This window comes from Puma concolor, chromosome A1 (genome assembly GCF_028749965.1).
Source record: "Puma concolor isolate L17-30 chromosome A1, mPumCon1.1.hap2, whole genome shotgun sequence".
Taxonomy (NCBI): Eukaryota; Metazoa; Chordata; class Mammalia; order Carnivora; family Felidae; genus Puma; species Puma concolor.
In genome coordinates this window covers 66,197,888-66,480,587 of record NC_141667.1, presented here as the reverse complement: position 1 = coordinate 66,480,587, position 282,700 = coordinate 66,197,888, and the positions used below count along the sequence as shown (strand labels likewise).

General features: G+C 47.4%; 10 protein-coding genes, 1 long non-coding RNA gene and 1 pseudogene across 35 annotated transcripts; 6 read left to right on the top strand and 6 right to left on the bottom strand.

The window, feature by feature from the left end:
• Positions 1–21,241: 21,241 nt before the first annotated feature.
• Positions 21,242–32,183, bottom strand: TSPAN17 (tetraspanin 17). 3 transcript variants are annotated; one of them, XM_086676115.1, is made up of 9 exons: positions 31,867–32,182; positions 28,395–28,445; positions 28,159–28,305; positions 26,910–27,080; positions 25,001–25,126; positions 24,321–24,368; positions 23,563–23,679; positions 23,420–23,481; positions 21,242–22,871 (listed from the first exon to the last, which is right to left on the bottom strand). In XM_086676115.1, the coding sequence occupies exons 1-9, from the start codon at positions 31,951–31,953 to the stop codon at positions 22,835–22,837; spliced, it is 846 nt and encodes a 281-aa protein (XP_086532241.1). In that variant the 5' UTR covers positions 31,954–32,182; the 3' UTR covers positions 21,242–22,834. The 3 variants fall into 3 exon arrangements, with proteins under 3 accessions (XP_086532241.1, XP_086532319.1, XP_086532394.1); XM_086676193.1 differs by lacking the exon at positions 28,395–28,445 and having other exon boundaries at positions 31,867–32,183; XM_086676268.1 differs by lacking the exon at positions 23,563–23,679.
• Positions 32,184–32,961: 778 nt separating this feature from the next.
• On the bottom strand, positions 32,962–37,318 carry EIF4E1B (eukaryotic translation initiation factor 4E family member 1B). The gene is made up of 7 exons (XM_086674352.1): positions 37,301–37,318; positions 36,760–36,959; positions 36,348–36,443; positions 35,482–35,545; positions 34,587–34,700; positions 34,306–34,445; positions 32,962–33,972 (listed from the first exon to the last, which is right to left on the bottom strand). Exons 1-7 carry the CDS (start codon positions 37,316–37,318, stop codon positions 33,858–33,860), a joined length of 747 nt encoding a protein of 248 aa, XP_086530478.1. The 3' UTR covers positions 32,962–33,857.
• Positions 37,319–49,028: 11,710 nt separating this feature from the next.
• SNCB (synuclein beta) lies at positions 49,029–58,808 on the top strand. Of its 2 annotated transcripts, none has more exons than XM_086675945.1 (6): positions 49,029–49,316; positions 49,959–50,088; positions 52,952–52,993; positions 53,217–53,335; positions 57,692–57,781; positions 58,143–58,808. In XM_086675945.1, exons 2-6 carry the CDS (start codon positions 49,968–49,970, stop codon positions 58,173–58,175), a joined length of 405 nt encoding a protein of 134 aa, XP_086532071.1. In that variant the 5' UTR covers positions 49,029–49,316; positions 49,959–49,967; the 3' UTR covers positions 58,176–58,808. The 2 variants fall into 2 exon arrangements, with proteins under 2 accessions (XP_086532071.1, XP_086532139.1); XM_086676013.1 differs by lacking the exon at positions 49,029–49,316 and adding an exon at positions 49,688–49,819.
• A 10,186-nt stretch (positions 58,809–68,994) lies between these two features.
• GPRIN1 (G protein regulated inducer of neurite outgrowth 1) lies at positions 68,995–79,963 on the top strand. Of its 4 annotated transcripts, none has more exons than XM_086675686.1 (3): positions 68,995–69,130; positions 74,503–74,629; positions 75,932–79,963. In XM_086675686.1, exon 3 carries the CDS (start codon positions 76,098–76,100, stop codon positions 78,978–78,980), a length of 2,883 nt encoding a protein of 960 aa, XP_086531812.1. In that variant the 5' UTR covers positions 68,995–69,130; positions 74,503–74,629; positions 75,932–76,097; the 3' UTR covers positions 78,981–79,963. The 4 variants fall into 4 exon arrangements, with proteins under 4 accessions (XP_086531812.1, XP_086531856.1, XP_086531917.1 ...); XM_086675730.1 differs by having other exon boundaries at positions 74,503–74,641; XM_086675791.1 differs by lacking the exon at positions 74,503–74,629 and having other exon boundaries at positions 69,004–69,130.
• Positions 79,964–79,999: 36 nt separating this feature from the next.
• Positions 80,000–115,329, bottom strand: CDHR2 (cadherin related family member 2). Of its 2 annotated transcripts, XM_086675537.1 has the most exons (32): positions 115,229–115,329; positions 105,344–105,410; positions 105,001–105,072; positions 99,847–99,986; positions 99,676–99,729; positions 98,101–98,190; positions 96,201–96,290; positions 95,516–95,641; positions 95,298–95,444; positions 95,134–95,209; positions 94,930–95,045; positions 94,575–94,808; positions 93,388–93,543; positions 93,145–93,306; positions 92,805–92,866; positions 92,294–92,537; positions 89,856–90,095; positions 87,415–87,484; positions 86,661–87,266; positions 85,820–85,891; positions 85,347–85,396; positions 83,816–83,967; positions 83,557–83,665; positions 83,384–83,472; positions 82,865–82,933; positions 82,684–82,761; positions 82,529–82,589; positions 82,322–82,446; positions 81,676–81,789; positions 81,514–81,594; positions 81,331–81,388; positions 80,000–80,269 (listed from the first exon to the last, which is right to left on the bottom strand). In XM_086675537.1, the coding sequence occupies exons 2-32, from the start codon at positions 105,396–105,398 to the stop codon at positions 80,135–80,137; spliced, it is 3,933 nt and encodes a 1,310-aa protein (XP_086531663.1). In that variant the 5' UTR covers positions 105,399–105,410; positions 115,229–115,329; the 3' UTR covers positions 80,000–80,134. The 2 variants fall into 2 exon arrangements, with proteins under 2 accessions (XP_086531663.1, XP_086531734.1); XM_086675608.1 differs by lacking the exon at positions 99,676–99,729.
• Positions 115,330–123,111: 7,782 nt separating this feature from the next.
• Positions 123,112–139,903, top strand: RNF44 (ring finger protein 44). Of its 14 annotated transcripts, XM_086674793.1 has the most exons (12): positions 123,112–123,195; positions 123,941–124,061; positions 134,238–134,389; positions 134,567–134,783; positions 135,206–135,373; positions 135,787–135,960; positions 136,060–136,221; positions 136,304–136,428; positions 136,744–136,831; positions 136,920–137,041; positions 137,160–137,259; positions 138,971–139,903. In XM_086674793.1, the coding sequence occupies exons 3-12, from the start codon at positions 134,283–134,285 to the stop codon at positions 139,061–139,063; spliced, it is 1,356 nt and encodes a 451-aa protein (XP_086530919.1). In that variant the 5' UTR covers positions 123,112–123,195; positions 123,941–124,061; positions 134,238–134,282; the 3' UTR covers positions 139,064–139,903. The 14 variants fall into 14 exon arrangements, with proteins under 14 accessions (XP_086530919.1, XP_086530692.1, XP_086530740.1 ...); XM_086674566.1 differs by lacking the exon at positions 123,112–123,195 and having other exon boundaries at positions 134,597–134,783; XM_086674614.1 differs by lacking the exon at positions 123,112–123,195 and having other exon boundaries at positions 134,597–134,783; positions 137,459–139,903.
• On the bottom strand, positions 139,065–144,905 carry LOC147584210 (mitochondrial import receptor subunit TOM7 homolog pseudogene; annotated as a pseudogene). The gene is made up of 3 exons (XR_015240308.1): positions 143,176–144,905; positions 140,608–140,780; positions 139,065–139,254 (listed from the first exon to the last, which is right to left on the bottom strand). The product of XR_015240308.1 is annotated as a mitochondrial import receptor subunit TOM7 homolog pseudogene (transcript).
• Positions 144,906–155,571: 10,666 nt separating this feature from the next.
• Positions 155,572–233,324, bottom strand: FAF2 (Fas associated factor family member 2). Of its 3 annotated transcripts, XR_015240732.1 has the most exons (12): positions 233,198–233,324; positions 187,370–187,438; positions 174,602–174,736; positions 172,547–172,623; positions 169,876–170,014; positions 168,198–168,283; positions 167,991–168,082; positions 166,086–166,263; positions 164,956–165,127; positions 163,624–163,767; positions 160,391–160,575; positions 158,727–158,844 (listed from the first exon to the last, which is right to left on the bottom strand). XR_015240732.1 is itself a non-coding variant. In XM_025924494.2 (11 exons), exons 1-11 carry the CDS (start codon positions 233,258–233,260, stop codon positions 158,662–158,664), a joined length of 1,338 nt encoding a protein of 445 aa, XP_025780279.1. In that variant the 5' UTR covers positions 233,261–233,323; the 3' UTR covers positions 155,572–158,661. The 3 variants fall into 3 exon arrangements, 2 of the variants coding, with proteins under 2 accessions (XP_025780279.1, XP_086533112.1); XM_025924494.2 differs by lacking the exon at positions 160,391–160,575 and having other exon boundaries at positions 155,572–158,844; positions 233,198–233,323; XM_086676986.1 differs by lacking the exons at positions 160,391–160,575; positions 233,198–233,324 and adding an exon at positions 232,673–233,177 and having other exon boundaries at positions 155,572–158,844.
• Positions 233,325–252,150: 18,826 nt separating this feature from the next.
• CLTB (clathrin light chain B) lies at positions 252,151–272,483 on the top strand. 2 transcript variants are annotated; one of them, XM_025923600.2, is made up of 6 exons: positions 252,151–252,534; positions 257,816–257,862; positions 266,502–266,619; positions 266,852–266,963; positions 268,957–269,010; positions 272,033–272,483. In XM_025923600.2, the coding sequence occupies exons 1-6, from the start codon at positions 252,348–252,350 to the stop codon at positions 272,202–272,204; spliced, it is 690 nt and encodes a 229-aa protein (XP_025779385.1). In that variant the 5' UTR covers positions 252,151–252,347; the 3' UTR covers positions 272,205–272,483. The 2 variants fall into 2 exon arrangements, with proteins under 2 accessions (XP_025779385.1, XP_025779387.1); XM_025923602.2 differs by lacking the exon at positions 268,957–269,010 and having other exon boundaries at positions 252,152–252,534.
• Positions 257,871–262,656, top strand: LOC147584209 (uncharacterized). The gene is made up of 2 exons (XR_015240851.1): positions 257,871–259,120; positions 259,356–262,656. It is a non-coding gene; the product is annotated as an uncharacterized LOC147584209 (long non-coding RNA).
• Positions 272,484–274,419: 1,936 nt separating the features above from the next.
• On the bottom strand, positions 274,420–275,381 carry HIGD2A (HIG1 hypoxia inducible domain family member 2A). Its single transcript, XM_025924425.2, has 2 exons — positions 275,180–275,381; positions 274,420–274,822 (listed from the first exon to the last, which is right to left on the bottom strand). The coding sequence occupies exons 1-2, from the start codon at positions 275,331–275,333 to the stop codon at positions 274,656–274,658; spliced, it is 321 nt and encodes a 106-aa protein (XP_025780210.1). The 5' UTR covers positions 275,334–275,381; the 3' UTR covers positions 274,420–274,655.
• A 94-nt stretch (positions 275,382–275,475) lies between these two features.
• On the top strand, positions 275,476–282,098 carry NOP16 (NOP16 nucleolar protein). The gene is made up of 5 exons (XM_025924246.2): positions 275,476–275,724; positions 275,813–275,921; positions 278,884–278,953; positions 281,005–281,111; positions 281,679–282,098. The coding sequence occupies exons 1-5, from the start codon at positions 275,618–275,620 to the stop codon at positions 281,820–281,822; spliced, it is 537 nt and encodes a 178-aa protein (XP_025780031.2). The 5' UTR covers positions 275,476–275,617; the 3' UTR covers positions 281,823–282,098.
• The last annotated feature ends 602 nt before the right edge of the window (positions 282,099–282,700 follow it).

Here is a 282,700-nt window from a genome sequence, read left to right as displayed (position 1 = left end):
ATTCTGGTTTTCTTTAGATCCACCCTCCCTGGGAGCCACACAAACCTGCCTGCCTGCCTGTCTGGCAATAAGGGTGGGGGGGGGGGGTGGGGGGCGTCTCTGGGGCTGGGTCTCAAACCTTCCAGAGCCCATCTCCTGCAGGGGGAAGGGAGGGGCAGTATCTGGGTGGGCGATGCCTGATCACAGAGCCCGAGCTACAACCAGGCTCAGATGCCTCAGTGGGGTACCTCTACCCGGATCCCTGGGTCCTGGAGCCAGCCCCCTCCACCGCCCCGGAAGCCCGGCAGAGCCAAATGGTCTCTTTTCTCTGCTGCAGCATCTCCCAGGAAGGCCGCTTCAACCGGTCGCTCTGCAGACTTAAATAATAAATTGCAGCAGAGAGAGGGAAATTAAGCAATGCAGGGTGGGGAGGTGGGGGCTGGGGTCTGGAGGCTGCAATGGAAAATCTGATGAGGAGTTAGCGAAGTGAAAAGGAGCAGGCGGGCGGGCGGGCTGCAGGGGCGGCGAGGGATGGGTCTCCCCACCACCCCATCCCCTGAGCTTAGGCCTGGAGCAGGGCTGCATTGCAGCCTCCATCTGTCGACACCAGGAATCTAGCTGGGTCCTGCCGTTGCTTAAAGCAAGACGAAGCCCCCTGTCAGGCCCTCGCCTCCTCAGCACACCCCTCAGTACAAACCTTGCTCACACACACTTGGCACCCAGGACCCCTCAGGTTCATCCCCATCCTGGTCCAGCCTGGTGAGTGGGAGTGGGGGTGCCTCGGCAGCTTTCTTCCTTGCACCTTTTGCTCTCCCTTCCTCCCTGCGTCCCCCTACTCTGAGCTCCCCAGGGTGCCCAGTGCCTAAGGCTAACATGGCACAAACAACAGGTCAGAGCATTCTGGTCAACCACATGACCAGAATGTCATGTGGCACATGTCAGATGGTGGGACCACCAGGCTGGGAGAGCCCTGGAGTGAGGGGGTGTGGAGGGGGTCTCTGCCACTCCTGGCTGGGAGAGGTGGGGAGATCTAGCCTGGCCCTGTGTGCCTCACTTTAGAGGCAGGGCTTGGGGAGCAGCAAGGCCCACCCACCTGGCCCCCAGTCAGCAAGATAGAAGAAAGTCCTTTAGGAGGGGTCAGGACAGACAGCCCTGGGACAGCTCAGAAGGTCCCCTGTGCCTCAGGGAGGCAGAATGTTTGTCACGGAGTGAGATGGTCACCAGAGTGGCCCTGGAATGTTACTGAAGGACCCCAGTAGCCAGAAGGGAGCATGTGGTAGGGGATAAACCCTACCCCAGGTAGAACTGGGGATCTCAGCGGAGAGCCCTGGGAATGAAGACACAACACGGACACAGGCACAGATGCATGGTAAGCCCGGCCCCCCTTCAGGGCCTTGACCCTTCATGGGCCCCTCCCCAACCTTAGTGAGAAGGTGAGGACTTGAAACTGACAAAAGAGACCCAGGATCAATCGAGAACACCCAAAATGACTATATGTATACCAAGTTTCCCAAAATAGGGGCTAAGATAGAAATTGAGTTCAGTATTAGAAAACCTGAGAACCATTTTTGCCCACCTGAGTTTGTAACCCTGGAGACTCTGCCCGTGCTTGGCACAGAGTTCTCAAGAGGCATTTGGTGTGCAGGAAGGGACTCTCCTAAGTGTCTGCTCTGCTCCAGGCACTGTCCTGGGACTGGGGATGGGACCGAGGTCCCAACCCTGCTCGCTGATATTGGAGGTGGAGGAGACGGTGAGTACGAAAGTGACGGTAACTGCGTGAGCGCATGTCAGATGGTGGGAGCTACAGTTTCGAACAGTCAGCGTAGGATCCTGTGATCAGAACTGCAATGGATGGGGCCCAGGAGGGCCTCTCTAAGGAGACACTGGGCTGAGTCTCCAGTGAAGAGAAGGCTAAAGGAAAAGGTCAGAGGAGAAGGCGTTTCAGGCGGAGGAGACGGCAGGTGCAAGGGGCCAGACATGGGGCAGTGGACCACGGCACGGTGTGAGCAGGGACAGAGAGGCCTGCAAGGCACAGGGGGATCTGCCCTTCCTTCTGTGAGATGGAAAGTCAGGAGCAAGAGAAAGTGAAGCAAAGAAGACTGGTTTGATTTACTTCTTTTAAAGAGTATGTCTTGATGATAGGAGACAATCCACAGTGAAGCACTGTCCCCAGCCCCCTTGGATGGCTCCTGATGCAGTGTCCACGGCAGGCTCATGGCCTCACTGGCCCGGCCTGCAGCCTCGAAGCCCGCTCCATGGGATTTACCACCACAGAGATGCTATTTGTGCACACCACCCAGCAAATAGTACAGGAACTTAATTTGCTGCGAACCAAATGTTTCAACAATACGTCCTGGCTTCTTTTCTCTGTTATCACTTTCCCTCCAAATAATACTGCCTGTGTCCCTTTACCATTTCCATGTCCTTCTTTCCCTCCCTGATTTGCCTTTCCTTGTTTTCTTCCCATTTTCTCCTGTTTCCCCCTCCCCTCCTTAAACATCTGTGTTTTCTCTCCAGGGATCGCATGAACCCTTCTGCATATCCTGTGTGCCACGCACATACTTGTGTAATATCTACGACAATTATCACAGGACTCTTGTTTGCAAGTTTCAGAAATCGAGACCACACTGTCCTGGAATGGAATGGCTGATACAACTAGAAAGTCCATGGGTAGCGTGCTTCAGGCATAGCTGGATCCAGGGGAACAAACCATGTTTCAAGACTCTGTTATGGACTTAATGTTTGTGTCCCCGACTGCTGCCGAATTCACATACTAAAGCCCCAGCCCCTAGCATGACTATATTTGAAGATAGGGCCTTTACATTGGTAATCAAGGTAAAATGAGGTCATTAAAGATGGGGTTTTGATCCCACAGGATTGGTGTCCTTTATAAGATGAGACACAAGATTACTGGCACTTGTGAAGGTTCTCTCTCTTTCTGTCTCCCTGCCCTGCAAGAATACACTGAGGAAGGAGCCATCCGTAAGCCAAGAGGAGAGGCCTCAGAATGAAACCGACCTTGACTTTGAACTTCACAGCCTCCAGAACTGCGAGATATAGATGTCTGTTGTTTAAGCCACTCAGTCTGTGGTGTTTTGTTATGGCAGCCTGAGCTGACTGGGACAGGCTCCATTTCTTTCATCTCTCCTCTGCTTTCCTGAGTTGGAGTCATTCTCAGACAAACCCCCCTTTTCATGGAGGCCCCCTCAGCTGCTCCAAGCAACGTACTTACTGCTCACCACCATGGGGAGACGGCGAGAGCCAGCTTCTTTTTGTCAATAGTTTCAACAAATAGACAGAATATAGTTTTGGCAGTCAGGTCTGGATCACGTCCCCACACCTGAAGCCAGAGACCAGGGTCAGCCCAGGGGGCAAGAGGAGGCTCAGGTACCCTGTTTGCAGTGAGGACTCGAAGGCTCAGAGAGCATAGGGCCTTGCCTGCGATCCCCAGAGCTCATCCTTGCCCCATGTCTGCTGATTCCTCACCTTGAGCCCACACAAGGACACGTCTCTCTGTCTCACAGCCTCCTCCAAGCTTCTCCTGGGACCAGCAGGTCCTGCCCACCTCCTTCCTCACTCTTCGTGACTGGCTCCTCTTAGCATCATTCACCACAAAGGGGCTCCCTGGGCACCGGAAGATGGGTGGTTCTGCTCACCACTCACTCAACCCTCTTCATTCCCCTGGAATCCGTGTGCAGCCAGATGGATGGGTCCCAAGGAAGGAGAGTGGGGAAGCCACATCTAGATCCATGCCAGCGTCCATCTGCATGGCCCAGGGAGAGGGGAAGAGCCTTCTCCATGACCCATGTGGGAGTCCCCAGTCACTGTCCCGAGTTAAGCTGTGGGTTGTATGACTATTCAGGCCACTAACCCAACTGTGCTAAAACCACAACCATATGTTCCTACTCTCTGTATTCTTTATTTCAAACCCCACTTTCTGCCCAGCAGCAGAATGTAAGACTTGGTCAGTTTAATGATTAGGGTTTCAACTCTGTTGATTTGGAGTTCCCCTTCCCCCATCCCTTTGTCCCCGGATTCCAGTGAATGTGGATGGTGTCACCACATGGGGGGGGCATGGCAGATGGGTCATATAGGTCAATGTTTTCCCTGCTGGCATCCCCAACATATGTCTTGGCTGTCATCTCCCTTGAGCGTTGGCAGGAATGAGGTGTCTGTGCCCCCATCTGGTCCCTGCTTGTAAATTTGGGTGGTGGCCTCCCCTTGTCACAACTCAGAGGCCCAGTTGCCCCCCTAGTGCTCTGGGGCTGGGAAGCTCCCCGGGATGTCTCGGGCTCTTGCTGCAAACCACTTGTCTTTGTCACCACACCTTGTCAGGGTACAGGATACCGGAGGACCTCACCCAACCAAGAAACAAGGCTCAGGTGCTCCCTGCTGCTGACCCTCAGCTGCTCTGGGGTCTCCTCCTCCTCAGCCCTGCCAATGGTAGGATAAAGAGGGCATTGCAGGCATCACTAGCCCACCTTGGAAGACTTCACAGTATCACCCACCCCAGACTGGGTGGGGTCAAGCCACAACCCTAGGAGAGATGAGGCCATTTCTGGTAACACCGTGTACTAAGAGCTACACATGGGGGTGGGGGTGGGGTGGCTGCAGAGGTGGGTCCCTCCCTCAGGAGCAGGTCTATCAAGGAATCAAGATGCCCAGTGAGGAGCTCTTGGAGGAGGTCAGAAAAACTACCCTGCCTGCCGTGCAGAGGCCAAGTGGGTCTGGAAATCGAAAACACCAGCCAGCAGTTGGTGAATGAGGGACTCAAATCGGGGCTGGGGGAGTCCGTTGGGCTGGGTTAGGCCTGCACATCTTGGGTTCTTGTGTTCGTATTTTGTGAGACCCCAGCAGTAACAAAGCTGTGCTCAAGGGACCCTAGGGAAAGGTTATTTACATGGGAGCCAGGACATGAAAAGAGGTGGGTGGCTGGAATCAGAGAGAGAGAGACCTACAGGAGGAGGGTGAAATTCAGGACATAATGACCCAGATTTAATTAATGGAAGCAAGAGTCCCCTTGCGGGGGCTACCAACTCAGAGGAAATTGGGCTCATTTGCCTGGTCACATCAGGGAGTGCCACCTGGCCCCAGAAGATTCCTGGGCTCCAAGCCCCTCAAAAGTACAGATGGCATCAGCCAAGTATCTTTCAGTTTCAAGAGGCCAAAGTCCCACTGTGACCCTCAACCGCAAGGGGAAATATGCTGACTTACAACTAAAAGTAAAGAGATGGCTGAGCTGGTCACTGAGAGCCTCTGTGGTTAATTTTACTTTCAGCCTGACTGGACCACAGGGCCCAGACATTTGGGCGAACATTATTCTGGGTGTTCTGTGGGGGTGTTTCTGAATGAGATTAACATTTGAATTGGTACACCCATAAAGTAAATTACCCTCCCCAATGCAGGTGGGCTTTGTCCAATCAGTTGAAGGCCTGAATAGAAGAAAAAGGCTGAGCTCCCCCAAATAAAAGAGAAGTCCTCCTGCCTGACTGCTTTTGAACTGGGACATTGGCCTTTTCCTATCTACAGACTTGAGCTGAAAAACTGCCTCCTCCTGGATCCTGCTGGCTTTTGGACCAGAACTACACCATGGGCTCTCCTGGGTCTCCAGCTTGCTCACTCAGAGCAAGATCTGGGGACTTGTCAGCTTCCATAATCACATGAGCCAATTCCTTATAATAAATCTCTCTCTCAATATATATGCATCCTATTGGTTCTGTTTCTCTGGAGAACCCTGATTAATCCAGCCTCCCCGGGGTCTTGAGGAAAGGAAGCTCCAAGCTTAGGCCAAGAAGTGGCCTGACACTGCCTCCCAGGGCCAGGGTCTGACTGAAACGAAGCCAACCTAGCAGAGAGCAGAGCTGAGAATGAGAGAGCTGGATAAGGTCTCGAGGATCTTGGAGCCCAGAGGTGCACCAAGCTCATGCCACCTTCCGAAGTTGCCTCAAAAAGCAACTCCTCCCACTAGGATGGCTAGGATAAAAAAGTCAGACGACAACAAGTGTTGGGAGACATGTGGAGAAATTAGAACCCTCATATGTTACTGGTGGGAATGTCAAGTGGAAAAACAGTTTGGAACTTTCTCATACACAGAGTCACCACAGGGCCAGGAGTTCCGCTTCTAGGTATATACCCAAGAGAAATGGTTTCCTCACTGAAAGGTATACACCAGTGTTAATAGCATTATTCATAATAGTAAAAACTTAAAAAAAAAAACAAAACTGGAAACAACCCAAGTGTCCATCAACTAGACCACAGTAGATGAACAAAATGTGGTCTATCCGTACGACGGAATATCATTCAGCCCTAAAAAGGAATGAAGCTCTGATCCATGCTACAACACAGATGAGCCTTGAAAACGTTATGCAAAGTGAATCAAGCCAGAACCAAAAGGACATGTAGTGTATGGTTCCATTCATATGAAATGTCCGACACAGATGATAGAGTAGTGGTCGCTGATGGGACGCGGGGATGATAGCTAACAGGGTTCTTGGAGGTGATGAAAATGTTCGAAACTGACTCTGATGGTGGTTGCACGTATCTGTGAATATACTAAAAACCAGCGAATGGTACGCTTTAAGTGGGCGAAGTGTGTGGTATGTGAATAATATCTCAATAAAACTTTTTTTAAAGAGCCATTTGACTCCTCAGAGAGCTCTGGAACCTGAGTCCTTCCTCCAGGGTAGAGATCCTAGTCCCCACCAGGCCACCGTCCCCAGCCCCCTAAGCATCCCTCCCACATCCCTAAGGGCGGGGCCCCAGATGCTGTCACACGGATCCTCAGCCCATACTCACCGGCCCAAGTTAAGTCTCTTATGCTCAGCTGGACCCTCAGGTCTCTGTGCTACCATCAGGGAGCCAAGGTAGACCCCTCCATGTCGGTGCTCTCCATCCCCTGCTCTGTGTTGATACCATCCACAGACTCGGACTTTGCCTTAGCCACCCTCCTTGGCCCTGCCGGCCAGCTACCCTGCCAGCCGCACAGTGCCCTCTGATTTCTGCCCTTACCTCCAACCCTTGCCTGTGGCCCCAGCATCCTGTCCAGCATCATGCCTGTCGGTCTTTTGCCTCCCTCACCTTGTGGGGTCAGCCTTAGCGCTCTGGGGTCGGGTCTCCTCCCTTCTACTCTGATGTCCTGTCCACCTTGGCCATCTCTGCCTTCTCTGCCATCCACTTCCTGCCCACGACATGGGCAGGAACCAGAGCGTGAAGCTCTGTGTGATTTCACTCACAGTCACCTGGGAAATGACTGCCGCAGTGGGGCTGCTGGAGACAGGTGGCTGGAGCCCCACAGCAGAGACATTTGGGACAGCAATTGGCAGCATCTCCTCCACCTGTAAATGCACACCCCTCCCCCTCCAGGAAGTTCAATGCTCACCTGCCCTCCAGAAACTGGCCCAGCTGCCTGGGAAGGGGGCAGGGATCCTTGCAAGGTTTGTAATTGTGAAAAGCTGGAAGCCACCGAGTGTTCGTCAAGGGAAGACTGGGTGGCTAAAACACGGGCTAGTCATGGAAGGGAAATCCACATCCAGTTCCAGGAAGGATCAAGAGCCACGTGGATCTATGCACACAGAGATTGAAAACATACTGAGTGCAAAAAAAAAAAAAAAAACAAAAAAAACAAAAAAAACAACCAAGAAGCTGATAATACAGTATGATTTCTGTTTTAAAAAGAGGGGGAATCCACAAAAGAGTGCTACCTCTTTTAAGGTATCTTTATGTATTTGTAAAATCAAGAGGAAAAAAAAATCATAGTAGTTACCTCTGGGGAAGGGGGAGAAGGGGTGGGGTTGGGGCTGGTGGTCACAGGGGGCTTTATCTGGAATGTTCTAATTTTTTTCAAAAGGAGAATGGATCCTTGTATGACATGTGTAATTTATCATAACTGAAGAAGGACGAAGAATTCCAACAGCTTGGCCACATGCCCCTTGTGCCAGCCTTGCTCCTGGCTCCCTGCCCACTCCCCTCCCCCATTCTCCCCATCTTGTCCCCTCCCGCCCCTCAGGCCTTCCTCCAGTCCCACCCCCTTCTCTCTCTGGACCCAGAGCTGGAGGCTGTTAGATCTTCCATTTAAAACTCCTCATCCGCGCCCGCACTGGGGAGTTTCTTATTCCCTTTCAGATGTAACTGTCTGTCACCAATAATAGTCTTTTTCGATTTCATTTCCTTCAGCTCCTGCCAGCCACTCCGAGAGCCTCCTTCCCATCCCAGCTGCCCCCCCAGCCCCAAGTCAGGGGAAAAAAATACATTTTTGCCTTTACTATGATGTATGCGATCCCATAAAATAGTGAAACAGATATGAAAGGTTGAGAGAAGGTAGATAAATGGCTCCTATTATTCTACCAATCAAATGAAATACCTCTCCACGTCCTCATTTGAATGATAATAAAACTCGGAGAGGCTGCTGGTTCGCTGTTGTCATCGCTGGCAGCCGCTGGAGCTGAGGAGCCACAGGCCAAGGTAACCTTGGGGTGTCCTCTGCAGCCTGCTGGGGCCTGCAGCCCCGTCTCCTCACCTCTCCCCCAACCCAGGGCTCCTCTTCCTCACACCCGCATCCCCTTTTTCCTGCCCCACTGCCAGCTCAGCTCACCCACTGGACTGCTATGCACCTGTCTGCCCTGCCCCCAGCTCTCTCGGAGGTCCACAGGGCAAAGCCAGGGCCCCAGAATAAGAAACCAGGGTACCCCCCAGGAACGCCCTCCATTTCTGCCTTCTCAGTCCAGACCTCCTCGGAAAGCCCCTGACCTCCTGTCTAGGCTGACCACCCATGCCAGGCATTCCCACGGCACCAGCCACACACCTCAATGACGGGGCTGTAACCTGTGTCTTGTTCTGTCTCCAGTCCAGGGCATGTCTGTCTCCACTGCTTGGCTCTGAATTCCAGAAGGCAGGGGCCATATGGGACTGGCTTGGCAGTAGCCTCACAGCCTAAGCACGTGTGCGGAGTTTTCATTCACTCCGTCGGCATTTACTAAAAGTGCAGAGAGCCCCTCCTAGGTTCAGATACCTCACCAGCAAAGGAACTGGTGAGAAGCCCTTCCTGAGGGCACCCTCTCCACAGGCATGGGGTGCAGTCAAGTCCCCACCCCTTTTGAGCTCTGTGATACCAAAGCCTCAAAGTGCCCATAGTTCAGTTTCCAGTGCATTCGCAGAGCCTCCCATGCATCCTGGCCGGACAACCAGGGGATACCTGTGGCTTTTGCCTTCCCTGAATTTCCCCCACTTTGTGGGGGGCAGCACCAGAGGACTCACCCTGTCCTCACCACAGGCAGTCCTGCCCGGCTGTACAATCACGGCACTGTGTACCCTGGTGTGTACTAACACAGGCCAGTGAGGCCAGGCAGACCCCTCTCTGTGACTGGGACTCTTCCGCAGAATTTTTCACCCTGATGGCCACACCCTAAAGAGACTTTAAATTCTCATGACTTAAATTCCCAGCACAGCCCTGATTTCTGCCCCCCTTCGAATGAATTCTACTTGCTCAAGGATAGCCAAGTCAGCTGCTGGCCCGAGGACGGCCAAGGTGTGGACAATGCCCCGAACTGGCTTGCAGGGCATCAGGACTTGCTCTGTCATCTGGCCTGGCGGTGATATCCCACTGTCTGCCCCTGACTCCATTAGAGCAGAGGCCCCGCTCAGTAGTCTCTTCCTTTCTCCCCAGCGCCAGTGACAGCTCCTGCCCACAGGAGGCATTTGATGACAATGAATGAAACAGGGGTAAAGGTACCCATGTTAGATATGAGGCAGATGAGCCCTAGAGGGCAAGAAACAAGTCGGGACCCAAATCCAAGCCTTCTCTCCCCTTGCATGGGACTGCTTCCTCTGTACCAGTGGCTCCCATATACCAAACTCTCCCTCCTTTGGGTTTCCTCAAGTCAAGGAACATCCAGAGGAAGAGCCTCCCCAAGAGATAAGCCAGAACTGAGGCTTCAAGTCCATGAAGGGGGACACTACCAAGTACGGTGTGGAGGGTTAGCTGACTGCAAGCGACAGGAAGTTCCCAGAATGCACTGGAAGGTCGTCTGACAGCTCACAGAATTAACAGCAGGCAGAACACACAGGCCTGGGAAGGGCCAGGAGCGAGGGCTGCTGGGAGCCTGCTCCAGCTCCTTTTCGGTCCTTGTGTCAGGCCTCAAAACCCTGGGACAGAGAAAGGCATGTGATCCTCCTCTGGCCGGGGTGAGGAGGAGTGGAGCCTCTACGAGGCTGCACATGATGGAGAGTCTGCAGACAGAAATCAGCACTATCACCTCCTCAAGGGGAGTGGACTCAGAGCAGCTGAAGCCCCACAAGCTGACAAGAGAGGTCACCCAGACTGTCACTCCTGGTTGCAGCCTAGCTCAGCCTCCCAAGGGCTGCTTTGGCCTGGCCCCATTGCACAGGCTTCCAGCAGGGTTAAGAGTGCAGGCTCACAAAGCCGAGTGTTCCTTAGAGGAACTGAAGCTGAACATTTGGCAGCTGGGGAACAAAAGGCCATGAAAAGACAGTGACAGAGCCAAGGACCTTCCTACCACAGCATGGGGCTGACCCTGACTAGGGACGGGACACTCAGGCCTCCACCAGGGAAGAGGCAGTGTGGCTGAGGCAGGAGCTATGAGCCATGTGACCCTCAGTAGGGCCACTGCGGATCTGAGTCCCCACCACCTCATATATGAGATGAGGCTGCTTCTCAGGACTGTTGTAAGGATTAAACAAACATGAAATTGATTTGCTTATATGAAAATACTTGGAATGGAAATGAAAACATACATCCGCTCAAAGACTTGTACATGAAAGTCTGTAGAAGCCTTATTCACAATTGTCAAATACTGGACACCATCCAAATGTTCCATCAATTGGTGAGTGAAGAAAGAAACTGGTGCCTCTACATGATGAAATACTACTCAGCACTAAAAGAAACAAACCACTGATACTCCCCAAAACGTGGATGAATCTCAAAAGCATAATGCTAAGTGGCAAAGCCAAACTCAAAAGGCTGTGTATGGAAACTCACAGGCTGTGTATGGAAAGGCTGATTCTCGTTATTCGTGGCAGTTATGTTCTATAAACTTGCTAGAGACACTGAATTTGCGAATACTGAACCATTGCTCTAAGGGGAATCCAGGATTAGGATCCTGCAAGCAAGTTTCTGGTCACATTTTCAGCAACCAATCAATACATAACTGTGTTGTATGTGTGTTTCTGTATAAAGAAAGACACTTTATTTAATATATATAGTTGATTCATTAATGTTGAACTCGTGGCCAACAACGCTAAAACTCAGGTATGAATAAAGCTTATCTAACATACGTATTTTCTCCACAAGGCACATCACAGCCTTCTTGGAGCTTAGGAACACTCAATGGCCCTTCAGCCCTACACTCGGGGGCCATTTTAAACAGCAAAACCACCAACAAAGAGCACAGAAATGCGAAAAACATGATATTAAATAAACTTCACAAAGGACACTTACTTACAGCAGGAGAGCTAAAAGAAGAAAGCAGAGTGTCACCTTGTTTAACCTTATCTGGGAACTTGTGCATCGAGTGAATTACATTGTTCCCCACTCTGCACGTATCCATGCATGACCATGAAATCACCACAAGTATTGATTTGGGGTTTACAAATAAATTTTAGTGAGTAAACGAGTTCACAAATACGGAATCTGTGAATACTGAAGATTGATTGTATATGAAACTCTAGAGGAAAAATTCTAACTCACGGTGACAGAAGGCAAATCAGCAGTGGTTGTCTGGTAGGGAGAGGAGCAGAAACTGACGAGGAAGGAACACAAGGCAACTTCCGGGTAATGGAAACATTCTCTATCATGATTGTGGTGGGGGTTATATAGGGGAATAAATCTGTAAAACGCACTGAAATATACACTTAAAATGGGTACATTTTATTGTTTGCAAATTATGCCTCGATAAGTTGACTTTACAAAAACGACTTAGCATGATGTCTGATCATTCTGCCATTCCTTTTGGGATCTCAGGGCCAGCCTCCTTGGAAGGGTCAACCTACAATGAAGGAAGAGGCAGGGAGTGCCAACTTGGGCTCCATCTCGAAGCTGTTTGTGTCTCCCCCTCCCCATGAGATGGTATGTGTGACCCAGACCTTTGGCTTCTCCCAACCAGACTTTCTCATTTTCTCAGTTGTCGATCAGAACTCTTTTAGCTTTAGATGTCAGAAACCCAATTCGAACCAGCTTAGACAAAAAAGTGGGGAGAGAGTGTTTATTTGCTTCTGTTATTGGAAAGAAAGCTCTGCATCAGATGTAGCTAGGTCTAGAGCTCTGGTGTGGTCACCAGGCCAAGGTTGGTCACCCTCTCCTGAGTCTCTTCCCCTGTGTCAGCTTCACTCTGGAACCAGGGGAAGGAAGGAGGTCCCCAGCAGCTCCAGAACTCCAAGGAGAGGGAACTTCTCTGTCTCAGCCAAGACTCGAGAGCAGGCATCCTTTGCCCACTTCACTGCCGAGGGGATAGAACATGCTGACTGGTCAGACCTGGGTCCTGTTCTCACTTCCCATGAAGAACATAGACCAAGGGTGGAGGAGGATTCTTCCCAACCAGAATATGGGGGAAGAGATGGGGACAAGGCAGAAGCAGCAGATGCCCAACACCCAGTTTGCTTTGAGCCAGAGCTACTTTTCCTGAGCTGACTTCATAGATACACCAAGAACCCAGACATGGCAGGGAATAGATGGAAAGTTGGAATTCAACTCAATATTCTAGAACCCCATGGAAAAAAAGGCAGGATATTTTGACTTTAGTTGTCCCAGGACAAAGAGCAGAAAGAGTTCCTGGGTTCCACACCTCTTATCCCTGCAACTTCCTCTGACTAGAAGTAATTGACCGGCTTTGCTGCCCCAGTTCCCTGCTCCTCATGCAGAAACCAGGTGCCCTTTGCTTCTTTTGCCACAGAGATTCCAGTGACCTAAGCATCTTGTCCCTGTTTTGAAACCAATACCAATTATTTTGAAAACTAAGTCCTTTCCTGGCATGCCAAGAGCTCTGTCATTCAGTTCTGGCCTTAGGGAAATATTGTGTTACTATCTTTTTGGAGGACATGATCATGGAATCTCCTGAGCATCAATGAATTTTCTTGGGCTCTTGCTAATAGAGGATTCGTTTTGTCCCCTTTTCAAGAAACTTCTTTGAGAACACACTGAATTTTTCTTCAATTTAACAAACATTTATTAAGTATCTGCTTCATTGGAAACATGATGGAAGAGGTGGTTTTTGCCCTTGTCTCTTCCCTTCTCATCTGTATACTTATTTATTTTCTTGTGTTAGTGCATCATTTAGTGTTTCAGTACAATGCTGAATGACAGCACTGATAACATCTTTGTCCTATTCGTGCTACTAATGTTTCAACATTAAGTATAAAGTTTGTTCCACATGTCCGGTAGATGCCCTTTATTGGGTTAAAGAACTTTTTTTTCCTAGTTGCTAAAAAATTGTGTTTTTTTTTAATCATACATTAATGTTGAAATTTATCAAATACTTTCTGAATCACATTTTACTAGGATGTATAATCAAAAAGTTTTACTATATTGAGCCCTAATAGACAATAGAAAGGAACCTACAGGAGGGGGATAAAGAGGACCAGGGACAACCAGGGAAACAAAGGAACATTTGAGTAGGTCCTTCATGGATATGAAGAAACTGACCAGCATCAGAGTGCGGATGGCACTGTGGGTCAAGGAGGACAATCTAAGCAAGAATATGGTGGTGTGGGGGCGCGTGGGTGTCTCAGTGGTTAAGCATCTGACTCTTGATCTCAGCTCAGGTCTTGATCCCTGGTTCATGAATTCAAGCCACGCATTGGGTTCCATGCTGGGCATGGAGCTTACTTAAAATAATAATAATACTAATAGTAGTAATAATAATAATAATAATAATAATAATATGGTGGTGTGAACATGCCTTAAGAGAATGGGGACTAGTCTGGAGTGATCCTTTCATGTGAGATGCCTCTTCTGGTTGGCAAATGCCTGCCCACTGTGGGTCCAGGACCCACCTTAGCCCTGCAAGAATGGCAGCTTGGGCACTTGACAATGAAGTCAGCACATATGGCAAAAATCAAGAGAACAGTCAAGATTACCCTTGGAAGTTGCTTAAGTTGTCCATAAAACACATACATGGGTTTTATGTCTAAAACCCTATAAGAATTCTAGAGTGCTCCTGCTTGCCTGCCAGGCTAACTCCAACTTGCTTCGGTGTTAAGCTTTATCCTATAACATTAATGTTCATTAATAGATTTGTTCAGTCCTGGGGGACTTTTGAGTTTGAGTTTCCTCTCAAGTCAGCCAGAAGTTAGAGAATACAGGATGCCACTGTGATGTGCAGGTAGCAGGCCCTGGACACCTTCTCTTAAAACGGCCAAGGAGGTCTCTGTGTCTCCTCTAAACCAGGCCAAGTTTGGCCTGGACATCTCTGGGAGTTCCCCTTACCCCCCTGAAGTCTGCAGGCACAGTGACCAGGGAGTGGCAAGACTCTTCCCAAGCCTGGCTTTCCCAGAACCCTCCAGCCCAGCAGACCCAGGCAGCACTGGTGTATGGCCCACACCACCTCGGGAAAGGGGTCCGACCCACCATGACCCCGTAGACCTGGCAGCTCGGCTTCTGGTCTTGACTATGACCCTCCTTGCCTTTATTGCCACCAGTTTCTCAGCTCATCTCCTGCTCATGGGCCACACTCCAACCACACTGGTGTCTTCTTTTAAAAAACATTAAAAAAAATTTTTTTTTTAATTTGTATGTAATCTCTACTCCCAATACGGGGCTTGAACTCATGACCCCAAGATCAAGAGTCACATGCTCTACCAGCTGAGCCAGCCACACTGGCCCTTTCTTATTCCTCAAACATCCCAAGTTTGCTCCCACCTTAGGACCTTCACACTGCCTATTTCCTTTGCCTGGAACGCTTTTCCTTATTGTTCAGGTCTCAGTTCACATGTTGCTTCCTCAGGGAGGCCTCCTCAGGCTCTTCCTAAAGGGCCACCTCATTCAGTCACTGTATCACATAACCCTGTTTATTTCTGAGCGCTTGTCCTCGCTTATGACCATCTTAAGTTTTTATTTTCCTAGTTACTCTCTATCACCCCCTCCCCCGCCCCCGCCCCCCACGAAGAAGGTCTTGATTGTTTTGGTCCCCTTGCCCCTACCCAGAGCCTGGCATACAGTAAGCACTTAATAAAGATTTGTGTATTGATTATGCAATGGAATCCTTGTTTCCAGTAGGCCCGATGGCTGCCTGGTCCTGCTTTGGAATGTCTCTCTCCCTCCCCCAGACATGACTAATTGAGGACACTGCCTACCTTACCTTAGGGCCCCAATGCCTTCCTGGGATGCCATCCCAGAACTCCAGTCCTGCCTCCTAGACTGGCCTACCCCAGCAAGCAGCTAAATTTGAGAGCCCCTCTGCCCACCTGTGAGTTCATCTTGCCCCGGTGCCCGGGTTGAAGGCCAGATGGCAGCCTTGGTGGGTGGGCAGAGACACCTGCAGATTCCCCATCTGAATCACAGGCCTGCTCCAGGCATCTCCATCTCCTGCCCACCTCTCCACCCCTTGCAGGCCTCCGGGTGAGCGTCCCTTGGCGGCACCTCCTGCCACATTCATCCCCATTAGCCGCCGTCCACACTGGGCCGGAGGGAGATCAATTACCAGTGCTGGCCACTGAACCGTGCTAATGAGGATGTACGCTCACCGGGCCGACTGGCTGGAGGCAGAGATGGGTGGGTGGGAGGGGCAGGGGAGGCAGCCTAGGCCAGCTACCTCACTAAAGGCATGGTGGGGTGGGGAGGGAAGCTCCCTCTAGAGATCCTACAAGAAGCCCCCGGTGGGGCAGGGACCCCAGGCACCAAGCTTTAGCTCAAGCTGTGTGAGGGAGAAGAGGAAACAGCCTGGCTGGGGATTAGGGACTCAGAAAGCAGGGTGACTCTGCTGAGAAGAGGGGCATCCTCAGACCTGGACAAATAAGACGCCCCCTGAGTCTTCGCTCAGGCCCTCCCTATGCCAAAGGTGCCCTTCCTGTGTCTGCCCCACACCCCAAGGACCAGTTCAGAGATCTCTGTCTCCAAACTCACCCCCAACAGAAAAATCACCCCCTCTTGGCTTCCAGGCCTCTTTTAGACCTTGCACTGCTCAATTCTGGCTATGCCAGATGGTGCTGTTCTGTATGAAAAGACGCTTGACCTCTTGTAAGAGCAATGCAAAGGAAAACCACAAGGAGAGATCATTTCCTTCTATCAGATTGGCAAAGATAGAAGAGCTGGATAAAGGCGGCGCTGGCCCTGGCTGCTGGGAGCGGGAGGGGCAGGTGCGGCTTTATGTAAATGGGTGTGATCACTTCAGAGGGCAATTTGGCAATAGCTATTTAAATTAAAAATGCACATGCCCTTTAACCCAGGCCATTCGCTTCCAGGCACTTATCCTCTGAGATATAACTGCGCAAAGACAAAAGTACAAGAGTGTTCGCTGCCTGGAAACATCCTGCATGTCCATCAGGAGTGGCCGAGAAAGTCCATGAGGCCTCATCACACAGTGGGGCATCCCGGCCTCCTTGCCCGTGGAGTGAGATAAGCAGAGTGCCCATCTCCAGGCTGTTTGGGGGAAGTAGATCAGTTAATATAAATAAAGTGCTTAGAGGAGCATCTAGCACATACTAAGTGTAAGTTCTCACCATTATTATCGGTTTGCTATTGTTGAAAAGAATTGGGTGGATCTATACATACTGATATGTAATTATCTCCCAGAAATGCTGGTCAGTGAAAAAGGCAGACAGAAGATTCTGTTAGAGGCGCCAGTCGCGCAGTATGTGGATTGGGTTTGGGCTTGCTTTGTTTCTTGAGGAGATCTGCTTTTGAATGCATAGACCATCTCTGGGAGGACTAGGCTGGCAGGGGACTAACAATAGTGGCTGCTTCCGGGGAGGAGAAGGTGACCAGGAGACAGGGGCCAGAAGGGATTTGCACATATCCTTCCATGCCATTTGCGGTTTTTAACCACATGCCTGCACCACCTATTCAAACACATAAATCACTTGTCAAGACTGGTGACTCACCTGCCTGAATCTCCCACTGGACCCTGAGCCCCCTCAGGACAGAAATAGTGTTGGAGCTGTTGCCAAGTTCGGGGCACCCAGCAGCACGGCCAGGCACACACAAGTACCTGCAAATGTTGGCTGGCAGGCAAACCACCACATTCCATGTGGCCCCCCTGCCCAGAACCCCCTCTCCCCAGGCATGATTCCCGGGAGACTCCCACAGTGGGAGCCGGGAGCATGCTGGAGCAGCCGGGGGGACGGTTTGACCTGATCAGGAGGCAGAGCTGAGAGCTGGTTTCCAGAGGATCATTCCTGGAGGCAGGACCCAGGTGTCCAGGTGTCTCCAGGCTCCCAGGCACCTAAGCCTCTGCCAGGGACTAGAGCTTTGGGCCACAGCAGAGGCCCCTCTGTATACAGGTTACTGATGTCCCCATCTGTCTGTGTAGCTGCACAGGGGACCAGGTAGGCATTACCAAGGCAACACTGCCAAGGGGCTAATTGTGTCTTTCACACCTCGGATGGGCTGAGTTCCAGGCCCCCAGATGCAAAACTCCGCCCATCAGGCTAATGCCTGGGCTGAGGAGCAGAAATGAGGCCCCAGCCCCAGGAAGGGACCTGCTGGGGTCAACTCTGCCATCAGCCCTGACTTGAGGCCACCCTTCTCTGTAGCCCTGTCCTCTCGTCCAGTTAATCAGTAGCCACTCCAGCCTAAACCCCAGGAGAGAGGGCTTGGCTTTGCCTCTAACCAGAGCCTGGGAGTGGAGCCCAAGTGGGAACAGCTTGATTATCACCATCCATCAGGTGAGGGACAGGGAGGCAAAACATGGCTTGCCCCTGCAGGGAAACACCCCAGCAGTCACTCAGGGAAACACCCCTACAGTTACATGGAATGAAGCAGCTTTACACGCACAGACATGACTAAGTCTTCAAAACACATTGTGGGGGTTGGAAAAGCAAGCTGCAGCAAGACAGGGGCAGTATCCTGCCGCTTCAAACACACACACAATGATACCGAACCTTTTCCCTGTGTATGTAATATGAGTGCGAGATTTTAAAAATGTAAAAAAGTCCGGAAGGATCTATAGTTCACAGCTGTGATGACAAGGAAGAAAGGCACGGGAGGGGAATGGAATGGGGCAGTAATTTAGTTTTAGTTTCATCCATTTTCTAAAGTAGATTGTGTTCCTATTTTACCTATGCTATCAAAATAATTTAAAATTAAAAGTCTTTGCTCCATCTTGCTGTTTCATAGAAAGCAAGACCACTCTCTGACCACCCCATTTAATACCAAGGCCCACCCCCAACCCCCACACCCCCAAGGCCGCCTACTCTCTCTGATATTCCCATAGCACTCACTCACACACCTCCTCCCCTGTGAGTGCCTCATTCAATGCTCACTGTGTGGTATTTTCTTCCTTCCTAGGTGGGGTGGGCAGCTCTAGCCCAGGGAAAGAGCCCTGCCCACTGCCTGTTTTCATGTAGCTCCAGAGCTAAGAATGGTTTTATGTTTTTTAATGGTTGATTATCAAAAGAGGGATAATATTTTGTGACACATGGAAATTATATGAAATTCAAATTTCAGTGTCCAGGAAATTTTATTAGATCACTGCCATGCCCATTTGTTTGTTTTGTTAAGAGCTCCTTTCTTTAAAAAAAAAAAATTTTGGGGGCGCCTGGGTGGCGCAGTCGGTTAAGCGTCCGACTTCAGCCAGGTCACGATCTCGCGGTTCGTGAGTTCGAGCCCCGCGTCAGGCTCTGGGCTGACGGCTCAGAGCCTGGAGCCTGTTTCCGATTCTGTGTCTCCCTCTCTCTCTGCCCCTCCCCCGTTCATGCTCTGTCTCTCTCTGTCCCGAAAATAAATAAAAACGTTAAAAAAAAAAAAATTAAAAAAAAAAAAAAATTTTTTTTTAACGTTTATTCATTTTTGAGAGACAGAGACAGAGCATGAGCGGAGAAGAGGCAGAGAGAGAGGGAGACACAGAATCTGAAGCAGGCTCCAGGATGTGAGCGGTCAGCACAGAGTCCGAGGCAGGGCTCGACCTCACGAACTGCAAGATCATGACCTGAGCCAAAGTCGGACCCTCAACCGACTGAGCCACCCAGGTGCCCCAAGAGCTCCTTTCTACCATAAAGCAGAGTTGAGTGATGGTTGTATGCCCTGAAAGCTTAAAATGTTTACTATTTGGCCCTTTGTGGACAAAGACTGCCGACCCCTGGCCTGGACTGTGAGCACCACAGGGTAGGGAGATCTTCATTTTGTTCCTTATGTATCCTTGTCCTACAGTGTCTGACATATCGTAGGTGCTCAGTAAATCTGATTGAATGAGTGAATGGAGATATATGTGTTGGAACATGTTGCCTGGACCTCCTAGAGGAAGCGACCCCCCCCCCCCCCACACACACACACAGCGTGCAGGGGCCTAAAGGTGGGCTCAGGCAATGTCATTGGCTCTGAGTCCTTGGAGAAGAGTCCAGATGGTGGCAATGCCTGGATTTAGCACCGACAGGGTCACCTCCAGGTCTCTGGAACCATGGAATGGACTTGCTCAGCCACAGGGGCCTCCCCTGCGATGACGCCCACACCTGCAGCCCCTCCCTGTCCCCAGCTGATTCTGCTGCACTGCATGGACTGTGCTCTGGTGCCCTCTGGTGATCACTGGGAGTGGCTCCCTCCAAGGTACGCACTACCTTAGCCTCACTGGCCATCTTCTGAAAGGAAACCCTACCCCAGCCTCCTTAGCCCGTCTGACCTCCTCAACAAGAATTCACCAGTCCAGGATCTCTCTTTGCTTTCCAGTTCCCCACTCTGGAGTAGACGGATGTCACAGAATGCCCTCCCGCCAAGCTGATGCCAGAGGCTGCCAGCAGCATTCCTCCGGTTAGACAATGCAGGCCCAGGGCTATGTGAGGCTCCCAGGCTGCAAGTAGATGGCCACCTTTGTCGTCACTAACGTGCACTCCTCCCTGACAGAGGGTGGGTGCCCTTGGTTCCCATGGCCTAGGGACCCACCTAGAGGGATGGGCAGGGGGTGGCCTTATAAGCTTCCTTGTGTTTTCTACACATCTGGACAGATCCCCTTCTGGGTAGGGACTCCTCAGCACAAGGAAAAGAACTGCTTCACCTTCCACTTTGGGGACAGGAAACATGTCTCTAACCAGCATGAAGTGCTGTCACCACATACACATTATGCCATTAGCAATTGTTCCATCTGTCTCTGCCAAGAGACTGCGGGCTCCAGGAAGGACACTGCCAAGAGACTGCGGGCTCCAGGACAAGGGCAAGTTTGAGCTGTCTTGGTAACCCCAGCCTCCAGCCAGGGCCTGAGTGGATGATGGTGGATGGGGGCAGTGGATAGATGGATGGATGGATGGATGGGTGGGTGGATGGATGAGTGGATAGGTGGATAGATGGTGGATGGATTGGTGGGTGGGTGGGTGGGTGGGTGGGTAAGTGGGTGAATGGTGAATGGAAGATGGACAGATGGACATCATATAGCAAAACTGAGCTTTGGAGAATTCTGGGTCCCCAGCCAGAGTCACAGCCACTCCTACCAGTCATACCTATCCCATCTCATCAGTCCCATTGCCAAATATATTCTGGTTCTACCACTTCCCTCTGCCTCTCAACCACCCCCACCTCTTCAGCACCCCAGGCTCCTTCATGCCAAGCCCACCCCAGCTTCAGGACCTCTAGGGAAACTGGTACCAAAACCTAGAACACCATTCCCCTGGAGCTTCCCAGAGATGGCAGCCCCTCCCACCAGCCCATTAAGGGGTCCCTTCTCCCAGGCACCCAACTGTCACTGTCTAGCCATCACTCTCTTCATAGCGTATACTACTAGCATGAATGTTTATGTGCCTACTTGTGTTTGTGTCTCCTGCACAAGAATGCAGCACAAGGGCCAGGACCTTGACCTTTTCTGCTCTACTTCCCCACCCCTAAGCAGATGCTCAGCTCACACTTGGGGAGTGATAGGTTACTGCCCCTCACTAGTTGGCATTTCAAGTGTGCAGGTTTCACCTAGACTCGGCAGAAGGGCAGGACTGGTGCAGTGCAACACCAAGAGGGGTCAGACCTGGGTGCCTCTTCCCGGCTGCGTGCTCTGGGCAACTCGTTCCCCTGAGCCAGTTTCCTCATCAGGAAAGGACTCTCCACCTCACAAGGTGTTGCGAGGTTTGAGGGAAAATGAAAATGAAAACATTTAAAATCAGAGACCACAAGACACACGCACAATATCGTGAGCTGCATTTATTGTAGCATGTATAAACCACCCGCCACCTGTGTCTTTCGGAGGCCTGAGGACACAGTCCAGCCTGCATCTGGGAGCCACAGTGCTGGGCACATGACCCACACCCCGCCCACCTGCAGCAGCTCCCAGAAGGCCTGAATCGCAGAGCGGCCAGAGACCCACGGGTGACTGCTCCAGAGGGATCCACAGTGGCACAGGGCCCAAAGCTGGCCCCCACACCTTTTATTTGGCTAGCAGCGTTCAAAACGTTTTTTCATTAGTTGCCAACAACTTAAAAATTAAGATATTTCACATAAAACTCTGGCTCTTTGGCTTCTCCAGATGTCTCACATTAGACCCACATTCCCACTTTACAGTAATTAGCTACAGCTGAATGACAGCCACGAATTTCAGGTGGGAAACTGTGCTTTGCCACAGTCCCCACCACACCCATTGTAACTCAAAGCCAGTTGCCATTAGCGACTCAATCATGCAAATATTTCTCATTACAAAGCAGTCTCTGTGCCCCATCTCCAGTAATAGTGGGAAAAATCAAAGTTGCACTACAAAGGCCTCACAACGCAAAGGCCCACTTTATTTATTTTTATAACCCACCTGGCCCTGAGGGCATCTAAGTTAGAGATCTATGAACTAGCCCAAACCTCTCCTTTCATCCACAAATGCAGGGGGATGGACAGTCACTCCATATATCCCCTTTGTGCAGATCTGAAAGCAGCAGCCAGACTTCCCAAATCTGAGCCATTTTACTCCTTTAGAAGTCTATAAATTCCCTGAACCCCAAAGAGCTAGTAAGCAGGGTGGACACACCAGGCACAGGGCTGTACCTTGGATGAGGTTGCCCAAGGAAAGCTGGACGCAGGTAATGCTGTGCTGATGCGCACTCTGGTGGCCATGAAGCAGCTCTGCAGGCCACCAGGAAGATTTTTGAACTGGATTCCAAGGGAGCCTAGGAGTCAAAACCATCAATGGCCCCCAAACCTGGCTCCCCCTATCCCCATGGGTGCCAAGCTCAGGCTTCCAGCTACTCCTTCCCAAAACCTTCCCGATCTCCATCCCACCCCTCAGCCCCTCTCCTGGGCATGCCTGGCACCCATCTTAGTCCCCAGGAGGACCAGACCCCTCCAGGCGGTGGCCTCTTCGGGGCAGGCTCCAGCCTCCCCATTCTCACTCCCATGCTTCAATCCGGGCTTGGCCCACAGCAGCCTCGCAGCATTTGCAGGGGAAAACCCTGCAGAGGTGGGGGAGGCCAACTCCCAGCCTACAGGGTCAGGCAGGGCACTTAGGTGAGCAGAACACGCCAGGCAGAGAACAGGAAGCATATGTCCCAGGAGATGATGCCACTGAAGAGCCGTTGTGGCCAGATGGCCATTCTTCACAAGATGCCGGGGAGCTGGACTTTTATGTGAAATACACCAAGTTTTAAAGGTTGGCTCAATTGTATACGCTGCCTAGGCCAAGAAAACACGCTGGCAGGGTGCATCCGGGCCGGGGCCCCAGGTGGAGAGTACTGCTGAGGCCCTGCCGCTGACAGAACCTTCGAGATGGTGGGCGTAAGCCAGTGGTTTTCAAGGTTTTGTTTATTTGAGTAGTTTGTAGCCATCATCATGTTTGATCCTGAGAGGCAAGCAAGGGAGAAAAAATTCTTGGACCCATTTTAAAGTCTGAGACATGGAGGCCAAAGGGGGCTTCTGGCAGGGTCAAGGTCACAGCTAGTAGAGAAGACAGCTCTGAGGCTGCATGAGGCTGTGTCCCCAGCAACAGCAGGCCCCAAGCCTGCCCTAATAGCCATGCACACAGACGTGTGTCTCAGCCTGGGCGGGGGGCCCCTTCCACCCCACCTCACCCCACCAGGCCTGGACCCTCTTAGCTGGGCCATTCCTAGTCCCCTGGAGAGCCCACCACCCAACAACAGCTGCAATGGTGGCTCCCTGTGCACACTCACACACACACCTGCCCTCCATGCACACAGCTCCAGGACAGGCAGCCCGGGCAGAGGCACACAGCTTTCTCTACAGGTGCACAGCGCACACACACACTCAAGCTCCCTATGTAGTGGAAATACCATAGCCTTGCCCATCATGGGTATAGTGGCAGGGGAAGGGGTGGGGGGCGGGTCCCTGGGTAGGCCAGGCAGGTGGCCATGGCCAGTGTGGCAGCCTCACCAGTTGGCCTTCACTGCCTTGATGTCACTCACAAGGTTCTGGGCCAGGCAGATACCAAAGATCTGTAGGACAAAGAGGCAAGTGAGGGAAAGTCTGCCGGCGGGGCAAGGGTGTGGGGGGGGCATGCTGTGCTGAGTCAGTACCTGGAGGAGGGCGATGCCCACAAAGACCCCAGCCACAACGATCAGGTTGTCCTGCAGCCACTTCTCAAACTGGCCCACACAGCCTTTGGTGTGGATGGAGCCCTGCTGCTCCAGCTCCTGGGGACACACAGGCAAGGGGCTTGGCCCACCCACCCCCACAGGCCTCCTCTCAGCCTAGACTGCCAAGCTTGTCTCCACCCCAACACCTTACACCTTTGCACCTGCTGCCTGGATGGAACTCTACCACAGGGCCTTTGCATGACAGATTCCTTCTGGTCATCAGAATCTCAGAACAGATGCCCCCTCCTTCAGGAGGTCTTCCCTGACCACCCGGCCCCAATCCTATCAACCTCCCTTACTTTATTTGCATTCAAGCTCTTGGTTGAAATTGTCACATTACTGTTCACATGTATTTATCCATTAGCTTTCTGTCTTTCTCCCTCTACTAGTGTGGGAGCTCCTTGAGAACAGGGGCTCTGTCTACCTAGCTCATGACCATGAATCCCTAGCATCTAGGGCACTGCCAGGTGTGAGCACCAATGGGTGCTCGACATAGAGCTGCAACGAGCAAACACACATGTGTCTGTGCTCATGGGTCCACTGCCCCCATGTTTGGAAGTACCAAGCTCTAGGTGCCTGGATGGTTCCTAGGACTCAGTACCCCCTCCCCCACAGAATTCCTGAGACCTCACAGAGGAGCTTATGGGAGGCTGTCCTTTCCATCCCAATGACCCCAACTCTGTCCCCACCCCTCTCACCAGCTTGAGCCGGACATCGTAGCCACACTGGGTGTTGAGGACATCTTCCTGAGGAGAAATAGGCCAATAAGCGAGTTGGTGAGGGGATATCCCACGGGGGCCCATGACACCCAGCACTGGAGTGGTTCTTGCTTCTCAGGGGAAGCAGATGGAACCACGGACTCCGCCATGCCCACCACTCCTAGACAAGGCTCACAGAGGCCCACACACCTCTTTCCTTGGTGCCAGGACACATGGCTACAAACACCAGCCTGAGCTGCCTCCTGTTTAGGAATCCTGCCTGCTCGTGTTTTCTAAGAATGGGAAGAATCCTGGCCCTCAGTGTCCCAAGTGAACTGTGCTGGGAGAGGAGTCACCGGGAGAAGTTTCTGCTCTGAAGAAAGCCATACAAGGGGTCAGAAGCCTCACACCCGACCACACGAGCATGGCGGCCAGCGGTGTGGCAGCTGCCTCACTACAATCATAGAGACAGGTTTTGCTGAAGGGGTGCAGGCCCCACTGCTGCCCATGGACACAAACTCCTCAGTGTGGGAGGGGTGCTCCCATGTAAAATGACTCCCACCCCCGGCACCCAAGGCCCCCAGAGCAGGGCTGAGCCCAGCAAGCCCTGTGGTGGATTTTTCCCACACTTGGTCTGCGCACAGCAATGCCCCTGCCCCTCCTCACCACATCCCACTCACCGCAGGGTCCCGGACGCAGCAGGAGAAGGGCACCCCGCAGCGCTCCCGGCTCGGGTTCAAGTCAGTGCAGTTGAAATAGATATTGAGGTTCCAATCATTAGGCCCTCGGGCTCCGCAGCAAGACCACTAAGGGGCGAGAGGAGAGCCCTAGGTGAGCCAGGCCCACCTCAGGAGCCCCATCCAGTTTGGAGACAGGCCCAGGCTACAGGGAGACAGGGCAGGGCTGTGCTGCGAGGGGGTCTAGGGGCAGCTGGGCAGGTGGGCCCCTCCTCACCCTCCCAACAGAAAGGCCAGACCTAAGCCCAGACCCATCAGAGCATCACTATGCTCCTGCCCAGGTTGGTGGGGGCAGGGGGGTACTGGGAAGGGGTGCCCTGAGAAATGGGTATCAGGCCAAGCCCTGTGGGGGAAGGTACCACTGAACCCCATGTCTGTACTGGGTCTTCCCACACTTGCCCCAGAGATTTTGCGAAGACTTTCTCTCTTCCTCTCTGCAGGGACAAGAAGGTAACCCTGTCACCGTCATACACCCTTACACTTCATAAATGCCACGGCAGCACCTGTATCCCCAACACCTCTACCCAGAATATCGTGCACTGCCTCCCTAGGCGTGGCAATAGTGAGTGTGAGGCTGCACTGAAACTAGCTCGTGAGTCAGGGGAGGCAGGAGCACATGCCTTAGACCACCCAACACAGAAACCAGCCCTCAAGGGACCAGCTTAATGCAGACAGAGATAGGCCCCTACGGGCAGAGCAGGGAGAGTGAGGCCTGGCCAGCGGCTCTGTGTGCACAGGTCCCAGCAAACAGCCTGGCCTCTGCCTGCCTCTTCTCGCTCTGCTCAGCACCTGATGTTCCTGTTGGGGAACATCTGCCCCTCTTTCCACAACCCTGCTTCTTCTCCAAGGCCTTCCTCTTCTCCACCCTTCCTCATTTCAGCTTTTACCACTATTCACAATTTTGTATACACGCGTGCACGCACACACGTACATTTGTCTGTTTTGCTTATCATCTGTCTCTTGCCCCAGACTGCCATCCCCACGAGGACAAGTCCCAGCTTTTTTCACCACTGAATTCGCAGCAACCTTCCCAGGGTCTGGCACACAATAAACCTGTACCAATTCTGTGCTGAATGAACAAATAAATCACATCCTAACTGCCTCACTATATGTCTGCTCTGTCCTGAGTTGAAAAGTCCTCAAAGAGGTACCAGCTCTGGTTCATCTCTGGATCCCGGAACAGTCTCTTGGGTTGATGGCCCTGAAGGCATGTAACTGTGGAAGTGGATGTGACTGGGTGAGACTATGTGTAAGTGGGTGTGAGTGGATGAGGAGGTGCAGGCGGGAGGTGTCTAGGATCTCGTGAACTGTTCACTGACTGCTTCTTCACATTGGTTAAGTATAGAGTTTAAGAGCAGAGCTTTGGTTGAGGGGGAAAGTCTCAAACTCTAACATGTCCAGAGGCCAAACAATAAAAATGAGAGAAGAGGGCCAACAGGTATAATAAAATAAAGAGTGGCAGACAATGGCAAACAGAGAGCTCCTATACCAGCAAAGGGGATAGCAGCAATGTAACCGCAGCCAAGACTATGGGTCCAGAGTTTATTAGAAGGGGAAATTTATATTTTTATACCAAATTTTCTCCTTTAAGTGTGTTGTAAACCTTGGCCTACGACCTGCCAGTTTGGAGTCTCTGGCCTCTGTTCCCCAACACTGGGTCCTTGCAGAACTAGGCATAATGGGGACCTACAGGGATCACATAAACTAGCTTCCCCTCAGACAGGGGCCTCCTGGCTCTTTTCCCCCGGGGCATGGGTGGAGGAATGGTCCCAGCACACACGGGGACTTATTCTTTCACACATCTGCCCAGCAGGAGCCTCATGCAGGTAGCCCAGGCTGGTGCTGGACTCACATATTCCTGAGCAAAGTCAATGAGGTTCTGGAGGTCAATGTCGTCCCGATAGGCCTTAACATTGTTGTTGATGAAGAAATTGAGCTGGTCTCGAATCCAGTCCTTGAATACGAAGGCCAGAATCCCTGTTGCCAGTTCCAGGAAGAAGATGAGGCCGAGGAACACGGAGAACTGGGGTGGGGGACATACAGATTGTAGGGATCAGAGGTGCAGGGCCTGCGGGTGCCACGGGGCAGAGCTCCACCCCCACCCCAACCCAAGAAAGTGGAGAGTCCCCACCTTTTCTCCCATTAACATTGTTTTATGATGGCGAAGGACAGCACTGCTCTTATAACCCACTTATTCTGCTTCCTCTGGTAATCATCCTGTTTTCGTTGAAAAACCACCCTCCACATAGCCTTTAATTTAGTTCCTGTGGCTCAGGCAGAGCCATCTCCACCTCCTTCCCCATTCCCAGATAGAGGACATGGCCTGTACGAGAAGCCCACCAATCAGAGCGCTACCTCTCCCAGGGCCACGGGGATTGGTCCAAAGACAGCCAATCTGGACCAACGAGATGCAAAGAAGTGACTGCTTCTGATTCTTGATTTCTACTCAGGTCCTGCTCTCAGTCAGATGAAACCCATCTCAGGCTCCTCAGGCTCCGCGCTGACAGCAAGGAGCCTGCTTAGGATTCTTTCCTTCCTTCCATCTCTCCCTTCCTCCCTCTTTCTCTCTCTTTCTTCTTTCTCTTTCTTTCTCTCTCTCTCCCTCCCCCCACTCCTCCCCACCTCCACTCGCACATGCCTGCACTCTCTCTCTCAAAATAAACTTAAAAAAAAAAAAAAGACTGGATGACTGGTTAGGAAGAGAGAGGTTCAGCCTCTAGTAGGGGTTCCCAGAGGGGCAGTATGAAGCTAGCCCCCACCCATTCGTGGGCATCCTTCCACCCCTTGGGGAATGGAGCCAACTAGAGGGACAGAGAAGAGAAACAGAGAGACCAGGCCAAGTGACATTGCGGTGGCCCCTAGATCCAAATGTGCTGACACCCAGCACACCCCTGGGCTTTCCCTAGTGAGCCCATAAATACCCTTTCATGCTTAGGCCCCTGGGTTTCAGTCATAGCAGAAAGAATCCTATATAGATAATACAATTCTGACGATTACTGTTATAATAACGTAATAATAAAACTACCCATTATTAAGTACTAACTACATAGATGTGGGAGGAGGTTGGGGTCCCCAGTGGGCCTAGGTGAGGGTGTACTCACAAACTTGAGCAGGAAGGTGTTCTCCCGGAGGGCCCCGATGCAGCCAGCAAAGCCCAGTACTGACATGACACCTCCAACCACTACAAACAGCCATACGGGGTCGAGGCCTCCCAGATCTGTCAGCGCTGAGATGTTAGAGAGAACGCCCTGTGCCAGGGGAGCAAAGGCAAGTGGTCGGCCCAATCCTCCCACCACCTCAACCCATGGCAGCCCCACGCCCTACTGCACCACCTTACCTTCTCACCCCAGGCCCAGAGGCCAATGGCCAGGAACAGGGCTCCCAGCACCTGCAGAAGCAGCATCAAAGAGCTGAGGGTTGGAGCAGCATCCTTCCCCACCCAGACAGAGCCCCCTCTCCCCTAGTACTCAGGGTCTTCAGGAAGCCAGTAGGAGAGAGAGGAGGAGGGGTGGGTCCAGGGTCCTTTCTACCTTTCCAAGAATACATTCCAGTGTTTCTCCCCCACAAAACACAGCCTGGAGGATGGAACCCACCTTAGTCCTTCCCAGAACTCAGAACTGGAGCAGAGGATGGCCAGGATACTCCTGCCAAGCAGCAGCAGCAGCAGCAGCAGCTATGTCCTGAGCCTCTCCTCCCACCAGACCTGTCTGAGTTCTGGGCTCCTACCCTCCTTTCTGCTCCTTCCCAATCTGGCCATTCCACTGGCCCTCCAACTCTGTGATGGTTGCCCTACTCCATTTTCTGTTTTCATAGCTCATAAGCAAAGACCCCTGAATGACAAGGAATCCCAATGTGAGCAGGATCCAGCTGAGGGACCCTAGTCTGGGCCGGTGGCTGTGCCCTTGAAAACTTCTGGCCACAGTTCTGCCTGGGCCTTCTAAGCACAACCCACCATCCGGCCTCAGTTCCTTACTGGGAAGAGCCCTGGATGTCAAGGCTATCAACCTGAGACTGGGCAGCTCCCCGGATGTTCAATCTCACAGGAAGAGTGTCCCTCCTGCCCCAGCCAGCACAAGGCCGTGACCCCACCTCTTCAGACCTTCCCCACCCACCTGCTTTCATAGGCTCCTCCCCTTCCCCCCACCAATTCCAGTCAATTCCACCATGATCACCCAGTTTAACACCTTCCTCTCTCTGACCCCAGACTCCTCCCACTGCTGTATTCTTCTCTGGAAATAGCTTTCCTTCCCCTCACCTCTATACTAGATCTGGAATGTGAAACCAAACATCACTTCTCCCGCCTCATCCCATTTGACCCACCCACGGCCTTTAGACAGGTGACTGACTACTACTTTCTCCTTTCTGAACCCCTCCTTGGTTACCCAACACCAATCCTCTCTCTGCTCCTTCTCAGCCTCCCTCCCAGGATTCACTGCTTCACCTGCCCTATGCACATGGCCACCCCCCTCCACCCCCAACCAGGTTTAACCTTCAGCCTTCTGCTTTCTTCCTCCTCCACACTTATTATCCACACCATCAGATGCCGACATCTCCCAGATCTCCACCCAAACCTCTCCCTGGCTCCAGACTCCTATGTCCAACTGCCTGCTGCAAACACCTCCAAGTCCCAGGCCCTGTTCCGTGTGCTGGGAATACATCAGAAAATAGAACAAATGAGCTCTCTGCCCTCATGGAGTTTACACTCCAGTGGGAGAAATCCACAGTGAGCAAACAAGGTAATTTCAGATACCAACAGATCCTTTAAAGAAAACCAAACAGTGATGCAGTGGGGAGTGACTGGGGGTTGTGGAGGCATGCTTCAGTTAGGGAAAATGGGGATATTTTAGCTGAGGTCTAAATAGAGAAAAAGTGTAGTGAGAAGGAAATTCCAGGTGGAGGGACTGGCAGAGGCCCAGAGGTAAGATCATGTTTGGTGGTGCGAGGGATAAACTGAAGGGCAGCAGCGCCAGACTCCAGAGAGTGCTGGAGGCCATGGGAGGAGTCTGGACTGTATTAATTGTGGGAAGGTTCTCAGCAGGGTAACAACCAGGGTCTGCTTTCCTTTAAAACAAACAAACAAAAATCTTGGGGCCTATATGATAGGCACCTCCCTCCAGCCACCTTGACCCAAACCTGAAACCCTCTTGGCCCTCCAAGCGTCCCAGTCCTGTCAATTCAGCCTCCTAACTTCCCCTGGAGCCTTCCTCACTTCCCACTCCCCAGCCCCTAGCTGTGACCCAGCCCTCCTCCTAGGTCTCCCACTTCCAAGCCCCATGCCCATCACCCACTCTCCCCATGCAGCCAGACAGATCTGCCTCTAGTACAAAAGCCAAAGCAGACCCATTATCCAGCGCTGAAACCCTCACTGCTCTACATTGCCCTCAACATAAAATTCAAGCACCAGCCCAGCCTTTCCTGCTCTGGCTCCCCACCCCCACTCCCCTGCAAAACTTGGTGTGCCTGCAAAGAGCCTGAGTTTCTCTTGCCTGTCCCCCTTGACATGGGGGGTTGGGGGGAGGGGGGTGGGACTCACTATGCTCAATGCTCTGCCTCACCTCTACCCACTGCCCTCTTGGCTCTGTGCTTACTGGCCCTGTCCTTCTAGGTTAAATGACTTAACATCTCTGTGCCTGTTCCCTCATCTATAAAATATAGATAATAAATAAAATAGCTGTGTGAATACAAGTTAGAATTTATTTAATGGGCCTAACAACCCTGAGGGGCAGGCTTCATTACCCCCACTCCCAGGAAGGGAAGCTGAGGTCCAGAGAGAAGTGACTTGCCCAGTCTCAGAGCTCTGCTTGCTACACCCAGGCCTCCAGACTTCCCCACCAGTACTCTCTGCACATTGCCCACACCCTGGAGAGCTGAGCATTGCTGGAACCAGAAGGCCCACCACACAGGGGCGACTGCATGGGCAGCATGCAGTGGAGGGTGGTGCCAAAGTCTTGCTGAAAGAAACAGAATGGGCCCGGTATTTTGACACAAGGCAGCAGGAGCAGAGACTGCAGAGGCAGCAAGCAGCCTTGGAGACGGGATGGGGGAGGGAGAAGGGAAGATGACTTGGCAGGGCCCTGGGGGCACAGATGCCACCCGGGGAAGGGCACTTGAAGCTCCCTTCTCTGGCAGGGGCAGCAACTGCCTGCGAAACCTCGGTTTTGTCAGCTGTAGAATGTTGAATTCTGTTCCCCAGGGCCACCTCAGGACGTCTCAATAGGGCAGATCTCCTGCCCCCAGCAGAGGACTAGAGCTATTGCCCTCCCCCAGCCTGCAAGCCTCCTCACTGAGGAGCAAGACCCACACACCACCCCTTCCCCGCTCCCCCCCCCCCCCCAAAGGAGCTTAAGGCTGGGTGAGGGAATCCGGCCCTTCCCTTCGCGGAGACACTCCCCTCGGTGGGCTAAACAGGGGTGGAGTTCAGCGAACACCCCACACCCCAGAGTAGCAGTGAGGCTGGATGGGAGAATGGGCGACGGGGCACCAAGAGCATCCCTGGGACCCTTCCCCTTTCTCCACCTGGACTCTGGAAGATACCAGAAGACTCCACCCCCACATCCTACCCCGGCGGCGCCTGGGACCCGCCTCCAGCAATCCGGGACTCTCCGTAGTTCCCCGGAGTGGTCCTGGGAGTGGGCGTGGAGTGGGAAAAAGAGATGGGGGCTGGGGGGAGATGGGGGGGAAAGACCGCTCTCTGCCTTCAGGATTTGGGACCGTCCCCCTCCCTCCCCCCAGCCCCTGCAATAGGGGCTTGAACCTCCTTCTCCCGCCACCTGAATTCAGCACGGGGCCCAAACCCACCCCGCTCTCACCCAGAAGACAATGTTGAAGCCAAACAGGAAGTATTTCCCGCAGCAGCCGACCTCGGGTTCCTGGAAGTGCTGGTGCTTGCCCGGCATGGTGAGCAGTCGCCCGCCGGCCTGGGACCGGAGCTGGGGCTGGCCCGGCCCTCCACGGGCCGCCCTGGGCTAGAGCCGCCCGGGGCCTAGCCCGGCGGCTGCGGCTTCATGGCCGCGGCCACACAGAGAGCCGGTCGGGTCCCGCCCGCCCCGCAGGGACCGCCCCCGGCGCCCCGACCGCCTAGCTCCCAGCGCGTTCAGTTCCCTCAAAGCCCCGCCGCCTCTAGGCCTGACTCCGCCTCCGTCCTACTCAGTGCCCTCGGAGCCCCGCCTCTAGGCCTGAGTCTGTGACCTCCGGGCTCCACCCCAGGCAGGTTCCGCCCCAGGCAGGCCCCGCCCCTCTGCCCGACTCGGAACCCCGCCTCTAGGTCTGACTCCGCCCCGAGCGCCGACAGCGTTCTCTTATCCTCCTCCCCCCCCCCCCCCCCCCCCCAGCGTCCTACGGACCTGAGAAGCTTGATGATGGCACCGCAAGTCGCAGGTACGAAACACCCTCATTACTCCCACCCCACCAGGCACAGTACCAGCGCCACTTCGTACCCAGCCTTGCTGTTGGAACTCAGTCCTGGAGAAGAGTAACTGATGCTCTAATGAGCAGATGGGGATGGCTATATGGATCGTGTTTTTAAAACACAGGACGTTTTATTACAGTGTAATCGAAGCAGACTCACTTTTCACTCAACGGAAATTAACTGCCTACATTGGCTCAAACTCAGGCCTGATGACATCTAGGTCTTGTGAGGGCCGCGGCCTCTGCTCCCCGACACTTCAGTTTTGCCAGGGGCATATACTCGACCCCCTGGCTCAATGACCCTCTGACATTGAAACCTCGCTGACTCTTCCCATCTTACCCCTCTCCCCATACTAGATGGATCACTGATTGGGCCCTGGGGGGGGGAGGGGGTCTCACACGTGCCCCTCAAGGCAGGACAGGAGATTAAGGTTTTGGGGGGCCCAAATCTTACTCAATTTTAGAACCCTCAAAAATAATTCTAATAATTCTAATAATTCGGAAGTGAGTGTTTATTTGGAGCAGGAACAGAAAGGGGCTTAAACTTCATCACCTTCCAGTTAATCCGTCTCAAACCTAACCACCACTGTCCTGTCTCCTGTGTCATCTATCTACCCGCCTCCATTCAGCCTGACTCTGAGGCAGGCAAGGCCCAGACAGCCCTGGCCACAGCTGAGGAAAGGACAAGTAGACACACAGGGCTCTCAGTCCTTAGCTCACCACATGTCTGTGAGATAGTGGGGTTCTGCCTGTAAGCCTCCAACCCTTTTGATCTACAACCCCACTTCCGAGGCCCCACCCACGGCTGCTTGAGGGAAGGTACAGGATACTGGGGAGGCTCCAAGGCTATAAATCTGATGAAAGGCAATTCATAAAGGTTTAAAGTAGAGTGATTACAAAGAGGAAAGCCCATCCCCCTCCTGTCCTTGAGCTCCTGCTCTCAGAGTGTCAGTGGTCTTGGGCCTGCTCCCCCAAATCAGAAGAGTCTGGCCCTCAGGTCACCCAGCCTCTTTCTCAGGGATGCAGAGAGAGTAAGTGCTGGATTGTAGGGTTCTCTTGCCATCTTTCCACCTTCATCTGAGCTCTCCTTTCCCCAGTGACTCACCCCAGCCCACCCCCAGGTGAAACAAGGAAACTCAAGGCTTTCCTCCACCTGTTCTGCATCCTCAGGATGGCTCCCTGACCACAGATCTATGCCTAGGCCCCAACTCATGTTAAGCAATGTTCATATTCACTCCAGGACAAATGAGAACCCGGTTCTCTACCCCCTAGTCCTACCCAGCATCAGCACTGTAGCCCAGCATCCCCTTACTTACTTACACACACACACACACACACACACACACACACACACACACACACACACAGAGTGAGAGGCTCAGAAGCAGCTGAATCACACCACAAACTTATTCTTGGCTAGGGAGTTGCTCTTGGTGGCAGTGTCTGCATGGGCCTGGTACCCAATGACGATCTTCGTGGAGAGGCCCAGGCGCTCTTTGTACACACGCCTGGGGGAGGAGTAGGAGAGGAAATTAAATAGCAGCAAGTGCTGGAGATCACCTGGGACCCTGGGTCCTTTGCCCATACGTCCTACCCTAGTTCCAGCCACCATCACTCTTGTGACATCTTACCCATGTGGAAACCCAAAATATGACTCTTTATGCAAAAGAAAAGAGTCCTGCTGGAAACAGCTTGAAATCTGGATTCCAAACCCTCATATACATGGGTAAGGAAAAAGGAGGAGCTGACATGGAGAGTTCCAGAGGTCTCCCTCACAGGCCAAGCCACACCACCCTCAACTTCTCCCCTGGAAGAGACCCTGTGCCAGAGATATCACCCACCCAATGTGCAGCACGCCCGCCTGGTTCTCTGCCTCCCTGGTCCACACAGCAATCTTGTCTCCCTTGGTTCGGATGTTGATGACAGCCCCACACACCTCCCGGCTGTGCTCCTCAAAGCTCTCCCCGATCAGACAGAGCAGCTGGGGCCAAAAGGAAGGATGGTGAGACCTCCACCTCAGTTACAGGGACTGCCCCACTATCCTTGATGGTGCCACCACACCAGCCAGCCTCTTCTCTTGGGGACCTCCCCCTCCTTCCCTCCCCTCCCAACCTCCACTCACGGTCTCCAGCCACAGGCGGTCCAGCTCACTGTGACGCTGCTGCTTGGCAAGACTGACCAGCCAGCGGCCACCCCTCTTATTCCTGCTATCTTCCCACATGGGCTCAATGCCATCCTAAGAGGTGGAATGACAAATCAACTGCCTCCCTTTCTTCAAAGGGAAGTGGGGACCCAACCATCTTCCCAGGCGCTGCTCTGACCCCTAAATAAGCCTCAGTAGGCTAAGTTCCCTCTTGCTTCCATTCCCTCTGTATGGGCAGCTTCCACCATCAGCCACTCGACCCCCCATACCCTCCTATGAGCTCCCACAATCCCCTGATCCTCAACACTGGTCATCTTTTGTAGCCTTGTCATATATATGTGTATGTTTGTCTCTTTTACTGAACTGAGCTCCTTGAGGCAGGAGTTCAAAAGGGGGAGGGTTGATTAAGGAAGCCTCTGGGGCTACCCTAGTGTGTGGAAGACCAGACATCCCAGGCTGGGCACAGACCCCCTGGGGAAGTCTTTAAACACTGATGTCAGGGCCCCACAGCACACACCTGCTAGGTCAGCACTTCCAGGGATGGGCCTGGACACTGATGAGGAGTGTCCTCGGGCAATTCTGATGCATATGCCTAGTTCAGGAGCCAGGCCAGAAACCTGGGCTCCTTCTTGGTTCCCCCTTCTCCCCTCTCCCCTTCCAGACTCATAAATGTCCTATAAGTACAGCTCTAGTCTGACACTCTACCCAAGCTTCTGTATATAGCATTTCCTCAGATTGGAAGTCCCACCTTGGCTCTGAGGAAGGCTGTCTGTGGCACCCCACCCCCAAACTCTCCATGAGGGAGGAATGCAGAAGCTGAGCCGAGGAGAATCAGCCCTCCTGTGGCCTGAGGGGGCGGGTGGGCAGAGCTTACCTTGAACAGGGCGTAGTCACAGCCAGAAGAGAGCTTACTGGCCAGCTGGATGTGACTGTACATCCTGGAGAGAGCCCCCCACCCCGCCCCAATCCAGGCTGAAAGTCCAGACTTTTTAAGGCCTGGTTCCAACCTGCCTCACCGCCCCAACTTCTTACCAGACCCCACTGTTTTCCACCCACCTTCAGGCCTCCAAGCCTTTGCTCACTCACCCTTCTCACCAACCCCTTGCCCCCTTCTATCTCTACTTACCCAAACCGTCAAATCCCACCTTCTCCCTGGAGCCTTCCCTGACCATCCAAACCCCTCAGGAGGCTTTTAGAGCCCCAGTGCCGGGGCAGGGGGTGTTTTTGGGATTCACCCACGGACACTATCAAGCAGCCTAATCCTCACTTTGTGGCTGAGACCAGCTCAGAGAGGGGAAAGAACTTGTCCAGAGTCACAAAGCCAAGGAGTGGCAGAGTCAGGGTCAACTCCTGGCTCCTCCCGCCTCTCAGACTCTCTTCCAGGTGTGCAGGATGGTTTGGTGTTGATCTGGCTGTATTTCATGGACGCAACACACACACACACACACACACACACACACACACACACACACACACACACAAGCTTCCATGCTGTTCTGGCGTCTCAGCTCCTCCCCTGAGACTCTCTTCCCTAAGCCCCAAGAAGTTTTCAGGGGGGCCTAGATCCTAGTCCCAGTGACCCCCACCCCCAAGCAGAACCCACCAAGCCCCAGCCCTCAGCAAATGCTGAGAGGTCGCAGGGAGGGCTGGAAAGCGGTGTAGGAAACAGCTCCCTGGAGGGGTAGGGTCTAGGAAGGACCCCCCTGGCTCTGGCCTCCTCTACAAGCAACAGACACTCACGCCCAAAAGTCCTCCACGGTGTCAAACTTGGTGACCAGATGCAGGTTGTCCTGCCAGGCTCGGCTGCGGTCATTCTTGAAGAACCATAGAGCCCACCTGGGGATAGGAGAGGCCAGGAGGAAGCAGCGAGCCCCTCCCAGGCCCAGAACCGGCAGCAGGTGCTGGCAGGGAAGTCCCACCCCTTCAAGTATAAATAAGGAGATGGGATTTAGGCACGGCCTCTGCACGGTGACTGGAGTCAGTGATCCTGAAAGGCTAGGACAGGATGGGGGAATTGAAGCCAGAATCTCTACTGGGTTAAGGCCAGAAGAACCAACAGGGCCCAAGTCTTAGGCTAGCTCTGACCTTTCTTGGATGAGGGAGTGGGGGCAAGAGAGCAAGGCCGGGTGCAAGGCCACAAAGCCTGCCTTACCTGTTCAGCAGCGGGTGTAACTCCAACTTGATCCCCTGGGGGCCCCCATCCCGGGCTTCCTTCCTCCTCTGGGACAGCTGATCCCCAGGGGCATTCAGAGCCCCCTCAGCCATCAGGACAGCCACTACTGCCCCCTCTTTCTCTTCCTCTTTCTCCTCCTTCTCCTCCCAGTTTTGGATTCCACCCTCAGCCTCTCCAACCTGACCAAAGAAAAAAATCAGGGTGAACAGCAAGCTCCAGCCCAGCCACCCCAGCCCCATCCCTTGCTACACGAGGGGCAGGAAGGTGGACTCACAGGGCTAGCAGTAGCCATGCAGCTGCTTGGGCTTCGTCCCATTTGGCCCCCAGCTGCGGGCTTTTAACTCACTCGTGCCACCCCACCCCCCAGAGCATGGGATGGGGAGGAGTCAGCGTGGTGTTGCTGGGGGAGCTCAGAGGGGAAAGGGCTTGTGCTATACCTTCCATCTGCAGGCATTTAGTGAGCACCTTCCGCATGCAGGGTGGGAGGGGGACAGTGTGACCAGACAAGCCCAGCCCTCACCCATAGGGTGCTGGCCATGCGAGGGCTGGGACACATGAAGCTAAAGGTCAATATTAGGGGTCTGCCCCTAGTGCAATCACGTCTCCCAGAGGACGGGCCTAGAGTTTAAAGTGGACCATTCCAGAAATGGCAGAAACAGCAGCTCGGACAGTGTTCATAGCCAGGTCAGACCTTATACACACATTGGGGTATCTGTTTGTCTCTGTTGCCATTCATTTGGCTACCAATGTCATCTGACACCCACGTTTATCTGGTCTCTGGGAACATCTGAGTTTTTTAAAATACATAATGATTTTGGGGCGCCTGGGTGGCTCAGTCAGGTTAAGCATCCGACTTTAGTTCAGGTCGTGATCTCCTGGTTCGTGAGTTTGAGCCCCGCATGGGGCTCTGTGCTGAGAGCCTGGAGCCTGCTTCAGATTCTATGTCTCCCTCTCTCTCTGCCCCTCCCCCACTCACGCTCTTTCTCTCTCTAAAAAATATTTTTAAAATGTTTTTAAATACGTAATCATTGAGAAGCAGGGAGACTGTATATTAAAAATCTACATTTTTGGTTACTCTTGAAAATTTGGGAAAGTCTCATGACACTGGAGTCTCCACCTCACGGATCCACAATCCGATATGCACTCCTGCTGTTCTGAGTGTTCTCAGCATTGATAGGGAAGGGGGAGGGGCAGTGCAACAGTCACATAGCCTAGGTTCAAATCCTCCCTGCCTGACTTCAGCCAAGTACCTGAACCTCAGAGTTTTCAGTTTCCCTGTCTGTAAAATAGGAATGTTAATGATATATAATTCAGAAGCTTTCTGTATTAAATGATATAAAATACATAAAGCCCCTAAAACAGGGCCTGCTGCAGTGGTCAATACAAATCAGCTGAGGGCTACCTTAGGGTGCAGGAGGGAGGGGTGGGGAGGGGAAGAGGGAGGAAAAGCTCTGGCTACCCTTTCCCTGACTTCTCAGTAGCACACTTTTCTGCAAGGGCTGAGACCTCCCCAAATTTCTTAAGGCTTCTCATCCTCCCCTTGGCCACTTTTAGGGTCTGAGATCTATAAAGTGACCAGTCTCTTCCCCTCTCCCACACCCAGGGAAGTCCATGACCACCTGGAGTCAATATCCGCCCAACCCCCATCTCCTAAGCTCTCGGTACCTGCCAGGCATGGGGGTAGGTGCTAGAAGGAGTAAGGAGCAAATAATGAGTGACCCCTGTGCTCTGCTCTATCAGGGGAGCCAGACATCAGGTCCTCTCACAAAGACCTGTGTAATCACTAACGCAGACCTCTGAAGGAAAGGAATTTGCAGATGGGAAAAGATAAAGTCCACAACCTGAACTGGGGGATTTAGAATGGCAGTTCTCAAAAAAAAAAAAAAAAAAAAAGAGAGTGGCGGTTCTCAAGTGCACAGATCAGAATCACCTGCAGGGTTTGTCAAACAAGCTGCTGGGTTGATTCCTTAGCCCTGGGCTTGGACCTGAGAATTGGCATTTCTCTCTCTTTTTTTTAACGTTTACTTATTTTTGAGAGAGACACAGTGCAAGCGGGGGAAGGGCAGAGAGAGAGGGAGACACAGAATCTGAAGCAGGCTCCAGGCTCTGACTTGTCAGCACAGAGCCCAACACGGGCCTCCAGCTCACGAACCATGAGATCATGACCTGAGCCGAAGTCAGACAGTTAACTGAATGACCCACCCAGGTGCCCCTAAGAATTGGCATTTCTTTATTTAAAAAAAAAATTTTTTGGGGCGCCTGGGTGGCGCAGTCGGTTGGGCGTCCGACTTCAGCCAGGTCACGATCTCGCGGTCCGTGAGTTCGAGCCCCGCGTCGGGCTCTGGGCTGATGGCTCAGAGCCTGGAGCCTGTTTCCGATTCTGTGTCTCCCTCTCTCTCTGCCCCTCCCCCGTTCATGCTCTGTCTCTCTCTGTCCCAAAAATAAATAAACGTTGAAAAAAAAAAAATTAAAAAAAAAAAATTTTTTTTAATGTTTATTTATTTTTGAGAGAGACAGAGACAGAATGTGAGTGGGTTAGGGGCAGAGAGAGAGGGAGACACAGAAGCAGAAGCAGGCTCCAGGCTCTGAGCTGTCAGCACAGAGCCCGACATGGGGCTCGAACTCACAAGCTGTGAGATCATGACCTGAGCCAAAGTCAGACGCTCAACCGACTGAGCCACCCAGGCGCCCCTAAAAATTTTTTTTAACGTTTATTTATTTTTGAAGGAGAGAGACAGAGTGTGAGTGGGGGAGGGGCAGAGAGGGAGACACAGAATCAAAAGAGCAGGCTCCAGGTTCTGAGCTGTCAGCATAGAGCCCGACGCGGGGCTCAAACTCACGAACTGCAAGATCATGACCTGAGCTGAAGTCGGACGCTTAACCGACTGAGCCACCCAGGTGCCCCAAGAATTGGCATTTCTAAGAAGTTCTTTGAGGATGCTGGTCAGGAATCCCATTCTGAGAACCACTAGCTTAGAGGCAGTTCATGGATGAGGTGATGTTTGAGCTGATACCTAAGGTATGAGCAAGAGTTAACTAGGTGGGTGGAGAAGGGCATGTCAGGGAGCAGCATGTGCAAAGGCCCTGGGGCAAAGGGAACATGGGACACTGGAAGAAAAAAAGGAAGACCAGTGTGGCTGATGCCTAAAGGAGAAAGGGATAGTAGGTCTTGATCTTAGGAAAGTGAAGGGCCACTGAGTGCTTCGGGTGGCTATAGATGGGCTTTCCAGCAAGTTCTTTGGGCTGCTGTGTACGAAACAGACCCTGTGGTAGCAAGAGGGAGTGGAAGAAGATCTATTAGGTTGTTAATGTAATTGTCCAGGTGACAAATCTGGTGACAGGGAAGATAGAACATGATGGATTTGAGAAGTGTTTAGAGGAAGACTGGGGTGTTTGGTGATGGATAGGCTCTGGAGAGGTGAGGCACAGTGTCCCAACTACCTGCTGCTACATAATAAACCACCCCCAAATTAATGGCTTAAAACAGCAATAATCATCTATTTTGCTCACAGATCTACAATTCAGGCCATGCTCAATAGAGACAGCTCACCTCTGCTCCAAAGTGCTGTCAGTTGGAGTGGCTTACAGGCTGGGGCTGGAGTCATCTGCTCACTCAGTGGGGCAGCTGATGCTGGCTGTCAGCTGGAACCTCAGCTGGGAGTGTTGGCTGGGACAGCTCTATGTACCTCTCCATGTGGCCACTTGGCCTCCTCACAGCATGGTGGCTAGGTTCCCAGAAGCGGCATCCCAAGAGATGGGAAGCAGAGGCTGCCAGTTCCTTAAGGCCTGGGCCCAAAGCCTGGCACATCATGTCCGCTGTATTCTATTAGTGTCCCAGGGCCCACATTCAAAGACAGGGACATAATCCCACCTCCCAATTGGAAGAGTATCAAAGAATTTTGGACAGAGAATGCACTGGAGGAGGGCCAGGCTTGGGGAAAGATCATGAATCTAGATCTGATGGAGAAAAGGGGAGAAAGGACCCTCTTCAAGTGCCAGACATGGTCTTAGCTGCCTTAGAGTCCTGGCCTAGAGCCTGGCATGGAACGGCCCTGCCAGCCACCGTACCCCTTCCCACCATGTTCCACATTTTCCAGCATGGGGCAGCTCATGGAGTCTGGAGTTAGGTGACTAAGACCCCAGAAGCAACCCCCCTGGTCCCATGGGGTCCTATGGGTTGAACAAGCTGGGGCTCTTGAACCCCAATCCTACCATACCGTTCCTGAAATGTCTTGAATTTGCCCATTCCTCTTACTTCCCACTGTCCCAGCTCCAGGCAAGCCCTGCCATCTCTGGCCTCGGCCACTGCCCAAATCTCTCCTAACATTCTCCTTGCTCCTACTTTCCACCTCCCTATAGAACATTCTCCACTTGCCTCAGAGGGCTCATTTTAAATATTAATCTGATCACTTAAATCCTCTGTTTAAAACCCTCCAGGACACCCAGGGTGTGATCCAAAGTCCAGGTTCTGGGCCTGCTATTTTCTGCATGATCCAGCCTCACAGTACCTCAAGCACACTGATCCTCCAACAGGCCAGATTTGCTCCTGCCTCAGGGCCTTTGCACTTGCCATGTCTCTTCCAACTCTTTGTGTGACTGACTTCTCTTTGTCCTTCAGGGCTTGGCTCAAATGTCGTCTTTTTTTTTTTTTTAAGCTTATTTTTATTTATTTTGAGAGAGATATAGAGAGCAAGCAGGGGAGGGGAAGAGAGAGAGGGAGACAGAATACCAAGCAGGCTCCATGCCCTGTCAGCACAGAGCCCGTTATGGGGTTTGAACTCACAAACTATGAGATCCTGACCTGAGCCAAAATCAAGAATCGGATGCTTGACTGAACCATCCAGGCTCCCCTCAAATGTCACCTTCTTAGAGAGGTCCTCCCTGACCACCTTATCTAAAGTAGACCACTCTCCATAGCATAATTTACGGAGTTGTTAAGTCACTATGTTGTACACCTGAAACTAATTAACATTTTGTGTCAACTAGACTTCAATAAAAAATAAAGTAGACCATTCTCCCCCATGCAGTCTTTAACTCATCACTGTTTTATTTCCTTTTTAGCCCTTAGCATCGCTCATTCATTCTGTCAGCTATCCGGTCAACAAATACCGACTTAGCAGTTACTTTGTGTCAGGCACTGTTTTAGGCCCTGGGGAACACAGATGTGAACGAAATTGATGGGTCCTCCTGCTTCACAAGGCCCTGGGACTAAGCCCTTGGACTTCATCACTGCTCTGTCAGCCCTTGCCATTTCGTGATCTCCTCCAGTCATGGGCATCAAACGTCACATATACAATATACCCCTGGTCCTACGTGAAATCCAGAAGAGCACATCCAACAGCCTGTTCACAGCTCTACCCAAGTATCTAATGTGCATCTGTCTCAGGCTTATTGTATCCAAAGTGCAATTCCTGGGGCGCCTGGCTGGCTCAGTCGGTTAAGCGTCTGACTTTGGCTCAGGTCACGATCTTGTGGTTTGTAGGTGTGAGCCATGTGTCAGGCTCCGTGCTGACAGCTCAGAGCCTGGAGCCTGCTTCGGATTCTGTGTCTCCCTCTCTCTCTGCCCCTCCCCTGCTCGTGCTCTGTCTCTCTCTCTGTCTCTCTCTCAAATAAATAAACATTAAAAAAAATTTAAAAAAAACCAAAGTGCAATTCCTGACTTTCTTCTGTCTCCTGTCCCCAGACCTGCTCCTCCTATCATCTTCTCCATCCTCCCAATTGCTCATCCAAAAATTCTGGAATGATCCTGGACTCCTCTCTTTCTAGCTCATCAGCACATCACTATGTCCAGCTCTACTTTTTTAATGTTTTTATTTATTTTTGAGAAAGAGAGAACGAGCAGAGTAAGGGCAGAAAGGGAGGGGGACAGAAGATCCAAAGTAGGCTCCCCACAGAAAGCAGCAAGCTTGATCCAGGGCTCAAACTCACGAACTGTCACCAACCGGGAGATCATGACCTGAGCAGAAGGCGGTCACTCAACCGACTGAGCCACCCTGGCGCCCCAGCTCTACTTTAAAACATATCCAGGATCTAGCCACTTCCATCCACCTCCCGTCACCCCAGCCCAAGTGGCTGTCATCTTCCCTGTATTATGGTGATGGCATCTGAACTGGCCCCCACCGGCCTTTGCCTAGGAGCAATCTGCTCCCTACACAGCAGCCGTTAAAAATGAAAGGGGTGCCTAGGTGGCTCATGGCTCGGTCAGTTAAGTGACTGACTCTTGATTTTGGCTCAGGCCATGATCCCAGGGTTGTAGGATCGAGTTCTGCGTTGGGCTTGTGCTGAATGCAGAGCTTGCTTGTGATTCTCTCTCTCTCTCTCTCTCTCTCCCTCCCTCTCTCTGCCCCTCTTCCCTGCTTGTGTGCTCTCTCTCTCTCTCTCTCTCTCTCTCTCTCTCTCAAAAAAAAGAAAAAAAAGAAAAAGATCACAGGCTCCTCTGCTCCCAGGAGAGGGTTTGCACGGCCCCAGAATCGCCCTGCCTCCTCTCCTACTCCCTGTGCTCCAGCCGCGCCACCTCCCGGATGGTCTTTGTTCAGGGCCCACTCCTGCCTTGGGACCTTACACCGGTCCTGCCCTCAATTCCTAACTCAGGTAAGGCCTTCCCTGCCCTCTGTATGTAAGTGTCCAAGCCCTTAGCTCCACGCCAGCACTTTCCATGCCCTTCATTACTCTTTGCTTCCTGTCCCAGCACAGCACCTCCCGACACACCATATAGTTCACTTACTTATTTTACTTATCTGCCTCCTTCTACTAGAACATAAGAACCCAGGCCTCTTTCCTTCACAGCTGTGTTCTCTAGTACCTAAAGTGGGGCCTGGCTCTTAGCAAGGACTCGGAGGTCAGAGTGAGGAGGCACGATTGACCATTAGATGTAGCAAGGTGGACATCCCTGATTTGGACAAGAGCAACACAAACGAAAGCATCTTATTTGGTCACTAGTTCTTTTGGTGTCTGTCGCTTCCTACCAGAATGTTAAGTTTTAGAAAAGCAAGGACTTCATTGGTCTTGTTTTCTGCTGAATCTCTGGTACCCAGAACAGTACCTGGCACATGGCGGGCACTCAGGAAAAGCTGATTGAAAACAATAGATGCCAGTGGCCAGTCGTAGGACTTCTCCTCTTTGGGTGTTGGTTCCAACATCTGGAAAATGGGATTGAAAATGCCTGTTCTAAAGGACTGATTTTAGGGATTGATGATATAATGGCTGTCGTGCCTGGGACACGGTAGGTGTTCAATAAATATCACATTCCTCTCTCTGTTTCCAGCCCCCACCGGCCTGCCTCTCCCCCCATTCCCCACCCTGAGGCCTCTGGACAGCCGGAATGTTGATGAATGTTTAATCGCACCGTCAGGCACCACACACAGTGTTGTAAAGGCCCATCTGGATTTTCGCAAAACCCAGGAAGGGCTGGGATCACCAGGAGCCTCATGATCCTCTTAAGAGGATGCTTTCTGCTCCAGCTGCTCCAGCTGTTCCAGTGAGGATTTTCTCCCAGCCCTGCCCCGCCCCCCCAAGCTTCAAAAACCATTCTCCTTAGTATATTCTCAGGAAGAGGAGAGGGAAGAGAGGAATGGAGAGACCCATTTTCCTGGGGGAGAGAGAATGGAAACAAGGAGGGGGTTCCTGAGAACTCACATGTTTAGGGCCTGGCCAGAAAGAGGCCCAGGGGCCTGCCCTAAAGGGGGAAGGGGGAACATGTGGGCTGCAGTGTGCTACAGGGTGAAGTATCTGTAGAGAGAGACCAAAAAAAAAAAAAAAAAAAGTAGCAGATGTTAACACCTGGTGAATCTAGATGAAGAATATTTGGGTATTGATTTTATTAACACTGCAATTTTTCTGAAGATTTTATTCACTGTACTATGCTTGCAACTTTTCTCTAGGTTTGAAGTTTTTCCAAATAAAAACAGTTGGGGGCAAAGAGAAATAGTGACAAAGATGCTAGTGGCCCACTCAGTGACCATTGTCCCCTTGTCATACTTTGGCTCTGGGAAGTCGTATGCCTGGCTGGATGACCACAATTTTCCAGCCTCCCTACAGCTAGGCATAGCCAAGAGACATGCAGAAGTTGTTAGCTTCCAAAAATTCCTCGTGAGAGAGACAACTGGCAGGTGTTCTTTTTACCCTACTTCCCCTCCTCCTGCTTTCTGCATAGATATGATGGCTGGAGCTGCGGCAGCCATCTTGGACCATGAGATGACCTTGAAGGTAGAATCCATGTACTAAGAATGGTGGAGCAGGAAGAAAGGAGTCTAGTTCCTGATGAACCTGGACTTTTCCACCTGCTGGATCCTCTGCCAAGAATGCTCACCATCACTTACTGGTAGGGCCCTTCTCATCTTTCAGAACCCAGCCAGAATGTCACTTTCTCCTGGAGGCTTTCTGTAGGTGCCCCTTCCTTCCTGGGCTCCCATAGCCCTTGTGCTGCTGTTAAAGTCCCTGATAGCCGCTTGCTGTGAATCCGAGGACTCATTGCTACTCATCGCTTTGGCCCCTCGGTAGCATTTAACCAGCTCTCCTCTAATCCTCTTGGTATCCCTGCTACTACTCCTTCCAGCTTCTCCTCTTCCCCGTGCTGCTCCCTCTCAGTCTGTTAGCCAGGTCCCCTGCCCCTGGCCACACAGGAAGTTTGCAGTGTCTCAGGATTCTGTTCTGGACTCTCTCCTTTTCACTCTCCAGGTTCTCCAGTGCAACTGCACCCTCCCCATGGCTCCAGCCACCACCTCTGTGCTAATGACCCCAAATCCAGCGGTGTGCTAGGCTGGCTTAGACCAGCTTATGAGAGCAGTTATTAAACCTTCAGGAATTTCGGAGCCAGGTGTAAAGTCATTATTTAAAAATTAAATTCTATAAACTTATGGTTATATAAAAATTATGTTTAAAACATAACAAACACTCGGGGTGCCTGGGTGGCTCAGTCGGTTGAGCGTCCAACTTCAGCTCAGGTCACGATCCCACAGCTTGTGAGGCCAATCCCCGCGTCAGACTCTGTGCTGACATCTCGGAGCCTGGGGCCTGCTTCAGATTCTGTGCCTCCCTCTCTCTCTGCCCCAACCCACTCACATTCTGTCTCTGTCTCTCTCAAAAATAGATAAACATTAAAAATGATAATAAAACATAATGGACACTCAAAACAGAACTTTCTAATTATTTTACTATTTTCCATTTTCTCTTTTCCATTTACTGTTTTCTATTTTCTTAAGATTGTTTTTACCTATTTTGTCTGTGTGGTGAAAATACCGTAAAAGGCCATACTATGGCCCATCTCTTCCCAATTCTCTGCTCTGTGACAGTGAAATCAATCATGGTGGGGCGGGGGGCGGGATTTACCCCATGGATGTGGGCAACCTCTACCAACCAAGGTACTTCTCTGCTTAGAAAGCCATGTGTTAAAGATTTCCTAGTACACCATGGCCCAGATCTATATGTGGAGCCAGCCCTGGGTGACTTCCTGAGCTCCAGGCTCAGACATCCTACTGTCTGCCAAACACCTCCTCTAGTTCATCTGTCAAGCACCACACAGTCAGCCCCAATCATGCCCCAAACAAGCTCCCCATCAGCCCCACCCCCAAGGCTGCCCCATCTCCTCAATGCCTGTTTCATTTTGCAATAGCATCTCTCACCTGCTGTCCTGGGAACCTTCCCCGACTCATTCCTCTCCCTCTTCCCCAACACCTAAGTTACCTCCTGAATAATACCCAACTGTCCCTCTAGCCCTCCTCCAGCCTCCCTTCAGCTTCCACGGTTCAGGCTCCATCATCCCTCCTGTGGATTCTGCCCCAGCTATCTTGTGATCTTGCTGTGTCCTCTATCCAACCCACCTCTATTTAGTCCCACAAAATGCAAATCGCATTTTGGTCTCTCTTGTGCTTAAAATCCTCAGTGACTTCCCAGTTCCTACAGTTGGAAGTACAGACACCCTTCACGTGGTCTTTCTCTCTTCCTCCTGTCCCTCCTGCTTGGTCCTTCTTCATCACCGATTCTGACATTCAGGAGTTCTTAGTCAAGAGTCACAAAAATTGCTTCTGGCTAATTTACGTAGGTAAGGATTTTATTATCCGATACTGGAGAGCTCAGAAACTCCCCCTTCAAGACCACACTGCCTGGAATAACGCCCCAGAAGCGTTGGGAGTGCTGGACACTCCCAGAAGCAGTGTCACCGCTGCCTGTGGTCCCTGGTAGGAGCTGCTACCACCAATATCACCTGCCCTCACCAGAGCAGACTGCCCTCCTTCCCTGATTCTTCAGGTTCCAAGTCTGGGACTGGCCTGTCTGGGTTTGAAGTTACAGGTCTTGGCTGCAAGAAAGGCTAAGAAAAAACCGTCAGCTCCTAGAGGGGGAGATGGACCCTGGCTCATAAGGTGGGAGATTCCCCCCCAACATAGGAAGGGGAGAGTGTCAATGCTGAGGGCTCAAAAATAATGACAAATGTCCCTTATGCTAGCTTTTAATACTATACAAGTAAAATACTATTCAAAGTAAAATAACCAAGCAGCATAAGAAGGAAGGTGATAAAATGTAAAACTTTGTCTCCCTGAGTGTTCTCAGCCCCACTTGCCAGGGGCAACTACTGTGAACAGTGTTTTGGAAGTCCTTGCTGGTGTGGTCCTTATATATCTAGATATAAGTAAACGTGTACATATTTGTATATAAGGGGTCTGTATATAACTATGTGTATGTATGTATCAAAATTGACTAGTTCCATACATGATGGTTTAGCACGTCAAGCTGTCACTTTACACTATTTCTTGCTACACTCCATGTCAGTACACATGGGTCCTGCTCATCCTTTGTAACAGCAACATAGCATTTCACTGGGTGGATGTAACACACTTCACCAGCCAGTCCTCTATGGATGGACACAGATTATTTCCAGTGCTGCAGTGAACATCCTTGCACAAATGTCTTGCATGTTTGTGTGAGTAAATCCAAGGAATAAATTCCTGGAAGGGGAACTGTTGGCTCAAAAGGAGCATGCATTTATGTTTTTGGTAAACATTGCCAAACTGCCTTCCAAAAAGCATGCACCAATTTGCAGCTCTAGCAGTGGCCTATGAACACTTTATTCCAGGCCCTGCACAGTCTGGCTGCCTCCTCACCTCATCACCTGTCACTTATACACCCTGCATTTCCAGCCTTTGCCCATGCTATGCCCACAGCCTAAAATACCCTTCCTGCCTGTCTTCCAGGTAAAAATCTTGCCTCTCCCAGGAGACCTATCACAGATGTCACCTCCTCTGTGTAGACTTCCCTGACTCCCCTAAGCTGCCAGAGTCCCCTTCCTCTAGGATCCCATAGCTTCTTGGGCATAATTATGTCATAGCTCCAACTGAGGGCCTATGTGTACCTGGCATTCTATGGCCATTTGACAATCACCACCATAACACACACACACACACACACACACACACACACACACACACACACAAAGTGGTCTTGTCCACCTCCACACACACAAAGTGGTCTTGTCCACCTCCTCATTCCTTCCTGGTTCTCCAGCTGCACTTCCTTTTATCTATTCCCAAGCACCGTCCTGTCTCAGTGCCTTTGCACTTGCCAATTCCCTCTCTGGATCTTGTCCATGTTGGCCTTGGTCCCTCTCTGGGGTCTCTGCTCCCATTGGCCTCCTCACAGAGGTCTTCCCTGGACACTCTGTCCCAAGTCCCCCCTCTAGTCATTCTGTTACATCAGCCGTTCATTATCTTCATAACACTCCTCACAAGCTGAAACAATCTTCTTAGGTGTAAATGTTGACATGTTTGTTTTCTGTCCTGTGTCCCATTTCTGCATACACACAAACACATCATTGTAAACTCCCCAAGGACAGGGACCTTGTTTTCCTTTTCCACTGTCTCCATTGCCTCAAACTTACCTGGCACCTGTCTAAATTCTCAATCAACCTTCGTTGAGCGAATCATCCATCATCCACTATTTTACAGAAAAAGAAACTGGCGTTCAGAAAGGAGAGCTGAGTAGCCCAAGGTCCCACAGTTAATAAAAGCACAGCTGAGATTCGAACCCCTTGAATCCCAAAGGCAACTGCATGCAGTTTTTTTTTTCCCTACTCTTGGCACTCTGCATTGTCTCCGCCGCCAGACTCGGCTCCTGGGGTCGGGACGCGAGTCTGACGCCCAAGGGTCCCCAGAGGCGCGTCGGGGGCCGCCCCCGGAGGCCAGCGGGCTCCGCGGAGATGTCACCCTCCCCGCCCCCTGTCAGTCAGGCTGAGGGGGCGGCGCGGCCGCCAGAGGGGGCGCTGAGCTCAGAGCTGCCGCAGCGCCCGAGCGGGAGCCTGAGCCCGAGCGTGAGAGCAGCAGGGCGCAAGGCGCGATCCGTGGCTGGCGACGCACCCAAGGCCAGGGCACTGCTGCGCCCCGGCTCAGGGCCCGCGCCCCGCCTGCTGCCGACGGACCTGGGCGCCTAGCGAGGCCCCGATTCCCCATCCGCCCCGAGCCCACCCCAGCCCGGCCTAGCCGAGCCCCAGCGTCCGCCGGCCGCAGCCGCAGCCGCTGCTCCATCCCAAGCCCGGGCTCAGCTTCCAGGTGAGGCGGCCGCGCTCCGGACGCCCGGGTTGGGGAAGGGCTGGGGATGGAGAGGGGACTGGGCGGGATGGGGAAGGGGCAGATAGCAGAGTTGGGGAACCCGCTGGAGAACGGGGAGACGGCTCCGCTAGGTGCGTGTCAGTGTGCGCCCTGGGGTATGTGTGACTGCTGCTCTGTGTCTGCAACTGCCTGGGTGGCCTTGTGGACGTGCGCCCGTGCCCGTGTTCGTGTGTCAGGGTGTCCGTGTGCGTTTGAACGTCTGCGTGTCCTGTATGTGCACGTGAGCGTGTCGGTGGAGAATGTTTGTGTGTATGGTCGTGTGACTCTGTCGTGTGTGTACGTACAGGCAGGCGCTAGGGCTGCGCGCCGAGCCCAGCACCCCGGTTCCTCGGGGCTGCAGGTTGCAGGGCCCCGGATAACCGAGGCAGTGGATCCTCCCGCGTCCCTGGGTTTCAAGGACGCTAGGACTCGTCGCGGCCCTGTGGCCTCACGCTGGGCAAGGGGTAAGACGGGAGGGGGCTCCCGGTCCAGAAGAGCGCTGGAGTCTCAGGAGGGAGGGGAGGGGGCCCGGCGTCCAAGGGGAAGGGCTGGGGTGAGGGTGCGTGGCCAGCGCACCCGTGCCCGTGTGTTCGCCCTCCCCAGGCCGCCAGGATGGACGTGTTCATGAAGGGCCTGTCCATGGCCAAGGAGGGCGTCGTGGCCGCCGCTGAGAAAACCAAGCAGGGGGTCACCGAGGCCGCGGAGAAGACTAAGGAGGGCGTCCTCTACGTCGGTGGGCAAGGGGCAGGGCTTTGGGGCTACCGGGTTCCGGTCCTTGGAGGGAGTGTGGCTGGGGTCCTTAGAGGGAGGGTGTGGGGGGGGGGGAGGGGTCTGGGCAGGAGAATATGAGTCAGCAGATGGGGCCGGGTCAGCAGGGGTCACCGAGGACACAGCCAGCTGAAGGAAGCCTGGGTCAGTGATGACACCTATGGGGAGGGGGGAGTGGGGGAAAAGTTGGTGAGGGTGGGGTTCAGCTGAATGGCCGGGGACCAATGTATTGGTCAAAGCAGGTAGCCTTTTATTTTCCCCCTGATTCTTCACATGATTAATAGTTACCTGGAGTTGGAGTTGAGCCCTTACTCTCTGCCAAGTATTGTGTCAAGTGCCATAATGCCCATTACCTCACTTTATGCTCCCGGCCCGTTCCACAGAGGTCTAACTATGGTGCTCAAGGTCACACAGCTGCTGAAACCTGAAGCTGGAGTTTGAGCCAAGCTTTATGAACTCCAAAGCCCCTCTCCTTGCAAGCCCTCTCTCCTGGGGCTCCCTGTTCGCCCTCCTCTCCAGCTACTTCCATCTCTGACTTGCTCTGAGGGTCTTCCTGCCTGCCAATGCCTGTGGTTGCACCATTGCCCTCTCTCTGGGTCCATCCTCCTAGCAGCTTCCAGCTGTGTCAGGAGAAAGACCAAGTGGTTAAAATATCTCACCCCAAGGGTGAGAGGAGAGGGAGCCCCCAGGGTCATCGGCATAAGGGGATTCAGGGCCCCAAACTGACAATTACTGAATTTATATGGTGGTTCAGAGCTTACTAGTGTGGAGTAGGCAGAATTACCCTTCACGTGTGTTGAAGAGGGCTGGTTAATTCACCCAGGTTTGTGGCAGATTTGGGATTGTGGCGATGTGCAAAATGTTTGTTGACTTCTTGCTATCTATGTACTAGGAGCTGCTGACTTTCCGGATAGCGATACAGATCATTCGCATAGTGGCATGTGACATCAAGTGGCTGGGATGGGGACCACTTCAGTAGGGGAACCCGAGGGGGTGGCATTTGAGCTGAACCCCAAAGAATAAGGAGCTGGGTGGGGGAGGGGAGTTGGAGGAAGCAGAAAAGGCCTGAAGGAGACAAGCCTGGAGAGCAGAGGGCAGGAAGCAATGGTAGGGGATGAGATCAGAAAAATGGGCAAGAGCCAATTCATGAGAGAGCCCTTGTGGGCCAGGGCAAAGGATTATTACAACTGCCACGAGAGATTGTAAGCTAGGGACAGACCTGATCTGATTTCAGCGTAGAAAGGTTCCTCGGGCTTCTGGGGAGAGACCAAATGCAGGGAGGCCTGCCGGGAGGTGGTATAGCTGGAGCTAGGGCACAGGGGATGGAGACAAGGCAGGGGCTTGAGCCCACACCTGCCAGGCCCCAGCTTTGGCCTCCCCCCTGCCTCCCCCCTGCCTCCCCCCTGCCTCCCCTTACCCAGCCCTTTCACTTCTATATGGATCCCTGGCTTCCTGACACAGTCTCCCTGCTAACAGACTCAAAGCACCCCCTTCCCCTTAGTTTGGCACCTCCTACACCTCCCCCTGCCCAGGAACCCCTGACGGCCCCCTGTTCCTACACATTAAAACCTCAGCTTCCTATAGCCACAGTTCATGGTCCCACCTCAGTCTGTATTTCCATCTCTGCAGATGCACAGACAGCATTGATGTGCTCTGTGCAGGTCCAGAAAGCACACCTCATTGTACCTGTCCGCATGGTTTCTGGTGCCTGAGATACCCTCCCCACCCCCACCCCCACCCCCACCCCCACCCCACCCCCACCCCCACCCCCAGTCTCCTTTCTGCATATCTGCCTGTTCCCCATTTGTCAAGGCACAGACAGTGCTCTCTCCCCCCTTCACGTACCCTTGGAGGCTAGAAGTCCCCTCCCCACTACATGAGTTCCAGGACACCAAATCTGCCCTTCTCTTATCCCCATCCGACAGTGAGCCATTGGCCTGGGGCGTGGCACAGAGCAGGTGCCAACAAATGTTTGTGGGAGGAATGACTGGGTACAAGCAGCCGGCCCCCTGCTGTCTCGGTCTGGCTGACCTTAGCCCGGAGGATCCTGCCTTCCCATGCTGTCCTCTCCTCCTTCCACCAGCCTCAGCCCTGCTAGACACCCATTTACCTATTCTGGGGTCTGCCAGCTGTTGCCTGCACTGCCAGATCCTCAGTATAGCAGACTCCCCACTTCCCTGAGGGCTCCTGCCCCCCACATCAGATCACGCCATCTTGCCTTTCCCAGCAGCTACCCTCCTAAGAAGGCCTGGCCAATGCCATGGGTGTCAGTCCCCCTGACACCCGTCGTGCACCTGAGACCCCTCACTTCAGCCAGAAGGAGAAATTCGCACCCCAGTTAGGAGAAGAGTCTTTAGTTGGAATGGAGTGGGAGCTGGCGGGGGTGAGCGTCCATAGGTGAGGTGTGGGCAGTCAGGCCTCAAGGACACCAGAGGAACCTTTCCAAATACGAACCTCCCAGCTCCACCCCCACCCCCACCCCCACCCCCACCCCCACCTGCTCACCCTGGTCGGACAGTTAAATGAAACCGGGGAAGTAGAGTGCTGGCTCTCAGGCGGCCTTCCCCAGAGGGGTGCGGGTATCGTTTCAGGTGGAGAAGGGGCAGACTGTGGGGGAGAACTCGCAGTCCTCAGGAAGCAGGTGCGGAGGGTTCAGTGCAGTGATGAGGGATGTACCTGTGGGATTTGGGGGCCCAAAGAGGCGGTGATGAGGCCAGGATGCCCACTGTTGTCCGGATCCCTCGGCCCACTCTGTAAACCCTGTGCTTGCCAGAGTGTCTGTTCCCTCAGCTCGGAGTCCTTATGTGTGCTCCTTTTTGTCCCTGCAGGAAGCAAGACTCGAGAGGGGGTGGTACAAGGAGTGGCCTCAGGTACCAGCCCAGCCCTGGCACAGCCCCCTTCCCACACCTCGGGCCTGGGATCTGACTGGGATCTGGAGGTGGGGGGCTGGCGGTGGAAAAGGGTACCCCCAAAGATTCCTGAGAGTGTGCTCCACGAGGGAGGCAAGCCCTGGGACACCGCGAGGGACAGATGCATCTATGTCTGCTTTACCTTGGCCCCCAATCCCCTTCTCAAATCCTATACCTGCTCCAGTGGCTGAAAAAACCAAGGAGCAGGCATCACATCTTGGAGGAGCCGTGTTCTCTGGGGCTGGGAACATCGCAGCAGCCACAGGCCTGGTGAAGAAGGAGGAATTTCCCACTGATCTGAAGGTGAGCTTTCCTCTCGCCATGCACACGTGCGCGCACACACACACACACACACACACACACACACACACGCCAGGCAGGCACACCTGTATGGGTGCCACACCTTGTCTCACGTTCTGCAGGGCCCTGCTAGACTCAGCTCAGAATGAGTCTGCATGAAGTTGTGTATGGGTGTTGTGCTTCCTGTGACAGTGACCCAGATCTGATTGTGTACATGTATCCTGCTTGTGAGCGTGACCTCGACCACTTAGGGCCACGTCTGTATGTCACTGATTGTTCATTCATTTCTTGTCATTCAATATCCATGCCAGAGAGGAATTATTCTAGGGGTTGCCACAGTGAATATGTTCATGGACCTGACACTGTAGTGGGAGAAGATAGACAGTAAGAAGCCAACCAATAAACCAGATGGTTTCAGACAGGGATAAGTGCTATGAAGAAAAGACAAAGGTGATGCGATAGAGAGTCAAGCAGTAAGGGGACTGCTTTAGTTGGGAGGGCTGCTCTGACAAGGTGACATTTGAGCTGACACCCAAGGGATGAGGCAAGCCATGCGAGAATTGTATTTCAGGCAGTAGGAACAGCATGTGCAAAGGCCCTGAGGCAGGCATGAGCAAGTGTTGGCCATGGAGGAGGGGCGAAATATGCATCACATATTTGTGCAGGCATGTTCCTCCGGGGGGAGTGACAGTGGCTGTCCACGTGCGCATGAAGGCAAATACTTTCATTAGAATACACTACAGCGTAAAAGCTGTGATCTCTGAAGCGCTGCAGAGTTGGATTTGAATCCCAACTCCACTGCATCCTGACTGTGTGACCCTGGGCAGATCCCATCACATCTCTGAGCCTGATTCTTTGGCTTTAAGACAGAAGACGAATACAATAGGGCTCTAACATAGATTAGGGATAATACATATTGGAGGTTCTCAAAATGTATGTGCGCATCAGAATCATCAGGAGGTCAGGTTAAAATGCAGACTGTTGGCCACATCCCTAGAATTTCTGACTCTCTAGGTCTGAGATGGGACCCGAGAGTTTGCATTTCTTTTTTTTTTTTTTTTAAATTTTTTTTTTTTTTTTTTCAACGTTTATTTATTTTTGGGACAGAGAGAGACAGAGCATGAACGGGGGAGGGGCAGAGAGAGAGAGGGAGACACAGAATTGGAAACAGGCTCCAGGCTCTGAGCCATCAGCCCAGAGCCCGACGCGGGGCTCGAACTCACGGACCGCGAGATCGTGACCTGGCTGAAGCCGGACGCTTAACCGACTGCGCCACCCAGGCGCCCCGAGAGTTTGCATTTCTAACAGGTACCCAGGGGATGCTGATGCTGCAGGTTCAAGGACCACACTTTGAGAATCACTGAGGTAAAGAGCCTGACTTGCATTCAGTGAGTGCTTAGTAAAAGATGATAGCCCTGCCATCGTATGAGTGATCCATACCTGCCCCCAGGGGCGCACGTGATCACAGGTGTGCATGGAAGTGCACCACCGTGACAGTGCACTCTGTGGTCCTATATGTCTGCCAGACATTCCTTCTGTGAGGTGCTCCGTGTCTGTCCACATACAAGTGCAGACCGCCTTCGTGGGCGTGAGGGTCTCTTCAACTTTTGGTTTGGGAGATTAGGTACATTCTGCATGAGTGTATCCACTGGGCTCCGGGAGGAGACCCCACACCACCCTTCACTGCAGACATTTTACACAACTGGTCCTTTCCCCTGTTGGAAGTCTGAGACTTGACTCAGAAGTTCTGGTTCAAGTCCTGCCTATGCATTTTACCAGCTGTGTGACTTCCCATTTCTTATCATTATTTCCAGGGACCGCTCCCATTCATTGATGTCTTGTATGGGCAGGCAGTGTTCTAGACACGTTACATGGAGTAACGCCACAACTAGCTCACTTTATAGATGAAGGAACTGAAGCCCAGAGAGGTGAAGTGACTTGCCCAAGATCCCAGTTCCTGCCTGTCTCTCTAAGAAGAAGGTGGTTGGGAGGATAAGCTCAGGTTACATCACCGGAGTAGCTTGGTGCCCCACAAGGCCGGCCCCTGTGCTAGGAGCTGGGGTGCTGGGAAATCCAGGTCTGAGTCTGAGTTGTCAGCCTCGAGGCTGTTTGTGAGAGGCCTTTGCACAGAACCATTTCTCTCAGGCCTCCTTCCTCCTACCAGCACTTGTGATACCTCTGCTCTAAGGGGGCTCAAGATCGTGGATTTCCTCTTTAAACAACAGCCCTTTGGGGTTATCGGGCATGGGGAACCCGTGCAAGTCCAGGATGCACATTTCTGAGTGTCTCCACTTCCCAGCCTGCTCGTGTGCATTATCATGGGACCCTCCCCACATTCCTACTCTCATTTGCCATCCAAAGCAGCTGAGTTCACGGTGAAGTGACTTAACCTGATGCCAAATAGCTAGTGAGTGGCCAGGCTGGGATGTTTTTTAAGTAAACATTTTACTGAGGTACAACGTACACGCAGAAATCACACGACCCCATGAAATTTTCACAGAGGGAACCCCCCCCCCCATGTAACCAGCACCCACAGCAAGACACAGATCATCAGCCCCTCAGAAGCCTGCCTCAGACCTCCTTCCAGTCCCAAACCCCCCCAGGCCCAGGCTAGGGTAAGATGAGTGAGGTGTCTGGGGCGCAAAATTTGAAGGGGACACTCATTCTCGGGTCTCATTTGCATGGCCTTGAGAGTGAGTACCTTCTTAACATTTGTACCCTTATTCACCTCGCCTTTGTCCTGGCCCTGCCTCCCCCTCCAAGGGTAATTGCTTCTTGACTTCTGACACCACGAATGAGTTGGGTATTTTTCCACTTCATACAAATGTTATCATCAAGTACATGCTCTTCTGTACGTAGCTTCTTTCACTCAACACTGTGAGATTCAGCCATGTGTGGCATGCATTGTCATTCTTCATTCTTGTTGCACATCATCTATCGTGTGATTAGCCATAGTGCACACCTCCATTCTACTGTTGCTGGACATTTGGGTCGTTTCCAAATGATGTGCTCAAGCTATTTGTTTTTAAGAAAGGTTTAAAGTTTATTTATTTTGAGAGAGCAAGAGAGAGGGGGAGCAGGGAAGGAACAGACAGAGACAGAGAGAGAGAATCCCAAGCAGGGCTTCTCACTGTCAGCAGGGAGCCTGATGCAGGGCTTAAACTCACGAACTGCAAGATCATGACCTGAGTCAAAATCAAGAGTCAGACACTTAACCGACTGAGCCACCCAGGTGCCCCACAAGCTGGGATTGTTAATACTGGGTGACTCTCAGCAAACTAATTTTTCCCCACCTCCTAGGTCTTGGTGTACCCCATCTGTACACTGGGGGAAATGAGCCAGGTCAGGAGCTATAAACTCATGTGCCCACAGGGCCCACCTACACTGGCAATGTGAAAGAACTAAAGCTGCCTGGATAGGGGTAAGGCAACTAGACCACAGAGGTGGTCAGGCAGGCCTTCTCAGTGCCAGCCCCCCAGGCTCCCAAGATTCTTACCTCTGCCCAGTAGGGAGGGACCGTGGTTATATGTGGAAAATGGGGAGGTGGTATACCCCCTACCTACAGATTCCCCCAGGGGTCCAGGAGTGTGCCAGCCCATATGTGGCCTTGTGCAGCCGTGCACGCACCCCAGGTTATTGTGTGTGCTGTGGGCAGCTAGCTCAGTCTTGTGTTTGTGCACATACATGTGCTCACCTGCAGGTGGCTGGCCGTGTGTCTGGCAACCCCCTACTTGTGTGCCTGCTGGTCTGCACCCATCTGGGCAGCAGATGCAGGGGGGAGGGGAGAGTCTTAGCTCACACATCCAAGCAACACCATGAGCTGTTGCTTCCAGCTTATCTTAAAATAGCAACCGCTGAAGAAATCAGGCCACACAGGACCCTGGGGGAGGGATGGGTGGAAGGTGGCAAGGGAATGGCTCAGAGCTCCTGCCCAGCCCTGTCTCAGAGCTTCCATCTCCCTCCAGCCCAGAGGAGCCTCCAGGGTTGTCTCTGGGGTCCTGATGCCCAGCAGAGGCTGACACAAGGCAGGCAGGGATAAATGGGTGATTGAGCGTGCTCTCTCCCCATCCCATCCATCCAAGTGATGGAAGCGCAGGCGGCTACCAGGTACTGAGGGGAGGGATATGGAGAGCCTTGTTTCCCCTTTCCACTCCCAGCTTCCTGGTGATCTGGGGTGATTTCACCCCTCACACCTTCACTCCACTTCTGAGGCACTCCAAATAAACAATTTAATGAGAAATTCTGGTTGTACTGCCAACAAAGCCCAGCCTTCCCCCAATCAGCCAAAAGCTTCCCAGGGTACAAATTTCAGGAGCATCTCCAGCTGCCCTCATGGCCCTGTCCCTTCTCTGCCTGCAGCCAGAGGAAGTGGCCCAGGAAGCTGCTGAGGAACCACTGATCGAGCCCCTGATGGAGCCAGAAGGGGAGAGTTATGAGGAACCACCCCAGGTGAGGGGTGGCAGGGCTGGGTGGGGCTTTGGGCATCCTAGAAGATTGCCACCATCCCCAGCTAGGGTGGGAGGACCCTGGTAGGGTAGGGTTGGGCCAGGGAACTTCATACCCCCCTTTTCTAGAACCAGGCCCTAGGAGGTGGCAACAGAGAGGGAGGACAGATGGCGCCTAGCACTGGGCCCCAGGCACCCCTGCCCTGGAAAGTCCCAGCTTCCAGGTTCCTCCCCTGCCCAGGGAGAGGGGCGTGCGCTGTTCCTCCTTGAAGAGGAGGAGTCTCAGGGCCAGAGCCTGGCCACTTGGTCTCCAACCACTTCCTCTTTTGCTCTTCCCCACTCCATCCCCCATCCCTCTACTGCAGGAGGAGTATCAGGAGTATGAGCCAGAGGCGTAGGGGCCCAGGACGGCCCCCCACCAGCAGCACAATTTCCTCCCTGTCCCCTGCCCCACCCCCCCCCAGAGCCAGGGCTGTCCTTCTACCCCTTCCCCCCAAACACGAGATCTTCCTTTGCTCCGAGGGGCTCCCTTGGAGCCTGTGTTGGTGTCTGTCCATCTGTCTGTCCTACCCGCCCGCGTCCAATCCTGGGGCGCGGACAGGGCCGGGGCTGTTGCCCCCACGTATGTTGCCCTCCTCCCCACCGCATCCCGTCCAACGTCTGCGCGGGTGTAGCATGTTCTATGTATTTTTAAACGAAGATCAGAAAGCGACGGCTCCCTCCACACATCCCCGACAGAGACTCTCCGAGGGCCCCCCCCCCCCCCCGGGCAGCCCAGAGCCCCCCGCCCAACTCCCACAACGATCCCAAGAACGTTTGTTGTTTTGTTTTGTTTTTTTTTTTTTAAACCAAAACCAGGAGCCAGGCTGTGCCATGCCCCCTCCCTCAGCCGGCCCAGTCCGAACGCGGGCGTCGTGTGTCGTGATTGTGGCATGGAGAGTCCCCCACCCCCCGTGTGAGCGTGTCCTGGGTGGGCGGGCCCGGGCGCCTCCCCCCTTCGCGTGTCCACGAATAAAGCCAATCTGTCTGTAGCCGCCGCCGCATGGGCAAAGGCAGGGTTGGGAGGTGGGTGGGGGCCGCCGACCGGCTTCCAGGTCCCAGACTACAGGCCTGGCACCCTCAGCCCAGGTACAAGACTGACCACCTCGGGCCTCAGTTTCTCCATCTCCTATCTTCCCCTAGGATGACCTGGAGGGAGAGGGTCTACGCAGGCTGGGAACTGCTGTTGGCTAGGAGTGAAGGTGGCCTCAGGCGCCACCTGCTGGACCGTAAAGCGCCTGCTGGGGTGCAAGGCTAAGGGAAGGAAGCCCAGAGCCGCACGCAGCAGGGCAGGGTGGACGGGCTCACACCTCTCTGCACACTCAGAGTAGGGACGCGGATGATAACGCACGCGCAGACATGTGTACTGGTATCCTGGTCCTTGCGCGCCAGCCCGAGTGTACGCACCTTAGCAGGCGCGCACGAGCAGACACGCGTGCACACACACTGATCGGCACGTGCAGACTCGCGCGCGCACTCAGTCACACGCGCGCCGCAGAGGAGCCCTCGGAAACCAGCAGCGCGGGCACTGAAAGACCCCACTTGCGCGCGAGCAGAGCGTTTACAGGTGCATCCCGCAGCGCACACCTGACTAACACAGAAAAACCCACCCAAGGGTAAGGGGAATGGCAGTTGCCCCAGAAGGAGGCAGAGCTCGGGCAACCGATGTTGTATCCCTCCCGGAAAGGCGTCTGAAGGTTTTCGGCTTCGGCTGAGGTGGGCGAGGGTACGCAGAAAGCTGGGAGGCCGGCCAGGAGCCCTGAGAGGATCAGGATCGGCACTAGAGGGCCCCCAACACCGTCTAGGTGTGGGGAAGAAGGGGGCGGAGCCGCCGCGGTGAGGCGCAAAGGCTCCGCCTCCGGCAGGGGGAAGGCGCTGTTCTGATTGGCATAGAAGCGCCAGCTGAGGCTCCGCCTCCACCGGTGCAGCGCTGCGGCCTCTTTTGCCGCAGTGGCTCTCTAAACCTGGCTCGAACGGAGGCCCCGCCCCCGCCCTTGCGGAAGCCCCGCTTTGCTTTGCCGCAGGGGCCCCTAACCTGGTCTGCGCAAGACGTCACCCCCTTTTCTCCCGGATGCGACCTCCTTTCCGACTTTAGCCCTACCTCGCCCTTTAGACCGCGGGGCTGGTAGGAGCTTGCTCTATTTAATCAACTCCTAGGTGTTAGCGCTTCGTGTTTCCCTGAGTCGTTGGGGCCTGGAGATGGTGCCAGGGCCGCATAGGCCTTGAAAGCTGCAAGAGACCCGTCCGTTCGGGTCACCTTGGCCTTCAGTGTGCGAGCCATGATTTCCGGAAGTAGGAGGCAGCTGGCAGACGTGTGCGTAGGGAGAACAAACCGGTGGGCTCAAGATTCTCTGATTCAATGTGTGGGTGCCAGGATCTCAGATCCCTTTTGACTGAATTAAGATACTATTTACAAACTCATAGTTTGCAGGGATTGCAAACTCGTGGCCTTCACGTTAACCGTGGCCTGTGGAGATGTTTAATGTGCTGGCACAAGGTTTAAAGGTTTCTCATTTGATTCCAGTTAATGACAGTCCCTTTCCCTCCCCATTGTATTCATCTCATCCACTTCACTCATTTTAATGAACTACCTGGCTGGTAAAGAATGTAAGTTTGCCACCTCTTTTCCAGCTACCATCACCTGATCCCCATTTTTAGATGCTAAAATCAGGTACACCATCTGGCTTATGGGGAGGTTTATTCTTCCTTCCTGAGTGCCAAGCCACGCACCTGGTTTTCTGAACCTGGTTTTCTGCTCAGAGACCAATGTTGTCATCTGACAGGGTCACTTTAAATGCATTCCAGGCACAGGCCCAGATGCATCAGTGGAAGATACCAGCCCTGTGTCAGAGGGCAGTCCTGACTGTGGGTACACACGTGAGAGGACACCGCTGATGGGTTCCTCCCTTATGAAGGGATGGAACCATTTCTCAAGTGCCCAGTATGTCCCCAGCATCCAACACTTGTCTCCATTATTTTACTTGAAACCATCCTCAAGGATTCCTTGTTATTTTAAAGCCAAATTTATGGATGAGAGAATGGAGGCCAGACAGGCAAAGTTACCTGTCCTAGGTCATATTTCTGGGAAGTGGCAAAGTCCACATTCAGCCCCAAGCCTGAGTCCAAAGCTCACCTCCCTTGGAATTTTCCAAAACGACTTTCTCTGGGGGAGACAAAAAAACACCAACAATAGGGAAACGTGGAGGCAGCCACAGAGCAGAAATAACAGACACTTGTGCAATTTCACGGAGCCTGAAGTGAGATGAAAGGGGTTGAGCTGTGTGGGCACACTTACCTATGTGATGCAAGTGTATCTGGGTCTACACGTGTACATGGATGTTGCCTGAGTGTGTCATGTGTGATTATTTAGTCGTTCAACAATGCCTGCTCTGTTCTTAAAAGTGAGGGGCTGCAGGTCGATGCCTTGAGAGAGCTCACATCCTCTGGATCCACGAATACTTGGAATAAGATAATTTTGAGTTTTATGACAAACGTAAAACAGAGTGATGTGATAGGATCTGACAAGGAGGGGTTGGTGACCAGTGTAAAATTGGGGTGGTCAAGTCAGGCATCTGAGGTGAGGTTAGAGCTGAAACCTTAATGCAAAGGAGGTTGGCATGGGAAGAGCTGGGGAGCAAGGGCCCACCTCTCTGTTGGCCAGCCCCACCTCACCTGACCCACTCCTTCCCTTCCTTTGCCGGTGCTCTTTCTTCCACCTGGACAGTTCCACCTCTACCTGTTGAAATCCTTCCCTCCTCGGATCTTAGTCCGTAGCCCTCCAACCAGAAGTGATTTATTTCTCCTCATCACCCCTGTGCCACCCAGCTGTGCACAGAGAACCCACACCCCACACCGCACCCATATTAGCACTCAGAGGGTCTTTGCTGGCTGGCTAATCTGAAAATTGCCCTCTTCCCCCGATGAAGAGCTGGGGGCTGTCCTGGTGTTCCCACCATTCGCCTGTCTCCCTCCCGGCCTCCCCACCCCCATCCCTAGTAATGTGGTTCCACAGCTTTCTCTGGAACTTTATTTTTGTTTTCTCCCTTCCCTATTTATAGCTCTCTCCCCTCCGAACCATCCCTGCATCCATCCTGTTGCCTAGAAACTGGCTCTGGGCTGAGGGTGGGGGAAGGCCAGGCCCGAGCCCAGGCAGGGGGGAAGGAAGAGCTGTCACCCACTCCCCCTCTCAGCACCGCCCCCAGGCTCCCAGAAAGCCACTCCGCCCTCTGCCCAGCACCCACAGCTGTTTTATAAAAGATAAATCAAAATGTAAAAAAAACAACAGCTTTTGTGAAGTCCTTCACAGCCTCTAAAGGGCATGATGCGTGTGATTTCATTTGTGCCTCTCAATAGCCTACCCTGCCAGAGGCCTGCACCCATTTCTTCAGATGAGGAAACTGAGGCTTTGGTAAGCAAAGGACCCACAGCTGAAGTCTTCTCAGTAGAAACTCCGCAGCTCTGGATTTTTTAGACTTGGGATATTGGCCTGAAACACTGAAAAGAAAAATTTTTAGGTATTAAAAAAATAACATGATCCATGAATTGCAGAGGGTAGAGAAAAATGTCATGATCACGCTGCACACTAAGCAACCGATCATGCCTCTGCCATGACCTCCACAATGCCCCCTCCCAAACCACTCCACCATGCCCCTTTCGATGCCCCAACAATGGTTTCACCATGCCTCCCACCATGGGCTCACTATGCCACCTCGCAGTCCCCCTACCATGTTCCTACCATGCCCCACGATGCCCAGCTGTAGCTCATCTCCGGCCCTAACACTTATCTTCCACAGATTGGACCAGGAAGCCTGAGCTTGGCTCCTGGCTCTGTCATTTCACCAAGCGGGGTGACCCTGGATAGTTCGTGGAACCTCTTTGAGCTTCAGTGTGCTCAGCTCAAAAGTAAGGATACTAATTTCCACCATGGCACTAATAAGAGAATTAAATGAGATACCGATGAAAAAGTGCTTTGCAGACGGTGGATTGCTGAAACATGTGAGTGATCAATTAGAATAATAAATATTGGGGCACCTGGGTGGCTCAGTCAATTAAGCATCCGACTTCAGCTCAGGTCATGATCTCACGGTTTGTGAGCTCAAGCCCTGCATTGGGATCTGTGCTGACAGCTCAGAGCCTGGAACCTGCTTCAGATTCTGTGTCTCCCTCTCTCTCTGACTCTCCTGCTTGCACTCTGACTCTCTCTCTCTCTCTCTCTCTCTCTCTCTCTCTCTCTCTCTCTCTCAAAAATAAACATTAAAAACAATTTTTTTAAGTTTAGAATAGTAAATAGTGTTATTGTTGTTATCATCAGGGCCAAGAGATGGGGCAGGGGAACCAAAGTGGGCCTTGGGATCAGAGAGGGAGCCCACAGCCTGTGTCCAGGAAGAAGGGCCTCTTTTCCTGGAAGAATGCAGGACAAGGGTGGAGACCACCTGAGAGCACCTGCAAACCACTGAGCAGTGGAGGACGGAGCCCCAGGTGCCTGATTCCTCTTTCTTTCTCAAGTGCCCCTGTTCCCTGTCCCTATCCCCTGCTTCCCCTTCTTCCTGTCCCCCATCCCAAGGCCCACTTCTGCCTTCAAAACAAGCTCTCTGGGCAGAATGGGGAAGAGGCCTGCCAAGGAGCAGCTGGGCCATGATTCAGCCTGAGTCACCCATCCAAATCCCAGGGCCGCCCCCAGCTGGGCCAGGGCCTGCAGCTGCCAGGGGAAGGGGGCTGGGCAGAGGGAGGGAGGGAGGGGCCTCTGTGGGCAGTGGACTGTGCTCAGAGGTGCCTAGTCCAGGAGCTTTCATGAATATAGGGCAGTGCTGTGAGGGCCCGGGTGTGATGCATATGAGGAGGTGGGGTGGGGAGGTGACCCCATAGACATCTATTTGGGCTGACTGAAGAGGTAAGGTTTTCGTCTGTGTGTGTGTGTGTGTGTGTGTGTGTGTGTGTGTGTGCTTGCCTGCACATTCATGGGGTGTCACATGTATATCTGACTAAATGAAGAAGGGCTAATAGTGTGGGCAGAAGTTTGGCTCCCAGCTCTGTCGCTTTCTAGCTGTGTGACCCTGGCAAGTTACTTAATCTCTCTGAACTTCTGTTTCCTCACTTATGAAATAGGAATAATAATATCAATCTCAGATGGTTTTCCTTAAATGGTTTTTAAAATGTTTATTTATTGGGGCACCTGGGTAACTCAGTCGGTTAAGCCTCCAACATCCGACTTCGGCTCACGTCATGATTTCATGGTTCGTGAGTTGGAGCCCCGTATCAGGCTCTCTGCTGTCAGTGCAGAGCCCGCTTCAGATCCTCTCTGTCCCTCTCCTGCTCATGTTTCTCTCTCTCTCTCTCTCTCTCTCTCTCTCTCCCTCCAAAAATAAATAAACATTAAAAAAATAATATGTTTATTTATTTATTTTGAGAGAGAGAGAGAGAGAGAGAGAGCATGGGTGCAAGTGGTGGGGGTAGAGAGAGAGGGAGAAAGACAATCCCAAGTAGGCTCTGCACTGTCAGTGCAGAGCCCAACACGGGGCTCAATCTCACAAACTGTGAAATCATGACCAAAGCCAAAATCAAGAGTCAGATGCCTAACCAACTAAGCCGCCCAGCACCCCCACTTAAGTATTAAACGTAATAAGATGATGACTGTAAAACATTTAGGCAGCCAGTGAATGGTACGATACTACCACCACCATCATCATCTAGAGTATATTGGATTATACAGTGCTTGCATGAGGATGGACATGTATCTGAGTGTTTGTATTCCTGTGTGTCTGTACAAGCCTAGGTGGGTAGGGGGTCTGGATGAGTGTTTCTTAAAGGACTGAGTGAATGTGTATTTGTGTGTGTGTGTGTGTGTGTGTGTGTGTGTGTGTGTGTGTGTCTGAAGCAGAGATAAGAACTCTTCAGAAAGTGGGTTTATATGGCACTGTCTGCCATATGATCCACCCCCTTCCCCCCCCCCCCCATATCACACCTTCCCCAGAGGCCATGATTTGCTGAAATTCAGCCTAGACCACGACGAGCGCTCAGGCAAAGGAACTGAGAAACTGCGGATGCTGCTGTATTAGGAATCTCACTTTCTCAAAAGCCTTTAGCCTCAAACAGATCTGGAATGGGCGTGAAAGGGGGACTGTGTTTGATGGAGTGGCTATGAACATGAGAGAGCACGAGGGGTACGTGTGTGTGCGCGCATGGAGTTGGGGGTTGGCTGCCGTCTCTGCTCTGGTACAGGCTGCTTGTCTCCATGGCGCCTGTTGCCACACACGCTTGCTTTTCAGAAAGTCACTGGGATTGTTTATTCCGCCCCCAGCCTGGGCGCCAGCCAAGGAGCTGCAGGCACTTGTTTATCTTCTGGTGCGTACGAGCGTGTGTGGCTTCCCAGCAGCAAACCAACCCGAGGTACGTGCGCACACACACTCACACGGGTGTGGTGACCATGTTAGTTTTTAAAGGATGAGCCCAAACCCCAGGATGAGTCATAACCCAGGCCCAGGCAGATTCACTCCACATAGGGACAAAGATGACCCCTCAGCAGCTCTAGGTAGACAACACACCAATGTAGCAACCCCCAAAGCTCCAGGCAAATGTGAGAGCCAGTTGCTCTGGCTGTGGTCCTGTGCTCTGGCCCCAACCCCAGAACTAATCACTGTGCAGTGGTTGGCCAGGCCTAGGTCACTGCCCACTCCTAAAGCTGGCAGTGAGGCCCGTCCTACCCCACCACATGGGCTGGAGCGGGAAGGTGGTTCCCCAAGGAAAATGGAGGTGCTGTGGTCAGAAAAGGGTGCACAGAGCTGGGCCTGCCATAACCCTCGCATCTACCATGAGTGTTACACTATGCTTAGTGCTTGGTGGTTTTATTTCTCCCTATATCCTCTTCAGAGGTCTGAGAGCTGAGGTACATAGGACGATGTTGAGGCTCAGACAGACTGCAGTCATGGCTACATAGCTAGTAGCCGTCAGAGTCAGGATCTGAACCCACACTGCCTACTTCTATGCGCTCTTTGAGCTCTCACTCTGTCTTAGCAAGTGTTTTATTTTGTTGTCTGGAAATTTTCATTTTTAAGCATGTTTCTATCAATAAGTTTGCATGGAACAAAAGTGGTTGGAGAGTGTGGCAAAGGGCACAGGTGGAGAGAGGCCCTGACTGTGCCCATGTAGCAGACACAGCTGGATCTCTGACCACATGCCTTCAGATGCCCTTACAGTTTCTGTACCCGCCAGCTAGACTCCCAACAGGTGGTACCTGAATCTTTGTCAAAAATCTGCCCCTGGGTTTTGGAACCCACTTTATCCACATGTACTGTGGGCCAGAAGTGCCTGGGAATTAACACATAGCTCCACGGGTGGGCCCTTCATCAATGTCTGCCAGGTGCTGGGATATAAATACACCAGCTCCTCTGCCTTCAGCCACAGGAATTCTGAGGTGTACATTTACCCCATTTTCTAAAACTTCCTGCAGGATTAAGCGTCAGCCACCCACTGGGGTAGCTGGCTTAATAACCACCTCTTATTGGATGCCTTCCCCTCCTGGGTCACCTTTCCACTGCCCTGCTGGTGTCCCTACACCTCCCCAATAAACCACATTCCCTCAATCTTCATCTCAGGGTCTGTGAGCTGCCCCAGGACTCTGGATCCCATCCTCTTCTTCCATCCTGAGCATCTGGGCCCAGTCATTATGCTCTCCCTTCCTGGCATCTTTCCTTTCCCTCACTACTGGCCTCTCTCATCAGAATTCAAATGCCTCCAAATCTCCTCAACTTAACCTCCTATCCCACTCTAGAGATTATGATATCGCCTGTCTCCCTTCAAGCCCAGATTTGCTGAGAGAGTCATCTACTTGCTCTCTCTACTTCTTTACTCCAATTTATACATCAATTCCCCCACCCCAAGTCTGCCTTCCGCCCCCACCACTCCACTCACTGTGCTTTCATTAAATTTCCATTACCCTCTTTGCAAGTCCAGAGATCGCCTCTCAGGCTATATCTTGTCTTCCTGATGCAGTTGACCGTACCTTCCTTCTGTAACATTCTCTTCCCTTAGCTTCTGAGACATCATTATCCTGAGTTTCTTCTGGTTTATCAGACTACTGTTTCTCATTTTTCTTTGCAGTCTTTTCCTAGCTGGTACCTTAATGTTGGCATTCCTCAGGGTGGATGTGGGGCCCTTGTCTCACCTTATTTGGTCTATACCCTTCCTTCACATACTGACACCCCTCTTGTGACTTCCGTCACCAGAAACCTGGTCTGTTTCCAGCCTGGACTACTCCAGGTTTGGATCTCCGGTTTGGATTCAGATGTCTCAGCATGGCCACCCCACATTCTTTCCCAGGGCTCATCGGGTATCTGTCCTCCATCCAGTCATCTCTGCAAGGCAGAACTTCAGAGAAGCAGCAGAATCCTCTCTCCCTTCACAGCCACAACCATCCATGACCAAGGCCTGTTGGCTTTACCCCTAAATAGGTATCAAACCTGTCCCCTCATCCATCCCAACAAGCAGTGCCATGGTTCAGGCATCATCATCTCTCACGTGGACAACTTCACGGCTTCCTCACTCATGCCCTGGTTCTACTCCTATCCACCCTCACCCTGCCCCAGGGGGACTTTTTAGGTCACAGGTTGGTTTTTGCCACTTTTCGTGTTTTATAAACCTCCCCAAGGCTCGATGTCTTCATCCGTATCATGGGGCTGGTAATGTTTACCTGGAAGGATTGTAGAGGGAATAAAATGAAACGATGGATGTAGAATAGGGTTTGTAAACTGTGAAGCGAAGTGCTTTTGTGGGCATGAATGAGCAATTTTCAGGGCCTGAAACGTTAGGAAGCAGCCCTTGTGTGGTTGTTGTCCGTGGTGCTGAACACTGGTCCTGTACCCTGAGGTTTTCTGCTTCTCCGGGATGTTGGCGGAAAACGCCGGTTGGATAGACCTTCTTCTTTTAGCATCTGGATTTTAAAAATGATTTTTAAAAAGATAACGGTGATTTACGGTTCACTAGGTAAGCGGGAGGAATAGAAACTAGGGGTTTAGTGTGAGGTTTCAGGAGTTAGCTCCGCCATTAACTAGGTGTGTGAACCCAGACAATTAACCCATCGCTATCTCAGGTTTCTTATCTGAAAAATGGGAATATAATATATAAATATTGTTCCTAAGTGATTGGAAATTGAAATTATATGACACCTGTAACAAAAACTTAGAACGGTGTCTACTCCTAAATAAGCGTTACATTAACGTTAGTTGTTACCATTTTTAATAGGTGGTTTCAAGGTGCAGGTGAGAAGGTTTTATCACCCCTCGGCAATTACAGAATTATTTGTTCTCCTCTGGGAAGTCAAAGAGGAGGGGACTATCTCCTCTTTCTGAGGAGAAACGTCAAGAAGGCCTCATGTCCTTGGCAATTCATATTCATCTGGAAGCCCCTGAACAGCTACTTCAGGTTCCTTCATCTTTCCAAGACTACTGTGAGATGATTAATGTTGGTCCCATTTTCTAGATTGGGAAACTGAGGCTCAAAAAGGTGAAACAACTTGCTCAAGGGTACCCAGAGGGAAGAGAACCGAGCTTGCACAGACCAGAGAGTGGGCGGGCACTCTGGCTGGGGAGGCCCGTAGCGAGGGAATCGAAGGCGCCTCCCTCCGACCCTACTCGTGTCGCCTCGACTCGTGGGAGCGTGGGCGGCGGCGAGACAAAGGGGCAGGGGCGGGGCGCGGTGCGGGGAGAGACGGCCGGAAGTGCGGCCAAGGCGGAGGCGGGAAATTTCCGCGCAGGTGGATTTCGGAGATCGCGCCGACCTGGGTCCCTTTCCAGGCGCTGCGTGTCTTTGGACAAATGGCTTTCTCTCTCTGGGTCCCAATTTCCTCCTCGGTAATACAAGGAGAGGGTGTTCGCGGGGCTGGATTGAGTGAAACCTGACGAGCAGCGCGCCCCGCCCTCAATACGCGCGGCAAATGGGCAGTCGCTCCGCCCCTCAGTCTCCCTGTCTGTGAAATGGGAACCCGGTCGAGAGGGGCGGGGAACCCAGGAGCCCGGGAACCTCGATGAGGAGCGAGGGGCTAAGGGCGCCCCTCCCTCTCTCCGGCCTCCGAGTCCTCGCCGGCACCGCCCCCTCCCGGCTTCGGAGACCGCTAGTCGGCCAGCGCGCATGCCCGGGGCGGGGCGCTGGGCGGGAGCGCGGAGCCGGCGCGGGGGACGGCGGCGCGGAGTCCGCGGGTCCGCCCGCCAGCCCCGCCGGAGGCAGCCGAGGCCGCTCGGGCGGCGGCGGCAGCGGCAGCGGCAGCGGCAGCGGCTGGAGCTGGAGCGCAGCGCGCCAAGGAGACGAGCGGTGGCACAGCAGGGTAGGTGCCGAGCCCGCACCTGCTGCCCGCTATGGGCGGGCGGCGGCGACCCCATTCCTCTGCCCGCGGCCGCCCCAGAGCCGCTGTCCAGGGTCCTGGAACCACCTGGGTGGAGGGGCTCGCGCACCGTGCGAGGCGTGTGCCCAGCGTGCGCCGGTGTGTGTGTGTGCGCGCGCGGCCGGGGGCGGCGGGTGTCCATTTCCAGGCTCCTCGCAGGGGTGGGGCGGGGCGGGGGCGGGTCCCGCAGCCTGGGGCCCGGCGCTCGAGGGACCTTGAGGGCCAACCCTCCCTGTGTGTAGGACCCGGACCCTGCGCCCGGCCTCGCCGCGTGCGGCCGCATTGTTCGACAGGGTTGTGCGGGAGGGGGCGCTTCCCGCCACCGCGGGGAAGGGGGTCCGCCCGCGTTGATCCATCTGCCCCCTGGAGCGAGCTCTGTGCTCGAGTGGCTCCACTGAAACCACCGGCACTACTGAGCACACTCGCTGTCGCACACTCAGTATGGCATACACTCTGGGGCACCATCACACACCCCATTACACACTCACCGCGTTCATACATGGGCATCCCACTCCCGGGTGAGGCCACGATCTTCTCTCTCTCTCTCTCTCTCTCTCTCTCTTTCTCTTACACACACACACACACACACACACACACACACACACACACTATGGCCCTTGGTCATTCCATCCTACTCATACACACGGCCACCTGTGCACCCACCCAGTACACTAAGTGGGAGCCTTGTGTATATACCCAGGCATAGCTACGCATTCACACCGGCCATTGCCTATCACAGAACACCCAACTCAACAATAGTCCCTTATCACAACACACTCACAGCCACCCTGCTCTGACGTGCTTCTGCCCATTCACATTTGCTCATGGTATCCCTCACATAACCCTAGACCCTGGAGTAGGCTGTGCACACACTCCCTCTCCCACACTCTCCATATCTTAGCTTGCTGCCCATCCCCTGCACTCACTCAGCCCAAGTATGTGCACCCCTGATTGTCCACTCTTGCCCTCTTGTGGATGAACGGATGGATGGTCTGGGTCCATTTCTGGAAAAAGGTATGGCTGTCACCCTTTGCTAGACTCTTTCTCCCCTACGGCCCTAGGCAGGAAGCTTTGCTGCTCCAAGGATACTAGGAGACAAGGGGCGGAGAGGGTGAGGGGCAGCAGACCCAGATTGTCAGACACACACACACAGGCATACACTCACACCTTCTGGAGTACTGCAAGCCTTTGTTGGTCTCATCACCATGGGAGGAGGTGTTTGCAGGTGCCTGGCAGCCCTGGCTTCATATAGAGAAGAAGGAACGGACTGGCCAGGTCTCTGGGCTGGAAGAAGAATTCACAGGGGCTCCCCTGCCCAAGCACCTGTGCCTACAGCCAGGCCAGCTCTCCATGAGTGAGACCCTGAGGCCATGTGGCCACACGTGTGTACACCCACAGGGTCCAAGTGGCCCCCACAAGACATAAAGACATAGGCCATTCTGCACATACAAGTTGCATGTATACACACGCAAGCTTTTCTTGAGCAGAATGCAGGAGCCAGGTCCTGCCTCTCCAGGCTGGCTTAAGCTGGCACAGACATCCATAAGCAGTCTGCATGCTCCTCTGCATGCGAGGTGAGCTGGCCCATACACCTAGGGGATCATTTCAATCTTCTACCTCAGTCAGGCCACATAAGTGTGCAGGCTTATCTGCTCATCTTGGTGGGCGTGTATCTGTTGGGACATGCTTCCTCACGTCCAAGGGATCAGGAGGACCCTTGGCCTGACCCCAAAAAGCAGAAAGGGGCTTTAAGAGCCAAGCGTCAGTGTCCAAAATCTTAGCTGATACAAGCAGGAAGAACCCAAGATTTGGGTTGAGACACAACAGGCTCTGAACCACAACCCCCGGCACCAGCTGTGTGCCCTTGGTCAAGTCTTTTTTTCCCTTTGACTTCAGTGTCTTCATCTGTGAAATGGGATGATAATGCCCCCCCACCCCCCCGCCATGAGATCGTTGTGGAGTCTAGATGACAAAATAAGCCTGAGAGTGCTGGGCCCAGGGCTGAGCACACAGTGGGGAAAATGATGGAGCTGGGTTCCAGTGCGAGGGTAGGGCATAAGGAGGGGGTGCCCCAGGCCTGGGCTGCCTCTTGGAGAAGTGGCTTGAGGATACTGAGGCTCCATCAAGAGCCAGGAAGCACCCAGTAGAACTGTGAGCAGCAGAGCCTCTGAGAATGGTGTCTTGGCAGATCTTAAACCCAGGGCTGGGCCAGCAATTCTAGATATAACTACATCCCTTCCCCCATTTCACAGACTTTGGCCCAGACTGGAAATATTCACTCAAATTCATGGAGCAAGTCAGTGACCAAACTGGCACCTGACGCCACATCTTTCTAATGCCCTGACCAGGCTCTTTGTCCCTACCCCAGACCTTCTAGCATGTCAGAAAACAGCAAGCTGGGAACTGAGAAGCCAAACTCTTCTGGGGGGGGGGGGGGGTGCGGGTGGCGCTTTCAGAAGAGGCGTGTTACCCTCTGGGCCATGCCTGCCTCTCAGTGTCCACTTCTGGAAAATAAGAACACAGCACCTGCCTGGAAGGTGTATGGGGCCTGCACATAGTAAACATACTACAGGCTTGATGTGTGTGAGGTCATCTCCCACCCTTCTCAGCATCTAGGTCAAGTGTCAAAATTCAGGTGGCTAGAGGCCAAGGGGATAGCCTACATGAGAAGCTGGCTACAAGAAAAACCTTCAATGATCGATAGTAACGGGCAGCCAGCCTCAGTGTCCAGGACCCCATAGGGAGGGGTGGAGATTGTGGCTCGTTGGAGAGTGCACCCCCATCCAAGAAGGCAGCCACTGCTTGGCTCCAGCTGACTGTTGGCATGCAGGAAGCATGCTCAGATTGCCAAATTCTAGTTTTCTAAGAGAATCTGGAAATCTGATTTTGCACATGAAATCTTACAATTTTTAAATGTCGATCAGTTAATTCCTTTAAAAATTTCTTCTTAGCACTCTGGGTCAAACAAGCAGGTCTGAGGGCGAGATTTTGCCAGTTTGTGCCCCTGCTGTAGCTATCTCCCCCCCCCCCCCCCCCGCCCCATCCCCTGCCCCCTCCTGGGAGCACAGCTGGGCTCTGACAGGCTGAGTAGATAAAAACAGGCCTTCCGTGTACACAGCCCAGCCCCAAAGTGAGCAGAGCCCCGCACGCCCCTCATCTTCTCTAATCCTCACAACAGCCCTGTGGGAGCAGGGGAGGCCTTGTCAGGGTCCCCAGTGAGGAGAAGGGACATGCCTGTGCTCATAGAGTTGCTAAGTAGGGAACTGCTTCCTCCTGCTCCCCTTCCGACTTCACTCCATTCACTCCAGCCGCTCTGGACTTTGTATGGCTACTTCAGATGCTGCCCCCAAACCAAGTGCCCCACTGTTGTCTACAAGATGGCCCCTACCCCAGGGTCCCCATTTTGGTGATGACCCTCATCCACCCAAGTCCCATAAGCCCAAAGTCTGGGGGACACAGTGATGAATGGTCTCAGCTGTGTCCCCATTCAGGGACTCGAGGTCTAAGCAGGGACCTAGAGGTATAAACGGCACATAACGTGTGTCTGGCTAGGGGAAGAAGAAGAGGCCATAGGAACTCCAAGGAAGCTAGTGGACAAAGAAAGCTCACTGGAGGAGGAGGTGTTTGAACGGGGGCCTGAAGGTTTAATGAGAGCCAGGCAAGAAGGTGTGCAGAGGCTGAGATGCGAGAGACTGTGAAGCCATGGATAAGCCCAGAGAGGTCGTGGTGCATGTGTGTGTGTTTGTACGCACTTTGGGGAAGTGCATACTGAAAGATAAAGCTTAGTGGGTAAGTAACTACACAGGGGCTTGGAAGCACATTATAGAATTGGACTCAACCCTAAAAGTAATAGGGAGTCACTAAGGTTTCTTTTTTCCCCCATTTTTAAAAAGAGTGATATGTGCACACATAACCAAAATTTCATGAATCACAAAGGGGCATAGGAAAGAAAGAAAGAAAGAAAGGAAGGAAGGAAGGAAGGAAGGAAGGAAGGAAGGAAGGAAGGAAGGAAGGAAGGAAGAAAGAAAAGGAAAGAAGGAAAGAAAGAAGGAAAGAAAGAAGGAAAGAAAGAAAGAAAAGAAAAAAAGTCTCTTCCACCTCTGGATCCCTGGTCTCACTTCCCAGAGGCGATTGCTACTAAATTTCATGGGTTTCCTTCCAGAAATTTTCTTTTTATAAATAAACCCATATATGTGTATCTGACCCTTTTTGTATCTGTATGCATGGGGTCCCACTAGCCAGGCTGTCCCTGGATTTTTTCACTTAATTTATCTTGGGCATCCTTCCTCATCACTCCGTACACTCTGACAGCTGTGGGGGCTCCGTGTGGCTGTCTCACATTTCATGAATTAGCTTCTTGGTTTTCTTCTCGTCACCAACCGTGTTCTCTTGCACCCTCGGTGCACCACCGATCCTTCCTCATGACCATGCCTGGAGGTGGGCTTGCTGACCTAAATGCCAAGTACACTGTAAACTTTGATGGGAATTGACAAATATCTTTCCAAAAAGATTACAACCAGTTTACTTTCCCAGCAAGAACAAAGACGGGTTGGAGCCAATGAGCGGCATAGTTGGACCAACATATTAGAAAGATCATTCAGTCCTTTGTTTAACAAATATTCATAGGGAGCTACTTGCTTACTCTATGCCAATCATTGTTCTCAACCCTGAGCTTATATCCATAAACATGACAACGTTCCCATCCTCCTGCAGCTGACATTCTAATGGGAGAGACAAACCACAAGTAATAAACAACTGTATGTAATATGTCAGATGGTGACAGGTACTATGAAGAAAACTGAGCAAGACAAGGGCGATGGAGAGTGCCACAGTGCTGGGGACTATGGGTCAGGGAAGGTCCCAGGAAGGCGACCATGAAGATATTGGGAGAGAAGCCCTTCCAGGCAGAGGAAACAGCCAGTGCAAAAGCCCCAAGGCAGCGGGTGTCCAACGACCAGCAAGGCAGCCGGTGTGGCTGAAGCAGCATAATTGAAAGTAGTAGGGGGGCGCCTGGGTGGCTCAGTCGGTTGAGCATCCAACTCTTCATTTTGGCTCAGGTCATGATCTCACGGTTTCGTGAGTTTGGGCCCCACATCGGGGTCTGTGCTGGCAGCTCGAAGCTTGCTTGGAATTCTCTTTCTCTCTTCTTCTTCTTTCTCTGCCCTGCCCTCACTCATGCTGGCTCTGTCCTCTCAAAATAAATAAAAATTTTTAAAAATTAAGAAAAAAAAAAAGTAGTAGGAGACAAGGCCAAGATCAGTGATGGGGCCAGAAGATGCAGGGACATGTAAGGAGTTTACTTTTACTTCACACAGGATGGGGAGACACTACATGGTTCTGAGCAGAAGAGGGATGATCTGCCTTGGATCTTGCTAAGATCCTTCCAGCTGCTGTGTTGAGAATGAACTGTTCGGAGCAAAGGAGAAAGCCAGGATAATCCAGGTGGGAGATAGTGTGAGTTTAGCTCAGGAGATATTCTGGATATATTCTGAAGGGAGATCCATTATGTTTTGCTGATGGATGGGATGTGGGGTGTGTGAGAAAAGTCAAGGGTGACTCTAGGGCTTTTGACCCGAGCATTAGTGAGGTGGCTTTGGGAACGATGTCAGGCAGAGCAGGTCTGGGGGGGACCCAGTGCCCTGCTCACTCTGGCTGCTGATATGTAGTGGGATGGAGTTGCTCACAGATCCAGCTGCCTGCCAGATCCTCTCCCTGGATGTCCCCCAGACACCACACGCTCAGCTTGTCTAAAACACAACTCTGTTTTCCCCCAGATCTCCTGGCTCACACACACACCCCCACCCTGGCCAGAATCCTGAGGGTCGCCCCTACTGTCACCTCCTACAGCTGGCTGGCTCTTGTCAGTTTTCCCCAAGATTGCTCAATTCTGCCAACTCTCTTTCCCTGGGACCTTTACTGTACCAGCTCTCTAGATTATTGCAGAGAAGGGCTGGGTGGAATGAATGAAGAGTTGGAAGGATGAGAGATTAAAGAATGATTGGCTAACCCCTCTCCTCCAGCCTCCACCCCAGAGCAGTCTTTGAAAGCACACATTTCAGACTATGTCCCTCAACGATAAACCATTCACGTCTCCCCAGGGCCTACACAGACCCAAACTGGTGGGCTACAGACGTGTTTTGTTTGACCCACATAGTGTTGTTTTTCTTGTTTAACCTTGAATTAGGGTATTTTACATTAAACTTCTGGATTTCCTGCTGCTCACTGATACTACCAGGATGTACTTCTCCAAAGCAGTCCTTGGCTGGTGGAGTAGTGGCCCCCACTTCAGACAGGGCATGCACTCTCTGGTTTGTCCCTTTCCCCACCATTTCCTATTGTTTTCTATCCAGCCTGCTCCCCTCACTTAAATTACCTGCCTGGCCCCTATGGCATCAGAGTTTGTGACTCATGGTCTGGAAGACAAAAGCGTAACTTCTAGGTAGCATGCTGCACGGGGTGGGCTGACGAGGTAGATGAAGGGTGCGTGCTGCATGGGTGATGGTACATAAGCTGAAAAGTTAGTTGCGAAGGGCCTTGAATGCCATTTTAAGAAGTCTGACCTTTATCCAGAGGGCCACTGGGAGCAGAGAAGCAGGGGAGTGATATGGTGGGACAGGAGTGGACCAGATGGGGGCAGAGAACCCAGAGGAGGCCCAGCTGCTAGAAGACAGGTGGGAAGGAGAATATAGAGACTCCTCCCCACTAGGTCGTCCTGAGTCTGAGTCTGTTTTCTCTGTATTTCAGAACCAGATAGCAGCCTGGGGCACAGGTATGGTCACGAGGGCAGTTGGGCAGTGCTGAAGACCCAGCCTGGCTCCAGCTTCTTTGAAAGAACTCCAGCCCCCCAGCACCTCAGCCCACAGCCCTCTGCTGCCCACAGGATGGGAGCCTGGGGGCTGGGAACCCAGCCATGAGGGACTCCTGCCCCTCCCAGCAAAAGGCCAGCCCTGCACTCCTGAGGCACACCCCTACCCAAAGCCCAGGCATGGACTCTAGACACAGCAGCCCCATTGGGGCTGGGGAAGGGGCCTCCTGTTCTGAGGGCCCTGGCAGGAGCTTGGCCTGCCCCTCCCTGACCTGCATCCCTCCCCAAGAGGCAGCCACCAAGGAGACATTGGGGGCACATGGAGCCTTGATCTCAGGGACACAAGAAACCACCTTCTCTGGGAAGCCAGACCCTGTGTCCTCAGTGAACACTGATCTCTCATCCTTGGAGAATAGAAATCCTGTGTTTTTAGAGAAGATGGAATCCAAGTCTTCAAAGCAGGCAGATTCCACTTCCATGGGAGAGGAAGATGCTGGGCCCTTGAGAAAGGCAGAATCCATGTTTATAGTAAAAACAGAGCCTGCAGTCTTGGGAAAAGGGGATCCTGTGGCTCCTAGAAGGATGGACCCTGTGACCCCAAGAAAGGAGGATCCTGGATCCTTGGGAAAGGTAGATCCTGTGTGTTCTGACAAGGTGGATACAGTGTCCCCAGGGAAGGAGGATCCTGTATCTGCTACCAAAGTGGATCCTGAGTTCCCAAGAAAGGAGGAGCCCAGGTATTCAGGAAAAGAGCTTCCTGTGGCCTCAAGAGAGGTGGCTTCTGTATCTGTGAGAAAGGCAGATCTTGTGTCCTTGAGAAAGAAAGATCCTGGGCCCTCAAGAAAGATGGATCCTGTGTCCTTGCTAAACGCAGATGCTGCATCTTCAGAAAAGACAGACCCTGGGTCTTTGGGAACACTGACTCCAGGGTCATCAGGCAAAACTGAGCCTGTATCCCCTGGAATAGTAGCTCTGGGGTCCTCAGGAAGGATGGATCCTACTCGCTTGGGGATGACAGATCCTGCATCTATGGGAAATACAGAAATTGTGTCCCCCACAAAAGAGGACCCTCAGTTCCTGGGGAAGGTGGATCCTGCCTCCTCAGGAAAGGAAGATTCCATGTCGGCGAGAGTGATAAAAACTATGTCTGCTGGGCAGATGGGTCCTGTATTTTCAGGAAAGATGGAACCCACATCTTTGAAAAATATGGATCCTGTGTCTTCAGGCAGGGTGGGACCGGTTTCTTTGGGGAAGGTGGAGCCTGTGTCCTCAGGAAAGCCAGAGCCCTTGTCTCCCGGGCAGGCAGAGCCAATGTCCATGGGAAAGACAGAGACCGTATCATCACAAAAGGAAGACCCAGTATCCTCCACAAAGGTGGACCCCATTTCTCTGGGAAATACAAAAACAGCATCTTCTGGAAAAGTGAACCCTGAATCGAAAGGAAGAATAGACCCAGTGCCCTCAGGTCCAGAGACTCCCAAATTCGTGGGGACAGCAGGACTCTCATCCTCTGTAAAAGGCGAGGCAGTGACTGGGGGGGAAGCAGATCCACTGTCCTCAGAGAAGGCAGGTCCTATGGCCTCTGGAATGGTGGGTCCCACAGCCTCAGGGAAGGCTGATCCCCTGGCCTTGGGCAAGGCAGACACTGTGAACAGAGGGAAGGCAGAAACTATTCCCCCTGGGGAACTGGACTCTGTGTCTTCAGGAAAAGGGGACCCCACGACTCTAGAAAAAACTGTCCTGGCATCCTTGGGAAAAGCAGAAACTGTGCCAGAGGAAAAGGTGGATCCTGTGCCTCCAGAAAAGGGGAATCCTATGAACTCTGTAAAGGTGGATCCCCGGGCCTCGGGGAAGGCAGAACCCAAGTCTGAGGGCAAAGCAGAAACAAAGCCCCTTGGGCAGGAGGGCCCTGCGGAAAAAGCAGAGGCTGCATCTCTGCAGAAGGAAAAGCCACTGGCTTTGGAGAAAGGGGAGCCAGAATCCTCAGGAAAAGCAGACCCTATTGCCTCTGGGAAAGTGGAGCCTGCGGTCCTGGGGAAGGCCAACGCTCCAAGCAAAGCAGAGCCCTCATCCTCCGGGAAGTTGGGCTCCCTGCCTCTGGAGAAGGCGGAGGCCTCCTCTTCCAGGCAGTCAGATGGCAAACCCTGCGGCCCAGGCGCTTCTCCCGCGGGTGCCGGTAGCGGCGGAGGCCTCCTGGAGCCAGCGCCCAGCACAGCGGTCTCCAGCCCAGGCCAGAAAGACCCGAAGGTCGCTGGGACCGAGAGAAGCCCCGGCCCAGAGGCCGCAGGGCCCCCGGTGGGGCCACGGACTCGCGACAACTTCACTAAGGCGCCGTCGTGGGAGGCCAGCGCCCCGCCGCCGCGCGAGGACGCGGGCACGCAGGCGGGCGCACAGGCCTGCGTGTCGGTGGCCGTGAGCCCCATGTCTCCGCAGGACGGCGCGGGCGGCCCGGCCTTCAGCTTCCAGGCGGCGCCTCGCGCGCCCAGCCCCGCGCCCAGGCCGCCCTCGCGCCGGGACGCGGGCCTGCAGGTGTCGCTGGGCGCCGCCGAGACGCGCTCGGTGGCCACCGGGCCCATGACGCCGCAGGCAGCCGCGCCGCCCGCCGCGCCGCCCGCCTTCCCCGAAGTGCGGGTGCGGCCCGGCTCCGCACTGGCAGCCGCCGTGGCGCCCCAGGAAGCGGCCGAGCCCGTGCGCGACGTGAGCTGGGACGAAAAGGGCATGACGTGGGAGGTGTACGGTGCCTCCATGGAGGTGGAGGTGCTGGGCATGGCCATCCAGAAGCATCTGGAGCGACAGATCGAGGAGCACGGCCGCCAAGGGGCGCCCGCACCGCCGCCCGCCGCCCGTCCGGGCCCCGGCCGTGCAGGCTCAGTGCGCGCCGCGCCCCCAGAGGGTCCCGCCAAGCGCCCGCCTGGCCTCTTCCGCGCGCTGCTGCAGAGTGTGCGCCGCCCGCGGTGCTGCTCCCGAGCCGGACCCACGGCCGAGTGATCTCCTCCCCTTTCGTACGCCCGGGTTTCCAACCTTTTCAGGTTCCCTTCTTGACCCCAAGCTCCTAGAAGGGATCCCTTAGACGGGCGGGAGGCCCACGAGGGGTGGGCAGCCTCTAGGGCCTTCTCATCCTTTTCTTTCCAGCCTCCTCCCCCGCCAGCCACACAAATGAACCCTCGCTACCCAGCCCCCTCGTGGTCATGAGACCACGAACCCAGCCCTGACACCCACCCTCCTGTCCCCTTACAGCTCTCAGCTCCACTCCCTCCGGGTCACGCTGGGTGACCTCGGGGCCCTGCTCAGCAGGCCCAGCCCTGAGAGCTGAGGCAGGCTCCTGAGATGTCCAGATTGGTAGGCTGAAGTCATCAGTGGCCGCCCGGTCCCCAGAACAGGAGAGACTGTACAAAAGCTCCAAGTGTGCAAGGATTGGTGTGTGAGATCCCTGAGTGTGCAAGGCTCCAAATGTGAGGCCCCTGGAAGAGCGTGAGTGTGTGTCCATGCAGTGGGCTGGCCCCCATGGCCCCGGGCATGTCTTGCATGCTGGTAGTCATCCCCAATTCCTGTCTCCCTCTCACCTGGCCCCATCCCCAGCCCTATCTCCACCCTCACTGGACACTTGTTCACAATTCCTGACAGGGGGAAGGCAGCTGCAGGGGTGCCCCTGGGGGGGCACAGTTCTAAGAGTCGCAGAAAGGTCAGAGGCTCTCAGACAGGTCTGGGAATCACAGACAGAAGCTCGTGGAAGGTCTTGGGTCCCAGGCAGCCTGACAGCTGGTCTTGGGTATTGGGGGCAGGACGGAGAGCTCATTCTACAACCCCAGTTGTCCTCTCAAGGCTGCCCTCTCCCACCCCTCGTCCCCCCTGTGCTGTGAGCCCCACGAGTCCCTTGTGATCACTCAATACCCGTTTCCCCCCACCCCTCCAGCCACAGTTTTTGGCTACAAACTGTCACAATATACATTGGTAATAAAAATTTCCCCCAACTGTTGTCAGCTGTGATTGGCTACAGGCAGAACGGGGGCAGAGCAGCAAGATATATTGTTGTGTTCAGGGAGGGGTAGGTGTCATTTGGGGGTGACAAGACCTCTTCCAAGGTGCAACGGAAGAGCGGGGGCCATGTGGGGTTCTGCAGCCTGGGTCCTGTGGCAGCGACATCACAGGTCTGTGGTGTCCAGGCCAGCATTGGTGAAGGAGAGCTCCTGCTGTCCATCTGTGTCCACCTTCCTTCCTGACAGCACTGCACCCAGGGGTTCCGTATCTAGCTCCACTGGACTGTGTAGGGGCTCCTTCTGTGGGGAGAAGGAGGGAAGGTGTGAAGGCAGAGACAAGATGGGGTGATTTCCTCAGTCCTTAGTGAAGTGGGCCTTCAAGCCCACGACAGGTGGCTCCTTTACAGGGGTCCCGCCTGTTCCTCCTAGGGCCTCAGTTTCCTGGCTGTGTCCCAGAGGTGGCGACAGCCCCTAGTGGTGCAGACATGCTCAGGTGAAGGGGTGGGCCTGAAGGGGGTCTGTTCTGGCCTTTGCCCCAATCCACGGGCAGAGGAGCACTTTGGTGTTCTTCCCAGTCCTGAATAACACCAGGCCCTGTGTCCTGGGCCGAGGAGCCAGTCCTGTCCACTACCTGCCACCTGCATCCCAAGGCAGGCCACCGTGCTGGGCACAGTCCGTCCGTGACCTCAAGTCCCCACAGGAGCCCCCTGGGGGAGGGATCACGTACCCCGCTTTACAGATGGCTGAGGCTCAGAGGGATCGCATGGCCAGGAAGAGGCAGAGCAGGGTTTGGATCACTGGTTGTTTTGGCTCTAAAGCCTGTCCATCGCTGCCTCTGGTTGAATTTGGCATCTCCTTCTGCCACAGTTAGAGGGACACAGCCCACCCAGGGTCCCACCTGCAGTTCATTATGGCGTGCACTCCCTAATTGGTTCTAATTGAACCAACTCGTCTATTGAACAAATGATGGCACTGCTGATTATTCGAGCCTACACCCTGCCAGCTTTCATATAAAGGGTATGAACAGAGGGAACCAGGTTTTTTAGCACTTGTGTCATGCCAGGTGGTTTTTTATACCCACTCAAACTTCATCCTCACAAAGTCCTGCATGGTTAGTGTTCTCATCCCCATTTACAGATGAGAAAACTGAGAGCTAGAAGGAAGCCGCCCAACCAGAGTCACGGCGAATGAGTAGAAGAGCAAGGATTGGACCCCATTCCGAAGCCATGGGGCTTCCCGGGGCCTGGCGCAGGGACATGCCCATGTCATCAGCAGGTCCTTCAGCTCTGTCCTGAACCCCGCCCCTTCAGAGAAGGACCCCAAGTCAGAAGCCCCAGGCACCCACTCATCCCCCATCTTGCCTTGGTTTTCTGCTTGTCCTTTTCCAGGTCCACAGAGTTGTCATCCAGGGAATTGAGGCTGTGGGGGAGATGGTGGGGCTCACATAGTTAGCAGCCCCAGTCCTCCCTGTCTGTGGCCAAGAACCACCATTGCCTCCATCACCACCACCACCGACCAGCCTGGCTGTGCGGGCCACTGCTCACCTCATGTGGTCTAGGTCACTGGAGGAGGATAGGGACTCGAAGTTCAGATCCTTTGTGGGGAGGTTCAGCATAGGGTTGGCCCTGGAGAGAAGGCCTGTTTAAGCAGTTGGGAGCCTCAGACACCGCACGGGGCCTCTTACCCACCCTTTGACCCCCGCTCACCGCTCAGTGGTATACATGTTAGTCCCAGGGATGGCAGAAGCTGAGGGCATCACCCCTGCTGCTGTCCTCCGGGCCTCTTTGGCAGCCTTCATAGCCCGAAGCTTTCGGTGGTAGCTGTGGAGAACCAGGAGGAGGTGGGGCGCTACTCTCCCTGCACACCCACTGTGTGCCTAGTGCAGGCCCTGCGAGTGTGACTTCACAACAACCCTGGCAGGTGAGAGTGTTAGCTCTATGTACGGAGGGTACAAGTAGGAGCCAGAGATAGGATATGATTTGCCAAAGGCCACAGCTGGCCAGCGACAAGACCTGGAGTCAAATCCAGAGGTGGCTGCTGCCTCCAAATATATTGGAAAGGGGAAAAGAAGCAGTATTTATAAATGGATAGTATGTGCCAGACATCCTGCTGGTTGCAAGATGCACACTGCTTCCTTGTGTGCTTTGAGGAATCTAGTGTTGTGCTCATTCTGCAGATGCGGAAACTGAGGCTTAGGGAGGGAGAGATGAGCTGTCCAAGTTGTCACGACAGGTCTCTGGGGATTAAATACAGGTATACCAGACGCCTACACCCAAGCTCTTTCTACCCACCATATGTCTTAGATGGTGGGAAAGGTGGGGTTGAAGACGGAAGGGGTGATGGGAGCAATACCTCTTCCGGGTGCACACAAGGGCCACAGTCATGATCACGATGACCAGCAGCAAAGCCACTCCCAATCCTATGATGACACTGCTGAGCAGCTTTGGCAGGTCTGACTCCTGGCTCTCCTGGGAGCCCTGGAGAAGAAGCATGAGGGAGGTTGTGGGTTGACATTCCCCCTCCCAATGCCCCCATTACCTCCACCATGCTGACACTCACCAGCACCACCAGCCCCAGCTGCAGCAGCCGCGTCAGGGAGTCCTGGTCATTCCGGATCATCCTGGCCACAGAGCCCCACTCAGGCCCGAGGGACATTGGCATCCCCCAGGCTTCCTGCTCACCCTCCTGCCCACCCCAAGGGCAGCCCCACTCACACACTCAGCTCATCAAGTGTCAGGGCAGACCCATTCGAGAAGACAAAATAGGCATCGAGGTAGGAACGGCCCCGGGCCCTGGAATGGGGCAGGGATGAAAAGTAAACAACCCAGAACCACCCAGCAGGTCCCTCATACTGCTGCTTCTTGTCCTCCAACCACTGGGACTGTGGGCACTCACCGAGTCATGGATTCTATGTCCTGAATGCTCACAACGTAGATAGTAGTCCTGGTGGCCTGAATGAGGGCCCTGCAAAGGGGGAAGATGTCTCAGAGGCATGGGGTAGGGGCCCTAGTACAGCCTGTGGCCAGTGGAATTAGGAATTGTGTTAATTAGAAAGGGGCACCCTCTCTGGACAGCTTCGTTGGCTAAGCAGGTAACACCTCTGCAAATCAGGCAAGGCAGCCCCTTCCTTTGGGGCTGGGTTTATGACTTAGCAAGCAGAATGCCCTTGTGCAGTGCACAGCCTTCACAACTGTACATGGCGGCCCTATTTAGGCCTCTCTCTACCCAGCCAACCCTAGGCTTCTAGGAGCATTGAGAAAGGAACTGCAGGTACAAGTACTGGATCAAAGACAGAGACAAAATCAGGGGTAGGTCGGGGACAGAATCGACATACATTCCATCCAGGTCCTGTCAGGGATCAGACTCCCAGGCCCTGTTCTTCCCCACAGGCCCCTCTGGATGCCCCAGACCTACGCTGTAATCTCTTCCATGTTGGCGCCCACCTCCTCCTTGTTCATGGAGAACTGCAACCTTACACGGTAACTTTGGTCCACAGTGAAGAGCTACAGGAGGAAGGCATGGTGAAGATGAGGCACGAGGGACCTGGGAGCAGGCAGAGGGTACTAGAGGCAGGGCCAAACACTCACATTCAGGGTGATAATGGCTTCCTGAGCAGGACCCACAGAAGGTCTGTCCCGGGCCTCGACTGTCACTTGGTAGGTGCCTTGGAGGGTGGAATCGAGGTTGGTCACCAGCCTATTGGAGATGGAAGAGCACAGCTTGGTCTTGGGACCCAACTGAAGTCCTCTGGAACCTACTTATGTACCTGCTAGGATGAGGAACTCACTGTCTTGAGGCCCTCCCTTGGGTCCCCCCCCCCCCCATCCAGGGGCTGCCCACAGTTACTCAATGTTGCCAATGAACACATTGGCCTCCAATGAGGTGGAGACCCGGAAGAAGCCCTGGAAAGGGGTCATGGTCCCATCCTTGGCGATGAAATCCACTTGGAAGATGGAGAACAGGATGGCCCCGTTGTTCCCTGAGTCATCGTCTTTGGCCTGGGAGAAAGAGTGGATGGCACCTGGGAGCCAGGCTAGGCACCCCTCCACCCCCAGCAGGACTCAGCAGCTAAGATGGCCTGGGAGACTGGTCCCATTATCTCCATCAGCCTTCTCCAGGCCACCTCAACTAAGCAAACATTTTAGGCAATGTTCTTGCTCTGCAAATCCAGGTTTGGACAAGTCCCTGCTTCTGGCCCCCTAACTCATCAAGTCACTGCCCAAAGCCCTTCCCATGTGGAAATCCTGCCTTGCTTCCCCTCACCCACTGCCACACACACACACACACACACACACACACACAAGCACAAGGACACTCAAATTTCCTGAGTAGCTACTGTGTGCCAGGCACCTTCCCTTAGACCCCTCATTTCAGTATTTACCGAAATTGGTACAAATTCCCCTAGTAGGCCATGAAAGCGGAGGTGAGGGCACAAACATTCTTATTCATTCTACCGCCTTTAGAGAAAAATATCCCAACATACAGACCATGAGCCTACTGTTCAGAACGAAGCCAAAACTGGTGTTTATGTTTCAAAAAAGAGCCAATTTAAAGAAAACGGGTCAAAGTTATGGCCAGACTCATGACATTGGACTGCAACCGGCTGAAGATTTGAAGACTCTTTAAGGCTTGAAAGAAAGAACCTGGAGAGGGAGAATTACTATCCCCATTTTGTGAGAAGAAACCAGCACTCTGAGAGAGACGCTGTGCTGCTGAAGGCCCAGCTCGAAGTAGGGAAGGTCAGGCCCAGCCATCTCCAACACGCTTGCGCTTTCCACAGCCCAGGGACTGGCACAGGCATACCACTCATCTGTTAACCCCAAGACTACTGCTGGGAACTGCCAGCTTCTTGCCCAGGAAGGAAACTGAGCTCCAGAAAGGCAGGCAGCTCCCCGGGTCGGTAAGAGGCCCGAGCAGGCCTGGTCCCCAGGGCCGTGTGGGAGGTCTCAGCCTTCTGTGAGGCGTGGCCGGCACCCTCTAACAAACACACCCACATCCAACACCATAAAAACGCTGAAAGTATGTTTATAATTTTACTCTGAAAATTACTTATCTCCAAGGAGCTCATTTAATTTACAGTTGCTCTGATTTCTCCGTATTGCTCAAGAATTCTGGCGTAGTGAAAAAAATCTGGCCTGCAAATGGTTTTTATGGTCATGAAAATTTTTATAAAAACTAAATAACAATTAATGGAGTTGAATCATATCAATCAGGCATGTGTTTGTTTCCATCCTGGGGTTTTCTCTTCATGTGTTGGAGCCAACAAATTTCCTCTCTAGTGTTAAAACATTTTAGGGGCAGCTGAAAGGCCTGAAGGCCTCGGTCCTGTGTCTCCTGGGGCTAACGTGATGGACAAAGGCGGGAGCCAAGGACTTACCTGGACAGAAGCCACCTGCTGGTTGGGCACCACAAGTTCTGGGATGATAACTACAAATGTGGACAAGAAAGGGTCAGTGGAGTCAGGGCCCTTGCCCACTTGTCTGAGGTGCTGACCACAAGCCCAGCTCAGAACTCATTCCCCCAAACTTTCCCTCGACCTCTTTGTCACCAGAAACCCCCATTACAATGGCCTCTGAGCCGCTAGTTAGCAGCTCATCCACCTCCCAGTGTGCAGATAATGAGGAAACTGAGGCCCAGAGAGGGAGGGAGGGACTGGCCCAGGGTCAGATATGAGTTGGGGCAGACCTGGGATAAAAACTCAGATCCCCCCTCCTTTTGAAATCCTGGGAAAGAGTCAGGATTGGGGACCTTTCTTTCTTTCTGAGGGTCCACTTGGGGCCTGAGGAGGGTCTATGGGAGCTACCTAAAGGTAATTCTAGCAGAGTATGGAGGGAAAGGCTGACTGCTTACCAAAAGTCTTATTGTCAGGCAGAAAATAGGGTTTATTATCATTCGTGTCCTCGATGGTGATGGCGAGGCTTCCTAGAGGAACAAGGTTGGCTCGTTCTGGTCTCTAGGCAAAGGCCTGACCCAGAAAGCCTGGGCCTCAGGCACACTCCCAGCTGCCTCCCTCCATGCATCTCCCATTCTCAGCCCCCTCCCCTGCTTTTGACCTGAGGTGTCCACTCAGTCTCCTCTGGCCTTTGTGGCAGGGTGTATCCTCCCCATACTTCAGAGAAGGTAAGCAAGTTGTCCAAGGTCATCCAGCAAGAGCATCAGGCCAGGATTGAGCCCAGCCTGGATATGTCCCACCTGACCCCAACATTGTCCTGACACTTGCTAGCTGTGTAAGCTAGGTTATTGAACTGGCCGCTGTGTGCCTCAGTTTCCTCATCTATAAAATTAGATAGGGATCACCTACCCCACGGTTGTGTGGGAATAACATAAGGAAATGCTTATAAGGTGCTTGGCATAGCTCTTGGCTATAGCAAGTTCTCAAAATATGCTAGCTCTTAATGTGGTTATTATTGCTATCATAATCAAAGGCAGGATACGAGACTCTGAAGCGTGTTCCTTCCTTTACACTGCCTCACAGAATAATAGCATTATTATTTTACACACGTGTTTTCTTTTAATCTGTACAGCCAACCTACTACCCAAGTCCACTTGACAGATGGGTAAACTGAGGCTTAAGGAGGTGTCACAACTTTCCCAGTGACACAGCTGATAAGGGCTGGAGCCAGAATTCGACCCCTGACCTTGTAGGTCCCAGCCCATGGCTGCTATGCCGCAGCCTGCCAGGCCACCTCACCATTGTCACTGTAGGCCTGGAAGCGGAGGTCCGTTGTGAGGTCACAGGCCCGCACGACTAGCGTGACCAGGTCACAGGTCTCATAGTCAATGGCCTCACTCTGATTGATGAACACAGAGCCATTGGCCGACACAGAGAACCAGCCACGGCACAGGCTGCCCACGTTGACCCCAGCCTTGGTGCAGATGACGTTCACAAGCTGTATCTCCAGCTGGGCCATGGTATCCACATCGCGAGCAACCACCTCAGCCACCAGGCCACGCTGCGAGCCATTCTCAGCCACACGGATGCCCCGGAGTGAGGCTGAGTCTAGAGTGGGCGGTTCATCATTCACATCCTCCACAGCCACAAGGATTTCTGCTGTGGCCTCTCTCCCGTGGGGGTCTGGGTTCTCAGCACTCACTGTCAGATTGAAGAAGGGCTGTGTCTCGTAGTCCAGACTCACATCCGAGGGCAGCCAGAGGCGGCCCTCAGCCCACCCAGCCTCCTGCACCCAGCCTTGGAGCACGAAGTTGTTGGCACCACTCCCTGAAAGACTGAAGCTGATGCGGTTGTTGGCTTCCGTCTGATCCGCATCCCAGGCCTTCAGCACGCCCACCAGCTCTCCTGTGGGTGAGGGCAGAGTTCACAGGGACCCCTGGCCCAGGCATCGGTGGCTTCATCTGCTCTCACCTCCCTCAACTGCACCCTGGGGGGACCAGATGCCTCACTGGGCCCCAGCCCCAGTGCCTGGCCTGACCCAGGAAGGACTTACCTGGGTCCCTCTCCTTCACCGAGAAGGAATAGATGGACTGGTTGAAGACGGGCAGATTGTCATTGATGTCCTGTGGGCAGAGGTAGTTCTGAGCCCAGGGACCTCAGGAGCACCCACAGTTCGGCCTCCCCCGAGCCCATCTGAGAAATCGGTGCTTCCTCTGACCCAAGGCACAGAGGCTGTCGGCATCTCCTCAGAGATCACCATCCGCTTTGCAGATGAGAAAAGGGCCTTTGAGAGGACGGAGCTAGCCCAGAGCGCACACCTGGGGCTCACAGACCGGTCGCGGGACCTCTGAAGTTAGTTCTACGATTTCAGGGAGCCCCACCTCCTTCTTGTTTCTCTGACCACAGCTCAGAGCCACCTTAGACCCTGCCTTCCAGAAGGGTGGTTGAGTACCCCCATCAGTGTCCCTGCTGGCCCAGCTCGACTCCCCATCTCTTGGATTTATTGTGTTGGCACCAATGCCACTGTTTCCACAAAGGCCCTGCAGCCCAAGCTTTCCCTTGTCACGTCTTTTCTCCCGTCCCTCCTGCCCTCAGCCAACCCCAGGACACTCGCTCCTGTGCTCAGGCAGAGCTGAGTTCAGGGTACCTGCCAGGGCTTAGACCTGGTCCTGCCCCCAGATGCCCACTGTTTTCTGTTCTCACCTTCCTTCTCTGGCCCTGGCCACTCACACCTACAAATGCTGCCACTATTGTTACAGCACAGAGCTTCCTTCCCAAACACTGGTGTGTGTTGGGGGGGGGGGGTGCCCTTGGCTTTTCCAGCCCTTCCCCGAGGTGGCCCACAAGTGTCTGCTTTTGCTTTTAGCTTTTTTAAAATAATGGTTCAACAGACACCTTTGAAAACAAAGCCATGTCCCCCTTAACTAGATGTATTTTCTGGGGGTGATTTCCCAGAATGGCATTGCTGGCTCAATGCACACGGCCAGCTGCCTCCGAAGTCGCAGGGGTCGCTAAGAGCACAGCTCTGAGTCAAATCCAGCTCCCCCTCGGCTTCACGCATGACTTTGACTTCTCTGGGCCTCAGTGTTTTCATTCTGCAAGATGGGTCGTAGTGCCCAGTCTAGGGGCTGTTATGAGAACTAGTTCATGGGTGTGAAAGGACCTACTTGCTCAGCTAATGCAATTCTGCTTGCTTCCTTCTTCGTGACCTACTTCACCCCAAGGACAGCTGAACAAGCTGGCAAGTCCTAATTTGGCTTCTGTTCCTCCATGTTCCCTGAGGTCTCACTCTGGTCCTTGTAGGAAAGCAGTGCATCCCGACCCAGTGGGACACAGGGCTGCTCTGTGGGATGTTGCGGACTGTGCATCGCACAGCCCTAGGGGGCGCCAAACACATCACGGACATTGTAGAGGTGCACGTTTGTTACAACACTTTTCTGAAGGAAGGTGCCCTGTGGGCCGGTGGCGGCCTTAGAACCAGAGAGACTGGGTTCAAAACCCGATTCTGCGACCCTAGGCAAGCTACGCCACCTCTGTGCCTCAGTTTCTTGATCAGTAAAATGGTAATAACCATCCCTACCTTGCAGGTGTGATGGAAACCCCATAAATGCTGATTTTCATCCCTTCTGTTTACCCCGGAGCGGTGGTGAGGAGATAGGAGAGTTTCAGGTAGAACTTTGTGAATGATAATTAGAGCCAATACAGTGAGTAGTTCCTGCCTTATCTGTGGGAGAAACGTTCCAGGAGCCCCAGAGGATGCCTGAAACGGCAGCTGGTACCAAACCCTATATGTACTGTGTTATTTCCTATACGTATGTACCTATGATAGGGTTTAATATATAAATCAGGCACAGAAAGAGATGAACAATAGCTGATAATAAAATAGAACAATTATAACAATATACTGTGATAACTGATAATGCGAATGTGGTCTCTTTCTCTCTCTCAAAATAGCCTTTTGTCCTCTACTCATCCTTCTTCCTGTGAGGCTGTGAGATGATGAAATGCCCATGTGATGACATGAAGTGAGGTGGATGACATGGGTGTAGTGATGTAGCGGTGGGTAGCTACTGACCTCCTGATCATGTGTCAGAAGGATCATCTGCTTTGGGGACGCTATTGACTGCGGGTCACTGGAACTGAGGAAAGCGAAACCGTGGATAAGGGGGACCCGACTGTATTCACGGAGTACCTTCCTTGGGTCAGGCACTCTTCAAAGCCCTTTCCATTCGCTAACTCACTTTAGGTTGTTTTTATCACCATTTTACAGATAAGGAACATGAAGGCACAGGGAGTTTGAGTGATTGTCTAAGGCCACACAACGGAGCCAGAATTCTAACCCAGGCAGCCTGGTTCCAGACCTCTCTTGCCCACCATACTGCAAAGGGCAGAAATGTGACTCAAGTTGGAGGGGTGGGATGCTGGCCGTACGCAATGAGCTCCCCAACACAGGGCCCACCCTGGCACCCCTCCTATGGCCGAGCCAGGCCTTACCTCCACGTTGATGGTGATATTGACTTCAGTGCTGAGGACAGGCACACCACAGTCAGACACAAGCACGGTCAGCACAATTCGGCCCCCCAGGGCAGGCTCAATGGCCTCTCGGTCCAGGGGCCCCAGGTTTCTGAGGATCCCTTTATCAGGGTCCACTGAGAAGTTGTGGCTGTAGGGGCCAGGCAGCAGGCTGAAATGCAGATGGCTGTTGTTGGTGTCTGGCTGGTCGTTGTCATGAGCCTGTGCGGATAACCAGCATTGGGCCATCAGCTCCCAGATGCTCCCCAGCCCCCCTTCTGCAGCCTGGCCTCCCCCTCCAGCACTGGCACTCAAGGGCAATAATTAGGCCTAAAGCCAGTGGGACGCTGACCAATCTCTCAGCCTCAGTCTTCCGTCAGAGGGTCAGATCAACAGCTTGCAAGAGTTCTGAGGTCTTAAGCTCCTGATGTCAATCATTTGCCCCACAAATATTTCCTGCCTACCTACCGTGTGCCCAGCCCTGTTCTAGGCACTGGACAATCAAGAGCCATGATCAAGGCAATTCCCTCATGGAGCTGAAATTCTAGTGGAGAGTATGTTATAGCTATTCAAAATTCAAAAACAGGGGTGCCTGGGTGGCTCAGTCGGTTAAGCGTCCGACTTTGGCTCAGGTCACGATCTCGCGGTTGGTGAGCTCAAACCCCGCATTGGGCTCTGCGCTGACAGCTCGGAGCCTGGGGGCTGCTTCCGATACTGCGTCTCCCTCTCTCTCTGCCCCTCCCCTACTTGCTCTCTGTCTCTGTCTCTGTCTCTCTCTCAAAAATAAATAAACATTAAAAAACGAAAAAAGTAACAAAATTCAAAAACAAACAAGTATAAAATAAGTGTGAAGTCCAACCAGTTTCTGATTTTCCCACAATGACTACTTCAGTGCTGTTTTTTTTTTTTTTAACCCGTTGATTCTTCACCCAATTCGTGTGTGTACATGTGTGTGTGTTCCTGTCCCGCCAGGGTCCTGAACACATGTGCTTGGTTTGCCTTCGGGGTGATCCAGCATGGAGAATGCAGCAGGTTCCTTCAGTCCTTTGCATATGCCTTCCCCTCACCCCAATGCCTTCTATGCCTCTCTGCCTGACTCCAGGCCAGGTTGGTGATTGCCCGGGGCCTCTACGTCCCCTGTGCTGTCTTTAACACAGCACGGGTGACACCCTTGGGTGACTCTCTGGCACCCTCCCCTAACTGACAGGCACCTGCAGAAATATCGTGGATTCATCTGAGAGGACCTGGGACCCAGCAAAGGGGCTTTGAATACAGGGCTGGGCTACTCCGACTTGGAAGCAAGTCTTCCTCCTTGCCCATCCCCCACCTTCAGCTCTTTCATCTCAGCTCCACTGGGACTTGGTTATTAAATGCCTCCTGTTCAGGCAGCCAGAGATGTTTGCTCCAGAAGCCTGACCCTGTCTGTTCACCCCTCAGCACTTTGAATTTGGGCCAGTTAATTCACCAAGCGCTTCTCGGGGCTAACGCCGGGCACCGTGGTTACAGCAGCAGGTCTGAAATGTTCCTGCCCCAAGGAGCTCACAGAGCAGAGTGAGAAGTTATCAAGGAAAAAGAAGAAAAGGCTCAGGTTTCAGGGCAGAGAGGTCTGAGCTCTGGCTCCAGGGATGCCACTTACTCGCTGTGCAAGCCCCCAAAAGTCACTGAACTTCTCTGAGCCTCAGTTTTCTCCTTCTGTGAAATGGGGATCATTACAGCATCTGCTTCACAAGTCAGTCGAGACACCAGAGGTGGGAATGTGCCCTGGAAACCACACAGCCCCAGAAATACGAGAGCATTCTGTGGCCACATGATTGTCATTCTGAGGACCTGGTTTCTTTCCGCTTCTTACAAGACCCCCTTTCAGATGACTCAGGGGAGATGTTGGTCTCTGATGTTTCTTTGGAGCCAACAGTGGGTTTTTATCTCATAGACTCTGTGAACCTAGCCACTGATATTTCCTGTTTTGCATTGGCCATCAGGGAGCTCAGAACTGAATTTTCAGCCCACTCTTAGCAATTGTGTGGCTCTGGGTTCTAACTTTACCTTTGTGCCCATTAGCAATACCATTCTTATTTTCTCTTTTTCCTTATTTCCCCCATTTTTACCTTACTTTTAATCAAAATCACCTCAAGTCCCTTTTGGAATGAAACGGGGGCTGAAATTAAAAAGAACTATATGTTTTTGAGGGCTTGCTCTATGCTAGGCTTTACACTGAGCACTCTGAATGCATTATCTCATTATTCTCTAGTGGCCACAATTGTCCTCATTTTCCAAAGAGGAGACAGAGGCCCGGAGAGACAGATTAACTTTCTCAAGACCACAGAGGAGAGCCCAGATTCCATCTCAGGGCTGGCATGACTACAGAGCCAGGCTTGGTCCCTTGTCCCTGTTCCACCTGCCAGGTCCAGGCCGGCTCGCACCTGGATTGTCACAAAGACATTGCCCTCCTCCTCCTGGACAAAGATGTTGTAGGAGCCGGTGACCACAGGCGGGTTGTCATTGACATCCAGCAGGATGATATGCAGTGTGGTGGAGGTCGACATGTTCCCGCCGTCTGTGGCCTGCAGTGTGAGGTAGTACACAGCCTGCTTCTCACGGTCCAATAGCTCGCTGTTCCTCACTGTCACTGTCCCTGAGTCTGGATCCACCTCAAAGACGTCTGCCCTGCACAGGGTGGCCAGAGTGAGCAAACAAAAATATAGGATGCCCACTTAAATTTGAATTTCAGATAAGCAATGAAAAATATTTCAGTATGTCCCAGGCAATATTTGCAATCTACTTATTCTAAACAAATTATTTGTCGTTAATCTGAAATTGGAATGTAACCTGGTATCCTATTTGTTACCCACCTACAATAGCCCCACTGTGAGGCAGAGAGGCGGGCCCGGGTCCCGCTCATCCACCTGCCCCCTGCCCATGCTGAGACCTTACCCGTTCCCCGGAAGCAGGCTGTAGGTGATGCGGCCCCCATCACCCGTGTCAGGGTCGAAGGCCTGTGAGCAGAGAGTTAGACAATGGGACACTGTTTGGAAATGATGCCACTCCCTGTCAGCTATGCAACTGATGGGGACAGGGCTGTCCTGCTTCTTGACACAAAGGGAGAACCCCTAACACACTGAGATTCACAAATAGACTCCCCACGCATATGTGTACACACTGGCTAGGACGTGATGACATCAGGTGACACAGAGACATGGCAGGGTCACGGTCCCCAGGTCTGCCCTTCTCCATGTCTCTCCTGGCCCAGCCCACTCAGGTCCCCATTACTCACATGGATGCTGTTGGTGACCACAGTGCCGTCTGGACTGTTCTCCGAGACACTGAGGTTGTACAAGCTGTGGGTGAATGTGGGTCTGTGGTCATTAACATCCCTAATGTGGATGGTCACCAGGGCAACGGAGGAGTTTCCACTGACTGAATCAGTGGCCACGACCTGAAGACAAGGGAAGAGCAGCAGCATTGGGACCAGAGCACCCGTGGACCGCACTCCCCGGCACCCCAGAGCACCCCTCACCTGCACCAGCATCACTGTCTGCCTCTCGTAGTCCACCAGAGCGGGAGCTCTCACAAGCACCTGCACATCCACTGAGCCCGCCGCCCGCTCGGGGGAGACACTGAAGGCTTCGGCATCGGGGCCCCTCGTGGACAGCAGGAAGGTGCCATTGCTGCCCTGTAGAGTTGGGCATATAGTAGAGCAGAGCCCCCACCTCCTACAATGCACCAACCTGTATCTTGCCTGTAATCCCTGCCCATAGGCTCCTGCCTCAGGAAGCCCAGACTTCTGAAGTCCCATAGGTGGGGCATTGGTGGGGGGCTCTCAAAACACTGAGGCAAGAGGGCCCTGGGGAAGCTGGGCTGTGCACTCCCTGCAAATGTGAGCTCATCGGAAGAAGACATCTCTAGGTACCTGGACTCCTGGCTTGGGCTGGAGAGACAGAGCCTGGACACATTCCCCTCACTCCCAGGAGATGTTACTGAGTCTTGCTTACGAGCTCCCACTCAACATGCTCCACCACCCGTACCAACACCAAATACCAGTAATGCCCAACATCACCCCATTACCCATAGCACCCTCCATCCCACACCCCCTCCGCTCTACTCAACACCAGCCACTAACTCAACACATCTCCCCACCCACCACCACCCAGTGCCATCCTCCCCTCCACATTTTGTATCAACTCAATATCACCCAATACTACCAAATACCATCCATAGGTATTCCTTGCTCAACACCACCCCGCTCAACTTCCACTTAAGAATACTCTCCAACTTAGCACTCATTCAGATCACTCTGTGCTCAGCACTGCCATCTCCCCAATATCCAATACTGCCCAACACCCCTCAACTTCACCAAGCACCCATCACCACCCCCTCCTCAACACCACTGAAAACTATACTCCATTCAACATTATGTAGTATCCGGTAGTAACCTCCGCTCAACACTGCCTTTCTTTTCACCACCACCTAGCATTGCCCTGAGCACATGACTACCCATCAGCGTAACATAACCCAACATTTCCAAGTATCGCCCAATAACTCCAATTTTCTACCACTGTTCATGATCAGCACCAGCAACACCCACCACTCACCTCCCCACCTTGCATCTTAGCACCGCGTTCGATGGGTCAGTCTCCACCTCCCTCCCCCAGTCATCTCCCAGCATCACCCTCACCCAACCACCCCTTGTCTGGGTGCACCTGCCTTGTCTGGGTCGTACACGACCATGGTGAGGTCATCGATGGGGATGCGGGTGGAGGCATGCTCATCAACATAGCCAGTGAAGTTGACTTGGGTGTCTTGGGGGGTGAAGGTGCAGGCTGGGAGGCTGCAGTTGTAAAACTCGGGTTTGTGATCATTGACATCTGTCACCCTCAGCGTGACCCATATGCTCACCTTGGCATCTTGCCCGTAGATGTTTTGGTGCGTCTCGGTGGCCTGAGAGCAGAGCAGAGGCCAAAGGGCAGCACTCAGAGAACAAAGGCTCAGAGAGAAGGGAGATTTAAGGCCAGAAGCTGAGAGTTGGGGTGCAAAAGAGGGCAGTGGAGCCCTCACTCACCGTGACCTGCACCTTCACCTCTTCATCCTCCTCCAGCAGCTGCTCACGGTCCAGGGAACCACTGACCGTGATCACCCCATCTGGCCTGATGTCAAACAAGCCGGGCCTTGTGGAGTCTAGTGACAGGCAGTAGGAGCTGCTGCTTCCAGTGGCTCTGGCAGAGCCCCCATCCCTCCCCCAGCCTGGGAACACCCCCATTCTCACTGGAAATGCTGTAGATCATCTGGGAATTGATGCCTCTGTCACTATCCACAGCCTCCACCTTCAGCACTGAGGTTCCCTGCGCAGAGAACCACCTGGTTCAATGGCCCAGACCCTTTCCTTGCCTCTTGGGCCCACCCAGGCCCCCTCCTTGTCCTCTAGCACACCTGGGGTGCATCCTCAGCCACAGAGGCTGAGTAAAACTCTCTGATAAATTGGGGGTCCAGGTCCGGCTGGTCGACCACAGAGATGGACAGGAAGACAGGCGAGGAGCACTGGGTGATGAGGCTGTTGTTGTATATGCCGCCTGAGTCCTGTGGGGAGACAGGTTCCTGTGAGCCCGGGTCTCAGGTCACGGCACCCCTCCGTCTGTGCCCCCACTCACGCAGGCCTCCAGCTCCAGCTGATAGAAGGCACTTTTGTTGTTGTAGCTGAGGTTGCCATTGAGGATGATGGAGCCATTGGGCAAGATCCTGAAGAGGTGCTGGCTGTCTCCAGTGCTAGGGATGACCTAAGGCAGAGCACGGTCAGGCCAGGCTCCCCTCTGAGAGACCTGGGTTCAAATCCTGGCTCTGCTCTTGACCAGTTCTGCCACTCTTACCAGGTCACATAACCTCTCTGAGCCTCAGTTTTCGCCTCTGGGAAATGAGCTCAGATATTTCATCGGTGGGTTGAGAGAAGGGTCAAATGAAGTAAAGTATGTGCTAGGCACATCATGGGCACTCAGTTAACAGGAGCTATCACTAGCAAACTTTTCAGGAGAACTGAACACCCCCTTGGACAAGACACTGAACATCTCCAGTCGGCCACCAGGCGGTGTGATATGAACTCAGCAAGGGCCCAGACAGTGCCCTGGGCAAGGAGGTGGGAAGGAGGGTCCTGCCCACAGCTTGGCCAAGTGAGGTCCAACAGGGGCCAGCGAAAGGTTTGGGAGCTAGGGCTGGGCCACCACAAGGACACTGTCCTCAAGCCGACACTCAAGGTTCTTGCAGGTTGTGTGGGAGATGCTGCCCCCTGGTGGCTATGAGGGGCAGTGGGACCTATACTCCCAGGGACTTGCCAACGCTCACCGCCTGTATGGAGTACACCACGGCTCCTGCAGACCCCGTGTCCGGGTCCTTGGCCATCACAGAGAACACCAGGGAGCCGACTGGCAGGGTCTGTAATGAAGAACTCTAATCCATCCCCTCCATAACTGAGCACTCACTCCCACCCTGAGCTTCAGTGTCCCCAGCTGTACCACAGGGATAATATATTCCAGAGCCTGAAACCCAGTGTTCCCCTTTCCCTCCCACCTGGGCTGGGCATTCTGGAGACAACTGGGGGGGGGGGGGAGGTAGGGAGGGGGGAAGGTTACCCCTCTTCCTCTCCCCAACACCTCAGCTGGCTTCTGATTTGCAGAGCCCCTCAGGATAAGGATGAGCAATCATTCAGGAACCCAGGATGTGTCACTCCCCTGCTCAAACTTCCCATGGGCTCTCTGTAGCCTATAGCAGTACATTCCAGACAGCACCCTGCAAAGCTGGATGGTTCTCTGGGGAGGCCTTTGCCAGCTGTGACCTGTCCACACCTTCACTATTTCCACAAAGTGGTCAAAGTGATTTTTGAAAATCATGAATCAGACCACATCACTCTTATGTTAAAAACTCTCCAATGGTTGCCCCATTCTGTCCAGAATAAGGTCCAGACTGCCTCTACAGCCCTCTGAGGTCAGGCCACTGCTCACCTGTCTGACCTCACCTCCTCCTCACCTTCTACCCTCTGCTCACACCCGCTTCCTGGCTATGCCTAGAACACCCCAAATTCATTCCCAGCTCAAAGCCTTAGAATCTCCTGTTCCACTGACTGGACCATCCTTTTCCTGGAGCATCCCATGGCTGACTCCTTCTTGCCAGGTAGGTCTCTGCTCAGATGTCACCTACTCAGAAAAACCTTTCCTGGCCACTCAACCTAAACCAGCCCCCTTCCTGGTCACTTTCCTCCATTTTGTCCTGTTTCATGCTCTTCATAGAACTTAACACTGTCTAAAATAATCCTGCTTATTTAATGTTTCATTGATTATTATCAGTACTCTTCATTAGAATGTGAGCTACTGAGGGTGGTAACCAGGTCTGTCTTATTTACCAAATATTCTCAGCACCAAGGACACTGCCTGGTACATAGTAGGTACTCCATCACAGTCTGTCAAATGGCTGCCTGGATTTCACTGGTCTTGTGTCTGGCCTACTATGGGGTCCTACATCTTATCATCTTCAAAGCCACAGGGTAATGAAGATCCAGGAGTGATGTTGTATTTGCTGTTCAGGGACCATTGGGGAACCTCCTCCCACACAGGCAGTTCAAGTGGGGCTGTCCTCCCTTACTAGAAGGGAGGGCTCATGTACAAACCTAGCCAATCAGAGCATTCCATGCCTCTAGGTTCATGGGCACATGACCCAAAATGAGCCAATAAGAGTCAGCTCTGGAGTTTTGGCCAGGACTATGGAGAAAGAGGCACTCTATGTTCAAGTTGCAAAGCCTAGAGTTTCAGAGAACACTTTCATCACCACAAGAGAGAATGGCCCCCTTGCCCAAAGATGGGGACAACAAGAGAAACAGAGCTGAGACATGGAAAGAAATCTCTTCTTGATCACATGGTTTGAGTACCTGAATCCAGCCATGCCTAAAGTTAGTGTACCTCTGAATTTTTCAGATACATGAGAAAATCAATTCCTTTTAAAAAAAATTGCTTTCATAACTGAAATCATTCTAATCCAGTCTGACTAACATGTTGCTATAACTATTGTTCATGGGGTTACATTCCCCTGGATTTGGTTCCTGCAGCTGCCCCTTCTAAGAGGTGCTTTTCCCTGATCTGGACCCCCTGCTGGCTGTCTCTTGTTCTTTGCACTCTAAGAACTTCTGGGATGCCCGCATCACACATACACACACACACACACACACACACACACCCATTAAGGTAGATGCTACCTCATTGATTTTGGTGGAGAAGCCAGTATTCTGGAAAACGGGAGCATTGTCATTTCTGTCCTCCACGATCACATGCATTTCCTTCTGCACCTGCAGGTAGGAAAGCCCAGGTGAGCCTGGAAAATGTGAGCGCTTGAGAACACAAAGGGAGCAATGTCTGGGTTGGGAGTGCAACCTGACTTCACTTCTCAGGCAATTAGGCAATATGTGGGATAATCTTGTATTTGATACAGCTTCAAACACCAGACAAGTGGCAAGTATAGTACAGAAAACTCCCAATACTCTTCATCTAAATTTTTTTTTTTAACGTTTATTATTTTTGGGACAGAGAGAGACAGAGCATGAACGGGGGAGGGGCAGAGAGAGAGGGAGACACAGAATCGGAAACAGGCTCCAGGCTCCGAGCCATCAGTCCAGAGCCCGACGCGGGGCTCGAACTCACGGAGCGCGAGATCGTGACCTGGCTGAAGTCGGACGCTTAACCGACTGCGCCACCCAGGCGCCCCCCAATACTCTTCATCTAGATTTACCCATTGTTTGATTTCTTGCTCTCCGTGTGTTTACAGAACTATTTCAGAGTAAGTTGCAGACATAATTAGGTCATTTCTAAAACATCTAAAATGTGCCTGTCCTATTATAGGAATGGTCATTTTCGCTTGTTTGCCATAATTTGAAGCTGTGAACAAACCTAGGTGTCTCTCAGAGGAGACCAGCTAACACAGTATGGTACGTCCCCACGCTGGAAAATACTACAAGAAACAGGTAGCTCGTGAGCAGACATGGGCAGAGCTCCAGAGCCAATTGTTGAGTGGACAGCACAGTTCAAGATAATAAATACAGCAAGATCCCACTTGGGTTTCAGAAAATGCACAAAAACGACAATCTTTCTTCCGTGGATGTATGTATATATCTACATACATACATACGTGTGTGTGTGTGTGTGTGTGCGTGTGTGTGTAAACGCATAGTGAGGGGTGTGAAAGAGCAGTGACCGTGGACGCTTCCGCTGGGGTGGCTAGGGAAGTGTCATCCCAGGGACTTGAGCTTTAGTTGCAACTTTTGAGATGTTTACGAAGAGAATATGTTCATGAATATCCAAGTCGTTAAAATGATTTTTTTTAATGGACAGAGTTCGGGGAATATGTTATGAAGACAAAATCCTCCACTAAGGCACAGTGGTATAAGTGTGTTATTTAGAAATATGAGCACGGATACCAGCTTGTTCAGCCAAGGGAGTTGAAAGCAATCGGCTCAAAAGAGCTAAGGTAGGGAGGTATTTAGCACCTGTCTTTTATTAACATTTATATTAATATAAATTAATATAATTCATGTTATACTTATAAACAGCATATTTATATAATTAAAGTAAATTAATAATAATATTAAAATCTTGGTAATATTGTGTGACCCAAAATGGGCAAGTATAATTTGGATGAAAATAAACATCAAATTCAGTTTTTGTTAACTAGGGCCCTCTCTGCTTGCTTGAGGTAGGGGACAGTCAGGAGTGGCCCTTGGTCCTCCGCTCTCCGATCCCAGGACCACCCTGCCCTCCCTTCCCCCCTTCCAACTCACTGGGTTGTTGTGACCGTCGCTCACGGAGATAGTGATGGGGAGCAGGTAGCGCGTCTGCAGCGGGCAGAGAGGAGAGGCCCCGAGGTGGACTCCTGCTCAGGGTGGGAGCACAGACAGGGCCCCCACCTCCCCGCCCCCCTCATGGGGCCCTCCCAGGTTGCTGCCCTTTACCTCATAGTCCAGAGGGCTGGCCAGCTTCACTTCCCCAGTGGCTGGGGTGACACTGAAGAAGTAGGCAAATTGGCCACTAATCCCATAGGTCAGAGGGTCCTGGTCACGGTCCTGAGCTACCAACCAGAAGGCCTCGGCACCTGAAGGTGGGACAGAGAATGCCCACAGTCCATGGTCACCTCTTCCGGCGCTGGCCTAGCTGAGTTGGGCTAGGGGTCCTGTGTTCTCTGGGACCTCCCGGCCACCAGGGCTCTGCCCGCTGTGGTCATAAATGTCAGGTTTGGGTGTTGCTCCTCAGCACCCACTCCGTGGCCTTTTGATAACATCATGCTGATTTCCTCTACGGTGAGACCCCATCTGCACTGGCCACGGCAGGGTGGGCTGTTCTCCAAGCATCTCCCTTTCCCCTGGCCCTGGGATTGCCTCCCTGGAATTGGTTGAGAAGAGACCAGAGATGATTGGAATGGAAGTATCTAGCTGCAGCCGCTGGGTGCATCCTAGACGAGGACCGCTGGAGTCCCTCTGGAGGTGCCTGGGCCTCCTCTAAGCCTTTCCTTCACCCGGAGACTGTGCCCCTAGAGCCTGCCAGAAACACCATCTGCACAAATGAGCGTCTACTTGCTGGCCTCCCAGGAGCCCCGGCTCTTTCGTTGAGCCTCTGGAGGGCATGTCCCTGGGCAGAGCGGAGGCTCAGAGATAGCGGGGGACTTGAAAATCCCAAGGCCTTCAACTCTCCAGTCTAAAAGAAACTTTTTACAGATTCATCAAACCCTGCTCCAGGGCCTCACCTCCTTTATCACATCCAACCTCTGCTCAGCCACCTCCAGCATCAAAAGTTACTCTCTCCTCAGCCCCCCCTCCCATTGTTGGACAAATGTCCATGAGCAAGGGCTTTCTCCAACTCACCAAAGTGTTTCCCTGTAACCCCCACCCACAGGTCCCCAAAGGCCACGAGCTGGGGTGCCCCTGGGCCCCTTGGTACTTGTAGGGGACCCACAAGAATATTTCATTTCTGTCATAAAATATAATTGTAATATTTATTTTAGAGTAAGGGGCTCACAAAGGCAGAAGTGCCGTGTGGCTCAGCGCCCAGCCTGAGGGCCTCAGGGACCCAGTCCTCCCCTTTTGCCCATTATAGCTTTTCAGAGACAAGCTCATCAGCGTGCCCCAGAGTCAGCTTTCTTTAGCCAAACAGTTCCAGCTCCTCCCACAACTTCTTGGACAGCTTGGTTACAGTCCCTCCCCCCAAGCCCCCTCTTCCAGGAAGACCACCATACCACTGTTCTGCTAAAAAGATGTTAGTGTCTACTTTATTTTTCCTTGGTCGCGAGACACGCTGTCAATTTAATGACTGTTTTGGGGGGGGAGAAAAGTCACTCTGGGTTAGTTGACTATCTCAATTGTAAGACATATCCTGGTTCAATTACAGTGCAATAGGATGTGGCCCTTATGCCTAAGGAAATATGGGAGGTGGGCAGGTGGGTGTAAATCCTTATGTGTTTATATTTGTCCATGGGCATAGAAAGATGTATCAGTGGGGAAATGCTCTTTAAATGCTCTTTTTTTCAGGTTGACCTGAAAAAAGAAATTAAATATAAGAAATCAATAAAAGACATGTATTAGGTCTCTGTGTATAAGGAATTATATAGTTTGTCACTAAACGAAAATGGATATATTTAAAAATTTTTAATGTGTATTTATTTATTTTGAGGGGGGGAGAGAGAGAGAGAGAAAGTGGGGGAGGGGCAGAGAGAGAGAAAGAGAAAGAGAATCCCAAGCAGGCTCCAGGCTATCAGCTCAGAGCCCGACACAGGACTTGATCCCACAACCTGTGAGATCGTGACCTGAGCCGAAATCAAGAGTTGGACACTTAACCGACTGAGCCTCCCAGGCACCCCTAAAATTGATATTTAAAACACCATAATTATATATTTTTTAAAAATCTGCCTGATGAAGCTAAACTATTGTATAGCGTTAGTGTCAGAAAAAGAGGTCTTGTGTGAGAGAGAAAGGACAGGGAGTGACCGAAGGGACGAAAAAGGGGAACTGGGAGTGTTGGCAACATCCTAGTTCCTGATCCAGTGGAGGTTACATGTGAATTCAATGCACTTTCCTGTACATATATTATACTTCAAAATAGAAAGTCTAGTTCGTGAGTTCGCGCCCTGTGTCAGGCTCTGAGCTGGCATTGTGGAGCCTGCTTGGGATTCTCTCTCTCTTTCTCCCTCTCTGTCTCAAAATAAAATTAAAAAAAAAAAATAGAAAGTCTAAATGACATAGTTTTTAAAATCTGACTGAAAATACTTCCCATTGTAAGAGAGCTGTAGAATTTGTCTCAGGAAGAAGGAAATCATCCTTTACTTTAAAAGCCCAGGGAGGAGGCCTCCTGACTATCGGTTCAGCGTCCGACTTCAGCTCAGGTCATGGTCTCTCGGTTCGTGGGTTCGAGCCCTGCGTCGGGCTCGGTGCTGACAGCTCGAAACCTGGAACCTGCTTCGGATTCTGTGTCTCCCTCTCTCTGCCCCTCCTCCGCTTGCACTCTGTCTCTCTCTCAAAAATAAATAAACATTCAAAAAATTAAAAAAAAAAAAAGTTCATGGGGCGCCTGGGTGGCGCAGTCGGTTAAGCGTCCGACTTCAGCCAGGTCACGATCTCGCGGTCCGGGAGTTCGAGCCCCGCGTCGGGCTCTGGGCTGATGGCCTGGAGCCTGGAGCCTGTTTCCGATTCTGTGTCTCCCTCTCTCTCTGCCCCTCCCCCATTCATGCTCTGTCTCTCTCTGTCCCAAAAATAAATAAACGTTGAAAAAAAAAAATTAAAAAAAAAAAAGTTCAGAGAAGAGCCATGTGGTTATAAAAAACCCTCATTTGGTATGGCTCAGGGAGGGAGGAGCACTGCTCTGAACAACGAAGGAATTAGTTTTCTGTTTCCAGGCAGGTTGCAGAGGGAGGACTGTGCCACAGGGGAGGTGAGGAGAGACAGACAAGGGTCAGGTGACCTGACCAGGCTCCGAGTGGACACTTTTGTGACAACAGGGAGCGTGGCTTCCCGATTCATGCTGCAATTCCTGCTTTCTCCCCAAACCTTCAGTAGAGGCTGGAGCTGGCTGGAGGGGACCAGGGACTGACCACGGAGAGGGAAGAAGGAACGAGAGGTGAGCCTCAAGCTCCAAAAGAAACATCCACAGGAGGGGCCTCTGGAACTAGCATGGGGACTTAAGCTGTTTTGTTTAGACATTAAAGTCTTACCCCAGAGAATGGAGATCTTGAAGGCCTTTGGGTCGTAACATCTGTGACATTTGTTTGAAGGTATGTATGTGTTTTATCTATGACCAAACAGCTATGAAAATATATGTAAATGTCGTTCATGTTTACACATTACTTCTCTGTTGTACAGAGAACATTTATAAATATCAAATGGTTGGACACCAGCCCAGCCCTCCGGGGGACGTTGTGTCATCTCTGAGTGAAATGAGACTATTACCTCCCTTATCCTGGGCATTAAATTTTTACTAATATAACCCTGAATAGATCTCGCTGTCCTGGCCACCACACCCAAAGGCACGTGGCCTTTGTGCCTGCAAAGTCCATCCCCATCCTTCCCTCAGATCTGGGCATCTGAATCCCAGGACAAACTCTGGGTTTCACTTCCTTTGATGCAGTCTCTTGTGTTAGGTTGGAGCTTTACACATCTGAGGTCCCAATTGTGATGCTAAGACAAAGACTGTGGCTTGTCCCCCAGTAGTCATCCTCCTCCTTTCCCTCAGAGTAAGAGAAGCCCAGATTTTGAGCTGGTTACACGGTCAACCAGAGTAAAGACTTCATTTCCCAGGTTCCCTTGAAGCTAGGTGTGGCTATGATGCTAAAATCCGTGTGTGTGGAGTCTGGAGCCTGTCCTTAGGACAAAGGGCCAAACTCACGTTGCCCCTTCCTCCTCTGGCTGGCTGGAATAGGGTGAGGCATGAGCCATCTTGGACCACGTGGATGAGGGCCACACCTGAGGGAAGGCAGAATCTGGACGTGGAAGGAGGGAGGGTGCCTGACACCAGGAGCATAGAGTTGGGAACACCCTACTGTTCTCATGGAACAGAACCCCAGACAGCCCTGGACTTGTTGCTGTAGATGGCTATATGAGAGAATTATAAACCTTGACCTTGTTTACACCTTGGTTGTTTGGGGTCTATAATGTACAGCTGAACCTATAGCCCAGTGAAAATAGTCACTTTTGTTTCTGCTTCTCCAATCCACATCCTGCCGGGAGTTTGGTATTCAGTTCCTATGGTTCCTCCAAAACGATATTTCCCAAATGTCATCCCCTCTTATACGCTGCCACCATCTTTACCATAACCAAATATCTCATTGTTTATGATCCTTCTTTTAATCCACTTATCATTTCATGTAAGTACATTTATTTAAAAAAATTTTTTTTCAACGTTTATTTATTTTTGGGACAGAGAGAGACAGAGCATGAACGGGGGAGGGGCAGAGAGAGAGGGAGACACAGAATGTGAAACAGGCTCCAGGCTCTGAGCCATCAGCCCAGAGCCCGATGCGGGGCTCGAACTCACGGACCGCGAGATCGTGACCTGGCTGAAGTCGGACGCTTAACCGACTGCGCCACCCAGGCGCCCCTGTACATTTATTTTAAAAGCAAGCTTTAGATCGCGGCTGTAAATAGAAATCCATTTCACTTACCATAGATAGAAAGTAACTCTACAAACAAAGGCAATAAAAATAAAGCAAACTTATTAACTTCTGGAGAGAAGTGTGTGAAAGGCTCCGAGTCTGAAACCTACTCTCTGTTTAGGGGCTAAAAACAGGGACTGGAGGGAGGTTAGCAAGTGGGAGAGTTGGAAGAGAAAGAATTGTCCCAAGTGGATCCTTTCTCCTTGGGGAAATCAGAAACACCAGAAAGTGATGGGAAACAGGAGGAATGTTCTCATGGGGTGTCTTGGTTATTTGATGTTGTGTGAGGGCCCTGACACAAAAGCTGAAGAGGAGGAGAAAACAGATTTCTGGAACTGACTCCCATCAGTCCACCTTTGCCCCTTGACGAGCCATGCAGCTGCAAGGATGGGGAGCTAGCTCCTAGGGGAGGCCCTGGCACCCTCTTTGGGTAAGGGTTTGGCACAGTCTCTGCACAGGGATGGTTACTCACCCACTGGTAGGTCCTCAGGCAAGTTCACTCTCGTCATGTTTCCCGAGAACACTGGGGCCACATTGGCTGCCACTGTAGGAACATAGATCACTGGAACACCTGGTTGCCATTGCAAAGCCTGACCCCCACCAGCCCCTGTGGGAGCCCACACCAGTCCCAACCTTCAGCCAAGCTCACCCGCCAGGGCCTGTATTGCTCCCCAGGCCTCCCCAAGGCAGCCAAGCATGAGGCTGGGTCGCAGGAGCTGGGAGTTTGCTGATAAGACAGTGCCCCTTCCTTCTGGAAGGTCCTGCCAAGGATCCCCAGGTTAATGCTACTCTGATAGGGGAGGAGAGGCACCCACCAGACACCATGAGGGTAGGAAACAGGAAGCAGGACAGCCACAACCATGCCATCATGTCTGGAAGGACCTAGGAGAAGAGGTATCAGGGAAGAGGCACCTATACACATGCCTCCCTCCCTTTGGAGGACCCCCCATCTGTCTGGGTCTGACCCAGGCCACCCACAACGACCATCAGCAGCTCTCCTAAAGGGCCCCTATCATCCTCTGCCCATTTTCCAGATGTCCCAGGGTAGGAGTAATGGCGGGAGGGGGGGCGGTGGTACCCAGAGGGGTGGGCAAGGTAGCTGAGCCTGGTCCAGAATTCCATTCTGAGAATGACTCTGAACTTGACTCCAGAATTCAGTGTCTACTGTGTAGTAGGTACTGCTCTGAGCAAATTGTATGTGTAATCTTGATATTCCTGCAACTATGAGGTGGTTGAGAGAATAAGGGGCTTTCCTGAGGCCACACAGGAAATCAATGACAAAACTACACTCTTTTGGGGGCACCTGGGTGGCTCAGTTGGTTGAGCATCCAACTCTTGATTTCAGCTCAGGTCATGATCCCAGAGTCATGGGATTGAGCTCTGCTCAGCATGGAGCCTGCTTAAGATTCTCTCTCTCTCTCTCTCTCTCTCTCTCTCTCTCTCTCTCTCTCAGGGGCACCTGGGTGGCTCAGTCGGTTGAGTGTCCGACTTTGGTTCAGGTCATGATCTCGCAGTCCGTGAGTTCGAGCCCTGCGTCAGGCCCTGTGCTGACAGCTCAGAGACTGGAGCCTGCTTCGGATTCTATGTCTCCCTCTCTCTCTGCCCCTCCCCTGCTCATGCTCTGTCTCTCTCACTCTCCAAAATGAATAAATGTTTTTAAAAAAATTAAGAAAAAAAAGATTCTCTCTCTCTCTCCCTCTGCCCCTCTTCCCTGCTCATGCTTGGTCTCTCTCTGTCTCTCTCTCTCTCAAATAAAATAAAATTTAAATTTAAATTTAAATTAAAAAAAAATTGAACACAAGGCTTTTAGTCTTCAGAATTCACTCCCCCAGTCACTACACTACTCTGCCTATTTGAAGTGTCTAAAACTAATAGCATCCTTCAAAATCAGGTGCCTGAGGAGGGACTGTGACTTATCCAGGACAATCCAAAGACTCTATGGGTGGGCAGGGTCCTTTGTCCTACTTGCGGACACATTTAACAGCTGCCTTTTCAGCCTTTCCCAAAGTGTGCTCTGTGGAACACTGCCCATGTAAGATGCCCTACAGCAGGAGGGTTCCCTGGTTAAGTCAGTTTGGGAAGGATCCAAAACTATGGGACAACCAAGAGAAAAATGACCTCAATCTATGGCTGATTCCAAAAGATGGGACCCTCCAAAGGGGAGAGTAAGGAACAAGGGAGAGAGAGATTGGCTCCCAGAGCTGATCCTGACAATGAAACAGCATCAAAACCCAGAAGTCCTCTCCCTCTCACCACCCAGCCCTCTCCCAAGTTCCCACCTCAGGAATATACCCATTTGCCCAGGTTACCCTGACTTCCCTTTTCTGGAGTGCCCCACATCCAATCCATGGGGACCCCTGCATTTCTCTCCATCCCACAGAGGCCATACTCACAGGCCCCCTTCCCCCCTTGCCTGGCTCAGCCCTCCTCCAGGTCTCCCTCCCCTTAGTCTCTAATCCAGTTCGCTCAGCTCAAAGTAATCCTTCCTTGCCCCCTCTGATGACCTCCCTCCCCTGTTCAAAAGCCTTCGATGGCTCCGCATTGCCTGAGTCCACACTGCATAAAAGGGCTTCCACAGACCATCCATGCCTGACTGCCATCTCCCATGCCTCGCATGGCCACAGGTGCGCCCCGCTTTCCCTCACTGCCAGGGAAACACGGGGGTATCAGGTGGATTGGTAATTTTAAATATCTGCTGACATTTCCTGAGCACATACTATGTGCTGGGTACTCTGATTCATTCATTCATTCTTTTATAAATATTTATGGATGTCTACCATCCACCATGTGCTATACCTTGTTCTCAGCACTGGGAAAATAATGGCGAACAAAAGACTCTGCGTGCTGCCTTCACCAAGCTCCTGGCTTAGTAAATGAGACAGACCCTAAACAAGTAAACACAGTGCTATCTAACTGCTTGCTGCATCCTGTGCTATGAAGGAAGAGAATGTGCCTAGTGTGGGAGCAGAAGGAGGGGTGCCACTCTGGGCACTATGGCAGATAAACTGGGCTACGCACTTTTTGACACTTCTTCCAGCAAGAGATGAGGACTAGGTCTGCTCCCCTTGAATCTGGTCCATTCATCATGTTTTTATTTTCTCTCTTTTATGAGACTTTAACACCTGGGGGGCCTTGCTGGCCTTTCCCAAGGTGAGCTATTTCCTAGAGATGACAAATGACTTGTCTGCAAACACTCCTCTCCTATACAAACCAACCAATCCAGAGACGACACCCAAACCACCTCCTTTATCTAACTCACACACCAGGTCAATATTCCCCCTGCCCTAAGTCACCCCAGGGCCAAGCACTGGACAGCTAAGGACAGCCCCTAGAGCCTACCAAAACTATTCAAACTGCTTAATCCTAATCTTGCTCTGTTGCTTGACCTGAAGCTTCCTTCCCATGGAAAATGCACTGAGGCTCTGGGTCATGCTTTCTCCTCCTTTCTGCCTCCTGGCCAAAAGCTTCCCCATGTGGCCCTGCATGGTGTGGCAAGCCAGCTCTTCGAGAAAACTGTAATAAAAATTCTTACAATTGCCTTAGCCTCTCCATGTCATTACACAGTCACCTCCATGAATTAAAAATCCCACTGGTTTTATAGTTAAGACATCTGGGCAGGTCCCATGACTGATTGATAGAATATGGCACCAGAGATGCTATGCCGGTTTCCAGGCCTAGGCCTCAAGATACTGACAGTTTCCTTTCCAGTGCCTTGGAACACTCACTCTTGGAACTCAGCAGTCATGCTGCAAGAAAGCCCAAGCAGTCTCTTGAAGAGACTCATGTGGAGAAGAACCGAAGCCCCTGGCCAACAGCCTGGTTGAGCTCCCAGTGGACAGCTAACATCCATGTGAATAAGCCGGTGTATAAACCATCCCAAAATGGATGCTCTACCCCCAAATGAGCCATCCCTTCTGAGCCCTGCCCAAATGGTAGATCTCTAAGCATAATAAATGACTGTTGCTGTTTGCCAGTAAGTCCTAGCGTGGTTGGTTATGTAGCAGTGGATAATGGGAACACATAGGGCTGAGTCTCTGAGAAAGTGACGTGTCTGACAGATAAGGAAAGGGCATTGTGTGAGGAGTGGAGGAGGGAGCTTTCTGTTCAGGAGAATTCAACAGTTATCTCCACTTCTTCCTTCTTGAAACCCCACTCAAATGATGGTAAAGATTTTAGAAGTTCAAAAGAGTTGGTGAGAGATGAACAACTTATCAAGCTAATGATAGTGAAAACCAGAGTACGGATGACACCCACGAGAAGCCAGCTCAAAACCCCAGAAAGGCCAAAGCATCGACGGTTCTAGAACCCTCTGAAATCGGAGGTGTGGGGTGGCCTAAAAGCAGGAAAATTAGTTGAAAGTTTGCATGTGGAGCCGTTAGACTCCCAGATACCGTTCTCCACCCATGCAGCCAGGGGGCTGACATCCCACCCCCCACACACATTAGAGAACTTACATGGAGGCTACTTCCTGAAAAGGCTGAATCGGAGAGATCTGGAGCCAGGGGGCCCTAGGCCTGGCAGAGGTGGGGTACCACAGCAAAACAGGGAGCTAAGTGAAAGACTGCACACTAAATGGTGACACTCTCAGCCCCTTGTCCCTTCTCAGTTCCAAAAGCACTGGCAGATGATAGGACACCTCCCCCAACCACCAGAAATTTAAAAAATAAAAAATAAAAAATGAAAAAAAAAAACAGAGAAAATGGACCCACTTAAGAGGAAACAACCCACGGATTCTGAAATGTAGGGGCTTCCATTGACTCACTTTATGGTGCGGCTTCTAAAAGACAAGTTCTGCCTTGCCCCCTGACCCAGAGCCCCCACGGATTTCATTATGTATGAACAGGAACCATCAGACATTGAAGGGAAGAGAGATGCCATAGCATGTGGGAGCTCCTACTGAAAACTGCCATAGCTTCAGGAAGTTTACAATCCGGTTGGCACGATCTTCATGGCTTGAAGTCAGGGTGGAAGTATTTACACCATGGAAATAAGCAAACACAATAAATCATGGAAACCTGCACACCAGTGACAGACACTGAAAAATCCAAACCAAGTCAAACAAAAATATGGGGAAAGGCAATTCGGGGGCTGTTTGTTGTTATAAATCTCGTAGTATGATTTGAATTTTTTATTTTTTTATTAAAAACATTTTTTGATTATTTATTTTGAGAGAGAGAGCGCGAGAGACAGAGTGCGAGCAGGGCAGGGCAGAGAGAGAGGGAGACACAGAAACTGAAGCAGGCTCCAGCCCCTGAGCTGTCAGCACAGAGCCCGACACGGGGCTCGAACCCACGAACTGCGAGACCGTGACCTGAGCCGAAGTCAGACACTCAACCAAATGAGCCACCCAGGCGCTCCTTATTTGAATTTTTTAAATTCAGCGCCCATGGGGCACCTGGGTGCCTCAGTCGGTAGAGTATACGACTCTTGATCTGGTGGTTGTGAGTTCAAGCCCCACCTTGGGTGTAGAGAGCACTTAAAAATAATATCTTTTTAAAAAAATTCACAGGGCACCTGGGTGGCTCAGTCGGTCGAGTGCCCAACTCTTGGTTTTGGTTCAGGTCATGATCCCAGGGTTAGGGATCGACCCTGGCATAGGACTCTGTGTGGAGCATGGAGTCCGCTTAAGATTCTCTCTCTCTCTCTCTCTCGCTCTCGCTCTCGCTCTCGCTCTCTCTCTATCTCTATCTCTCTCCCCCTTGGCCCCTCTCCCCCTCTCTTTAAAATAAAATAAATCAGTACCCATACTACTTGGCTAAAGCAAGCACTGTTACAAAGTTGCTCAGTCAGTATGCGAGGTGGCCCCAGGTCAGGTAAGAACCAGTCGTGTTCCGGGAATTGTAAGATGGGCCATGTGGCTGGACCCAGGAGAGAGAGGGGCCGGGAGGGAGACGGGGAGGGGAAGCAGGCAGAGGCAGATCACGCCTGGCCCTGTAAGACAAGGCGAGGCTGGTTTGCTTTATTCTAAGGAAAACGGAGGGTCATTTCAGGGTTTTAAGCAGAGGAGTGGCAGGGACTAATTTACTTTTCTAGAAGATCTTTCCAGCTGCTACATGCCGGTGGATTGAAATGGTGGCAGCAGGGCTAAAGAGAAGAGGCAGGAATAGAGGTATTTTGGGGGCAGGACATAAATTCACATCATCTCTGCACAACCCATTTTGCCGACAGAGAAACAGGCTCAGTGGAGCTCACAGCTAGAAGTGAGGGGGTCTTTCCCATGGGCTTTCCCCAGGGCTCCAGCAGGAGGCGGAAAAACCCAGTTCAGCTATGGGCCCCACACCTTCAAAACACCTGTTATTTCAGACCTAGTGATCCAAGGAACCTAAAATAAAGAACTCTTGGGGCGCCTGGGTGGCTCAGTCCGTTGAGCGACCGACTTCAGCTCAGGTCACCATCTCGCGGTTCGTGAGTTCCAGCCCTGCATCAGACTCTGCATTCACAATGCAAGTTCTCGCTTACCCTCTCTCTCTGCCCCTCCCTCCCTCTCTCTCTCTCTCAAAATAAATAAATAAAGGAAACTCTTTCAGCAGAAAAACTGTTCATCACAAGTGGTTATTTGTAATCATGGAAAATGGAAGTAACCTAAATGTGGGAACACCAAGCAACAGTCAAGAAAGATGGGACGAAGGCCTCAGTGGAATATGTGGCAGGTGTTAAGCATCCCGGCAGTGAGCGACAGCAGCTGCCATGGAAGGAACATGTACTCCATGCTGGACACCAAGCTGGGCACTATCTGACACAGGAACACTTAAGATAGGCACCATTATACCCACTTTACAGATGGGGAAAGTAGAGGTCAGAGAGGCAAAGAGCTTACAGAGCTGAGAAGCAGCAGAGGCTCTCTGGGCGATTCACTCTAAGCCCATTTCCTCCTTTGTAAGATGGACTGACAACTCTACGAAGTGATAGGGGTGGGGGGAGTGAATGAGAAGAGAATGTGCCAGCTCAGCCCCTGGCACACAGAAAGCACTCAACAAATGCAAATCCCTTCCTTCTGCCTGTTGTGCGGTCATCCTCACCATATGACTGCTCCTCCCAGTCCTACGCGAGACGTTGATGGCCAGGCGGTGGAGGATGCCGGTGTGATGGAGCTGGGGTCACCATGCAGTGACTGGGGGGGGGGGGCGGGCCCTGGAGCGGGTCGTGGAGGTGGAGTTGGGCCAGGACGGTAGTTTGGTTGGGGGTAGGGATGACAAAGGCATGGAAGCAGGGACGGTGGTGGCAGTGACGTGGGGATACCGTTTGTGATAATGAGGGTGGGGAGGCAGGTGGAGATGGTGGTGGCGGTGGGCACACAATAGACGCAGAGATGGAGTTGGACCCTGATGATGGCGGTAGACAGCTGGCGTCCACTGTGTGAGCAAAATCGGGGGTACCTCAACACTGGCTGGATGCAGCCAGTCCTGATGTCCCCTTGCTGTGTGATCTTGGACCTCACCCCTCACCTCTTTCGTCCTCCCACTTCCCCTCCTTCAGGGGTGAGTCAGCAGCCACAGGGAAATTAGTCACTAAGTGTGCAAGGTGTGCTTTTCACTATGACGAAGTGCAATCGGGAACACAGGAAACCCCTGCCCTCGGGATCCAGTCCTCAAGGGGGAAGGAAGCCGGCAAGGATGGCCCACGTGCTGTGGCTGGCACTTTGTACCCTGTGCCATTCAGTCCTTGGCACACCACGGCCCGGGAGCAGAAGGGACGTGACCCAGTCAGTAATGGGATCAGAACCCAAAGCAGGAAGTCTATTCTCTCTCTTTCTGGGCTTCTGATTTTCTCTTCCTCATCAGCCAGACTTCTCCCAGACAGTGTGTGCAGAGCACCCAAGGGCAAGGTAGAGGGAGAACAGCCTTAACTGGCAGGCATCCTCTAGGGTCCCCAAGGCCTCCACCTCCTGGCCTCCTTCCTGTAAACCAGCTACACTCATTGCTCATGGAAGCTTCTTCCAACTTCCCCCTCCCATTGTCTTGGGGCCTCAAGAAGCCTGCTGATCCTTACTCGGGGCAACAGTGATATATCCAAAGTCTTGCCCCTGCATCTGGTCCAGACCATCCCAGAGAGGTGGCTGTCAACCCCTTTTATTCCTGAGTCCCAGGGAAGATAAGGCTCCTGCCCAACGCCCGCAAGCCAGCTGGGGGCAAAAAACCGGACGCCTCCCTTCCACCCAGTCCAGTGCTCTCTTGCTGCGGTCCTGCCTCTCCTCCCCACTTTAGTACCTCCACCCTGGGTTTCACACAACCTTGTCCCCTTGTTACAGAGACTTTTTACACACACACACGCTCACTTGATCATAACGAGGCCAAAGTTCTATGGTCCAGAGTGTCACCTCTGGATTTGGTCATTTGAGAAAAATGTCCAGAGCCTGTGTGAGCTGGACAAGGAACAAGAACGAACCTGCCCTGCCAGTGAGCCTTCTCGCCCGCTGGGCACAGCTACTCCCAAGCACAAGCCTCCACCATGGCTCTGGCGGCAGGAAACACTTCCTCCCCCTCGGCCCGGCAGGCTGAGTCCTCACAGGTCCTGGGTTTCTCTTCCCGCACAAGCTGGTCCCCTTCCTCCTCCTGTGGTCCAGTGGCACTGGATGCTCCTGTTCTCCATCCACACCCTCTATTTTCCTCTATCCAGGCATTTGCATATGCTGTCCCCTCGCCCGGAATGCCTTCCCTCGCCTTCTGCATATGTGCAAATTCTCTCCATCCTCTAAGGCCAGGTCAGGTGCAGAGCCATGTGTATGCTTTGGTGGGCCCTCCTCCGGCCCCTGAGTTTCTGGTCTCCCAGCAAGGGCAGGGGACAGAGCAATTGCAAATGAACAAGAAGTGAATGGCGTTGCCTGTGGGCTGGGACTGGGGAGAGGCCTTGATAGTGCCCTGGCCGGCCCACCCCGGGCCTGTGCCGCTGGGCAGCCTGGGCGCGAAGAAGGCAGTCTCACCCCAGCCCCAGTACCACGCAGCCACACCCAGAGGCTCTTCTTTCCCTTCTACCTCTCAGTTTGCCTTCTAAAAAGTGGGACTATCTACATTCTAGAAATCCCAGCTTCCCTCTCCCCACACTTTCCTTCCTCTCAAAAAGTACTCCTTAAAGAAGGAGCGATGTCAAAAAAGAAGTGAATTAGGGTGCTTCTGAACCCCTACTGGCCACATGAGATGTGCAGGCCCCCCACCAGGAGTGCCCCTCTCACCCCCTCCCCCGCTTGGATGAGGCACACTCACCCTGGCCTGGGAAGCACTGGCTCCTTGACCCCAGTGGGAAGAGGCAGCAGCCACAGTCCCCAACAGCCCAGGGCACCCACACCGTCTCCCAGACAGGGGGTGAGGACCCCAGATCTGCCCAGGACCTCCAAGAGGGTCAGAGAGGGTGGTGGCCCTTGTCACCCACAGGCCCCCAAAGAGCTGACTCGGCCAGCATGGCCACTGCCACCTCTAGCTCATCGCATACTTTCTCTTCCGCTCTGTTTCCTTCTCACAGCTGTGCCCCAGCTGTAGGAATTATCGTTTGGGGTGCAGTGAGAAAACTGAGGCTCCGAGAAGTTCAAAGAGGGATGTCCGAGAGCATGGGACAGGGCATTAGACCCAGACTAGCTCCAAATCCAGGAGTCCTTGGGTGAGCCTTGGTCTGGGCTCCATTTGACTTCATGGGGCCCTACCTACACCCACAAGGCAGACACCAGCCCAGCCAGGGAGCCCCGGTGCCAAGATGTGGACCCCAAGAACACTGGGCTCCCTGCCACAGGGCCCCTCCAGTGCCCATCACCCCGGCTGTTTCAGCGGCAGATAGATACGGAGGCCAATGGCCCTGGGTTGGATTCCAGAATTTCACTTACTCACTGTCACCCAACCCCAGGCAAGCCCTTGCCCCCTCTGAGCCTCAGTTTCCCTCCTGAGAAACGGGGTGAGGTTAAGAACCATGGAGTCCATACACTGGTGGCCATCAGTCAGATCCCAAAGTTCCCTGAGCCCACGCCGGTGTCTGGTGCCCCAGCCGTGCAGTGCCGGCCTCAGGGAAGAGGTCCAGCCAGGCCCTGGCTCTCACACCAGGCCAGGGCTGGGGCCCGGCCTGCAGTTCGTCCCAGCCAGACCCTTCCTAGTACTGGCTGAGGTGGCACTCCAATCCATCACTGACCAAAGACCCAACTGGGCTTCAGAGGCTCTCCAGCTTCCTTCCTGCATCCTTACCATCCTGACTCCACCGATGTGGAAACTGAGGTCCAGAAGAGTTACAGAGCCCACCCAAAGTCAGGGCGGAGCTGGGATCTGAACCCACGCAGTTGGGGTCGGAGCCCAGTTCTTTCTCCTGGAGCTCTGGAGCCCTCCGGCTCAGCCACTCTGTCTTTACCCCTTGAGCTTCTTGTGAAAGAGGCCCAGGCAGGTTAACGCACTTGCCTGAGGGAACTGCCTCCCTTCTGTCCTGTGAGAAACCTCAGTGGGTCCAGATTATCCAAGGACTTGGAAGGGAGGGGAGCCATCAGCACCTGGGAACAGGTCTTATTAGCCCCACACTGAGAAGAAACTGAGGCCTGGCAGTCAGACTGGGACTCCCTCAGCTCCAGGTCCGCCCAACCCAGAACGAGCCCTCACTCCCTCTGCCCGGGGCTCCCACCCAGCTGGGTGGGAGCCACAGAGCTCACCTTGGCCTCAACAACCTTACTCAGCCCCTACCCCTGGCCAGCAGCCCCCTGCGGCCCCGTTGCAGCCAAGCTGTGCGGTCCCTACCTGTGCCCCGGAAGGGGCTGTGGAGGCGGCAGATGGGCACCAGCGGGCACCGTCTGGGGCCTGCCACAGCGTGGCCGGCAGACTTTAGCACCATCTCCTCCTCTCTTGAGCAATCATTAACCCCGCCAGAGACCACACCTTCCAGGATGAGAAGGATGGGACAGACTCCTCAACAGGCACTGACTGTGGCTCTAGCAAGGGGGCAGGAGGGCAAGACTGAGGCGACCCGCCTCCGTACTCCCAGGACAGAAGGCTCAGGCCACAGGAGAAAGAGCCTGGCAGAACCCCAGCCCAGAGACCTGGGAACCAGGCCCAACCCTGGGGCAGGCAGGAGGTGGGGAGGGTGACAGTTGGTCATCAGAAGGTGATACCTAAGCCTCCCATCTCCTCCTGGCTGTTAAGAGGCCTTAGTGACAGGCGGCCTGTGGAGAAAATGAGAGAGTAGTTAGGCCAGGATAAGGAACTAATAAGCAATCAAATATGGAGACTCCACTGGACATCTGTGAGGTTTTCAGAAGAGAGTGAGGGCAACCTTGAACTTGGGTAACGTACTCTCCTGCCTACTGTTGCTAATATTCCCCTCCACTGAGGCCCTCAAAGGGTATCTACCCTTCCCCAGGGGCTCATCCACCCCAGGCTGGTGTTAAATACCATCTAGGTGCTGTGGCCTCCCAGCATGGTCTGAGCCCCCAATTCCCCCTCCAGCCATGCAGGCCCCACCATCCATCCCTGTGTTGACGCAGGAGAAAGGGGACCCCCAATACAAGATCACCAGCCTCTTCTATGGTGACCCTCTCCTTATGGACAGGGACCCTACCTGACCCAATAGATACAGATCAGGCACTTTACAGGGATGTTTGTTCCCTACCCCCTCACCCATCACTCCCCAAATTTAAAATAGATTATCAAAGTACACATGCTTTGTGTATACCCATGTTCATAGCATACTTATTCGCATTAGGTAAAGCATGGAAACAACCCGATGTCCATCGACAGATGAATGGATAAACAAAAGGAAGGAAATTATTATACATGCTACAACATGGATGAACCTTGAGAACGTTGTGCTGAGGGAAATAAGCCAGTCACAGAAGGACAAGTACCATACGATTCCATTTACATGAAGTATCTAAAGTAGTCCAATTCATAGGAAAAAAAAGTAGAATGGTGGTCACTAGGGGCTGGCGGAAGAGGAATGAGAAGTTGTTTAGTGAGTACAGAGCTGCAGTTTTTGCAAGGTTAAATGAGTTCTGGGGGCACCTGGGTGGCTCAGTCAGTTAAGTGTGTGACTCTTGGTTTCGGCTCAGGTCATGATCTCACAGTTAGTGAGTTCGAGCGCCGATTTGGGCTCCATACTGACAGTGGGGAGCATGCTTGGGATTCTCTCTCTCTCTTTCTCTGCCCCTCCCCTGCTTGTGCTCTCTCTCTCTCTCTCTCTCTCAAAAAAAATAATTAAAAAAATATTAAATGAGTTCTGGAGATAGATGGTTGTGATGGGTGCACAGCTTTATAAATGTACTTAATACTTCTGAACTGTACACTTAAAAATTGTTAAGATAGTGAATTTTTATTTTATTTTATTCTTAATTTTTGTTTAATGTTTATTGTTGAGAGACGGAGAGAGACAGAGAATGAGCGTGGGAGGGGCAGAGAGACAGGGAGACACAGAATCCAAAGCAGGCTCCAGGCTCTGAGCCATCAGCACAGAGCACGCGGGGCTCGAACTCACAAACTGCAAGATCGTGACCTGAGCTGAAGTCGGACACTCAACCGACTGAGCCACTCAGGCCCCCCGAATTTTTTTTTTTTTTAAGTAAGCTTCCCACCCAGCATGGAGCCCAACACTGGGCTTGAACTCACAACTCCGAGATCAAGACCTGAGCTGAGATCAAGAGTCAGACACTTAACTGAGCCACCAAGGCGCCCGGATAGTGAATTTTATGTTAGGTGTATTTCAGCACAATAAAAAAAAAAAAAAGAAAAGGAAGGAAAATATATGCTACAACAAGCTTAAAAAGGTGAAGAAACCAGGATGAAGGGAAAAGGTATAGGAAAAACAAGGAGAATATAGGCCTGAATCGAATCCATAGAATATGTAAATATTTGCCTTGCAGTTCTGGTTACTTGCCAGAGGTGGGTCATGAATTGGCTTCTGAGCTTCTCCGCAGGCAAAGCAAAAAGGGAAACAGGATCCATTAAGTCCAGCATCCAACCACTAAACACACACACACACACACACACACACACACACATACACACACACCCTTTGGGTGAGTATGTCGGGGGCTAGAGAGAGAGCATGCAATGGTCAGCATCTGGGAACCATGGTGATGTGAGATCTGATACCTGAGAACTCTTGTCTGTCTCCAAGGAGCAGATGCTGCAGGAGGTGAACAGCACCTGACATGACTATTATAAGGTAGTTGTTAAGAGATGGGGCTCAGGGGCCGGACATCTGGATTCAGTTGTGATAGGGCAAATGATACCATGTCTCTAAGCCCCAGCAACCTTGTCTGTGAATCACGGACAATGTATGAAGCCTCTCTCAGAAGGTGGTGGTGGGGATGAAATGGAGTCATGCATTTAAAGTCCGGAGCACAGGGGCGCCTGGGTGGCGCAGTTGGTTAAGCGTCCGACTTCAGCCAGGTCACCATCTTGCAGTCCGTGAGTTTGAGCCCCGCGTCAGGCTCTGGGCTGATGGCTCGGAGCCTGGAGCCTGTTTCCGATTCTGTGTCTCCCTCTCTCTCTCTGCCCCTCCCCCGTTCATGCTCTGTCTCTCTCTGTCCCAAAAATAAATAAAAACGTTGAAAAAAAAATTAAAAAAAAAAATAATAAAGTCCCGAGCACAGTGTCCAACACAGAGTAAAGTCTCAATGAATGCTAGTGTTTGTTATAGTGTGGTGGGATTGCTGCTGACCTAACTACTAAGAAGACAGGCAGGCTGCTCCCCCCAGCACTCTGGGCTCTGGGCCTGCCCCAGACCGAGGGAGTCAGCCTGGTCTCCCTGGCCAGCTCCAGGTAGGGCAGACCCCAGACCCAAGTCCCTGCTCCCCGTCCCTGCTCTGACACCTGGGACCAACAGCTCTGAGTCACTGCTATGGTCCCATGAGGGCATGTGCTAACCTGCCAGACCTTTGGACAGCATCTGCACGATCCAGGTGTGGCCAAATGGTGCCCTGCCCTTCTCAAGTGGCACCTGTGTGCCTGCCACAATGCAGCCTCAGAAGTTCACTGAGCCCGGGCTGTGAAAATGCTGATCCAAGTAATAGCCCTAGGCACAGGCTCAGCTTCAGGGAAAGGCAGGCAGCCAGTCAGAAAGTGGAGCTAAGAGGCCAGGATGTGGATTCAGATGACTTGGGTCCTAATCACCTGCCCACTGCTTACCAGCTGGGGGTCTCGGGCATCTCCCTGAGCCTCAATGTCCTCATCTGTAAAATGCGTCTCGGCATCTCCCTGAGCCTCAAAATGAGTGTAACAGCAGAACTCAAAGGTTTATTATAAAGATTAATCAGGGAGGTGCAGCTCGCTCTCTCTCGCTCTCTCTCCCTGTCTCTCGCCCTCTCTCCTATCTGGAGAGTGTACTTTTTGCTTTAATAAACTTTCCCACTCATGTTACTCATTCCCATTAAAAAAAAAAAGATTAATCATGTGATACAGTAAAGCACTTAGCACAAGAACAAGTGATAGAGAAATGTGCACATGAGATAGCAATTCAGATACACATCAGGGTTCCTTCCCAGCCACTGTTCTAAGTGTGTGTGTGTGTTTTTTTTAAACAATTTTTAACATTTATTTATTTTTTGAGAGACAGAGAGAGACAGAGCATGAGCAGGGGAGGGGCAGAGAGAGAGAGAGAGGGATACACAGAAACTGAAGCAGGCTCCAGGCTCTGAGCTGTCAACACAGAACCTGACGCAGGGCTCGAACTCACTAGCCATGAGATCATGACCCGAGCTGAAGTTGGAGGCTCAACCGACTGAGCCACCCAGGCGCCCCTAAGTGTGTGCTTTTTTTTTTTTTTTTTAATTTTTTTTTTTCAACGTTTATTTATTTTTGGGACAGAGAGAGACAGAGCATGAACGGGGGAGGGGCAGAGAGAGAGGGAGACACAGAATCAGAAACAGGCTCCAGGCTCTGAGCCATCAGCCCAGAGCCCGACGCGGGGCTCGAACTCATGGACCGTGAGATCGTGACCTGGCTGAAGTCGGACGCTTAACCGACTGCGCCACCCAGGCGCCCCAGTGTGTGCTTTTTAAATATTTTGTTCAGAAAAACTTCTCGTTGCCTGTCTTTGCTGGCAACCTACTGTGTGCACCCACTATGTGCTCAGAAATTGACCAAGTTGAAATCAAGTCCTCACTTGCCTCTGACTAACTGGGTGACACTGGGCAAGTCACTCCTCTCTGAGCGGACCCTTCTTCATCTGCAACACAGAGACACCATGTACCCTCACCTACCCCTCCACTCCACTGTGCAGCCTCACAGGTTGACCCGGAGAGTCTGAGCCAAGAGTGGCTCTTTGCTGTGAATGTGTTCAATCCCTCCTCAACTTCCTAGCCTTCCCTTCATGCCGCACATGGCTTTGCAGAGTACAAAATTCCTTCATTGTTCTGTTCTACAGTAGAGGGGCCAGCCCAAGAACAACCCCTTGGTGTCAGAGACTCCGAGCCTCCAATGTTAGAAAGAATTTGGGACAGAAGAAACTAACTCCTCCCCAACCCAGACACCTGGGCCCCTTTCCAGGGCACACATTTGCTCTAAAGCACCCTTTCCTAGTGGCTGTTCTGCCGTGGCTTGTACACCTCCAGTAATAGGAAGCTCACCTTCTTACATGGCCTCCACTCCATGAGCCTAGTTGTATATGTTTCATTGAGTTGAGAGTTTCCCTGACCACTTCCACTGGGTCTACCTTCTGAGAGCACCAGATCCTGCTTCCTGTCTCCACTGTAAGACAGCTCCTCCAGAGCTTTCCCTCAGGTTCCTCCAACCATGCCCCACTACCACCACACATAGGTATAGCCGCCAGGACAACCTGGGTTCACATTTCAGCTCTCCCTTTCCTGGCTGTGTGACCTAAGGGAAGCCACTCTCCCTCTCTGAGCCTCAGCTTCCACATCAGGAAAATGAGGGTGGCTGTTTCCTTTCAGTCAAGTTAGTGGAGCTCCGAGAAGGAACGTAATGTCTCTGGGCCCTCTAGGAAAGTGACTCGATGCCACATGGCCCTCCTGGGCCCCCTGCCACTTCAGTGTTCATTCAACAGACAGGGATTGAACATTCCCTTAATGCCAGGCACTGTCCTTGGTTCTGGGCACCAGCAGAGTTGGAGGGGATCTGGGCACTCCTGCCCCACAGAGGGATAATCTGTATGACAGCAGAGTAGGCCAGGCCAAGAGGAAGGAAGGAAAGCCCAGGCAGAGGGAATAGTGTATACAAAACCCCACTCCAGAAAGAGCCTGGCCCTTGGGGGAACTGCAAGAACAAGGCTAGAACTCAGAGGCCATTTGTTCAGAAGACTGGGTTTCAAAAACGATTGTACATTAATACAGCGGAATACTATTCATTGGTTTAAAGGCAGCTCCATGTTCATGGCCGTATTGTTCACAGTAGCTGAGACGTGGAAACAACCTAAGTGTCCATCAACGGATGAATGGATAAAGAAGATGTGGTATATCCACAGTAAAATATCATTCAGCCATTGAAAAAAAAAAAAAAAAAAGGAGGGGCACCTGGGTGGCTCAGTCGGTTGAGGGGCCAACTTCAGCTCTGGTCATGATCTCACGGTTCTGAGTTGAAGCCCCACCTCGGGATCTCTGCTGTCCGCACAGAGCTCGCCTCACATCCTCCGTCCCCTCTCTGCCCTCCCCCCACCTCATGCTATCTCTCTCTCTTAAAAACAAATAAACATTGGGGCGCCTGGGTGGCTCAGTCGGTTGGGCGTCCGACTTCGGCTCAGGTCATGATCTCACGGTCTATGGGTTCAAGCCCCGTGTTGGGCTCTGTGCTGACAGCTCAGAGCCTGGAGCCTGTTTCCAATCCTGTGTCTCCCTCTCTCTCTGCCCCTCCCCCACTCTCACTTTGTCTCACTCTGTCTCTCAAAAATAAATAAATATATTTTTAAAAAATTCTTTTTAAATAAGTAAACATTAAAAAATTTTTTTAAAAGATAAGTTCTGGGATCTAATGTATAGCATGGTGACTACAGTTGACAATACTGTATCTTATCCTTGAAAGCTGCTATGAGAGTAGAGCTTTAAAGTTCTCATCCTAACAACAAGAAAACGGTAATTATGTGAGGTGAAGGATGTGTCGACTAAGGTTACTATGGTAACATTTTGCAATTTATACATGTATCAGATCATCATATTGTACACCTTGAACTTACACAATGTCACATATATTTCAATAAAGCTGGCGGGTGGGGAAGGATCAGACTACTAATACATAGGACCTCAAAAATACTTTAACCTCTAAAAGGGGGCGGCATTTACAGAGCCAGTCATTCCATTAGCCTAAAGTTCTAAACACACATAACTAATCTATAGTGACAGATGAATAGTTATGTACGGAGGGAAATGATGTGGAGGGGGCAAGAGGGAACTTTCTGGAGTGATGAAAACGTTCTAGATCTTGATCAGGGTTTTAGTTATACAGAGGTATATATTTAAGAAAAATTCAGTTATTGTAAGCTATACACATAAGATTTGTGCATTTTACTGTACATCTGTAAAATATACTCTAAATTAGGCCTTAATTTAGATGCAGTTCTGAAGAAGGCAAGGGCAAGGAGAAGGGAGAAACATGTTTGTTGAAGGATGAACCAGAGTAAGGCAGAAAGCAGGCTCTAGGTGTCAGGGCTTAGTAGAGATCTTGGACCGCCTAGTAAAATCTCTTCCCCTCACTAATGCCTCTGTTTCCAAATCTATAAAAAATGTTTAATTGAAAAAAAAAAGGGATAATATTTTCCCCTCACTGAGTTGTTAGACTTTAAGGAATAACCTAATTCACGTTAAGCACTTAGAATGCTGCTTCGCACATGGTAACAAGTGGAAGCTTAAAAAATTACGTAGGCCTCCAGGCAGCAGGCAGAGGAGCGGAGACCTGGGCGGAGATAAGAGGGCCCCCCGTGGGGCAGCCTCTGAGGTCTGCAGGGACTACAACCACAGGCAGGACCCAGCGTGGGGAGGGGCAAGCTGAGAGTTGTAGTTCTCGCCAGTCTGAAACAGCCACGGATGTGATGCGGGACGACAAGGATCGGCTCCTGGGACCGGGGAATGCTGGGCCTGAGCAGGTAGCGGCCACGCTCTGCACCAGGCTGGCTGCAGAGATGGGCATATGCATCCTGTGGTCAGTGGAGTCTCCTAACGTCCCAAAAGAGGTATCAACGCTCCCAGTTCGAAGACGAGAAAATAGGCTCAGAGAATGGCCCAAAGCGGGAAACCAAGATCTGCTGACCCCAGTCTTTACTCTTTGTATACCGACCCTGCCCCCCTCAATCCGAGGCGGAAGCGAAGGTTCTTTGAACGGCCACGTTGTCGTGTTATCTTTCCCATTTCACAGACGAGGAGACAGAGTCTGTCACTCATCCAAGGTCACTCGGGCAGTAAGCGGGAGGCTGGGATGCCAGGCCTTGGGCGCTTTGCCCTTGCACGCCCTTTGCCGCCGGACGCCAAGGAGCGGGGCCTAGAGACGCCCCGCCCCCTCCCCCCTCCGCTCCCGCGCGCTTGGTGCAGTCCAGGTAGTTTCATACACGCGCGGGAGCGGGGGTGAAGCTGCGGAGCCGCCATAGGCCCCGCGCGCGCGCGCGCGCGCGCCCTGGGGGTGAGATCCGCAGACGGTTCCACTGCGCGGGGCCGGGGGGGGGGGGGGCGCGGCAGGCGGCTCTCGGGCCGCCGCGGGACCGACCCCGGGCTGCAACGGGGAGCGACTCGCCGGCCGCCGGGTTGGGGTGGAGCCCAGCCGCGGCCCAGGTAACGCCTGGCCCGGACCCTGCGCCAAGCGCCCCAGGCGCGAGGCCAGCGAGGACGGAGTGATAGGGGGCGGCCGCGGGCTGACAGAGTAGCGCAGGGACTTCCAGCGTGGCCTCTGCCTGCACCTGCAGGGCCGGAGCTCGCTACCCCGGGACCCGGAGCCAGAGCTGCTCCGCTCATCAGTCCGCCCGCTAGGTCCAAGTGTCCTAGTTTGGGGACCCCCTGGGAACTACAAGTCCCAGCGTGCCCTGCGCCCCGCACGTGACCCGATCGCCGCTCGACCCATCCCACCACCATCACCGGCGGGTTCCGGCTTCAGCGGGGGCACTGGCAGTAGGGGACGTGAGCTGAGGAGGTGCAGCAGTCCTTTGGTTTTGTAACGTCGGTCCCAAACATTTTACCAGCGCTCCTTGGGCCAGCCACTGGGGAGCCAGAGCTTCCCTAGCCCAGCCCTAGAGCGGCTGAGTGTCCGGGGAACCGACCACTGCAAACCCAGCGCCGTTGTTACAGCTTTCAGGATGTCAGAACGCCGAGGGGTCCAGAGAGGGTCTGTGTCTTGCCCAGGGTCACACAGCTTCCGCTGCCTGAGGATCACTAAACTCGAATCGAGCTGGTGGGGTGGGGGCTTCGGGGCGGCAGTGTGGGCAGGATGGGGGTAGGAAGCTGGCCCTCTCAGTAGGGGAGAAATAATAAGATGGAGGGAAAATGGGGAATTCGGTTGGACTCCTCTCCCTGGGTTTGCCAGGCGCCCGCACTCCTGCAGCCTCCGGTTTTCATCTCTGGACGATGTGATACTACCTGCTCCCACCTCTGCAGACCCTGGAAGTCACAGTGACCAGAAGTGCAGAGGGAAAGGAGTCAGAAAGGTGAGCCCTTTCCAACACCATACCCACAAAGCTCACACATTCAAGTGCAGACTCAGACTCAGAAAGTTGGGCGGGTACCGCGAAGATGCACACATAGAGCCACTATTGATTCACGGAGGTGCTCTCACCTCCGTTTTACACCTGGCCAAACGGAGCCTCAAAGAGGTGGTGACTTCCTCAAGCTCGAGGACCTAATAAGAGGCAGAGCCATGTTCCAAGCTCAGAGAGGCTGGCTTCACAGGTATTTAACCATCAGTGTATGCCTGTCCTCCTCAGTAGCCTATAGTAGATGAATAACAGTGGTGCACACTAAGTGCTCAGTAAATGTCATCTGTCACTAGGGTCATTGTTCTGATTTTACAGGTAAGACTGAGGTGGAGAGAAGCCAAATAACTGATCCGAGTCAAAGCCAGAGCCCCAGATCCAGGAATACCTTTACAGACACCCCATCCTCCCCCCATGTCCACAAACACTTCTTTTTAGGGGAGCCAAAGCTTGGAGCTCAGATGCGAGGGCGATGTGTTCGGGCATGACCTGAGCAGAGAGGACTTGGCAGGGAGCCCATCAGTCCCCACCCTGGGTTGTGAGGCTCTGGGCTCAGATCTCTGATGCTCTGTGGTAGCTAGGAGGTCTGCATCCTGAGCTGGCTCTACCAGGCTGTGCTGTGTGTCCCTGGGTGATCCCTCAATCTCTGTGTTCTGCAAACTCCACCTGGGAAGGCTATTGGGCCCTGTGTCTGGAGGAGGATTTGAGGGGTCCTAGAAGAAAGGAGTGGGGTGCTTTCTGACCCTGAGGGAGGAATGGAAGCAGCCAGCTGTCCAAGCTCTTGGCTGGCGGGGGGGGGGGGGGGGGAGGTCCCTCCCCACTTCTTCCTGCCAAAGTGGAATCCCTCGCATCTCAAGAGGAGGCTTGGGGGTGGAAGCTGGAAAGTAACATCCAGTGTTACACTAGGCACTAGGAGGCACTAGGATTTGAATCCTCTGCTGCTCATCCACCTTTGAGCCTCCATGGTCTACTCTTGCCTTTGGACATCTGTGCTTTTGCCTGTTGAGCAACCTTTCCGGACTCTGCTTTGGCATTTGTATTGGTTCTGGTGTGAGATTAGAATGTGATCGCAGGTTTGCCCCTTGATGGCTGAGGCATATCCCCTCACCCATTTCCTCATCTGCAAAACGCTGGCACCTAGCTCTTAGGTCATTGGGAGGACCAGTGAAAAGATGACTAGGATGGGACTTGCTTAGACTGTGCAGGGGACCCTAGAACTCTAATTTCTCCACAGAACCTCACTGCAGATGCTTGGGTCAAGAGTGAGCCACTCTGACCTGTGGCTTCTGGAGCCCACTGGGCCACACTTCCCCAGATCTGAGGCAAGGAGAGGCACTTCTTGAGCCACTTTCCTCAGCTGTGAGATGAAAACACAACCTGTCTTCAAGCGGGCAGGGGTGGAGTTGGGTGGAGTGATGAGAATGAGGCACACAGGTGTGCAGGCCACATCACCACATTGGGATTCCAGAGCAGAGGACCTGGGGGTTAACCTGAGGGGAGATTTCACAGGAAAACAGACTCGTGGCTTCTCTGGAAAATCTGGTAAAATTGAGCCTCCTTCCCACTTCCTCCAGAGTGATTCTGCATGTGCCCGGGAAGGTATTTCAGATCAGGAGGAGATGTGTTACTGGCCTCTGGCCGTGGGGGATCCCTGAGGGGCTGTGAGGATTTGCTGAGGGCCTCTCAGGGGAGTAAGACAGGGCAGGGTTTTCCTGGCCCTGTAGCATCAGAGTAAGAGTCAAGCCCAGAGCCCCTTCCTTGGGCATCCACCACCCAGTGTGAGCCAGCCCCTGCTGGGGTGGGGGAGCAGCCCCATGGAGACAGCTAATGCTGTCATGATGCAATGTGGTAGCAGTCTTGCTGTGTAATAAGGAAGCCAAAGCAGCTGACTGCCGGAAGACAGGTCAGGGGGGTTCCGAGGAGGCAGTCTTTGAGCTGAACTTCAAAGGTTGAGCAGGATTTTGCCAGAGGTAAGGGGTGATGATGTTTTAAGTAGAATTGTATAGTCAGAGGTTTAGTAGCTTTAAAGTACATGACTTGATTGTGGGTGAATGCTCTCTCAGGGTGGAGTGGCCTCACTGTTCTCAGTGTGGCCTTGGGCAAATCATTTCACTCCTTAGGCCTCGGATCCTCACCCATAAAATAAGGCCTTCCAATGAAGACTGGATGGTAGTGCATTTAAAAATTCTGGATCCCCTTAGACCAGAGGGGATTATGGAGACATGCAGCAAAATGACTGACAGGGCTGTGTGCGAATTAAATGGTATGAAGTGAAGGTTAGGGTAGGTCTAGGCCTGAGTCCAGAGATGAGGGAGTTCAGTACAAAATGGAGACCCCAGAGCTTCCTGTAAGAGGTGGGATGAGAACAGAGCTCCGAGGACAGAGAAGAAGAATAGACTGATAGAAAGGAAGAGGGAGGGTATCTCAGGCAGGGAAGGTCAGCGGGTGCACCATCATGGTTGTGGGAGAAGAACTGGGGAGAGGTGAGCCTGAAAGGGTGGGGGAAGTTTGTTAATTGTAGCCCAAAAGGCAGGCAGCAGGGAGCCATTGCAGGTTCTGTCCCTACAGAGGCAAGCAGGAGGGTGGTTTTTTCAACGTTTATTTATTTTTTTTGGGACAGAGAGAGACAGAGCATGAATGGGGGAGGGGCAGAGAGAGAGGGAGACACAGAATCGGAAACAGGCTCCAGGCTCTGAGCCATCAGCCCAGAGCCTGACGCGGGGCTCGAACTCACGGACCGCAAGATCGTGACCTGGCTGAAGTCGGACGCTTAACCGACTGCGCCACCCAGGCGCCCCAGCAGGAGGGTGGTTTTAACAATGTAGCATCTTCCAGTGAGGGAAAGATTTTCTAGTTGCTTTTACGTAGAAAAATAAAAGGTTGGGAGGGATATAGGAGAAGGGAGAGTTGATGATAAGGAAGTGGGTTAGAGAAAGGTATCACCGTGTACTTTCCCATTCATTATCAAGCATGCCTAGTTTTAACTGATGGATAGAGTTTGGCAGGTAACATCTATAGTACTGCATCACGAACTTGATCTCCTGTGCTTAGACATCTGCAAACCACCCCTGGGTACCATCTTCGTTGCGTTGCTGGCTGCATATCCACAGTGCTGTAACAGATTGTTGCTGGTCTAAACAACACTTGGATAAGCATCTCTGTTCCCCAAACCTCCTTCTGGATTGTTTCCATTGGATACCTTTCCTGAAGGGAGATTTTCTGACTTTAAGGGAACTGATGTTTTAATGCCTTTTTTTAAAGTATGTTTTTTAAGTTGTTAATGTTTATTTTTGAGAGAGAGTGACAGAGAGAGAGAATGTGAGCAGGGGAGGGGCAGACAGAGAGGAAGACAGAATTTGAAGCAGGTTCCAGGCTCTGAGCTGTCAGCACAGAGCCTGACGTGGGGCTCGAACTCGGACTGTGAGATCGTGACCTGAGCTGAAGTCAGACGCTTAACCAACTGAGCCACCCAGGCGCCCCTGTTTTAATGCTTTACAAGATTTAAAACATACCTTTACAGTAATTTTCTTCACGATTTTCTATAGGCTATATTGTACATGTTTTTTTCTCTTTCTTTATTTTTATTTTTTCATCATGAAGAGTGTACTCTTTAACCCCCATACCCTATTTCACCCATCCTCCTCCCCAAATTGTACAGGGTTTTTTAAAAAGGGCAAATGTCCACAAGCATATACAATAAAAAGTCTGTCCTCCTGACCCCATACTCTCTTCCAGTTTTCCCTGAGGACAGTTGTTAGTTCCTGTATATCCTTCCAAAAATATTCTATGGAGATATCATATATATCCAATTTCAGAAAAATTGATACATACTGTTACATTCTGTTCAGGAAATTGCTTTCAATTTTTATTTTTAAATTTGGGATTATGAAGTACACCAAAGAAGCATAGAAAATGACACCACCACACCTCCAGTAGGCCAACACAAAGGTTTAACAAATATTAACGTTTTGCACTGGCATCTTGTTTAGGGCTGTCTTGCAGGTGGCCCTATGTCAGTGCAGCCCCATGCAGAAGAGTCCAGTTATTGTTTATTGCACACATCATTCTTTTCGGCCTGTGCCCAGCTCTGGGATAGAGTATTACTGATTTTTATTCTTAAATAATCGATGTGGAGGCAATACCCTACTTTGTATAATGTCTGCCCCAGTATTATTAGGCAAAGGAGAACGAAGCTCGGTTTTGGTTTTAATTAAAATATCTGTTCAGCCACACTTCCTAGCTGTGTGACCTGGGGTGAGTGACGCCCCCCCCCCCCCCGCCTTGATTCTCTTTACCCCTCTGTAAAATGTCGTAGTCATCCCTCCGTCTCATCGCTGCTGGGAGAAGTACAGTGGAAAACTGAAGACTCCACTGGGCTTAGTTCCCCAATACCGTTAAAGACCTCCGCTGGGGAGACTAAGCTCTCATAGCCACGCGCTGAAAGCACCCAGAGCTCCCGACAACTGCGGCTCAAGCTTCAAACTGTTCCCCGCCCCTTTCCCGGGCCACACTGGGGGTGGGGCGGTTAAATGTCTATGTGACGTCAGCGCAAGCAGGACCAATCGCCCTGCCTCACAGGCGTTAGTTCGTTTGCCTGGGTTGCCCGCTATTGGTCCATTGGGCAATCCAGGCCCTCCCAGCTTTTTAAAGCTGCCGCGTAGTATAAACAAGGAGATGTAGGGCGGCCAGGCCATGATGTCATCGCGGCGCGGTAGCTCTTGGGGCTGACGTCATCTCCGGGGAGGTTGCCGACCCAAAGCTGTTAGAGCCTTCCTAACCTACTCGGGCTGGCTTAAGAGGCCGCTCCTGCCCCGTCGAAGGTCAGTCCCATTGCACTTCAGTGTCTCAGGCGGCGCCCTGTCCCGGAAGAGAAGACCATGACACAGTAAGTCCGGGCTGCGGCTCTCCTAGCGGTACTCATTTCTCCGGCAGGGAAACTGAGCCTCAGAGGCGCGAATGTTTCGCGAGTTTGCATATCAAGTTCGAGTTGCAGCCGGTTGGCCTTGCCCAACCCGGGGTCTCCCATCTTTAGCTCAGGCCATGTGGCCCCGCCCCTTGCCTGTGGTGACTGCGGTCACTTTAAGTGCGAAGGTGGGGGCAAGAAGGAGGTTTTAAAGAAAATCTGCCCTCAAGATGGCGTCCTATTAATCACGTGCCGAGTCGCCGCAAGTGATTGGCTCTCATGGCACCCGCGGGGCGGAGCTCTTGGCGGGGCTGCCGCGGGCAGCAGCCGGCTACTGTTTGCCGGAACCTCACGGCGCGCCCCCGCGAGCCCCCCTCCCGCCCGGCGCGCGACCCCGCCGCTTCGAATGTTGTGAATCAAATGTGGGGTTTGTTACATTCCGCTGCCGCCGCGGACAGTTCTTAAAGGGCCAGCGGCCCGCAGCTGCGCAAACCCGGCTGCGTCCTGCGCCGCCTCCCGCTCCCGGAGGGCCTGGGCTGAGGGAGGCAGACCGCGCGTGGGCCTCGCGAGGCAGACGCCGGCGGACCGACAACAAAGAAAGGGCCCCGGAAGGAGCTGTACTGCCCCCGGACCGGGGGGTGGGGAGGGGAGCACATTGTTCCGCAGGGCGGGGGCTCTTAAAGGGTCCAGGCAGCCCCCCCTCCCCCCTGCCCAGCTTGGCCGTCCTAGATCGGGAACAAAGGAGCCAACGTGTGGCCTGGCGGCCGAAGGTGAGTAGGGGCCAGAGCCCCAACTCCCTATTTCCGCATCCCTGGAACTCCTTCCTCTCTTCCCTGGGGCTGGGGGCTGTGGTGTAGCTGGCTCTGCAGGGGTTAATCACGGGCGGTCCGGAGGGGGACGGCGAGACCTCTAGAATCAAGGAGGATTACCACCACCACCTCCCCCTCCCGCAACCTCCCAAGGCCAGGTCGAGTCTCCCTTCTCCGGAGACTGAGTGTTGCGGTTGGAGAGGAAGGAGCCGCCCCCTCCCCCTGCCACCGCCACTTCCTTTGTTGTTGCTTTTGTCTCACGCCGAGCACATGGTCCGGGATTCTCGGCTCTTAAAGTCACAGCGCGCTGGCCCCAACGCCGCAGTCTGGCCTCCCGCCCCCCCATGCCCTTCCGAGCACGGCACAAAGGAGTGAGAGGAGGACGTGGGAGACCCCTCTTCGGGCGGGTGTCTACATCTCGGGCCCCACTATCCCCGGGTAAGGGAGGCTGAGTAAGCTCCCCAGAGCCCCGCAACCCGCATCGAGTTCGCGTTGAGGAGGGACCGGCCCCTCAGAACACTGGTTTCCCCTGCCCGCTAATGTGACCACCTGGTTTCTTGCGTCTTGTTTCTTCTGGCTTTATTTGGGCATTCTAAGAAGGGGAGATTTCCACCCCCATTTCACAGCTGTGACAACTGAGGCTCATGGAAGCAGAGAGATTTCCTTGATCAAGGTCATCTAGAGAACCTGGGCTGGCCAAGGACTCCTAGCCAGGAGCCTGATGGTCCTGCCCTCAGCTACCTCCAGGCAGCACATGTTGGGGAGCTCTGCTTGCCCACCAGGCAGTGGTGGCCTAGCCTGCCCCTTGGGGTGGAGGCGGCTTCTCATCCTGCCTGAGTCTACTCGTGCTCTCAGAGGCTGGCTTTGCTTAACAGCAAAAACAGCCCTTGTTCCTGCAAACATCACCCAGGGGCAAATGACTTGGCTGGGGCTCCCTAGACTAGGATTGGGATGGCTGTTTGGGGCCCTGGAAGTAGGGATTTGGCTACCTCCTGGGGGAGAGGGGTGGATGCAAAGTGTGGTTCCTGTTTCCAGGCAAGATTGGATTTAGGGATGGGACCCTCAAGACCCATTTGCCCAGACCTTAAGAGAGCACAGCACAGGACTGTGGAAAGACAGAGGAATTGATGAGGGTGGTTACCTGGCCACCCTTGCTGTTTGACCTTGAGCAAGTTGATAGCTCCATCTCTGGGCCTCACTTGCGTCACCACAATAGTGTTAGTCATGGGTGCCTGAAACAGAAAACTCTTGAGATCCCCTTTAGGGACTGGAAAAAGAGACTTGGGATAAGGTGGTTATTGGGGATACTGATGCTAATGAGAGAGTCAGGAGTTGGGGGCCTAGAGGGCTAGCCAGGCAAGACTAGTTCTGTTTCTCTGGCTTTGTGAGCTAGAGTAAGTTACTTCCTTTCTCCATGTCTCAGTTTCCTCAACTGTGAAGTGGGTGTGTCCCCTCTGTACAACTTGTGTTCTTGGTAGGACTTCCAAGAACCAGGTGCCCCTCACTTGCCAGCTGGAGTTTTCCCCTAGGGAGGCACATTTCCCAGCTAGCACTTAGAGCGCTTGAAGTGGCATCTCATTTTTGCTTATGAGCCAGAGTCAGCTAGGAGGTCAGCCTATCTTAATTTCTGATAGTGATCATTCACACCTGAGCTTTGCAAATCACCTCTGCCCTTGAGCAGTCCTTGCCAGTCCATTGGGAAGTGGTTATTGGGCTGTTCCTATTTTATAGGCGAAGGAGCTGAGGCTCAGAGAGGGGAAGCGATGTGTCCAAGACTCTGGCCAGAAGTTGGGGTATCATGTGTAAGAATGCAAGGGTTGATGCTTTCATCTTTGGCACCATCATCTACAGCTGGAGGCCCTTCTGTCTGCTGATCTGGTTTCTCAGCTCCTTGCCACTTACCTTTCCTGAGGAATGGGTGTTTTTGAAGGGGCTGGCCACAGAGAAGATTCCCATGTACCTGGGCCTCTGTGGCATCCACACCCCCCAGAGCTCAGCAGGGCAGCCTGGCACAAGAGGAACCATTGAAGCCACTGCCTGGATCATGTCCCAGTGCACTCACAACTCTGGCTGACAGGCCTTGGACCTCACCTCTCTGAGCCTCAGTGTCCTTATGAGGGTTGCTATGAGGACTCAAGATGACACATGCGAGGTGTCATAGTTATTATTGTTAATATTCCTCATCAATAGGACTGTGGGCTCCCAGGATCTCTGAGGTCCATTAGAGCACAGGTTCCCAAACCTGGCTGTGTTGTAGAAACTGCTTGTGAATTTGATAGAAAATCTAGGTGTCCTTGTTCCCCAGCCTCCAAAGATTCTGATCCAGAAGGTCTGGAGTAGCCTAGGAGTTTATTGTTTCAGATATTTGGGGGGTTTACTCTGAGTCTCTCTTGGCCTTTGTTTGCTAGGCTGGATTGTCAGCAAGAATCAGGAAGGCTGTGTGTGTAAGGCTGTGCCCTTGGCCCACACCAGGGGTTACAAACCTAGTTACCTATGGTGGGCAGGTAGGGAATGGGCCTGGGGTGGCCTGGGGGGAAAGCTCATGCATGCTCTGAGTGAGGGCGCCAAGCAGAAATGAGGGCCTAATGGAACCAGATTGTCTCTTTTTTTTTTTTTTCCTTTCAGGGAAGGCCAGATTTTTATATAATCTCCCAATTGAAAAAAATTTTTTAATGTTTATTTTTGAGGGGTGGGGAGGGGCAGAGAAAGAGGGAGACACAGAATCCAAAGCAGGCTCCAGGCTCTGATCTGTCAGCACAAAGCCCAACATGGGGCTCGAACTCACTAACTGTGAGATCATGACTTCAGCCAAAGTTGGACACTTAACCGACTGAGCCACCCAGGCACCCCTGTAATCTCCCAATTTTTAATCATGGGCACCAACTTCATTGTTGGTAGACTGTGGCCTTGGACCTGTGTGATTGGCTTTCTAGTGTACATTTCCCAGATCAGTGTTGAACACAAGCTGGTCACTGGGCCCTGCCTGCCTTTCTGCCAAGTGCCAGAACTCAAGTTAGATGGGAGAAGTGTGAATTACAGCTCTTAACACTTCCTGGCTGTGGCCTTGGCCAGGCGCTGCCCTAGCAAGTGAAGAGCTTCCTCTGCAGGCTGGTTTTTTGCAATTTAGGGCCCAGGCTTGTAAAGCTTAGCACAGAGGAAATGTTCTTGCCACTGTTGGCAGGAAAAAACAAAATGTTGAGGGTGTTGTGTTGGTACACTGGCTCCCAAGCTGTGTCAGCAGGGAGGCAACACTGAAAGCTGGGTATCAGAGAACTCACCACAACCCTGGGTATCAGAGATGCATAGGAGTTTTGTCAGATGGAGAAGGGGTGGCTAGAGGGGGCCTTCCTGTGGCAGGAACAGCAAAGGGCTGGTCCTATTTGATGCAACCTTCGGCTTTGCAGGGCCTGATAGGTTCCAGCATTCTCTCTGCCAGGGCCTCATCCCAGTGTCTGGAGTAAATAAATTGTGGCCCTGCAGCTTATCCCACTTGGACCCCCAACTCCTACCAGAGAGGAGACCTGCCCCACCCCTTTCCCTCCCAACTTCCTCCTTTAGGTTCTCAGTTCCCCTTTTTTCTCAGCAAGCCCCACCTCCACTCGAGGGCTGTGTTATGCCCCCAGAGCAAGGGCTTGCTGTATGCCAGACCCACCCATCCACCAGTGGCCACTTCCTTCATCACCTCCTGTGAAGCCCTTGGGCTGGACCCCTCCCTGCTGGCAGCAGGGTGCAGTGAGAGGCTTGTGGCCAGCTCACCTCCCAGCTTTGAACACTTGGCCAAGTCTCTTCCTCTCTGTGAACCTCAGTCTTCTCTTTCTTGAAATGGAGCTGACAGTGCCTTCCTTAAAGAGTAAATAAAGTCACATGTGGGTAGACACTGCAGGAGCTGGTTATGGAAAGATAGAAAACTAACTTGAATTTGGAGCCCCTGAGGGCAGGAACCAGGTCAGAACCTCTTACCTGGCAATACTGGAAAGAGAAAGCCTGATTGGAATTGATCCCGAGCCACCCCAGTAGAAGGGAGGAAGCTGGAGTGCCCTCCCAGGAACCCCAGCTTCCTGGAGATTGAAGTTGTAGACCTCCACACCAGGACAAGGTGCCCTGGGAACCCTAGTGTGAGGGAACCATGCTGGCCAGCCCTCTGAACTCACCACAACTCTGAATGGGAACTTGACCCCATTTCATAGAGCAGGAAACTGAGGCCTGGGCTCCGTGTCCCTGATCTGTCATCGCTAAACCCCAGTGCCAAGAAGGCCAGACCCAGACAGAGTACACACTACACGTGGAGCACAGGGTGTGATGGGCATCTGTGGCCCCTGGAATTGGACTCCTGAGATTTGATTCTGTCTCTGCCGTCCCTAATGGGGCAAGTGACTGGACTTCTTTGTGCCTCAGTTTGTTTATCTGTTTGCCTCCTAGGGTTGTGAGCCCTGGCCCAGCCCCTCTACCCCTGTGCCACCCCTGATGCGACCATGGGCTCTGGCAGTGACTAGGTGGCCACCCTCTGCCCCTGTGGGTCAGCGGCAATTCTCTGTAGGACCCAGCAGTACCCCGGGCCAGCTCCGGGGAAGGTAGGAAGGAACCTCCTAGTCCTGCAGAGCCTAGAGCCCCTGGTGCTGGGGCTGTCAGCTTGGGTTGGGGAATAGGGGCTGGGAGGGTGGGGCATAGGGCCCTGAGCTTTCTTCCTTCCCCAGTGGGTAGTGACCTTGGCTTCTCTCCATGCTCTCTGAATGAGTGGCTCCCCTCAGTCCTACTGGGGCCTCCTCTCTGTGGTGCAGCCCCAGCCGCGAGGGCCCCCTGGCCAGCCTGCCTGCCCAGGATGAGCACTTACCCTCCCAGCAGCCACCGTCCCGACCACACCTCCCTGTAGAGGAGCACCGAGCCTCGGCTCCTGCCGGCAGGAGCCCCCGAATGCTGCACCCAGCCTCTCAGCAGAGCCCGTTCATGGTTGATCTCCACGAGCAGGTAGGCAGAACACCCTTCACCTGTTTCCCCACCCTGCGGGCCCCTCCCCACCAGTCTCTAGCAAACCTGTCTGAGGACCAGAGATAGTGGAGCCCTGATTGCACTTTCCTTAACTCATTGCATGTTCAGTGAGGCATTATTAGCCCTGTTTTACAGGCTGGTAAATCGAGGCCCAGAGAAGGAAAGGGCCGCCTTTGGGACTACACAGTGGATGAGTGGTTGAGCTGGAAGCCCCTCCCAGGTTTCCCAGAGGGTTCTCTCTGCCCTTTAGGGCTTGGGGCAGGGGGACAGCCAGGTCTGTACCTAGGTAGGACCCCACTAGGGAAGGGAAGGGAGCTGGTCCAGCAGGGTTTTCTCATTTAGGGGCAGCAGCATGGCCAGGTTTCCTCCCTACAGTTCTTGGGTTTTCTGTCCACCCACAGGTGCACCAGGGACCCGTCCCTCTGTCCTACACAGTCACCACAGTGACGACCCAAGGCTTCCCCTTGCCTACAGGCCAACACATCCCTGGCTGCAGTGCCCAGCAGCTCCCAGCATGCTCCGTGATGTTCAGCGGGCAGCACTACCCCCTCTGCTGCCTCCCACCCCCGGTGAGTGAGTGCTTTCACCTCCTTCCCCACTACTACCTGAAAGCCTCAGACACAGGCCAGCAGTAGAAGCAAGCCAAGTTTATGATAGCCATCAAGGCTATCAGAGCATCTGCCCAGTTCCAGGCCCCAACACTGTTCAGAAAAGCATGTGTGTGCTCATGTACAGTTAGCACCTGGGGTTTAGGGATCTTCCTGCACCCCAGTACCTGCCTTTTGGTTTGGAATTGTTAACTAAGGGCCTTAAGAGTGTAGTGTCCTAAGTGGCCTCTAGCAGGGATGGGATGGTCCATAGGGCTTCTGTGGGGACCTCTCAATGAATGGAATTGCTCCTGGTTCTCAGCACAAGCATAGCCCCAACCCAGAGCCTAGAAGAACACTCTACAGTACACCCCCCACGCCCCCTCTCTTGGCAGCTGATCCAGGCGTGTACCATGCAGCAGCTCCCTGTGCCCTATCAGGCCTACCCCCACCTCATCTCCAGTGACCACTACATCCTGCACCCCCCACCGCCAGCTCCACACCCCCAGCCTGCCCACATGGCACCTCTTGGGCAGTTTGTATCGCTGCAGGCCCAGCATCCACGTATGGTGAGTCTGGGCGATGGGTTTGATGCTATAGGGCATGGTATGGGGGGGCGGGGCTTCCCTTGTTGCTGACTCTGGCTGACCCACCCTTGCCTCTTCCAGCCCCTGCAGCGGCTTGACAATGATGTGGACCTTCGGGGGGACCAGCATCCCCTGGGGAGCTTTACCTACTCCACCTCTGCCCCAGGCCCAGCCCTGTCCCCATCTATGCCCCTGCACTACCTGCCCCATGATCCACTGCACCAGGAGCTGTCCTTTGGTGTGGTAAGTAGCACCCCACCCAGACTCTAGGGCGATCAGGAGACAGGCCCACTGGTCTGATCTGCACCTGGCACCCCTCTCACAGCCATATTCCCACATGATGCCTCGGAGACTGAGCACCCAGAGATACCGCCTGCAACAGCCGCTGCCCCCGCCACCCCCACCGCCACCCCCGCCACCGTATTACCCCAGCTTCCTGCCCTACTTCCTGTAAGTACCAGCACATCTGCCCCAGAGCCCTGGTGCTCTGGTCTCCTGGGGCCTCCAGTTGTTGGACCCAAACATAGCCCTAGGAGGTACCCAGGACCTCTGAAGCCATCTGGCATTCCCACCAAACCACACATACTCTCAGCACCCACCAGCTGGGTTCCTTGCTCTCCTATAATGTCCTGGGACAAACACTGGAGCCCTGGTGTGAATGGTGCAGAGCTCTGGGCTTTGTTTCACGGAGGGAGTCGGGAGCAGCTCTGCACCCCCTACACCTACTGACCTTGACCCTGGGTCCCCCACACCTGTCTCCCCTAGCTCGATGCTGCCAATGTCACCAACAGCAATGGGGCCCACCATCAGCCTGGATCTCGACGTGGATGATGTGGAGATGGAGAACTATGAGGTCCCGTGGAGCACTGTCCTGGGAGGTAGGAGCTTGGGGGACCTCTGGCCTTGAGCACTAATGACCCTACCCTCCTGTCTGTATCCAGGCCCTCCTGAATCTGGCAGAGCGGCTAGGAGATGCGAAGCCCCGAGGCCTCACCAAAGCGGACATCGAGCAGCTCCCATCGTACCGCTTTAACCCAGACAGCCATCAGTCAGAGCAGACACTGTGAGTACTGTGCCCCTGTCTCCTCCAGGGGGACCCCTTCCTCCAGGGGACTTTGTGCTACGTAGTGAGCCTCCCTCTGCTGTTAGTGTGGAAGTAACACTCAGTGCCCTCCTTCTAGATGTGTTGTCTGCTTCAGTGACTTCGAGGCACGGCAGCTGCTCCGAGTCCTCCCCTGCAACCACGAGTTCCACACCAAGTGTGTCGATAAGTGGTTAAAGGTAACGCAGCCCAGGCCAGATCCTGGGTATTCCTCATGTGGTGAGGGAGGTGGGTGGACCTTGGAGGGTTTCCCCCCTTATCCTTGTCATCACCCAGAAGTTGAGGCTCTGTTCAGGGGTCAAGTCCCAGAAGTAGAATAGACCCAGCTGAGGTGGGGGACAGGCAAGAGTGGAGCCTGATGTGTGCCTGCTCCCCCAGGCCAACCGGACGTGTCCCATTTGCCGGGCCGACGCCTCCGAGGTGCCCAGGGAGGCTGAGTGAGGCCCACAGCTGCCCAGGATAACCCTGCCCGAAGCTCTGGAAGCTCGGGTTGGGGGGACCTGGGGAGGACGGGGAGGGAGTGGCTCAGGCCTGCCCCGTCATTCCCGCCTGCATCTCCAGAGCTGGTGCCAGGGTCAGCCCCGAGAGAAGCCCCTGCAATAAGCCCCTGCATTTGCCAAGCTCCAAAGACTCCTGCCCCGATATGCCTGCCAGTCTGCCCACCACGGAGCTGCCTGAGTGTCTCTAACTCAGTCTCCCTCCTGTTTGCCCTCAAGTCCGTCTCCTTTACCTGCCAGCCCTGGGAGCCAGGAGTCCATCCCCCACCCCAGTGCAGCTGGGGGAGATCCTCAGCCCCAGGGTGGGCAAAGGGAGCTCCATCCTGGGTTGCCTGGTCTCTTGCACTGAAATGGTGTGCCATCTGACTGGGTGGCACTGACAGGTGTGTGGACAGATGGTGGCATGAGGCCATTTCCTGAGCACCCCAGGCCTGGGTCCTCCTGCCTTGACCCCAGACAGATTCAGGCAGCCAGCCCCACGCAGGCTGCTGTGAGGGGTGGGTCTGGCTCCCTCAAGGACTGTCACCCCAGTCACAACATTCCAGCCCCACCCCCAGGCTGGAGGGCATCAGAGCCAGCCTCCTGAGCAGGTGGGAGACAGGCTCTGAGCTGAGGTGGCATGTATCTTGAGGGGGCCTGGGCCATGCAGGGGAGAGTGACCTCCTGTGTTCCTCATGGCCACCCCTCCCTGGCATTGATGGGGGCCAGACCCATGCCCAATCTCCCCTCTCTGTTGTTTTGCATGAACGTGAGGAGCAGTTTTTATTTATTCATTTGGCCCAAAATCGCGTGTAGGATTTGGGGGTGTGGATTTTTAAACAATTTATTTTCTTTTGGTTTAATGGGGGGATACAGGGACCAACCAGGACCAAGTGCCCAGGGGGCCGGGAATGGTCTGGTGGTGCCGCCTGGTCTGCATGCATGCGTGCGGCTGGGGCTGGGCTGGGCGGCTGGCGGTCACGGGTGGGGTTGGGGGGTGGTCTGTGCTCAGCTGATAACTGCCATGCACTGTACTGCACACGTCCCCAGAGCCTACCGGGACCGTACGCTTTTCAGGGCATTTCTCCCTCCAGCCAGGGCCCATCTCCCATCTGACTGGGCGAGTCTCCTCCTAGGAAGTCCCAGGAGGACAGGGACCAGGGAGGGCGTGGATCCCACCTCCAGGGGCCCCCTCCCAGCCTGAGCCCTGCCCTCCAAGGTCTGGAGGAGGCCCCCTGTAGGGTCTGGCTGAGCTCCCACCTTCTCCCTCCCTGGTCCCGTTCCTTTCCCGTCCTACCCCTAGCTGGGGTTGCTGCCCCTGAACGAACCGCGTGTGGGGCCGGCACATCCTAGCAGGCAGCCCCTGGCGCCTGCTGCCTCAGGGATGCTCCAACCACCCTCGTTCTCCCCGCAGCGGCCCTGGCTCCCTGCGTCCCCTCAGCCTGCCATGGGGCCCCATCAGCCTGGCCCCACCCCCGTGGAGAACCCAAAGTCTTACTGTATATAACTCCAGGTGACGTTTCTATATTTATAGCAGTGTTGAAACCCCACGTGTTTTACACAGAGAACCACCCTCTCCAAACCCCCCCTCCCTTTCCCACCCCAACAAAAGGTTTTCAGAATCCTTAAGGTTCCTGGGGCAGGCGGAAACAGGCTCTCGGATTGTGTGTCGGCTGCAGCAATGATTCCAACGAGCAGCTATGGGGGGGGAACACAACATTAAAAAAAAAAAATCATTAAAAAAAGATTTATAAACAATTATTTAGGATGTTTGTGATTTGCCGACCTTGCTATAGATGCCATGTTACCAATGATTTCCTGTGGTGGGGGCTTGTCATTGTTTACTCTTTTATTTACCAACTTCTGGCCTAGGCATGACAGTGGGCACCATCCCCCAGCCCTGGCTGGGCCCAGCACCTGTGTTCTGTGTTAGAAAGGTTTTATATATATATATATATACATATATATATATATACATATATATAAAAATATATGTAATTGGGGGGGCCCTGTTCCTTGCACATTTTACAGTTACCTCATTTTTCCCATGTATGTATTTGAGAAAATGCTAATATATAGAGAAAAAAATGGTTCTTAAAGCTTAAATGTGTGGTTTTTTCCATTCCATTGGATTCACATTGGTTTGTAGCATTTAACATAACTAGTATGTTGTATTATATATATGTGTATACTGATTGAAATTTTTAACAGATTTGTACTTTTTTTAAAATGAAAGTTGCTAGTTCTGCTTGACCAAGTAGTGCAATCATTATTTTTTTTAATATTGTTGCTGATTTCAGAGGGATATTCACTAATAAATGTATGATGTATATCAAGTATTGCCCAAGCTGCCTTTGGCTACCTGTGTTCTTTTGGTGGGAAGTGGGGGTAATAATGTCGGTCTGAGAGTGGGTAGGGGATAGGGATAAGGTGGGCAGAAAAGACTGTTCTGTGCTGTGGCACCTTGGGGGTACCTCCTGATCAAGAAGGTCTGCCAAGCCAGGTTAGTGATGACATTGTGGGCCATCTGCTTCACACTCAAATTAGGCAGGATTCTGTTGACAAGTGGCAGAATTCCATCTAACTGGTTAAGGCACTTGGTCTGTCATTTAAATTTTGGAGGTAGGTTCTGCCTCAAGCATGACTGAATCGGGCTCAGGCATAGTATAAGGAACCAAGACCTCCCCTCATTTTACAAGTTTGTTTTGAAGGAGCTGTTTCTGTGTGGTAGTTCTTGGTAGCTCTAGCTCCATTTCTTCTAGTTTAGCGTAATTCCAGGGGAAAACCATTTTCCCCAAAAAATTCTAATGGGATTTCTGGGATGGAGTCATTAGACGCAACTTGAATTATGAGTGCATCCCTGAGCCATTTGCTACCGTCTCAGGGAGCTACAACAGCATGATTGGCCTGGCTTGCATTACATACTCTCCCACCCACAGGCCCTACTCGGACTACGTGGACTTGAGTCCCTCATCCTCAGGCTCAGTGGGGACAAGGGGCTTGAGAACCACCCAAGAGACCAGGTTGGTAATGCAGTTGCATTCCTCTTACCCATGATGGTGTATGGTGCTGCAGGGTTATCAGCTGACTTGTTAGCATGTCAAAGCAACATGGTCTGGAGCAGGAACAGTGGGCTGGGGTCAGGAGACCCAGGATCTGGTATCTGTGTGATGCCACTATCTGTAGCCTTGGTCAGGTCACTTTCCTTTCAGCTTCTGGATCATCTGCAAAATAAGGGACAATCAATTCAGTGGTTCCCTATGTCCGTTTCAGAAAATGTGCTTTGGGAGTGTGTGTGTGTGTGTGTGTGTGGCCGGGGGGTTGGTTAAGAAGGGCTCTGTGGTTAAATAAGTTTGGGAAATTCCACACTAAAGGGTAACAGGAGCCTATATTGCAGGGCTTCTCTGAGCCTTGGCTATGCTGATGTGTTATAAGCTTCCAGGAAGTACTTCCTATGAGCAGTACTTCCTACATTTAGCTTGTTTGGCTACGGGCAATGTTCAAGTTGCATTTGCTGGAGTACACTGGGAAGTGCTGGACTAGACCAGTGGTAGCAATAGCAACTGAGTTCCCAGGGCCCTAGTCTGAAGTCTAGGGAAGTTGCTAGACTTTTTTCAATATTTCAAAAAACCTGTGGGGGAAAAAATAAAAACATGAACTTACCAGTTGATGCAAAAAAAATCAAAACAAAAAAATACACCAAAATTCAACAGTTATGATAAAAACAACAACAACAACAACAACTCAGCAAGCTAGAAATAGAGGGTAACTTCAATGGGATAAATAGCATCCACAAAAAACCCAACAGCTAACCATATGTAATGGTGTGAAAGACTAGGTGCTTCCCCCTTGAGGTCAGGACTAGGCAAGGTTATCCACTCTTCACTACTTGTATTCAACATCACACAGAAAGTCCTAGCCAGCACACTGAGATATGGCAAGAAAAAGGAAATAATATTAAGCCTACAGATTGAAAAGAAAATTGTCCCTGTTTGGAGATTTGACAACCTATAAATTATCAAGATCTCATGGAGATTTTAAAAATCCCAAGGAATATACAAAAAAACTAGAAATGAATTCATCAAGTCATAGATTACAAGATGAATATATAAAAATTATATTCTACATAGTAGCAGTGAACACATGAAAATCAAAATTTGAAACACAATGGTACTATATAATCACTCAAGAGATATGAAACATATACATCTAACAAAACGTGTTATGAGATTTATATGTTGAAAATTACAAAACACTAGATGAAAGAAATCAAAGATCTACATAAATAGAGAAACATGTCATGTTCTTGGATTAGAAGACTTGGCAGTAGGAAGGATACTATTTCTTCCCATATTAACCTGTGAGTTTAATGCAATTCCTATCAAAATTCTGGCAGTTTGTTTTGAGATAGACATTCTTACTTCAACATGCATATGAAAGGCAAAGAAATAAGTAGCAAAGACAACCTTGAAAAAACAAGAATAAAGTGAGAAGAATCACTCTACCTGATTTGAAGAGTTACTGAAGAGCCACATTAAAACAACACGGTAGAGGGATAAACAAGTAGATCAATGGGACAGAATAAAGATCCCTGGAACAGACCCTGTACAAGTATGACCAACTAATTTTTGAGCATTCAACGAAGGATAGTCTTTTCAACAAATACTACTGGAATAGCTGAACATCCATAAAAAGTAAGAAAGAATCTTGCCTTAAGTCACAACACAAAAATGAACTGAAAATGGATCATTGATTTAAAGGTAAAACAAAGCTAGAAAACTTTTAGAAGAAAACAAGTGAAAATCTTCACTACGACCTAGGGCTTGGTGAAGAGATCTTAGACATGACACCAAAAGCAATACATGAAAGGGGGGGGGAAAATGATAAATTGGACTTGACCAGAAATTAAATGCTTAATTTACAAGTAACATATCTGAAAAATGACTCATGTCAGATATATAAAGAACTTTTAAAACTCAAGACAGGGGCGCCTGGGTGGCGCAGTCGGTTAAGCGTCCGACTTCAGCCAGGTCACGATCTCGCGGTCCGTGAGTTCGAGCCCCGCGTCGGGCTCTGGGCTGATGGCTCAGAGCCTGGAGCCTGTTTCCGATTCTGTGTCTCCCTCTCTCTCTGCCCCTCCCCCGTTCATGCTCTGTCTCTCTCTGTCCCAAAAATAAATAAACGTTGAAAAAAAAAAAATTTTAAAAAAATAAAATAAAATAAAACTCAAGACAATCCAATTAGAACATGGGCAAAAGACATGAAAGGACACATTGAACAAAGAGCATATTTCATTTGTTCAACATCATAAGCTATTAGGGAAATGCAAATTCAACTACAATAAGATCATTACACACCTGTAAAAAAAATAATAAATAGTGACAATATCAAATTCTGGTAAGGATGCAGGGACATTGGATTTCTCATACATTGCTCTCATACAGCCACTCTAGAATACAGTTTGGCAAGTTTTTTTTTTAACATTTATTTTGACACAATCTATCATAAGTAAATAGAGGTTCCACTCTGCCACAGATGCATCTGTGAAGAGTCCTGTGCCATTCAACTGATGATCATCTAAATAGTGTCCCATCTTTTTATCTCAGTCACAGCACATACCTTCCATGTTATTTCTGTCCATTAATTGCTTCCAAACCCAGATGACCAATATAGTTCCTTATCCCTTAAGAAAGCTCAACATGATTGGTTCAGGCATTCCAGGATTTGCACCCCCCTTAAATTGCAGGTAAATCATGAGAGGAATAACACTCCAGTGGGTGGCAAATTGGCTACCCTTGAAGAGCTATGCAGCCCCTGCTTGGCCTCTTTGCTCAGCTTCACCATGGCAACAGCCTGGCAGTTTCCTATAAAACTAAACTTACTTACTAAATGACCCAGCACTCCTGGGCATTTATCCCAGAAAAATGAAAACATGTCCACACAAAAGCACGTACACAAATGTTCACAGCTGCTTTCTTCGTAATAGGGGAACAACTTAAATATCCTTCAATGAGCAAATGGTTGAATTATGACCCATCCAGATCATGGAATACTACTTAGCAATAAAAGAAAGAAACTCAGGGTGCCTGGCTGGCTCAGTTGGTGGAGCTTGTGACTCTTGATCTCAAGGTCATGAGTTCAAGCCCTACATTGGGCGTAGAGCTCACTTAAGAAAAGAAACAAACTATTGATACATGCAACAACTTGGATGGATCTCAAGGGAATTATACTGAGTGAAAAAAAGCCAATCACTAAGGTGACATATCTATCCATTTTTATAACATTATCAAAATGACAACATTAGAGAGATGGAGAATAGATTAGTGGTTGCCGGGGTTAGGGATGGTGGAATAAGGGTGTGTGTGTCTCACTTATAAAAGAGTAGCAGGGGTAAGATCTTTGTGGTAATGCAACAAAGATTGCTTCTTGATTATGGTGTGGTTACATGAATTTATACAAATGATAAAACTGGCAACTGCCCCCCCCCACACACACACATGCACAAATATGTATATGTAAAACTGGTGAAATCTGTGGATATTACCAATGTCAGTTTGCTGGTTTATATAAGAGGTTATCATTGAGGGAAACTAAGGGTTAAATAAGACCTTTTTGTAATAGTTTTACAACTTCCCATAAATCTATATTTATTTCAAAATAAAAAGTAAAAAAAAAAAGCCTGTGGGAAATGGATAAATTATGACATTATGAATCAGATTAAAATCCTATCATTTTTGCACTACACATAGAAAATCCTAAAGACTCTACCAAAAACTACTAAAAATAATAAAAAAATTAAGTGACAGGATACAAAATTAACACCCAGAAATTGGTGGCGTTCCTATACGCTAATAATGAAGTAGAAGAAAGAGAAATTATGAAAACAATGCTATTTACAATTGTACCAAAAAGAACAAAATACCTAGGAATAAACTTAACCAAAGAGGTGAAAGAACGATCTCTGAAAACTATAAAACACAAATGAAAGAAATTGAAGATGACAAAAACAAATGGATTGGAAGAATATTATTAAAATTCCCATATTACCCAAAGTAATTTACAGATTCAATGCAATCCCTATCAAAATACCAACAACAGTTTTCTTTTTTTAACATTCTTAATTTTTTAATTTTATTTTAATGTTTATTTATTTTTGAGAGAGAGAGGCAGAGACAGAGGGAGACACAGAATCCAAAACAGGCTCCAGGCTCTGAGCTGTCAGAACAGAGCCCGACGCGGGGCTCACACTCACAAAACTGTGAGATCATGACCTGAGCCAAAGTTGGACGCCCAACTGACTGAGCCACCCAGGTGCCCCTTCTTCTTCTTTTTTTTTTTTTTTTTTTTTTTTTTTTGTATTTTAAGAGAGTGAGAGAGTGAGCAGGGAGAGGGGAAGAGGGAGAGAGAAAGAATCTTAAACATGGGACTGGATCCCTCAACCCTGGGATCATGACCTGAGCTGAAATCAATAGTCGGACACTAAACCAACTGAGTCACCAGGTGCCCCACCAACAGCACCTAAAAAAACAAAACAAAACAAAACAAAAAACTAGAACATATATTACTAAAATTTGTATGGAACCACAGAAGGCCCTGGATAGCCAAAGCAATCTTGAGAAGGAAGAACAAAGCTGGAGATATCACAAGTCCAGATTTCAAGATATAGTACAAAGCTGTAGTAATGAAAACATTATAGTGCTGGCACAAAAATAGACACATATTTTTCTCAGTGGAACAGAAGACCCCAGAAATAAACCCACAATTATATAGTCAATTAATCTATGACAAAGGAGGCAAGAACATACAATAGGGAAAAGACAGTCTCTTTAATAAATGGACAAACTGGACAGCTACATGCAAAAGAATGAAGTTAGACCACTTTCTAACACCATGTACAAAAATAAACTTGAAATGGATTCAAGAACTAAATATGAAACCTAAAACCACAGGGACACCTGGGTGGCTCAGTTGGTTGAGTGTCTGACTTTGACTCAGGTCATGATCTCACAGCTTGTGGGTTCAAGACCCACATCGGGCTCTGTGCTGACAGCTCAGAGCCTGGAGCCTGTTCCAGATTCTGTGTCTCCGTCTTTTTCTGACCCTCCCCCCCACCCCACCCCCATGCTCTCTCTGTCTCTGTCTCTGTCTCCCTCTCAAAAATAAACATTAAAAAAAGTTTTTTTAAAATACATAAAACAAAAGAAACCTAAAACCATAAAAAGCTAGAAGAGGAAACAGGCAGTAATTTTTCTGACATCAGCCATAGCAACAGTTTTTCAGATGTCTCCTGAGGCAAGGGAAACCGAAGCAAAAATAAACTATTGAGACCACATCAAAATAAAAAGCTTTTGTCCAGGAAAGGAAACCATCAACAAAATAAAAAGACAACCTACTGAATGGGAGAAGATATTTACAAATGATATATCTGATAAGGGGTTAACATCTAAAATATATAAACAACTTATTCAACTCATCACAACAGCAACAACAATAAAACTGAGTAAAAAATGGGCAGAGGACCTGAATAGACATTTTTCCAAAGACGACCTACAGATGACCAACAAACACATGAAAAGATGCTTAACATCACTAATCATCAAGGAAATGCGAATCAAAACTACAATGAAGTATCACCTTACACCAGTTAGAAAGGCTAAAATCAAAATGACAAGAAACTAGTGTGGGCAAGAATGTGGAGAAAAAGGAACTGTTGGTGGGAATGTCAACTGGTACAGCCACCGTGGGAAACAATATGGATGGACCTAGAGGGTATCAGACTGAGTGAAATAAGTCAGACTGAGAAAGACAAATACCATAGGATTCCGCTCATAAATAGAATCTAAAAAAATGTATTAAAAATTATTAAAAAGCAGACCTATAAATACAGAGAACAAATTGATGGTTGCCATAGGAGGAGGTGGGGGGGGGTTCAGCAAAATGGGTAAAGGGAAGAGGGAGATACAGTCTTCCAGTTATGCAATGAATAAGTCACAGGAATAACAGGCACAGCATACAGAATACAGTGAATGATATTGTAATAGCAATGTAATGGAACAAGTGGTAGCTACATTTGTAGTGAACATGGCATAATGTATAAACTTGTCAAATCACTAAGTTGTACACCTGAAACTAATGTAACATTATACTCAAACAAAAAAGAAATTAAAAAAATTAAAAATCCTATCGTCTTGGAGCACCTGGTTGGTTCAGTTGGTAGAGCATTCGACTCATGATTTCGGGGTTGTGAGTTCAAGCCCCATGTTGGGTGTAGAGCTTAAAGAACAAATAAATAAAATATTTTAAAAAATCCTATCCTCTTTGGGTTATAGTTTTGTTATTTGAAGGTGTGGCAGCAGGTGGCAGGGCAGTAGGGTGGTAGGAGGTCATTCTGGTTTCCTCCCTTGTATCAAAAGCTCTGCCTGCCAGCAACTACAGCTATGCCTGGCCCATGGTAGCCATTCTTTGAAGAGTGAATGAATTGGCAGTAAAATGCATCTTTAATAATAGTTGGTAAAACTGGCAACATCCCTCCAAGGGGTACATGCCACAAGTCCTTGGAGGGAAGAAGGTGGAGCTCCAGGACCAGATGCTTTCTCACCACTTTGGCCTTGGCCTCAGTACCTCAGAATCCTTTGAGCTCAGCCTGTATACTGATGGGAAAAACGTCCTTCTCTGGGTACAGAGTGGGTAACAGCCTAGATACTGTATAAGGGAAGTTTAACTGCCACAGAGTCCTCAGCACCTTGTATGGTGCTTCCCATCTTGTTTGTGCTAAATAAAGTCATTCAACAAAACTGGCTGAGTGTTTCTGCCCAAAGCCACAAACTGTTCTAGGCAATGACTGGGAACTCCAGTGAATGAGACCAAGTTCCTGCCTCCAGGAAGCTGGCATTCCAGAAGGAGAGCTAGACAATATACAAGTAAACAGTAACTTCAAATTAGGGGCGCCTGGGTGGCTCAGTCAATTGAGTGTCTGATTTCAGGTTAGGTCATGATCTTGCAGTTCATGACTTCAAGCCCCACACTGGGCTCTGTGCTGACAGCTCAGAGCCTGGAGCCTGCTTCAGTTTCTGTGTCTCCCTCTCTGCCCCTCCCCTGCTTGCACTCTGTCTCTCTCTCGTTCTCTCACAAAAATTATTTTAAAATTTTAAATTCAAATTATCACAAGGGTCACGAAGAATACAGGGGCAGGAGCACCCTGACATAGGGGTGGTCTCCCAGGGGAGGTGATGTTGAGATGAGACCTGAATGATGAACAAGAGCTAGTCAGGAGAAAAGCTTTCCAGAAGGAGGGAACAGAATGTGCAGAAGCTCAGAGGCGGGAGTTTGGGCAAGAACACAGGATGAAGCTGAGGAGATGAAGTTGAAGAGAAGGGCAGGGGCCAGGTCCCAGAGGGCCTTATAAACCACAGTGTTTTATTTGTTCCTCAGCTCCGAGTTGAGGTATATATTATCTTTGGTTTCCATATGAAGAAGCTGTGGCTCAGAGAGGCCCCAGTCTAAGTCCCAGGCCCAAGTAGAAAGTGGGAGAATCAGGATAGCCTGGTAGTCTTTCCACTCTGCATTCTCCAAGTCAGAGAACCCACTTCAGAAAAATCCTAACAGAGGCCTCCTTCAGCCTGTTTTCCCCTGCCACCTTACAACTTCCTGGATGCAACAGGAGATGGAAGCCCTCTGTCCCTCACACGGGTTCTTGGGAATGACAGCCGCAGAAGAGTCTTGGGTTTTTGTTTTATGAACGGGGAGACTGAAGTCAGACTGATTTCAGCCCTGAAGATAAACCTCCTTTGTCATTTCACTGGAAGATGGGTGATGACAAAGACGTTGAGGTTCCATGTTTGTCTTTCCCTCCTCTCACCTGTCTTCTCCAGCTTCCCTATGACACGGGTTGGAAGCAGTAGAACCATTATCCCAATCTAATCTCACTCTCAGCCTCTGCGTGTCCCTCCTTCCTTCTAGCCACCCCCAGTTTCTCATGGTTTACCCAACATGCCATTTTCACCCCTGTGTTGTGCATGCTGTTTCCTCTGCTTAGAAGACTATTCACATTTCATTAAGTGCCCACCATGCTGCCGAGTTACCCCTCATGGGATCCTTCTTCTGATTTCTTTACTGTAAAACTGTTATTACTTCCTTCATAGTTCCTGCTGAAGAACCCGAGACTCAGATAGGGGAGAGGACTTTCCAGAGATTCTGGAGAGTTGGGATCAAGCCCAGGTCCAGCTCCCCCTGCAGCCCTTGCCCTTGAGCCACACTATGTTGTCTCAAATGCTTGAACTCCTCTCCTCCTGGTAAGCACGCTCCTTTTCCAAAGCCCAGTTTGAATGTCCCATCCTCAAGTGAGCTTCCCCAGATCCCTCCCTCAAGTCAGAGAAGAACACACTTCTACTCTGCTTCCTCAGCACACCATGCAGACAGCTTTCCCCGTATGCCTCACCTGTTACAATCAATCTGGTTGGCTGCCCATGTCTCTGCTTCACTAGACCAAAAGTCATCACATACGCCAAATGCCCAGATCCTAGCAAAAGGGCAAGGACACAGTAGGCATCAGTGAGGGTTATCTGAACAGGTGATTGAATAAGTGAAAAAATGAGCTGCTTGGAGGGAAAGCATATGGGAAGTTGACCCCAGTCCCAGGGCCCAGATGATTACACAGGCCTTGCCCTCTCTTTCCAGTGTCCAGCATAGTGAATTAACTGTTATCTCTCCCATTTCCAATTATTTTTCTGCACGGTGATACTTTGAACCACCACCACCCTGGCCTCCACAGTTCTGACAAGCTGGGGCAAACCTGTCAGCCTCCGCTGTTATTTCAACCTCAGATAAAGTCTCTGACAGAGAAGTGCATGCTGGGAAAGCCCTCCTAACAACAGAGGGCTCACTGCTGTTCAGTGCTCAACACAATGGCAGGTTGCTCAGCCAGAAATTAACCACATCTGCTGAGGGTGAATGGATTTATTTTAGCAAATGTATAAACATTTTATGTGATTTTAACCCAAGTATATCCGGGGGGGGAAAGCTGGAAGCAACTATGCCAAAATATTAATCTTAATAATTTTGGGTGATGGGACTACGAATAAGGGTTATTTTCTTCTTTATGCTTTTCTGCAATTTTTCAAAAGAAAAGGCTTTCCCCAATCTACTTGCCAATTATGTTTCTCCATCCCAAAGGTGGAAGTCCCAACATCCCATGGATGTCCTCTACCTCTAACAACACCTTTTCACCAACCCACCCTTTCTGAAACCTAGACCTCACCCTTTCTAAGATTTGGCTTTCAATTCTGGGACCTACCACATAGTCTTTCAACACATCAGTTTTTTTGGGTTTTTTTCCCCCCTTAAATTAGCTACAGTGGGTTTCCTGTTTGTTACCTGCAAGTAAAGATCTCTAATATAGGCACCAAAAGATAAGAGCTATGTGAGAAGATCCAGGGGTGTGCAGTTTCTATGTGTCTAAATTGATTTATATCTACACTCCTTGCCATGCCAGCACCTGTGTTATAATAAGCCAGAGTGTTATAAATATGATTCTGGAAGACCAGAATCACATGGCATAGGCACTTGGTAGGCTGGCAATCAGAGGAGTTTGAGAAATTGACAGCTTATCTTCTAAACCATTTATCTTGAGTGTTAGTTGTGTTAGTACAGCTTTAGGCAGGAAGTGCATTGGTGTGTTTAGGGAACAATCAAGAGATCTGTGTGGTTAATTAGTATGACCATGCAGGGGAACAGAAAAACAAAGCTGTAAAGAGGCCCCAGAGTTGAAGTCCCCAACTTCTAGGCTGAAGAGCTGGACTTTCATCTGGGACAAAGGGGGTGCAGAGAGATTGTGAATGCCTGCATGTGCCCTCTGTTTTCAGAAAGAAAACTGGCAGCAGTGAAGAAAATAGACTGGCGACAGGTCCTGGCTTTTCATATCTACTCCCACTGTATATTCTGGTCTCAATCTCATATGGACTCTCTGTTTTCCCAGAAAACCACCTAAGTCTTCCTATATTCTAGTCTGCACTCTTTAAAACAGCTCTTTCAAATCAAAAGTCTTCTTAGACCTCTGACCCCACCATCTCCCCACAATCTGACAAAGAGTTACCGTCACATGTGGACGTTTTCAACTTCTGCCTTCAAATCTACAAATGCACTTTCTGCTCCCATCCTTCCTCTTAAGGCCAACCTTTCCACCATCCCAGGGACATCTTTCTCTGTTATCCTTTCTCTATGCACCTTCAACATTTTTCTCTAAAATCTCACTGCTTTTAACACTTACACATAATGAAGTCTCTCCTATGTTAAATAACCTTTCCTCATTCATAACGCTTCTCTGGCTTGTCCTATTTCCTCCAATACCTTGCACTGACACATTTCATGAAAGCTGCCTACATTCCATCTTTCCACTTCATTTCCCATTCATTACTTCTGCCTTCTGACACTGTACTCTACTGAAATAGCACCTGTGAAGGTCACCAGGGACTGTTTTGTTCCTAAAATGCTGTTGTCAGAAATCTGGACACTCCATCACCCTCCGTATCTAATCAGCCTTCAGGCCCTCCTTGGTTATTGTGCCTTCTACATACTTCTCATTCCCATCATTAACGCTTCTCTATCCCCACACCATTCCTAATCCAAGACTCCATCATATCACCTCTTAGTCTTGCCCCATCCCATCCAATCTCCCCAAAGTGACAGAATCAGCTTTCTGAAACCCAAATCTGATGTGTCTCCCTTGCTTAAAGCCCCTCAATGGCCCTCAAGATAAAGTATGATTCCCTAACCTAATTCACATAATCTGACCCCCAGGTACCAGGTGGGGAACTTTTCTATTTACAAAGATCTTGTAAGACTCCAATGAACATGGCAATTAGGAGGTTGCAGTTGACTGTAAGAGATGGTCAGTGGGGATGGAAGTTCAATCAACAGGAGGTTAAGGACGTGGAGGCTGGTTGTGCAAGCTATCTTGGCAGGAAAGGAGATAGGACTGGGACCTGTGGGTAAGGTAAGATTAAGGTTTTGCAAGGGAGGAGATGCCAAACATTTTTAGATGGAACATGAAGAGAGATTCAAGTGAATGAAAAGAAGATAGTTGTAAAGGTTCTGGCAATGATGACACAAATCAGAGACTGAGCCCACACTGCTGGCAGGAGTATAAATAACTTTTCTGGACGATAATTTGGAAATCACACAATCATTTAAAAAAGTAAAATTTCCGGGGCGCCTGGGTGGCGCAGTCGGTTAAGCGTCCGACTTCAGCCAGGTCACGATCTTGCGGTCCGTGAGTTCGAGCCCCGCGTCGGGCTCTGGGCTGATGGCTCGGAGCCTGGAGCCTGTTTCCGATTCTGTGTCTCCCTCTCTCTGTGCCCCTCGCCCGTTCATGCTCTGTCTCTCTCTGTCCCAAAAATAAATAAACGTTGAAAAAAAAAAAAAAAAAAAAAATTTAAAAAAGTAAAATTTCCAACCTTTGATTCAGTAACTTCACTTCTGGGATTCTTCTTCCCTGAGAAAACAAGCATGGGTGTGTACACTTAGCTACAGGGATGATGTTTATCAGTCTGTACTTAGAAAAGCAAAACAGGGGTGCCTGGGTGGCTCGGTCGGTTAAGCGTCCGACTTCGGCTCAGGTCATGATCTCATGGTCCGTGAGTTCGAGCCCTGCGTCGGGCTCTGTGCTGACCGCTCAGAGCCTGGAGCCTGTTTCGGATTCTGCATCTCCCTCTCTCTCTGCCCCACCCCCCCCATGCTCTCTTTCTCAAAAATAAATAAACGTTAAAAAAAATTTTTTTTTAAAGAAAAGCAAAACAAACAAAAAAACCAAACCAAAACAAAAAACAACCTAAAATGTCGTAAGAGGATTTTGATCAGTTTATGGTACATCCATTCAGTGAAATGATGCATAGTCATTAAAAATATACTGATAAGATATGAAATGGAGAGAATACAATATTTACAATGCCATCCCATTTTTGTAGAAAAAAATGTTTTTATATGCAAAGTCTGGGAAGACATACACTGGAATATTAACAGTAGATACCTCCGGACAATGTGGTATTGTGAAGTTTTATTGTTTATTTGCACTTCCTAAAGTTTATCATGAATAAGAATACCTGAATAAAGAAAACAATTTATAAAATCACATACACACAGCGAGCCCATTTATATGAGTTTAAGAACAAACAAAACTTCTATGGTGAAAGAAGTCAGAGTAGTGGTTATCTCAGAGACGCTACAGACTGGGAAGACACACGAGAACTTTCTGAGGTAATTAAACATCCTGCATCTCGTTTTTGGTGTACACATAGGCAAAATTTTATCAAGCTGTGGATTTAAGATTTGGGCATTTTACTGTATGTAAATTATATCTCCTTCAAAAGAAAATACACCCACAAGACAGAAGGGAAAGAGGAAGCAGTTAACATCACAGAGCAATTTTGGGGTGAAAAAGGAAGATGATGAAGTTCTGTGACAAGATCTCAATTTTCTCAGGAAGTAGGCTGTTTTGTAATGGGCTGTGAGTGAGGAAGATGCAGGTGGGCTTGGATTGAGAAAGGGGACACAGTGGAACAGTGCCTATGCAGTAGAAATGCGTGGGGAGTTTCCTAGGGCTGGATCACAGGAGTGGGCATCAATACCCAGGGCTCCTCAGTTTACTGTGGTATATGCCAGGACTCTGCAGCTTAAGGAACAAGAGGAGAGAAACCAAATGGTTCAGTTTCACTTCGTTAATTGTGACAGCACTGGACTGTCATAGAGAGGGGGTAAAAAGCCAACAGAATTCTAGCAGGGAGAACTGGGAGGAGTGGAGAGGGACAGAAAGGCCTTGATGGCAGAGTAGAGATAGCGGAGTGGGAGCACTAAAGGCTGTCAGAAAGGGTTTAGTTTTGAGGTCCTGAGGGTGAAACAGTTCAAAGTGGAAGCCATGCTCAAAGCACAGCACAGCTGGGAGGGACAGGAGCAAAGAAAGCAAACATTTACCAAGCATTCATCTTCCACCACCAGGCACTTCACAGGTTATCAGGCCATTTAAGCAGCACCTGAACTTTGCAAGATGCACCACCATGATGTTTATAGATGAGGAAACGCCCTGAATCAGTCAGTCAGCAAGCAGCAGTTTCAAATCCAGATTGGACTCAAAGCCTCTACTACATTCAGCAGCTACACAAGTCAAATCATGAGCAATAGGACCAGAACTTTAGAGAATCCACATACGTAGATATAAGAGTCACCCAAGTTGCTGGTGGAGAGGAAAAGTATCAGTTGTCAACATCTGGGGGAATGTCCAGTAGCAACCAGAACAGGAAAAAGTAGCCCAAGCAGGTGGCCCATGCTTTGGGAGCATTGTCCTGGAAGACAGTGCATCAGAGTGGCAGAAGAGAAATAGAGATCCATATCCTGGTTCAAAGATTCGAGAGAAAACAAGCAGTATTTGCTTAAGGGTTGTTTGAAGTGGTGTCTTCAAGGGAAAATCAGGTTTCAGCTTAAAGAAACCCGGGAGTTTGGGGCATGATTCCAAGAGTTACCAAGAAGGGCAGACAGAAGAGGGGAGGAGTAGGGTTGGGAGAGGGAGGATAGGCTCAGCACTGTGTTGGCAGGACCCGAAGTCATGAGGAAAAGACTTTGAGGGCTGGAGGCTCCACTGGGGGTAAAAGCACATGGAGTTACAACTGCAACACCAGAAGCACGGCAAGGAAAAGTGTCAGGCATTACCTGACTGACCATAGGCAAAGCTTCAACTTAACCCCTCCGCTTTAACCTCTCCTCCCTTTATCTAGGGTGAATGGTTAGCAGTGGGCAAGCTACAGACTGTTTTGAAAACAGTAATAGGAGCTATTACTTACCAAACACCAATTGTATGCCAGGTTAACTCTGCAGTAGCAATTCACTTAATCATGACTGCAGGGCTACAACCTACCCCCTTTTTACAGATGATCAAACTGAAGCCTAGAGAGTTGAGGTTACTTGGCCAAAATCATGGCCACGGCCAGGATTTCGAACCAGGTGTATCTGGCATCAAAGTTCTAATCTTCCTTTACTCTGTTCATTGATGGCAAAAATTTTATACATAAGCTTCACAATCGTGAAGTGTTCATTTTTAAAAGTGGATTGACCTAAGGTGAACAAACTCTTCTTGCAGACTTACTAGACTGAGCAGAAGACGTTCTAGTTCAGAGGTACATTAAAAATAAAATGGAAGCCACACATCTTTGGATAAGCAACAGGGCAGATTCTGAAGGTAACAAGAATTCGTAGCTCACAGGAATAAGTTCTTTGCATGAAGTCAGACAGTGGGGAAGAAAAAGGCAAATAATTGAACCTAAAATTTCCTCTCAGAAATTAAAATACAAGGGTGTCTGGCTGGCTAAGTTGGTAGAGTGTGCAGCTCTCGATCTCGGGGTTGTAGGTTCAAGCCCCAAGTTGGGTGTGAAGTTTACTCAAAAAGAAAATTAAAAAAAAAGAAAGAAAGAAAGAAATGAGAATACAAGCAACAATACCTTAGGAGGGGAGCTCCAATAATAGTCCAGACTTTGTCAGATCAAAGGTGACTCTTCTTTAGGGACTCATTCGCAAGGACGTAGATCTGTTCTAGCAGGAGATGTGACATCCCTTATGAAACTGACAGTTACAACTGCAAAAAAACATTCCTTCAAAACACACTGCCATGGAGAAAGGGAACAATGACACCTGTGTTGGGCCCTTCATATATATTTGATTTAATCTACAAACCCATTCCAAGATAGACAGTGTTAACTTCATTTACAGTTGGGGGAAACTAACGAACTTGTTTGAAGCCACAAAAGGCCAAATTTGAACCCATATCTATCTGCCCCTCCTACCTATCCACACTAAGTTGCCTCTTTTCACTGGAATGCATTACTGATTTATTTTAACTCCTTGCTTCTCTTTGATTCTCCCTTGCCTCTCAGCAATGCAATATCCTGTTCCCACCCCCATGGTTTCCCAAACTTTCCTTCATGAACACAGAAAATATCTACCACATCTCTCTTAAACGGAAAGACCCACAACTCATTATGAGATTTTGTTATAAAACATTTAATGTTAACCTACAATACAATGTAAACTTTTATGAAAAAAATTTAAAGTACACTAGATTTCTTCAGTAAATTATCACGTAACTATTCAGGCGCAGTACAAGTTGGGGCACTGCATCCTTTATGGATGGATTTCCTGTTGCTGCGTTCCTCACAAGTCCTAAAAAAGCCAGTTGTAAAGTGGAGCTCCTTGTTCAAGCACCAGATAATACTCCCCTGATTTTGCATTCTGGGGTTATCACTCCTTCCCACAGTCATTTTCTGAAACTTTTTCCTTGGCCTTGGCACCATTAGCAATTTTCATAAAGACTGCTGCTCAGTTGAAGATTATAGGTTCTTCTTCTTTTTTTTTTTTTTTTAAGAGATAAATATTGTCCTCTGGCCATTTTTTATCCAACCATCATAGTGGAAGCAAGCAAGGACAAAGTATTTGCCACAGGAAATTCTGCAGAAGTGGAAGAAAAGACCAGAGAGGCCCCACTGAGGCTGCAAAAATTCAACTGACTCCAATTGGAGGTCTTTGCTTGGTGATTTCCCATGGTTATTCAGCTGAATCTACTTCAGTTTGGGGCGTGCAGAACAAAACTTGAAACAGGCGTCTTCGTTAGGTTGACGACTTGCTGTTTGAACAGCTGAAATAACCAAAGGTGATTTGGAAATGAGCAACTGCTTGCAGATCATCAGCTTCTCAGTATTTTCTCCCTTGCAGGTCCCATTGAGTTCTCCGAGGTCCTTGGGAGTAACATACAGATTGTACTGACTTGAAGTGATAAAATGTGCATCCTTCATGGGGGAGGAAGGGAGATGGCACCAGGCAGCAGCCCTAGGGTCAGCAAGGAGACAGGAATGGGGTCTGAGCAAAGCAGGCCTGTTTCAACATGGACTAGGAAGGAACATGTGCTTCAGATAAAACTTCTTGAAACCTAAAGTAAATGAGTAGGCAATCCCAAGAGCTGTACCGACATAGACTTTTTCTTAATATTCTGGCATCTGACCTCCTTCACTGAACAAGTTTTGAAAGGGCAAGAGGCATAAAGTGCACACTGTAGAGTAAGATGCAGACTGAATTAAGGAAAAAGATTTACAACTTTCCAAGGAAGCATAAGCAAGACAGTACACCCAACCTAGAGAAGGCCCATAATACCCTCCTCTCCTGTGTAAGGCTAGGGAAACAGCTATGAATTTGACAGGGAGTGAGGCTCTGAGTTAAGTGGAAAAATTCCTCTTTGCATGGTTGTCAGCAGGAAGCAGACGTCACATAAAGCTAAGTGGAGAATATGGTTTATCCTGGTATTCACTCCAGATACATTTTATACCATCAGACAGTGATCTTCTACTCATCTGGTCCTGAGGCAGCTAGGAGCAGAATTAAGTTTTCCTATAGATGGTGTTCTAGACACCTGTGCCAAGGCCACTGGGAAATTCCCAGGCTCCCCACCCTGTCCCATGGTGTTTATCCCAACCACTGAGGGTTGCAGAAAATAGAAGCCACATCACTGCTACCTATAAGAGTGGCCCTTAGATTTTAGGTAAGCAAGAGAGAAAGCCTTTGGAGACTGCAAATCTACCAAGTTATGCTTTATTTTGATATGAACCCCCAGCCTCACAGCATGCTAGGAACTACAGTTACTTTGGTAGCTTGCTGTGTTACAAGTCTGCACCAGTCTAGCTGTAGAACACTTTGGAATATTTGCCAGCTCATGCTGGCATCTATTAATACATGGCCTAACCCATGTACCCATTACTAGAAACTCAACCACAGAAGAGACATCCAGAGGTTAAAAAACCCTATTACTTAAACAGAGCAATAGAGGGAGAGGATTAAAAACTGCCTCCAGCAAGTGGCTACATTAGAAACTAAAATGTGCCTTCCAACAACTTGGAAGTTCAGGAGTTTGGTCTTGGCTCCCCTCAAAGTCTCTAGTTCTAACCTTAAACCACCATCACCACCACCACCACCACCACCACCACACTCCCACTGAGACAGGCAGGGCACTCTCATGGGGTTCTGCTGGTTCTACCATAGGCCCTGCTAGTCCTTTGGGAAGGCACCAAGCTTGGCAATTCAGGAAAGCTCAGGGATGGGCACGAAGAGCATGCATGTGTCAGAAGAGGAATGAAGAGCTGCTATCCTTTGGTTCAGATCCCATAATAACCACCTGGTACAGATTCCAAGGGAAAGCTGCAGTCATGTGTATAGGTGAGTATACACGGGAGTTCACACCACACGTATGGGTATATCTGTCTATACATAGCCTTTGCAGGGCAATGAATCCAGATTTCCTCCCCAATACTCCAAGTGGGGCGCACAGGTGGCAAGAAAGGACAGCAAGAGTTGGACCAAAAAGAACAACCTCTCTGGGAATGTGAGAGGGACAATGGCAGAAATAAGCACAAACCAGCCCAGGGCACCTTTATTATACTCTTGTGGGCTAAGGAGCCCAGGGCATGAACTCATAGGCTTAAGAATTGGCTCTTTATCAAATAAAGTTAAGGAAAAAAAAAAAAAAAAACAACAAACACCTACGTCAGCCTCATTCCTTTGGTCATTACAAAGCAACAGAAAACATTTAAAAGTTATTCATAAATGGTGGGAAGTTCAAGGAACATCTCTGTTCTGTGCCTTCTCTTCCCTCTCTTCTCTGGTGGTGGGAGAAGCAAGTCCTCAAGAGATGCTGCAGTAGCTGGTTGATGGGAAGGTTTTTTCACTTTTATTTTCCATAAAAGCAAGAATGAATGAGAACTAGTGAGAATGTCCCCTTCCCCAGCTGGGACAATGACTGGGTTGGAGGTGAAGAGTCTCCTTTCGTTGGAAGGTGCGTGGTGCAGAGGCAGTAGGGAAGGGTGGGCTTGCCGGCGGGAACATTCATTGCTGACCTCGCGCGCACACACAGGTGGTGACTCTTTCAGGCAGCATGGTTTCTGATCCTTCCTTAGGATGCAGCAGTCTTTTAAAAAAAATATTGTATTATAATAATAATAATATGAATTTCTCTCTCTTGTTTTTTTGTTTTTGTTTTTCCATTTCTTTTAGGGATTAGGGTAGGAGGGGAGAGGAAAAAAAATGTCATTCATCTGTAAGGTCCTGAACAAAGAGAACCTCTGTGTGGCTGAGTCCGGCCTCCTGCAGCGTGGGGGGGTTGGGCCACTCCTCTGAAGGGATGCAGGGCAGCACCCGCCGGGGAAAGTTGGCTTCAATCTGAAACTTTTCTGGGCTTTCTTTCAAGGAGAATAAGAAGTCGTGGATTACCTGCAGATCATACAGGAAAAGGGTGGTGAGAAAGACAAAGACAGACAACACAACTATGAAATCAAATATCCCTAGCTCTCTCCAGGATGACTCTGAGATATGAAGTAATCACGTTACAGTGGAATTCTATTGTGAGGTCCTTCCATTTCACACAGCAAATGCGTAGGGCAGTTCTTTGAAGAGATTACACAGCCAATGCCAGTCCTACTTCTGAACTGATTCATGTTTTTTTTTTGTTTTTTGACAACTTGTTTGCTATAAAGCTAAAAATTTTTTACTTAGAAATAATCAGAGGGGTGCCTGGGTGACTCAGTCAGTTAAGTGTATGACTCTTGATTTCAGCTCAGGTCACAAGATCAAGCCCTGCATTGGGCTTTGTGCTGACAGCGTGGAGCCTGCTTGGGGTTCTCTCTCTCCCTCTCTCTGTCCCTCCCCTGAGCACGCTTCTTGCTCTCAGAATAAATAAATAAGCTTAAAAAAACATAGGCGCCTGGGTGGCTCAGTCGGTTAAAAGTCCAACATTGGCTCAGGTCACAATCTCACAGTTCGTGGGTTCGAGCCCTGCATCCGGCTCTGTGCTAACAGCATAGAGCCTGCTTCAGATCCTCTGTCTCCCTCTCTGCCCCCCCCCCCCCCCCCGCTGCTGTGCGCACGCACTCTCACGTGCTCTCTCTCAAAAATAAACATTAAGAAAAAAATCAGAGAGTTACAGAAACAGAAGTACAGAATTTTTTTCTTTGAACCAGTTGAGAGCGAACTGCCAACCTGACGTCCCATCACCCCCAAAATACTTGTGCATGTCTTAGAAATAGGACAATCTCCTACATAACCATAATATAGCCCTCAAAAAAAAAAAAAAAAAAAAAAAGCCAGGATATTAACTGGCACATTATTGTTGTAACATAATATATATTTATTATTAAAGTTTTCAAGTTTTGCTAGTTGCCTTTAATAGCAAAATGCATCAAGTTTAGGTTTATGTGTTCCATTTCATTGTCATATCTTCTAAGCCTCCTCCCCTAGTCTGGAACAAATCCTCAATCTTTCCTTGACTTTCATGACCTTTCACTTTTTAAAGATAACTGGTCACTTATTTTGCAGAATGTTTTCTCAATTTGTTTGCCTGATGTTTACTCATGATTAGATTCTAGATGTGTTCTTTGGAGGGCATGTTACAGAGATGCTGCTGCGTTCTACTAAATGCATCCTACGCAGTTGGAGCACAATTCCAATCTGCCCCAGTGCCTATAATGTGCACTTTGATCACTTCATTAAGGTGGTGATTGCCTCTCCACTGTCCAAATTCTTCTTCTCTTTGTAATTAAAGAGATTCTGTGGGGAGGTACTTTGAAACTATAGACATAGTGTTCCTCAAACTTTCAACTTATTTATACTAACACAGAGTCATGATTTCCTACTTTAATAGGTTATAATGTTGTAATATTCATTTTAATGTTCAAATTGTTCTAGATGGAGTCAGGAGTCCAATCAAGATGGCTTCTGTGTCTTTATGGCAAGTCTCATCATTTTTTGAATAATTCCTTGCCTTCTGGCACAGGGTATTCCAGGCTGATCTTGTGTTTTCCTGCCCCAGCTCTGGAATCAGACATTTCTCCAAGGAGCCCTGGTTCTTCTTAATGGACAATGGTACTTAAAAGCCACGATCCAGGTGTTAGGTATGTTCATTGCTATTGGGGTGTTTCTGCTCCCAAGCACTCTCTGTGTAAAAAACTAGAGAATATGTGAATATACATACATACAATGAAATCTATATTTCTCTCTATATATGTACACAGAAAACCAGGAGTTTGCTTCCCCCTCCTCATCCAGTTCTGGCTTTAACACCCCACCCCACCACAGGCTACTCAGGCTCTGACTTCTGTGCACTCCTGTCCCCACATGTGGACACTCTCTTAATTTGGTCAAGATCTGACACACTCCATGTGGACCTGTCCTCTGTGAGAATGCCCTCCTCACCCTGCTCTGACTCTAATAAAACAAAAGTAAATTCTTAATGAGAAGTAAGGTGACATCAAGAAAACTCAAATTACTAAAACCTAAAATGTGAGGTACCTATGGAATAAGCCACCTTTATCATCCCCAGTCTCTGGATGCCACACATTAAGAACAGGCACACTGGATCCACTCTGTGGCCCACTTTATCTAGCATGCTACTTCTACCAAAAAAGTCTAAAGGATGTGTTGTGGAGGGCACTGCTAACCTCTTTCTTTCAGGTCAATCCCAAAGATCAGGAACACAACATTCAAGTTACCCTTACTATTTTGAGGGAAGTTACATCTCATAAGTTTGTTCCCTTCTGTGTGAAGCAGTCCTTTCTTCATGTGTTTTAAACTGACCTCTTTAGAGCTTTTATGAGGCTGCATACTTCATACATAACATACATACTCTAGAATTTAAGGCATAAATCCATGCTCTTCTCTAAATCCACTCATGATTTTATAAACTCCTCATATTTTAATCTATCAATCTCGATCATTTACAGTTCTTGTCTCTGCAATTTCCATTAACCCTCACTCTCTTTTTATCTTGAGGTGCATCAGACATGTACCAAATATTACTGTTATGAACCCAACATGGGCTTGAGAAGGGTGAAACAATATTTTGTTTCCTTTTCAATCTGGTTTGAAAATACTTAATCTGGTACAAAATGGGCATTTTCTGTTTACCACTAACAATGGACATCACCTCCAGAGGTCACTTTTAGTTCTAACAGATAGAAAAATGAATCCTGAGTATAATTTGGATTCTAATAAGTATTTAACAGAAAGTCAGCTGCCACTTTTCTGCCCACTCATGAGACCTGGAGATTTTTCTATAGTTTATCCTTTTTTATCTTAGCATTTTACTATTATCAATAGCTGAGCTTCGTGCAAATGAAGTGTTCCACTGAGCATTCACTCTTTGAGATTATTTACAAAGGGCAAAGCTCGCAGGAAGACCAAAGTCTGCAAGAGCACAAAAACACTATAAATCATTACTCGGTTATATGTTAAAAACTCCATGAATGTTAAAGGCCCATACCACCACCACACTTCTCCTTTACACTTCTTTCCCATCTCTGAGTCTTGTCCCCACCTGTGACCAAGTATTTCTCTCAGTCTGAGGTTTTTGTTGTTTTTTTTTTAAATAACTTTTACTGAGCACCTATTTAAGAGTCTTTAAGGATTCAATAGTTAACAAATGGGTTGGTTCCCCTTCTACCAGAAGCCTATTCTGTTCCACAATTCTAACAGATTTTCCTCCAAAACTCTCAAGACAGTTAATTTTTGTTAGGTTTTTCACATACATAATGCGAGTTTGAGGAGTAGAAGCTCCACAGGGTTCAGGTGTACTATGATGTGAAAGTGAGCATGGTGACAAGCCAAAATCCATATGCAAACCATTGTTAGGAAACACATCAGGGGAAGGGAATGAACATTTAGTGACCACCTACTACATGGTATGTAGTATGTGAGGCTCATTCATATTATCCCAATTTAAAAATCAAAAGTTAGCGATGTGAGCACCTTCCCTCAAGATAAATAAATGCATGAATGAGAGATAACAGGAAAATGAGAGAGCTGCTCACTTTTCTTTCACCAGGATTCCTCCCAACTTTTTATCCTGCATTAGCGGAGTCTTACATTCCCTACTAGTCATAAGCTCCGTGAATTCCAGAACCATGTCTCACTCATCTGTATAATCCTTAGAGTGTCTAGAACAGTGACCGAGGTATCTTTAGTTTAAAGTTATCGGAGGGCAGACTATAGTTCATTTAACCGATGCGGTATCTGAGGCCCTGTAAAATATTCTGCAACTTGTCCAACGTTCTTTACTTAAACAGGAGAAATAATAAATATGCTACCCAGGCTCACTTGACTACAATGCATCCTCATTACTATTACATAGTTTATTCTTGACTACTTTGAGTGATCAAGGAAATGGCAGAATCTACTGTAGTTGGTAAATCTGGAAAGGCAACATACCAACTCTCAATATAAACAGAAACTTCCTTTTGGTTATAAATACCAAAACCAACAGTTAGCATTTGAGTGCTTACTAAGAGCCAGGCACAATGTTGAGCTCTTTACGTATGAACTTAATCCTAACAACAATCCTATTAGAGAGTACCTAGTATTATACCCATTTCATAGATGAAGAAATTGAATCAAGGAAGTACACTGACCAAGAAAACACATCTCTAATCTTAGAAGCATGAAAATTTGATCCTCATTCTGTGAGACTCTAATAAGAGTCTCTGCTCTTAACGATTTCCCTACAGAATGACAAACACTATTTACCTTTAGATACCAAATATACAAGGCAGCCCCACAATGTGAGGTTCCTGTGGACTAAATGGACAGGAATGGAAAGTGACAACTGCATGCAAACTGTACATGCATTTATATTCAGATGTATAAGGTCAGTGGAGATAGAGTGAGGGGTTCTAGTGGGATTCTGAAGCTAATGTGAGCCAAGCAGCGTGGAAGAGCCTCCCACCTCAAATATACAAGTCTTTTGTGGAGCTTCTTGGTAAGGTACACTTTTTTCTTAGCAGAGCTCAAACACGATGAAAGAAAACCATAATAGCTGCTTTGAGTTGGCAGCTAGAACTGAAGAAACCCAATGGTTCATTGCACTCGTCTCTCTGTACACCCCTTCCTTCCCTGTTCATCAGCCCAGCAGATATGCCAACCACACTCTCAAGACTCCTTAAAAGCTTCCAAATCTATAGCCCAGACCCTACATACACTTTACACAACTTAGGCTGTCCTTACTGTTAGAGACTGTGAGAAGTGGAATCGTCTCTCTACTCGAGAATCATTGGGTAATTTGAAAATGATCTTGACACTCTCAGGGTCATCAGGGGAAGGCTCCGGGGGCAGGCACTCCAACTTCCTTTCCTTTTCCTCTTGTAAATTCTGTATAGACACAAAGCAAAATTGAGGCTATGGCTCCAATAGGGAAAACAGAAAACAGCAATACCATCACCACGTAGGTTTACTGTGAGGCCAGAAGAAAAATTAATGACTAATATCTAAGACAAACTTCTTGGGAAAAGTCAGAAACACCCAAATTCAAAGTAGGATTGCATCACATGTATTATTTATTAACTATGTTAGGGCATTTATCTATCCAAAAAAAGGCTTAAAAAATGGCTAAAAGGGGTGGCTGGGTGGCTCAGTCGGTTAAGTGTCCGACTTCGGCTCAGGTCATGATCTCACGGTTCGTGAGTTCGAGCCCCGCGTCAGGCTCTGTGCTGACAGCTCAGAGCTTGGAGCCTGCTTCACATTCTGTGTCTCCCTCTCTCTCTGCCCCTTCCGTGTTCATGCTCTGTCTCTCTCTGTCTCAAAAATAAACATTAAAAAAAAAATTAAAAAAAAAAAATGGCTAAAAGACACTGGCTATAATCAAGTGGCAATGCGTGATGAAAGAAGATCACGAATGAAATGCCAAATTAGCTAACACTGGTGCTAAAAAAATAAAAACTGCTGTGAATTAACAGCATTTTGACTGAATTAACAGCATTTTGACTGCTTGTTATCCATTTATGCTTACTTTTCATGGAAGAGAGTTGTTTTGCCTTTTACTCACTGTTGTTTGGTTTTTTTTTTTTTTTTTTCAACGTTTATTTATTTTGGGGACAGAGAGAGACAGAGCATGAACGGGGGAGAGGCAGAGAGAGAGGGAGACACAGAATCGGAAACAGGCTCCAGGCTCTGAGCCATCAGCCCAGAGCCCGACGCGGGGCTCGAACTCACAGAGTGCGAGATCTTGACCTGGCTGAAGTCGGACGCTTAACCGACTGCGCCACCCAGGCGCCCCTGTTGTTTCTGTTTTAATAAACAAAAAAATTTTTTAAAACTACTTTTTGTGAAAATGCAGTAAATATAAAAATGACAAGGAGTGGGTAACTGGCTAGCTCAATCAGTAGAGCATGCAACTCTTGATCATGAGTTCAAGCCCCACAATGCATGCAGAACTTAACTTACTTTAATAAAATGGCAAGGAGAATTAAAACACCCACAAATCCCATCATCTTCTAGTTTTTTTCCTTTCACACTTAAGACCACTTTGGGAATCACAAGGAGTAAAGACAGGTTCGTTACCCGCCGACGTCTCTCCTCTGCCAACTTTTGTTGTTGTACTTCCTCTTCCTTCCGCCGTTTCCGTTCCCGCTCCTCCCGTTTCTTTCTTTCTTTCTCCTGGTCAGCCCTGAGAGAGGCCAGGTAGGCCTCATCCTGCTGTTGTCTCAGCACCTGGGTCTGGTTTCGTTCTTCCCTGTGGCCAAATCATAAGCACAGAAGGAAAAGAGCAATCTGTTTTTTTCTTATATTGAAATTTTTTGGGGGTAAAAAGGTGACAATCTTGGTAGATGAGTATTTCATACTACCATAAAGGATTCCAAAGCAGAGCATGGCAGAATCTGAACAAGCCATCTTTTCCCCAGTTTAATTTGGCAAAAAAAGAACTGGCAAGCTTTTCAACTTCACAATTAAAACTATTTGTTCCTCAATTGTAACGAATCAAACAGTATTATTGTTGAAAAGCAATCATCAAGATCATGTTTTACAAGTAATACCCTTTTGAGTTACTGCATTTTTGTATATACTGTTTTCATAAAACCAAAAACCACATCCGTGGATCTCATAAGATTCAGAAAATGGAGAAATATCTTTGTTCAGAATTCTACTAAGAGAAAATATTGTAACGTTCTGGTGTATTTTCTATTTTCTCTCCCAAAAATTGTATATGTACGTATACATAGGAGTGAAAAAGAGAGAGAGAGAGAGAGAGACCATAAAATTATAAGAAAATATACCAGAATATTAAAAGTTGTGGTAGGATTATGGGTGATTTTAAATTTCTTTTTTGTGCTTTTCTGTATTTTCAAAATTTTCTACAATTAACATATAATACTTCTGTAATGGAGAGAAGGGTTTTAACAATTCCATGTATTTTATATTTAAGCTCTTTATATCATGGTTCAGCTATTTTAAATGACATGACATATATATTCTTGAGCCCAGACTCTTGTCTTTATTTGGATTCACATCTCCAGGAACAGATGATCTGATGGGAGAATTATTTAGGTCAAAGTACATAAGTATTTTAACACTAAATAGACAAGGTTTTCAAAGTTGCTTAAGACAGAGAAGTCAGGATCTATGGAGCCCTGGGTCAGCCACCCAAATTTACAGCTCGTTTCTGCTTGTTTCAGAGAGGAACTCCTCTGTACCTTTCAAGGCGTTCTGACACCAGGTAAGTCTGGTTTGCATCCATGATAAACGTCAACTGGTTAATAAGGTCATCGGGCTGAATGAGGCCTTCTAGCCGTCCCACCACAGTCATCCTCCGATCCTTCAGCATAATCATGGCCAGGAATGGATAGGTGTTCTCTCGTAAAGCCTGTGACACTGACACAAAGAAAAGCCAACAGATTAAGGGCAGCCCTCGGGAAGAACCAGATCAGCTCTTAGACTTTCCACCATGAGCAAGAGAGAACTGTTTTAATTCCACCTGGGAAAGAAAGGAGGTGTCATTTATTCTCTGCATACCTTTTTTTCCTCCTAGTTTCTTAACCTTTTTGTTGGTATATTTTCGTGTCCCTATTTCCAGGTAATTTGATTAGAATAGGACAGACTTTTGTGGTGGGGTGGTTGTCATGATGATGCTAGGGAAGACTGCAGAGGTCAAGGACAGTGTCTTTTTGATAGGTAGGAAAGGATCTATAAAGAATCTGGCTACTGCTGAGCATAATTTTTCTCCATGTTGGGTATCAAGCCTAAAGCAAATAAGACTGCAAATCTCAGTTTTATACTACTGGTGATCAACTCCTATCATCGTCTCTGCCTTTTCTTCCTCTTATTCAATCTCTTCCTTACTCCTTTTTTCATGTCTCCCTACCTTGCCCTCCATTAAAAGAGCTAGTTTTTCTGTTCCAAAGGAGTTTAGAAAGTTGGTCTTCCAAATAACCAATATTTTACCATAACAGAGTTTTACTTATGTTTTTCTTATGGTTTGAAAGAGATTTTATAAGCATCTGTAAAAAAATATCCTTAGACTCTTTCTATTCACTACCCCCACCCCAGAGCCATATTAGAACGGCAAAACGCACCCTGTAGGAATTTAACAGAGGTATAAATACCAGTTAGGGGTAAAGAGTCAGATTCTAAAATGTAGGCAAAACATCTTTGATTCACTGTGCTAGGATCTATTAGCACAGTGCCTGGTCCACTAGCATATACTCAAAAGCTGCTGAACAGAAGCAACAGTAAAGTAACTGTATGTTTCTTCACTGGATACCTTTATATGCTATACTGACTTCTAAAAATACTTATCTCCATCTCCAGGTAAGAGTTACTGTCAACAAAGATCTGAACTTTCTGAATCCCTATCAGTACTCAAGGTACTCAAACAACTAATTCATTGTATAAGAAGCTCTGTTAAAACTGCTGCTGCTGAGAGTAAACTCCTCACTAAAAAGCCATTTAGATTAAAAGCAAGTTTCTGCACAGGACTGGGTGTTTTTAAAACTAAAACAGGCCCTGGAGCACCTGGGTGGCTCAATTAAGCAGTTAAGTGTTCAACTTCAGCTCAGGTCATGATCTCAAGGTTTGTGAGTTCAACTCCCGCGTCAGGATCTCTGCTGTCAGTGCAGAGTCTGCTTAGGATCCTCTGTCTCCTTCTCTCTCTGGCCCGCCCCTGCTCACGCACATGCTCTCTCTTTCTCAAAACTAAACAAGAAGACATTTTAAATAAATAAATAAATAAATAAATAAATAAATAAATAAATAAACAAACAAACAAACAAACAAACAAATAAATAAATAAATAAATAAATAAATAAATAAAATAAAACAGGCCCTGGCAATGGTTACTTGTAAATAAAAGGCTAAGAGTCTGAGAGACGGAGCTTGCTAACTGTATGATCTTTGGTCAGTGGCTTAAACTCTCTGAGTCTGTTTCCTAAACCATAGATAATACAACCCCCATATCTCAGGATTACTGAGAGGATTAAATAAGATAATGTATACTAGCATTATGTCTACCACAGAATAATCATGCAATAAATGGCATGTTTTTCCAGATTATTCTAAAGATAGCTCAACAATCTCAATGAGGAAAAAGAAAGACAACTTACCCCTGTATCCCTCAGGTTTATTTGTGGAGCATGCCCAGAAGAGCATCCTAGTGTTTATTAGGGAAATAACTTCAGGTGCACAGAGTGTGTTGCTGAGGAGAGGGATGAAAAGGACATGAGAAGAACCTGCTTACTACAAAATATCAGCAAAAAAACACAAAAAAACCCACAAAAAAACAAAACAAAAAAACCGATCAATCCACTTACCGACAGAACTCATCAGAGTCCTGGTGATCATCTCCATGAAGATAAACCAAAAGAAAGCGAAGTTCTCGCTTGGCATCATTAAGTGCCTGTAGGAGACAGAAGACCACCAATTATTATGATGACTGTGCCTTGAGCTTTTAATTAGGCTAAGGGAACAAAAGGAAAATGAGGAAAAATGGTGAACAAGAAATCAGATTCCTGGGCTCCTACCTTCACACCCCTGGCATTTTTCCCCCTACAGAAAGTCCACGCTAACAAGCTTTAATGAAAAGGTTTTAGTGTTGTTAGGATTTAAACTGTATTAGGCACATGACAGTAGACAGGCTGACAAAGAAAAGTCCCAACAAATCACAGAAGTCAGCTGTTCCCACAGTCTAAAGGAAGATAAAAACAGAAGAATCTGACCACGTGAAAAGGGAGGTGAGAATTTTGCCACTTTACAGCTACAACATCTCTGTACATAAAAAATACTGCAAAGGTGAGACTGATCCCAGGCCACATACCAAGCAGGCACGAGAGACTGGGGGACCCAAATGCATTCTAAAGAGCACAGGATTTAAAAGATCTTCAAAGACAAGGCTAATGTCCAAGATTCCTGTGTATGCTTTTTCATTTGCTTAATCCTGAGCACATTACAATTCAGTAAAGATTTCCTGAATGACCAATGGTGATCTATCCTCAGGATCATAGCAAAGAGGGTGCAGGAGAGGTACCCATCTCATTCACATCTGCCATTTCCAGCATTGAGCACACTGCCCGGGCATATAGTAGGTGCTTAATGCTTGTTGAGTAGGGTAGTAGTAGAGCCCCTGAGGAGACTATAGAGAAAAAGCCGATATGGGAGACTCAAAGCAGGAAGTATGAGAAAAGTATTTTTCTCTTTCACCAGATAGATTCAGGAATTCTGGAGGCTGCAGAATAGAACCACTGTTTGGGCTATGTTCACAGTGTTATTTCTACATTTTTCTCTGGCAAACTAGAGATATGCCTAACACCCATAGAAGTCTTAATTTTCACCCCCTGAGAGATAACAGTCAAAGGTCTGTGTGGCTTGGGTTGAAAGAGATGTACTGCCTTGAGGCTATGCTCTATGCCCTTGTTCAATTCTGTGAGGGATCAAAGATAACTTGGGCTTTGCCTTCAAGGGGATTATTGTCTGCTATAGGAGATAAAACACAAATATAAGCAACCATAATATAAGGGAAAAGGTGAAAATACTTTAAGTTTCAAAAAAACTATGATAGCACCATAAGAAAGATTACTATTTTAGACTGCAAGGTAGGCCAGGGTAGGGCACATCAATCAGAAAGGATATAAGAAAGGAGTGATATGACCTAGCTGAAGGATGGGCAAGCTTCCATTTACCAAAAATGTGAGGAAGGCATTCCAGGTGGAGGGAAAAGCAAAAGCAAAGGCACAGAGGTAAGAAGTACAGACTATGTACAGGAAATGGTTTAGCTGGAACCTAGGGTATGCAGAAACAAGTTATATAGGAAAGACCTCCAAAGGAGGTTTGAATTAGATCAAGTAGGGTTGGCTTTTTTTTTTTTCTATAAGCAGTGAAGAGGTATTTAAGGTTCTTGAGTAAAAGAATGACATGATCAGTGCTGGGCTATGCTTTCCTTTGTGGATATAACCATATCAATAAATTGGCATCTATATGGTTTGTGGCACTGACCTGGCTGTACGTTCCCTGGTAGAAGACAGGGTGTGCCCTCCCATATTTCTCTTCAAAAGAGTGCATAAATGAAACAATGTCCCCAACGGGGTCAGTGACCCGGCTGCGAGGGTCAGGCCGTATAAAACGAAGAGCAAACCTGGGGAGGAAGGAATAAATATCACATGAATCGGCTTACTGTAGTGCATATGGAGTGGGCCAGTTTGTAAAGGTTCCTACAACAGAGCCAGAGGCATGGCAGCAAAAGGAGGTGAAGGGTTTGTGAGTGGACCATCAAACCCGAGAGTATAGTCTGGCTCAAAAGGTGCAAAGCAGCAAGTGTTGTTCCATTGCCTGTTCAAGACGAATGCAAACTGCTAGGATTATAAATTCCAACACTGGTCTAAATAAATCCTGCATGCTTTTTGCAGAAAAATTCAGGACTAGAAAAATTGGGAAAGGAAGACACAGTCCAAAAAGATCACAGGTCAGGCTGTGCCCCCAGATTTTCTAGAATGGCACTGTCTAATAAGGTAGCCACATGTAGCTATCTAAATTTAAAGTTAACTAAATGAAATACAATTTAAAATTCAGCTCTTCGGTCTCGCCACATTAAGTACTCAGTAGTCATACGTGGTTAGGTGGCTTCTACACTGGACAGTACAGATACAGAACGTTTCCATTATCACAGAAAGTTCCATTATCACAGAAAGCAGCAGTTCTACTGCTCTAGAAAAGAGCGCTTTCTCTTTCTTGTTGTCCTACTTGCCTCTTCCTTTCCTTTCTGTCATCCTGGGATTTTGAATTTTTAGTGCATACTCCCAAGCCATTCAAATTATGGTCAGGCTTCAAACCCGAACTTGTGCTCATGATTTACTTGCTTTTCAAGGGGTCAAGTAAAATCCTGCTTAATGATTTATGGTTGATGGCATCCATGAAGGAAGTTTATAAAACTGATCTAGAGTACACTGATAGATTTGGCACCTGGCAGCTATTGTCAAGTTAAGGGTGATACCACACATCTGTTTCTAAAGAGCCTATCTTATCATAATTATATAGCACCATTTATTTAGCCTTTGGGTTTCCACAGAAGGCAATGGACACAGTTCTGATAAGTCAATGTGCTACATAACATTAAACAAGTTGCTTGAATGATACAGTTGCATTAAAATTAGTCACACATGCCATGCATATTTTTTTCCAAGAAAAGCAAACAATATTCACAGATTTTCAGCACAGAAAAGGCGACTAAACTATGACACTTTCCTTACCCAATCTTGAGCCAATTCCTTAGCCCCTCAAATTCCCCATGTGTATACAATTTCACTTGGAATTTCTCCTGAGTAATCAAATCAAATTCACTTACACAAACATTCCAGAGCAAATTAAAAACAAATGTAAGAAGTTGTATATATGTAAGGGAGTGGTTAAAAATCTTTTAAAAGATTGATGTTTTGATAACTTTCTCTGAAATTAAGTATTTAGGACTATCTTATTAAGTTTTCAAATTTTGATGAATGAATGGATAAAGGCTGTAACTTTTTTAACTGTAATATATTCTCATGGCCTACATAATTCAGGACGATCAGCTTTTTTTTAAAAAGATCTCAATTCAGTCTGTTATGATTTTAACGGTTTATATGTGTCCATTCTCAAATAAAACAGGATGCAAAGAGTATCAACTGATTAACTGATAACCAATAAGAACTTTGCTAAAGCAAAAGGAAGCCATTAAGCAGGCAGACTCCTAAAGCACCAAGTAGTCTTATCTGATCCTTGCACTTCTACACTTGCTGGGTCCTCATCTCCAGCCTCTGCTCCCTAGAGCAAGGCAAAGCTATTCCATGCATCAGGAGAAGCACAGGTTGCCCTGTATGCAAGGCCCAGACCACATATTCCAGCTCCATCGGTTGGCCTAAATGCCCATAAAACATTTTAGTAGTTCCCCATAAAGCCTAGGTGTGGGTTCATTTACTACTTAGTTATAGACCAGATGCCCCACGACTAATGCCAGAAACTTGGGCTCCTTTGACATTTTGTAGGCCTGGCCCCTCTCTGTCTTCCAGTACTGAGCTCTCTGAATGGCACATGAAGGAAGTGAGAAGAAAAGTGAAAGTGTAAAGCAAGGGGGTATATATATGGAAGGGTGCCAGTGCCAGCAACCAATGAGCTGTCAGGACAGAGGGGAATGTACAGGAGTGTCCAGAGGGGTAAAAGTGTTGTGGGAGATGTAGAGAAAAATGGGTAATCTAAGAGCAAGAACATTTTTTGGGATTATGAGTAGTCAGATATAGTTAGATGGTTTAGGGTAAAAGTTACAAGGGGTGTGAAGCTGGTAGATAATGGTGGTTAGAAAGAAAAGGGTGTGAAGATTCACTAGGGAATGTAAAGGTGACAAACATGGTGGGAAGAGGGAGGATAATGATAAACATAGGTAGGCTGATCTTGAGAAAGATAGGCAAGACTACTTTACAGGGTTACTTTAAAACAGTTCCATTTCACAACATCTGTTATGTTTGAACAATTTAAAATATTGTCATACTACAGTATTAGAGTGTTCTGAAAGAGTATTCAATCTGATGATCAACTGGCAAGTCAAAACTGACAAAGCATAAACCTTACTATTCTGGTCTATGTTTCAGCTCCAAAGTCTACCCTATTTCTACTAACATATAAATACAAATGTACATACCTAAATATATCAAGTATTGTGTAATAGGTAAACCGGAATGGAAGCATTATCAAGTAATAACCCCATCCAAGCAGCCCCTGAAATTCCAAAAACAAAGTTAGACACCATTCTCTCAATCTCTAATACTCCGCAGATGGCTAGTTCAAATTTTCACTCTTTTTTTGTTCTTTTGCATGATTCCTCCACTGCAATACAGTTCCCTCTTCCTGGTCACATCATCCTTCTTAAAGACTTATTGCCTTTCATCTCATTTCATCTAATACTATCATATTTTTATTTTATCACATAATTTTTGTATTAAATCTGCTTCAGTGCTTCAATTCTGCAACTATTTATATTGTCAAATTTAATTACAAGTTTGCCTCCCTAAATCATAAGTATTCATTCTTTCCTTTTTAAATTTTTTTTTAACGTTTTTATTTATTTTTGAGACAGAGAGAGACAGAGCATGAACGGGGGAGGGGCAGAGAGAGAGGGAGACACAGAATCGGAAGCAGGCCAGGCTCTGAGCCATCAGCCCAGAGCCCGACGCAGGGCTCGAACTCACGGACCGCGAGATCGTGACCTGAGCTGAAGTCAGATGCTTAACTGACTGAGCCACCCAGGTGTCCCAATTCTTTCCTTTTCAAATTTATACATTAAAATATGGTATACAGAAATAACAATAACCACAATTACTACTTTGGACATTTGTATATAAATGAGAAATAATTACATAAACCACAATTATAAGTCTCCATATGACCGTTAATCTTAGTAATAATATTAATTATAATTTTAGCAATGTTGATTATTGCTGTTATTATTAACTATGTAGGGGCTCTATCATTTACAAAACATTTCTTATATGTCACATTGTGTTAACCTGAGACTTTCCCTGTGTCTATGGCCAGGGAGCTCTGGAGCCCCATGGCTGACATAAGAGTCCGAAAATAATGGCGGAAACATTAGACATACACAGAATTTCTTGAGTCATGTAACTGCTCTAGGAACTTGTTTTCTTCCACTTCAGAATACCCCAAAGCAACTACTTAGAAACTCCATTTTTGAAATGTTGTCAAGTATTCCACAAAAAAAGTATGATGGGGCGCCTGGTTGACTCAGTCGGTAGAGCGTGTGACTCTTGATCTCAGGGTTCTGGGTTTGAGCCCAATGGTCAGTGTGGAGACTGCTTAAAAACAAAGTCTTACAGTGTGATAACGGAGTAAATTCTAACTGCTGCAAAGTTAAAGTGAGTGCTTTCTTGGAATTCTAAATCCAAGTGTAAGAGTTTGAGTGTAATTCCAAGAGTAAGAAAGAGAAACTCTAAAAAGTTCTCTAGAGTTCATCATCACTATACATATCTGACTTTCCTAATTAGACTATGAGAACAATTTGAAGGGGGAGGACTGGCTCTTATTCATATCTGGATCCCCAACAGCAAAATACCTGGTACACCAGAGCATTCTTAAATGAACCACTTATCACCTCCCTGCTACTAGCCCTTCAAGATGAATTTTAAAGATATGGCTAAGGCTCCCACAAAGATTCCAAGTAACTTCCCTAGAAGTAGCTTACAATTAAGTAAAATGAAGCAACAAAGAATCCAGTAAACATTTTAACTTAAAATGGAAAGATTTAAGGGTGCCTGGCTCAGGTGCTAGAGCATACAACTCTTGATCTCATGGTTGTAAGTTCGAGCCCCACGCAAGGTGTAGAGATTACTTAAAAAATAAAATATTTTTTTAAAAAAGTGATAAATCTATTGAACATGCAGCCAACATTTTCAGACATGTAAATAAAATTGTGTACTCAAATAAGGTGCACAAACTTCAAATAACTAACAAAGAGCCAAAAATAAAATTAAAAAAAAAAAAAAAAGATAGTTACTGTATCAATTCATTGAAGAATCAAGTGAAGATGGTAAACCCAACATATCTACCAAGAAGCCAGATCTACCTAATAGGTTTACATTCTGAATATTTCCTTTGCTCCTATCATACAGAGATCAACATAACCTAGTGAATGGACTTATGAAACAAACAAGGGGGAAATTCCAGCTATAAAATAACTTGCCCTTGGTTGTGGTCTTGAGACAACATAGCTGTAGATCCTGTGGTCAGCTGTATTAACTTGCAAGGGTCGGGATGGAGGTGGGTTGAAAACACTTGGTACACCCTCTTGTTCATTCAATCGGTCCTGTACAGCAGCCTGAGAAGAAAAAAAGAGCAGCAAGAGTTTCAGTGTTGCTCAAATCAACCTAAAAGTAACACCATTGCTTGGTACTTCAAAACAGGTTATATGATGAGTATATCTTCATAGACCTTTAACTTGCTTTGCTGGGAGGCAATGTGTGGTGATGGCTCCAGAATTCACAGTAGAGGAGTCCAAGAAATTTATCTGAAAGCTCCATTTGTGCAGTAAACACAACTGCTTTTATTCAGATGGTATGTATTATTTAGAGTGGCTGGGATCCAAGGTGCTTCACTGTGTGAAGGAAAGCCATCCCAGAGAACACAATGTAGGAAGTGCCCCTAGAGAGGTCTGATGGAGCAACTCTGATGAGCAGTGTTTGGTGGAGGGCTTGGCTTTGGAACAGAAACTTAGGTCTGAATCTTAGCTCCACCACTCACAATAGTCACTTGGCTTATGAGCCTCAGTTTCCTCATATGCAAAAAGGAGGAACAGTATTTCTCAGGGTGAATTTGAAAATTTAGTAAGATGTACATACATAAAGATCCTAATATAATCTTGACAGAGGATATTCAGTAAAACGCCTTATTCTCTTATTAACTCTGCCCCAGAAAATGGATACTTGTCCCAGTGTAGTAAAAAATTTCACTGTGTCCAAAAAAAGATCTGGTATTTGGCTCTGGATTCTGGGAGATAATCTATACCTGATAGGGTAGACTGCCACCCCAGAAAGGTCAACCATGGGGTTTAGGGTGGGGACTGTGGGTAATGCAGTATCAGTTGACCTGGAGACTGAGTTCAATCATAGGTAATCAATCAAAAACAATTATACTGTGTAAATAAGACCCAATGAAAACTCTGGACACTGAAGCTGAGGTAAGCTTCCCTGACTGGCAATACTTCATGCATAATGTCACAAATCTTTGCCAGAAGGATAATGCATTCTGACTGCATGAAAGAGGAATACTGAAGCTTTGTGCTTAGAACTCAACATTGCCTTATAGATCTCTTCCTTTAGCTGATTTTAATCTATACCCTTTCCCTACAATAAATCGTAACCATGAGTATAATAGCTTTTAGTTAACTCTTCTAGTGAATTATCAAACCTGAGAGTGGTTTTGGGAAACTACAGTTGCTGTAAGAAGTGAGGACTTGAGTGTTCTCTCACCGTGATAGTTGGCTTTAAATTTTGCAGTGTGGCTAACGCCAGGCAGTTCTCTAAGTTTTCATATTTTCAAGTATAAAGGCACAATTCGATGTGGAAAAAACAGTCTATCAACAAATGATGCTGGGACAACTGGACGCTAACATGCAAAAGAATGAACTTGAACCCTTAAATCATATTATACACACAAATTAACTCAAAACACATCAAAGACGTAAATGTAAGAGCTGAAATTATAAAATTCTTAAAAGAAGACATAGGTGAAAATCTTCATGACCCTGGATTAGGCAATTGTTCCTTAGATATGATGGTAAAAACACAAACAACAAAAGAAAAACATTAGATAAACTGGGACTTCCATCAAAACTGAAAACGTTTGGGGCACCTGGCTGGCTCAGTTGGAAAAGCATGTTGACTCTTGAACTCAGGGCTGGGAGTTCAAGCTCCACATTGGGCATGGAGCTTACTTTAAAAGCAAAACAACAAAAAAACTGAAAACTTTTGTGCATCAAAGGACACTATCAAAAGAGTCAAAAGGCAACCCACAGAATAGGAGAAAAGATTTACAAATCATATATCTGATAAGAGTGTAGCATCTAGAATATATTAAGAACCCTTACAACTCATCATCAAAAAGATAATAACCCAATTTAAAAATGGGCAAAAGACTTGAATAGATGCTCTCCAAAGATGATTTACAAACAACCAACAAACGCGTGAAAAGATGCTCTATCATCATTAGCCATTAGAAAAATGCAAACCAAAACCACAAGATACTATTTCACACCCACTAAAAGGCTATCATATGAAAGACAGATATTGGGGTGCCTGGATGGCTCAGTCAGTTAAGCGTCCGACTTCGGCTCAGGTCGTGATCTCACAGTTCGTGAGTTCAAGCCCTGCAATGGGCTCTGTGCTGACAGCTCGGAGCCTGGAGCCTGCTTCGAATTCTGTGTCTCCCTCTCTCTGTTCCTCCCCCCCTCATGCTCTGTCTCTCTCTCCCTCCTTCAAAAATAAATAAAAACATTAAAAAAATAAAATTTTAAAAGACAGATATTAACAAATGTTGGTGACATGTGGAGAAACTGGACCCCTTATCCACTACTACTGGAATGTAAAATAGTGTAGCCTCTTTGGAAAGAGTCTGGCAGTTCTTCAAAAGGTTAAACATAGAGTTGTCATAGGAGCCAGCAATTCTACTCCTAGCTATACACCCAAGAGACATGAAAACATACATCTCCACAAAAACTTGCACACTAACGTTCCCTGCAACATTACTGATAATAGATTAAAGTGGGAACAGTCCAAGCGTTTATCAACTAATGAATGAAGATACTGTGGTATATTCATACAAAGGAATATGATTTGACAATAAAAAGGAATGAAGTACTGATACACACCATGACGTGGATAAATCTTGAAAACATAATGCTGAGTGAAATAAGCCAGATACAAAAGGACAAATACTGTCTGATGCCTCTTACATCAGGTATCTAAAATAGTCAAATTTTATAAAGATAAAATGTGGAATTGTGGTTACCAGAGGCAGGGAAAGGAGACAATGGGAAATAATCGTTTAATGGGTACAGAGTTTCAATTTGGGAAGATGAAAAAATTCTGAAAACATAGTGGTAATGGCTGCACAATAATGTACTTAATGCAACAAAATTGTAATCTTAAAATGATTAAAATGGTAAACTTTTGCAATCCCTATCAATATAACACCAGCATTCTTCAAAGAACTAAAACAATTCTAAAATTTGTATGGATCCAGAAAAACCCTGAATAGGCAAAGCAATCTTGAAAATGAAAACCGAAGCTGGATGCGTCACAATGTCTCACTTCAAGATGTATTACAAAGCTGTAATCATCAAGACAGTATGGTACTGGCACAAAAACAGACACTCAGATCAACGGAACACAATACAGAACACAGAAATAGATCCACAAACGTATGGCCAACTAATCTTTGACAAACCAGGAAGGAATATCCAATGGAAGAAAGACAGTCTCTTCAGCAAGTGGTGCTGGGAAAACTGGACAGCAACATGCAGAAAAATGAACCTAGACTACTTTCTTACAACATACACAAAAATAAACTCAAAATGGATAAAAGCTCTAAATGTAAGATAGGAAGCCATGAAAACCCTAGAGGAGAAAGCAGGCAAAAACTTCTTTGACCTCGGCTGCAGCAACTTCTTACTCAACACCTCTCCAGAGGCAAGGGAAACAAACGCAAAAATGAACTATTGGGACCTTATCAAAATAAAAAGCGTCTGCACAGCAAAGAAAACAATCAGCAAAACTAAAAGGCAATCGACAGAATGGGAAAAGATATTTGCAAATGACCTGTCAGATAAAGGGTTAGTATCCAAAATCTATAAAGAACTTCTCAAATTCAACACCCAAAAAACCAAATAATCCAGTGAAGAAACTGGCCAAAGAAATGAAGAGACGCTTCTCCAAAGAAGACATCCAGATGGCCAACTGACACATGAAATGATGCTCAACATCACTCATCATCAGGGAAATGCAAATCAAAACCACAATGAGATACCACCTCACACCTGTCAAAATGGCTAACATTAATAACTCAGGCAACAAACAGATGTTGGCGAGGGTGCGGAGAAAGAGGATCTCTTTGCAACTGCTGGTAGGAATGCAAAATGGTGCAGCCACTCTGGAAAACAGTATGGGGGTTCCTCAAAAAATTAAAAATAGAACTACCCTATGACCCAGCAACTGCACTACTGGGTATTTACGCAAGAGATACAGATGCACTGTTTTGAAGGGGCACATACACCCCAATGTTTATAGCAGTGCTATCGACAATAGCCAAAGTATGGAAAGAGCCCAAATGTCCATCAAAAGATGAATGGATAAAGATGTGGTGTGTGTGTGTATGGAGTATACACGGCAATCAATGGAGTATTACACGGCAATCAAAAAGAATGAAATCTTGCCATTTGCAACTACGTGGATGGAAATGGAGGGTATTATGCTAAGGGAAATTAGTCAGAAAAGACAAATATCATATGACTTCACTCATATGAGGACTTTTAGATACAAAACAGATGAACATAAGGGAAGCAAAAAGAATATAAAAACAGGGAGGGGGACAAAACATAAGAGACTCTTAAATATAGAAAACAAGCAGAGGGTTGCTGGAGGGATTGTGAGAGGAGGGGATGGGTAAGGGGCATTAAGAAATCTACTCCTGAAATCACTGTTGCACTATATGCTAACCAACTTGGATATAAATTAAACAATAAACTTAAAAAAAATGGTAAACTTTTATGTTATGTACATTTTACCACAATACAAAAAAAGGCATGCAGTACGGATACATGCTACAACATGAATGAATCTTGACAATATTATCTTAAGTAAAAGAAGCCAGTCACAAAAGACCACATACTAGGATTCCATTCATATGGAAGTACAGAAAAGGGAAATCTATAAATGGAAAGTAGATGAGTAGTTGCTTAGGGGCAGGGAGGGATAGAAGCAGCAGGGTAATAGCTAAAGGGCATGGGTTATTTTGCGGGGGCGGGGGGGGGGTTCTCAATATTTTAAAACATTTTTGGGAAAATATTTTAAAACTGATGGGGGTAATGGATGCGCAACAATGTGAATATACTAAAAACTACTGAATTTCACATTTGAAATGGGTGAACTGTTTGGTATGTGAATTACATATCAATAATAAAGCTGTTAATTTAAAACTCACAACTAACAACAATTATTGTCAATTATAAATTAGAATTTGCGAACTTATATCTGCCACTGTAAACCTGCCAATTTCCTAATACCTCTTAAAAGCTTTTCTGATGAGTTTGGTGGTGCTTTTAACACATGAAATTATGTATATGGTAAAATGCAACAACATTTGGAAGATCTGTATTAATTCAGTGAACAGTATTTTCCAAATAATGAATGTCTGAAGTAATGAAATCAAGCTACAGTCAAAAATCCTCACAAAGTGCAAGACACATCAACCACTTTTCAGCAGGACCTTGTAGGAGGGGAGTGACAAAGAAAGCACGAGGCCCAGGACAGCAAAGGGGAGACCAGATGTAGTCTTAACACTGATATGAGTCAAGTTAACTGCGAAGTCAACTGCCATGGTGGGAGGACACTCAAGCAGTCCTATGGAGCATTTCACATGCCAAGGAATTGAGAGCCTCGTGTCAACCACCAGCACTACCTTACTAGATGCGTAAACTGGTGCTCGTGGTTTGGCTTTCTAGAGAAGACAACAATACTTAGAGAAGTAATGGGAGGAGAAAGCAGGTGGCCGACACAAGATAGCTCATCTGATAGCTGCTGCCGCCAGTTCCATTTCTGACTCATGATGGCCTTTAAGGAACATTTTATTTTTGGGAAACAGATATGGGGGAAGTTCAACATGTGAAAGGACTAAACATATAACTTAAGAAAAAGATGACTGGGGCGCCTGGGTGGCTCAGTCGGTTAAGCGTCCGACTTCAGCTCAGGTCATGATCTCAGAGTCTGTGAGTTCAAGCCCCACATCGGCTATGTGCTGACAGCTCAGAGCCTGGAGCCTGCTTCAGATTCTGTGTCTCCCTCACTCTCTGCCCCTCCCCTGCTCATGCTCTGTCTCTGTCTCAAAAATAAATAACATTAAAAAAAAAAGAAAGAAAGAAAAAGATGACTGGATCCAGCATCCTGAAGCCCACCTATCCTCAAATATTCTCTCCAAGTCAGGCTCAAGGCACAAAGCCAAAGAGGGGCTAGAGGAGTAGCCAGGGGGCTTCAAGGATGCCGGGGGAGGTAATGAGCTGACTAGATCTTAAAAGTTTTCATCACAAGAATAAAGTCTGTAACTATGTATGTTGACAGATAGTAACCAGGCTTACTGTGGTGATTATTTTGCAATATATAAAAATAATCATGATGTTGTGCAACTGAAACTAATAACATTACATGTCAATTATACTTCAATAAAAAACATTTTTTTAAGTTTACTGAGAGAGAGAGAGAGAGGATGAGAGAAGCAGAGAGAGAGAGGGAGACAGAGAATCCCAAGCAGCCATCCAGGTGCACCAAGAAAAAACATTTTTAATTAAAACAAAAATTAAGACTAGACCTCAAAAAAAGAACTGAAGAAAAGTGATGCCTCTCAGAAAATTGTGTGTGAAAGCGTCTACTAACTACATTAAAAAGACCATTCGTAGCATGGCCTGGATGGCTCAGCCAGTTAAGCGTCTGACTCTTGACTTCAGCTCAGGTCATAATCTCACATTTAGTGAGCCAAATTTCTTGATAAACACCTAGCTGTCAACAGTGGTTACTTCTCAGAAATTAGGAATAGAAAGGAGGTGGGGGGTTGGATAGGGATGAAATGTAAGCAGCATCGAGCCCCACACATTGGGCTCTGCACTGACAGTGTGGAGCCTGCTTGGGATACTCTTACTCCCTCTCTCTCTGCCCCTTCCCTGCTTGCACAGGTGTGCATGCATGTGTGTTCTCTCTAAAAATAAACTTAAAAAAAAAAAAAAAAAAGACCGTAAGAAACTTAAAAAAAAAAAAAGTGCAAGACAGATCAATAGATTTCAACGTAAAAGAGAATGAAAAGTTCCTTGGTATGGTTTCAAATTCCATATTACAACTAACCTTTAAGAAACTTATCACACTATCAAAGAACATCCATGGTTATCTGAAAAGGCTGTTGAAATACTCTTCCCATTTCCAACTATATCTTATGTGAAACTGGATGTTCCTCATATACTTCAAAACTACGCATCATGGAGTGCCTTGGGTGGCTCAATCGGTTAAGCGGTCCACTCTTGATTTTAGTTCAGATCATGATGGTTCATGAGTTTGAGCCCGTAACAGGCTCCCCTTGACAGCATGGAGCCTGCTTAGAATTTTCTCTCCCTCTCTCTCAAAATAAATAAGCTTAAAAAATTTTTTTTTAATTTAAAAATAAGATTATGTATCACAAGAGATCAGAGGCAGAAGCAGATAAGAAAATCTAGTTTTTTTCTTTATTTTTTACTTATTTTTAATGTTTGTTTATTTTTGAGACAGAGTGCAAGCGGGGGAGGGGCAGAGAGAGAGGGACACACAGAATCTGAAACAGGCTCCAGGATCTGAGCTGTCAGCACAGAGCTCAAACCCACAGACCATGAGATCATGACCTGAGCCAAGGTTGGATGCTCGACTGACTGAGCCACCCAAGCGTCACAGTTTTTTTCTCTATTAAGCCAAACATTAAAGAGATTTGCAAAAATTTATGTTAACATGTAATGAGTTTATTATTTTTAAGATGAACTAAAAAATTTTTGTTTTAATTTGTAATATGTTAATATATCAACTGATATAACCCATATATAAAAAGAAGCTCTATGGAGGTTCCCAATAATTTTTTTTTTTAAGCTTACTTATTTTGAAAGAGAGAGTCACAGAGAGAGCACGTGCACAAGTGGGGGTGGGGCACAGAGGGAGAACAGAGGATGGAGACGGGCTCTGTGCTGACAGCAGAGAGCCTGATGTGGGGCTCAAACTCACTAACTATGAGATCATGACCTGAGCCCAAGTCAGACACTTGACTGACTGAGCCACCTAGGTGTCCTGATTCCCAATAATTCTTTTTTTTTTCATGTTTATTTATTTTTGAAAGTCAGAGAGACCATGAGCGGGGGAGGGGCAGAGATAGAGGAAGACACAGAATCTAAAGAAGGCTCCAGCCTCTGAGCTGTCAGCACAGAGCCCAATGCAGGGCTCGAACCCATGAACCATGAGATCCTGACCTGAGCCGAAGTTGGATGTCTAACCAACTGAGCCACCCAGGCACCCCCAGGTTCCCAATAATTCTTAAGTATAAAGAGTGACACCACAAAGTCTGAGAACCTCTGGTTTATTTCGGGGAAAATATAGAGTTTTAGGCATAAAAGTATGTGGAAACAAATAAAAAATTGTTAATATCACTATGTTGGAGATTTAGGACTAAAAGATTGCAGTAGGAAAGTGATCCGAATGGGATTTTTTTTTTTCATATTTCATCTTAGGCTTTAAACTTTTTAAAACCAGATTTTAATATAGTTCATGTATTATTTTTATGAGTTACCGAAACAGATTTAAGTGAAAAAAGCTGTAAAGGTGGCATAATCCCACCTGTGTAACAAGAAAATTATACTTCAATTTATGTAGTCATCTAAATGCATATAAAAAGTCTGAAAGGTGGGGCATTTGGTGGTTCAGTCAGCTAAGTGTATGACTTTGGCTTAGGTCATGATCTCACGGTTTGTCGGTTCGAGCCCCACATCAGAATCTGTGCTGACAGCTCAGAGCCTGGAGCCTGCTTCAGATCCTGTCTCTCCCTATCTTTCTCTGCCCTTCCCCAACTTGCGTGCACATGTGTGCATGCGCGCTCTCTCTCCAGTATATAAAAACATTAAAAAAGGGGCGCCTGGGTGGCGCAGTCGGTTAAGCGTCCGACTTCAGCCAGGTCACGATCTCGTGGTCTGTGAGTTCGAGCCCCGCGTCAGGCTCTGGGCTGATGGCTCGGAGCCTGGAGCCTGTTTCCGATTCTGTGTCTCCCTCTCTCTCTGCCCCTCCCCCGTTCATGCTCTGTCTCTCTCTGTCCCAAAAATAAATAAAAACTTTGGAAAAAAAATAATAATAATAAAAATAAAAAAATAAAAACATTAAAAAAAACTTAGAAAGTCTGAAAGGCTATACACTAAAACTTAACACCAGCTATCTAAGAAGTGGTGGAATTAAGGGAGAACAATTACTTCCTTTTTTATTGATTTTTTTTTTTACAGCTTTAATTCTTTACGTTTTTTGGAATTCTTTGTGTGGGTATGCACATGTGCAGTTATTTTTGCAAAAAGCTTCTAATATTTTGATAAGTTGTTTCCTATTAAAAGATGGTTGACATTATACCAGGTAACTGAAAATCAATAAAGAAAAGCAGTGGGGTGGCTGGGTGGCTCAGATGGTTGAGCATCCAACTCTTGATTTTGGCTCAGGTCATAATCTCATGGTTCGTGGGTTCAAGCCCCAGGTCAGGCTCTTCACTGTCAGTGCAGACTGCTTAAGATCCTCTGTCTCCCTCTCTCTCTGCTTCCCCTATTCCCCAAAATAAATAAATATTAAAAAAAAATAAAGAAAAGCAGGGGCAACAGTATTAATACATCAAAGTAGAATTTAAAACAAAAAATATCATCTGATATTAAAAGATATTATAAAAAAGCTCTAACAGCCACTTGTCTTTCTGTGTCAAATAAAGTAATCAAACTATACAAGAGTAAGGAAGTATTTCCCCGAAAATAGACATAAAATGTATTAATGCTTTTTATCTGCACCATGGACTGCCCTTTCACAGCATGTACAAAAAATAAGCATTTCTTTGATATATTTGTTTTTAACACTGGAAAAGCATATACATATATTTCCAGCACATATAAGAAGGTCCAGAAGGACATACATTAAAACATCAAACGTGGTTATCTTAAGTGTGATTACCAAGAACTTTCATTTTCAATTTTATCAACTCTTGTGTTTCAAATTCTGGGAAGACATGTATTATTTTTATAATTAGAAAAAAAAAATCATCAGTAAGAAATAAAGAAATCTATGAAACCACATTCAAGTTCATCATGTCCAGTAGTCTCATTAAGTAAACAGAAAAGAAATAGTAAATTTTAATTATACATGTAATAAGCTTGACTGAATACAGACACAACCTTTATCCAATAAAAACCCACATTCCTTGATAAACATCTAGTTGCCAACAGTGGTTACTTCTCAGAAAGAAGGAACAGAAAGGTAGGGGGTTGGACAGGGATGACATGTAAGCAACTTACACGGGGTTTAAGTTTATCCATATTTGTTTCAAAGAAATTTTAAACAAGTAATGCAAAATGTCTGGCTTTCAGGAGCTGGATGGAAGGTACATGGTTGTTCCCCTTATCTCTGTATTTTCTTTAAGTTTAAAACATTTAATTAAAAAAATATATTTCATAATGTTAATGGAACATTATTAAGCTGTAAGGACCTCGGGGTGCCTGGGTGGCTCAGTCGGTTGAGCGTCCGACTTTGGCTCAGGTCATGATCTTGCGGTTCTTGAGTTTGAGCTCTGTGTTGGACTCTGTGCTGACAGCTCGGAGCCTGGAGCCTGCTTCGGATTCTGTGTCGCCCTCTCTCTCTGCCCCTTTCCCGCTCATGCTCTGTCTCTCTGTGTCTCTCAAAAAATAAACGTTAAAAAAAAAAAACTTTTTTTAAATAAAAAAAAAAGCTGTAAGGACCTCAATAAATACCTACATGAAATAAAATGAAAGACTGATATGAAAAGGTAAACAAAAAACAAAAGAACGAGCTACTACAAACTCCAAATATGTTCCTAAATAACCCTTGGGTCAAAGAAGAAAATCAAAACTTTAACAATGTATTTTCTTCTGAAAATTCAGAGCCTTCAATGCAAGGAAGAATACAAATAAATTAACGAAGCTATAAAAATCAAATGCTAAGAAAAAGAATATGAATCTACAAAAGGGTGAACAGATTTTTCTTAAAAAAATAAAAAAGAAAGAAGAAAATAAGAACTGATAAATACAAGAGCTTCTTATAAACCAAACACATTAAAATAAACCAGTCTCCAGCAAGTCTCATTTTTAAAAAAGAAAATATAATAAAAACAATGAGAGGATAATAGAACAGATACAAAAGAGAGTAGAAAACATGCTACTTTGTATAGCCTATGCTAAAAACCTTGGAAATATCTAAGAAAAAAGCATCTCCTAGGAAAGCTCAACAAGAAACATGTAATGTAGCTAAGAGGTGCCTGGATGGCTCAGTTGGTTAAACATTCAACTCTTGATTTTGGCTCAGGTAATGATCTCACAGTTCATGGGATCAAGCCCCAAGTCAGGCTTCACACTGACAGCATCAAGATTCTCTCCCTCTCCCCTTCCCCGCTCACTCTCTCAAAAATAAAGAAACTTAAAAAAATAAATAAATAAATAAAAAGATGTAACAAAGAAATTGTGAATGATGGGAAAACATGAAAAAGTTAATAGAGAACTGGCAGAAACAAAGTTTCAAGTGCTTTCTTTCAAATCTGCGCTATATATATATACCCTTCTCAATTCATTTTATCAAGCCCGTGATCTAATAAAGCCACCTTATGCTTGAAATAAAAATCTAACAAGGAGATAGCACAAAATTATCATACAGATCATCATTTCCTCTGCCTAAAATGCAGAAAATCCCCCCAAGATTTTCACATTCATCATCCCTTTTCATTATTTGGGTGTCAGCTGAAATACAACCTCCTCAGAAATGCCTTTCTTTACCATCCTATTTATTTTTTAAATGTTTATTTATTTTTGAGAGAGAGAGAGCAAGCAGGGTAAGGGCAGAGAAAGGACAGAGGATCTAAAGCAGGCTCTGCACTGACAGCAGAAAGCCTAATGTGGAGCCTGAATTAACAAACCATAAGATCATGACCTGAGCCAAAGTCGGGGGCTCAACCAACCGAGCTACCCAGCTGCCCCTTCACCACCTTATTTAAAATAACTTCCCAGATCCTGTTACATTTCGTACACTCATCTAATTCACAGCATTTATTACAAATTGAAATTATCTAGAATTTCATGATATCTAGAATTTCATGGGAGTAGGCTATTAGTCTTGTTCTCTGGTATAATTCCAGAGCTTAAAAGTTTGTTGAATAACTAAATATAACTTAGGAATACATTTTCAGAAATCTAGCACCCAATTCAAATAACATACTATAATTAAAACACAGTAATCTCACCAGAGATCATATGAATATACTAAGGTTGGAAGACAATCAGCAGATATTTATCGAGAGTCTATGATGTGCTGGGATCAGTTTTAGATGCTCTTAGGAAGACAGCAGTTAACAAAACCAAATATAAATATTTCTACTTGCATGGAGCTTAAATTCTAGTGATTTGTCTCCAAACAACAACTAACATCACACTCAATAATAAAACATCAGAGGCATTATAGGGTGGACAAGATGTTTGCTATTACCATTATTAACTGACATTGTTAGGACGTTCTAGCAATTCAGTGATCAAGTAACAAAAGATCTATATACTGAAAAAAATCATTGAATTGCAGATGATACAATTACCTAGAAAATCCAAAAAAATAAACTACGAAATATGTAATAAGAAAGTTCACATTAAGGTATCTGGTTACAAACCAAATATATAAAAACCAACTTTTTCCAAAGAGCCACTGAGAAAAAAATAAGAGGGAGGGACACTACACAGAAGGATCTGGTCACCATCTTTTATAAAATTTTATAATAAAGCTTTGATCATAATTTTTATCTTCCCCACAAATCTTTTTAAGATTAAAGAATTATAAATTAAAAAAAATTTTCTATAAAAAGAAAGGATTTCTGTTGTGGAAAAATACATGTCTTTGGTTCACTGTCAAACTAGGGGGAAAAAATAGGCTCAGAATGAATCATACTATACCTCTATGTTCCAGTTATGCTGTTCCAAGGTATGGCGACATTGATCCATAGATTCTATGCCAGTCAGATCCTGAAAAGAAGGAAAAACCAAAAAGTTACTTAGGGAAAAATCATCAGTAAATATGTAGATATTTTTACCCCTAATACTTATGAATGTTGTGGGGAAACTACACTGAAAAGTACTGAAGGTAAATGCTCCAGTATGGTAAAAACTTCACTGTTCAGAATTTATCCAGTCTGTTATAGCAGGTATTACTGCCATAGAACAAAAACATGGAGTTTCTTATCCTTTAAAACCTCAAGGCTTTCAATTAAGATGATTATTGATTAAAATCAATTTCTCCTCTCAAACTGAAGTTTAAAAACTTAAAGATTTTGGGGCACCTGGGTAGTTCAGTAGGTTAGGCGCCCAACTTCAGCTCATGTCATGATTTCACGGTTCGTGGGTTCGAGTCTCATGTGGGGCTCTGTGCTGACAGCTGAGCCTGGAGTCTGCTTCAGATTCTGTGTCTCCTCTCTCTGCCTTTCCCCTGCTCATTCTCACTCTCTCAAAAATACACGTTAAAAAAAAAATTATAAAGATTTCTTCAACCACTAGGTCTAGAAAAATATGTTGAATATTGTTAATGTTCAACAAAAATTCTGTTAATACATAATAATAAAATAATACAAGTTTCCTGCAAAATACCATCCCCTTTTTTTTAGATTTTTTACTATTTTTGAGAGAGACAGAGACAGAGTGCAAGCAGGGGAGGGACAGAGAGAGAGGGAGACACAGAAACCAAAGTAGGCTCCAGGCTCTGAGCTGTCAGCACAGAGCAGGGCTTGCGGGGCTTGAACTTATGAGCCATGAGATCATGACCTGAGCGGAAGTTGGATGCTTAACTGAATGAGTCACCCAGGCACCCCAAATGTCATTTAACCTACTGTCATATAACCTACCTTATAATACGAACTGTGTGTAAACTATTTTCTTTTAATTAAAAAAAATTTGAGAGAGAGCACACATGAGTGGGGGAGGGGCACAAAGGGAGAGAGAGAGAATCCCAAGCAGGCTCCACATTGTCAGCACAGAGTCCGAGGCAGGGCTTGATCCCATGAACTGAGAGATCATGACCTGAGCCGAGGTCAAGAGTCAGACACTTAACTGAGCCACCCAGGTGCCCCAAAACATTTTATTAAAAAAAGTCTGTTGGGGCACCTGGGTGGCTCAGTCAGTTGGGCGTCCGACTTTGGCTCAGGTCATGATCTCACAGTCCGTGAGTTCGAGCCCCGCACTGGGCTCTGTGCTGACAGCTTAGAGCCTGGAGCCTGCTTCAAATTCTGTGTCTCCCTTTCTCTCTGTTCCTCCCCCACTCATGCTCTCTCTCTCCATCAAAAATAAATAAAAAACATTAAAAAAAATTTTTTTAATAAAAAAAGTTTGTTACTCATGTTTCCCTATGAAAAGTATTTCCCCTACCCTCTTCTCCTTGGACTATTCTCAGGTTTCACTTTGTTTCTTCTCTGGCTCCTCTTCTACCCCTCTTAAATGGAATTTCCCTATGGATGTGTCCCTGGTTTTTGTCTCTCTATACCTCCCTCCCTGGCAATCTCATATATATATATGTATATATATATATTTAAGAGAGAGTGAGTGGGAGAGAGGGGCAGAAGGAAGGAGGGAGGGAGGGAGGAAGAGAGGGAGGGAGGTTGGGGGGGAGCGAGAGAGAGAGAGAGAGAGAGAGGGAGGGAGAGAGAGAGAGAATATTTTAGGATCCATGCTCAGTGGGGAGTCCAACATGGGGCTCAATCTCAGGACCCCAGCTGAAATCAAGTCGGACGCTCAACTGACTGAGCCACCCAGATGCCCTGGCAATGTCATTTAATCCTTAGACTTCAACCACCCTTTCTACTCAGATGACTCCTAAACAATTTCTGGGCCCGTCATCTCTTCTGACGTTTAGCAGCACATTTCCAATAGCCTATTCAACATTTTCACCCACATGTGGCATCAGTACCTCAAATGCATCATTTAAAACCACTACATATGTTAATGACATTATCACCCTCCAAAATATATAGGCAAAGATGACATCTGGAACCTCAGCTTCATTTTTGAGTATTCTATTCCCTTGAATTCCACACTTCATCAGCAATAAAGTTCTGGCCATTTTCTATATACATCTGTAACCACATTTCCCTTCTCACAGCCAGCATCTTTAATCAACACTTCAAGTGAACTGTCAAAATAATTTTTCTCTCTCCTTCTAACTATTCTTCCTATCATGTATATGTGTGTGCATGCATGTATGTGTATCACTCCTTGGCTCAAAACTTTTCAGTTGATTGGATAATACATTCCAAAATCTTTAGCTTAACATTTAAGTACTCCTATAATGTGGCCCCAGCCTCTCTTTCTAGATTATTTGCTAACTGTTTCCCTTTTGGTGTCCAATACTTAATAAATCTAACAGTTCGTATGTACATCTAATGACCAGAATTTCCACAAAGCTAAATCCTAGACTTTTTTTTGAGGACTAATACAAAAGCCAAATCCATCCATCTATCCTTTCATGTAACAAATGTCTATTGTTACTGTCTATTCTGTGTGTTATTTACTACATCCAAGAGATACGGAGATGATAATGGAGATGATACAGTCTCTATCCTCAAGAAATTTCTCCTAACAACCAGCAAGCAACAGAAGAAAGACACTGATCTCAATCTCACAAAAATGTGATAACATGCACTTCTGAATCAGGAGCCTAAGGTTCTTACATTGATTCTGACCCCATAACCATGGACCAGACACATTTTAACTCTTTAGGATTTAATTCTAAAAGATTTTAGCTCCCTTTATGTGCACCATGAAGGACTTAGTTTGGGCTGGTTGCCCTTTCCAGAGCTTAAAAACAAACAAACAAACACCTAGAAGTCTGGATTAGTTAGGTATGCAATTATTTATTTTTATTTAAAAAAATTTTTTAAAGTTTCTTTATTTGAGAGAGAAACAGATCAAGCAGGGGAGGGGCAGAGAGAGAGGTAAAGAGAATCCCAAGTAGATTCTGCACTGTTAGCACAGAGCCTGATGAGGGAGACTGAACTCAAATTGTGAGTTCATGACCTGAGCCGAAATCAAGAGTCAGAAGCATGGGCTCCTGGGTGGCTCACTCAGTTAAGCGTCAGACTTTGGCTTAACTTAGGTCATGATCTCCTGGTTCTGGGGTTTGAGCCCTGCCCTGGGCTCTGTGCTGACAGCTCAGAGCCTGGAGCCTGCTTCCGATTCTGTTTCCATCTCTCTCTGCTCCTCCCCTGCTCGTGCTCTCTCTCTCTCTCTCTCAAAAAAAAAAAAAAAACGTTTAAAAAAAAAAAAAGAGTCATGCTTAACCGACTGAGGCACCCCTGAAAATTTTCAATGTTTATTTATTTTTGAGAGAGAGAGAGAGAGACAGAATGCAAGCCAGGGAGGGGCAGAGAGAGAGGGAGACAGAATCCGAAGTAGGCTCCAGGCTCTGAGCTGTCAGCACAGAGCCTAATGCAGGGCTTGAATCCACAAATTGCAAGGTCATGACTTGAGCCACAGTCGGATGCTCAACCGACTGAGCCACCCAGGCACCCCAAAATTGTTTACTTTTTAAAAGTCCCACAACAAATTTTGATTTTTTTTTAATGTTTAAAGTACCATGGGGCACCTGGGTGGCTCAGGTGGTTAAGCTTGGTCCAAGACTTGATTTTGGCTCAGGTCATGAACTCACAATTTGAGTTCATGTGAGGTTGAGCATGGAGCCTACTTGGGATTCTCTCTTCCTCTCTGTCCCTTTCCCCCACTCACGTGCTCTCTCTCTCAAAAAAAATTTAAAAAATAATTTAAGACTAAGAAAATAATAAAATACTGTGCAAATTTCAAAACTGAAATTGAAAAGCTCTATTGAGTACCACTGGCTTTGACAGCTCTGACAGTAAGGACTTTAGTTCCTGACCATTCTAGGCCTCTGACCAATTTGGCTGCTGCCTTCTGGCTTATAATAGGCTCCTTCTTAACTTCCAATTTCCTCACAGCCTTCTGCAGAAGACTGCAATGTCCAGGGTTCCCTCCTCTTCTGTACATATTCTCTTTAAGAATTAGACTCTACTTCTGCCTTCTTCTCAGGGTGTAATGGCCACTCAATCTTTAGAAACTAAAATTGTTTTCTCTCTTATGTACCTATTATTTTCTACTTTCTACCATGATTATTTATACTCATTCTATTGCCTTATCAGAGGATACAGGCTCCTTGAGAGCACTGTCTGTGATTCATCTATATATAATGCTCCCCTACTTAACACACAACACAGTAAGGACTTTATAAGTTATAGAAAAAGTTAGTATAAATTAAACAGACCCTTTTTGTATAAGCTTTAATAACTGTTGCTATAAACTGAAACCTTTAGACATTTTCACCAGATCTCAACTGCCTATTAAAACCCTGGGGCTTTAAAATCCCAAACGTTCTGACTACATGTTAAGCTGGCTGTTAAAAACACAAATTTGCAGAATCTTCCTGAAAATTAAGAAGTCAGAGATGGAGATTATTATTTTTTTTTTTTTAAAGCTCCTGAGCTGATTCTAATGCACAGCCAGACTGGGAAATTCACGGTATTGCACAATTCTACGTAGAACCAGAGACTATATTATGTCATTTATTAACTTTAAAAAAAATTTTTAATGTTTATTTTTGAGAGACAGCGAGACAGAGAGCAAATGAGGGGAGGGGCAGAGAGAGGAAGAGAAACAGAATCTGAAGCACACTCTAGGCTCCACACTGTCAGCACAGAGCCTGACACGGTGCTTGAACCCAGGAACTATGAGATCACGACATGAGCCAAAGTTGGCCCCTTAACAGACTGAGCCACCAAGGTGCACCACTTATTAACTTTTTAAAAAAGGAGTTAGAAACATTGCAGGAGAGAACAGAGTAACTGCACATCTTCAATACTGAAACACTTAACCTAATTTACAAGCAAAACTCTTTTGTAAGTGGTGAATCAGGGTAAACTGGATGCCCAAGTGAACAAGCCTGCTTTCAATCACTACTGTTGAGTATTAGAAACATGCACTAGGACTAAGCAATGCTAGACACACCTAGGACAGGTGTAATTTATTCATCTAGCAACAGATGTTCACCAATCCAGTATTCTAGAAATCCAGATACAAATATAATACCTGGTCTCATTCAGTTTACATCCTACTGGAGGCAGACTTACCAAAGCAAACCACACACACAGAGCAAATAAATGAACAAAATTTTAGGGTAGGGGATTCCTTTGGAATAGGTGTTCAAGGAAGGCCTCTACAAGGAGCAAACATTTCAGCAGAAAGCTGATGAAACATTAGGGCCCAGCCATGGAAAAATATGCAGGGAAAGTATCCTAGGCAGCAGGACAACAAATGCAAAAACTCTGAGACAAATGGATATAAGACATTATGCATTTGTCAAAACCCAGAGAACTTTATGGCAGAGTGAATCTTAATGCATGTAAACTTAAAAAAATCGTTTAAAAGGTCAGAAGATCCTAGGATGGAATACAGTCTGTGACAAAAGAATTTAATTGTATTATAAATATATGAAACAACCTCTTTGAAGAGGGTGAAGGGGAGAGTTGCTGACCTAACTGTGGAAATGAGTGGGGTCTGAAAGGCTAAAGGCAAAAGAAACCGCACGTAAGTGCAATCTCTAGCTGATAAAGTTGTTTGCCATGGGGTATGAGTTCTGAAGCCACTAAATCTATATACATATACTGGAACTGAAAAATTAAGTAAACAGATGTGGGGTGGGGGGAGACAGTTTTCTCTGTGATGAGGTGGGAAGTTACAGATAACCAAGGGGAGAAGGCTAGAATGATCCATGTGGTAATGGATTAGAGTTGGGAGACATCTGAATCAACTCATGTTTAGCCTAATATAGAATGGTTACAGAGAGAAGCAGATAACTGAGTATATACACATGTATGTCCCTGTTCCATCAGCTGAGAGGGCCCAGAGGCAACAACACACATTCCAGTAAGTAGCAAGCACACATAATGCTCAGATTTTGGTTGCTAATACTATTCTCCAAAAAAAGGAACCAGGCTCCTTAGAGAAAGAGATGATCTTAGGACTGGGGCAGGAAATATATAGGATGACCTCAGAGAATTTCATAGTGCCAGAAAGTAAGGAAGTGCTCAAAAGAACCCCACAATGATGGGGGTATATAAAGAGATACAGGAATCAACCCAAATAGCTCCCAGTGGCCAAAGATGATACAATTTGAATAACAAAATAAAGTAGTAATGGATTATAATCCTGAATACAAACTAAATATCCATGAGTCCATATAAATACATAATTGAATAAATAAATGGGGGAGAGTAGACAAACAGCCTATGCAGAACAACTCCAAATAATTGTGTGGATACTATCCCTTCAAGGAGGTGGAACATAATTCTCTACTCAAGTGTGAGCTGTGTGCAGTAACTTCTTTCCAAAGAGTATGGTATGGAAAAGAACGGGAAAACATTAACTTTATAGTGGGGAAACCCAACAGACACTACCTCAACCAGGTGATCAAGGTCAATGTCAATGGTGATAAATCCTGGTGACAGTATGCATCCTTGATAAGATGTAATAAAAAAGCATTTTACCTTTGTGTTCTTCCTTCCAAAAATCCATAACCCTAGCCTAATCATGAAAAAAACATCAGGCAAATCCCAATCTAGGGGCATTCTACAAAATACCTGACCAGTACTCCCAAAAACTCTCAAGGTCATCAAAAACAAGGAAAGTCTAAGAAGCTGTGGCAGCCAAGAGGAGCCCAAGCAATTTGCCTACTAAGTGTAATGTGATATCCTAGATGGGATCCTGGAACAGAAACACATTAGGGGGCACCTGGGTGGCTCAGTCAGTTAAGCATCACACTCTTGGTTTTGGCTCAGGTCATGATCTTGCGGCTCTGGTTTCAGGGGTTCGAGCCCTACATCGGGCCCTGCACTGGCAGCACAGAAATCTGCTCGGGATTCATTCTCTCTCTCTCTCTCTCTCTCTCTCTCTCTCTCTCTCTCTGTTTCTCTCTCTCCCCCCCTCCTTGACTTGTGCTGTATCTGTCTCTCCCAAATTTAATAAATGAACTTAAAGAAAAAAAAACAAACTTTAAGAAAACATCAAAAACTAAGGAAATCAGACTGAAGTATGAACTTTAGTTGATAATAACGTATCACTGTTGGTTCAGTAAGTGTAACAAAGGCATGAAATAATAATGTAAGAATGTTGATAAGGAACACCCAGTGCAGAAAATATGGGAAGTTTGTGTACTATTTTTAAAACTTTTCTGTAAATCTAAGTAGCAAGTTTACTTGAAAATGTTTAAAAAACAAAAGTAGGGGACACTTCTGAGACAGAATGAACTTAGCAAGTTAGCAGATAATGTCTGAGAAGTAGGCAAGGAAGAGAACATTCATCTAGGACGGTGCTTCTCAGCCTAACTTGCGTATCAGAAGTACCTGAGAGGAATCTACAGATGCCTAGACCTCTACCCCAAGCAATTTAATCAGACTCTCTGAAAATGTTAACTTAGGCATAAATTTTTTCCTAGGGGAGTGAGAACTTTCAGGTGATTCTACTGTACAGGATTGAGAATCACCAATGAAGAGCTTTAATTCTAAATTCAATGGGAGTGTCATTCTGTCTGTGAGAAGCATTAATTGCAGAGGGAATGAAAGAGAACAAGACACCAGCTAGGAGACTATACAGATGTCTGTGAGAAAGAGAATGGTAGTTTACGATGGTAGCAGTGAAGAGGGAAAGAAGAGGACAGATTTAGGGTATATTGTTAAAGCTAGAGCCAAAAGGACCGAATGATAAATATGTGGGGGTGGAAGAGAAATACTAAGATGAACCCAAGCTTCAGTGGAGGGATGATTGTGTTATTTACTAAGAATGAGGAAAACTGTTGATATAATTTTGTACATCTTTTTGAGAATCATTTACTTCTGGTAAAGCAAAGTGTTTAAAAAAAGATTAGGGGAAAAAGTAGAAACACACTGCCAAAGATGAATGCACTCTATGCTTAGATGTATCATATGGGAATGGACCACCTGATCGCAATGCCAGCCAGCAAGATGGATAGTGATCTATCCAAAGGGCCAAACGCAAAACATGAGGAACTCACTTGCCACCCACTGTCTGAAAACAGTTGCACTCATAGCCTGGATAGGGTTGGCTACCTTTTCTCAGTTTCATATTTTTTTTTCTAAACCTAGGATAAATTAGGCAAAGAAAGTTTAAATACTAGAGAAAGATGGGGAAAAGGGAGGTTTCCCTGTGGTCCCAATCACTACCAATACAACTGGTTTACATTTTAGTATTTCCTTGTAATTCACTGCACTGCAAGAAAAGGATCTGGGATTTTGATTCAACCTCCATTCAAACATTTTAATTATAGATGGAACTGGTTAATGGGCGTTGCTTCTCTTTTCTAAACTGTAAGCATCTTGAGAAGAATCCATTTACTTTTGCTTTCTGATCTTCGTAGGACTCTTCTGGTGTTGTCTTTCCTGACTTGGGAACCAATCCCTCCACTGCTCTCTTTCCACTAATCAGCCCTGCCTCCCACATCACTGCTAACAATCACCGGTTGTGGAGTTTTCTATATTTTCTCTTCTCTGTGAGACACCTCTCTCCTAGATACACAAAATTTTGAGCACTCCTACTTATTTTATCAAGTACTCTCTTATATATTACTCTTCATAACCATTTTAACGGTTATATAATACTGTAATTGGCCAAAACAATTTACATACAGATGTTACAATTGCTTTTGATTTCCCACTATTAAAATAGCACTTTGATGAATATTTCTGTTACAACGTTTCTCTGTATTCAGAATTTCCCCCTTTAGGATCCAATCAAAATTATGATCCAAGGAGTATGCATAATTTTTCAAGTTCCTGATACATATTGCCAAAATCTACTTCGGAAGGACTATTTCAATTTAGGGCTGGTTTCAATGTGAATCAAAAGCTAAGTATGTCTCGAGCCAGTATTCATTCTCATTTCAGTGCCAAAGTGAGTTGTGCAAAGCCAGCTTTGTTCGAACAAAGAATATGGCAGTTTTGGCTGGAGACACTGCATTAGCTTTGTTACCAATTCTTTCGCAGCAATAACATGTTTGGCTACCGGCACTTATGGAAGATAGGTGAAACAGAAGTTAAAGAAATGATGGATTTAATAACCTTAGTCACTGGTTTCCAGTTCCTCCCAAATTAATTTCTTTAGAATTCAACAGGTTATAATTCTTTTCATTTTTAAACTTATTTATTTAGTAGGCTTCACACCCAGTGTGGAGCTTGAACTCACAACCCTGAGATCAAGACTTGAGCTGAGATCAAGAGTCAGATGTCCAACCAACTGAGCTACCCAGGCGCCCCTATAATTCTCTTTTAAAAGGAACTTTTTCTTAATTTTTTTTTTAAGGCACTCTCTATGCCCAATGTGGGGCTCAAACTCATGACCCTGGGATCAAGAGTCAGTCTCCACTGACTAAGCCAGCCAAGGGCCCCTCTTTTTTAACCCTGCACTCCAAGAACTTTTTTCTAATGTTTATTTTTTATTTTTACGAGGAAGCACGTGTGTGTAAATGTGGGAAGGGCAGAGAGGGGGAGAGAGGACTGAAGAGGGCTCTGTGCTAACAACAGATAACCCGTTGTGGGGCTCAAATTCATGAACCTCGACATCATGACCTGAGCTGAAGCCAGATGCTTTACGCAGGTGCCTCAGGAACTTCTTTTTAAACACTATATGTTAACTCTAACGGAATTTAAGATTTTTATTAAAAAAAAATTTTTTTAAACATCTGCACAGAGTGCAAGCTGGGGAGGGGCAGAGAAAGGGAGACACAGAATCCAAAGCAGGTTCCAGGCTCTGAGCTGTCAGCACAGAGCCTGACACAGGGCTCGAATTCATGAACTGTGAGATCATGACCTGAGCCAAAGTTGGCTGCTGAACGGACTGAACCACCCTGGTGCTCTGAATTTAAAATTTTTAAAAAGGAACTTTCTTTCTTTTTTTTTTTTTTTAATTTTTTTAACGTTTATTTATTTTTTGAGAGACAGAGAGAGACAGAGTATGAGCAGAGGAGGGGCAGAGAGAGACAGGGAGTCACAGAATCTGAAGCAGGCCCCAAGCTCTAAGCTGTCAGCACTGAGCCCCATGAGGGCCTCGAACTCACAAGCCGTGAGATCATGATCTGAGCTGAAGTCAAACGCTCAACCGACTGAGCCACCCAGGTGCCCCAAAAGGAACTTTCTTTTGAGAAGAGAACTGCATCCCAAAGACACAGTGCAGTGCCTTAGCAAACAGTTAATAAACTGTGGAAACTGTCTAAACGAATAAATGAATGAATCCTGTTCTTACACCAACAATCAACTTTTATCTCTCTAGTTTTTTGTTGTTTTTTTTTTTTTAAAGATTTTATTTTCAAGCAACCTCTACACCCAATGCAGGGCTTGAACTCACAATGCCGAGATCAAGAGTCACATGCTCCCCCAACTGAGCCAGCCAGGCACCCCATCTCTCTCTAGCTTTTAAATACTGTTCCTCTCATTATCATTTACTCCTACTTTGTGTCAGGATGCTAGCCACCTTTACTTCATCTTCCTCAACAATCCTGAGATAGATATTGCCACCATACCCATCATGAATTGAGAATACGAAGACTCTTTGAAAAGAATTATGTGGGGGCGCCTGGGTGGCTCACTTGTTTGGGCGTCTGACTTAGGCTCAGGTCTTGATCTCGCAGTTCGTGAGTTCGAGCCCTGCCATCAGGCTCTGTGCTGACAACTCAGAGCCTGGAGCCTGCTGCAGATTGTGTCTCCCTCTCTCTGCCCCTCCCCTGCTTGTACTCTCTCTCTGCCTCTGAAAAATAAACATTAAAAAATTTTTTCTTAATGTTTAAAAAAAAAATTATGTGGAAGCATTCCCACACTAAGGCAGGCACATCATAAGTACTCAAAGGTTAGCTAAATCTGCTAACCTTTATTTCCTAGTTGGCTTGCTTTCCAGTACTCCGGTTTACATTAAGATCTACTAACATCTGAGGTGACTTGAGATGGCATTGGACAAAATCGCTGCTGTAGCTACAAAGATTAATTTTAGTACCTGGATATTAACATTGGGACGTTCTCCCTCTAATCTCCCAGGGCCACTGTCTAATGTCAAAGCTATTACAAATCCCCTCCTGGGTAGGTCCATCCAGGTCTGTCTTACTGAGATATCCCTTGCTCCAAGATGATCTTTCCCTCCTTCCTCCTCCCCTCAAAGCTAACTCCCCTTCTATTAATTGCTCTCCTAAGGATTTAGGATAATGCTACATTTAGTTACAGCTATTTACACAACAGTATAATTGACTTGTAGCATTAGTAAGAGAAAGGCAGTATGTATCTCTAGGGCAAAAAATATCCTGAACCCCAATCAATCTCTAACTAGTAAGATGCATAGAGGAAATTGGAGGAAAGTGTGCAAACTATTTCTATATCCTTCTCCTATTCCATCTTTGGTCTAACTTCCTCCTCTCCCAAGTCAGAAGACAACAAACAGGATGTCAACACCACCTGGCAACTCACTTCTGAAATACTGTGATCCTTGACTTAACTTTTAAGTATGATTCAAGGAAGGTATCACAAACAATAGATGATGTAGTGTTTTAACTAGATGTCTCATTCAACTATTTGGATAGGGATTAGGTAACACTCAAGATTACCCAAGTGTAATCACTGGAGTGCTTTCCTAAGAAGTATTTCTCTTCCCACACCTCATCTGTTTATACTAACACTGTAGGAGGTTGATGTGAAATCTCAGTTGAAATTTAAGTGCTCTCTTTCCTCAACAAGGTATTAGCCAACCAGCTCCAACAGTACATTAAAAAAATTATTCACCACGACCAAGCGGGATTTATGCCTGGGATGCAGGGCTGGTTCAATATCCACAAAACAATTAACATGATTCATCACATCAATAAAAGAAAGGACAAGAACCATATGATCTTCTCAATAGATGCAGAAACAGCATTTGACAAAATACAGCATCCTTTCTTGATAAAAACCCTCAAGAAAGTAGGGATAGAAGGAGCATACTTCAAGATCATAAAAACCATATATGAATGACCCAATGCTAATATCATCCTCAATGGTGAAAACTGAGAGCTTTCTCCCTAAGGTCAGGAACAAGACAGGGATGTCCACTCTCACCACTGTTATTCAACATAGTATTGGAAGTCTTAGCCTCTGCAATCAGGCAACAAAAAGAAATGAAAGGCATCCAAATCGGCCAGGAGGAGGTCAAACTTTCACTCTTTGCAGATGACATGACACTCTATATGGAAAACCCAAAAGATTCCACCTAAAAACTGCTAGAATTGATTCATGAATTCAGCAAAGTTGCAGGATATAAAATCAAGGCACAGAAATTGGTTGCATTCCTATACACCAACAATGAAGCAACAGAAAGAGAAATCAAGGTTTCGATCCCATTTACAGTTGCACAAAAAACCATAAAATACCTAGGAATAAATCTAACCAAAGAGGTGAAAAATCGATACACTGAAAATTACAGAAAGCTTATGAAAGAAATTAAAGAAGACACAAAAAAATGGAAAAAGATTCTATGCTCCTGGATGGGAAGAACAAATATTGTTACAATGTCCATACTACCCAAAGCAATCTACATATTCAATGCAATCCCTATCAAAATAACACCATCATTCTTCACAGAGCTAGAACAAAGAATCCTAATATTTGTATAGAACCAGAAAAGACCCCAAATAGCCAAAGCGATCTTGAAAGAGAAAACCAAAGCAGGAGGCATCACAATCCCAGACTTCAAGCTATTCTACAAAGCTGTAATCATCAAGACAGTAATGGGACTGGCACAAGAACAGACACTCAGATCAACAGAACACAATACAGGACACAGAAATGGACCCACAAATGTATGGCCAACTAATCTTTGACAAAGCAGGAAAGAATATCCAATGGAATAAAGACAGTCTCTTCAGCAAGTGGTGCTGGGAAAACTGGACAGTGACAGGCAGAAGAATGAACCTGGACCACTTTATGACACCATACACAAAAATAAACTCAAAATGGATGAAAGACCTCAATGTAAGACAGAAACCCTTCACAATCCTTGAGGAGAAAGCAGGCAAAAACCTCTCTGATCTTGCCCGCAGCAACTTCTTACTCAACACGTCTCCAGGGGCAAGGGAAACAAAAGCAAAAATGAACTACTGGGACCTCATCAAAATAAAAAGTTTCTGCACAGCGAAGGAAACAATCAGCAAAACTAAAAGGCAACCAACAGAATGGGAGAAGATATTTGCAAATGACATATCAGATAAAGGGTTAATATCCAAAATCTATAAAGAATTTCTCAAACTCAACACCCAAAAAACAAACAATCCAGTGAAGAAATGGGCAAAAGACATGAATAGACACCTCTCCAAAGAAGACATCCAGATGGCCAAGTGACACATGAAAAAATGCTCAACATCACTCATCATCAGGGAAATACAAATCAAAACCACAAGGAGATACCACCTTACACCGGTCAGAATGGCTAACATTAACAACTCAGGCAACAACAGATGTTGGCGAGGATGTGGAGAAAGAGGATATCTCTTTTTTTTTTTTTTAATTTTTTAACATTTATTTATTTTTGAGAGACAGAGAGAGGCAGAGCAGGAGTGGAGGAGGGGCAGAGAGAGAGAGAGGGAGACACAGAATCCGAAGCAGACTCCAGTCTCTGAGCTGTCAGCACAGAGCCCGATGCGGGGCTCGAACTCACGGACCGCGAGATCATGACCTGGGCCGAAGTTGGACACTCAACCGACTGAGCCACCCAGGTGCCCCAATCTCTTTTGCATTGTTGGTGGCAATGCAAGCTGGTGCAGCCACTCTGGAAAACAGTATGGGGGTTCCTCAAAAAACTAAAAATAGAACTACCCCATGACCCAGCACTTGTACTACTAGGCATTTATCCATGGGATACAGATGTGCTGTTTTGAAGGGACACATGCACCCATGTTTATAGCAGCACTATCAACAATAGCCAAAGATTGGAAAGAGCCCAAATGTCCATCGATGGATGAATGGATAAAGAAGATGTGGTATATATATACAATGGAGTATTACTCGGCAATCAAAAAGAATGAAATCTTGCCATTTGCAACTATGTGGATGGAACTGGAGGGTATTATGCTAAGTGAAATTAGGCAGAGAAAGACAAAAATCATATGACTTCACTCACATGAGGATTTTAAGAGACAAAACAGATGAACATAAGGGAAGGGAAACAAAAATAATATAAAAACAGGGTAGGGGGCAAAACAGATGGGACTCCTAAAAATGGAGAACAAAATGAGGGTTACTGGAGGGGTTGTGGGAGGGAGGATGGGCTAAATGGGTAAGGGGCACTAAGGAATCTATTGCTGAAATCATTGTTGCACTATATGCTAACTAATTTGGATGTAAATTTTAAAAAAGAAAAAAAATTAAAAAGAAAAAAAGAAATTTAAGTGCTCTCTAAATTCCAATTGGATTGTTAGCTCTAGCTTGTTTGGGATAGATTATTTATTTGTTTAAAAAATTTTTAATGTTTTATTTTATTTTTGAGAGAGAGCGAGCAAGAGTGAGTGGGGGAGGGGCAGAGAGAGAGGGAGACACAGAATCTGAAGCAGGGCTCAAACCCACAAAATGCGAGATTGTGACCTGAGCAGAAGTCGGATGCTCAACTGAGCCCCGAGGTGTTCCTTTTTTTTTTTTTTAATTTTAAGTTTATTTGTTTATTTTGAGACAGAGCACAAGTGGGGGAGGAACAAGAGAGAGACAGGGGAGCACAAGAGACAGAGAGAGAGGGAGAGAGAGGGAGAGAGAATCCCAAGCAGGCTCTGCACTGTCTGCTCAGAGCCCGACGTGGGGCTCGAACTCAGAAACCATGAGATCAAGATCATGACCTGAGCCAAAATCAAGAGTCAGATGCTTAACCGACTAAGCCACCCAGGCACCCCTGAATATTTTAACTTGTTTTCAGTTATTCCCAGAGAGAAACTTGGCAAAAACCAGGGATCTTTGTTCCCTCCTTCCTACTACACAGATACCTTTGCTTTATGCAGTAATAATACGCCTTCTCTGGTAGCGGCAGGAGAAGTGGAATTTGAAGTCCCTTCACACCCAGCAATCACACTCACCCAGCCTCTGATCTATACCTGAAACTCTTATACTCAAATCTTTATTATTCACATTTAATTATTAAGCTCCCAAATTAAATAACAGCAGCTTCCATTTACTAAGCACCTACTACTATGTAATAGGCACTGTAAGTAATAAAGCCTTCATTTTCCCCACTGAGAAAGCCAAGGATTCAAAAGGATAGGTAACCTAAGAATATCCTTGTCTAGGAATAACAACAAATGGTGGAGCTGAGACTGAAACCTAGAATAACTACACCCAAAGTCCAGGCTGCTTCCTATGCCACAATGCCTCCCATTTTTATTTGATTAATTCATACTACAAAACAAATTTTCAGGGGCACCTGGGTGGCTCACTCGGGTAAGTGTCCAACTCCTGATTCTGGGTCAGGTCATGATCTCACACTTCATGAGATCAAGCCCCATGTTAGGTTCTGGGCAGACAGCACAGAGCCTACTTGCAATTCTCTCTTCCTCTCTCTGCCCCTACCCTGCTGGTGCTCTGTTTCTCTCAAGATAAACTTAAAAAACAAAAAAAAAAAACAAGTTTTCAATAAATCCTCAATTCAGAAAATTTCAGCAAAAGTTTTGAGAATGTCTGGAATGCTTTAAGTTTATTGACTGGGAGAGAGAACACAAGCAGGAGAGGGGCAGAGAGAGAGAGAGAGAGAGAGAGAGAGAGAGAGAGAGAGAGAGAACACCCAAGCAGGCTCCACACTGTCAGCATGGAGCCCAAGGTGGGGCTCGATCTCCCAAACTGCAAGATCATGACCTGAGCCAAAATCAAGAATCGGATGCTCAACCAACAGAGCCAACCAGACACCCCTAAAACCTGTTTTGTTTTTTATTTTAGAGAGAGAGAGAGGCAGAGTCACACCAACTGAGCAAGCTAAGTGTCCCTGGTCACTTCTTTCTTAATTATACTTATTGGTAGCTAAATATCAGCCCACAGATGTATATAAAAGTGTTCTCATTTATGCGTAGTGTCAACAATTTATTGGTATAGTTTTGCTCTACAAAGGGTTTGATGTCAAATAAGCCTGGAAACGTTACATACCAAAATCCCCTTTTTGGGTATTCCCAATATATCTTTTACATTTCTTGCTTTTAGGTAAAAAGAAAATTTAACTTCACAACTTCACAAAGGGAAAGATCTATTTTAGAAGAACACTATTAATATCCAATGAAGAGCTTTCCTGTAGAACTGGCTTGGGAATCACAGATTAGAGGCCACCACTGGATGTCAAACTAAATGGTCCGTGTAAATCAAGAGATAATCCTACCCCCTAAACAGATTCTTAAATATTTGAGAACTGACTGGACACAATGACAGTACACAGGATGCTTTATGTGCAAATATTTGAATCTACATTAAAGTACCATTTGGATGAACATTTCCAAAAAACAATCAGTAGTCTTAATCCAAGCAATTAAGAGTAGGTAGAATAAGCAGTTGACCTTTGTTGGAAAGTTAGAGGATACCAACATCTTCAATAACCCTTCACTCTAATTCTACCACTAACTAGCTTGGTGACTTTAGGCATCTTTCTGAGATTCAGTTTCCTTATTTGTAAAATGTAAATATAAAATGATTAACTCATTGGGTTGGAAAGATTAAGTATACAATGCTCAATTCAGCTATTATAAGGAAACATGAAGAAAACATTAAAAATGCAAATGTAGTAAAACTTAGTTTCATGTGGACAAGTAAAAGACATTTGTACATCAAATGAGATTATTGTGTGGATTTTTTTTTCCTTTCATTCTGTTAAGGTGGTATATTACACTTGAACCATTGTTGCATTCCAGGAATAAATCCCACTCGGTCATGGCATATAATCCTTTTAACATGCTGCTAAATTCAGGGGCACCTGGGTGGCTCAGTCAGTTGAGCATCTGACTCTTGATTTCAGCTCAGGTCATGATTTCACGATTCCTGGGATCAAGCCCCACAGCAAGCTCTGTGCTGACAGTGCAGCCTGCTTGGGATTCTCTCTCTGCCTCTCCTCTGCTTGCGCTCTCTCACTCCCAAAATAAATAAATAAACTTAAAAAAATGCTAATTTCAGTTTGCTGGTATTTTGTTGAAGATTTTTGCATTAATGTTCATAAAGAATAATGGACTCTAGTCTTGTGTCTTTCTTTGCTGGCTTTGGTAACAAGTTAATTCTGGCCTCAGAACCAGTAAAATGTTCCCTCTTTTTCAATTTTTTGGAAAAATTTGAGAAAAATTGGAATTGGTTCTTTATACAGTTGATAGAATTCACCAGTGAAGCCATCAGGTCCAAGGCTTTTGTCAGGAGTTTTTTTTATTATAGATTCAATCTCCTTACTAGTTATATATTCAGATTTTCTATTTCTTTGTGATTTAGTCCCCAGGAGATCTTATGTTTCTAGGAATTTGTCCACCTCATCTAGGTTACCCAATTTGTTGGCACACAACTGTTCATAATACTTTTATCAATTTTATTTCTGTAGGGTTGGTAATAATGTCTCCATTTTCATTTCTGATTTTAGTAACTTGGATCTTCTTTTTTTTCTTAGTCCACTGAGCTAAAAGTTTGTAAATATTGTTGATCTTTTCAAAAGAACCAACTTTTGAGGGCGCCTGGGTGGCTCAGTTGGTTAAGCATCTGACTTTGACTCAGGTCATGATCTCACGGTCTGTGAGTTCAAGCCTGGGATCAGGCTCTGTGCTGACAGTTCAGAGCCTGGAGCCTGCTTTGGATTCTGTCTCTCTCTCTCTCTCTCTCCTCCCCTCCCCCACTCATGCTCTGGGTCTCTCTCTCAAAAATAAACAAACATGAAAAATTTTTTTAAAAAGGGGGTGCCTGGGTGGCTCAGTTGGTTGGGTGTCTGACTTCGGCTCAGGTCATGATCTCACCGACCATGGGTTTGAGCCCCGCATCGGGCTCTGTGCTGACAGCTCGGAGACTGAAGCATGCTTCAGATTCTGTGTCTCCCTCTTTTTCTGCCGCTCCCCTGCTCAAGCTCTGTCTCTGTCTCTCTCAAAGATAAATAAACATTAATAAAAAAATTTTTTTTAATTAAAAAAAAAAAAGAACCAACTTTTGATTTCACTGATTTTCTCTATTGTTTTTCTATTCTCGATTTCATTTATCCAGATTCTAGTCCTTATCATTTCCTTTCTTCTGCTAGCTCTGGGTTTAGTTTGTTCCTTTTCTAATTCTCTAAGTTATAAAGTTAGGTTGTTGATTTGAGAGCTTTCTTGTTTTTTTAGTGTATAGCTAAAAACTCTCCCCATCAGCACCTCTTGCTGTATCCCTAAGTTTTGGTATGTTGTGTGTTTATTTTCGTTTGTCTCTATGTATTTTCTAATTCCCCTTGTGATCACTTCTTTGATCTACTGGTTAAGAGTGTGTTGTTTACACAAATTTGTGAACTTTCATTTTACTGGTTATTTTTCTAACTTCACCCAGTTGTGGTTGGAGAAGATACTCTGTACGATATATATCATTTTAAGTCTACTGGGACATAACTTATGTACAGAAAACCCTAAAGATTCCCCTCCCACCCACACAAAAAAAACCTGTTAGAACTATCAAATGAATTCAACAAAGTAGCAGGACATAAAATCAATACACAGATTTCAGTTGGGTTTCTTTACACTACAATAAGCAATCTAAAAAGGAAATTAAGAAATAATTATATTTACAATAATATTAAAAAGAATAAAATATTAGAAATTTACTTAACCAAGGAGGTGAGAGACTTGTACAATGAAAACTATACAATGCTGGTGAAAGAAATTTAAAAAGATTTACATAAATGAACAGACATTAAGTTCATGGATTGGAAGACAATAGTGTTCAAATGTCAATACAGGGGTGCCTGGGTGGCTCAGTTGGTTAAGCATCCGACTCTTGATTTTGGCTCAAGTCATGATCTCACAGTCGTTGAGATCAAGCCCCAAGTTGGGCTCCACAATGACTGTGAAGCCTGCCTAAGATTCTCTCCCGCTCTCCTGACCCTCCCCTGTGCACTTTCCCTCTCTCTAAAAAAGTCAACACTACTAAAGTGATCTACAGATTTAAAGCAATACCTACTAAAATTCCAATGACTTTCTTTTTTGGTGGCAGAAATAGAAAAACCAATCCTAAAATTTACATGGAATCTCAAGGGACCCCAAAGAGCCAAAAGTCTTGGAAAAAAAAGGAACAAAATTAGAGGATTCTCATCTCCTGATTTCAAAAGCTACAATAATCAAAACAGTGTGGTACTGGCACAGAGACAGACATATAGAGAGCCCAGAATTAAAACCTTACATGTGTGGCCAAATAATTTTTTAATAGTGATTTTATTTATTTATTTATTCATTGTAAATGTTTATTTTTGAGAAGGGGAGAAAGAGAGAGGGAGAGCTTAAGTGGGGAGGGGTAGAAAGAGGAGGGGGACAGAGGATCCAAAGCAGGCTCAGCTCTGACAGCAGGGAGCCCAATGCAGGGCTCAATCTCATGAGCTGTGAAATCATGATCCAAGCCAAAGTTGGGATGCTCAACCAACTGAGCCACCCAGGCGTCCCAATAAAGATTTTATTTTTAAGTAATCTCTATACCCAATGTGGGGCTCAAATTCACAATCCCAAGATCAAGAGGATCAAGAGTTGCATCCTCTACCCATTGAGCCAGCCAGGCACTCTTGGTCAGATGATTTCTGACATGGGTGCCAAGACCATTCAGTGAGGAAAGAACAGTCTTTTCAACAAATGGTACTGGAATACTGGATATCTGCATGCAAAAGAATGAAGCTGTACCCTTAACTCCGAAGATGAAGATGTATTTATATCTGTCTCCAGTTCCTGACACACAGCTCCTAAAACTCTTGTAAGTTCCAAAATGATAAAAGTACTAGCAACATCTTCCATTCTAATGTTTGGTCTTTGACCCTGGTTCCTGGCAGAGATCCTAAATCCCATGGAATTTCCTGGATGACAGCAGCATCTTTTGTTCTAACGAGGTGATCTCAGTGGGCTCCTGGATTGGTGCTGCTCACCACACAAAGCCATGATTAGAAGCTTGGAATTTTCAACCCCACTCCCCATTCTCCAAGATAAGAGAGTGAAGCTGGAAATGGAATGAACAATTCATCATGCCTACATGATGAGCCTCCATAAAAACCTCAACAGAATGAGGTTCAGAGAGCTTCTGAGTTGGTGAACACATTAACACATTGGGAAGGCAATATATCCCAACTCTACAGACACAGAGCTCCTCAACTTAGGACCCTTCCAGACCTTGCCCTATGTATCTCTTCATCTGGCTAATCTTCTGTATCCTTTATTATATCCTTTGTAAGAAACCAGTAAACGAAAGTGTTTCCTGGAGTTCTGAGTACCATTCTAACAAATTACTAAACCCAAAGAGGAGATCATGGGAACCCCAATTATAGCTGGTCAGTATAGGTAACAGTCTGGGAGACTTGTGATTGGCATCTTAAAAGGGGCAGTCTTGTGGGACTGAGTCATTAACTTGTAGGATCTGATGCTAATTCCAGGTAGATAGTGTCAGAATTGAATTGAACTGAATCTAGAATTGCTTGATATCTGCAAACTCCATACATCTGATGTTAGAAGTGTGGTAAGTGTTGTAACAGTGTGAGAATTAAGAAGAAACACAGGAGTGTGTTTACCTCTCTCATTTACCCAACACCAAATAAAAAAATTAACTCAAAATGGATCCAAGACCTAAAATGAAATTCTTATAGAAAACAGGATGAAGGCTTCCCAACACTGGATTTGAAAATGATTTCTTGGATATGATACCAAAGACACAGGCTACAAAAGATAGACAAACTGGACTTCATAAAAAAGTTAAAAATTTGTGCATCAAAAGATATTACTGATAGAGGCAACACACACAATGGGTAGAAATATTTGCAAATCATGTATTTAATAAGGGATGATATCCAGAATAAACAGAGAATTCTTAAAACTCAACAACAAAAAAACAACCTGATTCAAAAATGGGCAAAAACTTGAACAGACATTTCTCAAAAAAGATATGCAAGTGACCAATAAACACACAAAAAAACATCAACATCAAAATGCAAATCAAAACTATGAGCTTCACACCTAACTTCACACGTAACAGGATGGGTGCTATTAAAAAAACCAGAGGGGCACCTGGGTGGCTCAGGAGGTAAAGCATCCAACTTCAGCTCAGGTCATGAGGTCACAGTTGAGTTTAAGCCCCACGTCAGGCGCTGTGCTCATAGGCCAGAGCCTGCTATGGACCCTCTGTTTGCCCCTCTCTCTCTCTCAAAAATAAATAAATATTAAAAAAAAAACAAAAACAGAAAATAACAAGTGCTGGTGAGGATAGAAATTAGAACCCTTGTGCACTGTTAGTGGTAATGTAAAATGGTAAAAACCACTGTGGAAAACAGCATGTGTTCCTCAAAAAATTTAAATTATCATATGATACAGCAATTCCATTTCTGGGTATACACCAAAATAACAGAATGCATAGTCTCAAAGAGATACTTGTACACTCATGTTCACAGCAACATTATTCAGAGTAACTAAAAGGTGGAAATAATCCAAGCATCCATTGACAGATGAGTGGATAAGCAAAATGTGGCATATACATTCAATGTAATATTATTAAGCCTTCCAAAGGAAGGAAATCCTGCAATATCCTACATCATGGATGAACTCTGAATACACTACACTAAGGGAAACAGACAGTCACAAAAAGACAAATACTGTATGGTTCTACTTATATGAAGTATCTGGAGTAGTCAAACTTATACAGACAGAACTGCGGTTGCCTGAAGCTACAGGAAGGGGAAAAAAAGGGGAGTTACTGTTTAATGGATACAGCAGTCCCCTCTTATTTGTGGTTTTCAGTTACCGGTAGTCAACTGCCATCTGGAAGCAAATGATCTTCCTTTTGATGTGTCATCAGAAGGTTAACAGTAGTCTAATGAAACATCACAATGCCTACATCATTCACCTCACTTCATCTCATCACATACACACTTTATCATCTCACATCATTGTAAGAGTACAGTATAGTAAGATATTTTGAAAGAGATCACATTCACAAAACTTTTATTATAACATAGTTATAACTGTTCTACTTTATTTTATTAATCTCTTATGTTCCTAATTTATAAATTAAATTTTACTACAGGTATGTATATACAGGAAAAAAATAGTATATATATTTGGTGCTACCTGCAGTTTCAGGTATCCATTGGGGTCTTGGAATGTATTCCTCATGAATAAGAGGATATACAGTAGTTTATATAGTTACTGTATAGTTTCAGTTTTACAAGATAAAAAGATTTATGGAAAAGGATACTGGTGATGGATATGCAATACTATATTATATATTATAAATTTGCCATATATTATAAATTTATTTAAGATGGTAAATTTTATGTGTATTTTGCCACAATAAAAATGGGGGATAAAAAGACATTTGTAAAGTGTTGTGAGATGAGCTTGAACTTGTTTAAAAGGTTCTGAAGTACTGTCATCAGATTACTTTTCTGGAAAAAAATAAATTACTTTCCAATAAATTCTTACTCTATGATGTATTCTTTAACACAATTCCACTTAAAAACAAACAAAAAACAATTTGGCCTTATTCAACCTTTCCTAAAGTGCATGCATTACTCAGAAGCAAGCAGAAAAGTTGGTTAGGGAGATGTGAGGGTATTATTTTTCTCTTCACAAGAAACATTACAAGGCATCAAACTTGACCAATCCTCCAAAAGTCATCTGAGAGTCTGGCCTTCCCTGTTTCCTCCCCATGCTCTGGTCGACAAAATCTGCCACTATGCAAATGTTTCAAAATAACTTGAAATCACATTTCTAGAACTTGCCATGCATAAAATGTGTGTATGTACACATAATCCAATGTCAAGTCACAAAATGTTAATTTATCACTTCAATTTCAAAACATAGAATGTTCTAAGATTTAGATACAACTCTTAAGCACCTATGAGCCAAGCACTATAATATGTGCTTTGTACTGATTCTTACAACCTTGTACAGTTAGAAATATTAGAGTCACGCTGCAGATAATGGAAACTAAGGCCCAGGATTAACTGTCATACAGATCTCAAATGGCCAACCTCCTAATACGGAGCTCTTTCCCCTATACCATGCTGCATTGATGAGAATGTGGATAACTGGATTTTCTGTTTTCCCATTTCTCCTAAAAACTGGATGCTTAATGCTGTTGGGAAATACTTTAACAAAGAGAAAAAAACAAACATCAAGAACTACAACAGGCGCACTTGCGTGACTCAGTCAGTTGAGCATCCAACTCAGTTTCAGCTCACATCATGATTCAGCTCATGGTTCATAGGTTCAAGCCCTGAAATGGGCTCTGCGCTGATAGCTTGGGGCCTGCTTACGATTCTCTCTCCCTGTCTCTCTGCACCCCCTCCTCAAAATAAACTTAAAAAAAAAAAAAAAAAGAGCTACAACAAAAACCCTCTGGTTAAGAGAGATTTCTGGTGAATCACTCAATTCATTCAACAAATATTAATTCAGCATCTATCATGCATCAAGTACATCAAAGAAATCACAGTCCCAATCCCCAATAACTTTGTGGAGTAAAAAGACACATACATAACTGTATAATTATGACAATGACCATACACCAGTGGTAAACAAATCCTGAAGTCTTTCAGGGGCCTCAGGGAAGATACAAAGTTCTGAGCTGAAAATTAGCAGAAGAAAGTATTTGAGGACAAGGGGGGATTATATATAGAGGCATAGAAGCATGAGAAAGAATGTTACATTAAGGGAACTAGAAAGTCCAGAAAGTATTAATGGAATAGAAAGGGAAGGGATATGGGGCACCTGGCTGGCTCAGTTCATACACATGCAACTAGAGCATACAACTCTTGATCTTGGGGTTGTGGGTTCAAGCCCCACTTTGGGTGTAGAGATTACTTAAAAATAAAATCTTTAAAAAAAGAGGGAGTAAGGTAGAATTATGGGATTGGACACTGAAGTACGGTTCAGATCATGAGATGCAAAGATTTCATGCAGTTCTAATCAATGCAAAGCAAATAAATTTTAAGAGAGTGACATGAAATGTTTGTTAGAAAGATTATTCTGGGGAGTGCCTGGGTGGCTCAGTTGGTTAAGCGACCCACTTCGGCTCAGGGGCTCAGGTCATGATCTCGTGGTTTGTGAGTTCAAGCGCCCCCCCCCGCTGGGCTCTGTGCTGACAGCTCAGAGCCTGGAGCCTGCTTCGGGTACTATGTCTCCCTTTCTCTCTGCCCCTCGCCTACTCGAGCTCTGTTTCTCTGTTTCTCTGTCTCTCTCAAAAATAAATAAAGATTAAAAAAAAAAAAAAAAGGGGGGGGGGACGCCTGGGTGGCTCAGTTGGTTGGGTGTCCGACTTCAGCACAGGTCATGATCTCACGGTCGGAGCCCGGCGTCGGGCTCTGTGCTATCAGTTCGAAGCCTGGAGCCTTCTTCGGATTCTGTGTCTCCCTCTCTCTCTGCCCCTTCCCCACTCACGCTCTGTCTCTCTATCAAATAAATGAATAAACATTAAAAAAATTTAAAAAAAAAAGAAAGATTATTCTGGAAAAACTAGGGAAGCTGAAATTGAAGAGGAGAGAGACTTGAAATTAAGGCCACCAGTATAACGTTACTGAAATAGTCCAAAAGAAAAATAAAGTGTTAAACTAGGGGAGAGGCAAGGCAGATAGAGTAGACGGTTAAGAGGAGTGGATATTTTGTGGGACTTTTTTTTTTAGTACTTCATTCCTTTTATTTATTTATTTTTTCTGAAGCATAGCTGACACACAATGTTACATTAGTTTGTGTGTAACATAGTGATTCAGTAAGTCTATACATTATCCTATGCTCACAAGTGTAGCTACCATCCATCACCATACAACTATACAACATACACTATACAACACTGTTACAATTCTAATGACTATATTCCCTATGCTGTACCTTTCATCCTCATATTTCTTTAACTCCAAAAGGAACTTACAAACACTAAAATACTTAAAAAAATTCTCCAGATATTTAGCATAAAGAGATTTTTCTCTTCAAAATATATCCCAAGACAGAAAATTTTTGAAATTTCTTTGGTGGAAAAAACCAAAGCCAACAAGCACCTCAGTGATTACAATAATTTCTGCTATTTATCACTTCTCACACACACTGTGGTTTAAAAACACACGTACACAACTGGAAGCAGTTAACAACACACCTTCAATTTTATTACTTTACTATATTTTGCTGTTCATTTTAAGCAAAAATATTGGAGAAATGACAAGAGCTCCTGAATATGCGAAATGACTCTCAAATGGCCAAAAGAATATTGACAACATTAATCTTTATCAATATCCACCTCAAAGATTTGCTTCCAAAAGAATATCTGCAGTATAGGTAATCCTCCAATCAGAGTAGTATGATTTTATACTACTCTGCCAATAACACTAATATTCCTCAAATCACTTAGAGGCGTGCACAAACACTGATGCCCAGCCCATTCTGAAGAAATAACCCCAAACTTGAACACTTGAACCAACCTGTTCACAAATACCTGCACTTGTCACATAAAGATGTACTTAAAAAAAAAAAAAAAAAAAAAAGAGCCAGTAAGCACTAAAGCAGTTTGTCAAAAAGCTTCTAAGAAGATTTAACTGTGTTCTTGTACAGAAAGATTCAACATAAAGATGTCAATCACACCCCCCCATATTCATTTATGAACTTAATAAAATTTGAGTTTTGAAAAGTTGATTATAAGGTTCTTTAGGAAAAGCAAATAAGCAAGAAAATCTGGGAAAACCCTGAAAAAGGACAATGAGGGACACTAGCCCTCCAGATTAAAATATATTATAAGCCTCTGTATTATGAGTAGTACTGGCACACGTAAGACCAATGGAAAAAAGAAAATCCAGAAACAACACACCCAACTACATATAAAAATTTAGTACCGATAAAGGCAGCATCTCAAACAGTAAGGAAAAACAGTTAAAAAAAAATTTTTTTAACATTTATTTGTTTTTGAGAGACAGAGAGAGAAAGAACACAAGCAGGGGAGAGGCAGAGAGAGAGGGAGACACAGAATCCGAAGCAGGCTCCAGGCTCCAAGCTGTAAGCACAGAGCCTGATGTGGGGCTTGAACTCACAAACCATGAGATCATGACCTGAGCCGAAGTTGGATGCTTAACCAACTGAGCCACCCAGGCGATGCAGGAAAAATAGTTTTTTAAAAAAACAGACATTATTGGGGCACCTAGGTGGCTCAGTTGGTTGAGCGTCTGATGCTTGATTTCAGTTTAGGTCATGATCTCACGGTTCATGGGAATGAGCCCTGCACTGGGCTCCACGCTAAGTGTGGATTCTGCCTACAAATCTCTCACCCTCTGCCCTTACCACCCCCCTAAAATTAAACCAAAAAATGAACAAAAATAAACATGTTTCAGGGGTGCCTGGGTGGCTCAGTTGGTTCAGCATCCCACTCTCGATTTTGGCTCAGGTCATGAACTCACAGTTCATGGGACTGAACCCTGCGGCAGGCTCCACACTGACAGCGTGGGGCCTGCTTGGGATTCTTTCTCTCCTTCTCTCTCTGCCTCTTTCTTGCTCCATGTGCACACCCTCCCTCTCCTCAAAATAAATGAATAACTTAAAAAAAAAAAAAAAAGGACATCATTTCTTAGAACAGTTCCAGGTTTACAGAAATATTGAAAGTACAGCCCTTCCCCTCAAAAAACCTTCTGTATGGCAATAAAACACCATATGCAAAGGAAAGACCTAGCAATAATATTTACAAGTTATTTCATGGACAAAGGTTAACATTCCTAATATATAGTTTTTAAAAATGGAGAAGGGGCAGGGACACCTAGGTGGCTCAGTCAGTTAAGTGTCCGACTCCGGCTCAGGTCGTGCTCTGGCTCGTGGGTTCGAGCCCCGTGACGGGTTCTGTGCTGACCACTTACTCAGAGCCTGGAGCCTGCTTCAAATTCTGTGTTTCCTTCTCTCTCTGCCTCTCCCCCACTTGCACTCTGTCTCACTCTGTCTCTCAAAAAAAAAATAAATGTAAAAAACAAAATTTTTTTTATAAAAAAAATAGAGATGGGCGCCTGGGTGGCTTAGTCGGTTAAGCGGCTGACTTTGGCTCAGATTATGATCTCACAGTTTGTGAGTTTGAGCCCTACACTGGACTCTGTACTGACAGTTCAGAGCCTGGAGCCTGCTTCAGATTCTGTGTCTCCCTCTCTCTCTGCCCCTCCCCCGATCACGTTCTGTCTCTCTCTCTCAAAAGTAAACACATCATAAATACATCAATAGAAATAAATAGAGAATAAAAAGAAAAACAAACTAACAGAACATTAAATTAAAACTATACTGAGTTTGCCTCATACACTGTTAGTAGGAGCACAAGATGGTCCAATCTTCATGGAGGAAAATTTGGCAATATCTAACAGTTACATATGCATATACATAAGCATTTAACCCTCTGACCCAGAAACCTTTCTAGGAATCTATCCCAGAGACACACTAGCAAAAAATAAAGTCACGAATAAGGCTACTTACTGCCCTACTATTTGTAACAGTAAGAGATGAGAAATAACCCAGATGTCCATCACCAAGGAGCTATCCATACAATAGAGCTAGCACACAGCTATGAATGAAAGAGAAAAAATTCCCTATAATGCTATGCAAGACTATCAGGAGGTATTAGATATAAAAATAAGATAGAAAAAAAGTATGTAATGTATATTACTGTTTATCTTTTTTAAAAGGGGGAGCAATATACATATATATATATATATATATACACACACACATGTATATATATATATATACACACACACAGTACATTAAACAATGGAAAGATAAAGTTTTTAAAAGATTTTAAGTTTATCCTTCCTCTCTCTCTGCTCCTTTCCTGCTCATGTTCTGTCTCCTAAAAAAAAAAAAAAAAAAAAAAATTAAAAAAAAATTTTAAGTTTATCTGTAGCAGAAAGGAACAAAGTATAAGAAAGGAATAGAAGTTCAATTTCTTTATAAAACATATTCATAAATATATCTATGTTTACATTATATATTTATAATATATATTCATAACTATTTCCAAGACAATTTTTTTTTTTTAAAGCAGCAGCAAGGGTGCCTGGGTGGCTCAGTCAGTTAAGTGTCTGACTCTTCAAAACAAAACAAAAAACGTCCAACTTGATTTCAGCTCAGGTCACGATCTCAGTTTAAGTGCGAGCCCCACATCGGGCTCCACACAGTGTGGAGACTGCCTGGGATTCTCTCTCCCTCCCTCTCTCTCTGCCCCTCCCCTGGTCACGCTCACACTCTCTCAAAATAAATAAATAAACTTAAAAAAACTTTTTTTAATTAAAAAAAAAAATGAAAAGCAGCAGCAATCCCTAAACATGAGAAGCTAAAATCAAATAAATGTACCTAGTTGGTGGCATAACAATATAAACTATCCCAAATGACTTTAAAACACTAAACTGACAATACATCCTGTAAAAACAGGGACTTAAATTATTTTACATAATCATATTGTTGTTGCTAGTATGAGTATTGCTATTTTGAGAAAGTTAAGCGCTGATTATGTCATAAAGCAAAGGAATAATCATGTTGTCTCATTAAGATGTTTCTGGCATGAAGAAAGAAGGCAGAGAGGTAAGGTGTAGGGCTGAATTTGAATTGGTAGCCCTCAATCTGATCTGGAAATATCAAATTGTTTTATTATGAAGTAAATAAATACAAACATATTTGTGTGTCTGTGTATATATGTATTCTTAGTTCTGTCAACTAAAAAGTTCTAGACCAACCCAATAGCAATAAGCAGTCATAAGTCTAAGACCTATAGCATCTAAATATTATTTCTTCCCCACCAAAAATGAGCTTTTTTAGAGAACTGGCTAATTCTAGATCTAGGCATAAATTCTAAAACCTACTCAAGATGAGTTTGAAACATCTTATGTCAGAAAGCCAAACAACTATCAAAAATTACTGGGACCATGGCAATAAGACAAAATTACTTAGGAACAAAAATACGAGGTTCTTACAAACTCAAAAGGAAAATCTCTTCTGTGTCTCTGAAAAAATAAATTGTGTAAATATTAGGATTTAGAAAAAGTCATCAGGGGACGTCTGAGTGGCTCAGTCGGTTGAGTGTCCAACTCTTGATTTGGGCTCGGGTCAAGATCCCAGGGCAGGTGGGATAGAGCCCAGGCCATGATCCCAGGATGGGGGGGCTCAAGTGGGGAGCCTGCTTGGGTTATATTCTTTCTCTCTCTTTCTGCCCCTCTCCCCTGATTGAATTCTCTCTTAAAAAAAAAAAAAAAAAGTCATCAGGAATCAAACTAAAGAAACTCACAATTGTCAAAGATGGCACAATCTGAGCCTCAATAAGCACAATGGCAATAAGTTACAATACATTAAATATATTTAAATTCAAGAGTTCATACCAATACTCAATTTTTTAAAAACCTCACTGGTTACTTTTGGAGGATGCTAGGAAATCAACTCATTATTTAAAAACTACTAAATAACTGAAAGCATCAAATGCTTATCCTGACTTTACATATACTATATAACTCAGTGTAACTAAACAGATGAGGGAATATATCTTTATACAGGAATCCCTATTAATAAATGAAGAAATGAGAGAATTAGGATGTCTTCATTTTGTATGTCAAAAGGCTAAGTAAAAGCTAATGAAATATATTAATATTAAGCTTGTGGAAAATGTGTTTAAGGATACTAACACTGGTCCCAACCTGTCTGTGGTTTGGGGTTGTTATCTGTCTTATAAAGCAAAGCAGAGGGTCTGTCTTCTGGGAATACAAAGTCATCTTCTCCTTTGAAAAAGCCTCCTACACAGTTGGCTTTGGCATCTTCTGGGAATAGGGAGGCAAACTAAGGCCTCATAAGTCTGGGTTTTCAGCCAAGGTAGAGAGAGAAGACAGTGCTCATAACCAGAAAGTCCAGAGCTGGATGGATGTAGTACCTCCAGGACTCATTACCATTTACCCAGCCTGGGCTTTATGATAGTCATAGAAGGGGATTCATTAACAATAAAATAGTAAGTTTCAAGAAAAGAAAAAGGATACTAACACTGTAAGCTAAATTTGAATTTTTTTAAGTTTATTCATTTATTCCAAGAGAAAAGAGAGAGAGAGAGAGCAGTTACATGTGAGGGCGGGACAGAGAGAGGGAGAGAAAAAATCCCAAGCAGGCTCCTCGCTAACATTAAGGACTCAAGGCTCGAATCCAAGAACAGCAAGATCATGACCTGAGCCAAAACCAAGAGCTGGACGCTCAACCAACTGAGCCACCCAGGTGCCCCTAAATTTGAATTAAGTGAAGAAATTCTACAAAGTTTTATTGTCAACATTTTTAATTCTCAAATCACAGGTTTAATTCTGTACATTTGAATAATAAAAGACAAGTCTTCTGTATGTAAAATCTTTTCTATATCCTCTTTAAAATGACTTTTACTCCTTCAAGTATATTTTGGGTTACTTGGCAAGTGTTTCTTATCTACTAACTTCCAAGTTTTAAAAGGGACAACAGTTTTGCAAATTCTCAAGTCCACCCTTTATTAAATACTCCCCAGAAAAATAAACAGAAATAGAAGAGAACATGTGAAAAATTGAACATTCTCCAGGATTGGGTGGTAGCCTGCCCCTTTTATGTCCTGGGATAGGACAGAACATGATCAGAGCCCATTTGGGCTGGGAGAGGTTTGGGCAGTTAGAAAGGAGCTCTCCCTCCTCTGAGTGCTGAGGGTGTGCTGGCCACTGTAAGACTGAAGTCACTGGCTGGCATTGACCCTGAGCCTTGGGACTACTTTTCCAGCTTCTGGAGGTGATGTGTGGCACTGAGGGGCCTGAGTCCACACAGTACCTATGCATCAGGCATTTTACATGCATTGTCTCATTTAATCCTTTTAAGAACTCAAAATACCCTTTCATGATAAGAACTTAAACTAGGAACAGAAGGGAGCTTCCTCACACTAATAAAGTACATGTGAAAAAAACTCTCAGCTGAAATGATAATGTGAAAGACAATGCTTTCCCCTTAAGAAAAAGAACAAGAAGATAAGAATGTCTGCTCTAGGGGCATCTGGGTGGCTCAGTCGGTTGGGTGTCTGACTCAGTTTCGGCTCAGGTCATGATCTCACAGTTGGTGGGTTCAAGCCCCACATCAGGCTCTGTGCTGATGGTGCAGAGCCTGCTTGGGATTCTTTCTCTCTGGCTCTCTCTGCCCCTCCCACACACTCTCTCTCTTAAAATAAACTAATAATAATAATAATAATAATAATAATAAAGAATGTCTGCTCTTGTCACTTATATTCAACATTTTACAGGGAAATTAAGCAAGGAAAAAAAAAGGGGGGGGGCATCCAGACTGTAAAGAAAGAAGTAAACCTTTTTTCACAGATAATATGATCTTGTATATAAGAAATCCCAAGAAATGGGGCGCCTGGGTGGTGCAGTCGGTTAAGCGTCCGACTTCAGCCAGGTCACGATCTCGCGGTCCGCGAGTTCGAGCCCCGCGTCAGGCTCTGGCCTGATGGCTCAGAGCCTGGAGCCTGTTTCCGATTCTGTGTCTCCCTCTCTCTCTGCCCCTCCCCCGTTCATGCTCTGTCTCTCTCTGTCCCAAAAATGAATAAATGTTGAAAAAAAATTAAAAAAAAAAAAAAGAAATCCCAAGAAATCTACAAAAAAAATAATAGAATAATGAGTTCAATAAGGTTGCAGGATACAAGATCAACATATAAAAATCAATTCTACTTCTAAACACTAGCAATGAACAATCTAAAACAGTTCCTTTCACAGAACCATCAAAAACAGTAAAATATTTAGGAATAAATTTAACAAAAAAAGTGCAAGACTTGTACACAAAAAACTATAAAACATCACTGAGAAAGACTAAAGAAAAAAAAAAAAAAGACTCCCCATGGTCATGGATTAGAAGATTTAAGGGGCACCTGGGTGGCTCAGTCAGTTAAGCCTCCGACTTCAAGTCAGGTCATGATCTCATGGCTGGTGAGTCTGAGCCCCATGTTGGGCTCTGTGTTGACAACTCAAGAGTCTGGAGCATGTTTCAGATTCTGCCTCCATCTCTCTCTGCCCCTCCCCCATTCACGCTGTCTCTCTCTCAAATACAAATAAAACCATTTTTTTAAAGCCTTAATTTTTTTTAAGATGGCAATAATCTCCATATTTATCTACAGACTAAACAGAAATCCCTATCAAAATTCAGCTGCCTTTTTTTTTTTTTTGCAGAAATTGACAAGGTGATTCTAACAATTTGGAAATTAAAGAGACCCAGAATAGCCAAAATAAATCTGAAAAAGAACAAAGTTGGAGGACTCACATTTCCTAATTTCGTACTTACAACTACAATGGTCAAGACAGTGTGGTACTAGCATAAGAATACAGATCAAAGGAATAGAAATGAAAGTCCAGAAATAAATCTGTAATTACGGCTGACTGATTTTTCAACAGGGGTTCCAAGGTCGTTCAACAGGAAAAGAATAGTCTTTTAAATAAATGGTGCCAGAAAAACTGAACACCCACATGCAACAGAATGAAATAGAACCCTTACCTCACATCTGTTAACTAAAAACAGATCAGACCTTATATATGTAAAACACCAAAAGATACAGATAGGACACCAAATGGACAAGCAACAAAAGGTAAAACAAATAAATCAGGTTCCATCAAAATTTAAAACTTCAATAAACACCATCAAGAAAGTGAAGACAACCCACAGAATGGAGAGTATTTTTGCCAATGATATATCTGATAAAAGACTTGTATCAAAATATATAAAGAACTCTTACAACCCAAAAGCCACGTAACCCAATTTAAAAAACGGGCAAAGAATCCGAATAGATATTTCTCCAAGACGACTGACATATGACCAATAAGCACATGAAAAATGCTCATCATGTTAGTCATTAGGGAAATGCAAATCAAAATAACGAGATACTACTTCACACTTACCAAGATGGCTACAAAGATGGATGATTAACAAATGTTAGTGAGGGGGCGCCTGGGTGGCTCTTTCTGTTGAGCGTCCGACTTCGGCTCATGCCATGATCTCACGGTTCATGAGTTCGAGCCCCACACTGGGCTCTGGGCTGACAGCTCAGCTCTGTGCTGACAGCTCAGAGCCTGGAGCCTGCTTCAGATTCTGTGTCTCCCTCTCTCTCTGCCCCTAACCCACTCGCGTTCTCTCTCTCAAAAATGAATAAACATTAAAAAAAATTTTTTTAATAAAAAAATAAAAAAGAAAAAACAAATGCTAGTGAGGATGTGGAGAAACTGGAACCCTCACACAATACTGGTGAGGAAAATGGTGTAGCTGCTTAGGAAAAACTGTTTGGCAATTTCTCAAAAAGTTAAACAGAGTTACCATGTGACCCAGATATTCTACTATTAGGAGAAATGAAAACATGTCCACACAAATATTTGTATATATTCATAGCAGCATTAGCAGTAATAGCTAAAATGTAGAAGCAAGCCAAATGCCCATTGAATGCATAAACAAATGTAGTTTATTCACACAATGGACTATTATTCAGCCATAAAAAGGAATGAAGTACCAATACAGGCCACAACATTGATGAACCTTGTGACTGCTAATGGGCACAGGTTTCTTTTGGGGATGATAAAAATGTTGTAAATAGTGGTAATGGTTGCACAACTCTGTAAATATACTAATTGTGTATTTTAAAAGGGTTAATTTATGGTATGTGAATTATAGCTCAATAAAACTGTTATAAAACAAAAAGATCCCAAAAGATCAAACTAGAAAACTATTAGTAATGATCATAAAACATTAAGAAATTAGATAAAAGATCCAAAATCTTAAGATAAATGTACAGAATTCAATAGCATTTCTATTAGTAACCATTTAGAAATAAAGAAATGTTCTATTCATAAGGGACCAAAACTATAAAATACCTAGGAATAAATTTAATAAGGAACAATATAAAATTTATTTTATTTTTTTAAATATGAAATTTATTGTCAAATTGGTTTCCATACAACACCCAGTACTCATCCCAACAGGTGCCCTCCTCAATACCCATCACCCACCCTCCCCTCCCTCCCACCCCCCATCAACCCTCAGTTTGTTCTCAGTGTTTAAGGGTCTCTTATGTTTTGGCTCCCTCCCTCTCTAACCTTGTTTTTTTTTTTTTTTTTCCTTCCCCTCCCCCATGGTCTTCTGTTAAGTTTCTCAGGATCCACCTAAGAGTGAAAACATATGGTATCTGTCTTTCTCTGTATGACTTACTTCACTTAGCATAACACTCTCCAGTTCCATCCACGTTGCTACAAAAGGCCATATTTCATTCTTTCTCATTGCCATGTAGTATTCCATTGTGTATATAAACCACAATTTCTTTATCCATTCATCAGTTGATGGACATTTAGGCTCTTTCCATAATTTGGCTATTGTTGAAAGTGCTGCTATAAACATTGGGGTACAAGTGCCCCTAGGCATCAGCACTCCTGTATCCCTTGGGTAAATTCCTAGCAGTGCTATTGCTGGGTCACAGAGTAGATCTATTTTTAATTTTTTGAGGAACCTCCACACTGTTTTCCAGAGTGGCTGCACCAGTTTGCATTCCCACCAACAGTGCAAGAGGGTTCCTGTTTCTCCATATCCTCTCCAGCATCTATAGTCTCCTGATTTGTTCATAAGGAACATATAAAATTTAGATAAAGAAAGTTACAAAAAATATTTTATTTTTAAGTTTACTTATTTATTTGGGGGGAAGGGGGTGGAGAATCCCAAGCAGGTTCTGCACTATCAGCACAGAGCCCAATGTGTGGCTTGATCTCACAAACTGTGAGATCATGACCTGAGCCGAGATCAAGAGCCAGACACTTAACCAACTGAGCCACCCAGGCACCCCACAAAAAATATTTTAAAGGATATGTGATACATCTGAATAAAGAGATGTACATGTTCCTGAATGTCAACCAGTCCCAAATTAATATACATATATTATGCACTTCCAATAATCCCACAACTGCACAAAACGATTTTTAATTATTTTTGTATATATCATCTATAATCATATAAATTTTTGTATGTAAAATCATTTTTGTATACAAAAAAGCTTGCAAACACCACCAATAATTTTTTAAAAAATAGGGAAGGAGTCCTATCTTTCAGATATTAAAACAATATAAAGCCTATTGTTATTAATTCAGTAGTGGTACCAGCAGACAGGCTGGTGAAACAGAATACAGTATGATAAAAAGGACTGGGGGAAGGGATGGATTATTCAGCTAACCTATAATTTCTAGAAGAAAGTGAGCAATTTAACAAATGAAAGTGAAAAGATAACAAAATCAGAGATAAAGGAGAGATACCATGAAAAATATTTGCTATACATATACATAACCAATATCCCTTTTTATATAAAGAACTACAAATCAAAATAAAATGTCAAATAATCCAACAGCAAATGAACAAAGGATAGACAGGCAATTTACACAATAACTGTAAATAGCCATTAGAAGCTTAATCAGGAGTTTATGGAACAATGGAATTCAATAGTAAAATAAGCACTTTTATTCTGCAACCAACTTGGCCAGAAAGCAAACTCCCCATACCTGGAGACACCTGCTAGCTCTTAAAAAAAGAGAGGCTCATAAGTCAGTTCTTGTCTCCAATGTTCCTTATTCTTTCTTATTAGAAATAGGTTAAAACAAGTGTTTGCATTAGCTATTCAAACTTGACTGAAAAACAAAACCAAAAATTACAAACACCACTACCACTACAAATGCAAATTAAAACGAGAAGCTTAAAAATTTTAACTGAATCCACAAAACTTCAAAAAGATACTATCCAGTGCTGGCAGTGGTGTGGGGAAACAGGTCCTCTCACATCCTCTTGGTCAGAGTGTGAACTGCCAAAACTCCCTAGAAAATAATCTACTGATAGCTATTAAAATGTACAAAGTACGTTCTGACCAAGTAACACATTTTTAGGATTCTGTTCTACAGAAATAAAAGCCCTACTATATCAGCAACATCCCCTACACCCATAACTACATCTCTGACCACTTCCTTCACCTTCATGTTCTCACTGAAACTTGGCTTTTCTCTGAAGATACTTCTTCTGAAGCCTTCTCTCCCCCATTTTCTCTCTCGTATCTGTAGGCATGGAAGTGAGATGCCTACATTTACTCATTCCCACTTTTGGAGATTCTTCTCTTTCTCCTTAAAAAGTCCACTTTTGGGGTGCCTGGGTGGCTCAGTTGGTTAAGTGACCAACTCTTTATTTCAGCTCAGGTCATGATCTCATGGTTTGGGAGTTCGAGCCTCATGTCAGGCTCTGTGCTGACAGCGTGGAACCTGCCTGGGATTCAGTCTCCCTCTCTCTCAGCCCCTCCCTCCCTCCCTCCCTCCCTCCCTCCCTCCCTCTCTCCCTCTCTCTCTCTCTCTCAATAAATAACTTTTAAAAAGTCCACTTTTATGTAGAAGAGGTTAAGAGAATTATCATGAGTGATGATGTCCTGAATTAGAATCATAGTTTTGACTTCCTTTGCTGTGTTTGCTTTCTTAAAACTACCACATAGCAATTGTTATTGGCCCTATTCATTTACCTATAGTTGAAAACAAATCAACACTTAAGGCTGGAGAGGCAGTGCCAGGTGGTAGGAAAGAAGAGAAAGAATCCAGAATTCTAGATTCAAATCTAAGCTTGTCACTACTAACCTTAGGTAAATTACCTACAGATCTTAGTTTACTCCCCAATACCAGAACCTACACCATTTATTTTTTATTTTATTTTTTTAATTTTTTTTTTCAACGTTTTTATTTTTATTTTTGGGACAGAGAGAGACAGAGCATGAACGGGGGAGGGGCAGAGAGAGAGGGAGACACAGAATCGGAAACAGGCTCCAGGCTCTGAGCCATCAGCCCAGAGCCCGACGCGGGGCTCGAACTCACGGACCGCGAGATCGTGACCTGGCTGAAGTCGGACGCTTAACCGACTGCGCCACCCAGGCGCCCCCATTTATTTTTTGAAAGGAATCAATGACACAATGAATCTAGAGCACTCTGGATAGAGTATGGTAGACCCCAGAACATGGATGGTGGGGGACCAAGCTCTATGAAGTTGAAAATTGAGACCTTTGGACTCCCCTAAATTTAACTACTAATAGCCTACTGTTGAAAAGAAACCTTATTGATAGCACAGCTGATTAACACATATTTTGTAGGTTTATATGCATTATATACTATATTCTTACAATAAAGTAAGCTAGGGGAAAGCAAATGTTATTAAGAAAATGATAGAAAATACATTTACAATACTGTACTGTACTTATTAAAAATAATCCACTTATAAGTTCAAATCCATGTTGTTCAAGAGTCAATTGTAAATGCTCAATAGATGTTTAAGTGACATTACTAACAAAAACACCTTCAAATCTCAAATTTTCTTATGTATTCTTGCTCTACAGATAATCTAAACAGTTTCAGGGCTTTAAATATTATCTACATGTAGATGATTTCCAAATTTGTATTGCTAGCCTAGATCATTCTCTTGCACTAAGTACTAATATATCCAGTTAGACATCTTCACTTAGATGTCTAATACAAACCTCAAACTTTACATAACCAAAACTGAGGTACTGAACTCACCCCACACCCAAATGTGCTCCTCCCATAGCCTTCCTTATCCCAGTTAATGACTCTTCCATTTCTAGTTACTTAGGTCAAAAATCTGAGATATCCTTAATTTCTCCCTCTCTCACTTAATATACAATCCCTTAGAAAATCATCCATTTTACCTTCAAAATATATTCCGAATCCAATTACTCCTCATGACTTCCTACTTCATCCTGGTCCAAGCAGTTATGCATCACTGCAAAAATCTCCTAATTGGTCTCCTTACTCCTCCCTTCTTTTTTAAAAAATTTTTTTAATGTTTTTATTTATTTTTGAAGGAGAGAGAGAGAAACAGAGCATAAGTGGGGGAGAAACAGAGAGAGGGAGACACGGAATCCGAAGCAGGCTCCTGGCTCTGAACTGTCAGCACAGAGCCTGACGCAGGGCTCAAACCCACGAACTGTGAGATCATGACCTGAGCCGAAGTCGGACGCCTAACTGACTGAGCCACCCAGGCACCCCATTACTCCTCCCTTCTCTTCCTTCAGGCTAACCTCAAGAAAACAGCTAGGGTAACCCTAATAAATCATAAATCCTGTCGTCACTACCTCTCATGCCTCACAAATCCTCTCATGTCTACCCAACTTGCTTCAGAGTTAAAGCCAAAATCCTTACAGTAGCCTCAAGGCCATCTGTGAACTAGCCCTGCCTTCAACTCTCTGACCCTAACTCCTACGATTTTCTTTCTTCTTCTTTTTTATTTTTTTAGAGAGATAGCACACAAGTGGGGAGAGGGCTGGAGGGGGAGGGAAGGAAAGAGGGGAAGAGAGAGAGAATACCCTAAACAGACCCCATGCTCAGCACAGTGTCTGATGCATCGAGCCTGGGATCACGACCTGAGCTGAAATCGACAGCCAGACGTTCAACTGAGCCACCTAGGCACCCCTCTCCTACTACTTTCTTCTTCCTTCTCTCAGCCACACTAGCCTCCTGGCCATTCCTGGACAAGGTCTCTTGAGGCCATGCCTTAGGACTCTTGTATGCCCTATTCCCTCTATCTGGAATCCAAATCCACATTTGTTTAGTACTTCCTCCAGATTTTCACACAATTAACACACTCCCAGTGAGGTCATCCCTTGATAATCCTTTTTTTTTTTTATTTTTTTTTAATGTTTATTATTGAGAGACAGAGAGGCACAGAGTGTGAGCAGGGGAGGGGACAAAGAGAGGGAGAGACACAGAATCCGAAACAGGCTCCAGGCTCTGAGCTATAAGCACAGAACCTGACTCGGGGCTCGAACTCACAAACTGTGAGATCATGACCTGAGCCGAAGTCGGTCGCCTAACCAACTGAACCACCCAGGTGCCCCGATAATCCTATTTAAAATTAAAACCCGGGGCACCTGGGTGGTTCATTTGGTTAAGCATCAGACTCTTGATATAGGCTCAGGAGTGATCTAAAGGTTGAGATCGTGCTGTGCTGAGTGTGGAGCCTGCCTATTCTCTCCCTCTTCCTCTGCCCTCCCCCTCTCAAAATAAATAAACTTAAAAAAAATTAAATTAAATGCCCTCCTCAAAATTCCCTATTTATTTCCCTCCACAGCATTTATAGCCACCTAACATACTATATATTTTATTTACTTTAACTCTTCTGTCTCCTCAACTAGAATGTGAGCTCCACAAGGGTAGGAATTATATTTAATTGTTGTATCCTGTGCCTAGATATTTAATCTAATTATATTTAACTGTTGTATACGTGCCTAGAACTATACTAATAAAAGTTGATTGAGAAATTTTATATACAAGGATATTCACTATAGCGTTAGTTGTATGAAACCAACCTGACTGTCCCCCAATGTTTTAAAACCAACAAAGTATAGGGGCGCCTGGGTGGCTCAGTGGGTTGGGCGTCCGAATTCAGCTCAGGTCATGATGTCACACTCTGTGAGTTCGAGCCCCACATCGGGCTCTGTGCTGACAGCTCAGAGCCTGGAGCCTGCTTCAGACTCTGTGTCTCCCCCTCTCTCTGCCCCTCCCCTGCTCATGCTCTGTCTCAAAAATAAAGACATTTAAAAAAAATTTTTTTTAAACCCACAAAGTATTAACCTTAATAATGTTTAACATTCAAGTGCTTAATATTTGCTTTAGATATATTAACATTTAATTACTGAAATAACCCCTATGAGGTAATACAGTAAGGGCATAGACAAGGAAACTAAGGCAGAAAGGTTAAGTAATTTGCCCAAGATCACAAAGCTAATACCTGGAGAAGCAGGATTCAAATTCAGATTGTTTTACTTCACAGCCAGTCTTCATGACAACCTACTATGCTGTGCTGACTTTCAAAACTATAATACGATCCTACCTCTATTAAGACAAAGACAGCAGACTCTCTTAACCAACGAGAATAGGTCACTTAAGGGTGGCTCAGTCGGTTAAGCGTCCATTTCGGCTCAGGTCATGATCTCACAGTTTGTGGATTCAAGCCCCACACCCAGCCCTGTGCCGACAGCTTGGAGCCTGGAACCTGCTTCAGATTCTGTGTCTCCCTCTCTCTCTGTCCCTCCCCTACTCATGCTGTTTCTATCTCTCTCAAAAAATAAACATTAAAAAATTTAAGTCATTTAAAGTGGGGAATAAAAATATTCCACACATTATTTTATTTCATTTAAAACATAAAGCACACACATTCATGCAGCAATCTTTTGACGAAAGCCTACCCTTTTCTTTAGGAAATGGGTACACTGGGGTGCCAGGATGGCTCAGTCGGTTATGCATCCAGCTTCGGCTCAGGTCATGATCTCATGGTTCGTGGGTTTGAGCCCCACATCCGGCTCTGTGCTGACAGCTCAGAGCCTAGAACCTGCTTCAGATTCTGTGTCTCCCTCTCTCTCTGCCCCTCCCCTGCTCGTGTTCTGTCTCTATCTCTCAAAAATAAACGTTTAAAAACAAAAAAGGGAAATGGGTCCACTGGCATTCTTTGGAGTCTTTCTAGCATAAATCATATCCACAGACATGGATTTAATTTCTTGGAGTGCAAGAACTCCAAACACTTGCCAAGCAGAAAGGGCACAATACTGAATCTCAGTGATTTTTCCCAGAGTTATCTGTATACCTGTTTTGCCCTCACCTAACTGAACAGCTGTTTTTCAGCAACTTGACCCTATAGACCTTCCCCAAAGCATTTAATTGTCAGGTAAAGTTTTCAGATAAAAACTCTTGCACTGATATTTTATTGGTTTCTGTATATTTTTATGACAAATATAACCAGCACACAATGGTACGGAAGCAAACACAATTGTTAAGAGTACAACTCAACTGATGAAAGCAGAAATACTTGGGACATATTACAGAGAACATGTTAGGAAATGGAAGCCATCTGTTCCAACTAAACAGTCAAGGGTAAGTTAGCGTATACATTAAGCATGTATATCTGTATATGGAGAAGAAAAAGTATACAAAGACACACAACAAACTGGGAATGAGGAGGGGGAATGAGATGAGATTTAATTACCCTTTTAAACAATTTTACATTGCTGACTTGCAAAAAGTATGCACTATTTGGGAGATTTTTTTAAAGTAAAAAACAAAAATCAATGTGAATTGGGGAACAGTATCCCTATTTTATAGATGAGGAAAGATTTAAAAAAGTAGGAACATGCCCTAGGTCACAGAACTCATTAGAAGCTAAACTGAACAGCTAGTTCAGGTTTGCCCAAGTTTCCAAGCTCATGGCTTTCCTACAATACCAAATTCCCTGGCAAAAAGTTCAAACAGCTCACTCTATGATTTTTTAAAAATACATGAACAAAGAGCATCATATTACTCTTTTTCCTTTAGGTAATAAAGAGTCAGATGAAGCCAACGAGAGATTTTCAAAATGAATTATAAGCTTGATTCTACAGCCCAGAGTTCAGGCTTAACTTTCTATAATTTAAAAGAACAAAGATCAACCCTAATATTCATTTAAAAGGACAGAAATTTCTTATTCCTGTACAAAAGCAGAAAAGGATAATTTCTTCTTCCACTGGACATGCATATAGCTCCTTTAATCCCTTCTCTCTGTCCAGGTCATCTTTCTCCAGGTGTTCAAACAGCAACCTAGAAGCAGTAAACCAAGGCACTAGAGGAGTCTGTTATATTTGGAATCTGTCCAGGTCATCTTTCTCCAGGTGTTCAAACAGCAACCTAGAAGCAGTAAACCAAGGCACTAGAGGAGTCTGTTATATTTGGAAATTTAGGGAAGTGGATTTCAATACCAGTAACCTTACCCATACCTGCATTAACTCTTACTAAAAAAAAAAAAAAAAAAAAAATTTAATGTTTATTTTATTTTTGAGAGAGAGAGAGACACACACACACAGAGCATGAGCAGAATCTGAAGCAGTCTCCAGGCTCCAAGCTGTCAGCACAGAGCCCGACGCTGGGCTCGAACTCACGAACCATGAGATCATGACCTGAGCCGAAGTGCTTAACCGAACAAGCCACACAAGTGCCCCTGCATTAACTCTTCTTAAAACCTATTCTCTTCCATTTGGAACAGCTTGAAACAAATGTGTGCTTTATTCATAGTCAATTGGCTCCAAAATAAACAGGAGAAAAGGATAACTAGAAAAATCTAAGAAAACATCAAACAGACTGAGAAGGATGATAAATACACCCTAGGGAGTTCAGTCAAAACACATGTCACAAAAAAAGTGAAATAGAGGAAACCTAAGATTTCTAAAATATTTTACTTTTGCTAATTTCAATATATCAAATGAAACAACATACTGAGAACCAGTTCCCAGCAGTACCACCCTTTTCTGTCCTAACTCCTATGGATATTCCAAGCACACGCTCCATACTGTTAGTGAAGCAAACCTGAAACCTAGTATTAGCCCATTCTCTAGTTGAAAAAACCTGTGATGGCTCCCTATGTATACAGATTAAAATTTAATTCTGCACAGCTTTGAAAGGCCTTCAAAATCTGGCTCTAATTCACCTTTCCAATCTTTTTTTTCACTTCCAGATTTCTAAATCCATCACAGCAACACTCCACACTATTCCATCTTCATGCATTGCTCAAGCCATTTCCTCAGCTTTGAGCATCTTTCTGCCTACCACCTGTTGAAATTCTATTCCTCCTTCAAAATTAGCAAAGTACAGTGGAAAGAGCCCAGCCTTGAAGTCCAGACCCAGACCAATTAGATTTCTAATTCCATCTCCACTATTTAATAGCTTAATGAACGTAAGCAAATACTTCAATAGATGTGTTTCCTCACCGAGGAGCAGCCATATCATCTATGGCACTTTACAAGAATTAAGCACAATAGTTATAAACTATCTCGCACCATGCCTAAGGCATAATAAATACAAAAAATGCTTAACTACTAAGTCATCCTCCTCTCTTCTCTCCCTCCCACCTCCATCAATGTTCCTAACCTTCCCCTAATTCCCACAGCACTTTGTTTATACCATATTGCACTATGAGCACTAATATACTGCAGGATACTCATTGTTCATGTATGTGTATATATATATGTATATGTATATGTGAGTGTGTATATGTGTATATATACACACACACACACAGCTCCTCCAATAGGTTATACAAAAGGTGGTAACAGGTATGAATTTCTAAATTTCCATTTACAAAACGAATGGGGGTTAATTCCTTACAAAGTTATTAAGAGATTTTAAAAAGTTAAGGTATGTTAAATACCTAGTATAATGCTTGGCACCTAGTTAAGTTTCAAAGAATGTTTAATGGCAATTGAATGATGAACCTGATCCAGGAACTGTTTAAGGAACACATAAATGCAAAATGCATTTGCCTTAGTAAATCCAATTTCATAAAGCAATCTTTTTTTTTTTTTTAAGTAAGTTCTACACCCAACATGGGGCTTGAACTCATGACCCTGAGATCAGGAATTGCAGGCTCTACTGACTGGGCCAGTCAGGGACCCCTCATAAAGCAATTTTAATGTAGCTTTAATCTACTACTCACCTCTTACTGATTTAAATGTCCAATGAAGACAAAATGGAGGTACCTATGTACTTTACCTCAGAAATACTACCACACATTCATGTCTTGCCACTATGAGACTAAGTACATCATGACATATAACTCAAATCACCTCATAACACTTAATCCGGGAGCTTACCCCTAAAGCGTTGTAAGGGATAAGTTACATGGTTACCTTCCTGCCCTCTACTAGGAAGAGGAAGCTGGTTGTCTGATGTTTATTCATTCTAATTTATATTGTCCTCAATTTCTTTAGTCAAATCTCCAATCAAATGTCAACTATTTCTTTTTTTTTTAATTTTTTTTTTAACGTTTATTTATTTTTGAGACAGAGAGAGACAGAGCATGAACAGGGGAGGAGCAGAGAGAGAGGGAGACACAGAATCTGAAACAGACTCCAGGCTCTGAGCTGTCAGCACAGAGCCGGACGCGGGGCTAGAACTCACAGACCGTGAGATCATGACCTGAGCCGAAGTCGGACGCTTAACCGACCAAGCCACCCAGGCGCCCCAAATGTCAACTATTTCTACAATAGTTTTCCATTATACACTTCCAACCCACTGCTCAATTTAAAGAAAACCCACTTCAAAATTAATTATAGTGAAATCTAATCAAAGAAATTACAAAAAAGTAGTAACTTTTTTTTTTTAAAAGACTTACTATCACAGCATTTGCATACCACTCTCGGCTGTACACAGGTGGTACAGCACACAAGAGATCAGAAACGGTTTTGGAAAGAGGGATCTGGCTTTAAATCTGACACCACCACTTACTGGCTGTGTAACTGAAGTATGTTACTTCTTAAACCCCATGGCTCATCTGCGATACAGGGATTGTTAACACCATGAATCTCACAGCGTTGTTGTCTTAAATGAGATCATGCATGCTATGCATGTGTTTAGCACAGTACTTACAACATCATGAGTACTCAATAAATGGTATTTGAACTAGCTGTGCATAAGCACTAAGGTTCTTGGTAAATATTGCTGAATTAATGAATGTTTAACCCATTTTCTATTCGGGAATAAGTGTACCACTAACTTTAATTCTATCCTAAGTTAAATAATGATTAATAGAAGCAATACCATTTAGCAACATTTCAGCTTACAAAGCCCTTCATATATCCATAAACTCATTTGATCTCCACAACATCCGTAGGGGGTAGACATTTTTAAGAGAAGTATTTTAGAAACAAGGAAACTGATATCCATTATAATGGTAATAAAGAGACAAGGTTACCCACCCTGGTGGGTACCCACCCAGATTCTCCAGGTCAGAGACAAGTGCTTAGTGCCAAAAGTTCTTAACACGACAACCACTAAAAGGAGGCAGATTTCTGCAAATTACCACCCACCTCAAGCACAGTCAATAACCGGAGTCCAGGAATAAGCCCAGGGTAATAAACCAAGTCAGAAGCCACTGATGACACTTACAATGTTGCATTGTTTCCTTACGTGATGTCCTCCCACACCTTTAGGGCACGGGGGCCAGGTCTGCCCCCTCCCCCACCAGAGCGCCCAGTACAGGACCAGGCACCCAAGAGGCCATCAATAAATATTTGCAGAAATAGCATGGGATGCTGGTAGGTTTTCCAGAGACCCGAAACGAGGCCAACTCCTTGGTGGGGATTAAGCATCTCGGTAGATCTAGAGTCGATGGGCGGAGAAGGTCCGACGGGTAGCCGGACTGGGAAAGATAGTTGAGGACAGGTGCCGCTAAGGGAAACCAGGGAAGCTGACCCGCTGAAGGGAGAGGAGAGGGCCGCAGCCCTGGCTGGAAGGCCGGGGACCGACAGAGGTTCGGGGCCGGGAGCAGCAGGGCAGTTGGCGTCTGGGGGGAGGGGGCCGCCGCTGGTCTGAGAAGAATCTCGGGCCCAATCTGAGGAGGTTTCTGGGCTCCTCTAGGGGCCCATTCCCCAGCCCGTGGCGGCATGTGCTGCACCGAGTACTCGCTGCTACCTGAAACTGCAGCAGCTTCTCTGTCTGCTCCTGGGTTAGATCCCGCTCCTCAGGCGCCGCCATTTTGCCGCCGCCTCTACGCTTCTGACCCGTCCGCACCGTCACCCGCCGGAAGTGACCTCAGTAGCAACCACGTCCGCTCTGAACGGGCCGCCGGCGCGCAACTGCGCCTGCGCCTACTGGCGCAGCGTGAGGGTACCCGTGGTGACAGTTCCTGCCGTCAGAGGGCGCCACTCTCGGGCCAATACCGAACGCTTCCGGAAATTGCCGAGGGACTGTCGGTACCAGTCGCCCTTACGATTTAGGCGGCGAACAGACCTGCCAAACGGAGACCCAAAGACTTCTGAATAGATCGCGAAGAGCCGAGAGGTACCGAGTGCTCCTCGAGAAGCTGCGGAAATTCCCGAACGCCAGTTGGCCGATTTCGCCTGCTTCTTAACCATCTTCCCACAGTCTCCAATATTCCTGAATATTTTTTAGGAGATTGTGCCGTTCGGAAATATCGGCTGTTTGATGTCTGATTGCTTCCTTTACATTTCCAAAAGCTCCTGAACATCTCTCGGGAGATTCCAAAAGTCTCTGGAATAGAGTGGTTGGGTATTTTCTGAAGCCGACTTGAGCTGGAAGTTGGGAAAAGCCTCAGCCACGTGAAAATCGTGGCTTCAAATTCGCTTCCTAGGATTGTTTGGATTTGGCTACCTGGGTCTTTGTTAATGGCGCTATCGCCAACCAGATGGCGACTCTGCTACCTGTCTCAGGCCCACTGGCCTGTCTTCCCTGTGATGAACAGAGGGAAGATCCTGGACTGGGATCGGGATACTTGAGCTCGGGATCTAGGGCCCACCTGGCAAAGTGCTGGACGTCCTTGGGCAAACCACCTCCCTTCTGGGCTCCATTCTGCCATTGGTGGAATGAGGTTCTCCCAAAGCCACTGACATAGCGCCTCAGCTCATTCTCCTTGGAGGCCGTCCCTCACCCTTTCCACTGTCTTATTTCTACTCTCCAATATCTGACTTCCTCTTCACTTTCCTTGCCCCTTCAAACCGCCACCTCTCTTTAGGCCTCTCTCTTTCATTTCCACCTTTTTCCTCCTGCCATCTGCCTCTGTTCACCCTCCAGAAGGCCTCCAGAAGGCAGAGGGGTCTGGGTCTGGTGTATGCTTTTCCACAGACTACCTGTGTGCCTAGGAAGTCACTCTACCTCACTGTGGAATCCCATGCCTACACACTTCTCAGAGTTGATCAGGCAAGACAGGACAGGAGGTGTTTTCAAAGCTGAAGTTCTGTGAGGAGTACTTTAAGGGACAGAAGGGCTCTATCTACTTCTTTCAAACCTGTATCTTGTAGGTCTTAACCAGGTCTACACAAACTGCCTAATAATACTTTGGAATTTTTCTTAGACCTTTAGGGTAAATTTGGAAACAGATGTGACTTGACATCAACCCAAAGCTCAAAGGAGACCTGGTATTATTCAACATCTCCTATAATGTTGGATCCAGCCAGACCAGATGAGGGATTGCAAAATCATACACTCTCCAGAGTTGTTGTGAAATTCTGACTTAAAATATAGTCCTTCAACAGACAAACTTTGTAGTTATATTAAACGCCATTGAATGTTCTTTTTTTTTTTTTTAATTTTCAACGTTTTTATTTATTTTTGGGACAGAGAGAGACAGAGCATGAACGGGGGAGGGGCAGAGAGAGAGGGAGACACAGAATCGGAAACAGGCTCCAGGCTCCAAGCCATCAGCCCAGAGCCTGACACGGGGCTCGAACTCATGGACCGCGAGATCGTGACCTGGCTGAAGCCGGACGCTTAACCAACTGCGCCACCCAGGCGCCCCAGAATGTTCTTCACTTCTTTAAAAAAAAACCCCATATATATATATATATATATATATATATATATATATATATACATATATATATATATACACACACACACACATATATACATATATATACATACATTTCTTGATCTACCTTTCTGTTTTCTTTGAATTAAGACATGGTTACAAGAAATGTTTTACTTTTTTTTTTAACTCCACCAGTAAGAATTTGCCTCAGTGTAGGGAATACAATATGGCAAGCTGGAGAGTCCATTCCCTGTCCTAAGGGGGTTTCTGCTTTTTAGTTGTAGCTGATGGTTTCCATGTAAGGCCAGTATTGCTAGAACTTGCCATTTCTTTTTATAGGTAATACCTTTATTTTATTTTTTTAGGTAAGCTCTACACCCAACTAGGTAGGGGCTTGAACTCATGACCATGAGAACTAGAGTCACATGCTCTGATTATTGAGCCTGTCTGTCCCCCAAGAGCTTACCATTTTTAAAAGAGCACCTACAAATTTGGAGCTGCATATGAAATCTCCCCATTTTAAAAAGGTAATAACTTACTCAGATTTTAAGAAAACTACCATGTCAACTATAATTGCAAGCCACATTCCAGCCTATGAACTGCCATTCTGCCCCTCTGACCTGGATAGAATCCTGATGGTCTCTGTTTGCCATGGGAGAACGTGGCCTTGGAAGAAACCTACGGTTTTTTTGATAAGTTCAAGGGGAAAAGTATGGAAAGTGTAATTAATTAATGGCTTGTCCTCTCCTTTAAGAACAGTTTTTCCCCCTGAACTTTATTCTTTTAGAGCAGTGCTGTCCAATCAAAATATAATGTGAGCCACATGTGTAATTTGAAATAGTTTATTAGCCATATTTAACACAAGTGAAATTATTTTTAGTAATGTATTTAAGCCAGTACATGCAAAATATTCTTTTTTTTTGTATTAAGTCTGCAAAATCTGATGTGGATTTTACACTACCCCACATCTCTATTTGCACTGGTCACATTTCAAGTATTCAGTTGCCACATGTGGATAGTGACTACTGTATTGGATAGTGAAGTTTTAGAACATTCTAAAGATCTTTTTAATAGATTTATTAATTATATTAGTCTACAGATTTTTAGGAATTCACCCAACAAATATTTATTGAGTGCTTATTCTGAGCCAGACTCTGGACTGGATGCTACAATGATAAAGAGGGTGTGGCTGCTGCCCTCTAAGAACACACAGTTTATTGGTAAAGTAAACAAATTTCATCACTCTTGGGAAGGATGTGTGTGTGTAGGCATGTGTGTGTGTGTGTGTATGGGTGTGATAGGTCTTTGAATCCCAGTTCTATGCCTATAACATACTAGGATTTGTGACTGAGAGCTATTTTAGAGAATTTAATGAATATATTTGTTTCTCTAATACTAATAATAGGGCTTTGTTTATGCCTTACCATTTTGTTCCTGATAAAGGACAAAATCTGTCCTGCCAAGTCATGGAAATCCTAGAACAAGCCTTCAATTTCTGAGTGCCTGGAACATAACATATTTTCTATCAGTTGGGGACACAGCATCTTGATTGCTGAGTAAAGCAGACCATTGATGTCAGCAACAGTTTTTTGTTTGTTTGGCCTCCTGCCCCACCAAATTAATGAGAAAGGTAAAACCTGCTCCCAGGCTTCTACTAGGAGTATTTGGACTGACAAAACAAATCAGGCTTGAAGGCAAAGTTTTGGCTTACATAAGTCACCAAGCACATCTCATGCTCTTCAGGGAGGCCTGAGTACAAACTGATGCCACCATTAACTGTGTGACTTTGGCAAGTTAACCTCCCTAAACCTCAGTTTGCTTATCTCTCAGCTGTAAACAAATAGTCCTTACCTCATCAGGTCATGGCAAGGATTAATTCAAAGGGGACATGTAAAGTCTATGACCTAATCATATCTACCTTGCATACTTGACAAGAGGATGGGATGGAATAATGGATTAAGAAAAGGCTTTGCCAAGGCACCCAAGTGGCTTAGTCACTTAAGCATCTGTCTCTTGATATCACCTCTGGTCTTGATCTTGGGGTCATGAGTTCAACCTCCATGTTGGGCTCCACTTTGGGTGTAAAGCCTACAAAATAAATTAATAAAAAATTTAAAAAATAAGGAAAGGCTTTTGTCAACGCTGAAGTTCTTTGCAGAAGTTAGCACTGTAGATTGATTCAACATGTGTTTGTTACTGTCTTACAGTTGTTAGTTCTTGGGATGACCTGACATCAGTAATCTCCTAGTCTGGCAAGAAATTAACTGCAATATCAAGTAGAAAGTGACAGAGACCCAAAAGTATGCAGTTGGTGGTAGACTGCATCAATGACATAGGTCCCCATCTTATCTCTCACCTGGGTCACTGTAATTACCTAGTAACTGGTCTCCTTGATTTTACTCTTATCCCTCTCCAATTCAGTCTCATCACAGTTACCAGAAAATCTTTTTTAAAAACTAAATCAGATCCTAACATTACCCAACTCAAAACCTGCTATTGGCTTCCCATTGTCCTTGGAATGGAATCCAAACTCCTTAATGTAGCCTACAAGGCCCTACCCAACTGGCCCCTACTGGTTCTCTGACCTCATTACTGGGAACTCATTACTTTCAAACCTCCACTTCATTATTCTCATTTATACCTCAGGGACTTTGCATTTGCAGTGCCCTCTGCCTGGAACACTCTCCTTGGGTCCTTATATGGCTGGCCCCTTTTGACATTTAGATCTCAGTACATGTGTGCTATATCCTCAATGAAGACCTAAGCATATTATGTTTTCTTCAAATCACTTATCACTAGATGCTGTTATCTTGTTTACCTGTTTATTTTTGTATTTCCCTACTCTGTGTTCCGTGAGGATAACAGAGGCCAAGTTGGCTTCAGCCACCAATCAGTCCTCAGTGATGAGAACTGTGCTGGGCACGAAGTACAGGGTCTGTAAATATTTGGCCCAGGCCACATCCTTAGAGCAGGGCCTAATGGACTGGGGTGGGGGTGGGAGGTTTATGAGAGTAAAGCCATGGAAACTAAATGGGAAATTAAGGTACCACCTGTAGGATATAGAGGGGTGATCTTTAATTAGAGCATCTCAAATCAAAAGATACAAGAAGGACCACATCAGTTTTGGGTGATGGGGGAAAAGAGTGCTGATGACAGGTGATCTTTAAAGCAGAGATATTTTATTGCTCATTTTAAAGCCCCATGCCCATAAAAAATTACATGATTTGTGAACTGCGAATGAGTTCAAACAACACCTCAGTTGGCAGAATGGGAAAGGGAGGAAAAGCAGGACACCTATTTACAGATGGTTTAAATAACCCAGATGCATTTAAATTGTCCCCACAATCTTAGGCTCTGATTCAGAAAGGAGGAGCATGTTTCTCAGAGGACAGAGTGTGGGTTCCACTGAACCGGGTGCTGCAGTTACCATCTGGACACCTTGGGGTCCTGATGGCTGTGAACTTAGAGATGGTGGAGCTACCATACTGGCCAGGTAACGCCTCTGATTACAATGAGGGGCCAGTGTTGCTGTTACACACAATGGAGGCAGGAGGAGTATGTCCAGTGCCCAGGGGATTCACTAGAACATCTCATGGTAGGTACTTCCATACCCAGTGATAATAGAAAGTAAGCAATTGTGGGGCGCCTGGGTGGCGCAGTCGGTTAAGCGTCCGACTTCAGCCAGGTCACGATCTCGCGGTCCGTGAGTTCGAGCCCCGCGTCGGGCTCTGGGCTGATGGCTCGGAGCCTGGAGCCTGTTTCCGATCCTGTGTCTCCCTCTCTCTCTGCCCCTCCCCCGTTCATGCTCTGTCTCTCTCTGTCCCAAAAATAAATAAACGTTGAAAAAAAAATTTTTAAATAAAAAGAAAGTAAGCAATTGTAACAGCTACAACTTGACAAGGGAAAGGCACCTAACGGCTCAGACCCTTCAGAAATGAAAGTCTGGGTTGAGTCCACTGGAGAGCAATCCGGCCAGCTGAAGTATAAGCCAAGAGTGAGGGAATCTAGAATGAGTAATGGAGGAAAAAGATGCTATGATTATCACTTACAGGCTTGAGACCAGCTGCAGCTTCAGAGAACTGTAGCTTATCTCCCTAACGTACTTGCCTTCGGTCTTTACAGAGACTCTGGCTGTAAAAGAGGGACTTTTGTAAGTGATTGGATTTGCACCGTCTTGGAAGGAGTGAAGGCATTTTGTCCCCACAATGGCAGAGAACCCATATTATAGTGTGGGACTGGACATGATGAGGGGAAGGAGCAGCACTGACCGGTACAGGGAGGGTTACTGTGTCGAACTTCATAGGTTTTACCTCAGAACTTTGAACTCTCATCTATCTCCAAGGCTCTTGGCCTTTTGTTTCTCTTTAGCCACTTCTGTGGTGACCAACGCTATGTGGATTCTATCCAGCCAACACCCTGGTGACCATCTTACTCAGACACAATCCCACGGCCCCTCACCCCACACATGCACCACAAGCATCCTGCCTCCTATCCAAAGCCCGCCTATTCCTAGTGAAGCATGAAACACCATAGGCCAGCACAATGCCCATACATGCATAACTCAGAAGTGCAAAGGAATGGAGCAAAACCCTGACAAATAAGATATGGGATCCACCAAATAAAAGCCCGTTTCCGGGGAGCCTGGGTGGCTCAGTTGGTTAAGCGTCCAACTTCAGCTCAGGTCATGATCTTGCGGTTCATGAGTTCAAGCCCCACGTCAGGCTCTGCGCTCACAGCTCAGAATCTGGATCCTGCTTTGGACTCTGTGTCTCCCTCTCTCTCTGTTCCTCCCCCACTTGCACTCTGTCTCGCTGTTCCTCTCTCTCTCAAAAATAAAGAAAGAATAAAAAAAAATTTTAAGGCCCATTTCCTGCCCTATGTTGAGCTATTCTGAGACGCAATCGTTCATATGCTTTCTCTGAGGACAAACCCCATGAATGGAACAACACACTTGCTACCAAGCAGCAGCCAGGCCCTTGTATTTGCCCTCCATCTTTCCCTGCCCCACTCCCCTGTTCTGTCATGCCGTGTTCCCTGGGATTGCACTGCCTGGTGAAGTACAAACAAGTAAGCTTTTGATTCAGGGAGGCCATGTTTTCTATGCAACCTGGGCTATGAGACTGTGTATCAAGTTGGTGGCTCAACTACAGAGAAAAGAACAATTTCAAGTGAATTTAAATCACAGTAATTTGCCTATATATTCCTTATAGGTTGGGTTCTAAGAACAGAAAGAATAGTGAAGAAACCTTAAATGATACTCAGTAATTATAGTGTCGATAATAATATATTTTTTAAGATTTTATTTTTTTAAGTAATCTCCACACCCAGCATGGGGCTCAAACTCACAACCCTAAGATCAAGAACTGCATGCTCTACCAAATGAGATAGCGAGGCACCCCTCAGTAATAATATTGATGTTGTTATTTAAAAGATTTTTCAGTGAAAGGGAAAATACATCTAAATTAGAAGAGATTAAAAGAAAATATTAAATTTGAATTAGAAATTATTTGGGGTGCCTGGAATGGCTCAGTAGGTAGAGTTTGTGACTCTTGATCTCAGAGTTGTGGGTTTGAGCACATTGGGTGCAGAGATTACTTAAAAATAAAATCTTCAGGGGCGCCTGGGTGGCGCAGTCGGTTGAGCGTCCGACTTCGGCCAGGTCACGATCTCGCGGTCCGTGGGTTCGAGCCCCGCGTCAGGCTCTGGGCTGATGGCTCAGAGCCTGGAGCCTGCTTCAGATTCTGTCTCCCTCTCTCTCTGCCCCTCCCCCGTTCATGCTCTGTCTCTCTCTGTCCCAAAAATAAATAAACGTTGAAAAAAAAATTTTTTTTTTAAATAAAATAAATAAATAAAATCTTCAGAAGTACCTGGGTGGCTCAGTCAGTTAAGCATCCAAATCTTGATTTTGGCTCAGGTCATGATCTTGTCGTTCATGAGTTCGAGCCCCACATCGGGCTCTGCACTGACAGTGAAGAGCCTGCTTGAAATTCTCTATCTCTCTCTCTCTCTCTCCACCTCTCCCCTGTACTCTCTCTCTCTTTCTCAAAATAAATAAATAAACTTAAAAAAAATAAAAAAAATAAAATCTTTAGGGGCACCTGGCTAGCTCAGTTGTTTGAACATCCAGTTCTTGATTTCAGCTCAGGTCATGATCCCAAGATCGTGGGATTGAGCCCCACATTGGGCTCCGTGCTGAGCATGGAGCCTGCCTAAGATTCTCTTTCTTTCTTTCCTTCTGCCCCTCTCCCTCCCTCTCTCTCTCTCTCTCTCAAAAAAAAAAAAATTTAAATTAAATTAAATACATAAAATCTTAAAAAAAGAAATATTAGTAAGAACACAATGCATTTTTCTCTTTAAAAAAGAAAATGTATTTCCTAGTTCTGTTGACCAAAGAGATCTGTAAGAAGTACTTAACTACTGACGGGCCCAGACAATGGTTTCTGCATATCATTTCCCACTAGAAGTTTGTAGAACCCTTTGAAGAAATGACTGATTCAAGTCTGGGACAGGAAATTTACAGAATGAGCCAGGAATACCTTGCTGTACCAAAAAGCAAAGAAGGTATCAAATTATTACAAGGGCCCAAAGATGGGAAAATTTAAGCATCAAAAAGTCCAGGTATCAGATATGTTTATTATCTTTATTGTCTTGAGAGTTTCTTAAATGAACACACATGTCAAAATTTATCAACTTGGAAACTTTACATATGTGAAGTTTATTGAATGTCAATCATACCTAAATAAAGGTATCTACTTAAAAAGTATAATGCCTACAATAAGTTGGAACACATCAAATATCTATAAATACAGGAGTTCATTGTGATCCCTCCCCCCCAAAAATAAGCAACCAACCCAACAACAACAGCAACTCACAACCAAATAGCTCATTAATCACTTTTGGAGACTGTCAGCATATCAACTCATTTTTTTTCCTGAAAGCTGGCAATTAAGAGAAGTAATCAAGCATTTACTTGTCCTCTATGAACTCTACCTCTAGGTAACCAAACTGATAATGAGTGAAAATTCTTTAAAAATTTCCAGCTAATGACAAAATTTTCCAGGTGAAAATTTCCACCTTACACCTGTCATAATAGCTAAAATTAAAAAAAAATACACACCAACAAGAAATACAAGTGTTGGTGAGAATGTGGAGAAAAAAGAACTCTCTTGCACTGTTGGTGGGAATCCAACCTGGTGCATCCGCTGTGGAAAATAGTATGCAGTTTCCTCAAAAAGTTAAAAATAAAACTATCCTACAATCCAGTTGCTGCTGTTGTTGGGTTGTTTTTTGTTGTGGGTTTTTTTTTGGTATCATAATGAACCCCTATATTTATACATATTCAATATGCTTCAATTCATTGTAGGCATTATACTTTTTAAGTACATACCTTTATTTAGGTATAACTGACATGCACTAAACTTCACATGTGTAAACCCAGTAATCACACTGCTGGGTATCTACCTTCAAAATACAAAAACATTAATTCAAAGTGATACATACACCCCTATGTTTATAGCAGCATTATTTACAATAGCCAAATTATGGAAGCAGCCCAAGTGTCCATCGGCAGATGAATGGATAAAGAAGATGTGGCATATATATATGCCATTATATATGCATATATATACTCAGTCATAAAATGGAATATTACTCAGCTATAAAAAAAGAGTGAAATCTTGTCATGTGCAATGACATGGATGCATCTAGACAGTGTAATGCTAAGCAAAATAAGTCAGTCAGAGAAAGACACCACATGATTCCACTCCTATGTGGAATTTAAGAAACAAAACAAACGAGCAAAGGGAAAAAAGAGAGAGCGGGAGAGACAAACCAAGAAATAGACTCTCAACTATAGAGAACAAACGGATGGTTACCAGAGGGGAGGTGGCTGGGGGGATGGGTAAAAGAGACGACAGGGTTTAAAGAGTGTACCCATCATGATGAGCACTGGGTGAGGTATGGAATTGTTGAATCACTAGATTACACACGTGAAACTAATCCAACGCTGTATGTTAACTACATTGGAATTAAAATAAAAACTTAATAAAAATTTTCCAGCTAGTACAGAGATACTGAGAGAAATAAGACTGCCACAATTTTTAAACCTCAAATAAAATAATTGACTTAGATGAAGATCACAAAGGTTGCTAAAACCTGGGGTGAAAAGCTGATCTGGAACTTTATTATTGATGGATCAGGCTGACAACACCTAAATCTGCTGATCAATTTTTTTTTAACGTTTATTTGTTATTGAGAACGAGAGAGAGAGAGACACAGATCATGAGCAGGGGAGGGGCCAAGAGATGGAGAGACACAGAATCTGAAGCAGGCTCCAGGCTCTGAGATGTCAGCACAGGGCCCGACGTGGGGCTCCAACCCACAAACTGTGAGCTCATGGCCTGAGACAAAGTCGGACACTTAACCGACTGAGCCACCCAGGCGCCCCAATTTTAATGTCACTAAGGGCAACTAAACATGACATGATGCAAGTGAATTTCCCAACATTATATATGAAATAGCCTTAAAAAAAAATTCATGGCGAATCTGATCAAGCCTCTAAATCAGGGTTTCAACTTGGGCATTAGTGACATTTTAAGTTGGATAATTCTATTTTTGTGAAGGCTGTTCTGTGCATTGTAAGATGTCTAGCACATTCCTGGCTTCTACCCATGATGTTAGTAGCACCTATGCAAGTTGTGACAATAAGAAAGGTCTCTGGATATTGCCATATGGTCCCTCGGTTGGGAGGAGTGGAAATTGACCTCAGTTGAAGTGGGACTATATTTGGGGGCAGTAAAGAAGCTGAAAGTCAGGAGAATAAGAAAGGCAGTTGTAAATCTTAGAGAAGAAAATGTCAACTCAGTGCTCAGGTATAAGGAGAGAGTTCCAGCACAGGCAGATGCTTTAGTTGGACATCCCTGCAGCCTTCATGTGGCCTTTGAGGGCCTGAATTTTCTAGGCAGAAACAGACAATTCAGAAACAAAGACAGATGCCATAGGAAAATTGTGAAATTCCAAGATCAGCAACTGTGGTGGAGAAATTCACCTTCTCTGCCCCCCTGGGATCCTGTGCCCCATCTAGCACCAGCCAGGATGCACCAAGGGTGCCAGGATCTCAGAATGCTCTCTCCATCTTTGGGAATGTGTGTTTCATTGTCAACCAGAAAGTCTTCCACTAACCCCTTTGGAGAAGAAAACTTTGCTCAAAAAAATGTCTCTGTCTAGTTTCGGCAACTCCATTAACTCCCACAGAAGCACATCCTCTAATGACAATTAACTCTTCCTTTAATAAGCAATGATATTAATCCTCTATGGACACATTTGTTTTTTTCTTTAAAAAAAAAAAAGACTTAAGAGATGTCTACTTTTCTACACTGACCATGAAGGAGTATTAGGATTCAAAATTACTCTCCCACTGTAAATAACTTAAAAACTGGACAAAATATGTGCTAGCATTGTTTTTAGATATTGACAAGAGAGCACAGAACTGTGATCCCTGGAAGATGAGAAACAAACAAGTTAAGCCCTATGATTTTCACACTTTCTACCTAAAGGAATTTCTAAACTGCTGAGTAGGAAAGGGGAACTCAAACAGAGCCCGTTGGTCTCAAGAGTCAAGGGGACAGAGATAAGAGTTTGGGGAGGTTGAAGTAGCTAGGATTTATAGGGCACAGTACTGGAAAGGAGGGAGATAGGTAGAGAAAGTATTCCAGAAATATGCAGAGAAGTTGGCCTTGAATCTTTAGCTAAATACCAATCTGCTTGTGATGATGTGATCTTATATGTAAAAAACCCTAAAGTTACACACACACACACACACACACACACACTGTTAGAACTAATAAATGAATTCAACAAAGTAGCAGGATACAAAGTCAACACACAAGTTTCAGTTGTATTTCTTTACACTAACAATGAACAATCTGAAAAAGAAATTAAGAAAACAGTTCCACTTATAACAGCATCAAAAAGAATAAAATACCTGGGAATTAACTTAACCAAGAAAGTGAAAGACTTGTACAATGAAAAATACAAAACATTGCTGGGGCGCCTGGGTGTCTGAGTTGGTTAAGCATCCAACTCTTGATTTAAGCTCAGGTCATGATCTCAAGGCTTCGTGGGGTATTTGTGATATTAATATTGTTAAAATTTTTTAAAATTTTGAGAGAGACCAAAACAGCCTGAGTGGGGCAGGGGCAGAGAGAGAGAATCCCAAGCAGGCTCTGTGCTGCCAGCACAGAACCCTACGCAGGGCTCAAACTCAGGAAACCTCGAGATCATGACCTGGGCTGAAACCAAGCGTCGGACATTTAACTGACTGAGCCACCCCCTCACGCTGATTTGAAGCCTGGCAACTTGGGCCCAATTTACAGGGCACTAAGTATATAACTGGAAAAGAAAAGAGTGAAGGTGCCTCATTTCAAAACTGAATTCCAGGATCTAAGTCAGACAAAATCAACCCACATTTCTGCTAAGGGTTTATTCAAAGAGGTGAACTACTGCTCTCTGGCAGCTAGCCAGCCAAGTTGGCCTATTGCCCTGGGTACTGAACACAGCTTTGTTTCTGGATTTAGGGTCAGGCTTATTTTCCAATTGTTAGGCACGACTGTGAGTGCGTGGGAGACTGTGGACTCCAAGGTGCCTTTGCCAGGTAGCCAAGCCATTTAAACCAGTGAATCCGTGTTCACCTAGTCCTTCCACCTTTGCCTCATCTCTGCAGGTGCTCTACAGGTTTGCACTAATTCACAGCTCTCCACCTTCCTCCTTCCCTCTCCGGGGTGACCAGACAACTCCTGGTGGTCATTGCTTCCCAGGAGAAGTGAGGATAAAGTTGGAAAAACTCAACCAGATCTAGAGCAGAGTGCCAAAACACAGTTGGGGGAGGCTTCAGCGAGCCAGAAAGGGAAAATCACTTTAAACATAAAGTCACATTTAATGGATGGCGAAAGATACCAGGCAAGCACTGATCATAAGCAAGCTGGAATGGCTATATTAATATCAGACCAAACAGATTTCAGAATAAGGAGTATTACCAACAACAAGAAAGATCTTATCATCACAGTAAAGGATTAAATTTACGAGAAGATCTTACAATCCGAACTGTATATGTACCTAATAACAGTCTCAAAATACTGAGAAAGCAAAAATTGGTAGAACTGAAAGGAGGAAAAGACAAATCCACAATTAACGTTGGCCATTCCTTCTCTCTCAGTAATCAATAGAACAACTATAAAGCAAATCAGTAGGGATACAGAAGACAAACACTACCCACCACCTTGACTTAAATAATATAAAATACTGCACCTCAAAAGTGCAGAATACATATTTTTTTAAAGCACACATGATAGACTCTATGCTGGGTCATAAAACAAGCCTCATAAAACCTCAAATTATTAAAATTATGTAAAATATATGCACTGTAAAGCTCTCAAATATTTGTAAATTAAACAACACACTTCTAAATGACTAAGTCAAAGAAAAATTCATCATGGAAATTAAAACTTACTTTCACTTAAATTAAAATTAAAATATTTCAATTAAAATACATATATCTAAGTTTGTGAGATGCACCTGCAGTTTGACAGTTTTAGCATTCATGTTTGAGTCTACGATCCATTTCAAGATAGTTTACGTGTGCAACGTGAGATGAGGATTGAAGTTCATTTTTTTCTATATGATATCCACTTGTTCAAGTTTTATAGGTCACCAATAAGAAAACAGTCCAGAGGCGCCTGGGTGGCTCAGTCAGTTAAGCAACTGACTTCAGGTCATGATCTCGCATTCTGTGGGTTTGAGCCCCGCGTCGTGCTCTGTGCTGCCAGCTCAGAGCCTGGAGTCCACTTTGAATTCTGTGTCTCCCTCTCTCTCTGCTCCTCCCCCACTTGCAGTCTGTCTCTCAAAAATAAATAAACATTAAAAAATATTTTAAAAAAAACTATGTAAATTATATGTCACTTCTCAAACTTTCACCTATTCATTCATTATAGCATCTATCGATTTTTGCATGATTCAGGTATTGTGATAGTTGCCAAATGATAATTTCCTAGCATTGTCATTCCTTATACATTTATTAGTTGGCTTTCTACTACAAAGAAAACGTTTGTTTGTTTCAGTCTACATGGGTTCACAGACTCTTATTTTATCCCATGGACTGTGATACTTTGCTATCATTATTTCTTTTAGTGCTCAAATGGTCCAAGATTGGATCAGTGGGAGCCCCTTCAAGCTGGCTCCTAGTTTTTATCTCCTCATCATCTTTCTTACTTTCTGGCACAACAAAATGTTCTAGGCTTAAGAATAAGCCATTTCTAGGGGTGCCTGGGTGGCTCAGTCGGTAAGCGTCTGACTTCAGCTCAGGTCATGATCTCGTGGTTTGTGAGTTCGAGCCCTGCATTGGGCTCTAGGCTGACAGCTCAGAGCCTGGAGTCAGCTTCGGATTCTGTGTCTCCCTCTCTCTCTGCTCCTCCCCCACTCACACTCTGTCTCTCTCTCAAAAATAAATAAACATTAAAAAAAAAAAAAGAATAAGCCATTTCTAGGGATGCCTGGATGGCTCAATTGGTTAAACATACAACTCTTGATTTTAGCTTAGGTCACGATCTCACAGTTCATGAGTTCAAGCTCCGCATCAGGCTCCACACTGACAGTGCGGAGCCTGCTTGGGATTCTCTCTCTCCTTCTTTCTCTGCCTCTCCCATGCTCCCTCTCTCTCTCAGAATAAATAAACTTAAAAAATATTTATTTAAAAAAAAAAAGAGGGGCGCCTGGGTGGCTCAGTCGGTTAAGCGTCCGACTTCAGCTCAGGTCACGATCTCGCGATCCGTGAGTTCGAGCCCCGTGTCGGGCTCTGGGCTGATGGCTCAGAGCCTGGAGCCTGCTTCCGGTTCTGTGTCTTCCTCTCTCTCTGCCCCTCCCCCGTTCATGCTCTGTCTCTCTCTGTTTCAAAAATAAATAAACGTTAAAAAAAAAATTAAAAAAAAAAAAGAAGCCATCTCAACAAGTACTCCTGGTACCTTTGAGTGGAAGATGAAGAAACCAAGATTTGTGTGCCAGGTTTGATCATCATAATGGCTACAATTTCTTCTCCTCCTCCACCTTCATCTTTATCTTCTTTTTTACACAACCACAGAACGATTATAACATCAAAAAAGTTTCTCCCCAAATTCCTCAATGTCAGCTGTTTGCTAGTGGGTATTTCAATTTTCCCAATTGTCCCATGAGTATCTTTTCATTGTGCGTTTGCTCACTTAGGATCCAAACAAGGTCAACACATTGCAAATATGTACAGCACATGTACAAATGTGGAAGTGATAACAAAGTACAATAATGAAATTTTAATTGTTTAACGTAGTAAATGCCACGGGGCCCATCCCCCAGACTCAATACTTATCAGCATTTGGCCAAACTTGTTTCATCCACACCCCTTCCACTGTCCTGTGCTTTAATTCTTTTTAAAGCAAAGTTCACATGTCTTATCAATCCATCCATAAGTACTTCTCTAAAAGAGAAGGAATTCTTTTCTCTCTTTCAATAGACCCACAATATGGTTATTACAGCTTAAAAAAATTTAACAATATCAATATCAGCAAAAAATCCAGTCAATAGTCAAATTTTCATGATTGCCTTATAAATTTTTTTGCAGTTGGCTTGTTAGAATCAGGATCCAAACAATGCCTCCACGTTGCATTTATTTATGCTTAAGTCTGTTTGAAAAATCAATTTTATGAGGTCAAATTTATAATTGATAAAGTACATCCGGGTTAAGTGTACAACTCCCTGAGTTTTGACAGATATGTATACCTATGTAACTACCAGCACACTCCAGATATGAAACATATCCGTTACCCTAAAAAATGCTCTTGTGCCCCTTCTCAGTCAATTTACAACCCCTTGCCCAGGCAGCTACTGCCTTCTGTTACCACAGATTACTTTTTAAAAAAAAAAAATATTTATTTATTTTTGGCAGAGCGCAAGTAGGGGAGGTGGATTTTTGGACGCTCAACTGACTGAGCCACACAGGCACCCCAAAATTTGCATCGTCTTAATATACCTATCCACAGGATCTTTATTAATTATAAAAGGAAAAACAGTTTTGCAGTGGAGAAACCTGACAGATACTACCTTAACCAAATGATCAATGTTAATATCACCAGTACCTGGACAAAAGCCCATAATGTGCTTCCTGATATGATGCACTGAGAAGTCAGCATCACATCCACGCTAATCCTGCCAAAAATGTTGAAGCTGACTCTAACCATGAAGAAACATAAGACAACTCAAGTTGAAGGACCAAATAACTGGCTAGTAATCTTCAAGACATCAGTGTCATGAAAGGCAAAGAGAGGAACTGTTCCAGATTAAAATAGATCAAACAGATAACAATGCAATGCATAATCTGAGATTTTCTTTTCCTCTATTATCGAGGCATTTGGTAAAATCTAAGTTATGTCAATTAGATAATGGTATTATATCAATATTAATATCTAGATTTTTATAACTATAATGTGGTTATGTAAATAGATGTCCTTATTTTTAGGAAAACAATGAAATATTTAGGGATAAAGGGGGCATCAGCTCTGCGATTTACTCTCCAACAGTAGGGGGAAGCAAAAAGGATAAAGGCAATGTGATGAAATGTTATCATTTGGGGAATCTTGATGAGAGGCAGGTGGGAATTATTTACAACTTTCCGTAAGTCTGAAATTATGTCAAACTAAAAAGTTGGAAAAAGGGGGGAAAAAGCCTTGAAATTCAAACCAACCAATCCAAACAAAACAAAAAAGAAATTATTCGTGGGAATGTAAAATGCTGCAACTGCTATGGAAACCATTATGGCAGTTCCTTAAAAAATTAAAATCGGGGTACCTGGCTGGCTCAGTCAGCAGAGGATGTGATTCTTGATCTATTCTTATGTTCACTTGAAAATTTCTCTTAAAAAAGTTTTAAGAATTTCTCCACTTTAGACTTCATAAATTGAAATTTAGATTCTGTGAGATTGCCTCATATGTTTACTCAACTTTATTGATTTCTTTTGACTTTTATTGAGTTTCACAATTGAGTGGAGAATTAGAAAAGTAGGGCTGTCTTAAAAAGTCTACAAAGATGTGCATGGGGGCATCAAGGTACCGGGAATCTCCAGCACATAAAAATGCTACATGGTTCAAAATATGACTTTAGTAATGATTTTGGGGACGCTTGTTTGGCTCAGTAGGTTAAGCGTCTGTTTTCAGCTCAGGTCATGATCTCACAGTTCATGGGACCGAGCCCCGGGGTGCGTAGGCTGCTTGGGATTCTCTCTCTCCCTCTCTCTCTCTGCCCCTCCTCCCCGCTCTCAAAATACATAAACTTTTTTTTTAAGAAGGACAGGGAAAAAAGTCTTAAAAATAATGATTTTTAATATTAATGTAGAACAAGGAAGAGTAAGGTACAAGATTATTCTGTTGCAGAATAATCTAGACCAGTAACTTGTGTAACTGTAAGCATGGAGCTAAAGGCTGCTGGCGGCTAAATTAGGAGGCTCAAGAAGGAAGGAGGAAGCTCTGCCTTGGATTTTGCACATGAATATGCTATGTAGTGTTGCCTACATTACTGACTGAGGTCTCTAGGAATCAAATAAGAATAGCCTGCTGAGGTCACAATGGACACAATGTCCATAGCTCTCCTCTAGCCACAAAACCTGCAGTGGACATTTATGGCTGGTTTGTTAAACTAGCAAACTTTCTAGGTCTTCACAGCACCTGAGCCTGGGGTTAGGGGAACAAGAGACATATGACAGCAGAGTAGTGTGCTTGGATTGGGTTGTGCAGGAATTTAAGTTTTTTTCTTTTTTACACTCCTTATAAACAGCTATATTCTCATTATACGATTGAGGCCTACATCGAAATATTACTGAGCGAGAGAGAAATTCCCCTTCACCCTAACTCTGCTTCTACTCGCCACCCGTTAGGGAACCACTACTCACAGTTTAGGGCGCATCTTTTCTTTCTCTTTTCCAGTTCATAGTTGACTTTCAAGTGTCAAATCAGAAAGAGAAAAATCCCAATGTCCAAATCTGATGGTGGTTCTCTGAGTCTCCCAGGGAGAGTTTTAAAGGTGTTTATATGTTTAATGTTTAAATGTCAGAGCACCTCACATGTGATGCTGTGATGGGCCATTTATCATCTATTGGTCTCATAGACTGTAATCTCTCCTTGGCCAAAGCTGGCTTTTTCTGCCACATTTTGGTGCCCTGGTGCTTGGCCAAGTGCTGGCAGGGAGGAGGCAGAGACTGTTTATTGAGGGTGGAGGGTTGGACCAGTGGCAGGAGGGTTGGACCAGTGGCAGGACGCCTGGATAAATTAGGTCTGCCGTTCTTAGGCAGTTTCACACTTAAGGGACATTTAAGGGACCCAGCATGTAAAGTAGAGGCCCAGTCAGGTCATCCAAACTCTGGCAGTCTGAGCTGAAGCCGCCTTAAATGAAGAGAGATGCATAAGATATGTACTTTAGCAATAAGGCTTAGTGGGGAATGCTCTGGACTTGCAGGAAGGATGCAAGAGGCGGTGGGACGTAGGGTCTACCTCTCCAAGCCTCCTTTTCCTCCTCTTATAGAGCGGGACTCTCATAATAATGGGATTCATAATATCTGCCCAGTTTAGGCGAAGAATCCGCAGAATGACTCAGGAGGAAGGTCTGCGCAGCCACTACCCACCCGCCCCCCGCCCCGGTGCTCCCCAGGCCGGGGTTGCCTGCCTGAGATGGATAAATAGGTCTTTCTCAGACCAGTTCATACTGAAGAACATTTAAGGGGCCAGGTCCCTAAGTAGGGGCCCAGCCGGGCGACGCAAACTCTGGCGGTCGGAGCTGTTCATACCCCGGCCGCTTTGCCAGGTCCGCTTGCCTCTAGACCGGCCGGGCGCTGTGCCTCGTCTTGGTGTCCCCGCAAAGAGCAATGCCAGCCGGGAGCGGGAGCGCTGCCGGGGCCTCCTGGCCCCTGGGGCTGCGCCACCGTCCTGCTGCCGCCCTCCTGTGGCCGCTGCGAGGCGACCTCCGGCCGCGCTGCGGGCCCCCTCCCACGGCCGGTGACATCACCGCATTCCCGTCCCGGCTCCTCCCGCCTGCAGCTGCAGTGACAGGCGAGCCGGGCCCGGTGGCGGAGAGGAAGTGCGGGGCCGCCGCGCCGCGCCGAGCCAGTCCCAGCCGAGGCCGGCTCCCGGGCGGCTCGGGTGACAGTGTCGCGGCCGCCGGGCGCAGCGCCGGGCACGCGCCGGGCAGAGCCGAGCGCCAGGCGGACGCTTCAGTAGAGACGCGGGGAAAATGGCTGATGACTTTGGCTTCTTCTCGTCGTCGGAGAGCGGGGCGCCCGAGGCGGCGGAGGAGGACCCGGCGGCTGCCTTCCTGGCCCAGCAGGAGAGTGAGATCGCGGGCATAGAGAATGACGAGGGCTTCGGGGCACCTGCCGGCAGCCATGCGGCCCTCTCCCAGCTGGGACCTGCGAGTGGGGGTGAGTCAGTACAGGGGCCTGAGAACTGGGGGCGCCTGGGGCTCATACCCGGATACCTGGCCGCGCAGACCCGGCCTCGGGGCCCTGCGGTGGAGAGAAAAGGGCCTGCTGTGGCCAGCCAGGAGCAGGCCTAGGGCTGAGAGGGACCTGGTAGATATGGGGAGGAATCTTGTTGGATTCTGAGGCCCTGACTGGCGGCTGTGGACCTGGTGGCTCCACGGACAGGAATTTGTCATGACATTTCATCCCAGGGCCAGCTCCACCACTGCCTGGCTCTGGAATCCAACATAACCTGGCCCTGAGAGTCCCTTCTGAACCTCCCCCCTTGGCTGGTTGTCCCAGACTCCCAGCTAAGCCCTGCAGGTGTGGGCAGAACCACAGACCTCCCAGCTCCTCAGTCCTAGCTCTTGCCTACAGCTGGCAAAAGCAGAGGACGCTCAGTGCACCAAGAACTCACAAACCTCTCCTGGGGACCACCTGCCATCCTGCAGCCACGGGGTTAGTCACTTTACTTACATTTAGTCATTTCCTATGCATTATTAAACCCATTTCAGAGATGGCAAAACTGAGGCTCAAAAGGTACACTACTGAAACAACTAGTAAGTGGCAGTGAGGATTTAAACCTGTTTCTGTCAGACTCTAAGCCCTCTCCACCTGACCACACTGTCTTCCATATGCCTGGCTCTGAGTTAGACACCAAGGTGGGGGTAGGGGCACAAAGGGCTTCAGTCAGATGTGGTGCTAGCCTCCTGGGGGTTTCTAACTGTCTATTAATGGTTTTCTATGGTGGTCCAGGGCTACTGTGGTTAGCTTTAGAATCAGGGTCCAGGGTCTGGTCCCTTTGATAGCGTGTTTATCAATGATACTCCTGTTCTGGTTCTGGCTGGAAAGAACAGTTTCTTAAAATATTTAGCTAAAAAGTAGATACCTTCATGGGTGCCTCCAAAACAGCCTGTGCTTCTTGTTAATGTTTTCATTTTGGTTGGGGTTTATGGGCCTGTTGGAATTAGTGGTAGCTTACATAATTAAAAAAAAATGTTCCTTATCGTCATATTTGTTTTTATTCAACCTTTACTGAGTGCCTACCGTGTGCCAGGACCACTGGGGATATAGAAATGAATAGGACAGTTTCTGTGGCTGTAGGAGCTTGAAGCATCTCAGTACCCCATTGATAAAAGAAATGAAACAAGCCTTTTGTAACATCTAAGAAACTGGAGGCCCAGAGAGCCTGAGTGTCTTGCCCAAAGTCTCACAGCCATGAGTGACAGATCTGAGACTTGATCCTAACCCTCCCAACTTTGGGCCCCACACTCTTTCAAATGATGTGGCCGTCACCCTAGGAGGTAATGGGATGGAGGGGTGGCTTTGTGACCCAACCAGGCCAAGAGTGGAGTCTTCTCAAACAGCAGCTCCTAGCACCTCATCATGGATGCTCACACATTCCAGGGAACTCCTAGGAAATGCCTGCCTATAGTCATGCACCAGTATTCATTAGTCCACACCTCCTCCTTGAAACCACCAGTTTTTTCAACCTGGTTTGGCCTGCAGGAGGCCCTGCTGAGAAGAGCTGTTATCAGAACCCTCTGAGAGAGAAGGGCAGGTAGAAACTAGGCTAAGGACAGCCAGAGGCGTCTGGGAGTTGAGCAGGTTGTGGCCTATCCCAGGACAGTGGGGCTCCAGGGGCTTACAGCCTGGATGAGAGGTTCCCTTTGTGGCAGGAGTGGGGTACAGATTGACCCCAGACTGGAGGTAGCAGGGAGAAAAGCAGAGACATGGCCCTCTGAAGGCCTTCCAGATTCATACTTGCTGAAGCTGCAAATGTTCAGCTGCCCTCCTAAGTGGGACCTGAAGATCAGGGAGGTAATATGGGATGATGGCTCAGTAGGTGGCCAGACAGCATGGAGTTGATCTGACCTTCCTAGGCCTAGATGGTGCTGAGCAAGTAATCTTTCCTAACCAGCGATAGTGCCAGAAGCCAGGATAGGATGGAGAAAAAGTGCCTTGGCCTGTTGGGAGCTGGAGGAAGCTGGCTTCCGGAGCTGCCACCAATCAACACTTCTGTGGCTGTTCTCTTAGATGTTGCCACTGTGCTGACTGCCCTGCCGTTGGACTCCCTGTTACCCCTGGGGAAAGAGGTATCCGATATAGGCCTGCGCCTCAGCCACATTGAGCCTCTCCTCTGGGGCTGGATCTGTGGCCAGCCTGAGCAATGGACACTTTGTTTCCATTCATCAGCCTTGGGTAGGGCCCCAGAAGGTTTACATTTTCACACCCAGATTTCTGAGCCCTGGCCTGGCTCTGCCCCTGACTTGCCCAGTCAGTTCCTGGCAAGCCTGTTTCCCCTTTTGGGCCTCAGTAAGCTCCCAGGAATGTTCTGGACCCTGTCTGCCCTTGTTCCAAAAGGGGTCAGGAATCTGAGGGAAGCAACACCCACAGGGTTATCTGTGGGACTCATATCTGCTGCGCTTCTAGTCTGCAGGCCTCTGACTACGGACATATGATTATAAATGTACAATAATCAGAAAGCATTGTGGGAACAGATACTCAATTCTGTGTGTGGGTGTGTGTGGATTCTCGAAGAGCCTGAAATTTCATCTCCAGAGGAGCAGTCAGGGGACTGAGAAACTGAGGCAGAGACTTTTGAAAGGCCAAGGTAGGCACAAGGACTGTGGACCAGGGACCTGAGACTGGTCTGGTCAGAGTGGGGTGGGGCCTCCAGAAAGGCCAAGTGAACAGACTGACATAATCATGAATGTACCCTGATAGCATTAGGCCCTGGTAGAGGAGATGTCCCAGGAGAAGACCCTACACAGAAGATGCTGCCACTACAACTCCATCAGCTCCCTGCTGACTGAGGGATGAGGCCACCTATATAGGAGAAGCCCTAGCTGAATGGGTAGGAATGACAGCTGACATAGTTGGTCAGAAGCAATCACTGTTTGAAAATAGTCAATTATAATGTATATCAACCAGGGATTATTTCCATAAGATTAAGTATCCCTCCTTTCAGTCCCCAGGCTGAAATCACTGTGGTTCCTGCTTACAGCTCTATCTGGCTGGTAAAGGGGTACTTGTCTGTCTGTGGGAAGCTGGTGTGGCCTCCTGTGGCTCTTTGGCAGGAGGCATCACAGTTTCTGAGATGCCTTAGGCAGACCTTGCAGGTAGCAGTGGGCCCAAAAGAGCAATTCACCTTCCATTTAGCCGGCACTCGCTGCTCAACTGTTCACCCATTCTGTGCAGGAACCCTTAGGAGCTGAACACGATACAGAGACTGCCTTGAGAAGGGAGTGCATGACCCTTGGAAGGTCACAAATAACTGCATAAGAGTGTGGGGGATGCTATACAATATTCTGCGATATCCCAGAGCTGGAACCTTCCATCAGTGTCTAGGGAAGTAGGGGAAGTGATAGAGGGCTTCCCAAAGGAGGTGACCTGTGAGCTGGGCCTTGGAGAATGGCTCCAGAGAGCATTCTTTAGAGAGAGAAGCAGGAAGAAAGTCATGGGGTGCAGACTGCTGTGTTTGGAGAAGGAGGAAACCAGAATAGGTTTTGTGAGAGGGATTGGTGGGAAGTGAGGCAGGGAAGTAAGTGGGCAGGGCCAGAGTGTAGAGGTTCTCACGTACTATGGTCTGAGGTTTGACGTACTCATTCAACAAATATTTATTGAGCCTCTACTATGTGCCAGGCACGGTTTTATTTTATTTTATTTATTTTTATTTTTTTTTTTAGTGTTTATTTATTTTTGAGACAGAGACAGAACCTGAGCAGGGGAGGGGCAGAGAGAGAGGGAGACATAGATTCTGAAGCAAGCTTCAGACTCCGAGCTGTCAGTACAGAGTCCGATGCGGGGCCTGAACTCACAAACCCGCGAGATCATGACCTGAGCCGAAGTTGGACGCTTAACCGACCGAGTCACCCAGGCGCCCCGCCACGCACTGTGTTAGATGCTGGGCCCCAGCAGTGGACAAAACAAAGTCCCTGCCCTCACGAGGGTCCATTCAAGTGGAGAAGGTGCATAATAGGCACATGCACAAAAAAGCCTATCAGGCCGAGGGGTAAGTAGAGAAATACTGCAGGGGCAGGAGGGAGCGGTGCCAGAGGGGTAAATGTCCGGGGTGGTCAGGGAGGGCCTCTAATAAGACAACATTTGGGCAGAGGCTGAAGAGAGAGTAAGGGAACAGCCTGTGTGGCTATGGGTAGGAAGCCCTTCCAGGCAGAGGGAGCAGTCCCAAAGGCAGGAGCAGGCCCTACGGGCCACTGCAGTTCATGAGAGGTGGATATTTTTCTGGTTTGTTTTTATTATATTTTTAATCAGAAGAGTGACATAGGTAGGTGTATGCTTTACAAAACATCAACCCTGGCAGATGGTTTGAAAGAGGGTTGGGAGAGTGTGACACTGGAGTCAGGGAGGCCTGTGAGTGGACAAAAGCCATCCATTCTTTTTCTGATATGTTGTATTCGTGTTTATTTAACACACGTCTCTGAACTCTTACTGTGCCCACCTCTGGAAAAGACAGTGGGGAGGAGAAAGGACACAAGTATGGCCCTCCAGGTGTTTGCCACTAACAGGGCAGATAGAGCGGACAGGGGGCAGAGGGCAGAGGGCAAATTTGAAGGTCACTGTTGCAGCAAAAGCCACAGGAATTTGTGACTAATCAGCTGTCAGGGAAAGGGACCAGGAGGAGTCATTGTTGAGGGCAAAAGAAAATCCTTTTGGGAGGAGCGGAAGGAGGAAAAATAGGCCAGGTGCTGCCTGGTGGGGGCTGCAGTTCCTGCTCTTCCAGGTGGAGCAGTTGCTCAAGGCATCGCAGGGACAGGCAGGGACGCGCTGGGCCCCTCTTCCTTAGCTCTCACAGACACCGCCCTGAGCCTACAGCACCTCTATCTCCTCACCAGGCACAGGCTCCACAGGCAATCAGGCCATTCCTAGCCATGGCCGAGGGTGAAGTAATCTCAGGTAGGTGAGGGGCTATTACTGGCTGGGTGGCTCTTGGCAATCATAAGCCTCTCTGGGCCTCAGTTTGAGTATCTGTAAAATGGGTTGATAACATCATCACAAAGTTGTGGTGACAATCAAATGTGATAATGGCTGTGAGAAGGATTTGTGAACAGTCATGGATAGAGCCCAACTTATTTATGCATCCAGTATGTCTACGTGGGGAGGGGGTGTTAATACACAGATGGGCATAGGCAGAGGATGGCTCAGGGAGCTAATGTAGAACCATTCTGTGCTTGCTTTAAGCTGAGCTATGAATAATGCCATTTCTTTGTTCTCTTACTAGCTGGTTCTGAGGACATGGGGACCACCATCAATGGAGATGTGTTTCAGGTAAGCAAGATTCTGTGTTAGTCGTGGTAGGGACCAACAGCCTGGGTCTCAAAAACTTATGGCCCCATCATCAGAAGGATTAAGGCTGCAAGTTATTCTGGTCATTATGTCTGATGCATTGGGATGGGGAATATAGATGAGGGTTTTGACATGTTTTCTTTCTTTCTTTCTCCCTTCCTTCCTCCCTTCCTTCCTTCCTTCCTTCCTTCCTTCCTTCCTTCCTCCCTCCCTCCCTTCCTCCCTTTCCCCCTTCCCATTGTGTAGGGGAAGGGAGTGAAGAATAAGAACCACTAGAGACAGGGATTGATGGTGCATGGCCTCAGGTTGCCGATGGTGATGTCCATCAGGGAGAGAGAGATAAAGTGGCCCACAGTGGCACGATGCACACTGGGCCCTGCACACATGTGTACCATGGATGGGAGGCTGAACTGACCATCTCTAACATGTCTGAGCATTTTAAGTGGGCAGATCTTTGATCCACTGATTCTACTTCTTAGAATTTTCCCTAAGGAGGGGTGCCTGGGTGGCTCAGTCAGTTAAGCATCTGACTTCGGCTCAGGTCATGATCTCACTGTCTGTGGGTTCGAGCCCCATGTCGGGCTCTGTGCTGACGGCACAGACCCTGGAGCCTGTTTCAGATTCTGTGTCTCCCTGTCTCTCTGCCCCTCTCCCGCTCACACTCTGCCTCTCTCTCTCTCAAAAAATAAATAAACATTAAAAAAATTAAAAAAAATTTTCCCTAAGGAAAGAATTGGACAAGGACTCCCATACTCCCAGATGTTTGCATGATTATTTATTTTTTTAATGTTTATTTATTTTTTGAGAGAGAAAGACAGAGAACAGAGACAGAGACAGAGCATGAGCGAGGGAGGGGCAGAGAAGGAGGAAGACACAGAATCCAACACTGAGCCCGACATGGGGTTTGAACCCACGAACTGTGAGATCATGACCTGAGCCAAAGTCGGATGCTTAACTGACTGAGCTACCCAGGTGCCCCTGCAGGACTGTTTATAAGAGCAGACAAACTATATGGTGAGCATAGCATAACATATACATAAGTTGAATTCCTAAATTGTACACCTGAAACGAATGTAACATTGTATGTCAACTACACTCAAATAAAAAGTTTAAAAAAAACAAAAAAAACAAACTGGAAACAACCTAAGTGTCCAGCATCAAAGGACTGAGTAGGTAAACTGGAAAACCGTGCTGTTGTTTAAAAGAGCAATCAGAGCTTTCTGTATTGACATGAAAAGAGGCCCACAGGGGCGCCTGGGTGGCTCAGTCCGTTAAGCGGCCGACTTCGGCTCAGGTCATGATCTCACGGTCCGTGAGTTCGAGCCCTGCGTCGGGCTCTGTGCTGACAGCTCGGAGCCTGGAGCCTGTTTCAGATTCTGTGTCTCCCTCTCTCTGACCCTCCCCGTTCATGCTCTGTCTCTCTCTGTCTCAAAAATAAATAAACATTAAAAAAAAAAATTAAAAAAAAAAAAGAGGCCCACAATATATTAAGTAGAAAAGCCCATTGCAGAATAATATGCACAGTATGGTCCAGGTTTTTATTGTAGAAATCTGTTTGCACAGAATATCTCAAAGGATGTGTACCAACTGTTAACAATGCTTAACAGTGGTTAGCCCCAAGGTTGGGCGTGAGATAAGAAAAAGGCTTTCACTTTCACTGGATTGTTTTAAAATTCCTCATAGTAGTCTTATAACACACACACACACACACACACACACACACACACACACACACACACCACCTTTTTCTAGTCAGACTGCCCTCTGTACTTGCCTACTGCCTCCCCTCATTTGTACACAAATCAGTTTAAGAGTCCGTAGACTGGGAGAACTTGGACCACAAATGGCATCCCCAGGACCCCCACAGTTGCAACAGTCCCTCCCCACCCATGCTTAGTTGAGGTAAAGTCTTTGCTGGATGAGGCTTAATTCTCACTGGCTGGGTCAAAGAGCCTTGACCCCTGGGGCTGCAGCTTCAGGATCTCCTGAGCCCCACCCTATTGAAGAGCTGGCCTCCCAAATCCTCAGTGGGGAATAAACAATACTTTCTTATGTAAGAGGGATGGGCTGGTACCTTACACAAGGAACCTAGCCAAGTCCCATTTCTGGAAAATTACTCAACTATCGGCGAGCTAGAAAAGTCACGCTCTAGGACTTTAGGAACTTTGTGTCCCTTCCGGCCTGAGAGCTCCAAGTAAGCAGCATTTATTCCTGTACAGTTTGGTAGGTCATAGAGTTCAGGCAGCCCCTGTCCTGGGCACACTTAAAAGGACTTCACTTGACCCAAAAAGTCTGTGTCCTAAAGTGGACCTGGAGCTGGAGATATACTTAGGACCACAGAAATACTTAGAACACTATAAGCAAGATAATTTTCCCTTTCAGGGTGCCTGGGTGGCTCAGTCGGTTAAGCGTCTGACTTTGGCTCAGGTCATGATCTTGTGGTCCGTGAGTTCGAGCCCCACAACAGGCTCTGTGCTGACAGCTCAGAGCCTGGAGCCTGCTTCGGATTCTGTGTCTCCCTCTCTCTCTGCCCCTCCCTCACTCACACTCTGTCTGTCTTTCTCCTTCAAAAATAAATAAACATTAAAATTTTTTTTTTTTTTAATAAAGAAATGCCAATGCTTAGGGGCACCTGGGTGGGTCATTCAGTTAAGTGTCTGACTTTGGCTCAGGTCATGATCTCACAGTTTGTGGGTTCGAGCCCTGCATTGGGCTCTCTGTTGACAGCTCAGAGCCTGGAGCCTGCTTCAGATTCTGTGTCTCCCTCTCACTCTGCCCCTCCCCCACTCATGCTCTGTCTCTCAAAAGTAAATAAACATTGAAAGAAAATTAAATTAAATAAAAAAAAAAAGATAATTTTCCCTTTCTATAGGTTAGGATCTTGAGGTCTTCTCCTTTCCTGGCCCCCCAGACTTACTTTCTATTCCCCATAGGGAACCCCGGGGCTCCTTCCCTGTCTCAATGGGAACTCTTATTCTCACTGCTAATAATCCAGGTGTGTTTATGTGTAAATCATTTCACTCCATGCCATTCTAGAACCATTACGGAGAGGGGAGGGGTCATGGATGAGATGAGTCACTCAGGAACCTAGTGGCAAAACTGTTCTCCTAGATCTCCTGCCCCTGATCTGGTGCCCTTTGTCCCAACCCCTTGTGCTGGAACTGGCTGGCTGCAGCCCCCGAATCTTAGGTAGGAAGCCCATGCAGACTTTTTTAGGATTGAGCATAGACCAGGGTCTGGTTTGTGCTGTGGAAGGAGGACGGGGGGAAGCCTTGCTTGTACATGCCCAACACTGTCAAGTGTCCTGGGCAGAGCTTTCTTACTACATTTCTTATTCTTTCCTGGCAGCCTCCGGACCACAAGGGGGTCCAGCTATAAACCTGATCTTCAAGGCATAAGGATAAGTCTGCCCACACCTATTCCAGTTCCATCTAGCACCGCCAGGGACAGTATAGAAGGTCCCTGCAGGACTCCCCCCTCCTGCACAAACTCTCTCCCCTCACTCACTGCCATCATCCCCCTTTGAGCTACTTAGAGTAATCAACGGCTCAGCTTAGCTTAGCCTTAGATGGACAATCCCAAAGACGGATATGCTTCATCCTCCTGACTGTCTCCAGAGTCACAGCACATCCTCGGCCAGCCTGACCCGGGGAGGCTCTCATGGTGATGTCCAGCAGAGAGGTCTCTCAGGAGAGGGGCGCTGGGCAACTGGACCAAGATAAGCCTGGCCCTGACTGTGGCTTCCTGCTTTTTGGTCCTGGCCATTCCTGCCCCCTTCTCTGTTGAGCTTGGGGGTGCTCAGAGCATTCCTGCAGCCACTGGGGAGCCCACCTGAGCTGCCAGCCTGCAGCTGACCCGATTTCCTCTCTGGGACAATCAAGTGGTTAAGAGGAGCCCTGCTGTGGCCCCCAACCTCGCTGCTCACTGACAGGAGTTGGGAAAATAAGTCCACAGAGCAGCCAGAGAAGAGGAGCCAGTAAACGACTTCCCAGGACTCAGTGTGCTGGCAGAACTGTGGTGCTCTTCCTGGACATGGTGCAACATGGGCCGGCATGCACAGGGCCTGCTAGGTCCTACAGTGAGCCACACAGCCCTGCTGACCCCCACACATGCACATCCTCTCCAGGTTACAAGAGGCCCACGGCAGTTATCCCATGTGGGCCCTGCTTTACGCTCCGAGTGGGATGTCGCCACTCCCATTCATTATCTATTTATATTTTTAAGAAAGTTTATTTATTTTGAGAGAGTGTGTGTGTGTGCATGCGAACAGAGGAGGGGCAGAGAAGGAAGGAGAGAGAGAGAATCCCAAACAGGCTCCACGCTGTCAATGCAGAGCCCAATGCGGGGCTTGGACCTGTGAACCATGAGATCATGACCTGAGGCAAGATCGAGAGTCGGATGTTTAACTGACTGAGCCACCCAGGTGCCCTTCGGGGTGACGTTTGTAAAGGCAAATCGACCAGCTGTTGTCCTCTTCAAAGAAGCTCACTTGTAATGGAGGACAGAGACCCGGAGAGGAGTGATGCTAGTGCAGGATGGTAAGGCTCAGATACAGGGGTGGTATGAAGAGCTAGGAATCCAAGGGGCACCTGGGTGGCTCAGTCGGTTAAGCGTCTGACTTTGGTTCAGATCATGATCTCAAGGTTCCTGAGTTCGGGCCTCCATCAGGCTCTGTGCTGACAGCTCAGAGCCTGGAGCTTGCTTCGGATTCTGTGTCTCCTTCTCTCTCTGCCCCTCTCCTGCTCACTCTCTGTCTCTGTCTCTCAAAAAAATAATTTTTAAAAATTAAAAAAAAACAACGAGGAATTTGAGTTCTTAACAGTGTGTCAGGCATCACCCAAGAGCTTTACATGTAAGCTCATTTCATCCTCCCGACACCCCTATGATGTAGGTTCTGTCATTATTCCCACTTTACAGACCAAGAGGAGGACGCACCGAGAGGTTTAATAGCTTGCTCTAGTTAGACAGCTGGGAAGAGCTGGGACTTGAACCAGGCCAGGTGCTGCACTGAATCAGGGAGTACAATAGGGAGGGGATGCTGGAAGTGGGTTTCCAGGCTGCCCGGGGGCATGTGGTGGTCTTGGCTGATAGGAAAGTGTGTGCAAAGTACAGAGGGTGAGGCAGTCTGTGTGGGCCTTGCCCAGAGCCTGGGGCCTGCTGCAGACAGGTGTGTGGGTGTGAGAGAGATGAGGAATGGGCCGGGGGCGGGGGGGGGGGGGGGGGGGGGGGGGGTCACTTGGAGGAGTGGGCGTAGTCTCTAATCTTGGGCAAGTAGACTTATCTGAGAGACCGAGTAAGCGTGTCACAAATCACGTGACACAGAAGTGACTTTGGTCCCTGCTGCTACGTGGCCAGTAAGTTCACACCCAGGAATTCAGTTGGAATCTCAGCTCCACCAGTTCCCAGCTGGGTGACCCTGGGACTCTAGAGCTAGAATTTCTCTACCTGTAAAACACCGATCATAAAATCCATCGTGTAGTGTTGTAAAGATCAAAGAGAACTGTTTAATTGTGATTCTCTGTAAGTTTTAAAGCACTATAACCTGGGAATCTTAATTTTAGGGCAGGTTTTATGGAGATGGTGGGCCTGAAGGACACCAGTGTTACACAATTCCTGCTCAAGAGACCCTTCTCCAGCCCACACCCCCCACCCTTTCTCCTCCCATGCCTGGCAGCATCAATGTACCCAGAGTTTCCCAAAGGCACTGGCCCCACAGGGTCCTTAATGCTGTTGGCTCTGGTCTTAAATGACCTTTCCATGTCTCTTCCCATCCTGCTATACCCCCAGGCTAAAATGGCTGTGTCCTCTCTTGACCCCTCTCTTTACCTGACCTGTGTCATAGTGCATAGCCCAGCCATGGTCCTCATTTGTGAGGGACTCTCCATGCCAGACTCCCTAAGGGAATGGGTTGTCTTATTCATCCCTGTCCCCAAGCCCAAGCATATGATAATTCATTCAATGAATGTTCTAGAAATCCTGCAGTGGACCTTCCCTGTTTTAGGTACTCTACAGAGGTAGGCTTGGGACTCACTTACTTGATTGGGGCAGGTGGGAGACAGATTGTAAACATGTAAACAAACAAGTCATTTCAGATAGCAAGTAGTGCCATGAGGACAATGAAACCCGGCACCCGAATAAACACATATACACAAAAGTAACTGCAGTTGTCTGCAGATGGGACATTCTAGAAGATTGGGCAGGAGGCCTGGCGGCCTGGCCTCAGGACAGTCTTGTTCCAAAGGGGGCAGGGTGGGGCTCACTCAGCATTAGTGATCAACTTGTGTTCTCCAGATTAGGGCCCTTGGGTGTGGTGAGAGACTGTCTAAATTGAAGTGTAATGCTGTGCTGGAAAGAGGAATAGGGCAGTGTTCCAACTGTCCCACCCAAGGCTGGGCCTGAGCCCAGGGAGGTGCCAGGCTACATACCCTGCTCTGGGCCTGCCCTTCCCTCTCCCCCCAGACAGCTGGAGACTGCAGCCCTCCTGTTCCCTGCTGTGTGCTCCTTCACCCTGGCTGCCCACACCCCTTTGGGCAAGCGTTTACCCAGCACTTCCTCTGATCTGGGCACATCAGGCTCCAGGGGTATTTATCCATGCAGCCACTGCTTATTGAGCACTGATGTGTGCCAAGGACAGTGGGGAGCACTCCTGGACAGAGGGCGCCCCAGACACTGTCTTGTGGGGAGAAGACATTAAACACCAAAGTTCCTGACAGTTTTGATGAGTGCTTGAAGGAAGAGCACAGGGAGCGATGGAAGGATGGAACAGGGAACCAGAGGCTATAAATAAGGTCCAGCTTTGCTCACCAGGACCTCCTGGTTCAGCGGGGAGACTCTTGTGCAGAAGGTGAAGGCCGTGATAGAGCACAGAGAAGAAGGGGTGTGAAATCTGCCAAGGGGGTGGATATCCCAGAGCTGGTGACTTCAGAGCTGGAAACTCGTGGGATGGAACAAGATTTCATCAGCTGGAGAAGGGAGGGGAGACAACTGCAGCTAAAGCAGGAGACAGAGGCGGGGCTGCAGGAGTGTGTGGGGTGTGTGAAGACTGGAATGTGTAGGACCAGCAGAGTGCCAGAGGAGGAGGCAGGAGATGGGGCTGGACTGGAAAAGGTTTCTGGCTTTGCGAGACCAGAGGGGAACCACATCCTTGCTGGGCTGAGCTCTCAGCCCCAGCACTTGGGAGTCCCTAGCTCGGGCAGGCAGCACAGGGAAGTGGGCAGAGCCCTGGCCTGGGAGTCAGAAGCCTGGATGCCTGCCACTACAGCATGCCATCTTTCCTGGCCTCAATTTCCTCCCTTATAAAATGAGAATGAATAATTATGATAATTATGATAATTCTACCATTCATTGAGCCATCACCCCATGCCAGGCACCCTTCTTCTTCTTCTTCTTCTTCTTCTTCTTCTTCTTCTTCTTCTTCTTCTTCTTCTTTTAAGTTTATTTATTTATTTTGAGAGAGACAGAGAGAGTGCAAGTGAGGGAGGGGCAGAGAGAGAAGAAGAGCGGGGGAATCCCAAGCAGGCTCGGCACAGTCAGTGCGCAGAGCCCAATGCAGGGCTCGAACCCGCAAAACCATGAGATCATGACCTGAACTGAGATCAAGAGTCAGGCACTCAACTGACTGAGCCACCCAGGCGCTCCCAGGCACTCTTCTAAATGTCTTACAAATACTGTCACGTCAAATGCTCACAGCAGCTCTTAGAAGTAGTTTTATTATTATTCTCATTTTCAGATGAAAAAACAGGCCCAGCAAGGCTTATACCACTGTGCAGTCTTAGCCATGGCCATCCTGCCTATCTCAGTGCTGCCTGTTCACTTAGCAGATGCTAATTGAGTATCTTCTGTGTGTCAGGCACTGTGCTGGGCACAGAGGACAGGGTGATGAGCAGGCTAGACAAGGACCCTACTGTCACGAAGGTGACATTCTGATGGAGAAGGCAGACAATGGACAAGCAAACATAAAGTGAGATTTTTTTCAGACTGTGTAAGTGCTAGTGGGTGAATAAGATTGTAATAGAGAGAGACTTTAATAATAGTAACACAAGGGACTCACTGTGCCAAGAAGTGTTCAAAATCTTTTCCATTTTTTAATATATATTCTTAAAATATTTACTGATTTGAGAGAGAAAGAGAGGGCAAACGCAGGGGAGGGGCAGAAAGAGAGGGAGAGAGAGAATCCCAAGCAGGCTCCACATTGTTTTCTTAGAGCCTGATGCAGGGCTTGATCTCACAAACCATGAGATCATGACCTGAGCCGAAATCAAGAGTTGGACACTCAACCGATTGAGCCACCTAGGTTCCTCTGAATCCTTTACATGTTAAAACTGATTTCAACCTTACATCAGTGTTAAGGTGGATAGTCTTACTGAGCCTGCTTCATGATGAGGAAAGTGAGGCACAGGGAGGCTGAGTGACTTTCCCAGGGTCCCCCAGTGGGAAGATTGCTGGCAAAGGGCACAGCAAGTATAGAGGCAGGGTCTAGTCATAGTCACCAGAGGCAGCAGGTGGGAGATTGTTGGGGACTGCTGGGAAATCCAGATGCAGGGGGTGTCTTGGCAGTCAGGCAGCAGAGACAAAGGGGCAGGTGCACGATCTGTGCACGCTGCTGTGTATTTGTGCCCTAGGAGGCTAACGGTCCAGCAGATGGCTATGCGGCGATTGCCCAGGCTGACAGACTGACTCAGGAACCTGAGAGCATCCGCAAGTGGAGAGAGGAGCAGAGGAAACGGCTGCAGGAGCTGGGTAAGGGCCAGGCTGAGGTTCGGAGCAGCTCCAGACTGTTTGGGATATGGTGGGGGGTGGGGAATCCTTAGGATAGAGGACCCCCTTCCCCCTGCACTGCCTTAATATGGGTATTGGGTGAGGTTGGGCCCTGAGGCTGCCTGCCAAGGGCCAAGGGGAGAAGCAGCCAGGGCAGCTGTGCTCTCACATTCTTACAAGAAAGCTGCCACTTATTCTCCTGTTGGGATCGCAGATGCTGCCTCCAAGGTGACAGAACAGGAGTGGCGGGAGAAAGCCAAAAAGGACCTGGAGGAGTGGAACCAGCGCCAGAGTGAACAAGTCGAGAAGAACAAGATCAACAACCGGTGAGAGGAGCTATGAGGACATGAGGGCAGCTATAGAAATTTGAGGAGGCCATGGGAATCTGAGGGGACTATGGGGACATGAGGGGACTGTGGGGACATAAGGGGGCTGTGGGGACATGAGGGGACTATGGGGACATGAAGGGATTGTGGGGACATGAGGGGACTGTGGAGACATGAAGGGACTGTGGGGACACGGGTCTGTGAGGACACGAGGGGACTATGGGTACATGAGGGGACTGTGGGGAGATGAGGGGGCTGTGAGGACACGAGGGGGCTGTGGGGACACGAGGGGGCTGTGGGGACACAAGGGGGCTGTGAGGACACGAGGGGGCTGTGGGGACATGAGAGGATTTATGGAGACAGGAGGGGGCTGTGGGGACATGAAGCCAGCCACGGGGACAGTGAGACAAGTTATGGGATGGGAACTGTCTTGAGGATGCTGATTTAGTGGCAAGAACATAGAGGAAGTAGAAGCAGAAACCTTCAGGGCTGCTTCCTCAGCTGCCTGTGGAGTTTGGAGTCCTTCAGAGGTGGTACACTGTTGAACTGTCGTCTTACCACAACAGAGAGAAGCAAGTTCTGCAGTCAGCAGAAGAGGTCCCAGGACCCTGGCATGGGAGCCAGACTGTCCGGGGCCCAGCAGTTAGCGTCACAGGGAGCACAGGCCTGGCTGGGAGTGAAGAACCAACCTGGGTAGAGGATTTTACTGCCTGTAGAAATGGCAACACTTCAACCCAGAGAGGCTAAAGAATAAAAGGAAGTTAGTGGCTTGTGTAACTGAAAAGGCTGGGGTGGGACTCCAGGTACACTAGGCTCAGGGGCTCCGACAAAGTGGACTGGTGCTCACTTTTACTGTCTCTCCATGCGGCATTCCCCTCTTGTCCTGGGATGGGGCAGAAAGATGGCCACCAGAAGCTCCAGGCTTCTGCCATTCTCTTGGCAACTTCAGTGAAAATAGCATCTTGCTCCCAATAGCTCAGCTGAAATCCTCAACCTGACCCTCATTGGTTTGGTGTAGGTCCTGTGCCCATTCCAGGCCCAGTGACTGTGCCGGGGGAGGGACCCTGATAGTCCAGCGATAGTGTGCATGAGGTCAGTCTCACCCAAACCACAGGGACTGAAGTGGGGCCAGCCTGATCCTGCAAAAGACAATCAGGGGCCCTTCCTGGAAGGGGCGGATGGATGCTGGGCAGGCAGGCAGTGGATGCCCACCAGAGGGTACCTGCATGGGCATGGTCTCAGACCACTTCTGAGACTCTGGCCAGCAGCTCTGCCTTTGAGGCTGTGTCCTTCAAGGTACTTGGCCTGCCCAGAAAGGAAAGGCTGGCTCTGGGAAGCTGCCGCACTTCTGTTCAAGAAGCTGCTGCACGCCAGGCTCTGGGTTGGGCCCTGGGGAAACAGAGCTGAGGACCCCGTCGGTATCCTGGAAGAGCTCAGAGGAGACAAGCACACATGTGCAGGTGAACTCAACAGTAGAGCTCTCTGCAAGAAGGCCATGGAAGCAAGGGCTGTGGGTGGAGGAGAGACCTCTGTGTCTGAGGACCTGGGCTTGGGAGGATGACTAGAAGTTCATTAGGGAAAAAAGGGCAGCGTTGGGGGAGGGTATTCTAGATCAGGGAACAGCACAGTATGAAAGAAAGGATGTTGTGTCTCAGGCACCGGGGAGTCAGGGAGTGGTAGGAGGGAAGACAGGAAGGAGGGGTCACGGGTGGAGGGCCTCCAATAACAGGGCTGGATAGACGGGGTGGTGAGGAGCCACCGAAGATTTGTGAACAGGACAAGTAATACGATCGGCGCAGTTTTAGAAGAGGCACTCAGGCCGGTGGAGGATCCCTGCTCTCCTCTCCGGGTTGTGGATAGTTGCCAAGCGTTACAGAACTGTGCTTCCTAACACGCTCCAACTGGAGGTACTAACGCTGTCTCCCTTTCTCTTTAACCCTCTGCCTGTCTGTCTTGCCATCTGTCTTCCCCCACCTAACCCTTCTCTCTCAAGGATCGCTGACAAAGCATTCTACCAGCAGCCAGATGCTGATATCATCGGCTATGTGTACGTGTCTTCTTTGCTCCTCTGTCAGGGACTGGGAGAGGGCGAGGGACCCCTTGTGGGGCTGGCACGGTTTCTTGAGTCTCCTGCTTGTGGGGTATAAATGAGGTGGGGGTGGCAATGACCAGAGCAGGTGGCACTCCAGGGCTAGTGCAGGCACAGACCTTCTCCTCTATCCCTGCGGCAAATGTTTATTGAGTATCTATTCTGCCTGGAGGCAGCTTTGCTAAATCTGAGCAGAGAAAGAATGCACGGGCCATCCCAGCGGGGACAGGCAAATGTTGGGAGGGGCAAATGCAAACAGTCAAACTCCCTCCCTCTGAGAGGCCTTTTAGGGCTGGGAGGTGGGGTGGAGTCTTCTGTTGAACCAAACATGGACTGTCAGAAGCATAAAGAAGAGATGCTCCCAGGAACACTCCCATTCTCTCCTCCTGCCCCCAAGTGCACTGCTCCTCCTCAAAACTTCGGCCCAAGTTTGGCGACAAGACCCTGCCTAGACCACCCAGGGCCCCTCTCACATGTTCCCCTTTGGAGTCTAGTTAGGACTGTGATTAATCTAGACCTGAGATGGCAGAGGCTTCCTCTCATGTCACCCCCAAATGATTGGTAGTGACAGCCTGGAAGATGTGTTGGGGATGTTGAAGCTGAAGGAGAAGCAGTGATGAATGTGTGATGTCTGCCACGTGCGTGTGTGCCAGTATTTGCTGTTCCTCACTCTGGGTTCACCCTCGGCAGGCCTCTGATGCTGTCTGGGCTAACACTTCTCTCACAGAGCACAGGACCCACCTGAGAAACAACCTGTTTTTCAGCCAGTTTTTACTGGGACTCGCCCAGTGCCAGTCTCTGTTCGAACAGGAATAAGGCACAGCCTGTCCCCCCAAGTTGCTCATGGTCAGGAGGGTGTTGTCATAAGGGCGGTATGGAAGGGCACACTGAGCTCCAGGAGCCACCTTCTGCTGGGGGAGTGGCTTCAGGGATGCGGGACCTTCAGTATGAGAAGGAAGGGATGTGCTAGAAGAGGACAAGGGCAGCCTCCATGAGTGGAGTGCTGGGGCTGTGGGGATGGATGGGTGGGAGCTGAGGATGGGAGGTCAGCTTGGGGCTAGTTGCAAAATGCCTGTTGTGCCAGATGTATAAGCTGGGACTTGATCCTAAAAGCAGGATCCATAGGTTTCAAAGAGAAGAGTGGGATGACAGGGGCATGGGTGCTGGGGAATATATGACAAGTGGTTGAGTGTTCTTTTTGCGCTTGAGGAAATAGCGCCCAGGGGGCTCCTGAAGAGAGGAAGAGTCTAGATCAGTGTTTCTCAGACTTTTCTGTGCCTGTGAATCACTGAGGGATCTGTTGGAGGGAGATTCCAATTCAGTAGGACTGAGGTGAGGCCATGATTCTGCATTTCTAACAAGCCCCATGGTGATGCCAATGCTGCTGGACCATGCACCACACTTTGAACAGCAAGGTTAGAGGAGAGCCTCTTGACCTAGAAGGGACAGCTCCTAAGACAGCATGCCTCAGCCCCACTGGTCATCCAACCTCATATAGCCTTTTTCCAAGCCTGCACACACTCACCACTTTGTTAGATTCTCAGGCCAGTGAGATCAGCAAGGTGGAGGCTGATTCTCACTTTATAGGTAAGGAAATGAGTACATGGAAGGAAAGGAAGATCACTAGGGAGGGGCCACGTCACCTAATCCAGGGCCAGCTCATTCTTGGCACAGCCTGTAGGCATCACCTAAGAGCTCCCTGCCTGACATGTGCAGAACTGATCCTGCTTGAGATACAGAAGGGGCCATGAGGGGAATGGGGATTTCCAGGGACCCTTGCTGGCCAAATAAGACATAGACCCAGCCCTCTCCACTGGAGATCAGTTATTGTCCTTTTCTTAGATTCCCACATTTGGGTTTTGTCCACTGCACTGTATTTACTGTACTTTGTTTCTCCACTGTTCCTTAATCAGTGGCTTCTAGAACTGTCCACCAGAACTTCTGATGAAGAAACCACCAGTTTTCATCCTAACTTGATTCCAACCAAAAGCAAAGACTCCAATGGAGTATTCCCCAGGCTGTGGTTCCATGGAGATAAGTCATTCTGGGCTAAAAAGAGCTCTGTAGTCAAATATGCTTGGAATGTGGTAGATTCTATCTGCATCTTATACTCCACCTTAGAGGTTCAGGATAAACATCAGTACATTCAAGGCTTTGAAAGTCTCACTTTTAAGATCCTCTTTAACTAAATTTTCTATGTGTATTTGACCAGAATGCTTTTCTGGGGGAATACTTATTGGGTCCATAGAACATAGAGGCAATGCTGAACCAGTTAGTAAGGTGGTTAGTCAATGTCCTACCTCTGTCAAGGTTTTGGAAATGTTTAAAATAGCTGAGGTACTACACTAGTGCCTCCATGGTTCTTTAGTTGTTGGGATTCCCAACAACTTTTATTTTATTTTATTTTATTTTATTTTATTTTAATTATTTTATTTTATTTTATTTTATTTTATTTTGAGAGAGAATGAGTGAGTAGGGGAGAGGCAAAGAGGCAGGGAGAGAAAGAATCCCAAGCAGTCTCCACACTGTCAGCACAAAGCCTGATGCAGGGCTCCAACTCACGAACCGGGAGATCATGACCTGAGCTGAAATCAAGAGTCAGACGCTTAACTGACTGAGCCACTCCGGCGCCCCAGTTGGGAACTCTTGCTGAGGACGTGAGGCACTCACGTGCCTGAATGAAAAGAAGCTACACTCAGACCTGAATGAAAAGAAGCTACAAGCCACGAGCAGGTATAGGGGAAAGCATTCCAGGAAGAGGTGACAGCCAAGTACAAAGGCCCTGAGGCAGGACCAAAGTAGGCTTCCTTTGATGCCAAGGCTGTTTCTGGGGACCTGAGGGCATAGGACACAGGGCTAACTCTGGACAGAGGACCCAAGAGTAGGCTGGGCAAAGCAGCTTACTCAATGGGAGCAGAGCATCACTGATTCAGGGGAAAGACAGACAGCAATGAAATCTCTGTCTTTTCTCCACCTGCAGGGCATCTGAGGAGGCTTTTGTGAAGGAATCCAAGGAGGAGACCCCAGGCACAGAATGGGAGAAGGTGGCTCAGCTGTGTGATTTCAACCCCAAGAGCAGCAAGCAGTGCAAAGACGTGTCCCGCCTGCGCTCAGTGCTCATGTCCCTGAAGCAGACGCCGCTGTCCCGCTAGGTGCCTGTTACAAGCATGGCCACAAAGCATGGGCTGGGCCTGGGCACAGGAGGAGCAGCTGCTTCAGCCAGGGGGGGGCAGCACCTCCAGCAGCTGCTACACACAGCCTATTCCGTTCCTCCCCATCTCCCGGGGCTGGGAAGGGAACCCTCACCCCTCTCACCCCATTTCCTCCTAGCCCTGTGGCCCAGCCCTTCACACCTCCTCTCAGTCCACAAAATTGTGACTGTCCCTCCTGACGTATTTTTTTTTTTCTTGGCTTAAAGGGTGTGTTGTTAACTCTTTTTACACTTATTTATTATCATTCTCATTTCTCCGGAAGCCATAACTGGTGTCAGGGCTCAGTTTGTGCTTAGAACTTTCCCAGCTTCATGGCCTTGAGACAAGGTGAGGCTATTCCCCCAGAACCCCTCCCAGCTGGAAGTGGGTGTCCCAACTTGTATATGTCTGCTGCCTCCCTCTCCAGGAGGAAAGACAACCTCTAATGGAATGCTTTTGCAACCTTGATCCTTGCTGATTCTTGAACAAGCCTGTGAGATAGGGATTCTCTTGTTGTCTTGATATAGCCATGGACACCAAGGCTCCCAGAAAGTAAGAAGCTTCAAGTGGGAGGGAAGAGGCAAGACCAGAAGTTCCCGGTGGTAGCTCCCTCTAAACCTGGGTGAGAGGCTGGTGAAGGTGGCTGCTGCCAGACTCCTTTCTTGGGTTTGGCCAGTACCCTCTAGATGGGGAAGGCTCACTGCTCTCTCTCCTTCAGCTGTGCCCCTCTGTAGATCTAGGATAATCAGTGACCATACATTCTTCCTCTTCAGCCGAGGTTGCAAACAAGCTATGCTTAAGCCATTGTGACCTGCACAATGTTTAAAAAGATTTGAGTAACTACCAACTGTATTAGTTTCCTAGAGTTGCCATTACAAAGTACTGCAGTGTCTGGCTTAGAACACACATTTATTGTCTCACCATTCTGGATGTCCAAAGTCCAAAATCAAGGTGTCAGCAGGGCCATGGTCCATCGGAAGGCACTAGGGAAGGATCTGTGCAGGCTTCTCTCCCAGCTTCTGGCAGCCTCAGGTATTCTTTGACTTGTAGGTGCATCACTACAGCCCTGAGTTCATCTTCGTATCTATGCATTGTCTTTCTGTCCAAATTTCTCCTTTCATAACAATGTCAATCAGCATGGATTAAGGCCTACTGCAATGACCTCAGTTCAACTTAATTATCAGTAAAGACCCTATTTCCAAATAAGATCACATTCTGAGATACTGGGTTAGGACTTCAACATATCTTTTTTAGGGGAACACAGTACCACCAACCACTAAAAATAGTGGCCTTCATCTTTAGAAGTGCCATAGTCCTCACTACTCCACACTGATTCCTTGAATCTTGAGGCAAGGGTCACCACAACATATAGCTTTAAATGTATAATCTCTGCCTTACAACTGAGAGACCATGATGGGAACAAGAAACTTAGTAGGCCCTAGTCATACACTCCTCCATTTTGCAATTTAGATTGTGTTATGGGGCTCAAAAAGTGGGTATGTCGTCTATACTCCCTCTTTTCCCTTCCAGTAGCTTGCAGATGGTGATGAAATTGAAGTCATACATGTTAGGAACTTGGGTCCAAATCAACAGGTTGGATCTGACCACAGTCCAGGAATACTTGTGTGAGATTTTACATGAATGCAAAACTCATAGGTTGCCTCTCTTCTAGAGTTTGCTCAGGTCCCCAGCCTACTTTCTTCCTTAACCCTGAAACAGTAGGTACACAAACCAGTGACAAGCTTTGTGACTATGTTCTTACCACTCTACCAGGCTACTTCTCTGAGCCTGTTTCCTTTTCTGTAAGATGCATCAAGAATCAAGCCGGGATGGTATAGATCAGTGGAGCCCTAGGTGCTCTCAGGTGAGAGTGGGGTGAGGAGTAAAGTGGAGAGCAGAGCCCTCTGCCTTGGACAGGGCCACAGCTGTTGGCCTAGTCTGAAGGAAGGTTTTCTGTTGTAAGTTTGAAAATTGACAGAAAGATCAGTTTTTTTCAAATAACATCACTCTAAGGAATCTCTACTTTTAGCAAGTTCCTCAGGTGATCGTTACCAGGAAAGTTCAGGAACGATTAAACTATTAAGATTTCTAAGGGCCCCTGCAGTCTTTAGACAATTTTGTCCTAAAACCAAAGACCAAAAACTTTGGAGGGTTAGAAGGAATGAATTCACCAAACTACAAGTGGATCAATTTATTAAGTAGGAGGTGGAGAAAGTGAGGCACAAATAGAAGTATGCAACACCCAAACTGAACCGAATCTGAGATTCCTGAAAAAACATGTGTCGGTCACACAATTGGCCACTTCCTCCGACTTGTCAGGGAAGAAGAGGGAATAAGTCAGGTGACAGGACAGGTGGTTGCTCCTGGGGATGGGAATGATCTCTGCGGAACTTTCAAGGCCAAGTCTCAGGCTCAGGATCGAGACCTCATAGCAGATGCAGCCAGACCCAGCAAGATGGCTGCGACCGTGAAGCCCTGGGCAGCGATCCGGGTGCGCATCATGAGCTGAGAGCGGTGGCTCTGACCCCGGTGGAAGCAGTAGAGGCCGTAGGTTAGGGCGGCCGCCGTGCCCAGGCAGCCTGAGGAAGGGACAAAGCAAGTACGGAGTGGCAGGTTTCGACCCCGTAGGCCTCTCCCCGCTTTGGATCTCCTACCAGAGGGTGGAGAGCTCAGAAGAGAGACCGAGGGAAGGCGGGTGGAGCCGAGTGGGAGGATTTGGTCGAGGTAGGGTCCTCCTAGTTATAGGGCTCGCCCCACCTCAGCGCCCCCCAATCCCGCCCAGCTCCAATCAGATTCACCCCTCACCGCCCGGCCACTTCGCCACAACTCTGGTCCACTCTCACTCAGGTCCCCCTTGGCTTTCCTGGTCCTCCCCTAATTCATTCCCTCAGACATCACTATCCTCTCGGTCTACAGTTCCTACAACACCTGCTTACCTATGGGTACCATCGGGTTCTCGCGGGTCTTGCGAAGGAATTTTTCCTTGAAGCTTTCTGGAGTGCTGTAGACACTGGGGCTAAAGCCCTCAATGACCGGGGGCTGTGATGGCTCAAAGGGTGCCTCCGGAGTCACAGGGCCAGGAACCGCCATGTCCCCGCAACAACTGTAGGAGAAAATAGGGACGCTAAACCCCGCCTCCTGATGAGGTCATGAAAAGGGCGGGGGAAAGGACTTTGCTGAGCATTGTACGCAGGCGCTAACCGCTCATTGCATTCTGGGAGTCGTGGTAAACTGCACGATATCGCTAAGGGGAGAACTACGTTTCCCAAAAAGCCTGCACAGCCCTGGCGCGCATATGCCGGAAATAGTCTGCTGCACGAGGTGCTGCGAGTGAGAGGAGCCCAGTTGTAGTTGCCGGTGCCGTGGTCACTGCAATGCCCAAGGCCAAGGGGAAGACCAGGAGACAGAAGTTCGGTTACAATGTTAACCGGAAGCGTCTGAACCGAAATGCTCGACGGAAAGCAGCGCCGCGGATCGAGTGGTGAGGGGCCCGGGGTTTAGGAGGCGGGGGACCTCTGGTGAGACGGCCTGCGGGATGACGGTTCCGTGATCTCTCTCTTTGCCCGTAGCTCCCACATCCGACATGCCTGGGACCACGCTAAATCCGTGCGGCAGAACCTGGCCGAGATGGGGTTGGCTATGGACCCCAACAAGGCTGTGCCCCTTCGTAAGAGAAAGGTACTCACATGGGAGAGTCTCGGCCCTTGACCCCTGCTTCCCGCCGTACTTAGCTGGGTTTCAGAACTTCATCCTGTCTATTCCCACGCTCACGCTTTTCTGGGTTTGCGACCTTCCCACAGCCAACTCGGGCAGCCTGCACTGACTGTGGATGAACGTCTCTACCGCTACGCTCAGACTCCTCAGCACACGTTGGACCGGGGTTGGAGCTTCCTCCTTTTCTTCTCCATTCATTTTTCCCTCCGAAATTAACCTGTTTGGGTCCCTCGTCATCTCAGGGGTGTTTTCCAGAACTTATCTTTTTCTGCCCTTAACTTTCCTAGTAAGGGCTCCCCCAGATTTTGGGATCTTTACTTCCTCTTCCTTACACCTTCCCTAGTCATCCTGGTCTGAGGCTCCCTTATTAGTTTCTCCCAAATAGGTCTTTTTCTGGACCACCCTTTCAAAAATGGCACACTTTTTTACCCAGTAGTTTCTTCCCTGCTTTAATTCATAGCACTTGTAAACACTTGATATTTTATATATTTGTTTATTGTCTGTGCCTCTTTACCCCAGCATAATCTCCTTGGAGACAGTTTTGTGTTTTGTTCACTATTAAACCCCCAGTGGTTCTTAGGATGTGACTAGTGCTCAATAGTTAACCTAATGAATGGGCTTGCTGATTGGATTTGTCCCATTGCTTTTATTTTTTTTTTATGAATATAAATTTTTATGAATTTAAATTTTTTTATGAATATAAAAATTTTGTGTGAATATAATTGTCAAATTGGGTCAAATACAACACCCATTGCTCATCCCAACAGGTGCCCTCTTCAATGCCCATCACCCATTTTCCCTATCCCCCACCTCCCCATCCTCTTAGTTTGTTCTCTGTATTTAATAGTCTCTTGTGGCTCGTCTCCCTTCCTCTGTTTGTATCTACTTTTTTTCCCCTTCCCTTCTCCCATGGTCTTCTGTTCAATTTCTCAAGATCCACATATACATGAAAACATAAGATATCTGTCCTTCTCTGACTGACTTATTTCACTCAGCATAATACCTTCCAGTTCCATCCACATTGCTGCAAATGGCACGATTTCATTCTTTCTCATTGCCAACTAGTATTCCATTGAATATATAAACCACATCTTCTTTATCCATTCATCAGTTGATGAACATTTAGGCTCTTTCCATAAATTGGTTTATTGTTGAAAGTGCTGCTATAAACATTGGGGTACGTGTGCCCCTATGCATCAGCACTCCTGTGTCCCTTGGGTAAATTCCTAGCAGTGCTATTGCTGGGTCATAGGTTAGCTCTATTTTTAATTTTTTGAGGAACCTCCACACTGTTTCCAGAGCGGCTGCACCAGTTTGCATTCCCACCAACAGTGCAAGAGGGTTCCTGTTATCCCACATCCTCACCAGCGTCTGTAGTTTCCCGATTTGTTCATTTTAGCCACTCTGACCGGTGTGAGGTGGTATCTCACTGTGGCTTTGATTTGTATTTCCCTGATGCTGAGTGACGTTGAGCATCTTTTCATGTGTCTGTTGACCATCTGGATGTCTTCTTTGGAAAAGTGTCTATTCATGTCTTCTGCCCATTTCTTCACTGGATTATTTGGTTTTTGGGTGTTGAGTTTGGTAAGTTCTTCATAGATACTAGCCCTTTGTCCGATGTCATTTGCAAATATCTTTCCCCATTCCATCGGTTGTCTTTTAGTTATGTTGGTTGTTTCCTTTGCAGTGCAGAAGCGCTTTATTGTTATGAGGTCCCAATAGTTCATTTTTGCTTTTAATTCCCTTGCCTTTGGAAATGTGTCAAGTAAGAAATTGCTGCGGCTGAGGTCAAAGAGGTTGTTGGCCTGCTTTCTCCTCCAGGGTTTTGATGGTTTCCTGTCTCACATTTAGGTCTATTTTGAGTTTATTTTTGTGTATGCTGTAAAGAAGGTGGTCTAGTTTCATTCTTCTGCATGTTGCTGTCCAGTTCTCCCAGCAACATTTGCTAAAGAGACTGTCTTTTTTCCACTGGATGCTCTTTCCTGCTTTGTCAAAGATTAGTTGGCCATACATTTGTGGGTCCAATTCTGGGTTCTCTATTCTATTCCATTGGTCTATGTGGCTGTTTTTGTGCCAATACCATACTGTCTTGATTACAGCTTTGTAGTAGAGGCTAAAGTCTGGGATTATGATGCCTCCTGCTTTGGTTTTTCTTCAATATTACTTGGGCTGTATGGGGTCTTTTGTGGTTCCATACAAATTTTAGGATTGTTTGTTCTAGCTTTGAGAAGAATGCCAGTGCAATTTTGATTGGGATTGCATTGAATATGTAGATTGCTTTGGGTAGTATTGACATTTTAACAATATTTATTCCTCCAATCCATGAGCATGGAATGTTTTTCCATTTCTTTGTGTCTTCTTCAATTTCCTTCATAAGCTTTCTTTAGTTTTCAGCATATAGGTCTTTTACATCTTTGGTTAGGTTTATTCCGAGGTATTTTATGGTTCTTTGTCCCATTGCTTTTAGACAGGTTTCTTTTTATTCCTTCATGCCAGAGTAAAATGGCACTACTGTTTCTTGATCAAATAAATGTGAGGCTATTGGTAAGCACTGTCAGGTTGCTCGTCTTCATAGAAAAGAAGTCATCTAAAAAAAAAAAAAAAGTCATCTGCTCCTCAGTGTAAATTATGAAGAGCTTTCATATGCATTGTTTCACTTGATTAGCACAGATGAGGTGAGGTGGGCAAGGGATATTATGCTGATTTTATAGATAGGCACAGAAAGATTAATTGCTTGCTTGAATCCCTTTGGGGAACCATAAAGCCTCTGGGGCAATGGTTCTCTCTGTCATTTCTTCCTGCCTGAACTTGTGTAGGGATTTTTGTGGGTAGTGCAGTTGTGTGAGGAGGGCAGGAACCTCTAGAATTTTCCCTCATCTGGGATCCTTCCTTTGTATACTGGTCTCACAACTTCTGTTCTCTTCAGGTGAAGGCCATGGACATTGATGTAGAGGAAAGGCCTAAGGCGCTTGTGCGAAAACCCTATGTACTAAATGGTGAGTGCTGGTCACATTCCTCTAGGTCACTATCCTGCTCAGCCAGGGCTAAAAAGGGCCTCAGATGTCTTCATTTTACAGATGGAGAAACTGAGGTTCAGAGGGAAGAAGGGAACTGGTCCAGGGTTCACAAAGTTAATACTGCGTCTCTAACTGGGACATTTTCAGTCTACTTACTAAACTCCAGTGTGTGAAGTGAGGTCAGAGATGTTCAGGGAGGATGTAGCCAGGTGCCTTAAGAGAATAGAAAAGAAACCATTAAGTCTCAGGCACATGTTCAGCTTGTCATGAATTTAAGGACAAACAGATTTTTATAGAGATTCCACCATCTCATTTAATCTTTTCATTGACAAGTCAATTTTATGTATATTAAGGCTATAGAGGCTGAATATTAAAATAGAGCAGAGTAAAATCTGCAGGGAAGCAGGTATACTCTGAAATTCTCCACCCATCCTCCTTCTTACCTGTCCAAGATTTTTAACAGTTCTCCTGAAGGTAAAAGGGTTTTATGAGACTGACGCGCTACCTACTGTGCTAACGAGGCACCTTTAAGGTAAAAGGGTTTTATTTTTTATTTTTATTTTTTTTTTAAATTTTTTTTTCAACGTTTATTTATTTTTGGGATAGAGAGAGACAGAGCATGAACGGGGGAGGGGCAGAGAGAGAGGGAGACACAGAATCGGAAACAGGCTCCAGGCTCCGAGCCATCAGCCCAGAGCCTGACGCGGGGCTCGAACTCACGGATGGCGAGATCGTGACCTGGCTGAAGTCGGACGCTTAACCGACTGCGCCACCCAGGCGCCCCGGTAAAAGGGTTTTAAATGGCCAGACATTACGTAGAGAATTCTTGAGTTCCTATTATTAGTTCATCAGTGATTCTCATAAGAATTAGTACACAGGATTGCATAAATAAAACCAGGTGTACTTATTGTAGTCAGAGTTAATCTTAAAAAGTTTTACTTCTCATTCTCTAAAAAATTTTTTAAAATTATGGTAAAAAACATAATACATAAAGTTTACTATCTTTATCATTTTTCATTAAATAGCTCAGTAATGTTAAGTATGTTTATGTTGTCATGTAGCAGATCTCCAGAACTTTTTCATCTTCAAAACTGAAACTCTACCCATTAAACAACTAATCCCCTTGTTCCTGTCTCCCCACCCCAACCTTGCCCCTGGCAACCAAGTCAAAGATATTCTTGACCATAAGCAATTTAGCATTTAACCCTTGAATAACATTTGACCACCTTCTTTCTGTGAGCTATTTTTCACATTGAGAAATGGGGAGTGTTTGCCTAACGATTTTATTTTTTTTTTTTTTTAAGTTTTTAAATTTATTTTGAAAGAAAGGAGAGGGAATCAGCAGGGGAGGGACTGAGAGAATGGGGGACAGAGGATCTGAAGTGGGTTCTGTGCTGACAGCAGCAAGCCCAATGCCAGGCTTGAACTCATGAACCATGAGGCCATGACTTGAGCCCAAGTCGGATGTCTAACCGACAGAGCCACCCAGTCCCCCCTGCTTAGCTGTTTTAAAAGCGAAGCCATAATTGCCTCCACAGCTTGGCTTTTTACCTTACATAGAGCAGTGAGGTTCCAGTGAGACCCAGCCTCAGGCCCTGGTTCCTGCGGCGTTAGTTCTCATTCACACCTTTCCATTTCACATTATTGTTGTAACACTTAAAGAAAAGAAATTCTCGGGAAATTTTAGAGATGGAAGGGAGTCCCAACCTCTGGTAGGCAATGTATCTTCATTTCTGTCCCCACGACCTGGTACTAAGTAGAGATTATTAGTTTGGTACCTGTCTCTTACCAAGCTTAGACCCAAAGAGATAAGACTTGCCTTTTAGGTAGTTGTAAAACTGATAGATGGTTGTGTCATAGGCACAGCCTGAGATCCAAGGGGCTGAAGAGTACCGAATTGGGGATGAAGAGGCAAAGCCTGATGGCCATCTGATGGCCATGGTTTGGGATTAGGTGAAAGAATGACTGGGCAACCAAAAAGTACAGGAGGCAAAACCTCTTTTCCTGTTTCTTGGCTTCTCTCACCCCAGACCTGGAGGCAGAAGCCAGCCTCCCAGAAAAGAAAGGAAATACGCTGTCCCGAGACTTGATTGACTATGTACGTTACATGGTGGAGAATCATGGCGAGGACTATAAGGTGAGTAGTTTGGGCCCCACGGGAAGAACCACTTGAGTCTGTTGGGAAGGTACCCTGGACAATTTGGGGTCTGATCTTCTTGACTCTTGCCTGAGACTGAGTTGAAACAAAGAAAGGAAAGAGAGACTTAAGGAAATTGATCTCATTGACAGATGCTTATAGCTGGGATAGACTGACTGGCCTGTGATTCATATCCCACTCACAGATACGCTGTTTTGTTTGCATGGTATTTTTAAAGAACTTGAACTAGTTGCTATTTTAATTATGAGGGGTTTCAAATAAAAATTCACGTTTTTGACTTCTCTTAAAAATTGAAAAATCTGGCTGCACTGGACTCTGGTGCCCAAGTGGGATCAGTGGCTGTGGATGGAGCATTAGCTATTCCTCTGGCCCTAGCTCCTGCCTGGTCCCCGAGGGCATTTGCACCCATTTCCCCACATATACCATGGTTTTTGAGGTGAGGAACCTGAACCTCGGGGATATGAGGTGGTTTGCCCAATTCAGGCAGAACTAGGGGTTGAACTGTGCCTGTCCAGCCCTCCTCAAGTGGCTCTTCTCCCTTCTTAGGCTATGGCCCGGGATGAGAAGAATTACTATCAAGATACCCCGAAACAGATTCGGAATAAGATCAACGTCTATAAGCGTTTTTACCCAGTGGAGTGGCAAGCCTTCATTGATTCTTTGCAGAAGAATAAGATGGAAGTTGAGTGAGTGGCTTATGCCTGCCCCAGGCTGAGGCCTCCTCCTGGACCAAAGAAACTGGAAGCCAGGGTTTAAGGCAAGAAGGGGCATGTGGCTAGATGAGGCTGGCCAAACCCCATGGAATCAAAAGGTCACACACGCACACGCACATACACGTTCCCCTCTCTGGGGAAGGAACAGTCTCCATGAGGTTTCTTAGGGCCCGGGAAAAGCCAGAACCTAATGTTTTCGGAGTGGGTGGTTCGTTTACATATAATATGTACATAATAAAATAAGGCTATTTTATTTCTCTGACGGTTATGTGTTTCCCCTCCCAGCCAAGCCCTGGGACTGCCCCTGTGAAAACCAACTCAACTAGGGCAGAGGCCGTCCAGCCCTTTGTGTGCCACATTCCCACACCGTCTTAGGTGTGGCCTCCCTCCTCTTCTCACTTGTTCAGTTCCATTGCTCTGCCTTGGTTTTCTGCACAGCATTAACCCTTCCACAGAAGCCTGCCAGCAACCCTGGACTGCTCAGAAGGGGGTCTGTCTTGCCAACACTAGCCCCACTCCGAGGCTGGAGGTTGGCAGACTGGTTGTCCATGGCCCTACCCTGTGGTTTGATGGCCAGAGGGCAGGTAGCTGCACTGCTGCCTCCTTGTGACTGGTCTTCACTGCATCTTTAGATTGCTTGCCCTGAAAGGAACCCAGGGCCCCCAAATCTGCTTTCTGAGACTGGGGGACTGCTGAATACCACTCTACTGTGTGCCAAGCACTGGGCTACACACTGTGTGGCCAGTCTCTGGGGCAGGCCTAATTTGGTCATGTGAGGTGATGACTCAGAACAGGATCACAGGCATGTTGTGGGGTGGGCACTGGGCATTTTCTGGTCTTGGTACTTTATCTTCA

What these genes read in the sequence shown, in the direction of transcription:
- TSPAN17 (XM_086676115.1), bottom strand. Translation starts at nt 31,953, where the DNA reads ATGCCGGGCAAGCACCAGCACTTCCAGGAACCCGAGGTCGGCTGCTGC. An exon ending in TCTGGGCCTGGGGTGAGAAG is followed by an intron (nt 28,306 to 28,394) that starts GTAAGGTGGTGC and finishes CCCCTGGCACAG; the next exon opens with GGCGTTCTCTCTAACATCTC. An exon ending in AAGGCAGTGAAGGCCAACTG is followed by an intron (nt 22,872 to 23,419) that starts GTGAGGCTGCCA and finishes CTTGCCTCTCAG; the next exon opens with GATCAAACATGATGATGGCT.
- EIF4E1B (XM_086674352.1), bottom strand. An exon ending in GTGACTACGCCCTGTTCAAG is followed by an intron (nt 34,701 to 35,481) that starts GTAAGCTCTGCC and finishes TCCACCTCTTAG; the next exon opens with GATGGCATTGAGCCCATGTG. An exon ending in ACCGCCTGTGGCTGGAGACC is followed by an intron (nt 34,446 to 34,586) that starts GTGAGTGGAGGT and finishes TTTTGGCCCCAG; the next exon opens with CTGCTCTGTCTGATCGGGGA.
- SNCB (XM_086675945.1), top strand. Translation starts at nt 49,968, where the DNA reads ATGGACGTGTTCATGAAGGGCCTGTCCATGGCCAAGGAGGGCGTCGTG. An exon ending in GGTACAAGGAGTGGCCTCAG is followed by an intron (nt 52,994 to 53,216) that starts GTACCAGCCCAG and finishes TACCTGCTCCAG; the next exon opens with TGGCTGAAAAAACCAAGGAG. An exon ending in GTTATGAGGAACCACCCCAG is followed by an intron (nt 57,782 to 58,142) that starts GTGAGGGGTGGC and finishes CCTCTACTGCAG; the next exon opens with GAGGAGTATCAGGAGTATGA.
- GPRIN1 (XM_086675686.1), top strand. Translation starts at nt 76,098, where the DNA reads ATGAGGGACTCCTGCCCCTCCCAGCAAAAGGCCAGCCCTGCACTCCTG.
- CDHR2 (XM_086675537.1), bottom strand. Translation starts at nt 105,398, where the DNA reads ATGATGGCATGGTTGTGGCTGTCCTGCTTCCTGTTTCCTACCCTCATG. An exon ending in GCGACGGTCACAACAACCCA is followed by an intron (nt 98,191 to 99,675) that starts GTGAGTTGGAAG and finishes TCCTACCTGCAG; the next exon opens with GTGCAGAAGGAAATGCATGT. An exon ending in GATGATCTACAGCATTTCCA is followed by an intron (nt 95,046 to 95,133) that starts GTGAGAATGGGG and finishes GCCTGTCACTAG; the next exon opens with ACTCCACAAGGCCCGGCTTG.
- RNF44 (XM_086674793.1), top strand. Translation starts at nt 134,283, where the DNA reads ATGCGACCATGGGCTCTGGCAGTGACTAGGTGGCCACCCTCTGCCCCT. An exon ending in AGGCCCAGCATCCACGTATG is followed by an intron (nt 135,961 to 136,059) that starts GTGAGTCTGGGC and finishes TGCCTCTTCCAG; the next exon opens with CCCCTGCAGCGGCTTGACAA. An exon ending in CATCAGTCAGAGCAGACACT is followed by an intron (nt 137,042 to 137,159) that starts GTGAGTACTGTG and finishes CCCTCCTTCTAG; the next exon opens with ATGTGTTGTCTGCTTCAGTG.
- FAF2 (XM_025924494.2), bottom strand. Translation starts at nt 233,260, where the DNA reads ATGGCGGCGCCTGAGGAGCGGGATCTAACCCAGGAGCAGACAGAGAAG. An exon ending in ACAATACTTGATATATTTAG is followed by an intron (nt 170,015 to 172,546) that starts GTATGTACATTT and finishes CTTCCTCCCCAG; the next exon opens with GTTTGCTCTTCGTTTTATAC. An exon ending in ACCAGGGAACGTACAGCCAG is followed by an intron (nt 168,284 to 169,875) that starts GTCAGTGCCACA and finishes TGTCTCCTACAG; the next exon opens with GCACTTAATGATGCCAAGCG.
- CLTB (XM_025923600.2), top strand. Translation starts at nt 252,348, where the DNA reads ATGGCTGATGACTTTGGCTTCTTCTCGTCGTCGGAGAGCGGGGCGCCC. An exon ending in TCAATGGAGATGTGTTTCAG is followed by an intron (nt 257,863 to 266,501) that starts GTAAGCAAGATT and finishes TTTGTGCCCTAG; the next exon opens with GAGGCTAACGGTCCAGCAGA. An exon ending in GAAACGGCTGCAGGAGCTGG is followed by an intron (nt 266,620 to 266,851) that starts GTAAGGGCCAGG and finishes TTGGGATCGCAG; the next exon opens with ATGCTGCCTCCAAGGTGACA.
- HIGD2A (XM_025924425.2), bottom strand. Translation starts at nt 275,333, where the DNA reads ATGGCGGTTCCTGGCCCTGTGACTCCGGAGGCACCCTTTGAGCCATCA. An exon ending in GAACCCGATGGTACCCATAG is followed by an intron (nt 274,823 to 275,179) that starts GTAAGCAGGTGT and finishes TCCCTTCCTCAG; the next exon opens with GCTGCCTGGGCACGGCGGCC.
- NOP16 (XM_025924246.2), top strand. Translation starts at nt 275,618, where the DNA reads ATGCCCAAGGCCAAGGGGAAGACCAGGAGACAGAAGTTCGGTTACAAT. An exon ending in AAAACCCTATGTACTAAATG is followed by an intron (nt 278,954 to 281,004) that starts GTGAGTGCTGGT and finishes CTCTCACCCCAG; the next exon opens with ACCTGGAGGCAGAAGCCAGC. An exon ending in ATCATGGCGAGGACTATAAG is followed by an intron (nt 281,112 to 281,678) that starts GTGAGTAGTTTG and finishes CTCCCTTCTTAG; the next exon opens with GCTATGGCCCGGGATGAGAA.